The sequence below is a fragment of the Phyllobates terribilis genome, unplaced genomic scaffold (genome assembly GCF_046119375.1).
Source record: "Phyllobates terribilis strain yellow unplaced genomic scaffold, ASM4611937v1 Scaffold_1__5_contigs__length_1240528914, whole genome shotgun sequence".
Lineage (NCBI taxonomy): Eukaryota > Metazoa > Chordata > Amphibia > Anura > Dendrobatidae > Phyllobates > Phyllobates terribilis.
The window spans coordinates 739,113,538-739,395,499 of record NW_027362761.1 but is presented as its reverse complement, the minus strand read 5'-3'; the positions used below and the strand labels follow the sequence as shown (position 1 = coordinate 739,395,499).

Here is a 281,962-nt window from a genome sequence, read left to right as displayed (position 1 = left end):
CAGACTGCCCCCTCATATATCCATCCTGCCCTTCCCCCCTGCATATATCCATCCTGACACCCCCCCATATATCCCTTCTGGCCCCATATGTCCAGCGTGGCCCCTCCATATATTTATCCTAGCTCACGTGTATCGAGCCTGCCCCCCACATATCTCTCCTAGCCCCCTATGTGTCCAGCCTGCCCCCCACATATCCATCCTGGCCATCATGTGTCCGGCCTGCCCCGCCCCCCATATATCCGGCCCCCCCATATATCCATCCCCCCACATATCCATCCTGGCCTCCATGTGTCCAGCCTGCCCCCCCATATATCCATCCTGCCCCCCTTTCCCATGTGTCCAGCCAGGCTCCCCCCCTTATGTGTCCAGCCAGGCTCCTCCCACTTATGTGTCCAGCCAGGCTCCCCCCACTTATGTGTCCAGCCAGGCTCCCCCCTTAATGTGTCCAGCCAGGTTCCCCCCTCGTGTGTCCAGCCGGGCTCCCCCCTCATGTGTCCAGCTAGGGTTCCCCATTGAGTCTCTGGCCAGGGCTCCCCCTTGAATGTCCGGCCAGGGCTCCCCCTTGAGTGTCCGGCCAGGGCTCCCCCTTGTGTGCCCAGCTGGGCCCCCCCTTATGTGCCCAGCCGGGCCTCCCCCCTTGTGTGTCCAGCCAGGGTTCCCCCTTTTGTGTCCAGCCAGGGTTCCCCCTTGTGTGTCCAGCAAGGGTTCCCCTTGTGTGTCCAGCCAGGGTTCCCCCTTGTGTGTCCAGCCAGGACCCCCTTGTGTGTCCAGCCAGGGCTCCCCCTTGTGTGTCCAGCCAGGGCTGCCCCTTATGTGTCCAGCTGGGGGCTCCCCCATCGGGTGTCCAGCTAGGGCTTCCCCTTGAGTGTCCAGCCAGGGTTCCCCCTTGAGTGTCCAGCCAGGGCTCCCCCTTGTGTGTTCAGCCGGGCCCCCCCTTGTGTGTCCAGCCAGGGTTCCCTCTTGTGTGTCCAGCCAGGGTTCCTTCTTGTGTGTCCAGCCGGCTCACCCTTGTGTGTCCAGGCATGGTTCCCCCTTGTGTGTCCAGCCAGGGTCCCCCCTTGTGTGTCTAGCCAGGGCTCCCCCTTGTGTGTCCAGCCAGGGCTCCCCCTTATGTGTCCAGCCGGGCTCCTCCCTCATGTGTCCAGCTAGGGCTCCCCCTTGAGTGTCCAGCCAGGGTTCCACCTTGAGTGTCCAGCCAGGGCTCCCCCTTGTGTGTCCAGCCCGGGTTCCCTCTTGTGTGTCCAGCCAGGGTTCCCTCTTGTGTGTCCATCCAGCTCCCCCCTTGTGTGTCCAGCCAGGGTTCCCCTTGTGTGTCCATCCATGGTCCCCCATTGTGTGTCCTGCCAGGGCTCCCCCTTGTGTGTCCAGCCAGGGTTCCTCCTTGTGTGTCCAGCCAGCGCTCCCCTTTGTGTGTCCAGCAAGTCCCCCCTTGTGTGTCCATCCGGGCACCCCCTTGTTTGTCCAGCCAGTGTTCCCTCTTGTGTGTCCATCCGCTCCCCCCCTTCTGTGTCAGCCAGGGTTCCTCCTTGTATGTCCATCCAGGGTCCCCCCTTGTGTGTCCTGCCAGGGCTCCCCCTTGTGTGTCCAGCCAGGGTTCCCCCTTGTGTGACCATCCAGGGCTCCCCTTTGTGTGTCCAGCAAGGTCCCCCCTTGTGTGTCCAGCTGGGCCCCCCCTTGTGTGTCCAGCCAGGGGCCCATCTTATTCTGCATCCACTCATATACATATACATACACACACACACATACACACACACACACACACACACACACAAACACACAGACTGATACCTCTTACCTTCCTGCGCTCCCGTGCGGTGTCCTCCTTCTCCGGCGGCTGAGTTGCAAGCCTCCTTCATAGCAGGCGCATGACGATGACGTCATATGCCGGCCGGCGAAGGGAGACACACAGCTTCAGCTGCTTCACTGGGATGTGCGCCGCGGCGGTTCAGGTAAAGAACGCCGCGTGCGTGCGTCCCTGCATACACTGTGCCTGCGCTTTTAAAGGGCCCGTGCCCCTTAAAACCACAGGGTTTTTTTTTTTTTCATTCTCTTCTCCCCCTCTCCTCTGCAGAAGGGGGCGGGGCCCACCGGGAAAATTCCCGGTACCCCGCCAGCCCAGTCCGACCCTGCACGCAGGTCTCCCCCCGCAGAACCTCTGCTTCTCTATCCACTCCTGTCAGGCTGAGTGAGAGCCCGTCAGCTGTAACGGAAGTGGACATGCCTGCTGTGGTTGTTTCACCGAGGACACCACATGTTTCTCAATCCACTGTAACATCTCCACCTGCACCTCACTCACAGTCCAGCAGTTTGTCTGGTTCACCATACTCTGCCCCCTCTCAGCACCGCAGCCAGCCCTCGGTCCCGCAGTTGTGGTCAAGTAAAATATAGTGTTGAGCGAATTTGCTTGGCGAATGTTCTAAAGTTTCAAATTTGACACGAATATGGCACATTCGGATTTGTAAATATTTCTTAAAAGTCAGAAATTGTTCGGCGAATAAGTGTGGGAACGAGAATACGGGGCAACCACAGCGTTTTGAACAGTTTTGGGAGCATAGGGGAAGTGTATGTTGAGACGTGGTAGCTGAGTGTGTGGGCTGTGGAGAGCTCAGAACAGGTCAGATCAGAGGGCCATGCTTTTTTTTTTTCCGGTAGGCGGTAACTTTAACTTAGGAAAGCGCGGCCAGCCAATCAGAGCGCAGGAAGCATCCACAGTGTCCCAGACAAAAGGGCTTGTGCAATTGGCTGCTGAAATCACATGTCCTCCCTATATAAAAAGTGGCCATGTTCCCTCAGCGCCATTTTATGCATGTCACTGAAGTAGATAGACGCTGCTGAGTGTGCTCCTGTGTAATGACCGATATTAGCTAGCTAGATGTGGAAATACTTGCACATTTTTCGTTTTCTTGTGCAAGTACTGAGATTCTGACAGAAACAGAGGGCCCATGCCATACAACAGTGCTGTGCACCGTTTGTATTGAGCTCCATGCATGAGTATACCTTCAATCTATTTTTGCACTTGCTGGTTTCAGAGTCAAAAAATACATTTTTTTCTCTTGGTAGTCACAGCCCAAAAAATATATTTTCGTGTCACAAACGTGATACACTGTGCTATAAGACAGCTACTACGTCAGTGGCGGTCAAATTCAGCTGTACGCACAGTCAAACAAATATATATTTTTTGTTGGCAGGCAGAGTCCACAAAAGTTTTTTTAGTGTGGCAAAGGTGATCCAGTCTGCTAAAAGCCAGACACTATTTTAGTAGCATTGAATTTAAACTGGTTTCAGAGTAAAAAAATACATTTTTTCTCTTGCTAGCCACAGTCCAAAAAATATTTTTTCATGTGACAAATGTGATACACTGTGCTGTGCTGTAAGCCAACTAGTACGTCAGTGGCGGTCAAATTCAGCTGGACGCAGAGCTTATGCAGAGTAACAAAAAATTTTTTTTTGCTCTGAGTAACATGATACAGCAGGCTAGATCTGAGTTTGAAATATTTTGGAGCATATATTCTATGTCATACTGGCCTCATCCACACAAAAAAAAAATACTTTCTTCTGTTCCTAACTTTATACAGCAGAAGACATCTCAGTTTGAAATTGTTCGTATCATATATTTTATGATATACAGGCCTCATCCACAGTAAAATATTCTTTCTTCTGTTACTAATGTGATACAGCAGGCCATATCTTACCTTGTCATTTAGTATCACTGAAATTCAGGTGTGTGCAGAGCTGTTGCAGAGGAAAAAATCTAATTTTTCTTTAGTTAATAGCGTGCTACTACCTCAGTATCTGAGCAACATGAGTGGGAAAAAGAGAGGTCGTGGTGGAAGGGGGACTAGGCTTGGTGTTCAAGGTATACATGGGGTAGGTGGTAATGTTAGTGAAAGCACTAGTGAACAAACACAAACAGGTCCTATCCAAAGACAACTAACAACTTCTGTTACTGGATGGCCTACTGCACTCCCTTTCTTTGGCAGCCGCACAGCAATACGCCTTGTTGATAAGGGCCAGAAGGAGCAGGTGCTCCAGTGGATGGCAAGCTCTGCTTCCAGTGCCCTCTCATCTTCTTCCTCCAAATCAACATCACACACAGTACAGTCCACAGAGGTGGCACCCCAATTACCCATGCTTCCCTGCGCATCACAAAAGACCAACTGCCCAACTGACTGTAGCGAACCACAAAGATTGTTTCATCCTACGCATGACAAAGCATCTCCAATCTGTTGGACACGGAAATGCTGCCTTTCAGCCTGGTAGTTACAGACGGTTTCCGAAAACTGATGGCTGCCGCAGTCCACCAGTACCAGATGCCCAGTCTCCATTACTTCTCTAAGAAAGCTGTGCCTGCGCTGCACCAAAATATCGCAGACAACATCACCCATTCCTTGTTTAAATCTACGTCTGTCAGGGTGCATTTCACCACAGACACCTGGACGAGTAAGCATGGCCAAGGGTATTACATCTCGCTGACTGGGCACTGGGTGACTGGGCCCTCACTTAGGGAAATGTGAACACTCCTGGTTAAGTCTCCATCTCCTGGGTTGGTCATAGTGGAAGAGGTTTTGGTCTCCATCTATTTGTATAGTTATACTGTAGTGAAATTAATTATTTGGTGCAGATATTGTTCTCCACAAAGGGGTACACAAACATGATTAACTCAAAATTGTTTTTCAATAAACAACTATCAGCCTCCCCATCAAATGCATCTGCTGCTTCTTCCTCCTCCTCTTTTACTGTGCCAAGTACTGTCACGCAGGTCTCCGACCGCAGTACCTACGGTTGTATACTCGCTCCAGTCAGGCTGAATGAGAGCCTGTCAGCTGTAACAGAAGCTGACATGCCTGCTGTGTTTGTTTCACTGAGCACACCACATGTTTCTCAATCCACCGAAAAATCTCTGCCTGCACCTCACTCACGGTCTAGCAGTTTGTCTGTTTCACCGTACTCCGCCTTCTCTCAGCACTGCAGCCAGCCCTCAGTACCGCAGTTGTGGTCACGTAAAACATTGTTTACTCCTACACATGACAAAGCTAAGAGGTTGAACTTCACCATCTCCAATGTTCTCTGTCTACTAAAACACTTGGTGCTCACAGTTAAAGAGGAGGCATTGCAGGTGGAGCAAGGAACTATGCAGCCCAGCCTCATCTCATGTCAATGCGGATTGGGTGCTAGTGGGGAGGATGAGGAGGACAACATCTCAGCAATGAATGTTAACCCCATAAAATTTTGTCTTGTTAGTCAGAGTCCACCAAAGATTTTTTTGTGTGGCAAACGTCATACACTCTGCTATACGTCAGCTACTACGTTAGTGGCGGTGAACCTCAGCTGTTTTCAGTTAAAAAGAAACATTTTTTCTGTTGCTAGCCAGAGTCCAAAAAAATCTATGTCTGTCAGGGTGCATTTCACCATAGACACCTAGACGAGTAAGCATGGCCAAGGGCATTACATCTCGCTGACTGGGCACTGGGCGACTCTGGTGGCTGTGGGGGCAGCCAGGGAAGGGGCTGCTCCACAAATCTTGGAATCCCCAAGGCTTGCAGAAGAAACCTCTGTATTTCCCACTTCCTCCACTGCTTCTGCGTCCTCCACCTCCTCTAAGGCCTCCACCTGTGCACTCAACCTCTGCCTTAACAAGACACGCGTTCCAAGGGTGCAGAGGGAATCCACACCACCTCCTTACTGCGCAGTCAGGGCTCACTACAATCAGGCAGTCTTAAAATTGATATGCCTTGGACATCGCAGTCATACAGGTGAAGAGTTGTGGGCAGCTCTCCAGGCTTAGTTTGAGCAATGGCTGTGTCCATTGAACCTTGAGCCAGAGAAGGCCGTGTGCGATAACGGTATGAACCTGTTAGCGGCCCTAGGCCGAGGCAAGCTCACACATGTGCCTTGCATGGCTCACGTCCTCAACCTGGTGGTACAGCGCGTTTTCTGCCACTATCCTGACCTGGATGAGCTGCTCCACAAAGTATGGAAGCCGTGTGCTCACTTCCGCCGTTTGCACCCCTCATGTCATCGACTTGCATCGATACAGAGGTCTTTGTCCGTGCCAATTAATAGGTTGGTCTGCGATGTGCCGATGCAATGGAATTCCACCCTGCACATGTTGCAGCTAGTGTGGCAGCAGCAACAAGCTCTGACGCAGTATGTCATGTCAAATAGCCTAGGTCAATGCAGTATAGACGTGGGGCATATCACATTTACGGAGTGGGAGCAGATTAAGGATCTCTGCACCCTTCTGCACAGTTTTGAAATGGCTACTAGACTGGTTAGCGCTGGCAATGCCATAATCAGCATCACTATTCCGGTCATCTACATTCTGGAGCAGACTTTGAATAACCTGCGGCAGGAGGTGGTGGTCCCAGATAAAGAGGAGGATGCGGAAGGGATGAGAATGTGTCAAAGTTCAAGACTCTCGTTAGACAGGCGGATGCCAAGTGACGGTGGATTTCTGCGATCGAGGGGGTTTGGTGATACCAGGTAAACTGATAGTGAAGGTGCAAGAGCCAAGGAAGTAATGTAGGAGAAAGAGGTGATGGGCAAGCAGCTGTCTAATGATGAAGAGGATAATCATCCCCTCTCGGTTAAACGTGGTTGCCAGGAGGGGACAAAGGAAACAAGCATCAGTGTTACGCAGCCCACAATACAGCCTGGCTTTGGACCTCCTGGAAGAGCCCGACATATGAGTGCCTTCTTGCTGCATTTTCTGCAACATGATCCCCGTATTGTTAGAATTCTAAATAATACTGACTACTGGGTTGCCACTCTTTTAGATCCATGTTATAAGAGTCAATTGTGCCAGATGCTTCCCGCCCTGGAAAGGGACCCGCTTATGAGTATCGAAACAAGCTTTTAAACAACCTTATTAGAGCTTTTCCCCAAGATAGCAGTGAGGCACACAGTGTGCATCGCAGCTGTAGTGTTTCAACCTCCGGCACGTCACTTAATCAACGCCAAAACATTAGCAGCAGCAGGGTAAGGGGCAGAAGTAATTTCTGTGAGTCCTTTCACACATTTTTTACACCAGCTCCTGCACTCCCAGGTTTTCTCTTTGTAGTCTAATGTGCATTAGTGTATATAAGGGTGTGGCCGCCCTTTTTCTGAGCTGGAAGGTTCATTCTGCAGCTCAGGTCCATGCTTCTACTAAGGGTTCAGTCTCTCAGCCGTTATCCATTTGTATGTCACTTGACAAACAAACAAAGCAGATGATAACTTCTATCATCATTATCATGCTCCTCACCTTGGCACTCTCATCTCCCCTGATGGAGAAGCCAGGGCCCACCAGAAGAGTCTGGTTCTCTGGTGGTCTCGTCCAATGCTGCCCTAAATCAGGCCAGGCTAAGAAAAGTGTGGGGGAAGTTGACAGGAGAAATAGGGGTGGCTGGGGACCATATATGGACACCCGGCCGCCCCCAGGCGGCTGGGGACCGTGTGTGGACACCCGGCCGCCCCCTGGTGGCTGGCAACCGAGTATGGACACCCGGCTGCCGGGCGGCTGTGGACTGAGTATTGACGTATTGACGCGCCCCCTGGGCCGTGTGTGGGGGAATACCCGGAGCCGGGTCTCTGTGTAATGTCAGGGGTTGTAGTCTCCATGGCGGCGACCCGGTCCCGTGGCACAGGGTGGTCAAACCAGTGGCGGATCTGTTTACTTGGTTTTTAATGTTGAAATGTCCAACTACGCCACCCGTGGATTGTGGTCACTGAGAACCGCCGCTGCTGGGCAGACCGCTGAGGCTGATGTTGTGTGCCCAGCAGAGGGTAGTATAACTCCCCACGGGAGGAGTATAGCGTCAGGTCAGTGAGTGCAGATGGTGGGGGTGATGGGGCGCGGGAGCAACAGTAATGACTCAGAGTCCAGTGATGCAGTCCAGGGTCTTTACTCACAGTTTTACACTCCAAGCCACTTCTGCAGGTAATGGCTGCCCACGTCGTACTGTGCTCACCAGGTGAGGGGCTCGGCCAACTCCCAGGTACCTTTGGAATGCTTTTCAGGACCCCCTTCGTGTGTCCTTTCTCTGGCCCGTCGTACCCCACAATTAACCACGTTTCTGTCCAGCTGCCTCGGGCCTTGGCGGGCAAACGTATGTTCCGTTTCCCTGGGCCCTATATTGTGCCTTCCTAACGGGTGTAGTGAGGGGCCGTAACACATGCAATGCCACGGCCTCCGGTTACTATCTGAGGGTAGTTGCTCTCCACCACTAGATGAGGGATCCGGTTCCCTTTCTTGGCCTGACCCCCCTACTCTGGTAGTGGCAGGCGTACGGTGGCGACTGGCCGGTCCGCACCCCTGGGGTCCCTTCACTCCACTCCTGGAGCCTCCTCCGTTCCTCTCCTCCAGGCCCAGGCCTTGTGACTTGGCCTGCCCACGGAGCAGAGCTTGTACAGAGCCCCTGCTCCCAGCCTCCTTCTCTCTCTGCTCTCTTTCCTCTCTTCTCCCTCACTCCAAGATGGTGCCCACCTTATATACTCCTCGGACGGAACACATCCTCCCCACACTGAGGATTGCGGGCCCTTTGTCAGTCAGAGTAGCCCCCACAGTGTACAGCTCCTGCGCATCATCCTCCTCCTCCTCATCATGTTCAGCCTCCCTCTCAGATATCACCACATCAGTTGCAAGCTGGAAGCACTGCAGTACTGCCTCAGCCAAGCGGCAACAGGCTGTGCTGAAACTCATAAGCTTAGGTGATAAACCTCACACTGCTTGTGAGTTGTGGACAGCTGTTAAAGAGCAGGCAGATCTGTGGCTGAGACCGCTGAACCTACATCCAGGCATGGTCGTGTGTGACAATAGCCGTAACCTGGTGGCGGCTCTGAGGCTCGGCGAGATCACACACGTACTATGCCTGGCTCATGTGCTTAACCTTGTGGTTCAGCGGTTTCTTAAATCGTACCCTGAATTGCCAGATCTGCTCATCAAAGTACGACGCCTGTCAGCTCATTTTTGGAAGTCAGCTATAGCTTCTGCCACCCTTGCTGTGTTGCAGCAGCGTTTGCAGATTCCGGCACACCGACTGGTGTGTGATGTCCCCACACGTTGGAACTCTACCCTCCACATGTTGCAAAAGATTTGTGAGCAGAAGAGAGCAGTTGTGGAGTACCAGCTGCAACAAGGCTGTCAATATTCAGGTCAGACTCCACACATAAGACCTTAGGAGTGGACCTGGATGTCTGACATATGTACCATCCTGACAAACTTTGAGGAGTCCACCAAGATGGTGAGTGGCGATGACGCCATCATTAGCATCAGCATCCCACTTGTCTGTCTTTTGCAACGCTCTCTGCAGAGAATTAAAGAGGAGTCAATGAAGCCAGAGAATGATGAGATGGATCAAGAAGCCGTAATGGGCGATTACACACAGCCCAGCCTCATCTCATTCCAACATGCATTGGGGGACAATGAGGGAGAGGAGGAGGAGGAAGAACATGAGCTTGTATCATGCGCTGTAGACGGTAGTACCTGTACAACTGTCATACAGTTGGTTCAGCGTGGGTGGCCTGAGGACAGGGGGGAGGAGGAGGAGAGCATGGTCAGTCGTCATCTTGGTGAGGACACGGAAGTCTTGCCCGTTACCAGTCTGGTACGCATGGCTGACTTTATGTTACGCTGCCTTAACCGTGACCCTTGCATTGTCAAAATGTTGGGTGACAGTCATAACTGGTTGGTGACACTTTTAGACCCCCACTACAAGGAGAGCTTTCACTATCTTATTCCTGAGGTGGAGAGGTCTACAAAAATGTGGCAGTACCAGAAGGCCCTTGCTGCAGAACTGTTAAAAAAAATTCCCATCTGAACATGCTAGCTGCAGAGGTCACAGTTCGTTGCCCAACCAAGGCGTACAGGCGAGAGAGACGCACCTCCAATCCAGCAGAGGCAGGGGAACACTGTCAACATTCTGGGACAGTTTTCTGAGACCCGCCCAGCTTACTGGCCCTGAGGCGCGGGGTACTCTCACAAGGAGTGGAAAGTTTCAAAAGATGGTGAGGGAGTGCCTTGCCAACCGCATCAGCGTCCTCCATGATTCCTCTATGCCTTTCAGTTATTGGGTATCCAAGCTGGAAACTTGGAATGAACTCGCTCTGTACACCTTGGAGGTACTGGCCTGCCCGGCCGCTAGCGTGTTATCGGAGCGTGTTTTTAGTGCCACTGGGGGAATTATAACTGACAAGCGCACTCGCCTGTCAACTGACAATGTTGACAAGCTGACCCTTATCAAAATGAACAAGGGCTGGATTGGGCCAGATTTCTTATCACCACCAAATGACAGCAGAGTAACATAAAGTCAAATCCACTGTGTTATTTCGGGAGGTATATTCCCATGCACCGCTTCACACCCACACATGGGTATACGCTTCCTCATTTCGGCTGTATTTTGCTCTTCTCCTTATCCTCAGCCTCCACCACCACTATACCACCAGGGTGACCGTGGTCCGTGTTGCCAGCATTGCAAGTTAATCTGTCCTAATTTTTGGCAGCTTTTGCTTGGAAGACATAGGCAAAGACTATGGGAGACCCACTCCCCAATAATGGAAATAATGTTTTTAATATGCTGTACTGCATGGCTCTTGTAAGAGGCATGAAACCCCTCTTGTTAAGCTACTCTGAACTCCACGTCTCTTCCAAGGGGCATTAAAACCGTCTTGTTAAGCTACTGCGACCTCCACGTCTTTTCCAAGGGGCATTTAAACCATCTTGTTAAGCTACTGCGACCTCCACGTCTCTTTCAAGGGGGATTAAAACCATCTTGTTAAGCTACTGCGACCTCCACCACTTTTCCAAGGGGCTTTCAAACCATCTTGTTTAGCTACTGCGACCTCCACCAGTCTTCCAAGGGGCATTAAAACCGTCTTGTTAAGCTATTGCGACCTCCAGGTCTCTTCCAAGGGGCACTAAAACCGTCTTGTTAAGCTACTGCGACCTCCACCACTTTTCCAAGGTGCATTAAAACCGTCTTGTTAAGCTACTGCGACCTCCACGTCTATTCCAAAGGGTATTAAAACTGTCTTGTTAAGCTACTGTGACCTCCACCACTCTTCCAAGGGGCATTAAAACCGACTTGTTAAGCTACTGCGACCTCCACCACTTTTCCAAGGGGCATTAAAACCGTCTTGTTAATCTACTGTGACCTCCACCACTTTTCCAAGGGGCATTAAAACTGTCTTGTTAAGCTACTGCGACTTCCATCTCTTTTCCAAGGGGCATTAAAACCGTCTTGTTAAGCTACTGCGACCTCCACCACTTTTCCAAGGGGCATTGATATTGTCTTTTTATTCCACTGCGACCTCCACCATTCTACCAAGGGGCATTAAAACCATCTTTTTAAGCTACTGTGACCTCCACCACTTTTCCAAGGGGCATTGATATTGTCTTTTTATTCCACTGCAACCTCCACCATTCTTCCAAGGGCATTAAAACCGTCTTGTTAAGCTACTGCGACCTCCACGTCACTTCCAATGGGCATTAAAACCGTCTTGTTAAACCACTCTGAACTCCACAGCTCTTCCAAGGGGCATTGAAATGTTGTTTTTAATTAACTCTAACCTCCACGACTCTTCCAACTGGCATTGCATTTCCTCCTAATTTTAGTCAGCTTTTGCTTTTCAATGCAAAGGTGAACACTAAGGGAGACCCACTCCCCAATAATGGGTAGAAGGTTTTTAGTATGCTGTAATCCATGTCTGTTTCAAGGGGCATTGCAGTTCCTCATAATTTTTGGAAAGCCTTCCATTCACTGCTTAGGCCAACAGTGTACAGGAGACCCAGTTGCTATAAATAGAAAAAACGGTTTAGTTAAGGCCCTCTGACCTCCATGTCACTTCCAAGGGGCATTGGGGTGCCTCAAAATTTTTGGTAGGCATTGCACTCACTGTATGCCCTATAACTGTGTAGCCGAACCGCTCCTTTTGTTACAGAAACAAATCCTACAAGACATGTGTGGTTGACTGGCCTGATATTGATGTGAATGGTCCCTGTTCCTCCTGCTCTTTCTCCTTTGCCACCACCTCATCCATAATTCATCACCTGAAGCTTTGTTTTAACGGGTGTCATAGAACTGGGATAGTAGCAGGAAAACACCCAGCAATCCTCGGAGGAGGTAGGATATGCGCCAAAACGCTGACCACCTGAGGCCTAGCTGCTACTACATACATGCGCTTGCATTCCAAGAAAACAAAGCAGATGCTAACTTCTATCATCATCATCATGCTCCTCACCTTGGCACTCTCAACTCCCCTGATGGAGAAGCCAGGGCCCACCGGAGGAGTCTTGTTCTCTGGTGGTCTCGTCCAATGCTGCCCTAAATCAGGCCAGGCTAAGAAAAGTGTGGGGGAAGTTGACAGGAGAAATAGGGGTGGCTGGGGACCATATATGGACACCCGACTGCCCCCAGGCGGCTGGGGACCGTGTGTGGACACCCGGCCGCCCCCTGGCGGCTGGCAACCGAGTATGGACATCCGGCTGCCGGGCTGCTGTGGACTGAGTATGGATACCAGGCCGCCAACGCAGCCATGACATGGTGGCCGGCGTCTCCCTCCACATGCCTAAAAAGCCCAATTTCAAGTGCAAGCAAGCTAGCAGTATGTTATTGCAGCCTGGGGGTGGGTGGGTGGCAGGTTGCACACTTACGCTTGCATTCCAAGAAAACAAAGCAGATGCTAACTTCTATCATCATCATCATGCTCCTCACCTTGGCACTCTCAGCTCCCCTGATGGAGAAGCCAGGGCCCACCGGAGGAGTCTGGTTCTCTGGTGGGCTCGTCCAATGCTGCTCTAAAGCAGGCCAGGCTAAGAAAAGTGCGGGGGAAGTTGACAGGAGAAATAGGGGCGGCTGGGGACCGAGTATGGACACCCGGCCACCCCCTGACGGCTGGGGACCGATTGTGGACACCCGGCTGCCGGGCGGCTGAGGACTGAGTATGGATACCAGGCCGCCGACGCAACCATGACATGGTGGCCGGCATCTGCCTCCACATGCCTAAAAGGCCCAATTTCAAGTGCAAGCTAGCATTATGGTGTTGCAGCCTGTGGGTGGGTGGGTGGCAGGCTGTATACTTGTGCCTGCATTGCAAGGAATGGGGGAGGTACAATTGAACACTGCCCTGGGACAAGGACTTGCACGGGAATAGTTGCAAGTCTGCATCTTCTGATGCGGCAAGGATCACTTCTGATGGGCACACCTTTAGGCAGTGACCTGGGTGTTAGAGATGCTTCCAGTGATCTTCCCCATGCTGTTCCCATGTCTTTTCAGCACTGTATGCATGTGTCACACAGCACATGGCCAGATAAGATTGTAAAATGTTAAAATTACATTTCCCGGTGAATGCATTTGTCACGGTTGAAAGCAATGCAAAAGTGCAAAAACGCATAAAAAATGCTACTTGTGAACATAGCCCAAGGTGTGGAGGAGTATTTTTGTTTTTGGTTATTTATTTTATCTTATAAACAAGTCTTTACCCTGGAAAGGAAGTTCCTTAACATATTTCACAGGAAAACCATTTCAGGTTCGTTTTTGAAGGTTTAATTGTGAGCCTGTAAAAGTGGTTTAATACCTCTGACCACGTTGTTGACAGCAGTGACCTGGGGGTCAGAAATGCTTCCTGGGGCGATCCCCATGCTGTCCCCATGTCATTTGAACACTGTCACTATTGTTTTGGGAACTTTTTAGGCTTTCTACAGACTGCCGGGGGTGGTGCCGCAAAATTGCTTGGGTTTCCCATAGACTAAAATTGGGCTCGTTGCTTGTGTCGAGCACCCGAGTATCACAGTGAGCTCGGCCCGAGCTTTGAGCACTTGAGCATCTTAGAGCTCTCTCAACACTAGTGATTATATGTGTGCATGACTTTTTGGCATAAATATTGTACCATTACGCGAAACGTGGACAATTTTTTGCTAAAAAGTTGCAAAAAAAGTCAAAGATAAGAACAGAGTTAAAACAGCTGCCTTGTCCTCATGAACACTTTCTACTGAACTGACGAGATCACTGAAATCATGTAAGCAGGTCATTTTTTGAAGAGCTGAAATTCAGTGGAAATTAGATTTTTGTGATTAAGTTAATTTTCATGGCAAGAAATGAGTTTGCACATTTTGACAATTCATTTGATCTCTATTCATAATAATCTAGAGTTTATGACTCGCCCCCTGGGCAGCGTGGGGAACCCTGAATCGGGCCTTTTGTGGGATGCTGGGGGTTGCAGTCACCGTGGCGATGGCCCGGTCCCGTGGCTCAGGGTGGTCAAACCAGTGGCAGTCTTTATAGGGTTTTTGTGGCTTAATGTCCGACTACGCCACCCGTGGATTGCGGTCAGGGTGTACCGCCGCTGCGAGGCAAACCGCTGAGGCTGGTGTGGTGTGCGCAGCAAAGGATGGGATAACTCCCCACGGGAAGAGCATAGCCTCTGGGCAGGGAACGTGGATGATGGGAGTGATGGTGCACGGGCGCAGCAGGAACGACTCAGAGTCTTTGCAGTGCAGTTCAGGGTCTTTACTGATGATAATAAGGCAGACCCTCCCGGGAGTACTGGCTAGCATAGGAGGCCTGGTCAGTCTGTGAGCAAACAGGAGTTCCCCTGGCCAGGTGGAGTTGTCAGCCTCCCCGTCTGTCTGCACTCTTCCTGGCTACCTTGCTGTAAGCGAGTGGAAGTAGCCCACGTCCCTGAGTGTACCGTGTAGTGCTCACCCGTATGGCTGGTGACTTGGGGCCTTCTGATAGCCTCCGCTCCTCGATGGCGGTGCTGGTCCCTTGCTCGTGACTGAGCCTCCGGGCTTCTATGGCCAGAGGACCTGGAATCCTGTGCTGGCTGGTTTCTGCTGCTGGACTTAAAGATCCTAGCAGCCTCGGACTCCGGTGTCCGGTTCTTAGATTCTTCTGCCAGGACGAACTCCGCTTAGCTCAAGTCCCTGGTCTTCAGCTCCTGCTCCTACAGAGCTCCTCGCTGTTACTTTCCCTGTGTCTGGAACTAACTCCAGGCTCTGACTCTCTAACCCCGCCCAAGATCCAGTTTATATAGGGCAGGTTCCTCCCCTATCTGGTCTGGGACAGGAGGTGTTGTGTGTTTAAGGGCTCCTGACCAGGAAACCTCCCATTTGCTCTCAGACGTAATATTTCTATCACTGTGGCAACCAGACCCCTGGGGTGCCACATTTACACAAATTACCACTAAAAAAGCAGAAGCAGCAAACTTTGTGAAAACCAAATTTTGTATCAGTCTGAAAACTTTTGGCCATTAGAAGTACAGTCCTAGGTATTCTTAGAAAAATTGCAAAAGGAAAAAATTAGGAAAGGAAAAACATCTAAAGAAAAGTATAGGTGCCTGCTGAAATCAGGATATATAGCAGGAGCACTCCAGAAAATTTCCCAGCATTTACTTGGACAAAAACACATGTTATCTGATAGTCTTCTCAAATGACTAAAATAATTTCTTTTGTATTGACTCCTATCCTTCCCAATCCAGTAGTTCATTAGCATACAAGAACACTTATCTTCCAAACCATTTTTCTTGGCTTAAGTTCCAGAGTGCCAGTGGCTACTGTATTGAATTTGTAGAAAGTAATAAAGATCAAGACTTGAGAGTTAGAAACCAACAAAAGCTACTCCTTTCTTGGTATTGCATACATTTCCATGCCACACTTTAGCATGACAGAACACCCACCATAATAAGTATACTTGTGGCTCTGTGGCGCAATAGATAGAGCACTGGACTTCTAACGAGCTGATGAGATTCAAAGGTTGTGAGTTTGAGACCCACCAGAGTTTCATTTTGTAGCTGGCGTGATATTACTATTTTGTCTCAGTTGATGTTAGAAAATGAAAAAAAAAAGAAAAATATCAGATCTGGGCTTCATAATAATGTTCAGAGCATTGTTCTAGGACTAAAATTTCATTAGGGCCTACTTGCTTCTTGAGACTAATATGACAACTTAATTTTGTTGACTTTTAAAATGACTTTTTTTGCATCCAGTTTATAAATTCTTGAATTATGTATGTTATCAGTACCTGAAAGAGAAATGACATGAACTCTTTAATGCTGAGGTTTTTTATCTGATGTCTCTATTAGTGTTGAGCGAGCATGCTCGACACTGCTCGTTACTCGCCCGAGCATCACGCTACTCAGGATGTTTGGCGAGCACCGAGCATTTCTGTGTTACTCGGGTGGGAGCTTGGGTCTCCGCCCTGCATGTTTGGCGCTCTTTACAGAGCCAATGAACATGCAGGGATTGCCAGTCAGTCACTGTAATGCCGCAGCCATGTTGGTTGTGGGCATTACATTGATCGGCTGGCCGCACAGCGTCACCTCGAGTATTTAAAACTGGCACCGCCATCTTGGACACAGACGGCTTGGATCAGACAGTGTAGGGACAGCGCTGCTGATTTAGGGAGAGATATATAGTGCGAAATAGTTAGTGTAGCGTCTGTAAAAGCTGCCAGATCAAACAAACAGTCTTTCTCAGGACTAATATCCATTCCAGATATCAGGCAGGCAGGCAGGCTGTATAGGAGACGCAGTGGTTATACCAGCAAATGCTGCATTACAGTCCTGTGTGCTCCTGTTGCTGAAATTTCTGGACTTAGCTCCAGGTCTCGGGGGCCAGGAAAAATCCTTTTTTTTCATCTAAATCCTCTTTTTTTTCCCTCCTTCACACTGTACAAATACTCGTCTTATTAACCTTTTGGAGTCCCCCCTCATGAAAAAAAAAAAAAAGGGTGTCTGTGACAGTTCAGACACAAATATATCTGTTGAAAATAGTCTGGTGTAGGCCAGAGAGACAGAAGTGTGGTTTTGCTATTCCACGGTAAAAAATCTCTATTATCCTGCTTTTGGCATTTTTTGCCGTAAAAAAAATAATAATAGTGTCTCCCTGTTTTTTCAGACACAAATATATCTGTTTAAAAGAGTCTGGTGTAGGCCAGAGAAATAGAACTGTGGCTTTGCAGTTCCACGGGTCAAATCTCTGTATTATCCTGCCTTTGGCATTTTTTGCCATAAAGACAAACAGTACTAGTTTCTCCTGATTGTTCAGACACAAATATATCTGTTGAAAATAGTCTGGTGTTGGCCAGAGAGACAGAAGTGTGGTTTTGCTGTTCCACGGTAAAAAATCTCTATTATCCTTCTTTTGGCATTTTTTGCCGTAAAAAAAAAACTAATAGTGTCTCCCTGATTTTTCAGACACAATATATATCTGTTGAAAATAGTCTGGTGTAGGCTAGAGAAACAGAAGTGTGGTTTTGCAATTCCACGGTTCAAACCTCTGTATTATCCACTTTTGGGCCATTTGTATCTAAAAAAAACAGTTTGAGTGTGTCGCTCACTGTTCTGCCGCAAATATATATATTTAAAAAAGTCTGGTATACACCAGTAAATTATAACTGTGGTTTTGCTGTTCCATGGTAAAAAATCTCTATTATCCTGCTTTTGGCATTTTTTGCCATAAAAAAAAAACTAATAGTGTCTCCCTGATTTTTCAAACACAAATATATCTGTTGAAAATAGTCTGGTTTAGGCCCGAGAAATAGAAGTGCGGTTTTGCAGTTCCACGGGTCAAATCTCTGTATTATCCTGCTTTTGGCATTTTTTGCCGTAAAGAAAAACTGATAGTGTCTTCCTGATTTTTCAGACACAAATATATCTGTTGAAAATAGTCTGGTGTAGGCCAGAGAGACAGAAGTGTGGTTTTGCTGTTCCACGGTAAAAAATCTCTATTATCCTGCTTTTGGCATTTTTTGCCGTAAAAAAAAAAAATAATAGTGTCTCCCTGATTTTTCAGACACAAATATATCTGTTGAAAATAGTCTGGTTTAGGCCCGAGAAATAGAAGTGTGGTTTTGCAGTTCCACGGGTCAAATCTCTGTATTATCCTGCTTTTGGCATTTTTTCCATAAAGAAAAATTAATAGTGTCTCCCTGATTTTTCAGACACAAATATATCTGTTGAAAATAGTCTGGTGTAGGCCCGAGAAATAGAAGTGTGGTTGTGCAGTTCCACGGGTCAAATCTCTGTATTATCCTGCTTTTGGCATTTTTTGCCGTAAAGAAAAACTAATAGTGTATCCTGATTGTTCATGTTACGGATCCGGGTGGTGGAACCTCTGTGCTGCGGTGCAAGGAGGGACCCAGAGGGGCGTAACTAAGTATCAACTCAGACCGACCTTGGTCGTACGGCGGCTAATGACTCCGTGACCAGGGAGGGACCGAGCAGAGGGACCAGGTGCTACTCTGGGGACGAGTTTGTAAGAGAGCAGGTGACTCCCACGGGTCAGATGGCTGAGACTGACCGATACTGCAGATGGGCACAGCAGGCAGGGTGACGAGAGGTCCGGGTAGATGAACTGGCAGAGACAGCATTAGAAAGGTGGAAGTCTCTAGGTAGGCTGTCAGGTGGTCACGGCAAGTGACGGACAGGAGCCTCCGGGTAGGCAGACAGGTGGTCACGGCAAGTGATAGGCGGGAGCCTCTGGGTAGGCAGACAGGTGGTCACGGCAAGTGACAGGCGGGATCCTCTAGGTAGGCTGTCAAGTGGTCACGGCAAGTGACGGTCAGGAGCCTCCGGGTAGGCAGACAGGTGGTCACGGCAAGTGACAGGCGGGAGCCTCCAGGTAGGCTGACAGGTAACAGGCAGGTGCTCCCAGGTAAGCAGGCGGGCGAAGCCCATAGACAGACTGGCTGACAGAGCGGAAGACAGACTGTCAGGCTGGAGAGTAGTCAGTATTGTTGAGCCACCCCCGTAGTGTTCGAGTTCGGTTCGGTTCGTCGAACACCCGTATGTTCGCCGAACTGTTCGTCGAACTGTTTGTCGAACACCTTCGAACACAGTTAAAACCAATGGCAGGCAAACAAAAACACATAGAAACACATAGAAAACACTTCAAAGGTGTCCAAAAGCTGAAAAACTGCTCAGAAGACACAACTAACACATGGAAAAGTGACAAGTACATATAGTCATGCGAAAAGAAAAGAGGTGGAGGAGTAAAAGGAGGGGGAGACACAGATATAGGCATGTCATGCCCTTCTAAAATCAAGAAAGGCTGGAGTAAAAATCTAAAATCAGCCTACCAACACCCAGACATCGTGACAAGAAAATGAAAAAAAGAAATATCTTTAGGTAGAATGGCGGTTCCATTCAGAACACTTTCCTTACAAGACATAGTGGTATCCCCGTTGTAAGTTGTGCCAAAAACGGAACCCAATACATTCGGACTAATGCACCATTTGTCATATCCAAGGGGAAGGTCCGTAAACGACAACATCGACGCGGAACCAAGTACAGTAGTATATACTGTACATCCTTTGACAAGGCAATCAGGCGGATAAAGAAGTTGGGGTGCTCCAGATCCTGCTCACTATTTGAGGCGTTTAGTTGCTTCCTCGAATGGGTTGTAATGGACGTTTCTAAGGGGGCACATATTATCCATTACCTCGAAAACTTCTTATGCCTGGGCCCAAAAGATTCGCCACAGTGTGAATACACGCGGCAGTCCACCTGTGAGAAGGAGAGAGCTGGAGGGAGAGCGGACACCACAGAGCCGAGGGGTTAGATGGAGAACGGAAGAAGGAAAGAGGGCGAGGGAGGTAAGGGAGTACAGTGGAAGGCCGACCTGAGCTCTCTCCACGTAGCCCTTGGAAGAAAAGCCGCTTGCACATCCCTTTGAGGTTACGGGCGCGAGCGGGCAGAGGGACTACGCTGGAGTGCCAAGCCAACACGGCCAGTTCGTTCCTGCCCGTGCGACCTCCGTGTTGCCGGGTTTGTGCCACAGCCGCGGTGGACCCTGACGGCCAGCCCCCCTCTCCCAATACTGGTGCCTGTCCGCTGGTGGGTCGAGCCCCCCCACGGTGGGGGGGGGGAAACATCTGCAGAAGAAATACCATCTTCCAGCCAAACTAAGATGTCTACTTCTTTTCGTGGACAATGTGATATGAACCCTTTCTTACGGACACGCCCATTGCTACAAATTCCAGATGAGGCACAAAAACAGCAGGTGCTTCAACAGATATCAAGTGCTCCTTCAAGTGGGCTCTCCTCCACCTCAACTTCAACATCACAAATACTCCAGTCCTCAGAGGTGTCACCCCAATCGCACTTGCTTCCTCACAGCTCCCAAGTCTCCAGCTGCCCGTCTGAGTATGGGGTAACACACATGGTTGAGTCTGCACAGCTGTTTACTCATACTATAGCCTGTGAAACGGAGGTCTGCTCCAGAGCTTCTGTTAATCCTGACGAGGAAATTATCTGCACTGATGCCCAGAATCTTTATGAGTCGGATCCAGGACCAGATGAAGAAGATTCTGAGCATAATGTAGACCCTCGTTCCCAAACTGTAACTCCTGTTGGTGGAGACAATGATGAAGACGATGATGAGACTCAAATACCTGATTGGAGCGACAACTTGACTTTTCGGTCAGGGCAGGAAGAGGTTGGCTCTGAGGACGACGGGTGTGAGAACACACAGGGTGATGATGACGAGGTTGGAGATCCCACTTACTGTCAACCCACAGTCAGCCAGTCGAGGTCAGCAGAGGAGTTGGAGGAGGATCTGACTAGCCCAGGGGATGGGGATGACTCGGTACCCGGGCCTTTGCCTGGCCTTGGGGATGTCACGGTGGTCGGCTCCCGGGCCCGTACCCTGGGGTCACTCTTTAAAAGGGTGGATAATTGTTAATTTTATAAGAGTTCGTGACGCCACCTGTGGTATCTGGTGAGAAGCACCAGCGCTGCAGCAGTCCACTGAGGCCAGTGATAAGGCAGCTCCATGGTATAGCTCCCCACAGGTGGAGCTAGGCCTCAGAAAAGCGTATGCAGGGGGAATGCAGGACAGGCGAGACCCAGCTGGGTCAGAGCAAGAACGGAAATGGACACGGTAGTCACTTCAGTACCTTTTACTGGTGGAACTTCAGGCACATCCCGGAGCACTGTAGGGTGAAGGGTGCATATCAGGATCCTCCCCAATGAGCGGGTGTAGGGCCTATTGTTTCTTGCCTCTGCATAGTAAGTTTCTGACCTGCCTGGAGCTAGGCCCAACTTTGTCTCTGTCCTGCGCTGGCTGACCTTGTGGTAGTGCCTTGTCTTGGAGTTCACGCTTCCAGTATGCGGGGCCTAAGCATCTCCTGGCTCTGTTACGTATCAGCACCTTAGCGATCCTGGGACTTGTAGTTCTCCAGGGAATCCTGTTATGCCTCACTGGGTCATAGAGGTCCCGGTAAGCTCGGATCCGGTGTCCGGTAAATGCTTCGGGGTGAGCTGGTTAAGCTCCTCTGCCCCCTATGTACTAACTCTCCACCCCCACTGCGGGTATGTGTTGGACGCAGGTGTTAGGGTCCCGAACCATACTCCTTCCTTACCTGAGGGTGAGATACCACACCTCTGGGTGAGATGCAGTACCTCTGTGGCGACTGAACCCTCAGGGGCCCCACACACCCTTCTGCACAGTTTTGAAATGGCGACGAAGATGTTTAGTGCTGACGTTGCCATTATCAGCATGACTATTCCGGTGATTTACATGCTGGAGCACATGTTAAACAGAATTCAGAGTCAGGTGGTGGGACAAGAGGAGGTGGAGGAAGTAGAGGAGGAGTCGTATGCGGAAGGGATAACATCTCCAAGGTCCAGACAGTCGGCAGCACCAAGGCGGCAGGCATGGGAGGGTGGGGGAGAGGGATTAACCAGGGCGGATGGTAGCAGCCAAACTGTTGTGGAAGGTGCAGGAGCTGAGAAAGAAGTGGAGGACCAACTGGCGATGGGCATGTAAGACTCATCAGATGAGGGAAACCTTGATCACATTTCTGTTGTGTGAGGTTGGGGGGAGAGGGCAGAGAAAGGAAGCATGATTCTTACCTCGCTACCAACACAACAAGGACTTGGTCCTCCTGGATGCGCAAGACTCATGAGTGCCTTCTTGCTGCACTACCTGCAACATGACCCTTGGATTGTCAGAATTCGAAGTAATCCCGACTACTGGGTTGCCACACTCTTAGATCCCCGGTACAAAAGTAAATTTGCCGAAATAATTCCTGCCATAGAAAGGGATTCACGCATGCAGGAGTATCAGCAGAGGCTGTTGCAGAATCTTACATGTGCTTTTCCACAAAACACCAGTGGTGCACGTAGTTAAGCTCACAGTTCTAACTTGCAAACCATGGGACTTTCGAGTCTTCATCACCGTAACAGTAACAAGGTATCTGCTGGTAACAGCAATTTTGTGGAATCGTTTCACCACTTTTTTTAGACCATCCTTTGAAAGGCCACAGGAGACAAGAAGTCTGACACAAAGTCAACGCCTAGAGAGGATGGTACAGGAGTATCTCCAAGTGAACATCGAAGCCATAACTGTGTCACTGGACTCTTGCTCATTTTGGGATTCCAATCTGGAAAAATGTCCGGAGCTCGCCACTCACGCCTTGGAGATCTCGTCATGCCCTGCAGCCAGCGTTCTCTCTGAACGTGTGTTCAGCGCTGCTGGTGGTGTGCTGACAGATAAGCGCACGCGGCTGTCCACTGAGAATGTAGACAGACTCAAGTTCATAAAGATGTACAAATCATGGATCCGCAAGGACTTTTCTACCCCTGTGTCATCCTGGGGAGACTAAAAGCTTGAGGATTTGGTAAAATCACCTCACCAACCGTTTTAAGCAACTCTGGGGCAATTGATGCCACTTAAGTGGTGTCTGTGCCACAATCTTTGGAAAAAATGGAGACTCTTTTTGGAGTCCCCTTGCTGTGTTTTACGTGACGTTGGCATCGTCAATTCCAGGTTGGTTGGGTCGCTCCCCCCCCCTTTTAACTGTACGAAAAACTACATACACTATGGCTTGGGGTAACACAGATGGTTGGGTCTGAAGAGCTGTTTACTCAGAGGTCTGCTCCATAGTTTCAGTGTCTGCTAGTCAGCGTAGAATTTTTAACTGCATCTAGCCTAGGCAATACTTTGGGCGTTGTAGCCCAGCTGCGAAGCAAGCTGTGCCGCCTGTGTATCTAATAAGAATTTTTAAATGCATCTAGCCTAGGCAGACTGTGGGGACCCCAACCAAACCCAGACGCTCAGCCCCCCTACCGCCCCCCTTTCCTTGACAATACAATAATGTAACTCTTACAACTGGATGGGTGAGGATCGGTCACAGCTTTATTAACTCTTTATACTCATTCCATTAGAAAGGCATTTTATTTCTAAAATAATTCAGCTTGTTGCAGCATGTCCTGGGTCTCCACACCGGCAAGTTGGCCAACAAGTGTAACTCTCCAACATGTCCTTTCTATTTCCAGGCAAAGGAGGATCCTGCGTACTCGTATGCAGGACTCTGACCCCCATCCATCACTCTTAACGCTTGTTCCACTCCGTCCTGGAGTCCTGACAGGAATATTTCCAGTCCAATATCCATTAAGGGAACACCGTCGGGCCGTATGAGGCCTGCTTTATCTCCTTCCAGTTGTCGGTGTTGTATCACTACACCGCCTCTGTCTCTTCTAAATTTTGCCATCCGAATATTTATTACCCGCCTTGTCCATTCGATGGCCGTGATGTCTCGCGCACCTTGACATACCGCTATCGGCACAATCTCTGACCATACTATAGTTAGTTTTGTGAAAAATTCTCTGAAGTGTCTAGTTTCATTATTGCCATTAGTTATGCGCTCTTGTGATGACCTAGGTCGTTTCCCCCGGCCTGTATAACTAAGATGACCGGACCTCTTGCCTCTCTCCCTACCTTGATTACCTCCATTAGTACCTGTGGCCATAGCAGGCCACTAATACCTCTCCAGTTGAAATATGTGTTATGAAACTCTAATTTCCTCCTGCCTGGGCGGACTTTCGCCCTTTCTTCTGCACAATATATATACGAGTGGCCTATCACCCACACTGTTGGCTTAGCGTCACCTGTAAAAGAAACAAACCACGTTAGGATAACAAGTCCGGTCTTATGTATCTTGCCAAACACGTGGATCGCCATCTCCCTATCCTCTGAACTTCCGTTTCTGACAGTCCTGCTCTTGCTGCTTCCGTGGCCGCGCCTATGCGGAATGAGTGTGTCCCATAATCTTTGGGGTGGTTCCCTGCCGATGTTATGCATTTATTAAATATAGCTTGGAACTGGTATCTTGATAATAGCATTCCATCAATGTGTGATAGGAAGAAATTACTTTGTGATCTGATGGTTATATATGTTGTTACTATTGTTACCCGACTCAGTGTACTGTTTGTGGGTTGTAGAAGTACCCAAGTGCCCCTGCCCGCTGGAACCGTTTTCGATTGGCGTATGCGCAGACGTATTGCATTATTGGCTATGACTACATCCTGGTGTAATAAGTCTCCACTGGTGGTAATTTTGGATTGAGGAACTGATTCGCTTATGCATAGCGCCCCGAAGAAGGCGATCGCAAATGCAGTAGACAGTAGTGTTGCTTCAAATTGTGAGTGTCATGTTAATGGTGTTAGGGATATGATGTGAGAAATCAGTTTTAGTGACACGGGACGGAACGTCTACACTCCTGACTTGGCTGACCCCTTTTCCACCCTTTTATGAATTGTCTGACAATGAATCTCTTTGTCACATCTCCCCAATTCAGTAGTTGGAAGTGAAATGCTACTCCTGTCAGACACCGCTACACTGACGCCCCTGATATGCCCCTCATTATTAGCTGGTGGAGAAATTCTATGGTGACTTGTAATCTGGCTTGTTCACATTGGTCAACCCATCTGCCTGCTGCTAGTCGTGTCCACTCTTCCCATGCCTTACCGTATGCTTGCCACGTCGACGGGGCAACTGATGCTCTGATTAATGGCATCAACTATTCTCCACTAGATCCCATAGGGAGGGTGGGCAACTGTTGCCCGATGGGTGGGCATTGGGGAGGAGCTCTGTGAAAATCTGCCAATTGAATTGTGATAAAGCGTTAGCAGCAGCTTTAGATCCCTCAGCATCGTGGCTAGCGCGGACCCATACATTGTGTTTTAGGCACAGGAATGCTAGCTGGCGTAGTAGGCCTAGCACTGGGAGAGACGATGATGCCATCTTATTAATGCAGTGCGCTAGGCTGGTGTTTTTTGTTATGAACCGTATATTTTTGTTAGCCAGGCGCGCGCCCCATATTTCTATTGCTACCACTATTGGGGAGAAAAATTATTTTTCGGGCTAGATGCAGCTAAAAATTATTATTAATTTCAAAGCTGGTGGAGCTTGGTATAGATGGCCTAATACAATGAGTACCACACGCTGCTACTATGCCCAAAATTATTTTTCAGGCAAGATGCAGCTAAAAATTATTAGTAATTTGAAAGCTGGTGGAGCTTAGTATAGATGGACTAATAGAATGAGTACCACACACTGCTAATATGCCCAAAATTATTTTCCAGGCAATATGCAGCTAAAAATTATTAGTAATTTGAAAGCTGGTGGAGCTTAGTATAGATGGCCTAATAGAATGAGTACCACACACTGCTAATATGCCCAAAATTATTTTACCGGCAAGATGCAGCTAAAAATTCTTATTAATTTCAAGGCTGGTGGAGCTTGGTATAGATGGCCTAATACAACAAGTACCACACACTGCTACTATGCCCAAAATTATTTTCCAGGCAAGATGCAGCTAAAAATTATTAGTAATTTGAAAGCTGGTGGAGCTTAGTATAGATGGCCCAATAGAATGAGTACCACACACTGCTAATATGCCAAAAATTATTTTACAGGCAAGATGCAGCTAAAAATTATTATTAATTTCAAAGCTGGTGGAGCTTGGTATAGATTGCCTAATACAATGATTACCACACACTACTACTATGCCCAAAATTATTTTCCAGGCAAGATGCAGCTAAAAATTATTAGTAATTTGAAAGCTGGTGGAGCTTAGTATAGATGGCCTAAAAGAATGAGTACCACACATTGCTAATATGCCCAAAATTAGTTTACAGGCAAGATGCAGCTAAAAATTATTATTAATTTCAAAGCTGGTGGAGCTTGGTATAGATGGCCTAATACAATGAGTACCACACGCTGCTACTATGCCCAAAATTATTTTACAGGCAAGATGCAGCTAAAAATTTTTATTAATTTGAAAGCTGGTGGAGCTTGGTATAGATGGCCTAATACAATGAGTACCACACACTTCTACTATGCCCAAAATTATTTTACAGGCAAGATGCAGCTAAAAATTATTATTAATTTCAATACTGGTGGAGCTTGGTATAGATGACCTAATACAATGAGTACCACACACTGCTGCTATGCCCAAAATTATTTTCCAGGCAAGATGCAGCTAAAAATTATTAGTAATTTGAAAGCTGGTGGAGCTTAGTATAGATGGCCTAATAGAATGAGTACCACACACTGTTAATATGCCCAAAATTATTTTCCAGGCAAGATGTAGCTAAAAATTATTAGTAATTTGAAAGCTGGTGGAGCTTAGTATAGATGGCCTAATAGAATGAGTACCACACACTGCTAATATGCCCAAAATTATTTTACATGCAAGATGCAGCTAAAAATTATTATTAATTTCAAAGCTGGTGGAGCTTGGTATAGATTGCCTAATACTATGAGTACCACACACTACTACTATGGCCAAAATTATTTTCCATTCAAGATGCAGCTAAAAATTATTATTAATTTCAAAACTGGTGGATCTTGGTATAGATGGCCTTATACAATGAGTACCACACACTGCTACTATGCCCAAAATTATTTTCCAGGCAAGATGCAGCTAAAAATTATTATTAATTTCAAAACTGGTGGAGCTTGGTGTAGATGGCCTAATACAATGAGTACCACACACTGCTACTATGCCCAAAATTATTTTACAGGCAAGATGCAGCTAAATATTATTAGTAATTTGAAAGCTGGTGGAGCTTAGTATAGATGGCCTAATAGAATGAGTACCACACACTGTTAATATGCCCCAAATTATTTTACAGGCAAGATGCCTCTAAAAATTCTTATTAATTTCAAAGCTGGTGGAGCTTGGTATAGATGGCCTAATAGATTGAGTACCACACACTGCTACAGGCCCAAAAGGTTTTACTCGGCTAGGTGCAGTAAAAAATTTGTATTACATACACAGGTGGTGTAGCTTGAAACACAGATAGGCTACTCCACTGACTAACACACACTGCAAGAGGCCCAAAAGGATTTTCTTAGCTAGATTTAGTCAAATGCTGTGAAAAACACTTGCACAGCACTAAAACAGACCTGCCTGCTAAAAGTGCTAGGAACTGCTGTAACCTAGCCCTCAAAAGGGCTGCAATTACAAACTAGTCCCTACTCCCTAAACCTTTCTGTCTATTTAAGAGAAAATTCGCTTGCAATTCAGTTACACAATATAGCGCTAACATCAGCAGCAGTGCCGTCTAACACTCAGCTGCAGCAGTGAGAAAATGGTGGCGACGGGGAAAATGGCTGGGTCTTATAGGGCAAGGACATGTGACATACACAGCCAATGACACATGCCCTTGCTTGTGTGAAAAAAAGCACTTCGCTCCGTGTGTGCGCTGCTGATAGGCTGACAGACTGCACCTCCCCACTGTAAATGCGGGAAAGAGAAAAAAAATGGAGATCTTCATTATTTCTGCAGAGATCCATCCCATGCCCCTCCCCCCACCCCACTGTACACTCAAACTGTGTATTAACATTGATTATCAGCATTACTGTGTAAAAATCCAGTTACGATTTGGGTGCACGAACAGTTATCGAACATAACCTCGAACAGACGGATTTTTTTCAAATCGTTCGGGTTCGTTGAATGGCTCAAACACCGCCCAAAACAGCTCGAATTTGAGATTGGCGAACAGTTCGATTCGAACACCGCTCATCTCTAGTAGTCAGGCTGGCGGGCAGGACTAGTAGTCAGGCAAGTAGAGGGACCTGAGGGCTGAAGCAGAGGTAAGTACACTGTGCATCAACTATTGCATGGGCACCTCCATTTTGGAGGAGGTGCCTTATATATGGGAGGACCTCTGGCAATTGGCTGGGGACTCCTTAGGGCAGAGTGCGTGGCCCCTTTGAGAGGAAGGGAGCACGCGCGCGCCCTAAGCACAGTGCCCGGGAAGCTGCGCGTGCCGGCAGCAGAAGCAGGAAGAGGAGTGCTGGAGGACGCTGGGCAGGGAGCGTGGCGGTGAGAGGGACGACGTCTCTGCCTGGCAGAGGGCAGAGACGCCGATGCTACAGTTCAGACACAAATATATCTGTTGAAAATAGTCTGGTGTAGGCCCGAGAAATAGAAGTGTGGTTTTGCAGTTCCACGGGTCAAATCTCTCTATTATCCTGCTTTTGGCATTTTTTGCCGTAAAGAAAAATTAATAGTGTCTCCCTGATTTTTCAGGCACAAATATATCTGTTGAAAATAGTCTGGTGTAGGCCTGAGAAATAGAAGTGTGGTTTTGCAAATCTTTGTATTATCCACTTTTAGGCCATTTGTATCTAAAAAAAAACAGTTTGAGTGTGTAAATCACTGTTCAGCTGCAAATATATCTTTTTAAAATTTTCTGGTATACCCCAGTAAACAATAACTGTGGTTTTGCCATTCCACGGTAAAAAATCTCTATTATTCAGCTTTTGGTATTTTTTCCGTAAAGAAAAACAGTAATAGTTTCTCCCTGATTGTTCAGATTGTTTAAATGTGTCGGGTGTAGGCCAGAGAAATAGAACTGTGGTTTTCCTCTTGCACGGTTCTAATCTACTTTATATCACCCTTTTTCCATTGATAGTGCGAGTGTAAGCTATTTTACTTCCTTTACAATGGGCAAGACGCGAGGCAAGGGACGTGGAACTGGAGGTTCTGGTGATGGTGCGTGCAGAGGACGGGGCCATGGCCAAGGTGAAAATGTGCCACAACCAACAGCCACATCTTCTCGCTCCCACTTCTTGACCGAATTACTAGGGAAGCACAGAACAACACCAGTATTGCGAACTGATCAGTGTGAACAGGTTATTATTTTGATAGCAGATAATACTTCCAGTTACCTGGGCACCACCATCTCCGGTCTGTCTTCCACACGGTCAACTTTTAGTAGCCTTGAGTCTCGACTGCATACTCCTCCTCACCCTGATGCTCCTTCCTCCCACCATGCCGAGTGTCGTCAGACAGCAACTGATCCCACACTTGGACACTCTGAAGAGCTGTTCACTGGTCCATTTCCAGATTTGTGCCCCTCGCCTGCTCCGCTTGAAGTGGTGGAAGAGGAGATCCCATGTAGCGATGCCCAAATATTTGAACAGCCACGGCCACAGGAAGTCGACGCTGGCAATTTGTCACAAGAGGTGGACGATGACGAGACACAATTGCCAGGAAGTGAGGAGGAGGATCGTGGTGCTCAAGTGGAAGAGGAGGAGGTGGTGGATGATCTAGTAACTGACCCAACGTGGCAGGAGGACATGCAGAGCGAGGCCAACAGCACACAGGGTGAGGGAGGCAGAGTACCCCAACAGGCAGGAAGAAGCAGTTTGGTGGCCGCACACAGAAGGCGGGCAACCGTTCCTCGTAACACCAACACGAGGGACGTTGCCAGCTCAACCGGTAGGTCTTCCAGAGTCTGGAATTTTTTTAAAGACACTGCTGATAAACCCAAAAAGGCCATTTGTACCACCTGCCATGCCAGCATCACCAGGGGTGACAAAACTACCAGCCTGACCACCACCAGCATGATCAGGCACATGGCAGCAAAGCACCCGACTTTGTGCGGTGAACCCCAGGGCTCACGACCAGTGTCAGCGGGTGTCACCACTGCTTCTTCCACTTTTGTGCATGCAATAGAACCCCCTGTTGTGTGTGCAAGGCAATCCCCTGTCCAAACTGCATGCAAAGATGCCCTCTCCTCTAAGTCTTCACTTGTTATGGCAGTTTCTCAAGAAACAGCATCAACGTCCACATCCCACCGCAGCATTCAATTGTCCATATCCCAGACCTTTGAACGAAAGCAGAAATTCGCAGCCAACGCCCCATAGGCCACAGTCCTAAATTCGCACCTTTCACGACTGCTTGCGTTGGAAATGCTGCCTTTTAGGCTGGTGGAGATGGAATCCTTCCGCAACCTTATGGCGGTGGCCGTCCCTCAGTACTCGGTCCCCAGCCGACACTATTTTGCCCCGTGTGCCATCCCCATACTACACAAGCACGTGTCCCAAAACATCTGCCGTGCCCTCAACAATGCAGTTACTGGGAGAGTCCACCTGACAACGGACACGTGGACAAGTGCTTGTGGCCAGGGACGGTACATCTCCCTGACGGCACACTGGGTAAACATAGTGGAAGCTGGGACCCAGTCGGACCTTGGGATGTAACACATCCTTCCCACACTGAGGATTGCGGGTAGTGTTGAGCCACTCCCGTAGTGTTCGAGTTCGGTTCGGTTCGTCTAACACCCGTGTGTTCGCCGAACTGTTCGTCGAACTGTTCGTCGAACACCTTCGAACACCGTTAAAACCAATGGCAGGCAAACAAAAACACATAGAAACACATAGAAAACACCTTCAAAGGTGTCCAAAAGCTGACAAACTGCTCAGAAGACACAACTAACACATGGAAAAGTGACAAGTACATATAGTCATGAGAAAAGAAAAGAGGTGGAGGAGTAAAAGGAGGGGGAGACACAGATATAGGCATGTCATGCCCTTCTAAAATCCAAAAAGTGAGAAGCCGACACGCTCAGTCCGCTCCTGCCCGTGCCACCTCCGTGTCGCCGGGTTTGTGCCAGAGCCGCGGTGAACCCTGACGGCCAACCCACCTCTACCAATACTGGTGCCTGTCCGCTGGTGGGTCGAGCGAGCCCCCCTGTGGTGGAGGCAGCTCTAAGCTTTTTAATTTAAATTGTCTCTCTAATTTGAATGAATACACTTTAAATCCATTTACAAGGATCTATTGGAGGGCAAGTCTCATGCCAGCAGCCGCGTAATTCCAGCTCAAGTAGCGTCCACTAAAGCTGCTGCAGTTAAAAAGCTTTTATAAGGATCGAGGTCGGCTGTCCACCGCAAGGCATCGTACTGCCTGTCCCAGCCCCTATGCCTTGGGGTGCCTCCTGATTCTCTTCACTGAGTATCCCGTGGTCCCGAAGCATTTCCTTTGAAAAAATTAAGTGTCCAAACTACAGGTGGTGTAGCTTGCTTAACAGCCAGGATAATCCGCTGACTAGCAGACACTGCTACTAGGCACAAAGTATTTCCTGGGCTAGATGCAGTTAAAAATTTGTAATTAGATACTCTCGTTGGATGCTGAGAAAGCATTCCATAGAGTCTCCTGGCACGCCATATATGATTCTCTTAAAAAGCTTGGGGTAGGGGTCTAGGGGACCCTTTTATAGCCAAAATCACGGCCCTGTATCGCAATACGTCACCTAGGCTGAAGATAAATGGAACTGTAGCACCCTGAGGGCTCGGTTGCTACAGAGGTATTGCACCTCACCCAGAGGTGTGATATCTCACTCTCAGGTAAGGATGGAGTGTGGATCAGGACCCGACACCTGCATGCATTACACCACATTGCCGTGGGGCAGGGCGACCAATATGCCCCTGAGATGGGCACGACAGTCCCTGTCCCTGGCTGGAGTGGGGGGAGGGAACACTGAGGAAGGGGAACCCTGTAGTGCAGGAGCAGGGAGGAAGCAGTTCCTGGGTGCATTGAGAAGGGAGTATAAAAGGTGGGCACCATCTTAGTTCAGTGCAGAGAAGTCTGAGCAGAAGTGGCAGGGAGCAGGGGCTCTGCATGAGCTCTGCTCCGGAGGCAGGCCTAGTAACAGAGGCCCAGGCCTGGAAGAGGGAGAAGGAAGGAAGAGGAGCGGAGAAGGCTCCAGGAACGAGGAACGAAGGGATCCCAGGGGTGCGGACGGGCGAGTCGCCACCGCACGCCCGAATCAACCTGCATGGAGGGGTCAGGCCAAAGGGGGAGACCGGTCCCCGAAACTAGTGGAGGCAGGAAACGACCCTCAGCTAGAAACCGGAGGCTGTGACATTTTATGTGGCGCAGCCCCTCGCTACACCCGCTAGGAGGGCAGCACATAGGGTCAGGGAAACTGGCGCCAAGTTTACCAAGAGGAGGCCCGAGGCAGCCGGACAGAAGGGTTGGTAAGAAAGGCCAGACAAAGGACACACAAAGGGGGTCCTGTGAAGCGCTCCAAAGTTATCTGGGAGTTGTCTGAGCCCCTCACCTGGTGAGCACAGTACGACGTGGGCAGCCGTTACCTGCAGACGTGGTCTGGATAATAAGAACTGTGAGTAAAGGCCCTGGACTGCATCACTGACTCCGTGTCGTTACTGCTGCTGCCCTGCACCATCACCCCCATCCTCCGCATACACTGCCCTGAGGCTATACTCCTCCCGTGGGGAGTTATGCTACGCTCTGCTGCACCCACAACACCAGCCTCAGCGGTCTACCCTGCAGCGGCGGTTCACTCTGACCGCAATCCACGGGTGGCGTAGTCGGACATTTAAAAATCAAAACCACATAAATAGTTCCGCCACTGGTTTGACCACCCTGAGCCACGGAACCGGGTCGCCGCCACGAAGACTACAACCACCAGCATCCACCAAAAAGTGTCTGGCTCCGGGTGTCCCAAGGCCCAGGGGGTGCATCAGAACATTTTCATCACCTTTCACAATCACCAATGGGACAAGGCAGGGATGTCCTCTGTCCCCTCTCTTATACATCCTAGTGACGGAGCACCTGCTCTCATCAATTCGCCATAACCCCAATATTAGGTGGATTGAGGTGGGAGGCACCGAGTACAAGTGCTCTCTATTTGCTGATGATGTACTAGTATATATCACTCAATCACATATATCCATCCATGCTGCTATGGCTGAAATAGATCACTTTGTTACATGGTCAAATTTTAAAATCAATGCAGCGAAGTCTGAGGCCCTCGATGTCTCCCTCCCCAAATCCATATAGGATTCCATCCAGTCCAACTTTCCCTTTGCCTGGCCCTCACAGGGTATCAAATACTTAGGAATTCCTATTCATAGAGACCTCTCCCATCTATGTTATCTTAATTTTGGGCCCTTTATTGAACAACTCCATACAGACCACGGTTGGCAAGTTAGAACTGTAAGATTCACTACGTGAACCACTGGTGTTTTGTGGAAAAGCACATGTACACTGTGTTCCAAATTATTATGCAAAAAGTGTTTAGGAGTGATAAGGGAAGAATTTGTTTGTTTGTCAGTTAAACTCATTGATGGTGATGTGTGTCAGGGCTCTTTATATCACTGTAAGCAATTGCAGACACCTGTGCTAATTAGTTTGGCAGGTGTGTCCAATGAAAGGCAAGACTACTTAAGAAGGCTGTCTCACATTATTAAGCAGCCTACATTTTCTGCCAAAATGGTAGGTCTTCCAGAGTCTGGAATTTTTTTAAAGACACTGCTGATAAACCCAAAAAGGCCATTTGTACCACCTGCCATGCCAGCATCACCAGGGGTGACAAAACTACCAGCCTGACCACCACCAGCATGATCAGGCACATGGCAGCAAAGCACCCGACTTTGTGCGGTGAACCCCAGGGTCCACGACCAGTGTCAGCGGGTGTCACCACTGCTTCTTCCACTTTTGTGCATGCAATAGAACCCCCTGTTGTGTGTGCAAGGCAATCCCCTGTCCAAACTGCATGCAAAGATGCCCTCTCCTCTAAGTCTTCACTTGTTATGGCAGTTTCTCAAGAAACAGCATCAACGTCCACATCCCACCGCAGCATTCAATTGTCCATATCCCAGACCTTTGAACGAAAGCAGAAATTCGCAGCCAACGCCCCATAGGCCACAGTCCTAAATTCGCACCTTTCACGACTGCTTGCGTTGGAAATGCTGCCTTTTAGGCTGGTGGAGATGGAATCCTTCCGCAACCGTATGGCGGTGGCCGTCCCTCAGTACTCGGTCCCCAGCCGACACTATTTTGCCCGGTGTGCCATCCCCATACTACACAAGCACGTCTCCCAAAACATCTGCCGTGCCCTCAACAATGCAGTTACTGGGAGAGTCCACCTGACAACGGACACGTGGACAAGTGCTTGTGGCCAGGGACGGTACATCTCCCTGACGGCACACTGGGTAAACATAGAGGAAGCTGGGACCCAGTCGGACCTTGGGATGGAACACATCCTTCCCACACTGAGGATTGCGGGTAGTGTTGAGCCACTCCCGTAGTGTTCGAGTTCGGTTCGGTTCGTCTAACACCCGTGTGTTCGCCGAACTGTTCGTCGAACTGTTCGTCGAACACCTTCGAACACCGTTAAAACCAATGGCAGGCAAACAAAAACACATAGAAACACATAGAAAACACCTTCAAAGGTGTCCAAAAGCTGACAAACTGCTCAGAAGACACAACTAACACATGGAAAAGTGACAAGTACATATAGTCATGAGAAAAGAAAAGAGGAGGAGGAGTAAAAGGAGGGGGAGACACAGATATAGGCATGTCATGCCCTTCTAAAATCCAAAAAGTGAGAAGCCGACACGCTCAGTCCGCTCCTGCCCGTGCCACCTCCGTGTCGCCGGGTTTGTGCCAGAGCCGCGGTGAACCCTGACGGCCAACCCACCTCTACCAATACTGGTGCCTGTCCGCTGGTGGGTCGAGCGAGCCCCCCTGTGGTGGAGGCAGCTCTAAGCTTTTTAATTTAAATTGTCTCTCTAATTTGAATCAATACACTTTAAATCCATTTACAAGGATCTATTGGAGGGCAAGTCTCATGCCAGCAGCCGCGTAATTCCAGCTCCAGTAGCGTCCACTAAAGCTGCTGCAGTTAAAAAGCTTTTATAAGGATCGAGGTCGGCTGTCCACCGCAAGGCATCGTACTGCCTGTCCCAGCCCCTATGCCTTGGGGTGCCTCCTGATGCTCTTCACTGAGTATCCCGTGGTCCCGAAGCATTTCCTTTGAAAAAATTAAGTGTCCAAACTACAGGTGGTGTAGCTTGCTTAACAGCCAGGATAATCCGCTGACTAGCAGACACTGCTACTAGGCACAAAGTATTTCCTGGGCTAGATGCAGTTAAAAATTTGTAATTAGATACTCTCGTTGGATGCTGAGAAAGCATTCCATAGAGTCTCCTGGCACGCCATATATGATTCTCTTAAAAAGCTTGGGGTAGGGGTCTAGGGGACCCTTTTATAGCCAAAATCACGGCCCTGTATCGCAATACGTCACTTAGGCTGAAGATAAATGGAACTGTAGCACCCTGAGGGCTCGGTTGCTACAGAGGTATTGCACCTCACCCAGAGGTGTGATATCTCACTCTCAGGTAAGGATGGAGTGTGGATCAGGACCCGACACCTGCATGCATTACACCACATTGCCGTGGGGCAGGGCGACCAATATGCCCCTGAGATGGGCACGACAGTCCCTGTCCCTGGCTGGAGTGGGGGGAGGGAACACTGAGGAAGGGGAACCCTGTAGTGCAGGAGCAGGGAGGAAGCAGTTCCTGGGTGCATTGAGAAGGGAGTATAAAAGGTGGGCACCATCTTAGTTCAGTGCAGAGAAGTCTGAGCAGAAGTGACAGGGAGCAGGGGCTCTGCATGAGCTCTGCTCCGGAGGCGGGCCTAGTAACAGAGGCCCAGGCCTGGAAGAGGGAGAAGGAAGGAAGAGGAGCGGAGAAGGCTCCAGGAACGAGGAACGAAGGGATCCCAGGGGTGCGGACGGGCGAGTCGCCACCGCACGCCCGAATCAACCTGCATGGAGGGGTCAGGCCAAAGGGGGAGACCGGTCCCCGAAACTAGTGGAGGCAGGAAACGACCCTCAGCTAGAAACCGGAGGCTGTGACATTTTATGTGGCGCAGCCCCTCGCTACACCCGCTAGGAGGGCAGCACATAGGGTCAGGGAAACTGGCGCCAAGTTTACCAAGAGGAGGCCCGAGGCAGCCGGACAGAAGGGTTGGTAAGAAAGGCCAGACAAAGGACACACAAAGGGGGTCCTGTGAAGCGCTCCAAAGTTATCTGGGAGTTGTCTGAGCCCCTCACCTGGTGAGCACAGTACGACGTGGGCAGCCGTTACCTGCAGACGTGGTCTGGATAATAAGAACTGTGAGTAAAGGCCCTGGACTGCATCACTGACTCCGTGTCGTTACTGCTGCTGCCCTGCACCATCACCCCCATCCTCCGCATACACTGCCCTGAGGCTATACTCCTCCCGTGGGGAGTTATGCTACGCTCTGCTGCACCCACAACACCAGCCTCAGCGGTCTGCCCTGCAGCGGCGGTTCACTCTGACCGCAATCCACGGGTGGCGTAGTCGGACATTTAAAAATCAAAACCACATAAATAGTTCCGCCACTGGTTTGACCACCCTGAGCCACGGAACCGGGTCGCCGCCACGAAGACTACAACCACCAGCATCCACCAAAAAGTGTCCGGCTCCGGGTGTTCCAAGGCCCAGGGGGTGCATCAGAACATTTTCATCACCTTTCACAATCACCAATGGGACAAGGCAGGGATGTCCTCTGTCCCCTCTCTTATACATCCTAGTGACGGAGCACCTGCTCTCATCAATTCGCCATAACCCCAATATTAGGTGGATTGAGGTGGGAGGCACCGAGTACAAGTGCTCTCTATTTGCTGATGATGTACTAGTATATATCACTCAATCACATATATCCATCCATGCTGTTATGGCTGAAATAGATCACTTTGTTACATGGTCAAATTTTAAAATCAATGCAGCGAAGTCTGAGGCCCTCGATGTCTCCCTCCCCAAATCCATATAGGATTCCATCCAGTCCAACTTTCCCTTTGCCTGGCCCTCACAGGGTATCAAAAACTTAGGAATTCCTATTCATAGAGACCTCTCCCATCTATGTTATCTTAATTTTGGGCCCTTTATTGAACAACTCCATACAGACCACGGTTGGCAAGTTAGAACTGTAAGATTCACTACGTGAACCACTGGTGTTTTGTGGAAAAGCACATGTACACTGTGTTCCAAATTATTATGCAAAAAGTGTTTAGGAGTGATAAGGGAAGAATTTGTTTGTTTGTCAGTTAAACTCATTGATGGTGATGTGTGTCAGGGCTCTTTATATCACTGTAAGCAATTGCAGACACCTGTGCTAATTAGTTTGGCAGGTGTGTCCAATGAAAGGCAAGATTACTTAAGAAGGCTGTCTCACATTATTAAGCAGCCTACATTTTCTGCCAAAATGGGAAAGAAAAAGGATATGTCGGCTGCTGAGAAGCAACAAATTGTGGAGTGTTTAGGTCAAGGCATGACTACAATCAACATTGTGCGATGATCAGGATGAAGTGTCTTGGCAATCAAGAAGTATGTAGCTGATTCACAGTACACACGTGTGCGTGCTGATAAGGGCAAATTGAGGACTCTTTCCTACAGGCAATTACGTCAGGTTAAAAGAGCAGCGGCAAAAAAGCCTTGTCATAGCAGCAGACAAGTTTTTGAAGCTGCTGGTGCCTCCAACATCCCCCGAACAACAAGATGCAGGGTCCTTCAGAGGTTTGCAGCTGTGCATATGCCATCCTGTCGACCTCCTCTATCCACTTCACACAAGCAGAAACGGCTCCAGTGGGCCAAACATTACATGAAGACTGATTTCAAAACTGTTTTGTTCACGGATGAGTGCCGTGCAGCGCTCGATGGTCCAGATGGATGGAGTGGAGGATGGCTGGTTGATGGACACCCCACGCAAACACGGCTACAGCGCCAACAAGGAGGAGGTGGAGTAATGTTTTGGGCTGGAATCATGGGGAGAGAGATTGTCGGCCCCTTTAGGATCCCTGAAGGCGCTAAAGATGAACTCCATAATGTATGTGGATTTTCTCAAACAGCACTTCCTGCCATGGTTCAAGAAGAAGAACCATGTATTTCACAGCAAGATCATTTTTTTGCATGATAATGCACCATCTCATGCTGCACATAAAACATCTGCATCTCTGGCTGATATGGGCATAAAGGGGACAAACTTATGGTGTGACCCCCCATGCTCCCTTGACCTCTACCCCATTCAGAACCTCTGGAGCATCATCAAAAGGAGTGTCTATGATGGCGGGAGGCAGTTCACATCTAAGCAACAGCTCTGGGAGGGTATTCTGTCCTCATGCAAAACAATTCAATCAGAAACCATCCAAAACCTGACAAATTCAATGGACGAGAGAGTTCAGAAGCTCCTTTCGAACAAGGGGTCCTATGTGAAAATGTAACATCACCTAGAATAAAGTTTTGAGTTGAAAACTGTTTGATTTAAGTTTCTAATAACCTGCTAATGCTTATAATTTCAAAAATGACCATTTTTTTGGTCTTTATTAAAATGAAAAGGTTGATCGAAAAGTTTGGGGGATCTAAGAGTGTGGCAACCCAGTAGTCATGATTACTTCGAATTCTGACAATATGAGGGTCATGTTGCAGGTAGTGCAGCAAGAAGGCACTTATGTGTCTTGCGCATCTCGGAGCCCCAAAATTATTTTCCGGGCTAGATGCAGCTACAAATTATTATTAATTTTAAATCGGGTGGAGCTTAGTATAGATGGGCTAATAGGATCAGTGCTGCAAACTGCTACAAAGCCCAAATTATTTTCCAGTCAAGATACAGATAAACATGATTAGTAATTTGAAAGCTTAAAACGGCTGGTAGGGTGATTTTAACCAATCATCAAGCTTTTACTCTCCCCAGGATGACACAGGGGTAGAAAAGTCGTTTCGGATCCATGATTTATTCATCTTTATGATCGTGAGTCTGTCTACATTATCAGTGGAGAGCCGCGTGCGCTTATCTGTCAGCACACCACCAGCAGCGCTGAACACACGTTCAGACAGAACGCTGGCTGCGGGGCATGACAAGATCTCCAAGGCGTAAGTGGCTAGCTCCGGCCATTTATCCAGATTGGAAGCCCAAAAAGAGCAAGGGTCCAGTGACACAGTCATGGCTTCAATGTTTACTTGGAGATACTCCTGTACCATCGTCTCTAGGCGTTGACTATGTGTCAGACTTCTTGTCTCCTGTGGCCTTGCAAAGGATGGGCTAAAAAAGTGGTGAAATGATTCCGCAAAATTGATGTTACCAGCAGATACTGTGGTTCTGTTACGGTTTGAGTGCTGAACACTTGACGGTCCCACGGTTGGCAAGTTGGAACTGTGAGATTCACTACGTGCACCACTGGTGTTTTGTGGAAAAGCACATGTAAGATTCTGCAACAGTCTCTGCTGATACTCCTGCATGCGTGCATCCCTTTCTATGGCAGGAATAATTTCTGCAAATTTACTTTTGTACCGCGGATCTAACAGTGTGGCAACCCAGTAGTCAGGATTATTTCTAATTCTCACAATTCGAGGGTCATGTTACATGTAGTGCAGCAAGAAGGCACTCATGTGTGTTGCGCATCCAGGAGCACCAAGTCCCTGTTGTGTTGGTGGCGAGGTAACAATCATGCTTCCTTCCTCTGTCCTCTCCCCCCAACCTCGCACAACAGAAATGTGATCAAGGTCTCCCTCATCTGATGAGTCTTCCATCAGTTCGTCCTCCACTTCTTCCTGGGCTCCTGCACCTTCCTCACTAGTTTGGCTGCTACCATGCGCCCTGGTAAAACCATCTCCCCCACCCTCACATGCCTGCCGCCTTGGTGCTGCCGACCGTCTGGACCTTGCAGATGTTAGCCCTTCCGCATACAACTCCTCCTCCTCTACTTCCTCCACCTCCTCTTGTGCCACCACCTGACTCCGAATTCTGTTTAACATGTGCTCCAGCATGTAAATCACCGGAATAGTCATGCTGATAATGGCATCGTCAGCACTAAACATCTTCGTCGCCATTTCAAAACTGTGCAGAAGGGTGCATAGGTCCCTGATCTGAGACCACTCCTCCAGCGTGATTTGCCCCACCTCCGGATCTCGTTGGCCCAGGCTATACGTCAGAACGTATTGCACCAGGGCTTGTCGGTGCTGCCACAGTCGCTGCAACATGTGCAGAGTTGAATTCCACCGGGTAGGCACATCGCATTTTAGCCGGTGAAGTGGCAGGCCCAACGACTTCTGTAGAGATGTAAGTCGCTGAGCTGCGGGATGCGAACGGCGGAAGTGAGCACACAGCGACCGTGCCCTCTGCAGAAGGCCATCTAGTCCGGGATAGTGGGCTAAAAATTGCTGGACAACCAGGTTCAACACGTGAGCCATACAAGGCACGTGTGTGACATTGCCCCGGCGAAGGGCCGCACCCAGGTTTGCAGCATTGTCGCACACGGCCTTCCCTGGTTTCAGGTCCAGTGGAGACAACCATTCATGAAATTGGTTCTCCAGAGCTGACCACAACTCCTCAGCTGTGTGACTCACATTTCCCAGACATTTCAAAGTAAAAACCGCCTGATGACGTTGAGCCCTACTGCCAGCATAGTAAGGAGGTGTGCAGGATCCCTTCTGCGCAGTTAGAAAGCTTGTGGCATGACCAGACAGGCTTTGGGTGCAGGTGGAATACCGAGAGGAGGTTGAGGAGGCAGAAGCAGTGGAGGAACTTTGACATAAAGAGGATTGACGCACAACTCGTGGGGACGGCAAGACTTGGACAGCAGCCCCTTGTCCTGCTGTCACCATAGTTACCCAGTGCCCAGTCAGCGACATGTAACGCCCCTGTCCATGCCTACTCGTCCAAGTGTCTGTGGTGAAATGCACCCTGTCAAACACAGAGTTTCTCAAAGAAGCGGTGATAAGGATGTCCCCGGCAAACTGCCGGTCTGTGAGGAAGATGCAGGCGGACATGTTAGGTTGCCTTGATCCAAAGGTGGTGCTATCGATGTCGGACAGCGCTCAACACCAGCTGGTGTTACCACCTCCAAAGAAAATGATGACCTGCCAATCACGCTGGCTGTTGCGGGTAAAGAGGTGGCAGGTCTGCGCCCCAAAACAGGTGTGACTGCTGTCCCCCCAGTCACAGAGGATGAAGAGGCCGTGGATGCACAAGATATGGCAGACGGTGGTTGGCCCGGCCGGCTAGGCCGCATTGTAGCACACTGAGCTTCCCACTGCAACTTATGCTTCATGTCCATGTGCCGGTTCATGCATGAAGTACTCAAACTATGTATTTTTTGGCCTCTACTTAGCTTTTGCTGACAAATGTTACAGATAACACGAGTTGGGTCATCTTTATCGATCTGAAAAAATGCCCAGGCTATGCAAGGCTTAGCACCCATGCGACGTGAGGAGCCACCACGACTTGTGGTGAGAGGCAGAGTTGTGTTTGAGGATGCAGTTGTTGACGTGCTTCCAGTACTACGTCTCTGTCCAGGAAGGCGCAACCTGACCTCGTCGTCACTAGCATCTTCCTCCACCTCCTCTGCTGACCTCATCTCTTGGCTGACTGTGGGTTGACAGTAAGTGGGATCTCCAACCTCATCATCATCACCCTGTGCGTTATCACACCCGTCGTCCTCAGAGCCAACCTGTTCCTGCCCTGACAAAAAACTAAAGTTGTCGCTCCAATCAGGTATTTGAGTCTCATCATCGTCTTCCTCATTGTCTCCACCAACAGGAGTTACAGTTTGGGAATGAGGGTCTACATTATGGTCAGAACCTTCTTCATCTGGTCCTGGATCCGATTCATAAAGATTCTGGGCATCAGTGCAGATCATTTCCTCGTCTGGATTCACAGAAGCGCTGGAGTCGACCTCTGATTCCCAGGCTATACTATGAGTAAACAGCTCTGCAGACTCAACCATCTGTTCTACAGCATACTCAGACGGGCAGCTGGAGATTTGGGAGCTGTGAGAAAGCAAGTGCGATTGGGGTGACACCTTTGAGGACTGGAGTATTTGTGATGTTGAAGTTGATGTGGAGGAGAGCCCACTTAAAGGAGCACTTGATATCCGTTGAAGCACCTGCTGTTTTTGTGCCTCATCTGGAATTTGTAGCGATTGGCGTGGCCGTAAGAAAGGGATCTTATCACATTGTCCGCTAAAAGAAGTAGACATTTTAGTTTGGCTGGAAGATGGTCTTTCTTCTGCAGATGTTACTGTTGCTTTAATACCTACCCCACGGACACAACCTTTTTTCCCCTTCCCAACACGCCTATTCCCCTTTCCACCAGCAGCAGGCCTTTTTCCACTCATTTTGGTGGTTAACTAATTCACAACTCTGGAGTTGTTTGCACAAAAAAACAATGGATGGGAACCGAGCAGAGCTGAGTGGCCAAACTGTGGTATTAGGCCAAAACTATTGGCTGGGTTAGATGCAGAAAAAAATTATATTCAATTTGCAACCTGATGGAGGTCAGTATAGATGGACTAATAGAGAAAGTCCCACACACAGCTAGAAGCCCAAATATTTTTTCAGAGGTAGATGCAGAAAAAAAATATATTCAGTTTGCAACCTGATGGAGGTCAGTATAGATGGACTAATAGAGAAAATCCCACACACTGCTAGAAGGCCAAATATTTTTTCAGAGGTAGATGCAGAAAAAAATTATATTCAGTTTGCAACCTGATGGAGGTCAGTATAGATGGACTAATAGAACAAGTCCCACACACAGCTAGAAGCCCAAATATTTTTTCAGAGGTAGATGCAGATAAAAATTATTTTTAATTTGCAACCTGATGGAGGTCAGTATAGATGGACTAATAGAGAAAGTCCCACACACTGCTAGAAGGCCAAATATTTTTTCAGAGCTAGATGCAGACAAAAAATTATTTTCAGTTTGCAACCTGATGGAGGTCAGTATAGATGGACTAATAGAACAAGTCCCACACACAGCTAGAAGCCCAAATATTTTTTCAGAGGTAGATGCAGAAAAAAATTATATTCAGTTTGCAACCTGATGGAGGTCTGTATAGATGGATTAATAGAACAAGTCCCACACACAGCTAGAAGCCCAATATTTTTTCAGAGGTAGATGCAGAAAAAATATATATTTAATTTGCAACCTGATGGAGGTCAGTATAGATGGACTAATAGAGAAAGTCCCACACACTGCTAGAAGGCCAAATATTTTTTCAGAGCTAGATGCAGACAAAAAATTATTTTTAATTTGCAACCTGATGGAGGTCAGTATAGATGGACTAATAGAGAAAGTCCCACACACTGCTAGAAGGCCAAATATTTTTTCAGAGCTGGATGCAGATAAAAATTATTTTTAATTTGCAACCTGATGGAGGTCAGTATAGATGGACTAATAGAGAAAGTCCCACACACTGCTAGAAGGCCAAATATTTTTTCAGAGCTAGATGCAGAAAAAAATTATATTCAGTTTGCAACCTGATGGAGGTCAGTATAGATGGACTAATAGAACAAGTCCCACACACAGCTAGAAGCCCAAATATTTTTTCAGAGGTAGATGCAGATAAAAATTATATTCAGTTTGCAACCTGATGGAGGTCTGTATAGATGGATTAATAGAACAAGTCCCACACACAGCTAGAAGCCCAATATTTTTTCAGAGGTAGATGCAGAAAAAAAATATATTCATTTTGCAACCTGATGGAGGTCAGTATAGATGGACTAATAGAGAAAGTCCCACACACTGCTAGAAGGCCAAATATTTTTTCAGAGCTAGATGCAGACAAAAAATTATTTTTAATTTGCAACCTGATGGAGGTCAGTATAGATGGACTAATAGAGAAAGTCCCACACACAGCTAGAAGCCCAAATATTTTTTCAGAGCTAGATGCAGAAAAAAATTATATTCAGTTTGCAACCTGATGGAGGTCAGTATAGATGGACTAATAGAACAAGTCCCACACACAGCTAGAAGCCCAAATATTTTTTCAGAGGTAGATGCAGAAAAAAATTATATTCAGTTTGCAACCTGATGGAGGTCTGTATAGATGGATTAATAGAACAAGTCCCACACACAGCTAGAAGCCCAATATTTTTTCAGAGGTAGATGCAGAAAAAAATATATTCAGTTTGCAACCTGATGGAGGTCAGTATAGATGGACTAATAGAGAAAGTCCCACACACTGCTAGAAGGCCAAATATTTTTTCAGAGCTAGATGCAGACAAAAAATTATTTTTAATTTGCAACCTGATGGAGGTCAGTATAGATGGACTAATAGAGAAAGTCCCACACACTGCTAGAAGGCCAAATATTTTTTCAGAGCTGGATGCAGATAAAAATTATTTTTAATTTGCAACCTTATGGAGGTCAGTATAGATGGACTAATAGAGAAAGTCCCACACACTGCTAGAAGGCCAAATATTTTTTCAGAGCTAGATGCAGAAAAAAATTATATTCAGTTTGCAACCTGATGGAGGTCAGTATAGATGGATTAATAGAACAAGTCCCACACACAGCTAGAAGCCCAAATATTTTTTCAGAGGTAGATGCAGATAAAAATTATTTTTAATTTGCAACCTGATGGAGGTCAGTATAGATGGACTAATAGAACAAGTCCCACACACAGCTAGAAGCCCAATATTTTTTCAGAGGTAGATGCAGAAAAAAAATATATTCAGTTTGCAACCTGATGGAGGTCAGTATAGATGGACTTATGGAGAAAGTCCCACACTGCTAGAAGGGCAAATATTTTTTCAGAGCTAGATGCAGAAAAAAATTATATTCAGTTTGCAACCTGATGGAGGTCAGTATAGATGGACTAATAGAACAAGTCCCACACACTGCTAGAAGCCCAAATATTTTTTCAGAGCTAGATGCAGAAAAAAATTATATTCAGTTTGCAACCTGATGGAGGTCAGTATAGATGGACTAATAGAATGATGCTATGCCCAAAAGATTTTACTTCACTAGGTGCAGTAAAAAAATTGGTATTCTATGCACAGGTGGTATATCTTGCAACACAGATAGGCTACTCCACTGAATAACACACTCTGCAATAGGCCAAAAAGGATTAGCTTTGCTAGATTCAGCCAAATGCTGTGAAAAAAACTTGCACAGCACTGGCACAGACCTGCCCGGCAAAAACTGATAGGAACTGATGTAACCTAGTCCTGAAAAGGACTGCAATTACAATTAGTCTTTACTCCCACAATCTATCTATTTAAGAGCAGAGACCTGCCTGATAAAAGTCGTAGGAAATGCTGTAACCTAGTCCTTAAAAGGACTGCAATCACAACTATTCCCTACTCCCAAGCTATCTGTAGATTTGTGCGAAAATTGGCTTGAAATTAACAAGGTATAGCGCACACAGCAACAGCGGTGCCGTCTAACACGCAGCTGCAGCAGTGAGAAAATGGTGGCGACGGGGAAAATGGCTTGGTCTTATAGGGCAAGGACATGTGACATACACTGCCAATGACACATGCCCTTGCTTGTGTGAAAAAAGCACTTCGCTCCGTGTGTGCGCTGCTGATAGGCTGACAGATTGCACCTCCCCGCTGTAAATGCGGGAAAGAGAAAAAAAAATGGAGATCTTCATTATTCCTGCAGAGATCCATCCCCTGCCCCTCCCCCCACCCCGCTGTACACTCAAACTGCGTATTAACATTAAATTTCATCATTACTGAGAAAAAATCCAGTTATGATTTTGGTGCACGAACAGTTATCGAACATAACCTCGAACAGCCGAATTTTTCTCAAATCGTTCGTGTTCGCCGAACGGCTCGAACACCGCCCAAAACAGCTCGAATTTGAGATTGGCGAACAGTTCGAGTAGAACAACGCTCATCTCTAATTGCGGGCACTTTGTCAGTCAGAGTTGCCCCCACAGTGTACAGCTCCTGTGCATCATCCTCCTCCTCCTCATGTTCAGCCTCCCTCTCAGATATCACCACATCAGTTTCAAGCTGGAAGCACTGCAGTACTGCCTCCGCCAATCGGCAAAAGGCTGTGCTTAAACTCATAAGCTTAGGTGATAAACCTCACACTGCTTGTGAGTTGTGGACAGCTGTGAAAGAGCAGGCAGATCTGTGGCTGAGACCGCTGAACCTACATCCAGGCATGGTGGTGTGTGACAATGGCCTTAACCTGGTGGCAGCTCTGAGGCGAGGAGAGATCACACACGTACCATACCTGGCTCATGTGCTTAACCTCGTGGTTCAGCGGTTTCTTAAATCGTACCCCGAGTTGCCAGATCTGCTCGTCAAAGTACGCCGCCTGTCAGCTCATTTTCGCAAGTCGGCTACAGCTTCCGCCACCCTTGCTGTGTTGCAGCAGCGTTTGCAGCTTCCGTCACACCGACTGGTGTGTGATGTCCCCACACGTTGGAACTCTACCCTCCACATGTTGCAAAGGATTTGTGATCAGAAGAGAGCAGTTGTGGAGTACCAGCTGCAACAAGGCCGTCAATATTCAGGTCAGACTCCACATATAAGACCTCAGGAGTGGACCTGGATGTCTGACAAATGTACCATCTTGACAAACTTTGAGGAGTCCACCAAGATGGTGAGTGGCGATGACGCCATCATTAGCATCAGCATTCCACTTGTCTGTCTTTTGCAACGCTCTCTGCAGAGAATTAAAGAGGAGGCATTGCAGCCAGAGTATGATGAGCCTCATCTCATCAAAACGTGCATTGGGGGTCAATGAGGGAGAGGAGGAGGAAGAGGAAGAACAGGAGCTTGTATCATGCTCTGTAGACGATAGTTCCTGTACAACTGTCATACCGTCGGTTCAGCGTGGGTGGCCTGAGGACAGGGGGGAGGAGGAGGAGGAGGATAGCATGGTCAGTCGTCATCTTGGTGAGGACACGGAAGTCTTGCCCGTTACCAGTCTGGCACGCACGGCTGACTTTATGTTATGCTGCCTTAACCGTGACCCTCGCGTTGTCAAAATGTTGGGTGACAGTCATTACTGGTTGGTGACACTTTTAGACCCCCGCTACAAGGAGAACTTTCACTCTCTTATTCCTGAGGTGGAGAGGTCTACAAAAATGGGGCAGTACCAGAAGGCCCTTGCTACAGAACTGTTAAAAAAAATTCCCATCTGAACACGCTAGCGGCAGAGGTCACAGTTCGTTGCCCAACCAAGGCATACATGCAAGAGAGACGCAGCTCCAATCCAGCAGAGGCAGGGGAACACTGTCAATGTTCTGGGACAGTTTTCTCAGACCCTCCCTTCGGACAGACCCTGAGGCGCGGGGTACTCTCCCAAGGAGTGGAAAGTTTCAAAAGATGGTGAGGGAGTACCTTGCCGACCGTAACAGCGTCCTCCGTGATTCCTCTGTGCCTTTTAATTATTGGGTATCCAAGCTGGACACTTGGAATGAACTCGCTCTGTACGCCTTGGAGGTCCTGGCCTGCCCTGCCGCTAGTGTGTTATCAGAGCGTGTTTTTAGTGCCGCTGGGGGAATTATAACTGATAAGCACACTCGCCTGTCAACTGACAATGCTGACAAGCTGACCCTTATCAAAATGAACAAGGGCTGGATTGGGCCAGACTTCTCATCACCACCAAATGACAGCAGAGTAACATAAGTCAAATCCACTGTGTAATTTCGGGAGGTGTATTCACATGCAACACATGGGTATAAGCTTCCTCATTTCAGCTGTTTTATGTTCTTCTCCTTATCCTCAGCCTCCACCACCACTATACCACCAGGGTGACCGTGGTCCGTGTTGCCATGATTGAAAGTTCCTCCGTCCTTAATTTTGTCAGCTTTTGCTTGGAAGGCATAAGCAAAGACTGTGGGAGACCCACTCCCCAATAATGGGAATTATATTTTTAAGATGCTGTACTGTATGGCTCTTGTAAGAGGCATTAAAACCGTCTTGTTAAGCTACTGTGACCTCCACCACCTTTCCAAGGGGCATTAAAATCGTCTTGTTAAGCTAATGGGACCTCCACGTCTCTTCCAAGGGGCATTCAAACCGTCTTGTTAAGCTACTGCGACCTCCACGTCTCTTCCAAGGGGCATTCAAACCATCTTGTTAAGCTACTGCGACCTTCACCACTTTTCCAAGGGGCATTCAAACAGTCTTGTTAAGCTAATGGGACCTCCACGTCTCTTCCAAGGGGCATTCAAACCGTCTTGTTAAGCTACTGCGACCTCCACGTCTCTTCCAAGGGGCATTCATACCATCTTGTTAAGCTACTGCGACCTTCACCACTTTTCCAAGGGGCATTCAAACAGTCTTGTTAAGCTAATGGGACCTCCACGTCTCTTCCAAGGGGCATTCAAACCGTCTTGTTAAGCTACTGCGACCTCCATGTCTCTTCCAAGGGGCATTCAAACCATCTTGTTAAGCTACTGCGACCTCCACCACTTTTCCAAGGGGCATTCAAACCGTCTTGTTAAGCTACTGGAACCTCCACGTCTCTTCCAAGGGCACATTCAAACCATCTTGTTAAGCTACTGGGACCTCCACGTCTCTTCAAAGGGGCATTCAAACCGTCTTGTTAAGCTTCTGGGACCTCCACGTCTCTTCCAAGGGGCATTCAAACCGTCTTGTTAAGCTACTGCGACCTCCACCACTTTTCCAAGGGGCATTCAAACCGCCTTGTTAAGCTACTGGGACCTCCACGTCTCTTCCAAGGGGCATTCAAACCATCTTGTTAAGCTACTGCGACCTCCACCACTTTTCAAAGGGGCATTCAAACCGTCTTGTTAAGCTACTGGGACCTCCACTTCTCTTCAAAGGGGCATTCAAACCATATTGTTAAGCTACTGGGACCTCCACGTCTCTTCTGAGGGGCATTAAAAGCGTCTTGTTAAACCACTCTGAACTCCACAGCTCTTCCAAGGGGAATTGAAATGTTGGTATTAATTAACTCTAACCTCCACGACTCTTCGAACGGGCATTGCATTTCCTCCTAATTTTTGACAGCTTTTGCTTGGAAGGCATAAGCAAAGACTGTGGGAGACCCACTCCCCAATATTGGGAATAATGTTTGTAATATGCTGTACTGCAAAGCTCTTGTATGGGGCATTGCAATTTCCTCCATCCTAAATTTTGGCAGCTTTTCCTTGCAAGGCATAAGCAAAGACTATGGGAGACCCACTCCCCAATAATGGGAATAATATTTGTAATATGCTGTACTGCATGGCTCTTGTAAGGGGCATTGCAAGTTCCTCCGTCCTAATTTTTGGCAGCTTTTGCTTGGAAGGCATAAGCAAAGACTGTGGGAGACCCACTCCCCAATAATGGGAATTATATTTTTAAGATGCTGTACTGTATGGCTCTTTTAAGGGGCATTAAAACCATCTTGTTAAGCTGTGACCTCCACCACTTTTCCAAGGGGCATTAAAACCGTCTTGTTAAGCTACTGGGACCTCCACGTCTCTTCTGAGGGGCATTAAAAGCGTCTTGTTAAGCTAATGCGACCTCCACCACTTTTCCAACGGGCATTAAAACCATATTGTTAAGCTACTGGGACCTCCAAGTCTCTTCTGTGGGGCATTAAAAGCATCTTGTTAAACCACTCTGAACTCCACAGCTCTTCCAAGGGGCATTGAAATGTTTTTTTTAATTAACTCTAACCTCCACGACTCTTCGAACAGGCATTGCATTTCCTCCTAATTTTTGGCAGCTTTTTCTTGGAAGGCATAAGCAAAGACTATGGGAGACCCACTCCCCAATAATGGGAAAAATGTTTGTAATATGCTGTACTGCATGGCTCTTGTAAGGGGCATTGCAAATTCCTCCATCATAATTTTTTTCACCTTTTGCTTGGAATGCATAAGCAAAGACTGTGGGAGACACACTCCCCAATAATGGGAATAATATTTTTAAGATGCTGTACTGTATCACTCTTGTAAGGGGCATTAAAACCGTCCTGTTAAGCTACTGTGACCTCCACCACTTTTCCAAGGGGCATTAAAACCGTCTTGTTAAGCTACTCTGACCTCCACCACTTTTTCAAGGGGCATTAAACCGTCTTGTTAAGCTACTGGGACCTCCACGTCTCTTCTGAGGGGCATTAAAAGCATCTTGTTAAGCTACTGCGACCTCCACCACTTTTCCGAGGGGCATTAAAACCATATTGTTAAGCTACTGGGACCTCCAAGTCTCTTCTGAGGGGCATTAAAGCATCATGTTAAGCTACTGAGACCTCCACCACTTTTCTGAGGGGCATTAAAACCGTCTTGTTAAGCTACTGGGACCGCCATGTCTCTTCTGAGTGGCATTAAAAGCGTCTTGTTAAGCAACTGCGACCTCCACCACTTTTCCAAGGGGCATTAAAACCGTCTTGTTAAGCTACTGTGACCTACACCACTTTTTCAAGGGGCATTAAACCGTCTTGTTAAGCTACTGGGGCCTCCACGTCTCTTCTGAGGGGCATTAAAAGCATCTTGTTAAGCTACTGCGACCTCCACCACTTTTCCGAAGGGCATTAAAACCGTCTTGTTAAGCTACTGGGACCTCCAAGTCTCTTCTGAGGGGCATTAAAGCATCTTGTTAAGCTACTGGGACCTTCACGTCTCTTCAAAGGGGCATTCAAACTGTTTTGTTAAGCTACTGCGACCTCCACCACTTTTCCAAGGGGCATTCAAACCATCTTGTTAAGCTACTGTGACCTCCACCACTTTTACAAGGGGCATTAAAACCGTTTTGTTAAGCTACTGGGACCTCCACGTCTCTTCCGAGGGGCATTAAAACCATCTTGTTAAGCTACTGTGACCTCCACATCTCTTCAAAGGGGCATTAAAAGCGTCTTCTTAAGCCACTCTCAACTTCGCAGCTCTTCCAAGGGGCATTGAAATGTTGTTTTTAATTGCCTCTAACCTCCATGACTCTTCCAACGGGCATTGCATTTCCTCCTAATTTTAGTCAGCTTTTGCTTGGAAGGCATAAGCAAAGACTGTGGGAGACCCACTCCCCAATAATGGGAATAATGTTTGTAATATGCTGTACTGCAAGGCTTTTGTATGGGGCATTGCAATTTCCTCCATCCTAAATTCTGGCAGCTTTTGCTTGCAAGGCATAAGCAAAGACTATGGAAGACCCACTCCCCAATAATGGGAATAATGTTTGTAATATGCTGTACTGCATGGCTCTTGTAAGGGGCATTGCAAGTTCCTCCGTCCTAATTTTTGGCAGCTTTTGCTTGGAAAGCATAAGCAAAGACTATATGAGACACATTCACCAATAATGGGAATAATATTTGTAATATGCTGTACTGCATGGCTCTTGTAAGGGGCATTGCAAGTTCCTCCGTCCTAATTTTTGGCAGCTTTTGCTTGGAAGGCATAAGCAAAGACTCTGGGAGACCCACTCCCCAATAATGGGAATTATATTTTTAAGATGCTGTACTGTATGGCTCTTTTAAGGGGCATTAAAACCATCTTGCTAAGCTGTGACCTCCACCACTTTTCCAAGGGGCATTAAAACCGTCTTGTTAAGCTACTGGGACCTCCACGTCTCTTCTGAGGGGCATTAAAAGCGTCTTGTTAAGCTAATGCGACCTCCACCACTTTTCCAACGGGCATTAAAACCATATTGTTAAGCTACTGGGACCTCCAAGTCTCTTCTGTGGGGCATTAAAAGCATCTTGTTAAACCACTCTGAACTCCACAGCTCTTCCAAGGGGCATTGAAATGTTATTTTTAATTAACTCTAACCTTCACGACTCTTCGAACAGGCATTGCATTTCCTCCTAATTTTTGGCAGCTTTTTCTTGGAAGGCATAAGCAAAGACTATGGGAGACCCACTCCCCAATAATGGGAAAAATGTTTGTAATATGCTGTACTGCATGGCTCCTGTAAGCGGCATTGCAAATTCCTCCATCATAATTTTTTTCACCTTTTGCTTGGAAGGCATAAGCAAAGTCTGTGGGAGGCACACTCCCCAATAATGGGAATAATATTTTTAAGATGCTGTACTGTATGACTCTTGCAAGGGGCTTTAAAATCGTCCTGTTAAGCTACTGTGACTTCCACCACTTTTCCAAGGGACATTAAAACCGTCTTGTTAAGCTACTCTGACCTCCACCACTTTTTCAAGGGGCATTAAACCGTCTTGTTAAGCTACTGGGACCTCCACGTCTCTTCTGAGGGGCATTAAAAGCGTCTTGTTAAGCTACTGCGACCTCCACCACTTTTCCGAGGGGCATTAAAACCATATTGTTAAGCTACTGGGACCTCCAAGTCTCTTCTGAGGGGCATTAAAGCATCATGTTAAGCTACTGAGACCTCCACCACTTTTCTGAGGGGCATTAAAACCGTCTTGTTAAGCTACTGGGACCTCCATGTCTCTTCCAAGGGGCATTCAAACCGTATTGTTAAGCTACTGGGACCTCCACGTCTCTTCAAAGGGGCATTCAAACCGTCTTGTTAAGCTACTGCGACCTCCACCACTTTTCCAAGGGGCATTCAAACCGTCTTGTTAAGCTACTGTGACCTCCACCACTTTTCCAAGGGGCATTAAAACCGTCTTGTTAAGCTACTGGGACCTCCACGTCTCTTCTGAGGGGCATTAAAAGCGTCTTGTTAAGCTAATGCGACCTCCACCACTTTTCCAACGGGCATTAAAACCATATTGTTAAGCTACTGGGACCTCCAAGTCTCTTCTGTGGGGCATTAAAAGCATCTTGTTAAACCACTCTGAACTCCACAGCTCTTCCAAGGGGCATTGAAATGTTTTTTTTAATTAACTCTAACCTCCACGACTCTTCGAACAGGCATTGCATTTCCTCCTAATTTTTGGCAGCTTTTTCTTGGAAGGCATAAGCAAAGATTATGGGAGACCCACTCCCCAATAATGGGAAAAATGTTTGTAATATGCTATACTGCATGGCTCTTGTAAGGGGCATTGCAAATTCCTCCATCATAATTTTTTTCACCTTTTGCTTGGAATGCATAAGCAAAGACTGTGGGAGGCACACTCCCCAATAATGGGAATAATATTTTTAAGATGCTGTACTGTATGACTCTTGTAAGGGGCATTAAAACCGTCCTGTTAAGCTACTGTGACCTCCACCACTTTTCCAAGGGGCATTAAAACCGTCTTGTTAAGCTACTCTGACCTCCACCACTTTTTCAAGGGGCATTAAACCGTCTTGTTAAGCTACTGGGACCTCCACGTCTCTTCTGAGGGGCATTAAAAGCATCTTGTTAAGCTACTGCGACCTCCACCACTTTTCCGAGGGGCATTAAAACCATATTGTTAAGCTACTGGGACCTCCAAGTCTCTTCTGAGGGGCATTAAAGCATCATGTTAAGCTACTGAGACCTCCACCACTTTTCTGAGGGGCATTAAAACCGTCTTGTTAAGCTACTGGGACCGCCATGTCTCTTCTGAGTGGCATTAAAAGCGTCTTGTTAAGCAACTGCGACCTCCACCACTTTTCCAAGGGGCATTAAAACCGTCTTGTTAAGCTACTGTGACCTCCACCACTTTTTCAAGGGGCATTAAACCGTCTTGTTAAGCTACTGGGGCCTCCACGTCTCTTCTGAGGGGCATTAAAAGCACCTTGTTAAGCTACTGCGACCTCCACCACTTTTCTGAAGGGCATTAAAACCGTCTTGTTAAGCTACTGGGACCTCCAAGTCTCTTCTGAGGGGCATTAAAGCATCTTGTTAAGCTACTGGGACCTTCACGTCTCTTCAAAGGGGCATTCAAACTGTTTTGTTAAGCTACTGCGACCTCCACCACTTTTCCAAGGGGCATTCAAACCATCTTGTTAAGCTACTGTGACCTCCACCACTTTTACAAGGGGCATTAAAACCGTTTTGTTAAGCTACTGGGACCTCCACGTCTCTTCCGAGGGGCATTAAAACCATCTTGTTAAGCAACTGCGACCTCCACCACTTTTCCAAGGGGCATTAAAACCGTCTTGTTAAGCTACTGTGACCTCCACCACTTTTTCAAGGGGCATTAAACCGTCTTGTTAAGCTACTGGGACCTCCACGTCTCTTCTGAGGGGCATTAAAAGCGTCTTGTTAAGCTACTGCGACCTCCACTACTTTTCTGAAGGGCATTAAAACCGTCTTGTTAAGCTACTGGGACCTCCAAGTCTCTTCTGAGGGGCATTAAAGCATCTTGTTAAGCTACTGCGACCTCCACCACTTTTCTGAGGTGCATTAAAACCGTCTTGTTAAGCTACTGGGACCTCCATGTCTCTTCCAAGGGGCATTCAAACCGTATTGTTAAGCTACTGGGACCTCCACGTCTCTTCAAAGGGGCATTCAAACCGTCTTGTTAAGCTACTGCGACCTCCACCACTTTTCCAAGGGGCATTCAAACCGTCTTGTTAAGCTACTGTGACCTCCACCACTTTTCCAAGGGGCATTAAAACCGTTTTGTTAAGCTACTGGGACCTCCACGTCTCTTCCGAGGGGCATTAAAACCGTCTTGTTAAGCTACTGTGACCTCCACATCTCTTCAAAGGGGCATTAAAAGCGTGTTCTTAAGCTACTCTCAACTTCACAGCTCTTCCAAGGGGCATTGAAATGTTGTTTTTAATTACCTCTAACCTCCATGACTCTTCCAACGGGCATTGCATTTCCTCCTAATTTTAGTCAGCTTTTGCTTTTCAATGCTAAAGCGAAAACTAAGGGAGACCCACTCCCCAATAATGGGTAGAAGGTTTTAGTACGCTGTAATCCACATCTGTTTCAAGGGGCATTGCAGTTCCTCATAATTTTTGGAAAGCCTTCCATTCACTGCTTAGGCCAACAGTGTACAGGAGACCCAGTTGCTATAAATGGAAAAAACGGTTTAGTTAAGGCCCTCTGATCTCCATGTCATTTCCAAGGGGCATTGGAGAGCCTCAAAATTTTTGGTAGGCACTGCACTCACTGTGTGCCCTATAACTGTGTAGCCGAACCGCTCCTTTTGTTACAGAAACATATCCTACAAGACATATGTGGTTGACTGGCCTTATATTGATGTGATTGGTCCCTGTTCCTCCTGCTCTTTCTCCTTTGCCACCACCTCATCCATCATTTATCACCTGAAGCTTTGTTTTAACGGGAGTCATAGAACTGGGATAGTAGCAGGAAAACATCCAGCAATCCTCGGAGGAGGTAGGATATGCGCAAAAACGCTGACCACCTCAGGCCTAGCCGCTACTACACACATGCGCTTGCATTCCAAGAAAACAAAGCAGATGATAACTTCTATCATCATTATCATGCTCCTCACCTTGGCACTCTCAACTCCCCTGATGGAGAAGCCAGGGCCCACCGGAGGAGTCTGGTTCTCTGGTGGGCTCATCCAATGCTGCCCTAAAGCATGCCGGGCTAAGAAAAGTGTGTGGGGGGAAGGTGACAGGAGAAATAGGGGCGGCTGGGGACCGTTTATGGACACCCGGCCGACCCCAGGCGGCTGGGGACCGTGTGTGGACACCCGGCCGCGGGGCAGCTGGGGACCGAGTATGGACACCTGGCCGCCCCCTGGCGGCTGGGGACCGAGCGTGGACACGCGGCCGCCGGGCAGCTGGGTACTGAATATGGATACCTCACTGCCGAAGCAGCCATGAGGTAGTGGCCAGCTTCGGCCTCCTCCAAACTAAAAGGCCCCATTTCAAGTGCAAGCTAGCAGTATGGTATAGCAGTCTGGGGGTGGGTGGGTGGCAGGCTGCACACTTATGCTTGCATTCCAAGAAAACCAAGCAGATGCTAACTTCTATCACCATCATCATGCTCCTCACCTTGGCACTCTCAACTCCCCTGATGGAGAAGCCAGGGCCCACCGGAGGAGTCTGGTTCTCTGGTGCGCTCATCCAATGCTTCCCTAAAGCAGGTGGGGCTAAGAAAAGTGCGTGGGGGGAAGTTGACAGGAGAAATAGGGGCGGCTGGGGACCGAGTATGGACACCCGGCCGCCCCCTGGAGGCTAGGGACCGAGTGTGCCACCTGCTTTAGGGAAGCATTGGATGAGCGCACCAGAGAACCAGACTCCTCCGGTGGGCCCTGGCTTCTCCATCAGGGGAGTTGAGAGTGCCAAGGTGAGGAGCATGATGATGGTGATAGAAGTTAGCATCTGCTTGGTTTTCTTGGAATGCAAGCATAAGTGTGCAGCCTGCCACCCACCCACCCCCAGACTGCCATACCATACTGCTAGCTTGCACTTGAAATGGGGCCTTTTAGTTTGGAGGAGGCCGAAGCTGGCCACTACCTCATGGCTGCTTCGGCAGTGAGGTATCCATATTCAGTACCCAGCCGCCCGGCGGCCGCGTGTCCACGCTCGGTCCCCAGCCGCCAGGGGGCGGCCAGGTGTCCATACTCGGTCCCCAGCTGCCCCGCGGCCGGGTGTCCACACACGGTCCCCAGCCGCCTGGGGTCGGCCGGGTGTCCATAAACGGTCCCCAGCCGCCCCTATTTCTCCTGTCACCTTCCCCCCACACACTTTTCTTAGCCCGGCATGCTTTAGGACAGAGTATGGATACCATGCTGCCAATGCAGCCATGACGTGGTGGCCAGATTCCGCCTCCATATGCCTAAAAGGCCCAATTTCAAGTGGAAGCAAGCAGTATGGTATTGCAGCCTGGGGGTGGGTGGCAGGCTGCATACTTGCGATTGCATTGCAAGGAATGGGTGAGGTACAATTGAACACTGCTCTGGGACATGGACTTGAACGGGGATAGTTGCAAGTCTGCATCTTCTGATGCGGCAAGGATGACTTCTGATGGGCACACCTTAAGGCAGTGAACTGGGTGTCAGAGATGCTTCCAGGGGTCTTCCCCATGCTGTTGCCATGTCTTTTCAGCATTGTATGCATGTGTCACACAGCACATGGCCAGATAAGGTTGTAAAATGTTAAAATGACATTTCCTGGGGAATGCATTTGTCAAGGTTGAAAGCAATACAAAAGTGCAAAAACGCATAAAAAATGCTACTTGTGAACATAGCCCAAGGTGTGGAGGAGTATTTTTTTGGGGGGTTATTTATTTTACCTTATACACAAGTCTTTACCCTGGAAAGGAAGTTCCTTAACATATTTCACAGGAAAGCAGTTTCATTTTCGTTTTTGAACGTTTTATTGTAAGCCCTTAAAAGTGGCTTAATACGTTGTTGACAGCAGTGACCTGGGGGTCAGAAATGCTTCCTGGGGCGATCCCCATGCTGTCCCCATGTAATTTGACCACTTTCATTATCGCTTTGGGCACTTGTTAGGCTTTTAAAAGACTGTCGGGGGTGCTGTCGCAAAAATGCTCTTGTCTCCCACAGACTAACATTGGGCTCGTTGCTCAGGTTGAGCACCCGAGTATCACGGCGAGCTCGGCCCGAGCTTCGAGCACCCGAGCATTTTAGTGCTCGCTCAACACTAGTCTCTATCAGATCGAACTAGCTGAGGCTATGGTTTAGAATTGCTGAACTTACAAATTGGAAGTCACATTTAGATTTTAGCTCAACAAACAACGTAGAGGGAGCAGCTACTAACTGCTCAATGTTCCAAAGGATAACAGATAGGGCACAGTTTGTTACTGCCTATTTTTGGTCTAGTGTTTGATATTCTGTTAGCTGTTTTCAGTAGTCCCAGGTTCTTTTTTCAACTTGAGCCTTTTTAAAAGTCTTTTTTTGTATGTGTTTGCCTGATATTTCTTTATGATCTCTATTGTGGGTTGGATTTGGGGTTTCTAGATATTTTTGGCTGATTTGTCAACTATAACTTAAAAAAAATTCTAAATTTGGGCAAGCATTCTCCAGTCCATCTGTAGATTGATTATATGTGTGCATGACTTTTTGGCATAAAAAAATGCATGTAGTGAGTATTAATATGAAATAGATCTTTCTTTTTAACAGCATATGCATTTTCTTACTTGCCAGTTTTACTTTTACATATAAGAAGACTAAGGCAAAGTTTCAAAGTGAACAGGAATTTTTCTGTTATCCAGTCACCATCAGGAAAAAATGGATTGTCTAGACATGGCAGAAAACCCACCTTAATCAGGAGACTTGTGGTTCTGTGGTGCAATGGATAGCGCATTGGACTTCTAGCCAATTAATGTGATTCAAAGGTTGTGGGTTCGAGTCCCACCACAGTCATATATTGTTGTTTGCGTGATTTTACTACTTTGTCTCAGTTGATGTTAGAAAAATAAAAAAAAAAAGAAAAATATCAGATCTGGGCTTCATATCAACGTTCAGAGCATTGTTCTAGGACTAAAACTTCACTAGGGCCTACTTGCTACTGAAGACTAATAGGACGACTTAATTTTGTTGACTTTTAAAATGACTTTTTTTGCATCCAGCTTAGAAATTCTTGATTTATGAATGTTACCAGTACCTGAAAGAGAAATGACATGAATTCTTTAATGCTGATGTTTATTTTCTGATGTCTCTATCAGAGCAAACTAGCTGAGGTTATGGTTTAGAATTGCTGAACTTACAAATTGGAAGTCACATTTAGATTTTAGCTCAACAAACACCGTAGAGGGAGCAGCTACTAACTGCTCAATGTTCCAAAGGATAGCAGATAGGGCACAGTTTGTTATTGCCTATTTTTGGTCTAGTGTTTGATATTGTTAGCTGTTTTCAGTAGTCCCAGATTCTTTTTTCAACTTGAGCCTTTTTAAAAGTCTTTTTTGTATGTGTTTGCCTGATATTTCTTTATGATCTCTATTGTGGGTTGGATTTGGGGTTTCTAGATATTTTTGGCTGATTTGTCAACTATAACTTAAAAATAATGCTAAATTTGGGCAAGCATACTCCAGTCCATCCGTAGAGTGATTATATGTGTGCATGACTTTTTGGCATAAATATTGTGCCATTACGCAAAACGTGGACTTTTTTTTGCTAAAATGTTACCAAAAAGGTCAAAGATAAGAACAGAGTGAAAACAGCTGCCTTGTACTCATGAACACTTTCTCCTGAGCTGACGAGATCATTGAAATCATGAAAGCAGATCATTTTCTGAAGAGCTGAAATTCAGTGGAAATTAGATTTTGCGATTAAGTTAATTTTCATGGCAAGAAATGAGTTTGCACATTTTGGCAATTCATTTGATCTCTATTCATAATAATTTAGAATTTACACAAATTACCACTAAAAAAGCTGAAGCAGTAAACTTTGTGAAAACCAAATTTTGTATCAGTCTGAAAACTTTTGGCCATTAGAAGTACAGTCCTAGGTATACTTAAAAAAACTGCAAAAGGAAACAATGAGGAAAGGAAAAACATCTAGAGAAAAGTATAGGTGCCTGCTGAATTCAGGATATATAGCAGGAGCACTTCAGAAAATTTCCCAGCATTTATTTGGACTAAAACACATGTTATCTGATAGTTTTCTCAAATGGATAAAATAATTTCTTTTTTATTGACTCCTATCCTTCCCAATCCAGTAGTTCATTAGCGTACAAGAACACTTATGTTCCAAACCATTTTTCTTGGCTTAAGTTCCAGAGGGCCAGTGGCTACTGTATTGAAGTTGTAGAAAGTAATAAAGATCAAAACTTGAGAGTTAAAAACCAACAAAACCTACTTCTTTCTTGGTATTGCACACATTTCCATGCCACACATTAGCAACAGGGAACTCTGTTAGTAATTTAAAATGAACTGCTAGCATGTAAGACTAAAAAACGCATGTAGTGAGTATTAATATGAAATAGATCTTTCTTTTTTACAGCATATGCATTTTCTTGCTGTCCAGTTCTACTTTTACATATAAGAAGACTAAGGCAAAGTTTCAAAGAGAACAGGAATCTTACTGTTATCCAGTCACCATCAGGAAAAAATGGATTGTCTAGACATGACAGAACACCCACCACAATCAGGAGACTTGTGGCTCTGTGGCGCAATGGATAGCGCATTGGACTTCTAGCTAATTGATGTGATTCAAAGGTTGTGGGTTCAAGTTCCACCAGAATCAAATTTTTTTGTTCGCGTGATATTACTACTTTGTCTCAGTTGATGTTAGAAAAATGTAAAAAAAAAAGAAAAATTTCAGATCTGGGCTTCATATCAACGTTCAGAGCATTGTTCTAGGACTAAAACTTCACTAGGGCCTACTTGCTACTGAAGACTAATAGGACAACTTAATTTTGTTGACTTTTAAAATGACTTTTTTTGCATCCAGTTTAGAAATTCTTGATTTATGAATGTTACCAGTACCTGAAAGAGAAATGACATGAACTCTTTAATGCTGAGGTTTATTTTCTGATGTCTCTATCAGAGCGAACTAGCTGAGGTTATGGTTTAGAATTGCTGAACTTACAAATTGGAAGTCACATTTAGATTTTATCTCAGCAAACACCGTAGAGGGAGCAGCTACTAACGGCTCATTGTTTCAAAGGATAGCAGATAGGGCACAGTTTGTTATTGCCTATTTTTGGTCTAGTGTTTGATATTCTGTTAGCTGTTTTCAGTAGTCCCAGATTCTTTTTTCAACTTGAGCCTTTTTAAAAGTCTTTTTTGTATGTGTTTGCCTGATATTTCTTTATGATCTCTATTGTGGGTTGGATTTGGGGTTTCTATATATTTTTGGCTGATTTGTCAACTATAACTCAAAAAAAATGCTAAATTTGGGCAAGCATACTCCAGTCCATCCGTAGAGTGATTATATGTGTGCATGACATTTTGGTATAAATATTGTGCCATTACGCAAAACGTGGACTTTTTTTTGCTAAAAAGTTGCCAAAAAGGTCAAAGATAAGAACAGAGTGAAAACAGCTGCCTTGTCCTCATGAACACTTACTCCTGAGCTGACGAGATCACTGAAATCATGTAAGCAGGTCATTTTTTGAAGAGCTGAAATTCAGTGGAAATTAGATTTTGCGATTAACTTAATTTTCATGGCAAGAAATGAGTTTGCACATTTTGGCAATTCATTTGATCTCTATTCATAATAATCTAGAGTTTACACAAATTACCACTAAAAAAGCTGAAGCAGTAAACTTTGTGAAAGCCAAATTTTGTATCAGTCTGAAAACTTTTGGCCATTTGAAGTACAGTTCTAGTTAAACTTAGAAAAACTGCAAAAGGAAACAATGAGGAAAGGAAAAACGTCTAGAGAAAAGTATAGGTGCCTGCTGAAATCAGGATATATAGCAGGAGCACTTCAGAAAATTTCCCAGCATTTATTTGGACTAAAACACATGTTATCTGATAGTCTTCTCAAATGGCTAAAATAATTTCTTTTTTATTGACGCCTATCCTTCCCAATCCAGTAGTTCATTAGCGTACAAGAACACTTATGTTCCAAACCATTTTTCTTGGCTTAAGTTCCAGAGGGCCAGTGGCTACTGTATTGAAGTTGTAGAAAGTAATAAAGATCAAAACTTGAGAGTTAGAAACCAACAAAAGCTACTCCTTTCTTGGTATTGCATACATTTCCATGCCACACTTTAGCAACAGGGAACTCTGTTAGTACTTTAAAATGAACTGCTAGCATGTAAGACTAAAAAACGCATGTAGTGAGTATTAATATGAAATAGATCTTTCTTTTTTACAGCATATGCATTTTCTTGCTGGCCAGTTTTACTTTTACATATAAGAAGACTAAGGCAAAGTTTCAAAGAGAACAGGAGTCTTACTGTTGTCCAGTCACCATCATGATAAATTGGATTGTCTAGACATGGCAAGACACCCACCTTAATCAGGAGACTTGTGGCTCTGTGGCGCAATGGATAGCACATTGGACTTCTAACCAATTGATGTGATTCTAAGGTTGTGGGTAGTGTTGAGCCACCCCCGTAGTGTTCGAGTTCGGTTCGGTTCGTCAAACACCCGTGTGTTCGTCAAACTGTTCGTCGAACACCTTCGAACACCGTTAAAACCAATGGCAGGCAAACAAAAACACATAGAAAACACCTTCAAAGGTGTCCAAAAGCTGACAAACTGCTCAGAAGACACAACTAACACATGGAAAAGTGACAAGTACATATAGTCATGCGAAAAGAAAAGAGGTGGAGGAGTAAAAGGAGGGGGAGACACAGATATAGGCATGTCATGCCCTTCTAAAATCCAAAAAGTGAGAAGCCGAGACAGCCAGTCCACTCCTGCCCGTGCCACCTCCGTGTCGCCGGGTTTGTGCCAGAGCCGCGGTGAACCCTGACGGCCAGCCCCCCTCTCCCAATACTGGTGCCTGTCCGCTGGTGGGTCGAGCGAGCCCCCCTGTGGTGGAGGCAGCTCTAAGCTTTTTAATTTAAATTGTCTCTCTAATTTGAATGAATACACTTTAAATCCATTTACAAGGATCTATTTGAGGGCAAGTCTCATGCCAGCAGCCGCGTAATTCCAGCTCCAGTAGCGTCCACTAAAGCTGCTGCAGTTAAAAAGCTTTTATAAGGATCGAGCTCGGCTGTCCACCGCAAGGCATCCTACTGCCAGTCCCAGCCCCTATGCCTTGGGGTGCCTCCTGATGCTCTTCACTGAGTATCCCGTGGTCCCGAAGCATTTCCTTTGAAAAAATGAAGTGTCCAAACTACAGGTGGTGTAGCTTGCTTAACAGCCGGGATAATCCGCTGACTAGCAGACCCTGCTACTAGGCACAAAGTATTTCCTGGGCTATATGCAGTTAAAAATTTGTAATTAGATACTCTCGTTGGATGCTGAGAAAGCATTCCATAGAGTCTCCTGGCACGCCATATATGATTCTCTTAAAAAGCTTGGGGTAGGGGTCTAGGGGACCCTTTTATAGCCAAAATCACGGCCCTGTATCGCAATACGTCACCTAGGCTGAAGATAAATGGAACTGTAGCACCCTGAGGGCTCGGTTGCTACAGAGGTATTGCACCTCACCCAGAGGTGTGATATCTCACTCTCAGGTAAGGATGTAGTGTAGATCAGGACCCGACACCTGCATGCATTACACCACATTGCCGTGGGGCAGGGCGACCAATATGCCCCTGAGATGGGCACGACAGTCCCTGTCCCTGGCTGGAGTGGGGGGAGGGAACACTGAGGAAGGGGAACCCTGTAGTGCAGGAGCAGGGAGGAAGCAGTTCCTGGGTGCATTGAGAAGGGAGTATAAAAGGTGGGCACCATCTTAGTTCAGTGCAGAGAAGTCTGAGCAGAAGTGGCAGGGAGCAGGGGCTCTGCATGAGCTCTGCTCCGGAGGCGGGCCTAGTAACAGAGGCCCAGGCCTGGAAGAGGGAGAAGGAAGGAAGAGGAGCGGAGAAAGCTCCAGGAACGAGGAACGAAGGGATCTCAGGGGTGCGGACGGGCGAGTCGCCACCGCACGCCCGAATCCACCTGCGTGGAGGGGTCAGGCCAAAGGGGGAGACCGGTCCCCGAAACTAGTGGAGGCAGGAAACGACCCTCAGCTAGAAACAGGAGGCTGTGACATTTTATGTGGCGCAGCCCCTCGCTACACCCGCTAGGAAGGCACCACATAGGGTCAGGGAAACTGGCGCCAAGTTTACCAAGAGGAGGCCCGAGGCAGCCGGACAGAAGGGTTGGTAAGAAAGGCCAGACAAAGGACACACAAAGGGGGACCTGTGAAGCACTCCAAAGTTATCTGGGAGTTGTCTGAGCCCCTCACCTGGTGAGCACAGTACGACGTGGGCAGCCGTTACCTGCAGACGTGGTCTGGATAATAAGAACTGTGAGTAAAGGCCCTGGACTGCATCACTGACTCCGTGTCATTACTGCTGCTGCCCTGCACCATCACCCCCATCCTCCGCATACACTGCCCTGAGGCTATACTCCTCCCGTGGGGAGTTATGCTACGCTCTGCTGCACCCACAACACCAGCCTCAGCGGTCCGCCCTGGAGCGGTGGTTCACTCTGACCACAATCCACAGGTGGCGTAGTCGGACATTTAAACATCAAAACCACATAAATAGTTCCGCCACTGGTTTGACCGCCCTGAGCCACGGAACCGGGTTGCCGCCACGGAGACTACAACCACCAGCATCCACCAAAAAGGGTCCGGCTCCGGGTGTCCCAAGGCCCAGGGGGCGCGTCAGAACATTTTCATCACCTTTCACAATCACCAATGGGACAAGGCAGGGATGTTCTCTGTCCCCTCTCTTATACATCCTAGTGACGGAGCACCTGCTCTCATCAATTCGCCATAACCCCAATATTAGGTGGATTGAGGTGGGAGGCACCGAGTACAAGTGCTCTCTATTTGCTGATGATGTCCTAGTATATATCACTCAATCACATATATCCATCCATGCTGTTATGGCTGAAATAGATCACTTTGTTACATGGTCAAATTTTAAAATCAATGCAGCGAAGTCTGAGGCCCTCGATGTCTCCCTCCCCAAATCCATATAGGATTCCATCCAGTCCAACTTTCCCTTTGCCTGGCCCTCACAGGGTATCAAATACTTAGGAATTCCTATTCATAGAGACCTCTCCCATCTATGTTATCTTAATTTTGGGCCCTTTATTGAACAACTCCATACAGACCACGGTTGGCAAGTTAGAACTGTAAGATTCACTACGTGAACCACTGGTGTTTTGTGGAAAAGCACATGTACACTGTGTTCCAAATTATTATGCAAAAAGTGTTTAGGAGTGATAAGGGAAGAATTTGTTTGTTTGTCAGTTAAACTCATTGATGGTGATGTGTGTCAGGGCTCTTTATATCACTGTAAGCAATTGCAGACACCTGTGCTAATTAGTTTGGCAGGTGTGTCCAATGAAAGGCAAGACTACTTAAGAAGGCTGTCTCACATTATTAAGCAGCCTACATTTTCTGCCAAAATGGGAAAGAAAAAGGATGTGTCGGCTGCTGAGAAGCAACAAATTGTGGAGTGTTTAGGTCAAGGCATGACTACAATCAACATTGTGCGATGATCAGGATGAAGTGTCTTGGCAATCAAGAAGTATGTAGCTGATTCACAGTACACACGTGTGCGTGCTGATAAGGGCAAATTGAGGACTCTTTCCTACAGGCAATTACGTCAGGTTGAAAGAGCAGCGGCAAAAAAGCCTTGTCATAGCAGCAGACAAGTCTTTGAAGCTGCTTGTGCCTCCAACGTCCCCCGAACAACAAGATGCAGGGTCCTTCAGAGGTTTGCAGCTGTGCATACGCCATCCTGTCGACCTCCTCTATCCACTTCACACAAGCAGAAACGGCTCCAGTGGGCCAAACATTACATGAAGACTGATTTCTAAACTGTTTTGTTCACGGATGAGTGCCGTGCAGCGCTCGATGGTCCAGATGGATGGAGTGGAGGATGGCTAGTTGATGGACACCCCACGCAAACACGGCTACAGCGCCAACAAGGAGGAGGTGGTGTAATGTTTTGGGCTGGAATCATGGGGAGAGAGATTGTCGGCCCCTTTAGGATCCCTGAAGGCGCTAAAGATGAACTCCATAATGTATGTGGATTTTCTCAAACAGCACTTCCTGCCATGGTTCAAGAAAAAGAACCGTGTATTTCACAGCAAGATCATTTTTCTGCATGATAATGCACCATCTCATGCTGCACATAAAACATCTGCATCTCTGGTTGATATGGGCATAAAAGGGGACAAACTTATGGTGTGACCCCCATGCTCCCCTGACCTCTACCCCATTCAGAACCTTTGGAGCATCATTAAAAGGAGTGTCTATGATGGCGGGAGGCAGTTCACATCTAAGCAACAGCTCTGGGAGGGTATTCTGTCCTCATGCAAAACAATTGAAGCAGAAACCATCCAAAACCTGACAAATTCAATGGACTAGAGAGTTCAGAAGCTCCTTTCGAACAAGGGGTCCTATGTGAAAATGTAACATCACCTAGAATAAAGTTTTGAGTTGAAAACTGTTTGATTTCAGTTTCTAACAACCTGCTAATTCTTATAATTTCAAAAATGACCATTTTTTTGGTCTTTATTAAAATGAAAAGGTTGATCGAAAAGTTTGGGGGATCTAAGAGTGTGGCAACCCAGTAGTCATGATTACTTCGAATTCTGACAATATGAGGGTCATGCTGCAGGTAGTGCAGCAAGAAGGCACTTATGTGTCTTGCGCATCTCGGAGCCCCAAAATTATTTTCCGGGCTAGATGCAGCTAAAAATTATTATTAATTTTAAATCTGGTGAAGCTTTAGTATAGATGGCCTAATAGGATCAGTGCTGCACACTGCTACAAAGCCCAAATTATTTTCCAGTCAAGATACAGATAAACATGATTAGTAATTTTAAATCTGGTGGAGCTTATTATAGATGGCCTAATAGAATCAGTGCTGCACACTGCTACAAAGCCCAAATTATTTTCCAGCCAAGATACAGATAAACATGATTAGTAATTTGAAAGCTTAAAACGGTTGGTAGGGTGATTTTAACCAATCATCAAGCTTTTACTCTCCTAAGGATGACACAGGGGTAGAAAAGTCGTTTCGGATCCATGATTTGTTCATCTTTATGAACGTGAGTCTGTCTACATTATCAGTGGAGAGCCGCGTGCGCTTATCTGTCAGCACACCACCAGCAGCGCTGAACACACGTTCAGACAGAACGCTGGCTGCGGGGCATGACAAGATCTCCAAGGCGTAAGTGGCTAGCTCCGGCCATTTATCCAGATTGGAAGCCCAAAAAGAGCAAGGGTCCAGTGACACAGTCGTGGCTTCAATGTTTACTTGGAGATACTCCTGTACCATCGTCTCTAGGCGTTGACTATGTGTCAGACTTCTTGTCTCCTGTGGCCTTGCAAAGGATGGGCTAAAAAAGTGGTGAAATGATTCCGCAAAATTGATGTTACCAGCAGATACTGTGGTTCTGTAACGGTTTGAGTGCTGAACACTTGACGGTCCCACGGTTGGCAAGTTGGAACTGTGAGATTCACTACGTGCACCACTGGTATTTTGTGGAAAAGCACATGTAAGATTCTGCAACAGTCTCTGCTGATACTCCTGCATGCGTGCATCCCATTCTATGGCAGGAATAATTTCTGCAAATTTACTTTTGTACCGGGGATCTAACAGTGTGGCAACCCAGTAGTCAGGATTATTTCTAATTCTCACAATTCGAGGGTCATGTTGCAGGTAGTGCAGCAAGAAGGCACTCATGTGTGTTGCGCATCCAGGAGCACCAAGTCCCTGTTGTGTTGGTGGAGAGGTAACAATCATGCTTCCTTCCTCTGTCCTCTCCCCCCAACCTCGCACAACAGAAATGTGATCAAGGTCTCCCTCATCTGATGAGTCTTCCATCAGTTCGTCCTCCACTTCTTCCTGGGCTCCTGCACCTTCCTCACTAGTTTGGCTGCTACCATGCGCCCTGGTAATACCATCTCCCCCACCCTCACATGCCTGCCGCCTTGGTGCTGCCGACCGTCTGGACCTTGCAGATGTTAGCCCTTCCGCATACAACTCCTCCTCCTCTACTTCCTCCACCTCCTCTTGTGCCACCACCTGACTCCGAATTCTGTTTAACATGTGCTCCAGCATGTAAATCACCGGAATAGTCATGCTGATAATGGCATCGTCAGCACTAAACATCTTCGTCGCCATTTCAAAACTGTGCAGAAGGGTGCATAGGTCCCTGATCTGAGACCACTCCTCCAGCGTGATTTGCCCCACCTCTGGATCTCGTTGGCCCAGGCTATATGTCAGAACGTATTGCACCAGGGCTTGTCGGTGCTGCCACAGTCGCTGCAACATGTGCAGAGTTGAATTCCACCGGGTAGGCACATTGCATTTTAGCCGGTGAAGTGGCAGGCCCAACGACTTCTGTAGAGATGTAAGTCGCTGAGCTGCGGAACGCGAACGGCGAAAGTGAGCACACAGCGACCGTGCCCTCTGCAGAAGGCCATCTAGTCTGGGATAGTGGGCTAAAAATTGCTGGACAACCAGGTTCAACACGTGAGCCATACAAGGCACATGTGTGACATTGCCCCGGCGAAGGGCCGCACCCAGGTTTGCAGCATTGTCGCACACGGCCTTCCCTGGTTTCAGGTCCAGTGGAGACAACCATTCATGAAATTGGTTCTCCAGAGCTGACCACAACTCCTCAGCTGTGTGACTCACATTTCCCAGACATTTCAATGTAAAAACCGCCTGATGACGTTGAGCCCTACTGCCAGCATAGTAAGGAGGTGTGCAGGATCCCTTCTGCGCAGTTAGAAAGCTTGTGGCATGACCAGACAGGCTTTGGGTGCAGGTGGAAGACCGAGAGGAGGTTGAGGAGGCAGAATCAGTGGAGGAACTTTGACATAAAGAGGATTGACGCACACCTCGTGGGGACGGCAAGACTTGGACAGCAGCCCCTTGTCCTGCTGTCACCATAGTTACCCAGTGCCCAGTCAGCGACATGTAACGCCCCTGTCCATGCCTACTCGTCCAAGTATCTGTGGTGAAATGCACCCTGTCACACACAGAGTTTCTCAAAGAAGCGGTGATGTTGTGTGCGACATGATGGTGGAGCGCAGGCACACCTTTCTTTGAGAAGTAGTGCCGACTGGGCATCTGGTACTGGGGCACTGCGACGGACATAAGGTCTCGAAAATCCTCTGTGTCCACCAGGCGGAAAGGCAGCATTTCTGTAGCCAAGAACTTGCAGATGGTGAAATTCAACCTCTTAGCTTTCTCATGGCTAGGAGGAAATGGTCTTTTACTTGTCCACATCTGAGGGACCGAGGGCTGGCTATTGTACTTAGACGGAGTTGATAAGGGTGTCCCCGGCAAACTGCCGGTCTGTGAGGAAGATGCAGGCGGACATGTTAGGTTGCCTTGATCCAAAGGTGGTGCTATCGATGTCGGACAGCGCTCAACACCAGCTGGTGTTACCACCTCCAAAGAAAATGATGACCTGCCAATCACGCTGGCTGTTGCGGGTAAAGAGGTGGCAGGTCTGCGCCCCAAAACAGGTGTGACTGCTGTCCCCCCAGTCACAGAGGATGAAGAGGCCGCGGATGCACAAGATATGGCAGACGGTGGTTGGCCCGGCCGGCTAGGCCGCATTGTAGCACACTGAGCTTCCCACTGCAACTTATGCTTCATGTCCATGTGCCGGTTCATGCATGAAGTGCTCAAACTATGTATTTTTTGGCCTCTACTTAGCTTTTGCTGACAAATGTTACAGATAACACGAGTTGGGTCATCTTTATCGATCTGAAAAAATGCCCAGGCTATGCAAGGCTTAGCACCCATGCGACCTGAAGAGCCACCACGACTTGTGGTGAGAGGCAGAGTTGTGTTTGAGGATGCAGTTGTTGACGTGCTTCCAGTACTACGTCTCTGTCCAGGAAGGCGCAACCTGACCTCGTCGTCACTAGCATCTTCCTCCACCTCCTCTGCTGACCTCATGTCTTGTCTGACTGTGGGTTGACAGTAAGTGGGATCTCCAACCTCATCATCATCACCCTGTGCGTTATCACACCCGTCGTCCTCAGAGCCAACCTGTTCCTGCCCTGACAAAAAACTAAAGTTGTCGCTCCAATCAGGTATTTGAGTCTTATCATCATCTTCCTCATTGGCTCCACCAACAGGAGTTACAGTTTGGGAATGAGGGTCTACATTATGGTCAGAACCTTCTGCGTCTGGTCCTGGATCCGACTCATAAAGATTCTGGGCATCAGTGCAGATCATTTCCTCGTCTGGATTCACAGAAGCGCTGGAGTCGACCTCTGATTCCCAGGCTATAGTATGAGTAAACAGCTCTGCAGACTCAACCATCTGTTCTACCTCATACTCAGATGGGCAGCTGGAGATTTGGGAGCTGTGAGGAAGCAAGTGCGATTGGGGTGACACCTTTGAGGACTGGAGTATTTGTGATGTTGAAGTTGATGTGGAGGAGAGCCCACTTAAAGGAGCACTTGATATCCGTTGAAGCACCTGCTGTTTTTGTGCCTCATCTGGAATTTGTAGCGATTGGCGTGGCCGTAAGAAAGGGATCTTATCACATTGTCCGCTAAAAGAAGTAGACATTTTAGTTTGGCTGGAAGATGGTCTTTCTTCTGCAGATGTTACTGTTGCTTTAACACCTACCCCACGGACACAACCTTTTTTCCCCTTCCCAACACGCCTATTCCCCTTTCCACCAGCAGCAGGCCTTTTTCCACTCATTTTGGTGGTTAACTAATTAACAACTCTGGAGTTGTTTGCACAAAAAAACAATGGATGGGAACCGAGCAGAGCTGAGTGGCCAAACTGTGGTATTAGGCCAAAACTATTGGCTGGGTTAGATGCAGAAAAAAATTATATTCAATTTGCAACCTGATGGAGGTCAGTATAGATGGACTAATAGAGAAAGTCCCACACACTGCTAGAAGGCCAAATATTTTTTCAGAGCTAGATGCAGATAAAAATTATTTTTAATTTGCAACCTGATGGAGGTCAGTATAGGTGGACTAATAGAGAAAGTCCCACACACTGCTAGAAGGCCAAATATTTTTTCAGAGCTAGATGCAGATAAAAATTATTTTTAATTTGCAACCTGATGGAGGTCAGTATAGATGGACTAATAGAGAAAGTCCCACACACTGCTAGAAGGCCAAATATTTTTTCAGAGGTAGATGCAGAAAAAAATATATTCAGTTTGCAACCTGATGGAGGTCTGTATAGATGGATTAATAGAACAAGTCCCACACACAGCTAGAAGCCCAATATTTTTTCAGAGGTAGATGCAGAAAAAAATATATTCAGTTTGCAACCTGATGGAGGTCAGTATAGATGGACTAATACAACAAGTCCCACACACAGCTAGAAGCCCAATATTTTTTCAGAGGTAGATGCAGAAAAAAATATATTCAGTTTGCAACCTGATGGAGGTCTGTATAGATGGATTAATAGAACAAGTCCCACACACAGCTAGAAGCCCAATATTTTTTCAGAGGTAGATGCAGAAAAAAATATATTCAGTTTGCAACCTGATGGAGGTCAGTATAGATGGACTAATACAACAAGTCCCACACACAGCTAGAAGCCCAATATTTTTTCAGAGGTAGATGCAGAAAAAAATATATTCAGTTTGCAACCTGATGGAGGTCTGTATGCATCGATTAATAGAACAAGTTCCACACATAGCTAGAAGCCCAATATTTTTTCAGAGGTAGATGCAGAAAAAAATATATTCAGTTTGCAACCTGATGGAGGTCAGTATAGATGGACTAATACAACAAGTCCCACACACAGCTAGAAGCCCAATATTTTTTCAGAGGTAGATGCAGAAAAAAATATATTCAGTTTGCAACCTGATGGAGGTCTGTATAGATGGACTAATACAACAAGTCCCACACACAGCTAGAAGCCCAATATTTTTTCAGAGGTAGATGCAGAAAAAAATATATTCACTTTGCAACCTGATGGAGGTCAGTATAGATGGACTAATACAACAAGTCCCACACACAGCTAGAAGCCCAATATTTTTTCAGAGGTAGATGCAGAAAAAAATATATTCAGTTTGCAACCTGATGGAGGTCTGTATAGAGGGATTAATAGAACAAGTCCCACACACAGCTAGAAGCCCAATATTTTTTCAGAGGTAGATGAAGAAAAAAATATATGCAGTTTGCAACCTGATGGAGGTCAGTATAGATGGACTAATACAACAAGTCCCACACACAGCTAGAAGCCCAATATTTTTTCAGAGCTAGATGCAGAAAAAAATTATATTCAGTTTGCAACCTGATGGAGGTCAGTATAGATGGACTAATAGAATGATGCTATGCCCAAAAGATTTTACTTCACTAGGTGCAGTAAAAAAATTGGTATTCTATACACAGGTGGTATATCTTGCAACACAGATAGGCTACTCCACTGACTAACACACTCTGCAATAGGCTAAAAAGGATTAGCTTTGCTAGATTCAGCCAAATGCTGTGAAAAAAACTTGCACAGCACTGGCACAGACCTGCCTGGCAAAAACTGATAGGAACTGATGTAACCTAGTCCTGAAAAGGACTCCAATTACAATTAGTCTTTACTCCCACAATCTATCTATTTAAGAGCACAGACCTGCCTGATAAAAGTCGTAGGAAATGCTGTAACCTAGTCCTTAAAAGGACTGCAATCACAACTATTCCCTACTCCCAAGCTATCTGTAGATTTGTGCGAAAATTGGCTTGAAATTAACAAGGTATAGCGCACACAGCAACAGCGGTGCCGTCTAACACGCAGCTGCAGCAGTGAGAAAATGGTGGCGACGGGGAAAATGGCTTGGTCTTATAGGGCAAGGACATGTGACATACACTGCCAATGACACATGCCCTTGCTTGTGTGAAAAAAAGCACTTCGCTCCGTGTGTGCGCTGCTGATAGGCTGACAGATTGCACCTCCCCACTGTAAATGCGGGAAAGAGAAAAAAAAAATGGAGATCTTCATTGTTCCTGCAGAGATCCATCCCCTGCCCCTCCCCCCACCCCGCTGTACACTCAAACTGCGTATTAACATTAATTTTCATCATTACTGAGAAAAAATCCAGTTATGATTTTGGTGCACGAACAGTTATCGAACATAACCTCGAACAGCCGAATTTTTCTCAAATTGTTCGTGTTCGCCAAACGGCTCGAACACCGCCCAAAACAGCTCGAATTTGAGTTTGGCGATCAGTTCGAGTAGAACAACGCTCATCTCTAGTTGTGGGTTCAAGTCCCACCAGAGTCATATTTTGATGTTCGCGTGATATTACTACTCTGTCTCAGTTGATGTTAGAAAAATGAAAAAAAAAAAAGAAAAATATCAGATCTGGGCTTCATATCAACGTTCAGAGCATTGTTCTAGGACTAAAACTTTACTAGGGCCTACTTGCTACTGAAGACTAATAAGACAACTTAATTTTGTTGACTTTTAAAATGACTTTTTTTGCATCCAGTTTAGAAATTCTTGATTTATGAATGTTACCAGTACCTGAAAGAGAAATGACATGAACTCTTTAATGCTGAGGTTTATTTTCTGATGTCTCTATCAGAGCGAACTAGCTGAGGTTATGGTTTAGAATTGCTGAACTTACAAATTGGAAGTCACATTTAGATTTTAGCTCAACAAACAACGAAGAGGGAGCAGCTACTAACGGCTCAATGTTCCAAAGGATAGCAGATAGGGCACAGTTTGTTATTGCTTATTTTTGGTCTAGTGTTTGATATTCTGTTAGCTGTTTTCAGTAGTCCCAGATTCTTCTTTCAACTTGAGCCTTTTTAAAAGTCTTTTTTGTATGTGTTTGGCTGATATTTCTTTATAATCTCTATTGTGGGTTGGATTTGGGGTTTCTAGATATTTTTGGCTGATTTGTCAACTATAACTTAAAAAAAATGCTAAATTTGGGCAAGCATACTCCAGTCCATCCATAGAGTGATTATATGTGTGCATGACTTTTTGGTATAAATATTGTGCCATTACGCAAAACGTGGACTTTTTTTTGCTAAAAAGTTGAAAAAAGCTCAAAGATAAGAACAGAGTGAAAACAGCTGCCTTTTCCTCATGAACACTTTCTCCTGAGCTGACGAGATCACTGAAATCATGTAAGCAGGTCATTTTTTGAAGAGCTGAAATTCAGTGGAAATTAGATTTTGCGATTAAGTTAATTTTCATGGCAAGAAATGAGTTTGCACATTTTGGCAATTCATTTGATCTCTATTCATTATAATCTAGAGTTTACACAAATTACCACTAAAAAGCTGAAGCAGTAAACTTTGTGAAAACCAAATTTTGTATCAGTCTGAAAACTTTTGGCCATTAGAAGTACAGTCCTAGGTATACTTAGAAAAACTGCAAAAGGAAACAATGAGGAAAGGAAAAACGTCTAGAGAAAAGTATAGGTGCCTGCTGAAATCAGGATATATAGCAGGAGAACACTTATGTTCCAAACCATTTTTCTTGGCTTAAGTTCCAGAGGGCCATTGGCTACTGTATTGAAGTTGTAGAAAGTAATAAAGATCAAAACTTGAGAGTTAAAAACCAACAAAAGCTACTCCTTTCTTGGAATTGCATACATTTCCATGCCACACTTTAGCAACAGGGAACTCTGTTAGTACTTTAAAATGAACTGCTAGCATGTAAGACTAAAAAACGCATGTAGTGAGTATTAATATGAAATAGATCTTTCTTTTTTACAGCATATGCAATTTCTTGCTGACCAGTTTTACTTTTATCTATAAGAAGACTAAGGCAAAGTTTCAAAGAGAACAGGAATCTTACTGTTATCCAGTCACCATCAGGAAACAATGGATTGTCTAGACATGGCAGAACACCCACCTTAATCAGGAGATTTGTGGCTCTGTGGCGCAATGGATAGCGCATTGGACTTCTAGCCAATTGATGTGTTTCAAAGGTTGTGGGTTCGAGTCCCACTAGAGTCATATCTTGTTGTTCTCGTGATATTACTACTTTGTCTCAGTTAATGTTAGAAAAATGAAAAAAAAAAAAGAAAATATCAGATCTGGGCTTCATATCAACGTTCAGAGCATTGTTCTAGGACTAAAACTTCACTAGGGCCTACTTGCTACTGAAGACTAATAGGACAACTTAATTTTGTTGACTTTTAAAATGACTTTTTTTGCATTCAGTTTAGAAATTCTTGATTTATGAATGTTACCAGTACCAGAAAGAGAAATGACATGAACTCTTTAATGCTGAGGTTTATTTTCTGATGTCTCCATCAGAGCGAACTAGCTGAGGTTATGGTTTAGAATTGCTGAACTTACAAATTGGAAGTCACATTTAGATTTTAGCTCAACAAACAACGTAGAGGGTGCAGCTACTAACGGCTCAATGTTCCAAAGGATAGCAGATAGGGCACAGTTTGTTATTGCCTATTTTTGGTCTAGTGTTTGATATTCTGTTAGCTGTTTTCAGTAGTCCCAGATTCTTTTTTCAACTTGAGCCTTTTTAAAAGTCTTTTTTGTATGTGTTTGCCTGATATTTCTTTATGATCTCTATTGTGGGTTGGATTTGGGGATTCTAGATATTTTTGGCTGATTTGTCAACTATAACTTAAAAAAAATGCTAAATTTGGGCAAGCATACTCCAGTCCATCCGTAGAGTGATTGTATGTGTGCATGACTTTTTGGCATAAATATTGTGCCATTACGCAAAACGTGGACCTTTTCTTGCTAAAAAGTTGCCAAAAAGGTCAAAGATAAGAAACAGAGTGAAAACAGCTGCCTTGTCCTCATGAACACTTTCTCCTGAGCTGACGAGATCACTGAAATCATGTAAGCAGGTCATTTTTTGAAGAGCTGAAATTCAGTGGAAATTAGATTTTGCGATTAAGTTAATTTTCATGGCAAGAAATGAGTTTGCACATTTTGGCAATTCATTTGATCTCTATTCATTATAATCTAGAGTTTACACAAATTACCACTAAAAAAGCTGAAGCAGTAAACTTTGTGAAAACCAAATTTTGTATCAGTCTGAAAACTTTTGGCCATTAGAAGTACAGTCCTAGGTATACTTAGAAAAACTGCAAATGGAAACAATGAGGAAAGGAAAAACGTCTAGAGAAAAGTATAGGTGCCTGCTGAAATCAGGATATATAGCAGGAGCACTTCAGAAAATTTCCCAGCATTTATTTGGACTAAAACACATGTTATCTGATAATCTTCTCAAATGGCTAAATAATTTCTTTTTTATTGACGCCTATCTTTCCCAATTCAGTAGTTCATTAGCATACAAGAACACTTATGTTCCAAACCATTTTTCTTGGCTTAAATTCCAGAGGGCCAGTGGCTACTGTATTGAAGTTGTAGAAAGTAATAAAGATCAAAACTTGAGAGTTAAAAACCAACAAAAGCTACTCCTTTCTTGGAATTGCATACATTTCCATGCCACACTTTCGCAACAGGGAACTCTGTTAGTACTTTAAAATGAACTGCTAGCATGTAAGACTAAAAAACGCATGTAGTGAGTATTAATATGAAATAGATCTTTCTTTTTTACAGCATATGCATTTTCTTGCTGTCCAGTTTTACTTTTACATATAAGAAGACTAAGGCAAAGTTTCAAAGAGAACAGGAATCTTACTGCTATCCAGTCACCATCAGGAAAAAATGGATTGTCTAGACATGGCAGAACACCCACCTTAATCAGGAGACTTGAGGCTCTGTGGCGCAATGGATAGCACATTGGACGTCTAACCCATTGATGTGATTCAAAGGTTGTGAGTTTGAGTCCCACCAGAGTCATATCTTGTTGTTCGTGTGATATTACTACTTTGTCTCAGTTGATGTTAGAAAAATGAAAAAAAAAAAGAAAAATATCAGATCTGGGCTTCATATCAACATTCAGAGCATTGTTCTAGGACTAAAACTTCACTAGGGCCTACTTGCTACTGAAGACTAATTGGACAACTTAATTTTGTTGACTTTTAAAATGACTTTTTTTGAATCCAGTTTAGAAATTCTTGATTTATGAATGTTACCAGTACCTGAAAGAGAAATGACATGAACTCTTTAATGCTGAGGTTTATTTTCTGATGTCTCTATCAGAGCGAACTAGCTGAGGTTATGGTTTAGAATTGCTGAACTTACAAATTGGAAGTCACATTTAGATTTTAGCTCAACAAACAACGTAGAGGGAGCAGCTACTAATGGCTCAATGTTCCAAAGGATAGCAGATAGGGCACAGTTTGTTATTGCCTATTTTTGGTCTAGTGTTTGATATTCTGTTAGCTGTTTTCAGTAGTCCCAGATTCTTTTTTCAACTTGAGCCTTTTTAAAAGTCTTTTTTGTATGTGTTTGCCTGATATTTCTTTATGATCTCTATTGTGGGTTGGATTTGGGGTTTCTAGATATTTTTGGCTGATTTGTCAACTATAACTTAAAAAAAATGCTAAATTTGGGCAAGCATACTCCAGTTCATCCGTAGAGTGATTATATGTGTTCATGACTTTTTGGTATAAATATTGTGCCATTACGCAAAACGTGGACTTTTTTTTGCTAAAAAGTTGCCAAAAAGGTCGAAGATAAGAACAGAGTGAAAACAGCTGCCTTGTCCTCATGAGCACTTTCTCCTGAGCTGACGAGATCACTGAAATCATGTAAGCAGGTCATTTTTTGAAGAGCTGAAATTCAGTGGAAATTAGATTTTGCGATTAAGTTAATTTTCATGGCAAGAAATGAGTTTGCACATTTTGGCAATTCATTTGATCTCTATTCATTATAATCTAAAGTTTACACAAATTACCACTAAAAAAGCTGAAGCAGTAAACTTTGTGAAAACCAAATTTTGTATCAGTCTGAAAACTTTTGGCCATTAGAAGTACAGTCCTAGGTATACTTAGAAAAACTGCAAAAGGAAACAATGAGGAAAGGAAAAACGTCTAGAGAAAAGTATAGGTGCCTGCTGAAATCAGGATATATAGCAGGAGCACTTCAGAAAATTTCCCAGCATTTATTTGGACTAAAACACATGTTATCTGATAATCTTCTCAAATGGCTAAATAATTTCTTTTTTATTGACGCCTATCCTTCCCAATCCAGTAGTTCATTAGCATACAAGAACACTTATGTTCCAAACCATTTTTCTTGGCTTAAGTTCCAGAGGGCCAGTGGCTACTGTATTGAAGTTGAAGAAAGTAATAAAGATCAAAACTTGAGAGTGAAAACCAACAAAAGCTACTCCTTTCTTGGCATTGCATACATTTCCATGCCACACTTTAGCAAAAGGGAACTCTTTTAGTACTTTAAAATGAACTGCTAACATGTAAGACTAAAAAACGCATATAGTGAGTATTAAAATAAAATAGATCTTTCTTTTTTACTGCATATGCATTTTCTTGCTGGCCAGTTTTACTTTTACATATAAGAATACTATCTAAGGCAAAGTTTCAAAGAGAACAGGAATCTTACTGTTATCCAGTCACCATCAGGAAAAAATGGATTGTCTAGACATGGCAGAACACCCACCTTTATCAGAAGACTTGGGGCTCTGTGGCGCAATGGATAGCACATTGGACTTCTAACCAATTGATGTGATTCAAATTTTGTGGGTTCAAGTCCCACCAGAGTCATATATTATTGTATGCATGATATTATTACTTTGTCTCAGTTGATGTTAGAAAAATGGAAAAAAAAAAGAAAAATATCAGATCTGGGCTTCATATCAACGTGCAGAGCATTGTTCTAGGACTAAAACTTCACTAGGGCCTACTTGCTACTGAAGACTAATAGGACAACTTAATTTTGTTGACTTTTAAAATGACTTTTTTTGCATCCAGTTTAGAAATTCTTGATTTATGAATGTTACCAGTATCAGAAAGACAAATGACATGAACGCTTTAATGCTGAGGTTTATTTTCTGATGTCTCTATCAGAGCGAACTAGCTGAGGTTATGGTTTAGAATTGCTGAACTTACAAATTGGAAGTCACATTTAGATTTTAGCTCAACAAACAACGTAGAGTGAGCAGCTACTAATGGCTCAATGTTCCAAAGGATAGCAGATAGGGCACAGTTTGTCATTGCCTATTTTTGGTCTAGTGTTTGATATTCTGTTAGCTGTTTTCAGTAGTCCCAGATTCTTTTTTCAACTTGAGCCTTTTTAAAAGTCTTTTTTGTATGTGTTTGCCTGATATTTCTTTATGATCTCTATTGTGGGTTGGATTTGGGGTTTCTAGATATTTTTGGCTGATTTGTCAACTATAACTTAAAAAAAATGCTAAATTTGGGCAAGCATACTCCAGTCCATCCGTAGATTGATTATATGTGTGCATGACTTTTTGTCATAAATATTGTGCCATTGCGCAAAACGTGGACTTTTTTTTGCTAAAAAGTTGCCAAAAAGGTCAAAGATAAGAACAGAATGAAAACAGCTGCCTTGTCCTCATGAACACTTTCTCCTGAGCTGACGAGATCACTGAAATCATGTCAGCAAGTCATTTTTTGAAGAGTTGAAATTCATTCAGTGGAAATTAGATTTTGTGATTAAGTTAATTTTCATGGCAAGAAATGAGTTTGCACATTTTGGCAATTCATTTGATCTCTATTCATAATAATCTAGAGTTTACACAAATTACCACTAAAAAAGCTGAAGCAGTAAACTTTGTGAAAACCAAATTTTGTATCAGTCAGAAAACTTTTGGCCATTAGAAGCACAGTCATAGGTATACTTAGAAAAACTGCAAAAGGAAACAATGAGGAAAGGAAAAACGTCTAGAGAAAAGTATAGGTACCTGCTGAAATCAGGATATATAGCAGGAGCACTTCAGAAAATTTCCCAGCATTTATTTGGACTAAAATACATGTTATCTGATAGTCTTCTCGAATGGCTAAAATAATTTCTTTTTTATTGACGCCTATCCTTCCCAATCCAGCAGTTCATTAGCATACAAGAACACTTATGTTCCAAACCATTTTTCTTGGCTTAAGTTCCAGAGGGCCAGTGGCTACTGTATTGAAGTTGTAGAAAGAAATAAAGATCAAAACTTGAGAGTTAGAAGCCAACAAAAGCTACTCCTTTTTTGGTATTGCATACATTTCCATGCCACACTTTAGCAATAGGGAACTCTGTTAGTAATTTAAAATGAACTGCTAGCATGTAAGACTAAAAAACGCATGTAGTGAGTATTAATATGAAATAGATCTTTATTTTTTACAGCATATGCACTTTACTTGCTGGCCAGTTTTAATTTTACATATAAGAAGACTATCTAAGGCAAAGTTTCAAAGAGAACAGGAATCTTACTGTCATCCAGTCACCATCAGGAAAAAATGGATTGTCTAGACATGGCAGAACTCACACCTTATACAGGAGGTTTGTGGCTCTGTGGCGCAATGGGTAGCACATTGGACTTCTAGCTAATTGATGTGATTGAATAGTTGTGGGCTCGAGTCCTACCAGAGTCATATTTTGTTATTCGCGTGATATTACTACTCTGTCTCAGTGGATGTTAGAAAAATGGAAAAAAAAAAATATATATCAGATCTGGGCTTCATATCAATGTTCAGAGCATTGTTCTAGGACTAAAACTTCACTAGGGCCTACTTGCTACTGAAGACTAATAGGACAACTTAATTTTGTTGACTTTTAAAATGACTTTTTTTGCATCCAGTTTAGAAATTCTTGATTTATGAATGTTACCAGTACCTGAAAGAGAAATGACATGAACTCTTTAATGCTGAAGCTTATTTTCTGATGTCTCTATCAGAGCGAACTAGCTGAGGTTATGGTTTAGAATTGCTGAACTTACAAATTGGAAGTCACATTTAGATTTTAGCTCAACAAACAACGTAGAGGGAGCAGCTACTAACGGCTCAATGTTCCAAAGGATAGCAGATAGGGCACAGTTTGTTATTGCCTATTTTTGGTCTAGTGTTTGATATTCTGTTAGCTGTTTTCAGTAGTCCCAGATTCTTTTTTCAACTTGAGCCTTTTTAAAAGTCTTTTTTGTATGTGTTTGCCTGATATTTCTTTATGATCTCTATTGTGGGTTGGATTTGGGGTTTCTAGATATTTTTGGCTGATTTGTCAACTATAACTTAAAAAAAATGCTAAATTTGGGCAAGCATACTCCAGTCCATCCGTAGAGTGATTATATGTGTTCATGACTTTTTGGCATAAATATTGTGCCATTGCGAAAAACGTGAACTTTTTTTTGCTAAAAAGTTGCCAAAAAGCTCAAAGATAAGAACAGAGTGAAAACAGCCGCCTTGTCCTCATGAATAGAGATGAGCGTTGTTCTACTCGAACTGTTCGCCAATCTCAAATTCGAGCTGTTTTGGGCGGTGTTCGAGCCGTTCGGCGAACACGAACAATTTGAGAAAAATTCGGCTGTTCGAGGTTATGTTCGATAACTGTTCGTGCACCAAAATCATAACTGGATTTTTTCTCAGTAATGATGAAAATTAATGTTAATACGCAGTTTGAGTGTACAGCGGGGTGGGGGGAGGGGCAGGGGATGGATCTCTGCAGGAACAATGAAGATCTCCAATTTTTTTTTCTCTTTCCCGTATTTACAGTGGGGAGGTGCAATCTGTCAGCCTATCAGCAGCGCACACACGGAGCGAAGTGCTTTTTTTCACACAAGCAAGGGCATGTGTCATTGGCAGTGTATGTCACATGTCCTTGCCCTATAAGACCAAGCCATTTTCCCCGTCGCCACCATTTTCTCACTGCTGCAGCTGCGTGTTAGACGGCAACGCTGTTGCTGTGTGCGCTATACCTTGTTAATTTCAAGCCAATTTTCGCACAAATCTACAGATAGCTTGGGAGTAGGGAATAGTTGTGATTGCAGTCCTTTTAAGGACTAGGTTACAGCATTTCCTACGACTTTTATCAGGCAGGTCTGTGCTCTTAAATAGATAGATTGTGGGAGTAAAGACTAATTGTAATTGGAGTCCTTTTCAGGACTAGGTTACATCAGTTCCTATCAGTTTTTGCCAGGCAGGTCTGTGCCAGTGCTGTGCAAGTTTTTTTCACAGCATTTGGCTGAATCTAGCAAAGCTAATCCTTTTTGGCCTATTGCAGAGTGTGTTAGTCAGTAGAGTAGCCTATCTGTGTTGCAAGATATACCACCTGTGTATAGAATACCAATTTTTTTACTGCACCTAGTGAAGTAAAATCTTTTGGGCATAGCATCATTCTATTAGTCCATCTATACTGACCTCCATCAGGTTGCAAATTGAATATAATTTTTTTCTGCATCTAGCTCTGAAAAAATATTGGGCTTCTAGCTGTGTGTGGGACTTGTTGTATTAGTCCATCTATACTGACCTCCATCAGGTTGCAAACTGCATATATTTTTTTCTTCATATACCTCTGAAAAAATATTGGGCTTCTAGCTGTGTGTGGGACTTGTTTTATTAATCCATCTATAGAGACCTCCATCAGGTTGCAAACTGAATATATTTTTTTCTGCATCTACCTCTGAAAAAATATTGGGCTTCTAGCTGTGTGTGGGACTTGTTGTATTAGTCCATCTATACTGACCTCCATCAGGTTGCAAACTGAATATATTTTTTTCTGCATCTACCTCTGAAAAAATATTGGGCTTCTAGCTGTGTGTGGGACTTGTTGTATTAGTCCATCTATACAGACCTCCATCAGGTTGCAAACTGAATATATTTTTTTCTGCATCTACTTCTGAAAAAATATTGGGCTTCTAGCTGTGTGTGGGACTTGTTGTATTAGTCCATCTATACTGACCTCCATCAGGTTGCAAGCTGAATATATTTTTTTCTGCATCTACCTCTTAAAAAATATTGGGCTTCTAGCTGTGTGTGGGACTTGTTCTATTAATCCATCTATACAGACCTCCATCAGGTTGCAAACTGAATATATTTTTTTCTGCATCTACCTCTGAAAAAATATTGGGCTTCTAGCTGTGTGTGGGACTTGTTGTATTAGTCCATCTATACTGACATCCATCAGGTTGCAAACTGAATATATTTTTTTCTGCATCTACCTCTGAAAAAATATTGGGCTTCTAGCTGTGTGTGGGACTTGTTCTATTAATCCATCTATACAGACCTCCATCAGGTTGCAAACTGAATATATTTTTTCTGCATCTACCTCTGAAAAAATATTGGGCTTCTAGCTGTGTGTGGGACTTGTTGTATTAGTCCATCTATACTGACCTCCATCAGGTTGCAAACTGAATATATTTTTTTCTGCATCCACCTCTGAAAAAATATTGGGCTTCTAGCTGTGTGTGGGACTTGTTCTATTAATCCATCTATACAGACCTCCATCAGGTTGCAAACTGAATATATTTTTTTCTGCATCTAGCTCTGAAAAAATGTTTGGCCTTCTAGCAGTGTGTGGGACTTTCTCTATTAGTCCATCTATACTGACCTCCATCAGGTTGCAAATTGAATATAATTTTTTTCTGCATCTAACCCAGCCAATAGTTTTGGCCTAATACCACAGTTTGGCCACTCAGCTCTGCTCGGTTCCCATCCATTGTTTTTTTGTGCAAACAACTCCAGAGTTGTTAATTAGTTAACCACCAAAATGAGTGGAAAAAGGCCTGCTGCTGGTGGAAAGGGGAATAGGCGTGTTGGGAAGGGGAAAAAAGGTTGTGTCCGTGGGGTAGGTGTTAAAGCAACAGTAACATCTGCAGAAGAAAGACCATCTTCCAGCCAAACTAAAATGTCTTCTTCTTTTAGCGGACAATGTGATAAGATCCCTTTCTTACGGCCACGCCAATCGCTACAAATTCCAGATGAGGCACAAAAACAGCAGGTGCTTCAACGGATATCAAGTGCTCCTTTAAGTGGGCTCTCCTCCACATCAACTTCAACATCACAAATACTCCAGTCCTCAAAGGTGTCACCCCAATCGCACTTGCTTCCTCACAGCTCCCAAATCTCCAGCTGCCCGTCTGAGTATGAGGTAGAACAGATGGTTGAGTCTGCAGAGCTGTTTACTCATACTATAGCCTGGGAATCAGAGGTCGACTCCAGCGCTTCTGTGAATCCAGACGAGGAAATGATCTGCACTGATGCCCAGAATCTTTATGAGTCGGATCCAGGACCAGACGCAGAAGGTTCTGACCATAATGTAGACCCTCATTCCCAAACTGTAACTCCTGTTGGTGGAGACAATGAGGAAGACGATGATAAGACTCAAATACCTGATTGGAGCGACAACTTTAGTTTTTTGTCAGGGCAGGAACAGGTTGGCTCTGAGGACGACGGGTGTGATAACGCACAGGGTGATGATGATGAGGTTGGAGATCCCACTTACTGTCAACCCACAGTCAGCCAAGAGATGAGGTCAGCAGAGGAGGTGGAGGAAGATGCTAGTGACGACGAGGTCAGGTTGCGCCTTCCTGGACAGAGACATAGTACTGGAAGCACGTCAACAACTGCATCCTCAAACACAACTCTGCCTCTCACCACAAGTCGTGGTGGCTCTTCAGGTTGCATGGGTGCTAAGCCTTGCATAGCCTGGGCATTTTTTCAGATCGATAAAGATGACCCAACTCGTGTTATCTGTAACATTTGTCAGCAAAAGCTAAGTAGAGGCCAAAAAATACATAGTTTGAGTACTTCATGCATGAACCGGCACATGGACATGAAGCATAAGTTGCAGTGGGAAGCTCAGTGTGCTACAATGCGGCCTAGCCGGCCGGGCCAACCACCGTCTGCCATATCTTGTGCATCCGCGGCCTCTTCATCCTCTGTGACTGGGGGGACAGCAGTCACACCTGTTTTGGGGCGCAGACCTGCCACCTCTTTACCCGCAACAGCCAGCGTGATTGGCAGGTCATCATTTTCTTTGGAGGTGGTAACACCAGCTGGTGTTGAGCGCTGTCCGACATCGATAGCACCACCTTTGGATCAAGGCAACCTAACATGTCCGCCTGCATCTTCCTCACAGACAGGCAGTTTGCCGGGGACACCCTTATCATCCCCGTCTAAGCACACTAGCCAGCCCTCGGTCCCTCAGATGTGGACAAGTAAAAGACCATTTCCTCCTAGCCATGAGAAAGCTAAGAGGTTGAATTTCACCATCTGCAAGTTCTTGACTACAGAAATGCTGCCTTTCCGCCTGGTGGACACAGAGGATTTTCGAGACCTTATGTCCGTCGCAGTGCCCCAGTACCAGATGCCCAGTCGGCACTACTTCTCAAAGAAAGGTGTGCCTGCGCTCCACCAGCATGTCGCACACAACATCACCGCTTCTTTGAGAAACTCTGTGTGTGACAGGGTGCATTTCACCACAGACACTTGGACGAGTAGGCATGGACAGGGGCGTTACATGTCGCTGACTGGGCACTGGTAACTATGGTGACAGCAGGACAAGGGGCTGCTGTCCAAGTCTTGCCGTCCCCACGAGTTGTGCGTCAATCCTCTTTATGTCAAAGTTCCTCCACTGCTTCTGCCTCCTCAACCTCCTCTCGGTCTTCCACCTGCACCCAAAGCCTGTCTGGTCATGCCACAAGCTTTCTAACTGCGCAGAAGGGATCCTGCACACCTCCTTACTATGCTGGCAGTAGGGCTCAACGTCATCAGGTGGTTTTTACATTGAAATGTCTGGGAAATGTGAGTCACACAGCTGAGGAGTTGTGGTCAGCTCTGGAGAACCAATTTCATGAATGGTTGTCTCCACTGGACCTGAAACCAGGGAAGGCCGTGTGCGACAATGCTGCAAACCTGGGTGCGGCCCTTCGCCGGGGCAATGTCACACACGTGCCTTGTATGGCTCACGTGTTGAACCTGGTTGTCCAGCAATTTTTAGCCCACTATCCCAGACTAGATGGCCTTCTGCAGAGGGCACGGTCGCTGTGTGCTCACTTTCGCCGTTCGCATCCCGCAGCTCAGCGACTTACATCTCTACAGAAGTCGTTGGGCCTGCCACGTCACCGGCTAAAATGCGATGTGACTACCCGGTGGAATTCAACTCTGCACATGTTGCAGCGACTGTGGCAGCACCGACAAGCCCTGGTGCAATACGTTCTGACGTATAGCCTGGGCCAACGAGATCCGGAGGTGGGGCAAATCACGCTGGAGGAGTGGTCTCAGATCAGGGACCTATGCACCCTTCTGCACAGTTTTGAAATGGCGACGAAGATGTTTAGTGCTGACGATGCCATTATCAGCATGACTATTCCGGTGATTTACATGCTGGAGCACATGTTAAACAGAATTCGGAGTCAGGTGGTGGCACAAGAGGAGGTGGAGGAAGTAGAGGAGGAGGAGTTGTATGCGGAAGGGCTAACATCTGCAAGGTCCAGACGGTCGGCAGCACCAAGGCGGCAGGCATGTGAGGGTGGGGGAGATGGTTTTACCAGGGCGCATGGTAGCAGCCAAACTAGTGAGGAAGGTGCAGGAGCCCAGGAAGAAGTGGAGGACGAACTGATGGAAGACTCATCAGATGAGGGAGACATTGATCACATTTCTGTTGTGCGAGGTTGGGGGGAGAGGACAGAGGAAGGAAGCATGATTGTTACCTCGCCACAAACACAACAGGGACTTGGTGCTCCTGGATGCGCAACACACATGAGTGCCTTCTTGCTGCACTACCTGCAACATGACCCTCGAATTGTGAGAATTAGAAATAATCCTGACTACTGGGTTGCCACACTGTTAGATCCCCGGTACAAAAGTAAATTTGCAGAAATTATTCCTGCCATAGAAAGGGATGCACGCATGCAGGAGTATCAGCAGAGACTGTTGCAGAATCTTACATGTGCTTTTCCACAAAATACCAGTGGTGCACGTAGTGAATCTCAGAGTTCCAACTTGCCAACCGTGGGACCGTCAAGTGTTCAGCACTCAAACTGTAACAGAACCACAGTATCTGCTGGTAACATCAATTTTGCGGAATCATTTCACCACTTTTTTAGCCCATCCTTTGCAAGGCCACAGGAGACAAGAAGTCTGACACATAGTCAACGCCTAGAGACGATGGTACAGGAGTATCTCCAAGTAAACATTGAAGCCACGACTGTGTCACTGGACCCTTGCTCTTTTTGGGCTTCCAATCTGGATAAATGGTCGGAGCTAGCCACTTACGCCTTGGAGATCTTGTCATGCCCCGCAGCCAGCGTTCTGTCTGAACGTGTGTTCAGCGCTGCTGGTGGTGTGCTGACAGATAAGCGCACGCGGCTCTCCACTGATAATGTAGACAGACTCACGTTCATAAAGATGAACAAATCATGGATCCGAAACGACTTTTCTACCCCTGTGTCATCCTGGGAGAGTAAAAGCCTGATGATTGGTTAAAATCACTCTACCAACCGTTTTAAGCTTTCAAATTACTAATCATGTTTATCTGTATCTTGGCTGGAAAATAATTTGGGCTTTGTAGCAGTGTGCAGCACTGATTCTATTAGGCCATCTATAATAAGCTCCACCAGATTTAAAATTACTAATCATGTTTATCTGTATCTTGACTGGAAAATAATTTGGGCTTTGTAGCAGTGTGCAGCACTGATCCTATTAGGCCATCTATACTAAAGCTTCACGAGATTTAAAATTAATAATAATTTTTAGCTGCATCTAGCCCGGGAAAATAATTTTGGGGCTCCGAGATGCGCAAGACACATAAGTGCCTTCTTGCTGCACTACCTGCAGCATGACCCTCATATTGTCAGAATTCGAAGTAATCATGACTACTGGGTTGCCACACTCTTAGATCCCCCAAACTTTTCGATCAACCTTTTCATTTTAATAAAGATCAAAAAAATGGTCATTTTTGAAATTATAAGCATTAGCAGGTTGTTAGAAACTGAAATCAAACAGTTTTCAACTCAAAACTTTATTCTAGGTGATGTTACATTTTCACATAGGACCCCTTGTTCGAAAGGAGCTTCTGAACTCTCTCGTCCATTGAATTTGTCAGGTTTTGGATGGTTTCTGCTTCAATTGTTTTGCATGAGGACAGAATACCCTCCCAGAGCTGTTGCTTAGATGTGAACTGCCTCCCGCCATCATAGACACTCCTTTTAATGATGCTCCAAAGGTTCTGAATGGGGTAGAGGTCAGGGGAGCATGGGGGTCACACCATAAGTTTGTCCCCTTTTATGCCCATATCAGCCAGAGATGCAGATGTTTTATGTGCAGCATGAGATGGTGCATTATCATGCAGAAAAATGATCTTGCTGTGAAATACACGGTTCTTCTTCTTGAACCATGGCAGGAAGTGCTGTTTGAGAAAATCCACATACATTATGGAGTTCATCTTTAGCGCCTTCAGGGATCCTAAAGGGGCCGACAATCTCTCTCCCCATGATTCCAGCCCAAAACATTACTCCACCTCCTCCTTGTTGGTGCTGTAGCCGTGTTTGCGTGGGGTGTCCATCAACCAGCCATCCTCCACTCCATCCATCTGGACCATCGAGCGCTGCACGGCACTCATCCATGAACAAAACAGTTTGGAAATCAGTCTTCATGTAATGTTTGGCCCACTGGAGCCGTTTCTGCTTGTGTGAAGTGGATAGAGGAGGTCGACAGGATGGCGTATGCACAGCTGCAAACCTCTGAAGGACCCTGCATCTTGTTGTTCGGGGGACGTTGGAGGCACAAGCAGCTTCAAAAACTTGTCTGCTGCTATGACAAGGCTTTTTTGCCGCTGCTCTTTCAACCTGACGTAATTGCCTGTAGGAAAGAGTCCTCAATTTGCCCTTATCAGCACGCACACGTGTGTACTGTGAATCAGCTACATACTTCTTGATTGCCAAGACACTTCATCCTGATCATCGCACAATGTTGATTGTAGTCATGCCTTGACCTAAACACTCCACAATTTGTTGCTTCTCAGCAGCCGACACATCCTTTTTCTTTCCCATTTTGGCAGAAAATGTAGGCTGCTTAATAATGTGAGACAGCCTTCTTAAGTAGTCTTGCCTTTCATTGGACACACCTGCCAAACTAATTAGCACAGGTGTCTGCAATTGCTTACAGTGATATAAAGAGCCCTGACACACATCACCATCAATGAGTTTAACTGACAAACAAACAAATTCTTCCCTTATCACTCCTAAACACTTTTTGCATAATAATTTGGAACACAGTGTACATGTGCTTTTCCACAAAACACCAGTGGTTCACGTAGTGAATCTTACAGTTCTAACTTGCCAACCGTGGTCTGTATGGAGTTGTTCAATAAAGGGCCCAAAATTAAGGTAACATAGATGGGAGAGGTCTCTATGAATAGGAATTCCTAAGTATTTGATACCCTGTGAGGGCCAGGCAAAGGGAAAGTTGGACTGGATGGAATCCTATATGGATTTGGGGAGGGAGACATCGAGGGCCTCAGACTTCGCTGCATTGATTTTAAAATTTGACCATGTAACAAAGTGATCTATTTCAGCCATAACAGCATGGATGGATATATGTGATTGAGTGATATATACTAGGACATCATCAGCAAATAGAGAGCACTTGTACTCGGTGCCTCCCACCTCAATCCACCTAATATTGGGGTTATGGCGAATTGATGAGAGCAGGTGCTCCGTCACTAGGATGTATAAGAGAGGGGACAGAGAACATCCCTGCCTTGTCCCATTGGTTATTGTGAAAGGTGATGAAAATGTTCTGACGCGCCCCCTGGGCCTTGGGACACCCGGAGCCGGACCCTTTTTGGTGGATGCTGGTGGTTGTAGTCTCCGTGGCGGCAACCCGGTTCCGTGGCTCAGGGCGGTCAAACCAGTGGCGGAACTATTTATGTGGTTTTGATGTTTAAATGTCCGACTACGCCACCCGTGGATTGCGGTCAGAGTGAACCGCCGCTCCAGGGCAGACTGCTGAGGCTGGTGTTGTGGGTGCAGCAGAGCGTAGCATAACTCCCCACGGGAGGAGTATAGCCTCAGGGCAGTGTATGCGGAGGATGGGGGTGATGGTGCAGGGCAGCAGCAGTAATGACACGGAGTCAGTGATGCAGTCCAGGGCCTTTACTCACAGTTCTTATTATCCAGACCATGTCTGCAGGTAACGGCTGCCCACGTCGTACTGTGCTCACCAGGTGAGGGGCTCAGACAACTCCCAGATAACTTTGGAGTGCTTCACAGGACCCCCTTTGTGTGTCCTTTGTCTGGCCTTTCTTACCAACCCTTCTGTTCGGCTGCCTCGGGCCTCCTCTTGGTAAACTTGGCGCCAGTTTCCCTGACCCTATGTGGTGCCTTCCTAGCGGGTGTAGCGAGGGGCTGCGCCACATAAAATGTCACAGCCTCCTGTTTCTAGCTGAGGGTCGTTTCCTGCCTCCACTAGTTTCGGGGACCGGTCTCCCCCTTTGGCCTGACCCCTCCACGCAGGTGGATTCGGGCGTGCGGTGGCGACTCGCCCATCCGCACCCCTGAGATCCCTTCGTTCCTCGTTCCTGGAGCCTTCTCCGCTCCTCTTCCTTCCTCCTCCCTCTTCCAGGCCTGGGCCTCTGTTACTAGGCCCGCCTCCGGAGCAGAGCTCATGCAGAGCCCCTGCTCCCTGCCACTTCTGCTCAGACTTCTCTGCACTGAACTAAGATGGTGCCCACCTTTTATACTCCCTTCTCAATGCACCCAGGAAATGCTTCCTCCCTGCTCCTGCACTACAGGGTTCCCCTTCCTCAGTGTTCCCTCCCCCCACTCCAGCCAGGGACAGGGACTGTCGTGCCCATCTCAGGGGCATATTGGTCGCCCTGCCCCACGGCAATGTGGTGTAATGCATGCAGGTGTCGGGTCCTGATCCACACTACATCCTTACCTGAGAGTGAGATATCACACCTCTGGGTGAGGTGCAATACCTCTGTAGCAACCGAGCCCTCAGGGTGCTACAGTTCCATTTATCTTCAGCCTAGGTGACGTATTGCGATACAGGGCCGTGATTTTGGCTATAAAAGGGTCCACTAGACCCCTACCCCAAGCTTTTTAAGAGAATCATATATGGCGTGCCAGGAGACTCTATGGAATGCTTTCTCAGCATCCAACGAGAGTATCTAATTACAAATTTTTAACTGCATCTAGCCCAGGAAATACTTTGTGCCTAGTAGCAGTGTCTGCTAGTCAGCGGATTATCCCGGCTGTTAAGCAAGCTACACCACCTGTAGTTTGGACACTTAATTTTTTCAAAGGAAATGCTTCGGGACCACGGGATACTCAGTGAAGAGCATCAGGAGGCACCCCAAGGCATAGGGGCTGGGACTGGCAGTAGGATGCCTTGCGGTGGACAGCCGAGCTCGATCCTTATAAAAGCTTTTTAACTGCAGCAGCTTTAGTGGACGCTACTGGAGCTGGAATTACGCGGCTGCTGGCATGAGACTTGCCCTCCAATAGATCCTTGTAAATGTATTTAAAGTGTTTTTATTCAAATTAGAGAGACAATTTAAATTAAAAAGCTTAGAGCTGCCTCCACCACAGGGGGGCTCGCTCGACCCACCAGCGGACAGGCACCAGTATTGGGAGAGGGGGGCTGGCCGTCAGGGTTCACCGCGGCTCTGGCACAAACCCGGCGACGCGGAGGTGGCACGGGCAGGAGCGGACTGAACGTGTCGGCTTCTCACTTTTTGGATTTTAGAAGGGCATGACATGCCTATATCTGTGTCTCCCCCTCCTTTTACTCCTCCACCTCTTTTCTTTTCGCATGACTATATGTACTTGTCACTTTTCCATGTGTTAGTTGTGTCTTCTGAGCAGTTTGTCAGCTTTTGGACAGCTTTGAAGGTGTTTTCTATGTGTTTCTATGTGTTTTTGTTTGCCTGTCATTGGTTTTAACGGTGTTAGAAGGTGTTCGACGAACAGTTCGACGAACAGTTCGGCGAACACATGGGTGTTCGACGAACCGAACCGAACTCGAACACTACGGGGGTGGCTCAACACTACTCTTTAATGCTGAGGTTTATTTTCTGATGTCTCTATCAGAGCGAATTAGCTGAGGTTATGGTTTAGAATTGCTGAACTTACAAATTGGAAGTCACATTTATATTTTAGCTCAACAAACAACGTAGAGGGAGCAGCTACTAACGGCTCAATGTTCCAAAGGATAGCAGATAGGGCACAGTTTGTTATTGCCTATTTTTGGTCTAGTGTTTGATATTCTGTTAGCTGTTTTCAGTAGTCCCAGATTCTTTTTTCAACTTGAGCCTTTTTAAAAGTCTTTTTTGTATGTGTTTGCCTGATATTTCTTTATGATCTCTATTGTGGGTTGGATTTGGGGTTTCTAGATATTTTTGGCTGATTTGTCAACTATAACTTAAAAAAATTGCTAAATTTGTGCAAGCATACTCCAGTCCATCCGTATAGTGATTATATGTGTGCATGACTTTTTGGTATAAATATTGTGCAATTACGCAAAACGTGGACTTTTTATTGCTAAAAAGTTGCCAAAATGGTCAAAGATAAGAACAGAGTGAAAACAGCTGCCTTGTCCTCATGAACACTTTCTCCTGAGCTGACGAGATCACTGAAATCATGTAAGCAGGTCATTTTTTGAAGAGCTGAAATTCAGTGGAAATTAGATTTTGCGATTAAGTTAATTTTCATGGCAAGAAATGAGTTTGCACATTTTGGCAATTCATTTGATCTCTATTCATTATAATCTAGAGTTTACACAAATTACCACTAAAAAAGCTGAAGCAGTAAACTTTGTGAAAACCAAATTTTGTATCAGTCTGAAAACTTTTGGCCATTAGAAGTACAGTCCTAGGTATACTTAGAAAAACTGCAAAAGGAAACAATGAGGAAAGGAAAAACGTCTAGAGAAAAGTATAGGTGCCTGCTGAAATCAGGATATATAGCAGGAACACTTCAGAAAATTTACCAGCATTTATTTGGACTAAAACACATTTATCTGATAATCTTCTCAAATGGCTAAATAATTTCTTTTTTATTGACTCCTATCCTTCCAAATCCAGTAGTTCATTAGCATACAAGAACACTTATGTTCCAAACCATTTTTCTTGGCTTAAGTTCCAGAGGGCCAGTGGCTACTGTATTGAAGTTGTAGAAAGTAATAAAGATCAAAACTTGAGAGTTAAAAACCAACAAAATCTACTCCTTTCTTGGAATTGCATACATTTCCATGCCACAATTTAGCAACAGGGAACTCTGTTAGTACTTTAAAATGAACTGCTAGCATGTAAGACTAAAATACGCATGTAGTGAGTATTAATATGAAATAGATCTTTCTTTTTTACAGCATATGCATTTTCTTGCTGGCCAGTTTTACTTTTACATATAAGAAGACTATCTAAGGCAAAGTTTCAAAGAGAACAGGAATCTTACTGTTATCCAGTCACCATCAGGAAAAAATGCATTGTCTAGACATGGCAGGACACCCACCTTAAACAGGAGACTTGTGGCTCTGAGGTGCAATAGATAGCGCATTGGACTTCTAGCTAATTGATGTGATTCAAAGGTTGTGGGTTCGAGTCCCACCAGAGTCATTTTTTGTTGTTCGCGTGATATTACTACTTTGTCTCAGTTGATGTTAGAAAAATGAAAAAAAAAAAGAAAAATATCTGATCTGGGCTTCATATCAACGTTCAAAGCATTGTTCTAGGACTAAAACTTCACTAGGGCCTACTTGCTACTGAAGACTAATAGGACAACTTTATTTTGTTGACTTTTAAAATGACTTTTTTTGCATCCAGTTTAGAAATTCTTGATTTATGAATGTTACCAGTACCTGAAAGAGAAATGACATGAACTCTTTAATGCTGAGGTTTATTTTCTGATGTCTCTATCAGAGCGAACTAGCTGAGGTTATGGTTTAGAATTGCTGAACTTACAAATTGGAAGTCACATTTAGATTTTAGCTCAACAAACAACGTAGAGGGAGCAGCTACTAAAGCCTCAATGTTCCAAAGGATAGCAGATAGGGCACAGTTTGTTATTGCCTATTTTTAGTCTAGTGTTTGATATTCTGTTAGCTGTTTTCAGTAGTCCCAGATTCTTTTTTCAACTTGAGCCTTTTCAAAAGTCTTTTTTGTATGTGTTTGCCTGATATTTCTTTATGATCTCTATTGTGGGTTGGATTTTGGGTTTCTAGATATTTTTGGTTGATTTGTCAACTATAACTTAAAAAAAATGCTAAATTTGGGCAAGCATACTCCAGTCCATCCGTGGAGTGATTATATGTGTGCATGACTTTTTGGCATAAATATTGTACCATTACGCAAAACGTGGACTTTTTTTTGCTAAAAAGTTGCCAAAAAGGTCAAAGATAAGAACAGAGTGAAAACAGCTGCCTTTTCCTCATTAACACTTTCTCCTGAGCTGACGAGATCACTGAAATCATGTAAGCAGGTCATTTTTTGAAGAGCTGAAATTCAGTGGAAATTAGATTTTGCGATTAAGTTAATTTTCATGGCAAGAAATGAGTTTGCACATTTTGACAATTCATTTGATCTCTATTCATTATAATCTAGAGTATACACAAATTACCACTAAAAAAGCTGAAGCAGTAAACTTTGTGAAAAACAAATTTTTTATCAGTCTGAAAACTTTTGGCCATTAGAAGTACAGTCCTAGGTATACTTAGAAAAGCTGCAAAAGGAAACAATGAGGAAAGGAAAAACGTCTAGAGAAAAGTATAGGTGCCTGCTGAAATCAGGATATATAGCAGGAGCACTTCAGAAAATTTCCCAGCATTTATTTGGACTAAAACACATGTTATCTGATAATCTTCTCAAATGCCTAAAAAATTTCTTTTTTATTGACGCCTATCCTTCCCAATCCAGTAGTTCATTAGCATACAAGAACACTTATGTTCCAAACCATTTTTCTTGGCTTAAGTTCCAGAGGGCCAGTGGCTACTGTATTGAAGTTGTAGAAAGTAATAAAGATCAAAATTTGAGAGTTAAAAACCAACAAAAGCTACTCCTTTCTTGGAATTGCATACATTTCCATGCCACACTTTAGAAACAGGGAACTCTGTTAGTACTTTAAAATGAACTGCTAGCATGTAAGACTAAAAAACGCATGTAGTGAGTATTAATATGAAATAGATCTTTCTTTTTTACAGCATATGCATTTTCTTGCTGTCCAGTTTTACTTTTACATATAAGAAGACTAAGGCAAAGTTTCAAAGAGAACAGGAATCTTACTGCTATCCAGTCACCATCAGGAAAATATGGATTGTCTAGACATGGCAGAACACCCACCTTAATGAGGAGACTTGTGGCTCTGTGGCGCAATGGATAGCGCATTGGAGTTCTAGCCATTTGATGTGATTCAAAGGTTGTGGGTTCAAGTCCCACCAGAGTCATATTTTGTTGTTCGCGTGATATTACTATTTTGTCTCAGTTGTTGTTAGAAAAATGAAAAAAAAAATAGAAAAATATCAGATCTGGGCTTCATATTAACTTTCAGAGCATTGTTCTAGGACTAAAACTTCGCTAGGGCCTACTTGCTACTGAAGACTAATAGGACAACTTAATTTTGTTGACTTTTAAAATGACTTTTTTTGCGCTCAGTTTAGAAATTCTTGATTTATGAATGTTACCAGTACCTGAAAGAGAAATGACATGAACTCTTTAATGCTGAGGTTTATTTTCTGATATCTCTATCAGAGCGAACTAGCTGAGGTTATGGTTTAGAATTGCTGAACTTACAAATTGGAAGTCACATTTAGATTTTAGCTCAACAAACAACGTAGAGGGAGCAGCTACTAACGGCTCAATGTTCCAAGGGATAGCAGATAGGGCACAGTTTGTTATTGCCTATTTTTGGTCTAGTGTTTGATATTCTGTTAGCTGTTTTCAGTAGTCCCAGATAGTGTTGAGCCACCCCCGTAGTGTTTGAGTTCGGTTCGGTTCGTCGAACACCCGTGTGTTCGTCGAACTGTTCGTCGAACACCTTCGAACACCGTTAAAACCAATGGCAGGCAAACAAAAACACTTAGAAACACATAGAAAACACCTTCAAAGGTGTCCAAAAGCTGACAAACTGCTCAGAAGACACAACTAACACATGGAAAAGTGACAAGTACATATAGTCATGCGAAAAGAAAAGAGGTGGAGGAGTAAAAGGAGGGGGAGACACAGATATAGGCATGTCATGCCCTTCTAAAATCCAAAAAGTGAGAAGCCGACACGTTCAGTCCGCTCCTGCCCGTGCCACCTCCGCGTCGCCGGGTTTGTGCCAGATCCGCGGTGAACCCTGACGGCCAGCCCCCCTCTCCCAATACTGGTGCCTGTCCACTGGTGGGTCGAGCGAGCCCCCCTGTGGTGTAGGCAGCTCTAAGCTTTTTAATTTAAATTGTCTCTCTAATTTGAATGAATACACTTTAAATCCATTTACAAGGATCTATTGGAGGGCAAGTCTCATGCCAGCAGCCGCGTAATTCCAGCTCCAGTAGCGTCCACTAAAGCTGCTGCAGTTAAAAAGCTTTTATAAGGATCGAGCTCGGCTGTCCACCGCAAGGCATCCTACTGCCAGTCCCAGCCCCTATGCCTTGGGGTGCCTCCTGATGCTCTTCACTGAGTATCCCGTGGTCCCGAAGCATTTCCTTTGAAAAAATTAAGTGTCCAAACTACAGGTGGTGTAGCTTGCTTAACAGCCGGGATAATCCGCTGACTAGCAGACACTGCTACTAGGCACAAAGTATTTCCTGGGCTAGATGCAGTTAAAAATTTGTAATTAGATACTCTCGTTGGATGCTGAGAAAGCATTCCATAGAGTCTCCTGGCACGCCATATATGATTCTCTTAAAAAGCTTGGGGTAGGGGTCTAGAGGACCCTTTTATAGCCAAAATCACGGCCCTGTATCGCAATACGTCACCTAGGCTGAAGATAAATGGATCTGTAGCACCCTGAGGGCTCGGTTGCTACAGAGGTATTGCACCTCACCCAGAGGTGTGATATCTCACTCTCAGGTAAGGATGTAGTGTGGATCAGGACCCGACACCTGCATGCATTACACCACATTGCAGTGGGGCAGGGCGACCAATATGCCCCTGAGATGGGCACGACAGTCCCTGTCCCTGGCTGGAGTGGGGGGAGGGAACACTGAGGAAGGGGAACCCTGTAGTGCAGGAGCAGGGAGGAAGCAGTTCCTGGGTGCATTGAGAAGGGAGTATAAAAGGTGGGCACCATCTTATTTCAGTGCAGAGAAGTCTGAGCAGAAGTGGCAGGGAGCAGGGGCTCTGCATGAGCTCTGCTCCGGAGGCGGGCCTAGTAACAGAGGCCCAGGCCTGGAAGAGGGAGAAGGAAGGAAGAGGAGCGCAGAAGGCTCCAGGAACGAGGAACGAAGGGATCCCAGGGGTGCGGACGGGCGAGTCGCCACCGCACGCCCGAATCCACCTGCGTGGAGGGGTTAGGCCAAAGGGGGAGACCGGTCCCCGAAACTAGTGGAGGCAGGAAACGACCCTCAGCTAGAAACAGGAGGCTGTGACATTTTATGTGGCGCAGCCCCTCGCTACACCCGCTAGGAAGGCACCACATAGGGTCAGGGAAACTGGCGCCAAGTTTACCAAGAGGAGGCCCGAGGCAGCCGGACAGAAGGGTTGGTAAGAAAGGCCAGACAAAGGACACACAAAGGGGGTCCTGTGAAGCGCTCCAAAGTTATCTGGGAGTTGTCTGAGCCCCTCACCTGGTGAGCACAGTATGACGTGGGCAGCCGTTACCTGCAGACGTGGTCTGGATAATAAGAACTGTGAGTAAAGGCCCTGGACTGCATCACTGACTCCGTGTCGTTACTGCTGCTGCCCTGCACCATCACCCCCATCCTCCGCATACACTGCCCTGAGGCTATACTCCTCCCGTGGGGAGTTATGCTACGCTCTGCTGCACCCACAACACCAGCCTCAGCGGTCTGCCCTGGAGCGGCGGTTCACTCTGACCGCAATCCACGGGTGGCATAGTCGGACATTTAAACATCAAAACCACATAAATAGTTCCGCCACTGGTTTGACCGCCGTGAGACACGGAACCGGGTCGCCGCCACGGAGACTACAACCACCAGCATCCACCAAAAAGGGTCCGGCTCCGGGTGTCCCAAGGCCCAGGGGGCGCGTCAGAACATTTTCATCACCTTGTACAATCACCAATGGGACAAGGCAGGGATGTTCTCTGTCCCCTCTCTTATACATCCTAGTGACGGAGCACCTGCTCTCATCAATTCGCCATAACCCCAATATTAGGTGGATTGAGGTGGGAGGCACCGAGTACAAGTGCTCTCTATTGCTGATGATGTCCTAGTATATATCACTCAATCACATATATCCATCCATGCTGTTATGGCTGAAATAGATCACTTTGTTACATGGTCAAATTTTAAAATCAATGCAGCGAAGTCTGAGGCCCTCGATGTCTCCCTCCCCAAATCCATATAGGATTCCATCCAGTCCAACTTTCCCTTTGCCTGGCCCTCACAGGGTATCAAATACTTAGGAATTCCTATTCATAGAGACCTCTCCCATCTATGTTATCTTAATTTTGGGCCCTTTATTGAACAACTCCATACAGACCACGGTTGGCAAGTTAGAACTGTAAGATTCACTGCGTGAACCACTGGTGTTTTGTGGAAAAGCACATGTACACTGTGTTCCAAATTATTATGCAAAAAAGTGTTTAGGAGTGATAAGGGAAGAATTTGTTTGTTTGTCAGTTAAACTCATTGATGGTGATGTGTGTCAGGGCTCTTTATATCACTGTAAGCAATTGCAGACACCTGTGCTAATTAGTTTGGCAGGTGTGTCCAATGAAAGGCAAGACTACTTAAGAAGGCTGTCTCACATTATTAAGCAGCCTACATTTTCTGCCAAAATGGGAAAAAAAAAGGATGTGTCGGCTGCTGAGAAGCAACAAATTGTGGAGTGTTTAGGTCAAGGCATGACTACAATCAACATTGTGCGATGATCAGGATGAAGTGTCTTGGCAATCAAGAAGTATGTAGCTGATTCACAGTACACACGTGTGCGTGCTGATAAGGGCAAATTGAGGACTCTTTCCTACAGGCAATTACGTCAGGTTGAAAGAGCAGCGGCAAAAAAGCCTTGTCATAGCAGCAGACAAGTTTTTGAAGCTGCTGGTGCCTCCAACGTCCCCCGAACAACAAGATGCAGGGTCCTTCAGAGGTTTTACAGCTGTGCATACGCCATCCTGTCGACCTCCTCTATCCACTTCACACAAGCAGAAACGGCTCCAGTGGGCCTAACATTACATGAAGACTGATTTCAAAACTGTTTTGTTCACGGATGAGTGCCGTGCAGCGCTCGATGGTCCAGATGGATGGAGTGGAGGATGGCTGGTTGATGGACACCCCACGCAAACACGGCTACAGCGCCAACAAGGAGGAGGTGGAGTAATGTTTTGGGCTGGAATCATGGGGAGAGAGATTGTCGGCCCCTTTAGGATCCCTGAAGGCGCTAAAGATGAACTCCATAATGTATGTGGATTTTCTCAAACAGCAATTCCTGCCATGGTTCAAGAAGAAGAACCGTGTATTTCACAACAAGATCATTTTTTTGCATGATAATGCACCATCTCATGCTGCACATAAAACATCTGCATCTCTGGCTGATATGGGCATAAAAGGGGACAAATTTATGGTGTGACCCCCATGCTCCCCTGACCTCTACCCCATTCAGAACCTTTGGAGCATCGTTAAAAGGAGTGTCTATGATGGCGGGAGGCAGTTCACATCTAAGCAACAGCTCTGGGAGGGTATTCTGTCCTCATGCAAAACAATTGAAGCAGAAACCATCCAAAACCTGACAAATTCAATGGGCGAGAGAGTTCAGAAGCTCCTTTCGAACAAGGGGTCCTATGTGAAAATGTAACATCACCTAGAATAAAGTTTTGAGTTGAAAACTGTTTGATTTCAGTTTCTAACAACCTGCTAATGCTTATAATTTCAAAAATGACCATTTTTTTGGTCTTTATTAAAATGAAAAGGTTGATCGAAAAGTTTGGGGGATCTAAGAGTGTGGCAACCCAGTAGTCATGATTACTTCGAATTCTGACAATATGAGGGTCATGCTGCAGGTAGTGCAGCAAGAAGGCACTTATGTGTCTTGCGCATCTCGGAGCCCCAAAATTATTTTCCGGGCTAGATGCAGCTAAAAATTCTTATTAATTTTAAATCTGGTGAAGCTTTAGTATAGATGGCCTAATAGGATCAGTGCTGCACACTGCTACAAAGCCCAAATTATTTTCCAGTCAAGATACAGATAAACATGATTAGTAATTTTAAATCTGGTGGAGCTTATTATAGATGGCCTAATAGAATCAGTGCTGCACACTGCTACAAAGCCCAAATTATTTTCCAGCCAAGATACAGATAAACATGATTAGTAATTTGAAAGCTTAAAACGGTTGGTAGGGTGATTTTAACCAATCATCAAGCTTTTACTCTCCCCAGGATGACACAGGGGTAGAAAAGTCGTTTCGGATCCATGATTTGTTCATCTTTATGAACGTGAGTCTGTCTACATTATCAGTGGAGAGCCGCGTGCGCTTATCTGTCAGCACACCACCAGCAGCGCTGAACACACGTTCAGACATAACGCTGGCTGCGGGGCATGACAAGATCTCCAAGGCGTAAGTGGCTAGCTCCGGCCATTTATCCAGATTGGAAGCCCAAAAAGAGCAAGGGTCCAGTGACACAGTCATGGCTTCAATGTTTACTTGGAGATACTCCTGTACCATCGTCTCTAGGCGTTGACTATGTGTCAGACTTCTTGTCTCCTGTGGCCTTGCAAAGGATGGGCTAAAAAAGTGGTGAAATGATTCCGCAAAATTGATGTTACCAGCAGATACTGTAGTTCTGTTACGGCTTGAGTGCTGAACACTTGACGGTCCCACGGTTGGCAAGTTGGAACTGTGAGATTCACTACGTGCACCACTGGTATTTTGTGGAAAAGCACATGTAAGATTCTGCAACAGTCTCTGCAGATACTCCTGCATGCGTGCATCCCTTTCTATGGCAGGAATAATTTCTGCAAATTTACTTTTGTACCGGGGATCTAACAGTGTGGCAACCCAGTAGTCAGGATTATTTCTAATTCTCACAATTCGAGGGTCATGTTGCAGGTAGTGCAGCAAGAAGGCACTCATGTGTGTTGCGCATCCAGGAGCACCAAGTCCCTGTTGTGTTGGTGGCGAGGTAACAATCATGCTTCCTTCCTCTGTCCTCTCCCCCCAACCTCGCACAACAGAAATGTGATCAAGGTCTCCCTCATCTGATGAGTCTTCCATCAGTTCGTCCTCCACTTCTTCCTGGGCTCCTGCACCTTCCTCACTAGTTTGGCTGCTACCATGCGCCCTGGTAAAACCATCTCCCCCACCCTCACATGCCTGCCGCCTTGGTGCTGCCGACCGTCTGGACCTTGCAGATGTTAGCCCTTCCGCATACAACTCCTCCTCCTCTACTTCCTCCACCTCCTCTTGTGCCACCACCTGACTCCGAATTCTGTTTAACATGTGCTCCAGCATGTAAATCACCGGAATAGTCATGTTGATAATGGCATCGTCAGCACTAAACATCTTCGTCGCCATTTCAAAACTGTGCAGAAGGGTGCATAGGTCCCTGATCTGAGACCACTCCTCCAGCGTGATTTGCCCCACCTCTGGATCTCGTTGGCCCAGGCTATACGTCAGAACGTATTGCACCAGGGCTTGTCGGTGCTGCCACAGTCGCTGGAACATGTGCAGAGTTGAATTCCACCGGGTAGTCACATCGCATTTTAGCCGGTGAAGTGGCAGGCCCAACGACTTCTGTAGAGATGTAAGTCGCTGAGCTGCGGGATGCGAACGGCGGAAGTGAGCACACAGCGACCGTGCCCTCTGCAGAAGGCCATCTAGTCTGGGATAGTGGGCTAAAAATTGCTGGACAACCAGGTTCAACACGTGAGCCATACAAGGCACGTGTGTGACATTGCCCCGGCGAAGGGCCGCACCCAGGTTTGCAGCATTGTCGCATTCGGCCTTCCCTGGTTTCAGGTCCAGTGGAGACAACCATTCATGAAATTGGTTCTCCAGAGCTGACCACAACTCCTCAGCTGTGTGACTCACATTTCCCAGACATTTCAATGTAAAAACCACCTGATGACGTTGAGCCCTACTGCCAGCATAGTAAGGAGGTGTGCAGGATCCCTTCTGCGCAGTTAGAAAGCTTGTGGCATGACCAGACAGGCTTTGGGTGCAGGTGGAAGACCGAGAGGAGGTTGAGGAGGCAGAAGCAGTGGAGGAACTTTGACATAAAGAGGATTGACGCACAACTCGTGGGGACGGCAAGACTTGGACAGCAGCCCCTTGTCCTGCTGTCACCATAGTTACCCAGTGCCCAGTCAGCGACATGTAACGCCCCTGTCCATGCCTACTCGTCCAAGTGTCTGTGGTGAAATGCACCCTGTCACACACAGAGTTTCTCAAAGAAGCGGTGATGTTGTGTGCGACATGCTGGTGGAGCGCAGGCACACCTTTCTTTGAGAAGTAGTGCCGACTGGGCATCTGGTACTGGGGCACTGCGACGGACATAAGGTCTCGAAAATCCTCTGTGTCCACCAGGCGGAAAGGCAGCATTTCTGTAGCCAAGAGCTTGCAGATGGTGAAATTCGACCTCTTAGCTTTCTCATGGCTAGGAGGAAATGGTCTTTTACTTGTCCACATCTGAGGGACCGAGGGCTGGCTATTGTGCTTAGACGGGGTTGATAAGGGTGTCCCCGGCAAACTGCCGGTCTGTGAGGAAGATGCAGGCGGACATGTTAGGTTGCCTTCATCCAAAGGTGGTGCTATCGATGTCGGACAGCGCTCAAGACCAGCTGGTGTTACCACCTCCAAAGAAAATGATGACCTGCCAATCACGCTGGCTGTTGCGGGTAAAGAGGTGGCAGGTCTGCGCCCCAAAACAGGTGTGACTGCTGTCCCCCCAGTCACAGAGGATGAAGAGGCCGCGGATGCACAAGATATGGCAGACGGTGGTTGGCCCGGCCGGCTAGACCGCATTGTAGCACACTGAGCTTCCCACTGCAACTTATGCTTCATGTCCATGTGCCGGTTCATGCATGAAGTACTCAAACTATGTATTTTTTGGCCTCTACTTAGCTTTTGCTGACAAATGTTACAGATAACACGAGTTGGGTCATCTTTATCGATCTGAAAAAATGCCCAGGCTATGCAAGGCTTAGCACCCATGCGACCTGAAGAGCCACCACGACTTGTGGTGAGAGGCAGAGTTGTGTTTGAGGATGCAGTTGTTGACGTGCTTCCAGTACTACGTCTCTGTCCAGGAAGGCGCAACCTGACCTCGTCGTCACTAGCATCTTCCTCCACCTCCTCTGCTGACCTCATCTCTTGGCTGATTGTGGGTTGACAGTAAGTGGGATCTCCGACCTCATCATCATCACCCTGTGCGTTATCACACCCGTCGTCCTCAGAGCCAACCTGTTCCTGCCCTGACAAAAAACTAAAGTTGTCGCTCCAATCAGGTATTTGAGTCTTATCATCGTCTTCCTCATTGTCTCCACCAACAGGAGTTACAGTTTGGGAATGAGGGTCTACATTATGGTCAGAACCTTCTGCGTCTGGTCCTGGATCCGACTCATAAAGATTCTGGGCATCAGTGCAGATCATTTCCTCGTCTGGATTCACAGAAGCGCTGGAGTCGACCTCTGATTCCCAGGCTATAGTATGAGTAAACAGCTCTGCAGACTCAACCATCTGTTCTACCTCATACTCAGACGGGCAGCTGGAGATTTGGGAGCTGTGAGGAAGCAAGTGCGATTTGGGTGACACCTTTGAGGACTGGAGTATTTGTGATGTTGAAGTTGATGTGGAGGAGAGCCCACTTAAAGGAGCACTTGATATCCGTTGAAGCACCTGCTGTTTTTGTGCCTCATCTGGAATTTGTAGCGATTGGCGTGGCCGTAAGAAAGGGATCTTATCACATTGTCCGCTAAAAGAAGTAGACATTTTAGTTTGGCTGGAAGATGGTCTTTCTTCTGCACCTACCCCACGGACACAACCTTTTTTCCCCTTCCCAACACGCCTATTCCCCTTTCCACCAGCAGCAGGCCTTTTTCCACTCATTTTGGTGGTTAACTAATTCACAACTCTGGAGTTGTTTGCACAAAAAAACTATGGATGGGAACCGAGCAGAGCTGAGTGGCCAAACTGTGGTATTAGGCCAAAACTATTGGCTGGGTTAGATGCAGAAAAAAATTATATTCAATTTGCAACCTGATGGAGGTCAGTATAGATGGACTAATAGAACAAGTCCCACACACAGCTAGAAGCCCAAATATTTTTTCAGAGGTAGATGCAGAAAATTTTTTTATTCAGTTTGCAACCTGATGGAGGTCTGTATAGATGGATTAATAGAACAAGTCCCACACACAGCTAGAAGCCCAAATATTTTTTCAGAGGTAGATGCAGAAAAAAAATATATTCAGTTTGCAACCTGATGGAGGTCAGTATAGATGGACTAATAGAGAAAGTCCCACACACTGCTAGAAGGCCAAATATTTTTTCAGAGCTAGATGCAGACAAAAAATTATTTTGAATTTGCAACCTGATGGAGGTCAGTATAGGTGGACTAATAGAACAAGTCCCACACACTGCTAGAAGGCCACATATTTTTTCAGAGCTAGATGCAGAAAAAAATTATATTCAGTTTGCAACCTGATGGAGGTCAGTATAGATGGATTAATAGAACAAGTCCCACACACAGCTAGAAGCCCAAATATTTTTTCAGAGGTAGATGCAGATAAAAAATATATTCAGTTTGCAACCTGATGGAGGTCAGTATAGATGGACTAATAGAGAAAGTCCCACACACTGCTAGAAGGCCAAATATTTTTTCAGAGCTAGATGCAGATAAAAATTATATTCAATTTGCAACCTGATGGAGGTCAGTATAGATGGACTAATAGAACAAGTCCCACACACAGCTAGAAGCCCAAATATTTTTTCAGAGGTACTGTAGATGCAGATAAAAATTATTTTTAATTTGCAACCTGATGGAGGTCAGTATAGATGGACTAATACAACAAGTCCCACACACAGCTAGAAGCCCAATATTTTTTCAGAGGTAGATGCAGAAAAAAATATATTCAGTTTGCAACCTGATGGAGGTCAGTATAGATGGAGTAATAGAACAAGTCCCACACACAGCTAGAAGCCCAAATATTTTTTCAGAGGTAGATGCAGATAAAAATTATTTTTAATTTGCAACCTGATGGAGGTCAGTATATATGGACTAATAGAGAAAGTCCCACAAACTGCTAGAAGGCCAAATATTTTTTCAGAGCTAGATGCAGATAAAAATTATATTCAATTTGCAACCTGATGGAGGTCAGTATAGATGGACTAATAGAATGATGCTATGCCCAAAAGATTTTACTTCACTAGGTGCAGTAAAAAAATTGGTATTCTATACACAGGTGGTATATCTTGCAACACAGATAGGCTACTCCACTGACTAACACACTCTGCAATAGGCCAAAAAGGATTAGCTTTGCTAGATTCAGCCAAATGCTGTGAAAAAAACTTGCACAGCACTGGCACAGACCTGCCTGGCAAAAACTGATAGGAACTGATGTAACCTAGTCCTGAAAAGGACACCAATTACAATGAGTCTTTACTCCCACAATCTATCTATTTAAGAGCACAGACCTGCCTGATAAAAGTCGTAGGAAATGCTGTAACCTAGTCCTTAAAAGGACTGCAATAACAACTATTCCCTGCTCCCAAGCTATCTGTAGATTTGTGCGAAAATTGGCTTGAAATTAACAAGGTATAGCGCACACAGCAACAGCGGTGCCGTCTAACACGCAGCTGCAGCAGTGAGAAAATGGTGGCGACGGGGAAAATGGCTTGGTCTTATAGGGCAAGGACATGTGACATACACTGCCAATGACACATGCCCTTGCTTGTGTGAAAAAAAGCACTTCGCTCCGTGTGTGCGCTGCTGATAGGCTGACAGATTGCACCTCCCCACTGTAAATGCGGGAAAGAGAAAAAAAAAATGGAGATCTTCATTGTTCCTGCAGAGATCCATCCCCTGACCCCTCCCCCCACCCCGCTGTACACTCAAACTGCGTATTAACATTAATTTTCATCATTACTGAGAAAAAATCCAGTTATGATTTTGGTGCACGAACAGTTATCGAACATAACCTCGAACAGCCGAATTTTTCTCAAATTGCTCGTGTTCGCCGAACGGCTCGAACACCGCCCAAAACAGCTCGAATTTGAAATTGGCGAACAGTTCGAGTAGAACAACGCTCATCTCTAGTCCCAGATTCTTTTTTCAACTTGAGCCTTTTTAAAAGTCTTTTTTGTATGTGTTTGCCTGATATTTCTTTATGATCTCTATTGTGGGTTGGATTTGGGGTTTCTAGATATTTTTGGCTGATTTGTCAATTATAACTTAAAAAAAATGCTAAATTTGGGCAAGCATACTCCAGTCCATCCGTAGAGTGATTATATGTGTGCATGACTTTTTGGCATAAATATTGCGCCATTTTTTTGCTAAAAAGTTGCCGAAAAGGTCAAAGATATGAACAGAGTGAAAACAGCTGCCTTGTCCTCATGAACACTTTCTCCTGAGCTGACGAGATCACTGAAATCATGTAAGCAGGTCATTTTTTGAAGAGCTGAAATTCAGTGGAAATTAGATTTTGCGATTAAGTTAATTTTCATGGCAAGAAATGAGTTTGCACATTTTGGCAATTCATTTGATCTCTATTCATTATAATCTAGAGTTTACACAAATTATCACTAAAAACCTGAAGCAGTAAACTTTGTGAAAACCAAATTTTGTATCAGTCTGAAAACTTTTGGCCATTAGAAGTACAGTCCTAGGTATACTTAGAAAAACTGCAAAAGGAAACAATAAGTAAAGGAAAAACGTCTCGAGAAAAGTATAGGTGCCTGCTGAAATCTGGATATATAGCAGGAGCACTTCAGAAAATTTCCCAGCATTTATTTGGACTAAAACACATGTTATCTGATAATCTTCTCAAATGGCTAAATAATTTCTTTTTTATTGACGCCTATCCTTCCCAATCCAGTAGTTCATTAGCATACAAGAACACTTATGTTCCAAACCATTTTTCTTGGCTTAAGTTCCAGAGGGCCAGTGGCTACTGTATTGAAGTTGTAGAAAGTAATAAAGATCAAAACTTGAGAGTTAAAAAACAACAAAAGCTACTCCTTTCTTGGAATTGCATACATTTCCATGCCACACTTTAGCAACAGGGAACTCTGTCAGTACTTTAAAATGAACTGCTAGCATGTAAGACTAAAAAACGCATGTAGTGAGTATTAATATGAAATAGATCTTTCTTTTTTGCAGCATATGCATTTTCTTGCTGGCCAGTTTTACTTTTACATATAAGAAGACTAAGGCAAATTTTCAAAGAGAACAGGAATCTTACTGTTGTCAAGTCACCATCAGGAAAAAATGGATTGTCTAGACATGGCAGAACACCCACCTTAATCAGGAGACTTGTGGCTCTGTGGTGCAACAGATCAACCAGTGGACATCTAGCCAATTGATGTGATTCAAAGGTTGTGGATTCGAGTCCCACCAGAGTCATATTTTGTTGTTCGCGTGATATTACTACTTTGTCTCAGTTGATGTCAGAAAAATGAAAAAAAAAAAAGAAAAATATCAGATCTGTGCTTTATATCAACGTTCAGAGCATTGTTGTAGGACTAAAACTTCATTAGGGCCTACTTGTTACTGAAGACAAATAGGACAACTTAATTTTGTTGACTTTTAAAATGACTTTTTTTGCATCCAGTTTAGAAATTCTTGATTTATGAATGTTACCAGTACCTGAAAGAGAAATGACATGAACTCTTTAATGCTGAGGTTTATTTTCTGATGTCTCTATCAGAGCGAACTAGCTGAGGTTATGGTTTAGAATTGCTGAACTTACAAATTGGAAGTCACATTTAGATTTTAGCTCAACAAACAACGTAGAGGGAGCAGCTACTAACGGCTCAATGTTCCAAAGGATAGCAGATAGGGCACAGTTTGTTATTGCCTATTTTTGGTCTAGTATTTGATATTCTGTTAGCTGTTTTCAGTAGTCCCAGATTCTTTTTTCAACTTGAGCCTTTTTAAAAGTCTTTTTTGTATGTGTTTGCCTGATATTTCTTTATGATCTCTATTGTGGGTTGGATTTGGGGTTTCTAGATATTTTTGGCTGATTTGTCAACTATAACTTAAAAAAAATGCTAAATTTGGGCAAGCATACTCCAGTCCATCCGTAGAGTGATTATATGTGTGCATGACTTTTTGGCATAAATATTGTGCCATTACGCAAAACGTGGACTTTTTTTTGCTAAAAAGTTGCCAAAAAGGTCAAAGATAAGAACAGAGTGAAAACAGCTGCCTTGTCCTCATGAACACTTTCTCCTGAGCTGACGAGATCACTGAAATCATGTAAGCAGGTCATTTTTTGAAGAGCTGAAATTCAGTGGAAGTTAGATTTTGCGATTAGGTTAATTTTCATGGCAAGAAATGAGTTTGCACATTTTGGAAATTCATTTGATCTTTATTCATTATAATCTAGAGTTTACACAAATTACCACTAAAAAAGCTGAAGCAGTAAACTTTGTGAAAACCAAATTTTGGATCAGTCTGAAAACTTTTGGCCATTAGAAGTACAGTCCTAGGTATACTTAGAAAAACTGCAAAAGGAAACAATGAGGAAAGGAAAAACGTCTAGAGAAAAGTATAGGTGCCTGCTGAAATCAGGATATATAGCAGGAGCACTTCAGAAAATTTCCCAGCATTTATTTGGACTAAAACACATGTTATCTGATAATCTTCTCAAATGGCTAAATAATTTCTTTTTTATTGACGCCTATCCTTCCCAATCCAGTAGTTCATTAGCATACAAGAACACTTATGTTCCAAACCATTTTTCTTGGCTTAAGTTCCAGAGGGCCAGTGGCTACTGTATTGAAGTTGTAGAAAGTAATAAAGATCAAAACTTGAGAGTTAAAAAGAACAAAACCTACTCCTTTCTTGGAATTGCATACATTTCCATGCCACACTTTAGCAACAGGGAACTCTGTTAGTACTTTAAAATGAACTGCTAGCATGTAAGACTAAAAAACGCATGTAGTGAGTATTAATATGAAATAGATCTTTCTTTTTTACAGCATATGCATTTTCTTGCTGTCCAGTTTTACTTTTACATATAAGAAGACTAAGGCAAAGTTTCAAAGAGAACAGGAATCTTACTGCTATCCAGTCACCATCAGGAAAAAATGGATTGTCTAGACATGGCAGAACACCCACCTTAATCAGGAGACTTGTGGCTCTGTGGCGCAATGCATAGCGCATTGGACTTCTAGCCAATTGATGTGATTCAAAGGTTGTGGGTTCGAGTCCCACCAGAGTCATATTTTGTTGTTCGCGTGATATTACTACTTTGTCTCAGTTGATGTTAGAAAAATGAAAAAAAAAAAAGAAAAATATCAGATCTGGGCTTCATATCAAAGTTCAGAGCATTGTTCTAGGACTAAAACTTCACTAGGGCCTACTTGCTGCTGAAGACTAATAGGACAACTTAATTTTGTTGACTTTTAAAATGACTTTTTTTGCATCCAGTTTAGAAATTCTTGATTTATGAATGTTACCAGTACCTGAAAGAGAAATGACATGAACTCTTTAATGCTGAGGTTTATTTTCTGATGTCTCTATCAGAGCGAACTAGCTGAGGTTATGGTTTAGAATTGCTGAACTTACAAATTGGAAGTCACATTTAGGCTGTGTGCTCACGTAGCGTTTTTCAAGCGTATATGCTTCAGAATTTCCGCAGCGTAAACGCTTGAAAAACGCATGTATATCCGCACCCCATGGTCCCCAATGGCATTCCGCAATGTCAATGCCCATGCTGCGGATTTTTCCACAGCGTATATGTTGCGGTCAAAAATCCGCAGCATGTTCATAAATTTTGCGGAAGCGCAGCGGAATCAATGTGCGGATGGTACCCAGGTCTGGAGGAGAGGAGACTCTCATCCAGACCTGGGTACCAAAGAAAAAGGAAAAAAAAGAATAAAATAAAGTTTATACTTATCTTCTGATGTTTTCCCTCCGTCGCACTGTTGTCTGAAGGACCTGCCACGTCATTGAGTCATGTGACCCACCACATGACTCAATGACGTCACCGCAGGTCCTGCACACAACAGCGTGAGCCGCTCAAGACTCCGGACGGGGCAGAGAATGCATCGGAAGGTGAGTATAAAGTTTATTTTTTTAATTTTTACCATTCTGAACAAGTTGTCAAGCACTTTTCCAAGTGATGCTTGGAGAAGTGCTTGATAACCCGCATGCGGAAATGCATGCAAAGACACCTCACAAACGCTTCTACCTGCCGGGAAAACCGCATGTAATATCCGCATGTGATTTTCCCGCCAGGGAGAAGCGTAAAAAATATGCTTCAGGTCCGCAACGTAGGCACATAGCCTTAGATTTTAGCTCAACAAACAACGTAGAGGGAGCAGCTACTAACGGCTCAATGTTCCAAAGGATAGCAGATAGGGCACAGTTTGTTATTGCCTATTTTTGGTCTAGTGTTTGATATTCTGTTAGCTGTTTTCAGTAGTCCCAGATTCTTTTTTCAACTTGAGCCTTTTTAAAAGTCTTTTTTGTATGTGTTTGCCTGATATTTCTTTATGATCTCTATTGTGGGTTGGATTTGGGGTTTCTAGATATTTTTGGCTGATTTGTCAACTATAACTTAAAAAAAATGCTAAATTTGGGCAAGCATACTCCAGTCCATCCGTAGAGTGATTATATGTGTGCATGACTTTTTGGCATAAATATTGTGCCATTACGCAAAACGTGGACTTTTTTTTGCTAAAAAGTTGCCAAAAAGGTCAAAGATAAGAACAGAGTGAAAACAGCTGCCTTGTCCTCATGAACACTTTCTCCTGAGCTGACGAGATCACTGAAATCATGTAAGCAGGTCATTTTTTGAAGAGCTGAAATTCAGTGGAAATTAGATTTTGCGATTAGGTTAATTTTCATGGCAAGAAATGAGTTTGCACATTTTGGCAATTCATTTGATCTTTATTCATTATAATCTAGAGTTTACACAAATTACCACTAAAAAAGCTGAAGCAGTAAACTTTGTGAAAACCAAATTTTGTATCAGTCTGAAAACTTTTGGCCATTAGAAGTACAGTCCTAGGTATACTTAGAAAAACTGCAAAAGGAAACAATGAGGAAAGGAAAAACGTCTAGAGAAAAGTATAGGTGCCTGCTGAAATCAGGATATATAGCAGGAGCACTTCAGAAAATTTCCCAGCATTTATTTGGACTAAAACACATGTTATCTGATAATCTTCTCAAATGGCTAAATAATTTCTTTTTTATTGATGCCTATCCTTCCCAATCCAGTAGTTCATTAGCATACAAGAACACTTATGTTCCAAACCATTTTTCTTGGCTTAAGTTCCAGAGGGCCAGTGGCAACTGTATTGAAGTTGTAGAAAGTAATAAAGATCAAAACTTGAGAGTTAAAACCAACAAAACCTACTCCTTTCTTGGAATTGCATACATTTCCATGCCACACTTTAGCAACAGGGAATTCTGTTAGTACTTTAAAATGAACTGCTAGCATGTAAGACTAAAAAACGCATGTAGTGAGTATTAATATGAAATAGATCTTTCTTTTTTACAGCATATGCATTTTCTTGCTGTCCCGTTTTACTTTTACATATAAGAAGACTAAGGCAAAGTTTCAAAGAGAACAGGAATCTTACTGATATCCAGTCACCATCAGGAAAAAATGGATTGTCTAGATATGGCAGAACACCCACCTTAATCAGGAGACTTGTGGCTCTGTGGCGCAATGGATAGCACATCGGACTTCTAGCCAATTGATGTGATTCAAAGGTTGTGTGTTCATGTCCCACCAGAGTCATATTTTGTTGTTCGCGTGATGTTACTACTTTGTCTCAGTTGATGTTAGAAAAATGAAAAAAAAAAAAGAAAAATATCAGATCTGGGCTTCATATCAAAGTTCAGAGCATTGTTCTAGGACTAAAACTTCACTAGCGCCTACTTGCTGCTGAAGACTAATAGGACAACTTAATTTTGTTGACTTTTAAAATGACTTTTTTGCATCCAGTTTAGAAATTCTTGATTTATGAATGTTACCAGTACCTGAAAGAGAAATGACATGAACTCTTTAATGCTGAGGTTTATTTTCTGATGTCTCTATCAGAGCGAACTAGCTGAGGTTATGGTTTAGAATTGCTGAACTTACAAATTGGAAGTCACATTTAGATTTTAGCTCAACAAACAACGTAGAGGGAGCAGCTACTAACGGCTCAATGTTCCAAAGGATAGCAGATAGGGCACAGTTTGTTATTGCCTATTTTTGGTCTAGTGTTTGATATTCTGTTAGCTGTTTTCAGTAGTCCCAGATTCTTTTTTCAACTTGAGCCTTTTTAAAAGTCTTTTTTGTATGTGTTTGCCTGATATTTCTTTATGATCTCTATTGTGGGTTGGATTTGGGGTTTCTAGATATTTTTGGCTGATTTGTCAACTATAACTTAAAAAAAATGCTAAATTTGGGCAAGCATACTCCAGTCCATCCGTAGAGTGATTATATGTGTGCATGACTTTTTGCCATAAATATTGTGCCATTACGCAAAACGTGGAATTTTTTTTTTGCTAAAAAGTTGCCAAAAAGGTCAAAGATAAGAACAGAGTGAAAACAGCTGCCTTGTCCTCATGAACACTTTCTCCTGAGCTGACGAGATCACTGAAATCATGTAAGCAGGTCATTTTTTGAAGAGCTGAAATTCAGTGGAAATTAGATTTTGCGATTAGGTTAATTTTCATGGCAAGAAATGAGTTTGCACATTTTGGCAATTCATTTGATCTTTATTCATTATAATCTAGAGTTTACACAAATTACCACTAAAAAAGCTGAAGCAGTAAACTTTGTGAAAACCAAATTTTGTATCAGTCTGAAAACTTTTGGCCATTAGAAGTACAGTCCTAGGTATACTTAGAAAAACTGCAAAAGGAAACAATGAGGAAAGGAAAAACGTCTAGAGAAAAGTATAGGTGCCTGCTGAAATCAGGATATATAGCAGGAGCACTTCAGAAAATTTCCCAGCATTTATTTGGACTAAAACACATGTTATCTGATAATCTTCTCAAATGGCTAAATAATTTCTTTTTTATTGACGCCTATCCTTCCCAATCCAGTAGTTCATTAGCATACAAGAACACTTATGTTCCAAACCATTTTTCTTGGCTTAAGTTCCAGAGGGCCAGTGGCTACTGTATTGAAGTTGTAGAAAGTAATAAAGATCAAAACTTGAGAGTTAAAACCAACAAAACCTACTCCTTTCTTGGAATTGCATACATTTCCATGCCACACTTTAGCAACAGGGAACTCTGTTAGTACTTTAAAATGAACTGCTAGCATGTAAGACTAAAAAATGCATGTAGTGAGTATTAATATGAAATAGATCTTTCTTTTTTACAGCATATGCATTTTCGTGCTGTCCAGTTTTACTTTTACATATAAGAAGACTAAGGCAAAGTTTCAAAGAGAACAGGAATCTTACTGCTATCCAGTCACCATCAGGAAAAAATGGATTGTCTAGACATGGCAGAACACCCACCTTAATCAGGAGACTTGTGGCTCTGTGGCGCAATGGATAGCGCATTGGACTTCTAGCCAATTGATGTGATTCAAAGGTTGTGGGTTCGAGTCCCACCAGAGTCATATTTTGTTGTTCGCGTGATATTACTACTTTGTCTCAGTTGATGTTAGAAAAATGAAAAAAAAAAAAGAAAAATATCAGATCTGGGCTTCATATCAAAGTTCAGAGCATTGTTCTAGGACTAAAACTTCACTAGGGCCTACTTGCTGCTGAAGACTAATAGGACAACTTAATTTTGTTGACTTTTAAAATAACTTTTTTTGCATCCAGTTTAGAAATTCTTGATTTATGAATGTTACCAGTACCTGAAAGAGAAATGACATGAACTCTTTAATGCTGAGGTTTATTTTCTGATGTCTCTATCAGAGCGAACTAGCTGAGGTTATGGTTTAGAATTGCTGAACTTACAAATTGGAAGTCACATTTAGGCTGTGTGCTCACGTAGCGTTTTTCAAGCGTATATGCTGCGGAATTTCCGCAGCGTAAACGCTTGAAAAACGCATGTATATCCGCACCCCATGGTCCCCATTGGCATTCCGCAATGTCAATGCCCATGCTGCGGATTTTTCCGCAGCGTATATGTTGCGGTCAAAAATCCGCAGCATGTTCATAAATTTTGCGGAAGCGCAGCGGAATCAATGTGCGGATGGTACCCAGGTCTGGAGGAGAGGAGACTCTCATCCAGACCTGGGTACCAAAGAAAAAGGAAAAAAAAGAATAAAATAAAGTTTATACTTATCTTCTGATGTTTTCCCTCCGTCGCGCTGTTGTCTGAAGGACCTGCCACGTCATTGAGTCATGTGACCCACCACATGACTCAATGACGTCACCGCAGGTCCTGCACACAACAGCGTGAGCCGCTCAAGACTCCGGACGGGGCAGAGAATGCATCGGAAGGTGAGTATAAAGTTTATTTTTTTAATTTTTACCATTCTGAACAAGTTGTCAAGCACTTTTCCAAGTGATGCTTGGAGAAGTGCTTGATAACCCGCATGCGGAAATGCATGCAAAGACACCTCACAAACGCTTCTACCTGCCGGGAAAACCGCATGTAATATCCGCATGTGATTTTCCCGCCAGGGAGAAGCGTAAAAAATATGCTTCAGGTCCGCAACGTGGGCACATAGCCTTAGATTTTAGCTCAACAAACAACGTAGAGGGAGCAGCTACTAACGGCTCAATGTTCCAAAGGATAGCAGATAGGGCACAGTTTGTTATTGCCTATTTTTGGTCTAGTGTTTGATATTCTGTTAGCTGTTTTCAGTAGTCCCAGATTCTTTTTTCAACTTGAGCCTTTTTAAAAGTCTTTTTTGTATGTGTTTGCCTGATATTTCTTTATGATCTCTATTGTGGGTTGGATTTGGGGTTTCTAGATATTTTTGGCTGATTTGTCAACTATAACTTAAAAAAAATGCTAAATTTGGGCAAGCATACTCCAGTCCATCCGTAGAGTGATTATATGTGTGCATGACTTTTTGGCATAAATATTGTGCCATTACGCAAAACGTGGACTTTTTCTTGCTAAAAAGTTGCCAAAAAGGTCAAAGATAAGAACAGAGTGAAAACAGCTGCCTTGTCCTCATGAACACTTTCTCCTGAGCTGACGAGATCACTGAAATCATGTAAGCAGGTCATTTTTTGAAGAGCTGAAATTCAGTGGAAATTAGATTTTGCGATTAGGTTAATTTTCATGGCAAGAAATGAGTTTGCACATTTTGGCAATTCATTTGATCTTTATTCATTATAATCTAGAGTTTACACAAATTACCACTAAAAAAGCTGAAGCAGTAAACTTTGTGAAAACCAAATTTTGTATCAGTCTGAAAACTTTTGGCCATTAGAAGTACAGTCCTAGGTATACTTAGAAAAACTGCAAAAGGAAACAATGAGGAAAGGAAAAACGTCTAGAGAAAAGTATAGGTGCCTGCTGAAATCAGGATATATAGCAGGAGCACTTCAGAAAATTTCCCAGCATTTATTTGGACTAAAACACATGTTATCTGATAATCTTCTCAAATGGCTAAATAATTTCTTTTTTATTGACGCCTATCCTTCCCAATCCAGTAGTTCATTAGCATACAAGAACACTTATGTTCCAAACCATTTTTCTTGGCTTAAGTTCCAGAGGGCCAGTGGCTACTGTATTGAAGTTGTAGAAAGTAATAAAGATCAAAACTTGAGAGTTAAAACCAACAAAACCTACTCTTTTCTTGGAATTGCATACATTTCCATGCCACACTTTAGCAACAGGGAACTCTGTTAGTACTTTAAAATGAACTGCTAGCATGTAAGACTAAAAAACGCATGTAGTGATTATTAATATGAAATAGATCTTTCTTTTTTACAGCATATGCATTTTCTTGCTGTCCCGTTTTACTTTTACATATAAGAAGACTAAGGCAAAGTTTCAAAGAGAACAGGAATCTTACTGCTATCCAGTCACCATCAGGAAAAAATGGATTGTCTAGACATGGCAGAACACCCACCTTAATCAGGAGACTTGTGGCTCTGTGGCGCAATGGATAGCGCATTGGACTTCTAGCCAATTGATGTGATTCAAAGGTTGTGGGTTCAAGTCCCACCAGAGTCATATTTTGTTGTTCGCGTGATATTACTACTTTGTCTCAGTTGATGTTAGAAAAATGAAAAAAAAAAAGAAAAATATCAGATCTGGGCTTCATATCAAAGTTCAGAGCATTGTTCTAGGACTAAAACTTCACTAGGGCCTACTTGCTGCTGAAGACTAATAGGACAACTTCATTTTGTTGACTTTTAAAATGACTTTTTTTGCATCCAGTTTAGAAATTCTTGATTTATGAATGTTACCAGTACCTGAAAGAGAAATGACATGAACTCTTTAATGCTGAGGTTTATTTTCTGATGTCTCTATCAGAGCGAACTAGCTGAGGTTATGGTTTAGAATTGCTGAACTTACAAATTGGAAGTCACATTTAGATTTTAGCTCAACAAACAACGTAGAGGGAGCAGCTACTAACAGCTCAATGTTCCAAAGGATAGCAGATAGGGCACAGTTTGTTATTGCCTATTTTTGGTCTAGTGTTTGATATTCTGTTAGCTGTTTTCAGTAGTCCCAGATTCTTTTTTCAACTTGAGCCTTTTTAAAAGTCTTTTTTGTATGTGTTTGCCTGATATTTCTTTATGATCTCTATTGTGGGTTGGATTTGGGGTTTCTAGATATTTTTGGCTGATTTGTCAACTATAACTTAAAAAAAATGCTAAATTTGGGCAAGCATACTCCAGTCCATCCGTAGAGTGATTATATGTGTGCATGACTTTTTGGCATAAATATTGTGCCATTACGCAAAACGTGGACTTTTTTTTGCTAAAAAGTTGCCAAAAAGGTCAAAGATAAGAACAGAGTGAAAACAGCTGCCTTGTCCTCATGAACACTTTCTCCTGAGCTGACGAGATCACTGAAATCATGTAAGCAGGTCATTTTTTGAAGAGCTGAAATTCAGTGGAAATTAGATTTTGCGATTAGGTTAATTTTCATGGCAAGAAATGAGTTTGCACATTTTGGCAATTCATTTGATCTTTATTCATTATAATCTAGAGTTTACACAAATTACCACTAAAAAAGCTGAAGCAGTAAACTTTGTGAAAACCAAATTTTGGATCAGTCTGAAAACTTTTTGCCATTAGAAGTACAGTCCTAGGTATACTTAGAAAAACTGCAAAAGGAAACAATGAGGAAAGGAAAAATGTCTAGAGAAAAGTATAGGTGCCTGCTGAAATCAGGATATATAGCAGGAGCACTTCAGAAAATTTCCCAGCATTTATTTGGACTAAAACGCATGTTATCTGATAATCTTCTCAAATGGCTAAATAATTTCTTTTTTATTGACGCCTATCCTTCCCAATCCAGTAGTTCATTAGCATACAAGAACACTTATGTTCCAAACCATTTTTCTTGGCTTAAGTTCCAGAGGGCCAGTGGCTACTGTATTGAAGTTGTACAAAGTAATAAAGATCAAAACTTGAGAGTTAAAACCAACAAAACCTACTCCTTTCTTGGAATTGCATACATTTCCATGCCACACTTTAGCAACAGGGAACTCTGTTAGTACTTTAAAATGAACTGCTAGCATGTAAGACTAAAAAACGCATGTAGTGAGTATTAATATGAAATAGATCTTTCTTTTTTACAGCATATGCATTTTCTTGCTGTCCAGTTTTACTTTTACATATAAGAAGACTAAGGCAAAGTTTCAAAGAGAACAGGAATCTTACTGCTACCCAGTCACCATCAGGAAAAAATGGATTGTCTAGACATGGCAGAACACCCACCTTAATCAGGAGACTTGTGGCTCTGTGGCGCAATGGATAGCGCATTGGACTTCTAGCCAATTGATGTGATTCAAAGGTTGTGGGTTCAAGTCCCACCAGAGTCATATTTTGTTGTTCGCGTGATGTTACTACTTTGTCTCAGTTGATGTTAGAAAAATGAAAAAAAAAAAAGAAAAATATCAGATCTGGGCTTCATATCAAAGTTCAGAGCATTGTTCTAGGACTAAAACTTCACTAGGGCCTACTTGCTGCTGAAGACTAATAGGACAACTTAATTTTGTTGACTTTTAAAATGACTTTTTTTGCATCCAGTTTAGAAATTCTTGATTTATGAATGTTACCAGTACCTGAAAGAGAAATGACATGAACTCTTTAATGCTGAGGTTTATTTTCTGATGTCTCTATCAGAGCGAACTAGCTGAGGTTTTGGTTTAGAATTGCTGAACTTACAAATTGGAAGTCACATTTAGGCTGTGTGCTCACGTAGCGTTTTTCAAGCGTATATGCTGCGGAATTTCCGCAGCGTAAACGCTTGAAAAACGCATGTATATCCGCACCCCATGGTCCCCAATGGCATTCCGCAATGTCAATGCCCATGCTGCGGATTTTTCCGCAGCATATATGTTGCGGTCAAAAATCCGCAGCATGTTCATTAATTTTGCGGAAGCGCAGCGGAATCAATGTGCGGATGGTACCCAGGTCTGGAGGAGAGGAGACTCTCATCCAGACCTGGGTACCAAAGAAAAACGAAAAAAAAGAATAAAATAAAGTTTATACTTATCTTCTGATGTTTTCCCTCCGTCGCGCTGTTGTCTGAAGGACCTGCCACGTCATTGAGTCATGTGACCCACCACATGACTCAATGACGTCACCGCAGGTCCTGCACACAACAGCGTGAGCCGCTCAAGACTCCGGACGGGGCAGAGAATGCATCGGAAGGTGAGTATAAAGTTTATTTTTTTAATTTTTACCATTCTGAACAAGTTGTCAAGCACTTTTCCAAGTGATGCTTGGAGAAGTGCTTGATAACCCGCATGCGGAAATGCATGCAAAGACACCTCACAAACGCTTCTACCTGCCGGGAAAACCGCATGTAATATCCGCATGTGATTTTCCCGCCAGGGAGAAGCGTAAAAAATATGCTTCAGGTCCGCAACGTGGGCACATAGCCTTAGATTTTAGCTCAACAAACAACGTAGAGGGAGCAGCTACTAACGGCTCAATGTTCCAAAGGATAGCAGATAGGGCACAGTTTGTTATTGCCTATTTTTGGTCTAGTGTTTGATATTCTGTTAGCTGTTTTCAGTAGTCCCAGATTCTTTTTTCAACTTGAGCCTTTTTAAAAGTCTTTTTTGTATGTGTTTGCCTGATATTTCTTTATGATCTCTATTGTGGGTTGGATTTGGGGTTTCTAGATATTTTTGGCTGATTTGTCAACTATAACTTAAAAAAAATGCTAAATTTGGGCAAGCATACTCCAGTCCATCCGTAGAGTGATTATATGTGTGCATGACTTTTTGGCATAAATATTGTGCCATTACGCAAAACGTGGACTTTTTTTTGCTAAAAAGTTGCCAAAAAGGTCAAAGATAAGAACAGAGTGAAAACAGCTGCCTTGTCCTCATGAACACTTTCTCCTGAGCTGACGAGATCACTGAAATCATGTAAGCAGGTCATTTTTTGAAGAGCTGAAATTCAGTGGAAATTAGATTTTGCGATTAGGTTAATTTTCATGGCAAGAAATGAGTTTGCACATTTTGGCAATTCATTTGATCTTTATTCATTATAATCTAGAGTTTACACAAATTACCACTAAAAAAGCTGAAGCAGTAAACTTTGTGAAAACCAAATTTTGGATCAGTCTGAAAACTTTTTGCCATTAGAAGTACAGTCCTAGGTATACTTAGAAAAACTGCAAAAGGAAACAATGACGAAAGGAAAAATGTCTAGAGAAAAGTATAGGTGCCTGCTGAAATCAGGATATATAGCAGGAGCACTTCAGAAAATTTCCCAGCATTTATTTGGACTAAAACACATGTTATCTGATAATCTTCTCAAATGGCTAAATAATTTCTTTTTTATTGACGCCTATCCTTCCCAATCCAGTAGTTCATTAGCATACAAGAACACTTATGTTCCAAACCATTTTTCTTGGCTTAAGTTCCAGAGGGCCAGTGGCAACTGTATTGAAGTTGTAGAAAGTAATAAAGATCAAAACTTGAGAGTTAAAACCAACAAAACCTACTCCTTTCTTGGAATTGCATACATTTCCATGCCACACTTTAGCAACAGGGAACTCTGTTAGTACTTTAAAATGAACTGCTAGCATGTAAGACTAAAAAACGCATGTAGTGAGTATTAATATGAAATAGATCTTTCTTTTTTACAGCATATGCATTTTCTTGCTGTCCAGTTTTACTTTTACATATAAGAAGACTAAGGCAAAGTTTCAAAGAGAACAGGAATCTTACTGCTATCCAGTCACCATCAGGAAAAAATGGATTGTCTAGACATGGCAGAACACCCACCTTAATCAGGAGATTTGTGGCTCTGTGGCGCAATGGATAGCGCATTGGACTTCTAGCCAATTGATGTGATTCAAAGTTTGTGGGTTTGAGTCCCACCAGAGTCATATTTTGTTGTTCGCGTGATATTACTACTTTGTCTCAGTTGATGTTAGAAAAATGAAAAAAAAAAAGAAAAATATCAGATCTGGGCTTCATATCAAAGTTCAGAGCATTGTTCTAGGACTAAAACTTCACTAGGGCCTACTTGCTGCTGAAGACTAATAGGACAACTTCATTTTGTTGACTTTTAAAATGACTTTTTTTGCATCCAGTTTAGAAATTCTTGATTTATGAATGTTACCAGTACCTGAAAGAGAAATGACATGAACTCTTTAATGCTGAGGTTTATTTTCTGATGTCTCTATCAGAGCGAACTAGCTGAGGTTATGGTTTAGAATTGCTGAACTTACAAATTGGAAGTCACATTTAGATTTTAGCTCAACAAACAACGTAGAGGGAGCAGCTACTAACGGCTCAATGTTCCAAAGGATAGCAGATAGGGCACAGTTTGTTATTGCCTATTTTTGGTCTAGTGTTTGATATTCTGTTAGCTGTTTTCAGTAGTCCCAGATTCTTTTTTCAACTTGAGCCTTTTTAAAAGTCTTTTTTGTATGTGTTTGCCTGATATTTCTTTATGATCTCTATTGTGGGTTGGATTTGGGGTTTCTAGATATTTTTGGCTGATTTGTCAACTATAACTTAAAAAAAATGCTAAATTTGGGCAAGCATACTCCAGTCCATCCGTAGAGTGATTATATGTGTGCATGACTTTTTGGCATAAATATTGTGCCATTACGCAAAACGTGGACTTTTTTTTGCTAAAAAGTTGCCAAAAAGGTCAAAGATAAGAACAGAGTGAAAACAGCTGCCTTGTCCTCATGAACACTTTCTCCTGAGCTGACGAGATCACTGAAATCATGTAAGCAGGTCATTTTTTGAAGAGCTGAAATTCAGTGGAAATTAGATTTTGCGATTAGGTTAATTTTCATGGCAAGAAATGAGTTTGCACATTTTGGCAATTCATTTGATCTTTATTCATTATAATCTAGAGTTTACACAAATTACCACTAAAAAAGCTGAAGCAGTAAACTTTGTGAAAACCAAATTTTGGATCAGTCTGAAAACTTTTTGCCATTAGAAGTACAGTCCTAGGTATACTTAGAAAAACTGCAAAAGGAAACAATGAGGAAAGGAAAAATGTCTAGAGAAAAGTATAGGTGCCTGCTGAAATCAGGATATATAGCAGGAGCACTTCAGAAAATTTCCCAGCATTTATTTGGACTAAAACTCATGTTATCTGATAATCTTCTCAAATGGCTAAATAATTTCTTTTTTATTGACGCCTATCCTTCCCAATCCAGTAGTTCATTAGCATACAAGAACACTTATGTTCCAAACCATTTTTCTTGGCTTAAGTTCCAGAGGGCCAGTGGCTACTGTATTGAAGTTGTACAAAGTAATAAAGATCAAAACTTGAGAGTTAAAACCAACAAAACCTACTCCTTTCTTGGAATTGCATACATTTCCATGCCACACTTTAGCAACAGGGAACTCTGTTAGTACTTTAAAATGAACTGCTAGCATGTAAGACTAAAAAACGCATGTAGTGAGTATTAATATGAAATAGATCTTTCTTTTTTACAGCATATGCATTTTCTTGCTGTCCAGTTTTACTTTTACATATAAGAAGACTAAGGCAAAGTTTCAAAGAGAACAGGAATCTTACTGCTACCCAGTCACCATCAGGAAAAAATGGATTGTCTAGACATGGCAGAACACCCACCTTAATCAGGAGACTTGTGGCTCTGTGGCGCAATGGATAGCGCATTGGACTTCTAGCCAATTGATGTGATTCAAAGGTTGTGGGTTCAAGTCCCACCAGAGTCATATTTTGTTGTTCGCGTGATGTTACTACTTTGTCTCAGTTGATGTTAGAAAAATGAAAAAAAAAAAAGAAAAATATCAGATCTGGGCTTCATATCAAAGTTCAGAGCATTGTTCTAGGACTAAAACTTCACTAGGGCCTACTTGCTGCTGAAGACTAATAGGACAACTTAATTTTGTTGACTTTTAAAATGACTTTTTTTGCATCCAGTTTAGAAATTCTTGATTTATGAATGTTACCAGTACCTGAAAGAGAAATGACATGAACTCTTTAATGCTGAGGTTTATTTTCTGATGTCTCTATCAGAGCGAACTAGCTGAGGTTTTGGTTTAGAATTGCTGAACTTACAAATTGGAAGTCAAATTTAGGCTGTGTGCTCACGTAGCGTTTTTCAAGCGTATATGCTGCGGAATTTCCGCAGCGTAAACGCTTGAAAAACGCATGTATATCCGCACCCCATGGTCCCCAATGGCATTCCGCAATGTCAATGCCCATGCTGCGGATTTTTCCGCAGCATATATGTTGCGGTCAAAAATCCGCAGCATGTTCATTAATTTTGCGGAAGCGCAGCGGAATCAATGTGCGGATGGTACCCAGGTCTGGAGGAGAGGAGACTCTCATCCAGACCTGGGTACCAAAGAAAAAGGAAAAAAAAGAATAAAATAAAGTTTATACTTATCTTCTGATGTTTTCCCTCCGTCGCGCTGTTGTCTGAAGGACCTGCCACGTCATTGAGTCATGTGACCCACCACATGACTCAATGACGTCACCGCAGGTCCTGCACACAACAGCGTGAGCCGCTCAAGACTCCGGACGGGGCAGAGAATGCATCGGAAGGTGAGTATAAAGTTTATTTTTTTAATTTTTACCATTCTGAACAAGTTGTCAAGCACTTTTCCAAGTGATGCTTGGAGAAGTGCTTGATAACCCGCATGCGGAAATGCATGCAAAGACACCTCACAAACGCTTCTACCTGCCGGGAAAACCGCATGTAATATCCGCATGTGATTTTCCCGCCAGGGAGAAGCGTAAAAAATATGCTTCAGGTCCGCAACGTGGGCACATAGCCTTAGATTTTAGCTCAACAAACAACGTAGAGGGAGCAGCTACTAACGGCTCAATGTTCCAAAGGATAGCAGATAGGGCACAGTTTGTTATTGCCTATTTTTGGTCTAGTGTTTGATATTCTGTTAGCTGTTTTCAGTAGTCCCAGATTCTTTTTTCAACTTGAGCCTTTTTAAAAGTCTTTTTTGTATGTGTTTGCCTGATATTTCTTTATGATCTCTATTGTGGGTTGGATTTGGGGTTTCTAGATATTTTTGGCTGATTTGTCAACTATAACTTAAAAAAAATGCTAAATTTGGGCAAGCATACTCCAGTCCATCCGTAGAGTGATTATATGTGTGCATGACTTTTTGGCCTAAATATTGTGCCATTACGCAAAACGTGGACTTTTTTTTTGCTAAAAAGTTGCCAAAAAGGTCAAAGATAAGAACAGAGTGAAAACAGCTGCCTTGTCCTCATGAACACTTTCTCCTGAGCTGACGAGATCACTGAAATCATGTAAGCAGGTCATTTTTTGAAGAGCTGAAATTCAGTGGAAATTAGATTTTGCGATTAGGTTAATTTTCATGGCAAGAAATGAGTTTGCACATTTTGGCAATTCATTTGATCTTTATTCATTATAATCTAGAGTTTACACAAATTACCACTAAAAAAGCTGAAGCAGTAAACTTTGTGAAAACCAAATTTTGGATCAGTCTGAAAACTTTTTGCCATTAGAAGTACAGTCCTAGGTATACTTAGAAAAACTGCAAAAGGAAACAATGAGGAAAGGAAAAATGTCTAGAGAAAAGTATAGGTGCCTGCTGAAATCAGGATATATAGCAGGAGCACTTCAGAAAATTTCCCAGCATTTATTTGGACTAAAACTCATGTTATCTGATAATCTTCTCAAATGGCTAAATAATTTCTTTTTTATTGACGCCTATCCTTCCCAATCCAGTAGTTCATTAGCATACAAGAACACTTATGTTCCAAACCATTTTTCTTGGCTTAAGTTCCAGAGGGCCAGTGGCTACTGTATTGAAGTTGTAGAAAGTAATAAAGATCAAAACTTGAGAGTTAAAACCAACAAAACCTACTCCTTTCTTGGAATTGCATACATTTCCATGCCACACTTTAGCAACAGGGAACTCTGTTAGTACTTTAAAATGAACTGCTAGCATGTAAGACTAAAAAACGCATGTAGTGAGTATTAATATGAAATAGATCTTTCTTTTTTACAGCATATGCATTTTCTTGCTGTCCAGTTTTACTTTTACATATAAGAAGACTAAGGCAAAGTTTCAAAGAGAACAGGAATCTTACTGCTACCCAGTCACCATCAGGAAAAAATGGATTGTCTAGACATGGCAGAACACCCACCTTAATCAGGAGACTTGTGGCTCTGTGGCGCAATGGATAGCGCATTGGACTTCTAGCCAATTGATGTGATTCAAAGGTTGTGGGTTCAAGTCCCACCAGAGTCATATTTTGTTGTTCGCGTGATGTTACTACTTTGTCTCAGTTGATGTTAGAAAAATGAAAAAAAAAAAAGAAAAATATCAGATCTGGGCTTCATATCAAAGTTCAGAGCATTGTTCTAGGACTAAAACTTCACTAGGGCCTACTTGCTGCTGAAGACTAATAGGACAACTTAATTTTGTTGACTTTTAAAATGACTTTTTTTGCATCCAGTTTAGAAATTCTTGATTTATGAATGTTACCAGTACCTGAAAGAGAAATGACATGAACTCTTTAATGCTGAGGTTTATTTTCTGATGTCTCTATCAGAGCGAACTAGCTGAGGTTTTGGTTTAGAATTGCTGAACTTACAAATTGGAAGTCACATTTAGGCTGTGTGCTCACGTAGCGTTTTTCAAGCGTATATGCTGCGGAATTTCCGCAGCGTAAACGCTTGAAAAACGCATGTATATCCGCACCCCATGGTCCCCAATGGCATTCCGCAATGTCAATGCCCATGCTGCGGATTTTTCCGCAGCGTATATGTTGCGGTCAAAAATCCGCAGCATGTTCATTAATTTTGCGGAAGCGCAGCGGAATCAATGTGCGGATGGTACCCAGGTCTGGAGGAGAGGAGACTCTCATCCAGACCTGGGTACCAAAGAAAAAGGAAAAAAAAGAATAAAATAAAGTTTATACTTATCTTCTGATGTTTTCCCTCCGTCGCGCTGTTGTCTGAAGGACCTGCCACGTCATTGAGTCATGTGACCCACCACATGACTCAATGACGTCACCGCAGGTCCTGCACACAACAGCGTGAGCCGCTCAAGACTCCGGACGGGGCAGAGAATGCATCGGAAGGTGAGTATAAAGTTTATTTTTTTAATTTTTACCATTCTGAACAAGTTGTCAAGCACTTTTCCAAGTGATGCTTGGAGAAGTGCTTGATAACCCGCATGCGGAAATGCATGCAAAGACACCTCACAAACGCTTCTACCTGCCAGGAAAACCGCATGTAATATCCGCATGTGATTTTCCCGCCAGGGAGAAGCGTAAAAAATATGCTTCAGGTCCGCAACGTGGGCACATAGCCTTAGATTTTAGCTCAACAAACAACGTAGAGGGAGCAGCTACTAACGGCTCAATGTTCCAAAGGATAGCAGATAGGGCACAGTTTGTTATTGCCTATTTTTGGTCTAGTGTTTGATATTCTGTTAGCTGTTTTCAGTAGTCCCAGATTCTTTTTTCAACTTGAGCCTTTTTAAAAGTCTTTTTTGTATGTGTTTGCCTGATATTTCTTTATGATCTCTATTGTGGGTTGGATTTGGGGTTTCTAGATATTTTTGGCTGATTTGTCAACTATAACTTAAAAAAAATGCTAAATTTGGGCAAGCATACTCCAGTCCATCCGTAGAGTGATTATATGTGTGCATGACTTTTTGGCATAAATATTGTGCCATTACGCAAAACGTGGACTTTTTTTTGCTAAAAAGTTGCCAAAAAGGTCAAAGATAAGAACAGAGTGAAAACAGCTGCCTTGTCCTCATGAACACTTTCTCCTGAGCTGACGAGATCACTGAAATCATGTAAGCAGGTCATTTTTTGAAGAGCTGAAATTCAGTGGAAATTAGATTTTGCGATTAGGTTAATTTTCATGGCAAGAAATGAGTTTGCACATTTTGGCAATTCATTTGATCTTTATTCATTATAATCTAGAGTTTACACAAATTACCACTAAAAAAGCTGAAGCAGTAAACTTTGTGAAAACCAAATTTTGGATCAGTCTGAAAACTTTTGGCCATTAGAAGTACAGTCCTAGGTATACTTAGAAAAACTGCAAAAGGAAACAATGAGGAAAGGAAAAATGTCTAGAGAAAAGTATAGGTACCTGCTGAAATCAGGATATATAGCAGGAGCACTTCAGAAAATTTCCCAGCATTTATTTGGACTAAAACTCATGTTATCTGATAATCTTCTCAAATGGCTAAATAATTTCTTTTTTATTGACGCCTATCCTTCCCAATCCAGTAGTTCATTAGCATACAAGAACACTTATGTTCCAAACCATTTTTCTTGGCTTAAGTTCCAGAGGGCCAGTGGCTACTGTATTGAAGTTGTAGAAAGTAATAAAGATCAAAACTTGAGAGTTAAAACCAACAAAACCTACTCCTTTCTTGGAATTGCATACATTTCCATGCCACACTTTAGCAACAGGGAACTCTGTTAGTACTTTAAAATGAACTGCTAGCATGTAAGACTAAAAAACGCATGTAGTGAGTATTAATATGAAATAGATCTTTCTTTTTTACAGCATATGCATTTTCTTGCTGTCCAGTTTTACTTTTACATATAAGAAGACTAAGGCAAAGTTTCAAAGAGAACAGGAATCTTACTGCTACCCAGTCACCATCAGGAAAAAATGGATTGTCTAGACATGGCAGAACACCCACCTTAATCAGGAGACTTGTGGCTCTGTGGCGCAATGGATAGCGCATTGGACTTCTAGCCAATTGATGTGATTCAAAGGTTGTGGGTTCAAGTCCCACCAGAGTCATATTTTGTTGTTCGCGTGATGTTACTACTTTGTCTCAGTTGATGTTAGAAAAATGAAAAAAAAAAAAGAAAAATATCAGATCTGGGCTTCATATCAAAGTTCAGAGCATTGTTCTAGGACTAAAACTTCACTAGGGCCTACTTGCTGCTGAAGACTAATAGGACAACTTAATTTTGTTGACTTTTAAAATGACTTTTTTTGCATCCAGTTTAGAAATTCTTGATTTATGAATGTTACCAGTACCTGAAAGAGAAATGACATGAACTCTTTAATGCTGAGGTTTATTTTCTGATGTCTCTATCAGAGCGAACTAGCTGAGGTTTTGGTTTAGAATTGCTGAACTTACAAATTGGAAGTCACATTTAGGCTGTGTGCTCACGTAGCGTTTTTCAAGCGTATATGCTGCGGAATTTCCGCAGCGTAAACGCTTGAAAAACGCATGTATATCCGCACCCCATGGTCCCCAATGGCATTCCGCAATGTCAATGCCCATGCTGCGGATTTTTCCGCAGCGTATATGTTGCGGTCAAAAATCCGCAGCATGTTCATTAATTTTGCGGAAGCGCAGCGGAATCAATGTGCGGATGGTACCCAGGTCTGGAGGAGAGGAGACTCTCATCCAGACCTGGGTACCAAAGAAAAAGGAAAAAAAAGAATAAAATAAAGTTTATACTTATCTTCTGATGTTTTCCCTCCGTCGCGCTGTTGTCTGAAGGACCTGCCACGTCATTGAGTCATGTGACCCACCACATGACTCAATGACGTCACCGCAGGTCCTGCACACAACAGCGTGAGCCGCTCAAGACTCCGGACGGGGCAGAGAATGCATCGGAAGGTGAGTATAAAGTTTATTTTTTTAATTTTTACCATTCTGAACAAGTTGTCAAGCACTTTTCCAAGTGATGCTTGGAGAAGTGCTTGATAACCCGCATGCGGAAATGCATGCAAAGACACCTCACAAACGCTTCTACCTGCCAGGAAAACCGCATGTAATATCCGCATGTGATTTTCCCGCCAGGGAGAAGCGTAAAAAATATGCTTCAGGTCCGCAACGTGGGCACATAGCCTTAGATTTTAGCTCAACAAACAACGTAGAGGGAGCAGCTACTAACGGCTCAATGTTCCAAAGGATAGCAGATAGGGCACAGTTTGTTATTGCCTATTTTTGGTCTAGTGTTTGATATTCTGTTAGCTGTTTTCAGTAGTCCCAGATTCTTTTTTCAACTTGAGCCTTTTTAAAAGTCTTTTTTGTATGTGTTTGCCTGATATTTCTTTATGATCTCTATTGTGGGTTGGATTTGGGGTTTCTAGATATTTTTGGCTGATTTGTCAACTATAACTTAAAAAAAATGCTAAATTTGGGCAAGCATACTCCAGTCCATCCGTAGAGTGATTATATGTGTGCATGACTTTTTGGCATAAATATTGTGCCATTACACAAAACGTGGACTTTTTTTTGCTAAAAAGTTGCCAAAAAGGTCAAAGATAAGAACAGAGTGAAAACAGCTGCCTTGTCCTCATGAACACTTTCTCCTGAGCTGACGAGATCACTGAAATCATGTAAGCAGGTCATTTTTTGAAGAGCTGAAATTCAGTGGAAATTAGATTTTGCGATTAGGTTAATTTTCATGGCAAGAAATGAGTTTGCACATTTTGGCAATTCATTTGATCTTTATTCATTATAATCTAGAGTTTACACAAATTACCACTAAAAAAGCTGAAGCAGTAAACTTTGTGAAAACCAAATTTTGTATCAGTCTGAAAACTTTTGGCCATTAGAAGTACAGTCCTAGGTATACTTAGAAAAACTGCAAAAGGAAACAATGAGGAAAGGAAAAACGTCTAGAGAAAAGTATAGGTGCCTGCTGAAATCAGGATATATAGCAGGAGCACTTCAGAAAATTTCCCAGCATTTATTTGGACTAAAACACATGTTATCTGATAATCTTCTCAAATGGCTAAATAATTTCTTTTTTATTGACGCCTATCCTTCCCAATCCAGTAGTTCATTAGCATACAAGAACACTTATGTTCCAAACCATTTTTCTTGGCTTAAGTTCCAGAGGGCCAGTGGCTACTGTATTGAAGTTGTAGAAAGTAATAAAGATCAAAACTTGAGAGTTAAAACCAACAAAACCTACTCCTTTCTTGGAATTGCATACATTTCCATGCCACACTTTAGCAACAGGGAACTCTGTTAGTACTTTAAAATGAACTGCTAGCATGTAAGACTAAAAAACGCATGTAGTGATTATTAATATGAAATAGATCTTTCTTTTTTACAGCATATGCATTTTCTTGCTGTCCCGTTTTACTTTTACATATAAGAAGACTAAGGCAAAGTTTCAAAGAGAACAGGAATCTTACTGCTATCCAGTCACCATCAGGAAAAAATGGATTGTCTAGACATGGCAGAACACCCACCTTAATCAGGAGACTTGTGGCTCTGTGGCGCAATGGATAGCGCATTGGACTTCTAGCCAATTGATGTGATTCAAAGGTTGTGGGTTCGAGTCCCACCAGAGTCATATTTTGTTGTTCGCGTGATATTACTACTTTGTCTCAGTTGATGTTAGAAAAATGAAAAAAAAAAAAATATATATCAGATCTGGGCTTCATTTCAAAGTTCAGAGCATTGTTCTAGGACTAAAACTTCACTAGGGCCTACTTGCTGCTGAAGACTAATAGGACAACTTCATTTTGTTGACTTTTAAAATGACTTTTTTTGCATCCAGTTTAGAAATTCTTGATTTATGAATGTTACCAGTACCTGAAAGAGAAATGACATGAACTCTTTAATGCTGAGGTTTATTTTCTGATGTCTCTATCAGAGCGAACTAGCTGAGGTTATGGTTTAGAATTGTTGAACTTACAAATTCGAAGTCACATTTAGATTTTAGCTCAACAAGCAACGTAGAGGGAGCAGCTACTAACGGCTCAATGTTCCAAAGGATAGTAGATAGAGCACAGTTTGTTATTGCCTATTTTTGGTCTTGTGTTTGATATTCTGTTAGCTGTTTTCAGTAGTCCCAGATTCTTTTTTCAACTTGAGCCTTTTTAAAAGTCTTTTTTGTATGTGTTTGCCTGATATTTCTTTATGATCTCTATTGTGGGTTGGATTTGGGGTTTCTAGATATTTTTGGCTGATTTGTCAACTATAACTTAAAAAAAATGCTAAATTTGGGCAAGCATACTCCAGTCCATCCGTAGAGTGATTATATGTGTGCATGACTTTTTGGCATAAATATTGTGCCATTACGCAAAACGTGGACTTTTTTTTGCTAAAAAGTTGCCAAAAAGGTCAAAGATAAGAACAGAGTGAAAACAGCTGCCTTGTCCTCATGAACACTTTCTCCTGAGCTGACGAGATCACTGAAATCATGTAAGCAGGTCATTTTTTGAAGAGCTGAAATTCAGTGGAAATTAGATTTTGCGATTAGGTTAATTTTCATGGCAAGAAATGAGTTTGCACATTTTGGCAATTCATTTGATCTTTATTCATTATAATCTAGAGTTTACACAAATTACCACTAAAAAAGCTGAAGCAGTAAACTTTGTGAAAACCAAATTTTGTATCAGTCTGAAAACTTTTTGCCATTAGAAGTACAGTCCTAGGTATACTTAGAAAAACTGCAAAAGGAAACAATGAGGAAAGGAAAAATGTCTAGAGAAAAGTATAGGTGCCTGCTGAAATCAGGATATATAGCAGGAGCACTTCAGAAAATTTCCCAGCATTTATTTGGACTAAAACTCATGTTATCTGATAATCTTCTCAAATGGCTAAATAATTTCTTTTTTATTGACGCCTATCCTTCCCAATCCAGTAGTTCATTAGCATACAAGAACACTTATGTTCCAAACCATTTTTCTTGGCTTAAGTTCCAGAGGGCCAGTGACTACTGTATTGAAGTTGTAGAAAGTAATAAAGATCAAAACTTGAGAGTTAAAACCAACAAAACCTACTCCTTTCTTGGAATTGCATACATTTCCATGCCACACTTTAGCAACAGGGAACTCTGTTAGTACTTTAAAATGAACTGCTAGCATGTAAGACTAAAAAACGCATGTAGTGAGTATTAATCTGAAATAGATCTTTCTTTTTTACAGCATATGCATTTTCTTGCTGTCCAGTTTTACTTTTACATATAAGAAGACTAAGGCAAAGTTTCAAAGAGAACAGGAATCTTACTGCTATCCAGTCACCATCAGGAAAGAATGGATTGTCTAGACATGGCAGAACACCCACCTTAATCAGGAGACTTGTGGCTCTGTGGTGCAATGGATAGCGCATTGGACTTCTAGCCAATTGATGTGATTCAAAGGTTGTGGGTTCGAGTCCCACCAGAGTCATATTTTATTGTTCGCGTGATATTACTACTTTGTCTCAGTTGATGTTAGAAAAATGAAAAAAAAAAAAGAAAAATATCAGATCTGGGCTTCATATCAAAGTTCAGAGCATTGTTCTAGGACTAAAACTTCACTAGGGCCTACTTGCTGCTGAAGACTAATAGGACAACTTAATTTTGTTGACTTTTAAAATGACTTTTTTTGCATCCAGTTTAGAAATTCTTGATTTATGAATGTTACCAGAACCTGAAAGAGAAATGACATGAACTCTTTAATGCTGAGGTTTATTTTCTGATGTCTCTATCAGAGCGAACTAGCTGAGGTTATGGTTTAGAATTGCTGAACTTACAAATTGGAAGTCACATTTATATTTTAGCTCAACAAACAACGTAGAGGGAGCAGCTACTAATGGCTCAATGTTCCAAAGGATAGCAGATAGGGCACAGTTTGTTATTGCCTATTTTTGGTCTAGTGTTTGATATTCTGTTAGCTGTTTTCAGTAGTCCCAGATTCTTTTTTCAACTTGAGCCTTTTTAAAAGTCTTTTTTGTATGTGTTTGCCTGATATTTCTTTATGATCTCTATTGTGGGTTGGATTTGGGGTTTCTAGATATTTTTGGCTGATTTGTCAACTATAACTTAAAAAAAATGCTAAATTTGGGCAAGCATACTCCAGTCCATCCGTAGAGTGATTATATGTGTGCATGACTTTTTGGCATAAATATTGTGCCATTACGCAAAACGTGGACTTTTTTTTGCTATAAAGTTGCCAAAGAGGTCAAAGATAAGAACAGAGTGAAAACAGCTGCCTTGTCCTCATGAACACTTTCTCCTGAGCTGACGAGATCACTGAAATCATGTAAGCAGGTCATTTTTTGAAGAGCTGAAATTCAGTGGAAATTAGATTTTGCGATTAGGTTAATTTTCATGGCAAGAAATGAGTTTGCACATTTTGGCAATTCATTTGATCTTTATTCATTATAATCTAGAGTTTACACAAATTACCACTAAAAAAGCTGAAGCAGTAAACTTTGTGAAAACCAAATTTTGGATCAGTCTGAAAACTTTTTGCCATTAGAAGTACAGTCCTAGGTATACTTAGAAAAACTGCAAAAGGAAACAATGACGAAAGGAAAAATGTCTAGAGAAAAGTATAGGTGCCTGCTGAAATCAGGATATATAGCAGGAGCACTTCAGAAAATTTCCCAGCATTTATTTGGACTAAAACACATGTTATCTGATAATCTTCTCAAATGGCTAAATAATTTCTTTTTTATTGACGCCTATCCTTCCCAATCCAGTAGTTCATTAGCATACAAGAACACTTATGTTCCAAACCATTTTTCTTGGCTTAAGTTCCAGGGGGCCAGTGGCAACTGTATTGAAGTTGTAGAAAGTAATAAAGATCAAAACTTGAGAGTTAAAACCAACAAAACCTACTCCTTTCTTGGAATTGCATACATTTCCATGCCACACTTTAGCAACAGGGAACTCTGTTAGTACTTTAAAATGAACTGCTAGCATGTAAGACTAAAAAACGCATGTAGTGAGTATTAATATGAAATAGATCTTTCTTTTTTACAGCATATGCATTTTCTTGCTGTCCAGTTTTACTTTTACATATAAGAAGACTAAGGCAAAGTTTCAAAGAGAACAGGAATCTTACTGCTATCCAGTCACCATCAGGAAAAAATGGATTGTCTAGACATGGCAGAACACCCACCTTAATCAGGAGACTTGTGGCTCTGTGGCGCAATGGATAGCGCATTGGACTTTTAGCCTATTGATGTGATTCAAAGGTTGTGGGTTCGAGTCCCACCAGAGTCATATTTTGTTGTTCGCGTGATATTACTACTTTGTCTCAGTTGATGTTAGAAAAATGAAAAAAAAAAAGAAAAATATCAGATCTGGGCTTCATATCAAAGTTCAGAGCATTGTTCTAGGACTAAAACTTCACTAGGGCCTACTTGCTGCTGAAGACTAATAGGACAACTTAATTTTGTTGACTTTTAAAATGACTTTTTTTGCATCCAGTTTAGAAATTCTTGATTTATGAATGTTACCAGTACCTGAAAGAGAAATGACATGAACTCTTTAATGCTGAGGTTTATTTTCTGATGTCTCTATCAGAGCGAACTAGCTGAGGTTATGGTTTAGAATTGCTGAACTTACAAATTGGAAGTCACATTTAGATTTTAGCTCAACAAACAACGTAGAGGGAGCAGCTACTAACGGCTCAATGTTCCAAAGGATAGCAGATAGGGCACAGTTTGTTATTGCCTATTTTTGGTCTAGTGTTTGATATTCTGTTAGCTGTTTCCAGTAGTCCCAGATTCTTTTTTCAACTTGAGCCTTTTTAAAAGTCTTTTTTGTATGTGTTTGCCTGATATTTCTTTATGATCTCTATTGTGGGTGGATTTGGGGTTTCTAGATATTTTTGGCTGATTTGTCAACTATAACTTAAAAAAAATGCTAAATTTGGGCAAGCATACTCCAGTCCATCCGTAGAGTGATTGTATGTGTGCATGACTTTTTGGCATAAATATTGTGCCATTACGCAAAACGTGGACTTTTTTTTGCTATAAAGTTGCCAAAAAGGTCAAAGATAAGAACAGAGTGAAAACAGCTGCCTTGTCCTCATGAACACTTTCTCCTGAGCTGACGAGATCACTGAAATCATGTAAGCAGGTCATTTTTTGAAGAGCTGAAATTCAGTGGAAATTAGATTTTGCGATTAGGTTAATTTTCATGGCAAGAAATGAGTTTGCACATTTTGGCAATTCATTTGATCTTTATTCATTATAATCTAGAGTTTACACAAATTACCACTAAAAAAGCTGAAGCAGTAAACTTTGTGAAAACCAAATTTTGTATCAGTCTGAAAACTTTTTGCCATTAGAAGTACAGTCCTAGGTATACTTAGAAAAACTGCAAAAGGAAACAATGAGGAAAGGAAAAATGTCTAGAGAAAAGTATAGGTGCCTGCTGAAATCAGGATATATAGCAGGAGCACTTCAGAAAATTTCCCAGCATTTATTTGGACTAAAACTCATGTTATCTGATAATCTTCTCAAATGGCTAAATAATTTCTTTTTTATTGACGCCTATCCTTCCCAATCCAGTAGTTCATTAGCATACAAGAACACTTATGTTCCAAACCATTTTTCTTGGCTTAAGTTCCAGAGGGCCAGTGACTACTGTATTGAAGTTGTAGAAAGTAATAAAGATCAAAACTTGAGAGTTAAAACCAACAAAACCTACTCCTTTCTTGGAATTGCATACATTTCCATGCCACACTTTAGCAACAGGGAACTCTGTTAGTACTTTAAAATGAACTGCTAGCATGTAAGACTAAAAAACGCATGTAGTGAGTATTAATCTGAAATAGATCTTTCTTTTTTACAGCATATGCATTTTCTTGCTGTCCAGTTTTACTTTTACATATAAGAAGACTAAGGCAAAGTTTCAAAGAGAACAGGAATCTTACTGCTATCCAGTCACCATCAGGAAAGAATGGATTGTCTAGACATGGCAGAACACCCACCTTAATCAGGAGACTTGTGGCTCTGTGGTGCAATGGATAGCGCATTGGACTTCTAGCCAATTGATGTGATTCAAAGGTTGTGGGTTCGAGTCCCACCAGAGTCATATTTTATTGTTCGCGTGATATTACTACTTTGTCTCAGTTGATGTTAGAAAAATGAAAAAAAAAAAAGAAAAATATCAGATCTGGGCTTCATATCAAAGTTCAGAGCATTGTTCTAGGACTAAAACTTCACTAGGGCCTACTTGCTGCTGAAGACTAATAGGACAACTTAATTTTGTTGACTTTTAAAATGACTTTTTTTGCATCCAGTTTAGAAATTCTTGATTTATGAATGTTACCAGAACCTGAAAGAGAAATGACATGAACTCTTTAATGCTGAGGTTTATTTTCTGATGTCTCTATCAGAGCGAACTAGCTGAGGTTATGGTTTAGAATTGCTGAACTTACAAATTGGAAGTCACATTTATATTTTAGCTCAACAAACAACGTAGAGGGAGCAGCTACTAATGGCTCAATGTTCCAAAGGATAGCAGATAGGGCACAGTTTGTTATTGCCTATTTTTGGTCTAGTGTTTGATATTCTGTTAGCTGTTTTCAGTAGTCCCAGATTCTTTTTTCAACTTGAGCCTTTTTAAAAGTCTTTTTTGTATGTGTTTGCCTGATATTTCTTTATGATCTCTATTGTGGGTTGGATTTGGGGTTTCTAGATATTTTTGGCTGATTTGTCAACTATAACTTAAAAAAAATGCTAAATTTGGGCAAGCATACTCCAGTCCATCCGTAGAGTGATTATATGTGTGCATGACTTTTTGGCATAAATATTGTGCCATTACGCAAAACGTGGACTTTTTTTTGCTATAAAGTTGCCAAAGAGGTCAAAGATAAGAACAGAGTGAAAACAGCTGCCTTGTCCTCATGAACACTTTCTCCTGAGCTGACGAGATCACTGAAATCATGTAAGCAGGTCATTTTTTGAAGAGCTGAAATTCAGTGGAAATTAGATTTTGCGATTAGGTTAATTTTCATGGCAAGAAATGAGTTTGCACATTTTGGCAATTCATTTGATCTTTATTCATTATAATCTAGAGTTTACACAAATTACCACTAAAAAAGCTGAAGCAGTAAACTTTGTGAAAACCAAATTTTGTATCAGTCTGAAAACTTTTTGCCATTAGAAGTACAGTCCTAGGTATACTTAGAAAAACTGCAAAAGGAAACAATGAGGAAAGGAAAAATGTCTAGAGAAAAGTATAGGTGCCTGCTGAAATCAGGATATATAGCAGGAGCACTTCAGAAAATTTCCCAGCATTTATTTGGACTAAAACTCATGTTATCTGATAATCTTCTCAAATGGCTAAATAATTTCTTTTTTATTGACGCCTATCCTTCCCAATCCAGTAGTTCATTAGCATACAAGAACACTTATGTTCCAAACCATTTTTCTTGGCTTAAGTTCCAGAGGGCCAGTGGCTACTGTATTGAAGTTGTAGAAAGTAATAAAGATCAAAACTTGAGAGTTAAAACCAACAAAACCTACTCCTTTCTTGGAATTGCATACATTTCCATGCCACACTTTAGCAACAGGGAACTCTGTTAGTACTTTAAAATGAACTGCTAGCATGTAAGACTAAAAAACGCATGTAGTGAGTATTAATATGAAATAGATCTTTCTTTTTTACAGCATATGCATTTTCTTGCTGTCCAGTTTTACTTTTACATATAAGAAGACTAAGGCAAAGTTTCAAAGAGAACAGGAATCTTACTGCTATCCAGTCACCATCTGGAAAAAATGGATTGTCTAGACATGGCAGAACACCCACCCTAATCAGGAGACTTGTGGCTCTGTGGCGCAATGGATAGCGCATTGGACTTCTAGCCTAATTGATGTGATTCAAAGGTTGTGGGTTCGAGTCCCACCAGAGTCATATTTTGTTGTTCACGTGATATTACTACTTTGTCTCAGTTGATGTTAGAAAAATGAAAAAAAAAAAAAAAATCAGATCTGGGCTTCATGTCAAAATTCTGAGCATTGTTCTAGGACTAAAACTTCACTAGGGCCTACTTGCTGATGAAGACTAATAGGACAACCTAATTTTGTTGACTTTTAATATGACTCTTTTTGCATCCAGTTTAGAAATTCTTGATTTATGAATGTTACCAGTACCTGAAAGAGAAATGACATGAACTCTTTAATGCTGAGGTTTATTTTCTGATGTCTCTATCAGAGCGAACTAGCTGAGGTTATGGTTTAGAATTGCTGAACTTACAAATTGGAAGTCACATTTAGATTTTAGCTCAACAAACAACGTAGAGGGAGCAGCTACTAACGGCTCAATGTTCCAAAGGATAGCAGATAGGGCACAGTTTGTTATTGCCTATTTTTGGTCTAGTGTTTGATATTCTGTTAGCTGTTTTCAGTAGTCCCAGATTCCTTTTTCAACTTGAGCCTTTTTAAAAGTCTTTTTTGTATGTGTTTGCCTGATATTTCTTTATGATCTCTATTGTGGGTTGGATTTGGGGTTTCTAGATATTTTTGGCTGATTTGTCAACTATAACTTAAAAAAAATGCTAAATTTGGGCAAGCATACTCCAGTCCATCCGTAGAGTGATTATATGTGTGCATGACTTTTTGGCATAAATATTGTGCCATTACGCAAAACGTGGACTTTTTTTTGCTAAAAAATTGCCAAAAAGGTCAAAGATAAGAACAGAGTGAAAACAGCTGCCTTGTCCTCATGAACACTTTCTCCTGAGCTGACAAGATCACTGAAATCATGTAAGCAGGTCATTTTTTGAAGAGCTGAAATTCAGTGGAAATTAGATTTTGCGATTAGGTTAATTTTCATGGCAAGAAATGAGTTTGCACATTTTGGCAATTCATTTGATCTTTATTCATTATAATCTAGAGTTTACACAAATTACCACTAAAAAAGCTGAAGCAGTAAACTTTGTGAAAACCAAATTTTGTATCAGTCTGAAAACTTTTGGCCATTAGAAGTACAGTCCTAGGTATACTTAGAAAAACTGCAAAAGGAAACAATGAGGAAAGGAAAAACGTCTAGAGAAAAGTATAGGTGCCTGCTGAAATCAGGATATATAGCAGGAGCACTTCAGAAAATTTCCCAGCATTTATTTGGACTAAAACACATGTTATCTGATAATCTTCTCAAATGGCTAAATAATTTCTTTTTTATTGACGCCTATCCTTCCCAATCCAGTAGTTCATTAGCATACAAGAACACTTATGTTCCAAACCATTTTTCTTGGCTTAAGTTCCAGAGGGCCAGTGGCTACTGTATTGAAGTTGTAGAAAGTAATAAAGATCAAAACTTGAGAGTTAAAACCAACAAAACCTACTCCTTTCTTGGAATTGCATACATTTCCATGCCACACTTTAGCAACAGGGAACTCTGTTAGTACTTTAAAATGAACTGCTAGCATGTAAGACTAAAAAACGCATGTAGTGAGTATTAATATGAAATAGATCTTTCTTTTTTACAGCATATGCATTTTCTTGCTGTCCAGTTTTACTTTTACTAATAAGAAGACTAAGGCAAAGTTTCAAAGAGAACAGGAATCTTACTGCTATCCAGTCACCATCAGGAAAAAATGGATTGTCTAGACATGGCAGAACACCCACCTTAATCAGGAGACTTGTGGCTCTGTGGCGCAATGAATAGCGCATTGGACTTGTAGCAAATTGATGTGATTCAAAGGTTGTGGGTTCGAGTCCCACCAGAGTCATATTTTATTGTTCGCGTGATATTACTACTTTGTCTCAGTTGATGTTAGAAAAATTAAAACAGAAAAGAAAAATATCAGATCTGGGCTTCATATCAAAGTTCAGAGCATTGTTCTAGGACTAAAACTTCACTAGGGCCTACTTGCTGCTGAAGACTAATAGGACAACTTAATTTTGTTGACTTTTAATATGACTCTTTTTGCATCCAGTTTAGAAATTCTTGATTTATGAATGTTACCAGTATCTGAAAGAGAAATGACATGAACTCTTTAATGCTGAGGTTTATTTTCTGATGTCTCTATCAGAGCGAACTAGCTGAGGTTATGGTTTAGAATTGCTGAACTTACAAATTGGAAGTCACATTTAGATTTTAGCTCAACAAACAACGTAGAGGGAGCAGCTACTAACGGCTCAATGTTCCAAAGGATAGCAGATAGGGCACAGTTTGTTATTGCCTATTTTTGGTCTAGTGTTTGATATTCTGTTAGCTGTTTTCAGTAGTCCCAGATTCCTTTTTCAACTTGAGCCTTTTTAAAAGTCTTTTTTGTATGTGTTTGCCTGATATTTCTTTATGATCTCTATTGTGGGTTGGATTTGGGGTTTCTAGATATTTTTGGCTGATTTGTCAACTATAACTTAAAAAAAATGCTAAATTTGGGCAAGCATACTCCAGTCCATCCGTAGAGTGATTATATGTGTGCATGACTTTTTGGCATAAATATTGTGCCATTACGCAAAACGTGGACTTTTTTTTGCTAAAAAGTTGCCAAAAAGGTCAAAGATAAGAACAGAGTGAAAACAGCTGCCTTGTCCTCATGAACACTTTCTCCTGAGCTGACGAGATCACTGAAATCATGTAAGCAGGTCATTTTTTGAAGAGCTGAAATTCAGTGGAAATTAGATTTTGCGATTAGGTTAATTTTCATGGCAAGAAATGAGTTTGCACATTTTGGCAATTAATTTGATCTTTATTCATTATAATCTAGAGTTTACACAAATTACCACTAAAAAAGCTGAAGCAGTAAACTTTGTGAAAACCAAATTTTGTATCAGTCTGAAAACTTTTGGCCATTAGAAGTACAGTCCTAGGTATACTTAGAAAAACTGCAAAAGGAAACAATGAGGAAAGGAAAAACGTCTAGAGAAAAGTATAGGTGCCTGCTGAAATCAGGATATATAGCAGGAGCACTTCAGAAAATTTCCCAGCATTTATTTGGACTAAAACACATGTTATCTGATAATCTTCTCAAATGGCTAAATAATTTCTTTTTTATTGACGCCTATCCTTCCCAATCCAGTAGTTCATTAGCATACAAGAACACTTATGTTCCAAACCATTTTTCTTGGCTTAAGTTCCAGAGGGCCAGAGGCTACTGTATTGAAGTTGTAGAAAGTAATAAAGATCAAAACTTGAGAGTTAAAACCAACAAAACCTACTCCTTTCTTGGAATTGCATACATTTCCATGCCACACTTTAGCAACAGGGAACTCTGTTAGTACTTTAAAATGAACTGCTAGCATGTAAGACTAAAAAACGCATGTAGTGAGTATTAATATGAAATAGATCTTTCTTTTTTACAGCAGATGCATTTTCTTGCTGTCCAGTTTTACTTTTACTAATAAGAAGACTAAGGCAAAGTTTCAAAGAGAACAGGAATCTTACTGCTATCCAGTCACCATCAGGAAAAAATGGATTGTCTAGACATGGCAGAACACCCACCTTAATCAGGAGACTTGTGGCTCTGTGGTGCAATGGATAGAGCATTGGACTTCTAGCAAATTGATGTGATTCAAAGGTTGTGGGTTCGAGTCCCACCAGAGTCATATTTTATTGTTCGCGTGATATTACTACTTTGTCTCAGTTGATGTTAGAAAAATGAAAAAAAAAAAGGAAAATATCAGATCTGGGCTTCATATCAAAGTTCAGAGCATTGTTCTAGGACTAAAACTTCACTAGGGCCTACTTGCTGCTGAAGACTAATAGGACAACTTAATTTTGTTGACTTTTAATATGACTCTTTTTGCATCCAGTTTAGAAATTCTTGATTTATGAATGTTACCAGTACCTGAAAGAGAAATGACATGAACTCTTTAATGCTGAGGTTTATTTTCTGATGTCTCTATCAGAGCGAACTAGCTGAGGTTATGGTTTAGAATTGCTGAACTTACAAATTGGAAGTCACATTTAGATTTTAGCTCAACAAACAACGTAGAGGGAGCAGCTACTAACGGCTCAATGTTCCAAAGGATAGCAGATAGGGCACAGTTTGTTATTGCCTATTTTTGGTCTAGTGTTTGATATTCTGTTAGCTGTTTTCAGTAGTCCCAGATTCCTTTTTCAACTTGAGCCTTTTTAAAAGTCTTTTTTGTATGTGTTTGCCTGATATTTCTTTATGATCTCTATTGTGGGTTGGATTTGGGGTTTCTAGATATTTTTGGCTGATTTGTCAACTATAACTTAAAAAAAATGCTAAATTTGGGCAAGCATACTGCATTCCATCCGTAGAGTGATTATATGTGTGCATGACTTTTTGGCATAAATATTGTGCCATTACGCAAAACGTGGACTTTTTTTTGCTAAAAAGTTGCCAAAAAGGTCAAAGATAAGAACAGAGTGAAAACAGCTGCCTTGTCCTCATGAACACTTTCTCCTGAGCTGACGAGATCACTGAAATCATGTAAGCAGGTCATTTTTTGAAGAGCTGAAATTCAGTGGAAATTAGATTTTGCGATTAGGTTAATTTTCATGGCAAGAAATGAGTTTGCACATTTTGGCAATTAATTTGATCTTTATTCATTATAATCTAGAGTTTACACAAATTACCACTAAAAAAGCTGAAGCAGTAAACTTTGTGAAAACCAAATTTTGTATCAGTCTGAAAACTTTTGGCCATTAGAAGTACAGTCCTAGGTATACTTAGAAAAACTGCAAAAGGAAACAATGAGGAAAGGAAAAACGTTTAGAGAAAAGTATAGGTGCCTGCTGAAATCAGGATATATAGCAGGAGCACTTCAGAAAATTTCCCAGCATTTATTTGGACTAAAACACATGTTATCTGATAATCTTCTCAAATGGCTAAATAATTTCTTTTTTATTGACGCCTATCCTTCCCAATCCATTAGTTCATTAGCATACAAGAACACTTATGTTCCAAACCATTTTTCTTGGCTTAAGTTCCAGAGGGCCAGTGGCTACTGTATTGAAGTTGTAGAAAGTAATAAAGATCAAAACTTGAGAGTTAAAACCAACAAAACCTACTCCTTTCTTGGAATTGCATACATTTCCATGCCACACTTTAGCAACAGGGAACTCTGTTAGTACTTTAAAATGAACTGCTAGCATGTAAGACTAAAAAACGCATGTAGTGAGTATTAATATGAAATAGATCTTTCTCTTTTACAGCATATGCATTTTCTTGCTGTCCAGTTTTACTTTTACTAATAAGAAGACTAAGGCAAAGTTTCAAAGAGAACAGGAATCTTACTGCTATCGTCACCATCAGGAAAAAATGGATTGTCTAGACATGGCAGAACACCCACCTTAATCAGGAGACTTGTGGCTCTGTGGTGCAATGGATAGCGCATTGGACTTCTAGCAAATTGATGTGATTCAAAGGTTGTGGGTTCGAGTCCCACCAGAGTCATATTTTATTGTTCGCGTGATATTACTACTTTGTCTCAGTTGATGTTAGAAAAATGAAAAAAAAAAAGGAAAATATCAGATCTGGGCTTCATATCAAAGTTCAGAGCATTGTTCTAGGACTAAAACTTCACTAGGGCCTACTTGCTGCTGAAGACTAATAGGACAACTTAATTTTGTTGACTTTTAATATGACTCTTTTTGCATCCAGTTTAGAAATTCTTGATTTATGAATGTTACCAGTACCTGAAAGAGAAATGACATGAACTCTTTAATGCTGAGGTTTATTTTCTGATGTCTCTATCAGAGCGAACTAGCTGAGGTTATGGTTTAGAATTGCTGAACTTACAAATTGGAAGTCACATTTAGATTTTAGCTCAACAAACAACGTAGAGGTAGCAGCTACTAACGGCTCAATGTTCCAAAGGATAGCAGATAGGGCACAGTTTGTTATTGCCTATTTTTGGTCTAGTGTTTGATATTCTGTTAGCTGTTTTCAGTAGTCCCAGATTCCTTTTTCAACTTGAGCCTTTTTAAAAGTCTTTTTTGTATGTGTTTGCCTGATATTTCTTTATGATCTCTATTGTGGGTTGGATTTGGGGTTTCTAGATATTTTTGGCTGATTTGTCAACTATAACTTAAAAAAAATGCTAAATTTGGGCAAGCATACTCCAGTAAATCCGTAGAGTGATTATATGTGTGCAGGACTTTTTGGCATAAATATTGTGCCATTACGCAAAACGTGGACTTTTTTTTGCTAAAAAGTTGCCAAAAAGGTCAAAGATAAGAACAGAGTGAAAACAGCTGCCTTGTCCTCATGAACACTTTCTCCTGAGCTGACGAGATCACTGAAATCATGTAAGCAGGTCATTTTTTGAAGAGCTGAAATTCAGTGGAAGTTAGATTTTGCGATTAGGTTAATTTTCATGGCAAGAAATGAGTTTGCACATTTTGGCAATTCATTTGATCTTTATTCATTATAATCTAGAGTTTACACAAATTACCACTAAAAAAAGCTGAAGCAGTAAACTTTGTGAAAACCAAATTTTGTATCAGTCTGAAAACTTTTGGCCATTAGAAGTACAGTCCTAGGTATACTTAGAAAAACTGCAAAAGGAAACAATGAGGAAAGGAAAAACGTCTAGAGAAAAGTATAGGTGCCTGCTGAAATCAGGATATATAGCAGGAGCACTTCAGAAAATTTCCCAGCATTTATTTGGACTAAAACACATGTTATCTGATAATCTTCTCAAATGGCTAAATAATTTCTTTTTTATTGACGCCTATCCTTCCCAATCCAGTAGTTCATTAGCATACAAGAACACTTATGTTCCAAACCATTTTTCTTGGCTTAAGTTCCAGAGGGCCAGTGGCTACTGTATTGAAGTTGTAGAAAGTAATAAAGATCAAAACTTGAGAGTTAAAACCAACAAAACCTACTCCTTTCTTGGAATTGCATACATTTCCATGCCACACTTTAGCAACAGGGAACTCTGTTAGTACTTTAAAATGAACTGCTAGCATGTAAGACTAAAAAACGCATGTAGTGAGTATTAATATGAAATAGATCTTTCTTTTTTACAGCATATGCATTTTCTTGCTGTCCAGTTTTACTTTTACTAATAAGAAGACTAAGGCAAAATTTCAAAGAGAACAGGAATCTTACTGCTATCCAGTCACCATCAGGAAAAAATGGATTGTCTAGACATGGCAGAACACCCACCTTAATCAGGAGACTTGTGGCTCTGTGGCGCAATGGATAGCGCATTGGACTTCTAGCAAATTGATGTGATTCAAAGATTGTGGGTTCGAGTCCCACCAGAGTCATATTTTATTGTTCGCGTGATATTACTACTTTGTCTCAGTTGATGTTAGAAAAATGAAAAAAAAAAAAAAAAATATCAGATCTGGGCTTCATATCAAAGTTCAGAGCATTGTTCTAGGACTAAAACTTCACTAGGGCCTACTTGCTGCTGAAGACTAATAGGACAACTTAATTTTGTTGACTTTTAATATGACTATTTTTGCATCCAGTTTAGAAATTCTTGATTTATGAATGTTACCAGTACCTGAAAGAGAAATGACATGAACTCTTTAATGCTGAGGTTTATTTTCTGATGTCTCTATCAGAGCGAACTAGCTGAGGTTATGGTTTAGAATTGCTGAACTTACAAATTGGAAGTCACATTTAGATTTTAGCTCAACAAACAACGTAGAGGGAGCAGCTACTAACGGCTCAATGTTCCAAAGGATAGCAGATAGGGCACAGTTTGTTATTGCCTATTTTTGGTCTAGTGTTTGATATTCTGTTAGCTGTTTTCAGTAGTCCCAGATTCCTTTTTCAACTTGAGCCTTTTTAAAAGTCTTTTTTGTATGTGTTTGCCTGATATTTCTTTATGATCTCTATTGTGGGTTGGATTTGGGGTTTCTAGATATTTTTGGCTGATTTGTCAACTATAACTTAAAAAAAATGCTAAATTTGGGCAAGCATACTGCATTCCATCCGTAGAGTGATTATATGTGTGCATGACTTTTTGGCATAAATATTGTGCCATTACGCAAAACGTGGACTTTTTTTTGCTAAAAAGTTGCCAAAAAGGTCAAAGATAAGAACAGAGTGAAAACAGCTGCCTTGTCCTCATGAACACTTTCTCCTGAGCTGACGAGATCACTGAAATCATGTAAGCAGGTCATTTTTTGAAGAGCTGAAATTCAGTGGAAGTTAGATTTTGCGATTAGGTTAATTTTCATGGCAAGAAATGAGTTTGCACATTTTGGCAATTCATTTGATCTTTATTCATTATAATCTAGAGTTTACACAAATTACCACTAAAAAAGCTGAAGCAGTAAACTTTGTGAAAACCAAATTTTGTATCAGTCTGAAAACTTTTGGCCATTAGAAGTACAGTCCTAGGTATACTTAGAAAAACTGCAAAAGGAAACAATGAGGAAAGGAAAAACGTCTAGAGAAAAGTATAGGTGCCTGCTGAAATCAGGATATATAGCAGGAGCACTTCAGAAAATTTCCCAGCATTTATTTGGACTAAAACACATGTTATCTGATAATCTTCTCAAATGGCTAAATAATTTCTTTTTTATTGACGCCTATCCTTCCCAATCCAGTAGTTCATTAGCATACAAGAACACTTATGTTGCAAACCATTTTTATTGGCTTAAGTTCCAGAGGGCCAGTGGCTACTGTATTGAAGTTGTAGAAAGTAATAAAGATCAAAACTTGAGAGTTAAAACCAACAAAACCTTCTCCTTTCTTGGAATTGCATACATTTCCATGCCACACTTTAGCAACAGGGAACTCTGTTAGTACTTTAAAATGAACTGCTAGCATGTAAGACTAAAAAACGCATGTAGTGAGTATTAATATGAAATAGATCTTTCTTTTTTACAGCATATGTATTTTCTTGCTGGCCAGTTTTACTTTCACATATAAGAAGACTAAGGCAAAGTTTCAAAGAGAACAGGAATCTTACTGCTATCCAGTCACCATCAGGAAAAAATGGATTGTCTAGACATGGCAGAACACCCACCTTAATCAGGAGACTTGTGGCTCTGTGGCGCAATGGATAGCGCATTGGACTTCTAGCCAATTGATGTGATTCAAAGGTTGTGGGTTCGAGTCCCACCAAAGTCATATTTTGTTGTTCGCGTGATATTACTACTTTGTCTCAGTTGATGTTAGAAAAATGAAAAAAAAAAAAGAAAAATATCTGATCTGGGCTTCATATCAAAGTTCAGAGCATTGTTCTAGGACTAAAACTTCACTAGGGCCTACTTGCTGCTGAAGACTAATAGGACAACTTAATTTTGTTGACTTTTAATATGACTCTTTTTGCATCCAGTTTAGAAATTCTTGATTTATGAATGTTACCAGTACCTGAAAGAGAAATGACATGAACTCTTTAATGCTGAGGTTTATTTTCTGATGTCTCTATCAGAGCGAACTAGCTGAGGTTATGGTTTAGAATTGCTGAACTTACAAATTGGAAGTCACATTTAGATTTTAGCTCAACAAACAACGTAGAGGGAGCAGCTACTAACGGCTCAATGTTCCAAAGGATAGCAGATAGGGCACAGTTTGTTATTGCCTATTTTTGGTCTAGTGTTTGATATTCTGTTAGCTGTTTTCAGTAGTCCCAGATTCCTTTTTCAACTTGAGCCTTTTTAAAAGTCTTTTTTGTATGTGTTTGCCTGATATTTCTTTATGATCTCTATTGTGGGTTGGATTTGGGGTTTCTAGATATTTTTGGCTGATTTGTCAACTATAACTTAAAAAAAATGCTAAATTTGGGCAAGCATACTGCATTCCATCCGTAGAGTGATTATATGTGTGCATGACTTTTTGGCATAAATATTGTGCCATTACGCAAAACGTGGACTTTTTTTTGCTAAAAAGTTGCCAAAAAGGTCAAAGATAAGAACAGAGTGAAAACAGCTGCCTTGTCCTCATGAACACTTTCTCCTGAGCTGACGAGATCACTGAAATCATGTAAGCAGGTCATTTTTTGAAGAGCTGAAATTCAGTGGAAATTAGATTTTGCGATTAGGTTAATTTTCATGGCAAGAAATGAGTTTGCACATTTTGGCAATTAATTTGATCTTTATTCATTATAATCTAGAGTTTACACAAATTACCACTAAAAAAGCTGAAGCAGTAAACTTTGTGAAAACCAAATTTTGTATCAGTCTGAAAACTTTTGGCCATTAGAAGTACAGTCCTAGGTATACTTAGAAAAACTGCAAAAGGAAACAATGAGGAAAGGAAAAACGTTTAGAGAAAAGTATAGGTGCCTGCTGAAATCAGGATATATAGCAGGAGCACTTCAGAAAATTTCCCAGCATTTATTTGGACTAAAACACATGTTATCTGATAATCTTCTCAAATGGCTAAATAATTTCTTTTTTATTGACGCCTATCCTTCCCAATCCATTAGTTCATTAGCATACAAGAACACTTATGTTCCAAACCATTTTTCTTGGCTTACGTTCCAGAGGGCCAGTGGCTACTGTATTGAAGTTGTAGAAAGTAATAAAGATCAAAACTTGAGAGTTAAAACCAACAAAACCTACTCCTTTCTTGGAATTGCATACATTTCCATGCCACACTTTAGCAACAGGGAACTCTGTTAGTACTTTAAAATGAACTGCTAGCATGTAAGACTAAAAAACGCATGTAGTGAGTATTAATATGAAATAGATCTTTCTCTTTTACAGCATATGCATTTTCTTGCTGTCCAGTTTTACTTTTACTAATAAGAAGACTAAGGCAAAGTTTCAAAGAGAACAGGAATCTTACTGCTATCGTCACCATCAGGAAAAAATGGATTGTCTAGACATGGCAGAACACCCACCTTAATCAGGAGATTTGTGGCTCTGTGGTGCAATGGATAGCGCATTGGACTTCTAGCAAATTGATGTGATTCAAAGGTTGTGGGTTCGAGTCCCACCAGAGTCATATTTTATTGTTCGCGTGATATTACTACTTTGTCTCAGTTGATGTTAGAAAAATGAAAAAAAAAAAGGAAAATATCAGATCTGGGCTTCATATCAAAGTTCAGAGCATTGTTCTAGGACTAAAACTTCACTAGGGCCTACTTGCTGCTGAAGACTAATAGGACAACTTAATTTTGTTGACTTTTAATATGACTCTTTTTGCATCCAGTTTAGAAATTCTTGATTTATGAATGTTACCAGTACCTGAAAGAGAAATGACATGAACTCTTTAATGCTGAGGTTTATTTTCTGATGTCTCTATCAGAGCGAACTAGCTGAGGTTATGGTTTAGAATTGCTGAACTTACAAATTGGAAGTCACATTTAGATTTTAGCTCAACAAACAACGTAGAGGGAGCAGCTACTAACGGCTCAATGTTCCAAAGGATAGCAGATAGGGCACAGTTTGTTATTGCCTATTTTTGGTCTAGTGTTTGATATTCTGTTAGCTGTTTTCAGTAGTCCCAGATTCCTTTTTCAACTTGAGCCTTTTTAAAAGTCTTTTTTGTATGTGTTTGCCTGATATTTCTTTATGATCTCTATTGTGGGTTGGATTTGGGTTTCTAGATATTTTTGGCTGATTTGTCAACTATAACTTAAAAAAAATGCTAAATTTGGGCAAGCATACTCCAGTAAATCCGTAGAGTGATTATATGTGTGCAGGACTTTTTGGCATAAATATTGTGCCATTACGCAAAACGTGGACTTTTTTTTGCTAAAAAGTTGCCAAAAAGGTCAAAGATAAGAACAGAGTGAAAACAGCTGCCTTGTCCTCATGAACACTTTCTCCTGAGCTGACGAGATCACTGAAATCATGTAAGCAGGTCATTTTTTGAAGAGCTGAAATTCAGTGGAAGTTAGATTTTGCGATTAGGTTAATTTTCATGGCAAGAAATGAGTTTGCACATTTTGGCAATTCATTTGATCTTTATTCATTATAATCTAGAGTTTACACAAATTACCACTAAAAAAAGCTGAAGCAGTAAACTTTGTGAAAACCAAATTTTGTATCAGTCTGAAAACTTTTGGCCATTAGAAGTACAGTCCTAGGTATACTTAGAAAAACTGCAAAAGGAAACAATGAGGAAAGGAAAAACGTCTAGAGAAAAGTATAGGTGCCTGCTGAAATCAGGATATATAGCAGGAGCACTTCAGAAAATTTCCCAGCATTTATTTGGACTAAAACACATGTTATCTGATAATCTTCTCAAATGGCTAAATAATTTCTTTTTTATTGACGCCTATCCTTCCCAATCCAGTAGTTCATTAGCATACAAGAACACTTATGTTCCAAACCATTTTTCTTGGCTTAAGTTCCAGAGGGCCAGTGGCTACTGTATTGAAGTTGTAGAAAGTAATAAAGATCAAAACTTGAGAGTTAAAACCAACAAAACCTACTCCTTTCTTGGAATTGCATACATTTCCATGCCACACTTTAGCAACAGGGAACTCTGTTAGTACTTTAAAATGAACTGCTAGCATGTAAGACTAAAAAACGCATGTAGTGAGTATTAATATGAAATAGATCTTTCTTTTTTACAGCATATGCATTTTCTTGCTGTCCAGTTTTACTTTTACTAATAAGAAGACTAAGGCAAAATTTCAAAGAGAACAGGAATCTTACTGCTATCCAGTCACCATCAGGAAAAAATGGATTGTCTAGACATGGCAGAACACCCACCTTAATCAGGAGACTTGTGGCTCTGTGGCGCAATGGATAGCGCATTGGACTTCTAGCAAATTGATGTGATTCAAAGATTGTGGGTTCGAGTCCCACCAGAGTCATATTTTATTGTTCGCGTGATATTACTACTTTGTCTCAGTTGATGTTAGAAAAATGAAAAAAAAAAAAAAAAATATCAGATCTGGGCTTCATATCAAAGTTCAGAGCATTGTTCTAGGACTAAAACTTCACTAGGGCCTACTTGCTGCTGAAGACTAATAGGACAACTTAATTTTGTTGACTTTTAATATGACTATTTTTGCATCCAGTTTAGAAATTCTTGATTTATGAATGTTACCAGTACCTGAAAGAGAAATGACATGAACTCTTTAATGCTGAGGTTTATTTTCTGATGTCTCTATCAGAGCGAACTAGCTGAGGTTATGGTTTAGAATTGCTGAACTTACAAATTGGAAGTCACATTTAGATTTTAGCTCAACAAACAACGTAGAGGGAGCAGCTACTAACGGCTCAATGTTCCAAAGGATAGCAGATAGGGCACAGTTTGTTATTGCCTATTTTTGGTCTAGTGTTTGATATTCTGTTAGCTGTTTTCAGTAGTCCCAGATTCTTTTTTCAACTTGAGCCTTTTTAAAAGTCTTTTTTGTATGTGTTTGCCTGATATTTCTTTATGATCTCTATTGTGGGTTGGATTTGGGGTTTCTAGATATTTTTGGCTGATTTGTCAACTATAACTTAAAAAAAATGCTAAATTTGGGCAAGCATACTCCAGTCCATCCGTAGAGTGATTATATGTGTGCATGACTTTTTGGCATAAATATTGTGCCATTACGCAAAACGTGGACTTTTTTTTGCTAAAAAGTTGCCAAAAAGGTCAAGGATAAGAACAGAGTGAAAACAGCTGCCTTGTCCTCATGAACACTTTCTCCTGAGCTGACGAGATCACTGAAATCATGTAAGCAGGTCATTTTTTGAAGAGCTGAAATTCAGTGGAAGTTAGATTTTGCGATTAGGTTAATTTTCATGGCAAGAAATGAGTTTGCACATTTTGGCAATTCATTTGATCTTTATTCATTATAATCTAGAGTTTACACAAATTACCACTAAAAAAGCTGAAGCAGTAAACTTTGTGAAAACCAAATTTTGTATCAGTCTGAAAACTTTTGGCCATTAGAAGTACAGTCCTAGGTATACTTAGAAAAACTGCAAAAGGAAACAATGAGGAAAGGAAAAACGTCTAGAGAAAAGTATAGGTGCCTGCTGAAATCAGGATATATAGCAGGAGCACTTCAGAAAATTTCCCAGCATTTATTTGGACTAAAACACATGTTATCTGATAATCTTCTCAAATGGCTAAATAATTTCTTTTTTATTGACGCCTATCCTTCCCAATCCAGTAGTTCATTAGCATACAAGAACACTTATGTTGCAAACCATTTTTATTGGCTTAAGTTCCAGAGGGCCAGTGGCTACTGTATTGAAGTTGTAGAAAGTAATAAAGATCAAAACTTGAGAGTTAAAACCAACAAAACCTTCTCCTTTCTTGGAATTGCATACATTTCCATGCCACACTTTAGCAACAGGGAACTCTGTTAGTACTTTAAAATGAACTGCTAGCATGTAAGACTAAAAAACGCATGTAGTGAGTATTAATATGAAATAGATCTTTCTTTTTTACAGCATATGTATTTTCTTGCTGGCCAGTTTTACTTTCACATATAAGAAGACTAAGGCAAAGTTTCAAAGAGAACAGGAATCTTACTGCTATCCAGTCACCATCAGGAAAAAATGGATTGTCTAGACATGGCAGAACACCCACCTTAATCAGGAGACTTGTGGCTCTGTGGCGCAATGGATAGCGCATTGGACTTCTAGCCAATTGATGTGATTCAAAGGTTGTGGGTTCGAGTCCCACCAAAGTCATATTTTGTTGTTCGCGTGATATTACTACTTTGTCTCAGTTGATGTTAGAAAAATGAAAAAAAAAAAAGAAAAATATCTGATCTGGGCTTCATATCAAAGTTCAGAGCATTGTTCTAGGACTAAAACTTCACTAGGGCCTACTTGCTGCTTAAGACTAATAGGACAACTTAATTTTGTTGACTTTTAATATGACTCTTTTTGCATCCAGTTTAGAAATTCTTGATTTATGAATGTTACCAGTACCTGAAAGAGAAATGACATGAACTCTTTAATGCTGAGGTTTATTTTCTGATGTCTCTATCAGAGCGAACTAGCTGAGGTTATGGTTTAGAATTGCTGAACTTACAAATTGGAAGTCACATTTAGATTTTAGCTCAACAAACAACGTAGAGGGAGCAGCTACTAACGGCTCAATGTTCCAAAGGATAGCAGATAGGGCACAGTTTGTTATTGCCTATTTTTGGTCTAGTGTTTGATATTCTGTTAGCTGTTTTCAGTAGTGCCAGATTCCTTTTTCAACTTGAGCCTTTTTAAAAGTCTTTTTTGTATGTGTTTGCCTGATATTTCTTTATGATCTCTATTGTGGGTTGGATTTGGGGTTTCTAGATATTTTTGGCTGATTTGTCAACTATAACTTAAAAAAAATGCTAAATTTGGGCAAGCATACTCCAGTCCATCCGTAGAGTGATTATATGTGTGCATGACTTTTTGGCATAAATATTGTGCCATTACGCAAAACGTGGACTTTTTTTTGCTAAAAAGTTGCCAAAAAGGTCAAAGATAAGAACAGAGTGAAAACAGCTGCCTTGTCCTCATGAACACTTTCTCCTGAGCTGACGAGATCACTGAAATCATGTAAGCAGGTCATTTCTTGAAGAGCTGAAATTCAGTGGAAATTAGATTTTGCGATTAGGTTAATTTTCATGGCAAGAAATGAGTTTGCACATTTTGGCAATTCATTTGATCTTTATTCATTATAATCTAGAGTTTACACAAATTACCACTAAAAAAGCTGAAGCAGTAAACTTTGTGAAAACCAAATTTTGTATCAGTCTGAAAACTTTTGGCCATTAGAAGTACAGTCCTAGGTATACTTAGAAAAACTGCAAAAGGAAACAATGAGGAAAGGAAAAACGTCTAGAGAAAAGTATAGGTGCCTGCTGAAATCAGGATATATAGCAGGAGCACTTCAGAAAATTTCCCAGCATTTATTTGGACTAAAACACATGTTATCTGATAATCTTCTCAAATGGCTAAATAATTTCTTTTTTATTGACGCCTATCCTTCCCAATCCAGTAGTTCATTAGCATACAAGAACACTTATGTTCCAAACCATTTTTCTTGGCTTAAGTTCCAGAGGGCCAGTGGCTACTGTATTGAAGTTGTAGAAAGTAATAAAGATCAAAACTTGAGAGTTAAAACCAACAAAACCTACTCCTTTCTTGGAATTGCATACATTTCCATGCCACACTTTAGCAACAGGGAACTCTGTTAGTACTTTAAAATGAACTGCTAGCATGTAAGACTAAAAAACGCATGTAGTGAGTATTAATATGAAATAGATCTTTCTTTTTTACAGCATATGCATTTTCTTGCTGTCCAGTTTTACTTTTACTAATAAGAAGACTAAGGCAAAGTTTCAAAGAGAACAGGAATCTTACTGCTATCCAGTCACCATCAGGAAAAAATGGATTGTCTAGACATGGCAGAACACCCACCTTAATCAGGAGACTTGTGGCTCTGTGGCGCAATGGATAGCGCATTGGACTTCTAGCAAATTGATGTGATTCAAAGGTTGTGGGTTCGAGTCCCACCAGAGTCATATTGTATTGTTCGCGTGATATTACTACTTTGTCTCAGTTGATGTTAGAAAAATGAAAAAAAAAAAAAAAATATCAGATCTGGGCTTCATATCAAAGTTCAGAGCATTGTTCTAGGACTAAAACTTCACTAGGGCCTACTTGCTGCTGAAGACTAATAGGACAACTTAATTTTGTTGACTTTTAATATGACTCTTTTTGCATCCAGTTTAGAAATTCTTGATTTATGAATGTTACCAGTACCTGAAAGAGAAATGACATGAACTCTTTAATGCTGAGGTTTATTTTCTGATGTCTCTATCAGAGCGAACTAGCTGAGGTTATGGTTTAGAATTGCTGAACTTACAAATTGGAAGTCACATTTAGATTTTAGCTCAACAAACAACGTAGGGGGAGCAGCTACTAACGGCTCAATGTTCCAAAGGATAGCAGATAGGGCACAGTTTGTTATTGCCTATTTTTGGTCTAGTGTTTGATATTCTGTTAGCTGTTTTCAGTAGTGCCAGATTCCTTTTTCAACTTGAGCCTTTTTAAAAGTCTTTTTTGTATGTGTTTGCCTGATATTTCTTTCTGATCTCTATTGTGGGTTGGATTTGGGGTTTCTAGATATTTTTGGCTGATTTGTCAACTATAACTTAAAAAAATGCTAAATTTGGGCAAGCATACTCCAGTCCATCCGTAGAGTGATTATATGTGTGCATGACTTTTTGGCATAAATATTGTGCCATTACGCAAAACGTGGACTTTTTTTTGCTAAAAAGTTGCCAAAAAGGTCAAAGATAAGAACAGAGTGAAAACAGCTGCCTTGTCCTCATGAACACTTTCTCCTGAGCTGACGAGATCACTGAAATCATGTAAGCAGGTCATTTTTTGAAGAGCTGAAATTCAGTGGAAATTAGATTTTGCGATTAGGTTAATTTTCATGGCAAGAAATGAGTTTGCACATTTTGGCAATTAATTTGATCTTTATTCATTATAATCTAGAGTTTACACAAATTACCACTAAAAAAGCTGAAGCAGTAAACTTTGTGAAAACCAAATTTTGTATCAGTCTGAAAACTTTTGGCCATTAGAAGTACAGTCCTAGGTATACTTAGAAAAACTGCAAAAGGAAACAATGAGGAAAGGAAAAACGTCTAGAGAAAAGTATAGGTGCCTGCTGAAATCAGGATATATAGCAGGAGCACTTCAGAAAATTTACCTGCATTTATTTGGACTAAAACACGTTATCTGATAATCTTCTCAAATGGCTAAATAATTTCTTTTTTATTGACGCCTATCCTTCCCAATCCAGTAGTTCATTAGCATACAAGAACACTTATGTTCCAAACCATTTTTCTTGGCTTAAGTTCCAGAGGGCCAGTGGCTACTGTATTGAAGTTGTAGAAAGAAATAAAGATCAAAACTTGAGAGTTAGAAACCAACAAAAGCTACTCCTTTCTTGGTATTGCATACATTTCCATGCCACACTTTAGCAATAGGGAACTCTGTTAGTAATTTAAAATGAACTGCTAGCATGTAAGACTAAAAAACGCATGTAGTGAGTATTAATATGAAATAGATCTTTCTTTTTTACAGCATATGTATTTTCTTGCTGGTCAGTTTTACTTTCACATATAAGAAGACTAAGGCAAAGTTTCAAAGAGAACAGGAATCTTACTGCTACCCAGTCACCATCAGGAAAAAATGGATTGTCTAGACATGGCAGAACACCCACCTTAATCAGGAGACTTGTGGCTCTGTGGCGCAATGGATAGCGCATTGGACTTCTAGCCAATTGATGTGATTCAAAGGTTGTGGGTTCAAGTCCCACCAGAGTCATATTTTGTTGTTCGCGTGATGTTACTACTTTGTCTCAGTTGATGTTAGAAAAATAAAAAAAAAAAAAGAAAAATATCAGATCTGGGCTTCATATCAAAGTTCAGAGCATTGTTCTAGGACTAAAACTTCACTAGGGCCTACTTGCTGCTGAAGACTAATAGGACAACTTAATTTTGTTGACTTTTAAAATGACTTTTTTTGCATCCAGTTTAGAAATTCTTGATTTATGAATGTTACCAGTACCTGAAAGAGAAATGACATGAACTCTTTAATGCTGAGGTTTATTTTCTGATGTCTCTATCAGAGCGAACTAGCTGAGGTTTTGGTTTAGAATTGCTGAACTTACAAATTGGAAGTCACATTTAGGCTGTGTGCTCACGTAGCGTTTTTCAAGCGTATATGCTGCGGAATTTCCGCAGCGTAAACGCTTGAAAAACGCATGTATATCCGCACCCCATAGTCCCCAATGGCATTCCGCAATGTCAATGCCCATGCTGCGGATTTTTCCGCAGCGTATATGTTGCGGTCAAAAATCCGCAGCATGTTCATTAATTTTGCGGAAGCGCAGCGGAATCAATGTGCGGATGGTACCCAGGTCTGGAGGAGAGGAGACTCTCATCCAGACCTGGGTACCAAAGAAAAAGGAAAAAAAAGAATAAAATAAAATTTATACTTATCTTCTGATGTTTTCCCTCCGTCGCGCTGTTGTCTGAAGGACCTGCCACGTCATTGAGTCATGTGACCCACCACATGACTCAATGACGTCACCGCAGGTCCTGCACACAACAGCGTGAGCCGCTCAAGACTCCGGACGGGGCAGAGAATGCATCGGAAGGTGAGTATAAAGTTTATTTTTTTAATTTTTACCATTCTGAACAAGTTGTCAAGCACTTTTCCAAGTGATGCTTGGAGAAGTGCTTGATAACCCGCATGCGGAAATGCATGCAAAGACACCTCACAAACGCTTCTACCTGCCGGGAAAACCGCATGTAATATCCGCATGTGATTTTCCCGCCAGGGAGAAGCGTAAAAAATATGCTTCAGGTCCGCAACGTGGGCACATAGCCTTAGATTTTAGCTCAACAAACAACGTAGAGGGAGCAGCTACTAACGGCTCAATGTTCCAAAGGATAGCAGATAGGGCACAGTTTGTTATTGCCTATTTTTGGTCTAGTGTTTGATATTCTGTTAGCTGTTTTCAGTAGTCCCAGATTCTTTTTTCAACTTGAGCCTTTTTAAAAGTCTTTTTTGTATGTGTTTGCCTGATATTTCTTTATGATCTCTATTGTGGGTTGGATTTGGGGTTTCTAGATATTTTTGGCTGATTTGTCAACTATAACTTAAAAAAAATGCTAAATTTGGGCAAGCATACTCCAGTCCATCCGTAGAGTGATTATATGTGTGCATGACTTTTTGGCATAAATATTGTGCCATTACGCAAAACGTGGACTTTTTTTTGCTAAAAAGTTGCCAAAAAGGTCAAAGATAAGAACAGAGTGAAAACAGCTGCCTTGTCCTCATGAACACTTTCTCCTGAGCTGACGAGATCACTGAAATCATGTAAGCAGGTCATTTTTTGAAGAGCTGAAATTCAGTGGAAGTTAGATTTTGCGATTAGGTTAATTTTCATGGCAAGAAATGAGTTTGCACATTTTGGCAATTCATTTGATCTTTATTCATTATAATCTAGAGTTTACACAAATTACCACTAAAAAAGCTGAAGCAGTAAACTTTGTGAAAACCAAATTTTGTATCAGTCTGAAAACTTTTGGCCATTAGAAGTACAGTCCTAGGTATACTTAGAAAAACTGCAAAAGGAAACAATGAGGAAAGGAAAAACGTCTAGAGAAAAGTATAGGTGCCTGCTGAAATCAGGATATATAGCAGGAGCACTTCAGAAAATTTCCCAGCATTTATTTGGACTAAAACACATGTTATCTGATAATCTTCTCAAATGGCTAAATAATTTCTTTTTTATTGACGCCTATCCTTCCCAATCCAGTAGTTCATTAGCATACAAGAACACTTATGTTCCAAACCATTTTTCTTGGCTTAAGTTCCAGAGGGCCAGTGGCTACTGTATTGAAGTTGTAGAAAGTAATAAAGATCAAAACTTGAGAGTTAAAACCAACAAAACCTACTCCTTTCTTGGTATTGCATACATTTCCATGCCACACTTTAGCAACAGGGAACTCTGTTAGTACTTTAAAATGAACTGCTAGCATGTAAGACTAAAAAACGCATGTAGTGATTATTAATATGAAATAGATCTTTCTTTTTTACAGCATATGCATTTTCTTGCTGTCCCGTTTTACTTTTACATATAAGAAGACTAAGGCAAAGTTTCAAAGAGAACAGGAATCTTACTGCTATCCAGTCACCATCAGGAAAAAATGGATTGTCTAGACATGGCAGAACACCCACCTTAATCAGGAGACTTGTGGCTCTGTGGCGCAATGGATAGCGCATTGGACTTCTAGCCAATTGATGTGATTCAAAGGTTGTGGGTTCGAGTCCCACCAGAGTCATATTTTGTTGTTCGCGTGATATTACTTCTTTGTCTCAGTTGATGTTAGAAAAATGAAAAAAAAAAAGAAAAATATCAGATCTGGGCTTCATATCAAAGTTCAGAGCATTGTTCTAGGACTAAAACTTCACTAGGGCCTACTTGCTGCTGAAGACTAATAGGACAACTTCATTTTGTTGACTTTTAAAATGACTTTTTTTGCATCCAGTTTAGAAATTCTTGATTTATGAATGTTACCAGTACCTGAAAGAGAAATGACATGAACTCTTTAATGCTGAGGTTTATTTTCTGATGTCTCTATCAGAGCGAACTAGCTGAGGTTATGGTTTAGAATTGTTGAACTTACAAATTGGAAGTCACATTTAGATTTTAGCTCAACAAACAACGTAGAGGGAGCAGCTACTAACGGCTCAATGTTCCAAAGGATAGTAGATAGAGCACAGTTTGTTATTGCCTATTTTTGGTCTAGTGTTTGATATTCTATTAGCTGTTTTCAGTAGTCCCAGATTCTTTTTTCAACTTGAGCCTTTTTAAAAGTCTTTTTTGTATGTGTTTGCCTGATATTTCTTTATGATCTCTATTGTGGGTTGGATTTGGGGTTTCTAGATATTTTTGGCTGATTTGTCAACTATAACTTAAAAAAAATGCTAAATTTGGGCAAGCATACTCCAGTCCATCCGTAGAGTGATTATATGTGTGCATGACTTTTTGGCATAAATATTGTGCCATTACGCAAAACGTGGACTTTTTTTTGCTAAAAAGTTGCCAAAAAGGTCAAAGATAAGAACCGAGGGAAAACAGCTGCCTTGTCCTCATGAACACTTTCTCCTGAGCTGACGAGATCACTGAAATCATGTAAGCAGGTCATTTTTTGAAGAGCTGAAATTCAGTGGAAATTAGATTTTGCGATTAGGTTAATTTTCATGGCAAGAAATGAGTTTGCACATTTTGGCAATTCATTTGATCTTTATTCATTATAATCTAGAGTTTACACAAATTACCACTAAAAAAGCTGAAGCAGTAAACTTTGTGAAAACCAAATTTTGGATCAGTCTGAAAACTTTTTGCCATTAGAAGTACAGTCCTAGGTATACTTAGAAAAACTGCAAAAGGAAACAATGAGGAAAGGAAAAATGTCTAGAGAAAAGTATAGGTGCCTGCTGAAATCAGGATATATAGCAGGAGCACTTCAGAAAATTTCCCAGCATTTATTTGGACTAAAACTCATGTTATCTGATAATCTTCTCAAATGGCTAAATAATTTCTTTTTTATTGACGCCTATCCTTCCCAATCCAGTAGTTCATTAGCATACAAGAACACTTATGTTCCAAACCATTTTTCTTGGCTTAAGTTCCAGAGGGCCAGTGGCTATTGTATTGAAGTTGTACAAAGTAATAAAGATCAAAACTTGAGAGTTAAAACCAACAAAACCTACTCCTTTCTTGGAATTGCATACATTTCCATGCCACACTTTAGCAACAGGGAACTCAGTTAGTACTTTAAAATGAACTGCTAGCATGTAAGACTAAAAAACGCATGTAGTGAGTATTAATCTGAAATAGATCTTTCTTTTTTACAGCATATGCATTTTCTTGCTGTCCAGTTTTACTTTTACATATAAGAAGACTAAGGCAAAGTTTCAAAGAGAACAGGAATCTTACTGCTATCCAGTCACCATCAGGAAAAAATGGATTGTCTAGACATGGCAGAACACCCACCTTAATCAGGAGACTTGTGGCTCTGTGGCGCAATGGATAGCGCATTGGACTTCTAGCCAATTGATGTGATTCAAAGGTTGTGGGTTTGAGTCCCACCAGAGTCATATTTTGTTGTTCGCGTGATATTACTACTTTGTCTCAGTTGATGTTAGAAAAATGAAAAAAAAAAAGAAAAATATCAGATCTGGGCTTCATATCAAAGTTCAGAGCATTGTTCTAGGACTAAAACTTCACTAGGGCCTACTTGCTGCTGAAGACTAATAGGACAACTTAATTTTGTTGACTTTTAAAATGACTTTTTTTGCATCCAGTTTAGAAATTCTTGATTTATGAATGTTACCAGTACCTGAAAGAGAAATGACATGAACTCTTTAATGCTGAGGTTTATTTTCTGATGTCTCTATCAGAGCGACCTAGCTGAGGTTATGGTTTAGAATTGCTGAACTTACAAATTGGAAGTCACATTTAGATTTTAGCTCAACAAACAACGTAGAGGGAGCAGCTACTAACGGCTCAATGTTCCAAAGGATAGCAGATAGGGCACAGTTTGTTATTGCCTATTTTTGGTCTAGTGTTTGATATTCTGTTAGCTGTTTCCAGTAGTCCCAGATTCTTTTTTCAACTTGAGCCTTTTTAAAAGTCTTTTTTGTATGTGTTTGCCTGATATTTCTTTATGATCTCTATTGTGGGTGGATTTGGGGTTTCTAGATATTTTTGGCTGATTTGTCAACTATAACTTAAAAAAAATGCTAAATTTGGGCAAGCATACTCCAGTCCATCCGTAGAGTGATTATATGTGTGCATGACTTTTTGGCATAAATATTGTGCCATTACGCAAAACGTGGACTTTTTTTTGCTATAAAGTTGCCAAAAAGGTCAAAGATAAGAACAGAGTGAAAACAGCTGCCTTGTCCTCATGAACACTTTCTCCTGAGCTGACGAGATCACTGAAATCATGTAAGCAGGTCATTTTTTGAAGAGCTGAAATTCAGTGGAAATTAGATTTTGCGATTAGGTTAATTTTCATGGCAAGAAATGAGTTTGCACATTTTGGCAATTCATTTGATCTTTATTCATTATAATCTAGAGTTTACACAAATTACCACTAAAAAAGCTGAAGCAGTAAACTTTGTGAAAACCAAATTTTGTATCAGTCTGAAAACTTTTTGCCATTAGAAGTACAGTCCTAGGTATACTTAGAAAAACTGCAAAAGGAAACAATGAGGAAAGGAAAAATGTCTAGAGAAAGTATAGGTGCCTGCTGAAATCAGGATATATAGCAGGAGCACTTCAGAAAATTTCCCAGCATTTATTTGGACTAAAACTCATGTTATCTGATAATCTTCTCAAATGGCTAAATAATTTCTTTTTTATTGACGCCTATCCTTCCCAATCCAGTAGTTCATTAGCATACAAGAACACTTATGTTCCAAACCATTTTTCTTGGCTTAAGTTCCAGAGGGCCAGTGGCTACTGTATTGAAGTTGTAGAAAGTAATAAAGATCAAAACTTGAGAGTTAAAACCAACAAAACCTACTCCTTTCTTGGAATTGCATACATTTCCATGCCACACTTTAGCAACAGGGTACTCTGTTAGTACTTTAAAATGAACTGCTAGCATGTAAGACTAAAAAACGCATGTAGTGAGTATTAATCTGAAATAGATCTTTCTTTTTTACAGCATATGCATTTTCTTGCTGTCCAGTTTTACTTTTACATATAAGAAGACTAAGGCAAAGTTTCAAAGAGAACAGGAATCTTACTGCTATCCAGTCACCATCAGGAAAGAATGGATTGTCTAGACATGGCAGAACACCCACCTTAATCAGGAGACTTGTGGCTCTGTGGCGCAATGGATAGCGCATTGGACTTCTAGCCAATTGATGTGATTCAAAGGTTGTGGGTTCGAGTCCCACCAGAGTCATATTTTGTTGTTCGCGTGATATTACTACTTTGTCTCAGTTGATGTTAGAAAAATGAAAAAAAAAAAGAAAAATATCAGATCTGGGCTTCATATCAAAGTTCAGAGCATTGTTCCAGGACTAAAACTTCACTAGGGCCTACTTGCTGCTGAAGACTAATAGGACAACTTCATTTTGTTGACTTTTAAAATGACTTTTTTTGCATCCAGTTTAGAAATTCTTGATTTATGAATGTTACCAGTACCTGAAAGAGAAATGACATGAACTCTTTAATGCTGAGGTTTATTTTCTGATGTCTCTATCAGAGCGAACTAGCTGAGGTTATGGTTTAGAATTGCTGAACTTACAAAATGGAAGTCACATTTAGATTTTAGCTCAACAAACAACGTAGAGGGAGCAGCTACTGACGGCTCAATGTTCCAAAGGATAGCAGATAGGGCACAGTTTGTTATTGCCTATTTTTGGTCTAGTGTTTGATATTCTGTTAGCTGTTTTCAGTAGTCCCAGATTCTTTTTTCAACTTGAGCCTTTTTAAAAGTCTTTTTTGTATGTGTTTGCCTGATATTTCTTTATGATCTCTATTGTGGGTTGGATTTGGGGTTTCTAGATATTTTTGGCTGATTTGTCAACTATAACTTAAAAAAAATGCTAAATTTGGGCAAGCATACTCCAGTCCATCCGTAGAGTGATTATATGTGTGCATGACTTTTTGGCATAAATATTGTGCCATTACGCAAAACGTGGACTTTTTTTTGCTAAAAAGTTGTCAAAAAGGTCAAAGATAAGAACAGAGTGAAAACAGCTGCCTTGTCCTCATGAACACTTTCTCCTGAGCTGATGAGATCACTGAAATCATGTAAGCAGGTCATTTTTTGAAGAGCTGAAATTCAGTGGAAGTTAGATTTTGCGATTAGGTTAATTTTCATGGCAAGAAATGAGTTTGCACATTTTGGCAATTCATTTGATCTTTATTCATTATAATCTAGAGTTTACACAAATTACCACTAAAAAAGCTGAAGCAGTAAACTTTGTGAAAACCAAATTTTGTATCAGTCTGAAAACTTTTGGCCATTAGAAGTACAGTCCTAGGTATACTTAGAAAAACTGCAAAAGGAAACAATGAGGAAAGGAAAAACGTCTAGAGAAAAGTATAGGTGCCTGCAGAAATCAGGATATATAGCAGGAGCACTTCAGAAAATTTCCCAGCATTTATTTGGACTAAAACACATGTTATCTGATAATCTTCTCAAATGGCTAAATAATTTCTTTTTTATTGACGCCTATCCTTCCCAATCCAGTAGTTCATTAGCATACAAGAACACTTATGTTCCAAACCATTTTTCTTGGCTTAAGTTCCAGAGGGCCAGTGGCTACTGTATTGAAGTTGTAGAAAGTAATAAAGATCAAAACTTGAGAGTTAAAACCAACAAAACCTACTCCTTTCTTGGAATTGCATACATTTCCATGCCACACTTTAGCAACAGGGAACTCTGTTAGTACTTTAAAATGAACTGCTAGCATGTAAGACTAAAAAACGCATGTAGTGAGTATTAATATGAAATAGATCTTTCTTTTTTACAGCATATGCATTTTCTTGCTGTCCAGTTTTACTTTTACTAATAAGAAGACTAAGGCAAAGTTTCAAAGAGAACAGGAATCTTACTGCTATCCAGTCACCATCAGGAAAAAATGGATTGTCTAGACATGGCAGAACACCCACCTTAATCAGGAGACTTGTGGCTCTGTGGCGCAATGGATAGCACATTGGACTTCTAGCCAATTGATGTGGTTCAAAGGTTGTGGGTTCGAGTCCCACCAGAGTCATATTTTGTTGTTCGCGTGATATTACTACTTTGTCTCAGTTGATGTTAGAAAAATGAAAAAAAAAAAAGAAAAATATCACATCTGGGCTTCATATCAAAGTTCAGAGCATTGTTCTAGGACTAAAACTTCACTAGGGCCTACTTGCTGCTGAAGACTAATAGGACAACTTAATTTTGTTGACTTTTAATATGACTCTTTTTGCATCCAGTTTAGAAATTCTTGATTTATGAATGTTACCAGTACCTGAAAGAGAAATGACATGAACTCTTTAATGCTGAGGTTTATTTTCTGATGTCTCTATCAGAGCGAACTAGCTGAGGTTATGGTTTAGAATTGCTGAACTTACAAATTGGAAGTCACATTTAGATTTTAGCTCAACAAACAACGTAGAGGGAGCAGCTACTAACGGCTCAATGTTCCAAAGGATAGCAGATAGGGCACAGTTTGTTATTGCCTATTTTTGGTCTAGTGTTTGATATTCTGTTAGCTGTTTTCAGTAGTCCCAGATTCCTTTTTCAACTTGAGCCTTTTTAAAAGTCTTTTTTGTATGTGTTTGTCTGATATTTCTTTATGATCTCTATTGTGGGTTGGATTTGGGGTTTCTAGATATTTTTGGCTGATTTGTCAACTATAACTTAAAAAAAATGCTAAATTTGGGCAAGCATACTCCAGTCCATCCGTAGAGTGATTATATGTGTGCATGACTTTTTGGCATAAATATTGTGCCATTACGCAAAACGTGGACTTTTTTTTGCTAAAAAGTTGCCAAAAAGGTCAAAGATAAGAACAGAGTGAAAACAGCTGCCTTGTCCTCATGAACACTTTCTCCTGAGCTGACGAGATCACTGAAATCATGTAAGCAGGTCATTTTTTGAAGAGCTGAAATTCAGTGGAAATTAGATTTTGCGATTAGGTTAATTTTCATGGCAAGAAATGAGTTTGCACATTTTGGCAATTAATTTGATCTTTATTCATTATAATCTAGAGTTTACACAAATTACCACTAAAAAATCTGAAGCAGTAAACTTTGTGAAAACCAAATTTTGTATCAGTCTGAAAACTTTTGGCCATTAGAAGTACAGTCCTAGGTATACTTAGAAAAACTGCAAAAGGAAACAATGAGGAAAGGAAAAACGTCTAGAGAAAAGTATAGGTGCCTGCTGAAATCAGGATATATAGCAGGAGCACTTCAGAAAATTTCCCAGCATTTATTTGGACTAAAACACATGTTATCTGATAATCTTCTCAAATGGCTAAATAATTTCTTTTTTATTGACGCCTATCCTTCCCAATCCAGTAGTTCATTAGCATACAAGAACACTTATGTTCCAAACCATTTTTCTTGGCTTAAGTTCCAGAGGGCCAGTGGCTACTGTATTGAAGTTGTAGAAAGAAATAAAGATCAAAACTTGAGAGTTAGAAACCAACAAAAGCTACTCCTTTCTTGGTATTGCATACATTTCCATGCCACACTTTAGCAATAGGGAACTCTGTTAGTAATTTAAAATGAACTGCTAGCATGTAAGACTAAAAAACGCATGTAGTGAGTATTAATATGAAATAGATCTTTCTTTTTTACAGCATATGTATTTTCTTGCTGGCCAGTTTTACTTTCACATATAAGAAGACTAAGGCAAAGTTTCAAAGCAAACAGGAATCTTACTGTTGTCCGGTCACCATCAGGAAAAAATGGATTGTCTAGACATGGCAGAACACCCACCTTAATCAGGAGACTTGTGGCTCTGTGGCGCAATGGATAGCACATTGAACTTCTAGCCAATTGATGTGATTCAAAGGTTGTGGGTTCGAGTCCCACCAGAGTCATATTTTGTTGTTCGCGTGATATTACTACTTTGTCTCAGTTGATGTTAGAAAAATGAAAAAAAAAAAAGAAAAATATCACATCTGGGCTTCATATCAAAGTTCAGAGCATTGTTCTAGGACTAAAACTTCACTAGGGCCTACTTGCTGCTGAAGACTAATAGGACAACTTCATTTTGTTGACTTTTAATATGACTCTTTTTGCATCCAGTTTAGAAATTCTTGATTTATGAATGTTACCAGTACCTGAAAGAGAAATGACATGAACTCTTTAATGCTGAGGTTTATTTTCTGATGTCTCTATCAGAGCGAACTAGCTGAGGTTATGGTTTAGAATTGCTGAACTTACAAATTGGAAGTCACATTTAGATTTTAGCTCAACAAACAACGTAGAGGGAGCAGCTACTAACGGCTCAATGTTCCAAAGGATAGCAGATAGGGCACAGTTTGTTATTGCCTATTTTTGGTCTAGTGTTTGATATTCTGTTAGCTGTTTTCAGTAGTCCCAGATTCTTTTTTCAACTTGAGCCTTTTTAAAAGTCTTTTTTGTATGTGTTTGCCTGATATTTCTTTATGATCTCTATTGTGGGTTGGATTTGGGGTTTCTAGATATTTTTGGCTGATTTGTCAACTATAACTTAAAAAAAATGCTAAATTTGGGCAAGCATACTCCAGTCCATCCGTAGAGTGATTATATGTGTGCATGACTTTTTGGCATAAATATTGTGCCATTACGCAAAACGTGGACTTTTTTTTGCTAAAAAGTTGCCAAAAAGGTCAAAGATAAGAACAGAGTGAAAACAGCTGCCTTGTCCTCATGAACACTTTCTCCTGAGCTGACGAGATCACTGAAATCATGTAAGCAGGTCATTTTTTGAAGAGCTGAAATTCAGTGGAAATTAGATTTTGCGATTAGGTTAATTTTCATGGCAAGAAATGAGTTTGCACATGTTGGCAATTAATTTGATCTTTATTCATTATAATCTAGAGTTTACACAAATTACCACTAAAAAAGCTGAAGCAGTAAACTTTGTGAAAACCAAATTTTGTATCAGTCTGAAAACTTTTGGCCATTAGAAGTACAGTCCTAGGTATACTTAGAAAAACTGCAAAAGGAAACAATGAGGAAAGGAAAAACGTCTAGAGAAAAGTATAGGTGCCTGCTGAAATCAGGATATATAGCAGGAGCACTTCAGAAAATTTACCTGCATTTATTTGGACTAAAACACATGTTATCTGATAATCTTCTCAAATGGCTAAATAATTTCTTTTTTATTGACGCCTATCCTTCCCAATCCAGTAGTTCATTAGCATACAAGAACACTTATGTTCCAAACCATTTTTCTTGGCTTAAGTTCCAGAGGGCCAGTGGCTACTGTTTTGAAGTTGTAGAAAGAAATAAAGATCAAAACTTGAGAGTTAGAAACCAACAAAAGCTACTCCTTTCTTGGTATTGCATACATTTCCATGCCACACTTTAGCAATAGGGAACTCTGTTAGTAATTTAAAATGAACTGCTAGCATGTAAGACTAAAAAACGCATGTAGTGAGTATTAATAAGAAATAGATCTTTCTTTTTTACAGCATATGTATTTTCTTGCTGGCCACTTTTACTTTCACATATAAGAAGACTAAGGCAAAGTTTCAAAGCAAACAGGAATCTTACTGTTGTCCGGTCACCATCAGGAAAAAATGGATTGTCTAGACATGGCAGAACACCCACCTTAATCAGGAGACTTGTGGCTCTGTGGCGCAATGGATAGCACATTGGACTTCTAGCCAATTGATGTGATTCAAAGGTTGTGGGTTCGAGTCCCACCAGAGTCATATTTTGTTGTTCGCGTGATATTACTACTTTGTCTCAGTTGATGTTAGAAAAATGAAAAAAAAAAAAGAAAAATATCAGATCTGGGCTTCATATCAAAGTTCAGAGCATTGTTCTAGGACTAAAACTTCACTAGGGCCTACTTGCTGCTGAAGACTAATAGGACAACTTAATTTTGTTGACTTTTAATATGACTCTTTTTGCATCCAGTTTAGAAATTCTTGATTTATGAATGTTACCAGTACCTGAAAGAGAAATGACATGAACTCTTTAATGCTGAGGTTTATTTTCTGATGTCTCTATCAGAGCGAACTAGCTGAGGTTATGGTTTAGAATTGCTGAACTTACAAATTGGAAGTCACATTTAGATTTTAGCTCAACAAACAACGTAGAGGGAGCAGCTACTAACGGCTCAATGTTCCAAAGGATAGCAGATAGGGCACAGTTTGTTATTGCCTATTTTTGGTCTAGTGTTTGATATTCTGTTAGCTGTTTTCAGTAGTCCCAGATTCCTTTTTCAACTTGAGCCTTTTTAAAAGTCTTTTTTGTATGTGTTTGTCTGATATTTCTTTATGATCTCTATTGTGGGTTGGATTTGGGGTTTCTAGATATTTTTGGCTGATTTGTCAACTATAACTTAAAAAAAATGCTAAATTTGGGCAAGCATACTCCAGTCCATCCGTAGAGTGATTATATGTGTGCATGACTTTTTGGCATAAATATTGTGCCATTACGCAAAACGTGGACTTTTTTTTGCTAAAAAGTTGCCAAAAAGGTCAAAGATAAGAACAGAGTGAAAACAGCTGCCTTGTCCTCATGAACACTTTCTCCTGAGCTGACGAGATCACTGAAATCATGTAAGCAGGTCATTTTTTGAAGAGCTGAAATTCAGTGGAAATTAGATTTTGCGATTAGGTTAATTTTCATGGCAAGAAATGAGTTTGCACATTTTGGCAATTAATTTGATCTTTATTCATTATAATCTAGAGTTTACACAAATTACCACTAAAAAATCTGAAGCAGTAAACTTTGTGAAAACCAAATTTTGTATCAGTCTGAAAACTTTTGGCCATTAGAAGTACAGTCCTAGGTATACTTAGAAAAACTGCAAAAGGAAACAATGAGGAAAGGAAAAACGTCTAGAGAAAAGTATAGGTGCCTGCTGAAATCAGGATATATAGCAGGAGCACTTCAGAAAATTTCCCAGCATTTATTTGGACTAAAACACATGTTATCTGATAATCTTCTCAAATGGCTAAATAATTTCTTTTTTATTGACGCCTATCCTTCCCAATCCAGTAGTTCATTAGCATACAAGAACACTTATGTTCCAAACCATTTTTCTTGGCTTAAGTTCCAGAGGGCCAGTGGCTACTGTATTGAAGTTGTAGAAAGAAATAAAGATCAAAACTTGAGAGTTAGAAACCAACAAAAGCTACTCCTTTCTTGGTATTGCATACATTTCCATGCCACACTTTAGCAATAGGGAACTCTGTTAGTAATTTAAAATGAACTGCTAGCATGTAAGACTAAAAAACGCATGTAGTGAGTATTAATATGAAATAGATCTTTCTTTTTTACAGCATATGTATTTTCTTGCTGGCCAGTTTTACTTTCACATATAAGAAGACTAAGGCAAAGTTTCAAAGCAAACAGGAATCTTACTGTTGTCCGGTCACCATCAGGAAAAAATGGATTGTCTAGACATGGCAGAACACCCACCTTAATCAGGAGACTTGTGGCTCTGTGGCGCAATGGATAGCACATTGAACTTCTAGCCAATTTATGTGATTCAAAGGTTGTGGGTTCAAGTCCCACCAGAGTCATATTTTGTTGTTCGCGTGATATTACTACTTTGTCTCAGTTGATGTTAGAAAAATGAAAAAAAAAAAAGAAAAATATCACATCTGGGCTTCATATCAAAGTTCAGAGCATTGTTCTAGGACTAAAACTTCACTAGGGCCTACTTGCTGCTGAAGACTAATAGGACAACTTCATTTTGTTGACTTTTAATATGACTCTTTTTGCATCCAGTTTAGAAATTCTTGATTTATGAATGTTACCAGTACCTGAAAGAGAAATGACATGAACTCTTTAATGCTGAGGTTTATTTTCTGATGTCTCTATCAGAGCGAACTAGCTGAGGTTATGGTTTAGAATTGCTGAACTTACAAATTGGAAGTCACATTTAGATTTTAGCTCAACAAACAACGTAGAGGGAGCAGCTACTAACGGCTCAATGTTCCAAAGGATAGCAGATAGGGCACAGTTTGTTATTGCCTATTTTTGGTCTAGTGTTTGATATTCTGTTAGCTGTTTTCAGTAGTCCCAGATTCTTTTTTCAACTTGAGCCTTTTTAAAAGTCTTTTTTGTATGTGTTTGCCTGATATTTCTTTATGATCTCTATTGTGGGTTGGATTTGGGGTTTCTAGATATTTTTGGCTGATTTGTCAACTATAACTTAAAAAAAATGCTAAATTTGGGCAAGCATACTCCAGTCCATCCGTAGAGTGATTATATGTGTGCATGACTTTTTGGCATAAATATTGTGCCATTACGCAAAACGTGGACTTTTTTTTGCTAAAAAGTTGCCAAAAAGGTCAAAGATAAGAACAGAGTGAAAACAGCTGCCTTGTCCTCATGAACACTTTCTCCTGAGCTGACGAGATCACTGAAATCATGTAAGCAGGTCATTTTTTGAAGAGCTGAAATTCAGTGGAAATTAGATTTTGCGATTAGGTTAATTTTCATGGCAAGAAATGAGTTTGCACATGTTGGCAATTAATTTGATCTTTATTCATTATAATCTAGAGTTTACACAAATTACCACTAAAAAAGCTGAAGCAGTAAACTTTGTGAAAACCAAATTTTGTATCAGTCTGAAAACTTTTGGCCATTAGAAGTACAGTCCTAGGTATACTTAGAAAAACTGCAAAAGGAAACAATGAGGAAAGGAAAAACGTCTAGAGAAAAGTATAGGTGCCTGCTGAAATCAGGATATATAGCAGGAGCACTTCAGAAAATTTACCTGCATTTATTTGGACTAAAACACATGTTATCTGATAATCTTCTCAAATGGCTAAATAATTTCTTTTTTATTGACGCCTATCCTTCCCAATCCAGTAGTTCATTAGCATACAAGAACACTTATGTTCCAAACCATTTTTCTTGGCTTAAGTTCCAGAGGGCCAGTGGCTACTGTTTTGAAGTTGTAGAAAGAAATAAAGATCAAAACTTGAGAGTTAGAAACCAACAAAAGCTACTCCTTTCTTGGTATTGCATACATTTCCATGCCACACTTTAGCAATAGGGAACTCTGTTAGTAATTTAAAATGAACTGCTAGCATGTAAGACTAAAAAACGCATGTAGTGAGTATTAATATGAAATAGATCTTTCTTTTTTACAGCATATGTATTTTCTTGCTGGCCAGTTTTACTTTCACATATAAGAAGACTAAGGCAAAGTTTCAAAGCAAACAGGAATCTTACTGTTGTCCGGTCACCATCAGGAAAAAATGGATTGTCTAGACATGGCAGAACACCCACCTTAATCAGGAGACTTGTGGCTCTGTGGCGCAATGGATAGCACATTGGACTTCTAGCCAATTGATGTGATTCAAAGGTTGTGGGTTCGAGTCCCACCAGAGTTATATTTTGTTGTTCGCGTGATATTACTACTTTGTCTCAGTTGATGTTAGAAAAATGAAAAAAAAAAAAGAAAAATATCAGATCTGGGCTTCATATCAAAGTTCAGAGCATTGTTCTAGGACTAAAACTTCACTAGGGCCTACTTGCTGCTGAAGACTAATAGGACAACTTAATTTTGTTGACTTTTAATATGACTCTTTTTGCATCCAGTTTAGAAATTCTTGATTTATGAATGTTACCAGTACCTGAAAGAGAAATGACATGAACTCTTTAATGCTGAGGTTTATTTTCTGATGTCTCTATCAGAGCGAACTAGCTGAGGTTATGGTTTAGAATTGCTGAACTTACAAATTGGAAGTCACATTTAGATTTTAGCTCAACAAACAACGTAGAGGGAGCAGCTACTAACGGCTCAATGTTCCAAAGGATAGCAGATAGGGCACAGTTTGTTATTGCCTATTTTTGGTCTAGTGTTTGATATTATGTTAGCTGTTTTCAGTAGTCCCAGATTCCTTTTTCAACTTGAGCCTTTTTAAAAGTCTTTTTTGTATGTGTTTGCCTGATATTTCTTTATGATCTCTATTGTGGGTTGGATTTGGGGTTTCTAGATATTTTTGGCTGATTTGTCAACTATAACTTAAAAAAAATGCTAAATTTGGGCAAGCATACTCCAGTCCATCCGTAGAGTGATTATATGTGTGCATGACTTTTTGGCATAAATATTGTGCCATTACGCAAAACGTGGACTTTTTTTTGCTAAAAAGTTGCCAAAAAGGTCAAAGATAAGAACAGAGTGAAAACAGCTGCCTTGTCCTCATGAACACTTTCTCCTGAGCTGACGAGATCACTGAAATCATGTAAGCAGGTCATTTTTTGAAGAGCTGAAATTCAGTGGAAATTAGATTTTGCGATTAGGTTAATTTTCATGGCAAGAAATGAGTTTGCACATGTTGGCAATTAATTTGATCTTTATTCATTATAATCTAGAGTTTACACAAATTACCACTAAAAAAGCTGAAGCAGTAAACTTTGTGAAAACCAAATTTTGTATCAGTCTGAAAACTTTTGGCCATTAGAAGTACAGTCCTAGGTATACTTAGAAAAACTGCAAAAGGAAACAATGAGGAAAGGAAAAACGTCTAGAGAAAAGTATAGGTGCCTGCTGAGATCAGGATATATAGCAGGAGCACTTCAGAAAATTTACCTGCATTTATTTGGACTAAAACACATGTTATCTGATAATCTTCTCAAATGGCTAAATAATTTCTTTTTTATTGACGCCTATCCTTCCCAATCCAGTAGTTCATTAGCATACAAGAACACTTATGTTCCAAACCATTTTTCTTGGCTTAAGTTCCAGAGGGCCAGTGGCTACTGTATTGAAGTTGTAGAAAGAAATAAAGATCAAAACTTGAGAGTTAGAAACCAACAAAAGCTACTCCTTTCTTGGTATTGCATACATTTCCATGCCACACTTTAGCAATAGGGAACTCTGTTAGTAATTTAAAATGAACTGCTAGCATGTAAGACTAAAAAACGCATGTAGTGAGTATTAATATGAAATAGATCTTTCTTTTTTACAGCATATGTATTTTCTTGCTGGCCAGTTTTACTTTCACATATAAGAAGAATAAGGCAAAGTTTCAAAGCAAACAGGAATCTTACTGTTGTCCGGTCACCATCAGGAAAAAATAGATTGTCTAGACATGGCAGAACACCCACCTTAATCAGGAGACTTGTGGCTCTGTGGCGCAATGGATAGCGCATTGGACTTCTAGCCAATTGATGTGATTCAAAGGTTGTGGGTTCGAGTCCCACCAGAGTCATATTTTGTTGTTCGCGTGATATTACTACTTTGTCTCAGTTGATGTTAGAAAAATGAAAAAAAAAAAAGAAAAATATCAGATCTGGGCTTCATATCAAAGTTCAGAGCATTGTTCTAGGACTAAAACTTCACTAGGGCCTACTTGCTACTGAAGACTAATAGGACAACTTAATTTTGTTGACTTTTAATATGACTCTTTTTGCATCCAGTTTAGAAATTCTTGATTTATGAATGTTACCAGTACCTGAAAGAGAAATGACATGAACTCTTTAATGCTGAGGTTTATTTTCTGATGTCTCTATCAGAGCGAACTAGCTGAGGTTATGGTTTAGAATTGCTGAACTTACAAATTGGAAGTCACATTTAGATTTTAGCTCAACAAACAACGTAGAGGGAGCAGCTACTAACGGCTCAATGTTCCAAAGGATAGCAGATAGGGCACAGTTTGTTATTGCCTATTTTTGGTCTAGTGTTTGATATTCTGTTAGCTGTTTTCAGTAGTCCCAGATTCCTTTTTCAACTTGAGCCTTTTTAAAAGTCTTTTTTGTATGTGTTTGTCTGATATTTCTTTATGATCTCTATTGTGGGTTGGATTTGGGGTTTCTAGATACTTTTGGCTGATTTGTCAACTATAACTTAAAAAAAATGCTAAATTTGGGCAAGCATACTCCAGTCCATCCGTAGAGTGATTATATGTGTGCATGACTTTTTGGCATAAATATTGTGCCATTACACAAAACGTGGACTTTTTTTTGCTAAAAAGTTGCCAAAAAGGTCAAAGATAAGAACAGAGTGAAAACAGCTGCCTTGTCCTCATGAACACTTTCTCCTGAGCTGACGAGATCACTGAAATCATGTAAGCAGGTCATTTTTTGAAGAGCTGAAATTCAGTGGAAATTAGATTTTGCGATTAGGTTAATTTTCATGGCAAGAAATGAGTTTGCACATTTTGGCAATTAATTTGATCTTTATTCATTATAATCTAGAGTTTACACAAATTACCACTAAAAAATCTGAAGCAGTAAACTTTGTGAAAACCAAATTTTGTATCAGTCTGAAAACTTTTGGCCATTAGAAGTACAGTCCTAGGTATACTTAGAAAAACTGCAAAAGGAAACAATGAGGAAAGGAAAAACGTCTAGAGAAAAGTATAGGTGCCTGCTGAAATCAGGATATATAGCAGGAGCACTTCAGAAAATTTCCCAGCATTTATTTGGACTAAAACACATGTTATCTGATAATCTTCTCAAATGGCTAAATAATTTCTTTTTTATTGACGCCTATCCTTCCCAATCCAGTAGTTCATTAGCATACAAGAACACTTATGTTCCAAACCATTTTTCTTGGCTTAAGTTCCAGAGGGCCAGTGGCTACTGTATTGAAGTTGTAGAAAGAAATAAAGATCAAAACTTGAGAGTTAGAAACCAACAAAAGCTACTCCTTTCTTGGTATTGCATACATTTCCATGCCACACTTTAGCAATAGGGAACTCTGTTAGTAATTTAAAATGAACTGCTAGCATGTAAGACTAAAAAACGCATGTAGTGAGTATTAATATGAAATAGATCTTTCTTTTTTACAGCATATGTATTTTCTTGCTGGCCAGTTTTACTTTCACATATAAGAAGACTAAGGCAAAGTTTCAAAGCGAACAGGAATCTTACTGTTGTCCGGTCACCATCAGGAAAAAATGGATTGTCTAGACATGGCAGAACACCCACCTTAATCAGGAGACTTGTGGCTCTGTGGCGCAATGGATAGCACATTGGACTTCTAGCCAATTGATGTGATTCAAAGGTTGTGGGTTCGAGTCCCACCAGAGTTATATTTTGTTGTTCGCGTGATATTACTACTTTGTCTCAGTTGATGTTAGAAAAATGAAAAAAAAAAAAGAAAAATATCAGATCTGGGCTTCATATCAAAGTTCAGAGCATTGTTCTAGGACTAAAACTTCACTAGGGCCTACTTGCTGCTGAAGACTAATAGGACAACTTAATTTTGTTGACTTTTAATATGACTCTTTTTGCATCCAGTTTAGAAATTCTTGATTTATGAATGTTACCAGTACCTGAAAGAGAAATGACATGAACTCTTTAATGCTGAGGTTTATTTTCTGATGTCTCTATCAGAGCGAACTAGCTGAGGTTATGGTTTAGAATTGCTGAACTTACAAATTGGAAGTCACATTTAGATTTTAGCTCAACAAACAACGTAGAGGGAGCAGCTACTAACGGCTCAATGTTCCAAAGGATAGCAGATAGGGCACAGTTTGTTATTGCCTATTTTTGGTCTAGTGTTTGATATTATGTTAGCTGTTTTCAGTAGTCCCAGATTCCTTTTTCAACTTGAGCCTTTTTAAAAGTCTTTTTTGTATGTGTTTGCCTGATATTTCTTTATGATCTCTATTGTGGGTTGGATTTGGGGTTTCTAGATATTTTTGGCTGATTTGTCAACTATAACTTAAAAAAAATGCTAAATTTGGGCAAGCATACTCCAGTCCATCCGTAGAGTGATTATATGTGTGCATGACTTTTTGGCATAAATATTGTGCCATTACGCAAAACGTGGACTTTTTTTTGCTAAAAAGTTGCCAAAAAGGTCAAAGATAAGAACAGAGTGAAAACAGCTGCCTTGTCCTCATGAACACTTTCTCCTGAGCTGACGAGATCACTGAAATCATGTAAGCAGGTCATTTTTTGAAGAGCTGAAATTCAGTGGAAATTAGATTTTGCGATTAGGTTAATTTTCATGGCAAGAAATGAGTTTGCACATGTTGGCAATTAATTTGATCTTTATTCATTATAATCTAGAGTTTACACAAATTACCACTAAAAAAGCTGAAGCAGTAAACTTTGTGAAAACCAAATTTTGTATCAGTCTGAAAACTTTTGGCCATTAGAAGTACAGTCCTAGGTATACTTAGAAAAACTGCAAAAGGAAACAATGAGGAAAGGAAAAACGTCTAGAGAAAAGTATAGGTGCCTGCTGAAATCAGGATATATAGCAGGAGCACTTCAGAAAATTTACCTGCATTTATTTGGACTAAAACACATGTTATCTGATAATCTTCTCAAATGGCTAAATAATTTCTTTTTTATTGACGCCTATCCTTCCCAATCCAGTAGTTCATTAGCATACAAGAACACTTATGTTCCAAACCATTTTTCTTGGCTTAAGTTCCAGAGGGCCAGTGGCTACTGTATTGAAGTTGTAGAAAGAAATAAAGATCAAAACTTGAGAGTTAGAAACCAACAAAAGCTACTCCTTTCTTGGTATTGCATACATTTCCATGCCACACTTTAGCAATAGGGAACTCTGTTAGTAATTTAAAATGAACTGCTAGCATGTAAGACTAAAAAACGCATGTAGTGAGTATTAATATGAAATAGATCTTTCTTTTTTACAGCATATGTATTTTCTTGCTGGCCAGTTTTACTTTCACATATAAGAAGAATAAGGCAAAGTTTCAAAGCAAACAGGAATCTTACTGTTGTCCGGTCACCATCAGGAAAAAATAGATTGTCTAGACATGGCAGAACACCCACCTTAATCAGGAGACTTGTGGCTCTGTGGCGCAATGGATAGCGCATTGGACTTCTAGCCAATTGATGTGATTTAAAGGTTGTGGGTTCGAGTCCCACCAGAGTCATATTTTGTTGTTCGCGTGATATTACTACTTTGTCTCAGTTGATGTTAGAAAAATGAAAAAAAAAAAAGAAAAATATCAGATCTGGGCTTCATATCAAAGTTCAGAGCATTGTTCTAGGACTAAAACTTCACTAGGGCCTACTTGCTACTGAAGACTAATAGGACAACTTAATTTTGTTGACTTTTAATATGACTCTTTTTGCATCCAGTTTAGAAATTCTTGATTTATGAATGTTACCAGTACCTGAAAGAGAAATGACATGAACTCTTTAATGCTGAGGTTTATTTTCTGATGTCTCTATCAGAGCGAACTAGCTGAGGTTATGGTTTAGAATTGCTGAACTTACAAATTGGAAGTCACATTTAGATTTTAGCTCAACAAACAACGTAGAGGGAGCAGCTACTAACGGCTCAATGTTCCAAAGGATAGCAGATAGGGCACAGTTTGTTATTGCCTATTTTTGGTCTAGTGTTTGATATTCTGTTAGCTGTTTTCAGTAGTCCCAGATTCCTTTTTCAACTTGAGCCTTTTTAAAAGTCTTTTTTGTATGTGTTTGTCTGATATTTCTTTATGATCTCTATTGTGGGTTGGATTTGGGGTTTCTAGATACTTTTGGCTGATTTGTCAACTATAACTTAAAAAAAATGCTAAATTTGGGCAAGCATACTCCAGTCCATCCGTAGAGTGATTATATGTGTGCATGACTTTTTGGCATAAATATTGTGCCATTACACAAAACGTGGACTTTTTTTTGCTAAAAAGTTGCCAAAAAGGTCAAAGATAAGAACAGAGTGAAAACAGCTGCCTTGTCCTCATGAACACTTTCTCCTGAGCTGACGAGATCACTGAAATCATGTAAGCAGGTCATTTTTTGAAGAGCTGAAATTCAGTGGAAATTAGATTTTGCGATTAGGTTAATTTTCATGGCAAGAAATGAGTTTGCACATTTTGGCAATTAATTTGATCTTTATTCATTATAATCTAGAGTTTACACAAATTACCACTAAAAAATCTGAAGCAGTAAACTTTGTGAAAACCAAATTTTGTATCAGTCTGAAAACTTTTGGCCATTAGAAGTACAGTCCTAGGTATACTTAGAAAAACTGCAAAAGGAAACAATGAGGAAAGGAAAAACGTCTAGAGAAAAGTATAGGTGCCTGCTGAAATCAGGATATATAGCAGGAGCACTTCAGAAAATTTCCCAGCATTTATTTGGACTAAAACACATGTTATCTGATAATCTTCTCAAATGGCTAAATAATTTCTTTTTTATTGACGCCTATCCTTCCCAATCCAGTAGTTCATTAGCATACAAGAACACTTATGTTCCAAACCATTTTTCTTGGCTTAAGTTCCAGAGGGCCAGTGGCTACTGTATTGAAGTTGTAGAAAGAAATAAAGATCAAAACTTGAGAGTTAGAAACCAACAAAAGCTACTCCTTTCTTGGTATTGCATACATTTCCATGCCACACTTTAGCAATAGGGAACTCTGTTAGTAATTTAAAATGAACTGCTAGCATGTAAGACTAAAAAACGCATGTAGTGAGTATTAATATGAAATAGATCTTTCTTTTTTACAGCATATGTATTTTCTTGCTGGCCAGTTTTACTTTCACATATAAGAAGACTAAGGCAAAGTTTCAAAGCGAACAGGAATCTTACTGTTGTCCGGTCACCATCAGGAAAAAATGGATTGTCTAGACATGGCAGAACACCCACCATAATCAGGAGACTTGTGGCTCTGTGGTGCAATGGATAGCGCATTGGACTTCTAGCCAATTGATGTGATTCAAAGGTTGTGGGTTCAAGTCCCACCAGAGTCATATTTTGTTGTTCGCGTGATATTACTACTTTGTCTCAGTTGATGTTAGAAAAATGAAAAAAAAAAAGAAAAATATCAGATCTGGGCTTCATATCAAAGTTCAGAGCATTGTTCTAGGACTAAAATTTCACTAGGGCCTACTTGCTGCTGAAGACTAATAGGACAACTTCATTTTGTTGACTTTTAAAATGACTTTTTTTGCATCCAGTTTAGAAATTCTTGATTTATGAATGTTACCAGTACCTGAAAGACAAATGACATGAACTCTTTAATGCTGAGGTTTATTTTCTGATGTCTCTATCAGAGCGAACTAGCTGAGGTTATGGTTTAGAATTGCTGAACTTACAAAATGGAAGTCACATTTAGATTTTAGCTCAACAAACAACGTAGAGGGAGCAGCTACTAACGGCTCAATGTTCCAAAGGATAGCAGATAGGGCACAGTTTGTTATTGCCTATTTTTGGTCTAGTGTTTGATATTCTGTTAGCTGTTTTCAGTAGTCCCAGATTCTTTTTTCAACTTGAGCCTTTTTAAAAGTCTTTTTTGTATGTGTTTGCCTGATATTTCTTTATGATCTCTATTGTGGGTTGGATTTGGGGTTTCTAGATATTTTTGGCTGATTTGTCAACTATAACTTAAAAAAAATGCTAAATTTGGGCAAGCATACTCCAGTCCATCCGTAGAGTGATTATATGTGTGCATGACTTTTTGGCATAAATATTGTGCCATTACGCAAAACGTGGACTTTTTTTTGCTAAAAAGTTGCCAAAAAGGTCAAAGATAAGAACAGAGTGAAAACAGCTGCCTTGTCCTCATGAACACTTTCTCCTGAGCTGACGAGATCACTGAAATCATGTAAGCAGGTCATTTTTTGAAGAGCTGAAATTCAGTGGAAGTTAGATTTTGCGATTAGGTTAATTTTCATGGCAAGAAATGAGTTTGCACATTTTGGCAATTCATTTGATCTTTATTCATTATAATCTAGAGTTTACACAAATTACCACTAAAAAAGCTGAAGCAGTAAACTTTGTGAAAACCAAATTTTGTATCAGTCTGAAAACTTTTGGCCATTAGAAGTACAGTCCTAGGTATACTTAGAAAAACTGCAAAAGGAAACAATGAGGAAAGGAAAAACGTCTAGAGAAAAGTATAGGTGCCTGCTGAAATCAGGATATATAGCAGGAGCACTTCAGAAAATTTCCCAGCATTTATTTGGACTAAAACACATGTTATCTGATAATCTTCTCAAATGGCTAAATAATTTCTTTTTTATTGACGCCTATCCTTCCCAATCCAGTAGTTCATTAGCATACAAGAACACTTATGTTCCAAACCATTTTTCTTGGCTTAAGTTCCAGAGGGCCAGTGGCTACTGTATTGAAGTTGTAGAAAGTAATAAAGATCAAAACTTGAGAGTTAAAACCAACAAAACCTACTCCTTTCTTGGAATTGCATACATTTCCATGCCACACTTTAGCAACAGGGAACTCTGTTAGTACTTTAAAATGAACTGCTAGCATGTAAGACTAAAAAACGCATGTAGTGAGTATTAATATGAAATAGATCTTTCTTTTTTACAGCATATGCATTTTCTTGCTGTCCAGTTTTACTTTTACATATAAGAAGACTAAGGCAAAGTTTCAAAGAGAACAGGAATCTTACTGCTATCCAGTCACCATCAGGAAAAAATGGATTGTCTAGACATGGCAGAACACCCACCTTAATCAGGAGACTTGTGGCTCTGTGGCGCAATGGATAGCGCATTGGACTTCTAGCCAATTGATGTGATTCAAAGGTTGTGGGTTCAAGTCCCACCTGAGTCATTTTTTGTTGTTCACGTGATATTACTACTTTGTCTCAGTTGATGTTAGAAAAATGAAAAAAAAAAAGAAAAATATCAGATCTGGGCTTCATATCAAAGTTCAGAGCATTGTTCTAGGACTAAAACTTCACTAGGGCCTACTTGCTGCTGAAGACTAATAGGACAACTTCATTTTGTTGACTTTTAAAATGACTTTTTTTGCATCCAGTTTAGAAATTCTTGATTTATGAATGTTACCAGTACCTGAAAGAGAAATGACATGAACTCTTTAATGCTGAGGTTTATTTTCTGATGTCTCTATCAGAGCGAACTAGCTGAGGTTATGGTTTAGAATTGCTGAACTTACAAATTGGAAGTCACATTTAGATTTTAGCTCAACAAACAACGTAGAGGGAGCAGCTACTAACGGCTCAATGTTCCAAAGGATAGCAGATAGGGCACAGTTTGTTATTGCCTATTTTTGGTCTAGTGTTTGATATTCTGTTAGCTGTTTTCAGTAGTCCCAGATTCCTTTTTCAACTTGAGCCTTTTTAAAAGTCTTTTTTGTATGTGTTTGCCTGATATTTCTTTATGATCTCTATTGTGGGTTGGATTTGGGGTTTCTAGATATTTTTGGCTGATTTGTCAACTATAACTTAAAAAAAATGCTAAATTTGGGCAAGCATACTCCAGTCCATCCGTAGAGTGATTATATGTGTGCATGACTTTTTGGCATAAATATTGTGCCATTACGCAAAACGTGGACTTTTTTTTGCTAAAAAGTTGCCAAAAAGGTCAAAGATAAGAACAGAGTGAAAACAGCTGCCTTGTCCTCATGAACACTTTCTCCTGAGCTGACGAGATCACTGAAATCATGTAAGCAGGTCATTTTTTGAAGAGCTGAAATTCAGTGGAAATTAGATTTTGCGATTAGGTTAATTTTCATGGCAAGAAATGAGTTTGCACATTTTGGCAATTAATTTGATCTTTATTCATTATAATCTAGAGTTTACACAAATTACCACTAAAAAAGCTGAAGCAGTAAACTTTGTGAAAACCAAATTTTGTATCAGTCTGAAAACTTTTGGCCATTAGAAGTACAGTCCTAGGTATACTTAGAAAAACTGCAAAAGGAAACAATGAGGAAAGGAAAAACGTCTAGAGAAAAGTATAGGTGCCTGCTGAAATCAGGATATATAGCAGGAGCACTTCAGAAAATTTCCCAGCATTTATTTGGACTAAAACACATGTTATCTGATAATCTTCTCAAATGGCTAAATAATTTCTTTTTTATTGACGCCTATCCTTCCCAATCCAGTAGTTCATTAGCATACAAGAACACTTATGTTGCAAACCATTTTTCTTGGCTTAAGTTCCAGAGGGCCAGTGGCTACTGTATTGAAGTTGTAGAAAGTAATAAAGATCAAAACTTGAGAGTTAAAACCAACAAAACCTACTCCTTTCTTGGAATTGCATACATTTCCATGCCACACTTTAGCAACAGGGAACTCTGTTAGTACTTTAAAATGAACTGCTAGCATGTAAGACTAAAAAACGCATGTAGTGAGTATTAATATGAAATAGATCTTTCTTTTTTACAGCATATGCATTTTCTTGCTGTCCAGTTTTACTTTTACTAATAAGAAGACTAAGGCAAAGTTTCAAAGAGAACAGGAATCTTACTGCTATCCAGTCACCATCAGGAAAAAATGGATTGTCTAGACATGGCAGAACACCCACCTTAATCAGGAGACTTGTGGCTCTGTGGCGCAATGGATAGCGCATTGGACTTCTAGCAAATTGATGTGATTCAAAGGTTGTGGGTTCGAGTCCCACCAGAGTCATATTTTATTGTTCGCGTGATATTACTACTTTGTCTCAGTTGATGTTAGAAAAATTTTAAAAAAAAAGAAAAATATCAGATCTGGGCTTCATATCAAAGTTCAGAGCATTGTTCTAGGACTAAAACTTCACTAGGGGCTACTTGCTGATGAAGACTAATAGGACAACCTAATTTCGTTGACTTTTAATATGACTCTTTTTGCATCCAGTTTAGAAATTCTTGATTTATGAATGTTACCAGTACCTGAAAGAGAAATGACATGAACTCTTTAATGCTGAGGTTTATTTTCTGATGTCTCTATCAGAGCGAACTAGCTGAGGTTATGGTTTAGAATTGCTGAACTTACAAATTGGAAGTCACATTTAGATTTTAGCTCAACAAACAACGTAGAGGGAGCAGCTACTAACGGCTCAATGTTCCAAAGGATAGCAGATAGGGCACAGTTTGTTATTGCCTATTTTTGGTCTAGTGTTTGATATTCTGTTAGCTGTTTTCAGTAGTCCCAGATTCCTTTTTCAACTTGAGCCTTTTTAAAAGTCTTTTTTGTATGTGTTTGCCTGATATTTCTTTATGATCTCTATTGTGGGTTGGATTTGGGGTTTCTAGATATTTTTGGCTGATTTGTCAACTATAACTTAAAAAAAATGCTAAATTTGGGCAAGCATACTCCAGTCCATCCGTAGAGTGATTATATGTGTGCATGACTTTTTGGCATAAATATTGTGCCATTACGCAAAACGTGGACTTTTTTTTGCTAAAAAGTTGCCAAAAAGGTCAAAGATAAGAACAGAGTGAAAACAGCTGCCTTGTCCTCATGAACACTTTCTCCTGAGCTGACGAGATCACTGAAATCATGTAAGCAGGTCATTTTTTGAAGAGCTGAAATTCAGTGGAAATTAGATTTTGCGATTAGGTTAATTTTCATGGCAAGAAATGAGTTTGCACATTTTGGCAATTAATTTGATCTTTATTCATTATAATCTAGAGTTTACACAAATTACCACTAAAAAAGCTGAAGCAGTAAACTTTGTGAAAACCAAATTTTGTATCAGTCTGAAAACTTTTGGCCATTAGAAGTACAGTCCTAGGTATACTTAGAAAAACTGCAAAAGGAAACAATGAGGAAAGGAAAAACGTCTAGAGAAAAGTATAGGTGCCTGCTGAAATCAGGATATATAGCAGGAGAACTTCAGAAAATTTCTCAGCATTTATTTGGACTAAAACACATGTTATCTGATAATCTTCTCAAATGGCTAAATAATTTCTTTTTTATTGACGCCTATCCTTCCCAATCCAGTAGGTCATTAGCATACAAGAACACTTATGTTCCAAACCATTTTTCTTGGCTTAAGTTCCAGAGGGCCAGTGGCTACTGTATTGAAGTTGTAGAAAGTAATAAAGATCAAAACTTGAGAGTTAAAACCAACAAAACCTACTCCTTTCTTGGAATTGCATACATTTCCATGCCACACTTTAGCAACAGGGAACTCTGTTAGTACTTTAAAATGAACTGCTAGCATGTAAGACTAAAAAACGCATGTAGTGAGTATTAATATGAAATAGATCTTTCTTTTTTACAGCATATGCATTTTCTTGCTGTCCAGTTTTACTTTTACTAATAAGAAGACTAAGGCAAAGTTTCAAAGAGAACAGGAATCTTACTGCTATCCAGTCACCATCAGGAAAAAATGGATTGTCTAGACATGGCAGAACACCCACCTTAATCAGGAGACTTGTGGCTCTGTGGCGCAATGGATAGCGCATTGGACTTCTAGCAAATTGATGTGATTCAAAGGTTGTGGGTTCGAGTCCCACCAGAGTCATATTTTATTGTTCGCGTGATATTACTACTTTGTCTCAGTTGATGTTAGAAAAATTAAAAAAAAAAAGAAAAATATCAGATCTGGGCTTCATATCAAAGTTCAGAGCATTGTTCTAGGACTAAAACTTCACTAGGGCCTACTTGCTGCTGAAGACTAATAGGACAACTTAATTTTGTTGACTTTTAATATGACTCTTTTTGCATCCAGTTTAGAAATTCTTGATTTATGAATGTTACCAGTATCTGAAAGAGAAATGACATGAACTCTTTAATGCTGAGGTTTATTTTCTGATGTCTCTATCAGAGCGAACTAGCTGAGGTTATGGTTTAGAATTGCTGAACTTACAAATTGGAAGTCACATTTAGATTTTAGCTCAACAAACAACGTAGAGGGAGCAGCTACTAACGGCTCAATGTTCCAAAGGATAGCAGATAGGGCACAGTTTGTTATTGCCTATTTTTGGTCTAGTGTTTGATATTCTGTTAGCTGTTTTCAGTAGTCCCAGATTCTTTTTTCAACTTGAGCCTTTTTAAAAGTCTTTTTTGTATGTGTTTGCCTGATATTTCTTTATGATCTCTATTGTGGGTTGGATTTGGGGTTTCTAGATATTTTTGGCTGATTTGTCAACTATAACTTAAAAAAAATGCTAAATTTGGGCAAGCATACTCCAGTCCATCCGTAGAGTGATTATATGTGTGCATGACTTTTTGGCATAAATATTGTGCCATTACGCAAAACGTGGACTTTTTTTTGCTAAAAAGTTGCCAAAAAGGTCAAAGATAAGAACAGAGTGAAAACAGCTGCCTTGTCCTCATGAACACTTTCTCCTGAGCTGACGAGATCACTGAAATCATGTAAGCAGGTCATTTTTTGAAGAGCTGAAATTCAGTGGAAGTTAGATTTTGCGATTAGGTTAATTTTCATGGCAAGAAATGAGTTTGCACATTTTGGCAATTCATTTGATCTTTATTCATTATAATCTAGAGTTTACACAAATTACCACTAAAAAAGCTGAAGCAGTAAACTTTGTGAAAACCAAATTTTGTATCAGTCTGAAAACTTTTGGCCATTAGAAGTACAGTCCTAGGTATACTTAGAAAAACTGCAAAAGGAAACAATGAGGAAAGGAAAAACGTCTAGAGAAAAGTATAGGTGCCTGCTGAAATCAGGATATATAGCAGGAGCACTTCAGAAAATTTCCCAGCATTTATTTGGACTAAAACACATGTTATCTGATAATCTTCTCAAATGGCTAAATAATTTCTTTTTTATTGACGCCTATCCTTCCCAATCCAGTAGTTCATTAGCATACAAGAACACTTATGTTGCAAACCATTTTTCTTGGCTTAAGTTCCAGAGGGCCAGTGGCTACTGTATTGAAGTTGTAGAAAGTAATAAAGATCAAAACTTGAGAGTTAAAACCAACAAAACCTACTCCTTTCTTGGAATTGCATACATTTCCATGCCACACTTTAGCAACAGGGAACTCTGTTAGTACTTTAAAATGAACTGCTAGCATGTAAGACTAAAAAACGCATGTAGTGAGTATTAATATGAAATAGATCTTTCTTTTTTACAGCATATGCATTTTCTTGCTGTCCAGTTTTACTTTTACTAATAAGAAGACTAAGGCAAAGTTTCAAAGAGAACAGGAATCTTACTGCTATCCAGTCACCATCAGGAAAAAATGGATTGTCTAGACATGGCAGAACACCCACCTTAATCAGGAGACTTGTGGCTCTGTGGCGCAATGGATAGCGCATTGGACTTCTAGCAAATTGATGTGATTCAAAGGTTGTGGGTTCGAGTCCCACCAGAGTCATATTTTATTGTTCGCGTGATATTACTACTTTGTCTCAGTTGATGTTAGAAAAATTAAAAAAAAAAAGAAAAATATCAGATCTGGGCTTCATATCAAAGTTCAGAGCATTGTTCTAGGACTAAAACTTCACTAGGGGCTACTTGCTGATGAAGACTAATAGGACAACCTAATTTTGTTGACTTTTAATATGACTCTTTTTGCATCCAGTTTAGAAATTCTTGATTTATGAATGTTACCAGTACCTGAAAGAGAAATGACATGAACTCTTTAATGCTGAGGTTTATTTTCTGATGTCTCTATCAGAGCGAACTAGCTGAGGTTATGGTTTAGAATTGCTGAACTTACAAATTGGAAGTCACATTTAGATTTTAGCTCAACAAACAACGTAGAGGGAGCAGCTACTAACGGCTCAATGTTCCAAAGGATAGCAGATAGGGCACAGTTTGTTATTGCCTATTTTTGGTCTAGTGTTTGATATTCTGTTAGCTGTTTTCAGTAGTCCCAGATTCTTTTTTCAACTTGAGCCTTTTTAAAAGTCTTTTTTGTATGTGTTTGCCTGATATTTCTTTATGATCTCTATTGTGGGTTGGATTTGGGGTTTCTAGATATTTTTGGCTGATTTGTCAACTATAACTTAAAAAAAATGCTAAATTTGGGCAAGCATACTCCAGTCCATCCGTAGAGTGATTATATGTGTGCATGACTTTTTGGCATAAATATTGTGCCATTACGCAAAACGTGGACTTTTTTTTGCTAAAAAGTTGCCAAAAAGGTCAAAGATAAGAACAGAGTGAAAACAGCTGCCTTGTCCTCATGAACACTTTCTCCTGAGCTGACGAGATCACTGAAATCATGTAAGCAGGTCATTTTTTGAAGAGCTGAAATTCAGTGGAAGTTAGATTTTGCGATTAGGTTAATTTTCATGGCAAGAAATGAGTTTGCACATTTTGGCAATTCATTTGATCTTTATTCATTATAATCTAGAGTTTACACAAATTACCACTAAAAAAGCTGAAGCAGTAAACTTTGTGAAAACCAAATTTTGTATCAGTCTGAAAACTTTTGGCCATTAGAAGTACAGTCCTAGGTATACTTAGAAAAACTGCAAAAGGAAACAATGAGGAAAGGAAAAACGTCTAGAGAAAAGTATAGGTGCCTGCTGAAATCAGGATATATAGCAGGAGCACTTCAGAAAATTTCCCAGCATTTATTTGGACTAAAACACATGTTATCTGATAATCTTCTCAAATGGCTAAATAATTTCTTTTTTATTGACGCCTATCCTTCCCAATCCAGTAGTTCATTAGCATACAAGAACACTTATGTTGCAAACCATTTTTCTTGGCTTAAGTTCCAGAGGGCCAGTGGCTACTGTATTGAAGTTGTAGAAAGTAATAAAGATCAAAACTTGAGAGTTAAAACCAACAAAACCTACTCCTTTCTTGGAATTGCATACATTTCCATGCCACACTTTAGCAACAGGGAACTCTGTTAGTACTTTAAAATGAACTGCTAGCATGTAAGATTAAAAAACGCATGTAGTGAGTATTAATATGAAATAGATCTTTCTTTTTTACAGCATATGCATTTTCTTGCTGTCCAGTTTTACTTTTACTAATAAGAAGACTAAGGCAAAGTTTCAAAGAGAACAGGAATCTTACTGCTATCCAGTCACCATCAGGAAAAAATGGATTGTCTAGACATGGCAGAACACCCACCTTAATCAGGAGACTTGTGGCTCTGTGGCGCAATGGATAGCGCATTGGACTTCTAGCAAATTGATGTGATTCAAAGGTTGTGGGTTCGAGTCCCACCAGAGTCATATTTTATTGTTCGCGTGATATTACTACTTTGTCTCAGTTGATGTTAGAAAAATGAAAAAAAAAAAGAAAAATATCAGATCTGGGCTTCATATCAAAGTTCAGAGCATTGTTCTAGGACTAAAACTTCACTAGGGCCTACTTGCTGCTGAAGACTAATAGGACAACTTAATTTTGTTGACTTTTAATATGACTCTTTTTTCATCCAGTTTAGAAATTCTTGATTTATGAATGTTACCAGTACCTGAAAGAGAAATGACATGAACTCTTTAATGCTGAGGTTTATTTTCTGATGTCTCTATCAGAGCGAACTAGCTGAGGTTATGGTTTAGAATTGCTGAACTTACAAATTGGAAGTCACATTTAGATTTTAGCTCAACAAACAACGTAGAGGGAGCAGCTACTAACGGCTCAATGTTCCAAAAGATAGCAGATAGGGCACAGTTTGTTATTGCCTATTTTTGGTCTAGTGTTTGATATTCTGTTAGCTGTTTTCAGTAGTCCCAGATTCCTTTTTCAACTTGAGCCTTTTTAAAAGTCTTTTTTGTATGTGTTTGCCTGATATTTCTTTATGATCTCTATTGTGGGTTGGATTTGGGGTTTCTAGATATTTTTGGCTGATTTGTCAACTATAACTTAAAAAAAATGCTAAATTTGGGCAAGCATACTCCAGTCCATCCGTAGAGTGATTATATGTGTGCATGACTTTTTGGCATAAATATTGTGCCATTACGCAAAACGTGGACTTTTTTTTGCTAAAAAGTTGCCAAAAAGGTCAAAGATAAGAACAGAGTGAAAACAGCTGCCTTGTCCTCATGAACACTTTCTCCTGAGCTGACGAGATCACTGAAATCATGTAAGCAGGTCATTTTTTGAAGAGCTGAAATTCAGTGGAAGTTAGATTTTGCGATTAGGTTAATTTTCATGGCAAGAAATGAGTTTGCACATTTTGGCAATTCATTTGATCTTTATTCATTATAATCTAGAGTTTACACAAATTACCACTAAAAAAGCTGAAGCAGTAAACTTTGTGAAAACCAAATTTTGTATCAGTCTGAAAACTTTTGGCCATTAGAAGTACAGTCCTAGGTATACTTAGAAAAACTGCAAAAGGAAACAATGAGGAAAGGAAAAACGTCTAGAGAAAAGTATAGGTGCCTGCTGAAATCAGGATATATAGCAGGAGCACTTCAGAAAATTTCCCAGCATTTATTTGGACTAAAACACATGTTATCTGATAATCTTCTCAAATGGCTAAATAATTTCTTTTTTATTGACGCCTATCCTTCCCAATCCAGTAGTTCATTAGCATACAAGAACACTTATGTTGCAAACCATTTTTATTGGCTTAAGTTCCAGAGGGCCAGTGGCTACTGTATTGAAGTTGTAGAAAGTAATAAAGATCAAAACTTGAGAGTTAAAACCAACAAAACCTACTCCTTTCTTGGAATTGCATACATTTCCATGCCACACTTTAGCAACAGGGAACTCTGTTAGTACTTTAAAATGAACTGCTTGCATGTAAGACTAAAAAACGCATGTAGTGAGTATTAATATGAAATAGATCTTTCTTTTTTACAGCATATGTATTTTCTTGCTGGCCAGTTTTACTTTCACATATAAGAAGACTAAGGCAAAGTTTCAAAGCGAACAGGAATCTTACTGTTGTCCGGTCACCATCAGGAAAAAATGGATTGTCTAGACATGGCAGAACACCCACCTTAATCAGGAGACTTGTGGCTCTGTGGCGCAATGGATAGCGCATTGGACTTCTAGCCAATTGATGTGATTCAAAGGTTGTGGGTTCGAGTCCCACCAGAGTCATATTTTGTTGTTCGCGTGATATTACTACTTTGTCTCAGTTGATGTTAGAAAAATGAAAAAAAAAAAAGAAAAATATCAGATCTGGGCTTCATATCAAAGTTCAGAGCATTGTTCTAGGACTAAAACTTCACTAGGGCCTACTTGCTGCTTAAGACTAATAGGACAACTTAATTTTGTTGACTTTTAATATGACTCTTTTTGCATCCAGTTTAGAAATTCTTGATTTATGAATGTTACCAGTACCTGAAAGAGAAATGACATGAACTCTTTAATGCTGAGGTTTATTTTCTGATGTCTCTATCAGAGCGAACTAGCTGAGGTTATGGTTTAGAATTGCTGAACTTACAAATTGGAAGTCACATTTAGATTTTAGCTCAACAAACAACGTAGAGGGAGCAGCTACTAACGGCTCAATGTTCCAAAGGATAGCAGATAGGGCACAGTTTGTTATTGCCTATTTTTGGTCTAGTGTTTGATATTCTGTTAGCTGTTTTCAGTAGTGCCAGATTCCTTTTTCAACTTGAGCCTTTTTAAAAGTCTTTTTTGTATGTGTTTGCCTGATATTTCTTTATGATCTCTATTGTGGGTTGGATTTGGGGTTTCTAGATATTTTTGGCTGATTTGTCAACTATAACTTAAAAAAAATGCTAAATTTGGGCAAGCATACTCCAGTCCATCCGTAGAGTGATTATATGTGTGCATGACTTTTTGGCATAAATATTGTGCCATTACGCAAAACGTGGACTTTTTTTTGCTAAAAAGTTGCCAAAAAGGTCAAAGATAAGAACAGAGTGAAAACAGCTGCCTTGTCCTCATGAACACTTTCTCCTGAGCTGACGAGATCACTGAAATCATGTAAGCAGGTCATTTTTTGAAGAGCTGAAATTCAGTGGAAATTAGATTTTGCGATTAGGTTAATTTTCATGGCAAGAAATGAGTTTGCACATTTTGGCAATTAATTTGATCTTTATTCATTATAATCTAGAGTTTACACAAATTACCACTAAAAAAGCTGAAGCAGTAAACTTTGTGAAAACCAAATTTTGTATCAGTCTGAAAACTTTTGGCCATTAGAAGTACAGTCCTAGGTATACTTAGAAAAACTGCAAAAGGAAACAATGAGGAAAGGAAAAACGTCTAGAGAAAAGTATAGGTGCCTGCTGAAATCAGGATATATAGCAGGAGCACTTCAGAAAATTTCCCAGCATTTATTTGGACTAAAACACATGTTATCTGATAATCTTCTCAAATGGCTAAATAATTTCTTTTTTATTGACGCCTATCCTTCCCAATCCAGTAGTTCATTAGCATACAAGAACACTTATGTTCCAAACCATTTTTCTTGGCTTAAGTTCCAGAGGGCCAGTGGCTACTGTATTGAAGTTGTAGAAAGTAATAAAGATCAAAACTTGAGAGTTAAAACCAACAAAACCTACTCCTTTCTTGGAATTGCATACATTTCCATGCCACACTTTAGCAACAGGGAACTCTGTTAGTACTTTAAAATGAACTGCTAGCATGTAAGACTAAAAAACGCATGTAGTGAGTATTAATATGAAATAGATCTTTCTTTTTTACAGCATATGCATTTTCTTGCTGTCCAGTTTTACTTTTACTAATAAGAAGACTAAGGCAAAGTTTCAAAGAGAACAGGAATCTTACTGCTATCCAGTCACCATCAGGAAAAAATGGATTGTCTAGACATGGCAGAACACCCACCTTAATCAGGAGACTTGTGGCTCTGTGGCGCAATGGATAGCGCATTGGACTTCTAGCAAATTGATGTGATTCAAAGGTTGTGGGTTCGAGTCCCACCAGAGTCATATTTTATTGTTCGCGTGATATTACTACTTTGTCTCAGTTGATGTTAGAAAAATGAAAAAAAAAAAGAAAAATATCAGATCTGGGCTTCATATCAAAGTTCAGAGCATTGTTCTAGGACTAAAACTTCACTAGGGCCTACTTGCTGCTGAAGACTAATAGGACAACTTAATTTTGTTGACTTTTAATATGACTCTTTTTGCATCCAGTTTAGAAATTCTTGATTTATGAATGTTACCAGTACCTGAAAGAGAAATGACATGAACTCTTTAATGCTGAGGTTTATTTTCTGATGTCTCTATCAGAGCGAACTAGCTGAGGTTATGGTTTAGAATTGCTGAACTTACAAATTGGAAGTCACATTTAGATTTTAGCTCAACAAACAACGTAGAGGGAGCAGCTACTAACGGCTCAATGTTCCAAAGGATAGCAGATAGGGCACAGTTTGTTATTGCCTATTTTTGGTCTAGTGTTTGATATTCTGTTAGCTGTTTTCAGTAGTGCCAGATTCCTTTTTCAACTTGAGCCTTTTTAAAAGTCTTTTTTGTATGTGTTTGCCTGATATTTCTTTATGATCTCTATTGTGGGTTGGATTTGGGGTTTCTAGATATTTTTGGCTGATTTGTCAACTATAACTTAAAAAAAATGCTAAATTTGGGCAAGCATACTCCAGTCCATCCGTAGAGTGATTATATGTGTGCATGACTTTTTGGCATAAATATTGTGCCATTACGCAAAACGTGGACTTTTTTTTGCTAAAAAGTTGCCAAAAAGGTCAAAGATAAGAACAGAGTGAAAACAGCTGCCTTGTCCTCATGAACACTTTCTCCTGAGCTGACGAGATCACTGAAATCATGTAAGCAGGTCATTTTTTGAAGAGCTGAAATTCAGTGGAAATTAGATTTTGCGATTAGGTTAATTTTCATGGCAAGAAATGAGTTTGCACATGTTGGCAATTAATTTGCTCTTTATTCATTATAATCTAGAGTTTACACAAATTACCACTAAAAAAGCTGAAGCAGTAAACTTTGTGAAAACCAAATTTTGTATCAGTCTGAAAACTTTTGGCCATTAGAAGTACAGTCCTAGGTATACTTAGAAAAACTGCAAAAGGAAACAATGAGGAAAGGAAAAACATCTGGAGAAAAGTATAGGTGCCTGCTGAAATCAGGATATATAGCAGGAGCACTTCAGAAAATTTCCCAGCATTTATTTGGACTAAAACACATGTTATCTGATAATCTTCTCAAATGGCTAAATAATTTCTTTTTTATTGACGCCTCTCCTTCCCAATCCAGTAGTTCATTAGCATACAAGAACACTTATGTTCCAAACCATTTTTCTTGGCTTAAGTTCCAGAGGGCCAGTGGCTACTGTATTGAAGTTGTAGAAAGTAATAAAGATCAAAACTTGAGAGTTAAAACCAACAAAACCTACTCCTTTCTTGGAATTGCATACATTTCCATGCCACACTTTAGCAACAGGGAACTCTGTTAGTACTTTAAAATGAACTGCTAGCATGTAAGACTAAAAAACGCATGTAGTGAGTATTAATATGAAATAGATCTTTCTTTTTTACAGCATATGCATTTTCTTGCTGTCCAGTTTTACTTTTACTAATAAGAAGACTAAGGCAAAGTTTCAAAGAGAACAGGAATCTTACTGCTATCCAGTCACCATCAGGAAAAAATGGATTGTCTAGACATGGCAGAACACCCACCTTAATCAGGAGACTTGTGGCTCTGTGGCGCAATGGATAGCACATTGGACTTCTAGCAAATTGATGTGATTCAAAGGTTGTGGGTTCAAGTCCCACCAGAGTCATATTTTATTGTTCGCGTGATATTACTACTTTGTCTCAGTTGATGTTAGAAAAATGAAAAAAAAAAAGAAAAATATCAGATCTGGGCTTCATATCAAAGTTCAGAGCATTGTTCTAGGACTAAAACTTCACTAGGGCCTACTTGCTGCTGAAGACTAATAGGACAACTTAATTTTGTTGACTTTTAATATGACTCTTTTTGCATCCAGTTTAGAAATTCTTGATTTATGAATGTTACCAGTACCTGAAAGAGAAATGACATGAACTCTTTAATGCTGAGGTTTATTTTCTGATGTCTCTATCAGAGCGAACTAGCTGAGGTTATGGTTTAGAATTGCTGAACTTACAAATTGGAAGTCACGTTTAGATTTTAGCTCAACAAACAACGTAGAGGGAGCAGCTACTAACGGCTCAATGTTCCAAAGGATAGCAGATAGGGCACAGTTTGTTATTGCCTATTTTTGGTCTAGTGTTTGATATTCTGTTAGCTGTTTTCAGTAGTGCCAGATTCCTTTTTCAACTTGAGCCTTTTTAAAAGTCTTTTTTGTATGTGTTTGCCTGATATTTCTTTATGATCTCTATTGTGGGTTGGATTTGGGGTTTCTAGATATTTTTGGCTGATTTGTCAACTATAACTTAAAAAAAATGCTAAATTTGGGCAAGCATACTCCAGTCCATCCGTAGAGTGATTATATGTGTGCATGACTTTTTGGCATAAATATTGTGCCATTACGCAAAACGTGGACTTTTTTTTGCTAAAAAGTTGCCAAAAAGGTCAAAGATAAGAACAGAGTGAAAACAGCTGCCTTGTCCTCATGAACACTTTCTCCTGAGCTGACGAGATCACTGAAATCATGTAAGCAGGTCATTTTTTGAAGAGCTGAAATTCAGTGGAAATTAGATTTTGCGATTAGGTTAATTTTCATGGCAAGAAATGAGTTTGCACATGTTGGCAATTAATTTGCTCTTTATTCATTATAATCTAGAGTTTACACAAATTACCACTAAAAAAGCTGAAGCAGTAAACTTTGTGAAAACCAAATTTTGTATCAGTCTGAAAACTTTTGGCCATTAGAAGTACAGTCCTAGGTATACTTAGAAAAACTGCAAAAGGAAACAATGAGGAAAGGAAAAACATCTGGAGAAAAGTATAGGTGCCTGCTGAAATCAGGATATATAGCAGGAGCACTTCAGAAAATTTCCCAGCATTTATTTGGACTAAAACACATGTTATCTGATAATCTTCTCAAATGGCTAAATAATTTCTTTTTTATTGACGCCTCTCCTTCCCAATCCAGTAGTTCATTAGCATACAAGAACACTTATGTTCCAAACCATTTTTCTTGGCTTAAGTTCCAGAGGGCCAGTGGCTACTGTATTGAAGTTGTAGAAAGTAATAAAGATCAAAACTTGAGAGTTAAAACCAACAAAACCTACTCCTTTCTTGGAATTGCATACATTTCCATGCCACACTTTAGCAACAGGGAACTCTGTTAGTACTTTAAAATGAACTGCTAGCATGTAAGACTAAAAAACGCATGTAGTGAGTATTAATATGAAATAGATCTTTCTTTTTTACAGCATATGCATTTTCTTGCTGTCCAGTTTTACTTTTACTAATAAGAAGACTAAGGCAAAGTTTCAAAGAGAACAGGAATCTTACTGCTATCCAGTCACCATCAGGAAAAAATGGATTGTCTAGACATGGCAGAACACCCACCTTAATCAGGAGACTTGTGGCTCTGTGGCGCAATGGATAGCACATTGGACTTCTAGCAAATTGATGTGATTCAAAGGTTGTGGGTTCAAGTCCCACCAGAGTCATATTTTATTGTTCGCGTGATATTACTACTTTGTCTCAGTTGATGTTAGAAAAATGAAAAAAAAAAAGAAAAATATCAGATCTGGGCTTCATATCAAAGTTCAGAGCATTGTTCTAGGACTAAAACTTCACTAGGGCCTACTTGCTGCTGAAGACTAATAGGACAACTTAATTTTGTTGACTTTTAATATGACTCTTTTTGCATCCAGTTTAGAAATTCTTGATTTATGAATGTTACCAGTACCTGAAAGAGAAATGACATGAACTCTTTAATGCTGAGGTTTATTTTCTGATGTCTCTATCAGAGCGAACTAGCTGAGGTTATGGTTTAGAATTGCTGAACTTACAAATTGGAAGTCACGTTTAGATTTTAGCTCAACAAACAACGTAGAGGGAGCAGCTACTAACGGCTCAATGTTCCAAAGGATAGCAGATAGGGCACAGTTTGTTATTGCCTATTTTTGGTCTAGTGTTTGATATTCTGTTAGCTGTTTTCAGTAGTCCCAGATTCTTTTTTCAACTTGAGCCTTTTTAAAAGTCTTTTTTGTATGTGTTTGCCTGATATTTCTTTATGATCTCTATTGTGGGTTGGATTTGGGGTTTCTAGATATTTTTGGCTGATTTGTCAACTATAACTTAAAAAAAATGCTAAATTTGGGCAAGCATACTCCAGTCCATCCGTAGAGTGATTATATGTGTGCATGACTTTTTGGCATAAATATTGTGCCATTACGCAAAACGTGGACTTTTTTTTGCTAAAAAGTTGCCAAAAAGGTCAAAGATAAGAACAGAGTGAAAACAGCTGCCTTGTCCTCATGAACACTTTCTCCTGAGCTGACGAGATCACTGAAATCATGTAAGCAGGTCATTTTTTGAAGAGCTGAAATTCAGTGGAAATTAGATTTTGCGAATAGGTTAATTTTCATGGCAAGAAATGAGTTTGCACATTTTGGCAATTAATTTGATCTTTATTCATTATAATCTAGAGTTTACACAAATTACCACTAAAAAATCTGAAGCAGTAAACTTTGTGAAAACCAAATTTTGTATCAGTCTGAAAACTTTTGGCCATTAGAAGTACAGTCCTAGGTATACTTAGAAAAACTGCAAAAGGAAACAATGAGGAAAGGAAAAACGTCTAGAGAAAAGTATAGGTGCCTGCTGAAATCAGGATATATAGCAGGAGCACTTCAGAAAATTTCCCAGCATTTATTTGGACTAAAACACATGTTATCTGATAATCTTCTCAAATGGCTAAATAATTTCTTTTTTATTGACGCCTATCCTTCCCAATCCAGTAGTTCATTAGCATACAAGAACACTTATGTTCCAAACCATTTTTCTTGGCTTAAGTTCCAGAGGGCCAGTGGCTACTGTATTGAAGTTGTAGAAAGTAATAAAGATCAAAACTTGAGAGTTAAAACCAACAAAACCTACTCCTTTCTTGGAATTGCATACATTTCCATGCCACACTTTAGCAACAGGGAACTCTGTTAGTACTTTAAAATGAACTGCTAGCATGTAAGACTAAAAAACGCATGTAGTGAGTATTAATATGAAATAGATCTTTCTTTTTTACAGCATATGCATTTTCTTGCTGTCCAGTTTTACTTTTACTAATAAGAAGACTAAGGCAAAGTTTCAAAGAGAACAGGAATCTTACTGCTATCCAGTCACCATCAGGAAAAAATGGATTGTCTAGACATGGCAGAACACCCACCTTAATCAGGAGACTTGTGGCTCTGTGGCGCAATGGATAGCGCATTGGACTTCTAGCAAATTGATGTGATTCAAAGGTTGTGGGTTCGAGTCCCACCAGAGTCATATTTTATTGTTCGCGTGATATTACTACTTTGTCTCAGTTGATGTTAGAAAAATGAAAAAAAAAAAGAAAAATATCAGATCTGGGCTTCATATCAAAGTTCAGAGCATTGTTCTAGGACTAAAACTTCACTAGGGCCTACTTGCTGCTGAAGACTAATAGGACAACTTAATTTTGTTGACTTTTAATATGACTCTTTTTGCATCCAGTTTAGAAATTCTTGATTTATGAATGTTACCAGTACCTGAAAGAGAAATGACATGAACTCTTTAATGCTGAGGTTTATTTTCTGATGTCTCTATCAGAGCGAACTAGCTGAGGTTATGGTTTAGAATTGCTGAACTTACAAATTGGAAGTCACGTTTAGATTTTAGCTCAACAAACAACGTAGAGGGAGCAGCTACTAACGGCTCAATGTTCCAAAGGATAGCAGATAGGGCACAGTTTGTTATTGCCTATTTTTGGTCTAGTGTTTGATATTCTGTTAGCTGTTTTCAGTAGTCCCAGATTCTTTTTTCAACTTGAGCCTTTTTAAAAGTCTTTTTTGTATGTGTTTGCCTGATATTTCTTTATGATCTCTATTGTGGGTTGGATTTGGGGTTTCTAGATATTTTTGGCTGATTTGTCAACTATAACTTAAAAAAAATGCTAAATTTGGGCAAGCATACTCCAGTCCATCCGTAGAGTGATTATATGTGTGCATGACTTTTTGGCATAAATATTGTGCCATTACGCAAAACGTGGACTTTTTTTTGCTAAAAAGTTGCCAAAAAGGTCAAAGATAAGAACAGAGTGAAAACAGCTGCCTTGTCCTCATGAACACTTTCTCCTGAGCTGACGAGATCACTGAAATCATGTAAGCAGGTCATTTTTTGAAGAGCTGAAATTCAGTGGAAATTAGATTTTGCGAATAGGTTAATTTTCATGGCAAGAAATGAGTTTGCACATTTTGGCAATTAATTTGATCTTTATTCATTATAATCTAGAGTTTACACAAATTACCACTAAAAAATCTGAAGCAGTAAACTTTGTGAAAACCAAATTTTGTATCAGTCTGAAAACTTTTGGCCATTAGAAGTACAGTCCTAGGTATACTTAGAAAAACTGCAAAAGGAAACAATGAGGAAAGGAAAAACGTCTAGAGAAAAGTATAGGTGCCTGCTGAAATCAGGATATATAGCAGGAGCACTTCAGAAAATTTCCCAGCATTTATTTGGACTAAAACACATGTTATCTGATAATCTTCTCAAATGGCTAAATAATTTCTTTTTTATTGACGCCTATCCTTCCCAATCCAGTAGTTCATTAGCATACAAGAACACTTATGTTCCAAACCATTTTTCTTGGCTTAAGTTCCAGAGGGCCAGTGGCTACTGTATTGAAGTTGTAGAAAGAAATAAAGATCAAAACTTGAGAGTTAGAAACCAACAAAAGCTACTCCTTTCTTGGTATTGCATACATTTCCATGCCACACTTTAGCAATAGGGAACTCTGTTAGTAATTTAAAATGAACTGCTAGCATGTAAGACTAAAAAACGCATGTAGTGAGTATTAATATGAAATAGATCTTTCTTTTTTACAGCATATGTATTTTCTTGCTGGCCAGTTTTACTTTCACATATAAGAAGACTAAGGCAAAGTTTCAAAGCGAACAGGAATCTTACTGTTGTCCGGTCACCATCAGGAAAAAATGGATTGTCTAGACATGGCAGAACACCCACCTTAATCAGGAGACTTGTGGCTCTGTGGCGCAATGGATAGCGCATTGGACTTCTAGCCAATTGATGTGATTCAAAGGTTGTGGGTTCGAGTCCCACCAGAGTCATATTTTGTTGTTCGCGTGATATTACTACTTTGTCTCAGTTGATGTTAGAAAAATGAAAAAAAAAAAAGAAAAATATCAGATCTGGGCTTCATATCAAAGTTCAGAGCATTGTTCTAGGACTAAAACTTCACTAGGGCCTACTTGCTGCTGAAGACTAATAGGACAACTTAATTTTGTTGACTTTTAATATGACTCTTTTTGCATCCAGTTTAGAAATTCTTGATTTATGAATGTTACCAGTACCTGAAAGAGAAATGACATGAACTCTTTAATGCTGAGGTTTATTTTCTGATGTCTCTATCAGAGCGAACTAGCTGAGGTTATGGTTTAGAATTGCTGAACTTACAAATTGGAAGTCACATTTAGATTTTAGCTCAACAAACAACGTAGAGGGAGCAGCTACTAACGGCTCAATGTTCCAAAGGATAGCAGATAGGGCACAGTTTGTTATTGCCTATTTTTGGTCTAGTGTTTGATATTCTGTTAGCTGTTTTCAGTAGTGCCAGATTCCTTTTTCAACTTGAGCCTTTTTAAAAGTCTTTTTTGTATGTGTTTGCCTGATATTTCTTTATGATCTCTATTGTGGGTTGGATTTGGGGTTTCTAGATATTTTTGGCTGATTTGTCAACTATAACTTAAAAAAAAATGCTAAATTTGGGCAAGCATACTCCAGTCCATCCGTAGAGTGATTATATGTGTGCATGACTTTTTGGCATAAATATTGTGCCATTACGCAAAACGTGGACTTTTTTTTGCTAAAAAGTTGCCAAAAAGGTCAAAGATAAGAACAGAGTGAAAACAGCTGCCTTGTCCTCATGAACACTTTCTCCTGAGCTGATGAGATCACTGAAATCATGTAAGCAGGTCATTTTTTGAAGAGCTGAAATTCAGTGGAAATTAGATTTTGCGATTAGGTTAATTTTCATGGCAAGAAATGAGTTTGCACATTTTGGCAATTAATTTGATCTTTATTCATTATAATCTAGAGTTTACACAAATTACCACTAAAAAAGCTGAAGCAGTAAACTTTGTGAAAACCAAATTCTGTATCAGTCTGAAAACTTTTTGCCATTAGAAGTACAGTCCTAGGTATACTTAGAAAAACTGCAAAAGGAAACAATGAGGAAAGGAAAAACGTCTAGAGAAAAGTATAGGTGCCTGCTGAAATCAGGATATATAGCAGGAGCACTTCAGAAAATTTCCCAGCATTTATTTGGACTAAAACACATGTTATCTGATAATCTTCTCAAATGGCTAAATAATTTCTTTTTTATTGACGCCTATCCTTCCCAATCCAGTAGTTCATTAGCATACAAGAACACTTATGTTCCAAACCATTTTTCTTGGCTTAAGTTCCAGAGGGCCAGTGGCTACTGTATTGAAGTTGTAGAAAGTAATAAAGATCAAAACTTGAGAGTTAAAACCAACAAAACCTACTCCTTTCTTGGAATTGCATACATTTCCATGCCACACTTTAGCAACAGGGAACTCTGTTAGTACTTTAAAATGAACTGCTAGCATGTAAGACTAAAAAACGCATGTAGTGAGTATTAATATGAAATAGATCTTTCTTTTTTACAGCATATGCATTTTCTTGCTGTCCAGTTTTACTTTTACTAATAAGAAGACTAAGGCAAAGTTTCAAAGAGAACAGGAATCTTACTGCTATCCAGTCACCATCAGGAAAAAATGGATTGTCTAGACATGGCAGAACACCCACCTTAATCAGGAGACTTGTGGCTCTGTGGCGCAATGGATAGCGCATTGGACTTCTAGCAAATTGATGTGATTCAAAGGTTGTGGGTTCGAGTCCCACCAGAGTCATATTTTATTGTTCGCGTGATATTACTACTTTGTCTCAGTTGATGTTAGAAAAAAGAAAAAAAAAAGAAAAATATCAGATCTGGGCTTCATATCAAAGTTCAGAGCATTGTTCTAGGACTAAAACTTCACTAGGGCCTACTTGCTACTGAAGACTAATAGGACAACTTAATTTTGTTGACTTTTAATATGACTCTTTTTAAATCCAGTTTAGAAATTCTTGATTTATGAATGTTACCAGTACCTGAAAGAGAAATGACATGAACTCTTTAATGCTGAGGTTTATTTTCTGATGTCTCTATCAGAGCGAACTAGCTGAGGTTATGGTTTAGAATTGCTGAACTTACAAATTGGAAGTCACATTTAGATTTTAGCTCAACAAACAACGTAGAGGGAGCAGCTACTAACGGCTCAATGTTCCAAAGGATAGCAGATAGGGCACAGTTTGTTATTGCCTATTTTTGGTCTAGTGTTTTATATTCTGTTAGCTGTTTTCAGTAGTGCCAGATTCCATTTTCAACTTGAGCCTTTTTAAAAGTCTTTTTTGTATGTGTTTGCCTGATATTTCTTTATGATCTCTATTGTGGGTTGGATTTGGGGTTTCTAGATATTTTTGGCTGATTTGTCAACTATAACTTAAAAAAAATGCTAAATTTGGGCAAGCATACTCCAGTCCATCCGTAGAGTGATTATATATGTGCATGACTTTTTGGCATAAATATTGTGCCATTACGCAAAACGTGGACTTTTTTTTGCTAAAAAGTTGCCAAAAAGGTCAAAGATAAGAACAGAGTGAAAACAGCTGCCTTGTCCTCATGAACACTTTCTCCTGAGCTGACGAGATCACTGAAATCATGTAAGCAGGTCATTTTTTGAAGAGCTGAAATTCAGTGGAAATTAGATTTTGCGATTAGGTTAATTTTCATGGCAAGAAATGAGTTTGCACATTTTGGCAATTAATTTGATCTTTATTCATTATAATCTAGAGTTTACAAAAATTACCACTAAAAAATCTGAAGCAGTAAACTTTGTGAAAACCAAATTTTGTATCAGTCTGAAAACTTTTGGCCATTAGAAGTACAGTCCTAGGTATACTTAGAAAAACTGCAAAAGGAAACAATGAGGAAAGGAAAAACGTCTAGAGAAAAGTATAGGTGCCTGCTGAAATCAGGATATATAGCAGGAGCACTTCAGAAAATTTCCCAGCATTTATTTGGACTAAAACCATGTTATCTGATAATCTTCTCAAATGGCTAAATAATTTATTTTTTATTGACGCCTATCCTTCTCAATCCAGTAGTTCATTAGCATACAAGAACACTTATGTTCCAAACCATTTTTCTTGGCTTAAGTTCCAGAGGGCCAGTGGCTACTGTATTGAAGTTGTAGAAAGTAATAAAGATCAAAACTTGAGAGTTAAAACCAACAAAACCTACTCCTTTCTTGGAATTGCATACATTTCCATGCCACACTTTAGCAACAGGGAACGCTGTTAGTACTTTAAAATGAACTGCTAGCATGTAAGACTAAAAAACGCATGTAGTGAGTATTAATATGAAATAGATCTTTCTTTTTTACAGCATATGCATTTTCTTGCTGTCCAGTTTTACTTTTACTAATAAGAAGACTAAGGCAAAGTTTCAAAGAGAACAGGAATCTTACTGCTATCCAGTCACCATCAGGAAAAAATGGATTGTCTAGACATGGCAGAACACCCACCTTAATCAGGAGACTTGTGGCTCTGTGGCGCAATGGATAGCGCATTGGACTTCTAGCAAATTGATGTGGTTCAAAGGTTGTGGGTTCGAGTCCCATCAGAGTCATATTTTATTGTTCGCGTGATATTACTACTTTGTCTCAGTTGATGTTAGAAAAATGAAAAAAAAAAAGAAAAATATCAGATCTGGGCTTCATATCAAAGTTCAGAGCATTGTTCTAGGACTAAAACTTCACTAGGGCCTACTTGCTGCTGAAGACTAATAGGACAACTTAATTTTGTTGACTTTTAATATGACTCTTTTTGCATCCAGTTTAGAAATTCTTGATTTATGAATGTTACCAGTACCTGAAAGAGAAATGACATGAACTCTTTAATGCTGAGGTTTATTTTCTGATGTCTCTATCAGAGCGAACTGGCTGAGGTTATGGTTTAGAATTGCTGAACTTACAAATTGGAAGTCACATTTAGATTTTAGCTCAACAAACAACGTAGAGGGAGCAGCTACTAACGGCTCAATGTTCCAAAGGATAGCAGATAGGGCACAGTTTGTTATTGCCTATTTTTGGTCTAGTGTTTGATATTCTGTTAGCTGTTTTCAGTAGTCCCAGATTCTTTTTTCAACTTGAGCCTTTTTAAAAGTCTTTTTTGTATGTGTTTGCCTGATATTTCTTTATGATCTCTATTGTGGGTTGGATTTGGGGTTTCTAGATATTTTTGGCTGATTTGTCAACTATAACTTAAAAAAAATGCTAAATTTGGGCAAGCATACTCCAGTCCATCCGTAGAGTGATTATATGTGTGCATGACTTTTTGGCATAAATATTGTGCCATTACGCAAAACGTGGACTTTTTTTTGCTAAAAAGTTGCCAAAAAGGTCAAAGATAAGAACAGAGTGAAAACAGCTGCCTTGTCCTCATGAACACTTTCTCCTGAGCTGACGAGATCACTGAAATCATGTAAGCAGGTCATTTTTTGAAGAGCTGAAATTCAGTGGAAATTAGATTTTGCGATTAGGTTAATTTTCATGGCAAGAAATGAGTTTGCACATTTTGGCAATTAATTTGATCTTTATTCATTATAATCTAGAGTTTACACAAATTACCACTAAAAAATCTGAAGCAGTAAACTTTGTGAAAACCAAATTTTGTATCAGTCTGAAAACTTTTGGCCATTAGAAGTACAGTCCTAGGTATACTTAGAAAAACTGCAAAAGGAAACAATGAGGAAAGGAAAAACGTCTAGAGAAAAGTATAGGTGCCTGCTGAAATCAGGATATATAGCAGGAGCACTTCAGAAAATTTCCCAGCATTTATTTGGACTAAAACCATGTTATCTGATAATCTTCTCAAATGGCTAAATAATTTATTTTTTATTGACGCCTATCCTTCTCAATCCAGTAGTTCATTAGCATACAAGAACACTTATGTTCCAAACCATTTTTCTTGGCTTAAGTTCCAGAGGGCCAGTGGCTACTGTATTGAAGTTGTAGAAAGTAATAAAGATCAAAACTTGAGAGTTAAAACCAACAAAACCTACTCCTTTCTTGGAATTGCATACATTTCCATGCCACACTTTAGCAACAGGGAACGCTGTTAGTACTTTAAAATGAACTGCTAGCATGTAAGACTAAAAAACGCATGTAGTGAGTATTAATATGAAATAGATCTTTCTTTTTTACAGCATATGCATTTTCTTGCTGTCCAGTTTTACTTTTACTAATAAGAAGACTAAGGCAAAGTTTCAAAGAGAACAGGAATCTTACTGCTATCCAGTCACCATCAGGAAAAAATGGATTGTCTAGACATGGCAGAACACCCACCTTAATCAGGAGACTTGTGGCTCTGTGGCGCAATGGATAGCGCATTGGACTTCTAGCAAATTGATGTGGTTCAAAGGTTGTGGGTTCGAGTCCCATCAGAGTCATATTTTATTGTTCGCGTGATATTACTACTTTGTCTCAGTTGATGTTAGAAAAATGAAAAAAAAAAAGAAAAATATCAGATCTGGGCTTCATATCAAAGTTCAGAGCATTGTTCTAGGACTAAAACTTCACTAGGGCCTACTTGCTGCTGAAGACTAATAGGACAACTTAATTTTGTTGACTTTTAATATGACTCTTTTTGCATCCAGTTTAGAAATTCTTGATTTATGAATGTTACCAGTACCTGAAAGAGAAATGACATGAACTCTTTAATGCTGAGGTTTATTTTCTGATGTCTCTATCAGAGCGAACTGGCTGAGGTTATGGTTTAGAATTGCTGAACTTACAAATTGGAAGTCACATTTAGATTTTAGCTCAACAAACAACGTAGAGGGAGCAGCTACTAACGGCTCAATGTTCCAAAGGATAGCAGATAGGGCACAGTTTGTTATTGCCTATTTTTGGTCTAGTGTTTGATATTCTGTTAGCTGTTTTCAGTAGTCCCAGATTCTTTTTTCAACTTGAGCCTTTTTAAAAGTCTTTTTTGTATGTGTTTGCCTGATATTTCTTTATGATCTCTATTGTGGGTTGGATTTGGGGTTTCTAGATATTTTTGGCTGATTTGTCAACTATAACTTAAAAAAAATGCTAAATTTGGGCAAGCATACTCCAGTCCATCCGTAGAGTGATTATATGTGTGCATGACTTTTTGGCATAAATATTGTGCCATTACGCAAAACGTGGACTTTTTTTTGCTAAAAAGTTGCCAAAAAGGTCAAAGATAAGAACAGAGTGAAAACAGCTGCCTTGTCCTCATGAACACTTTCTCCTGAGCTGACGAGATCACTGAAATCATGTAAGCAGGTCATTTTTTGAAGAGCTGAAATTCAGTGGAAATTAGATTTTGCGATTAGGTTAATTTTCATGGCAAGAAATGAGTTTGCACATGTTGGCAATTAATTTGATCTTTATTCATTATAATCTAGAGTTTACACAAATTACCACTAAAAAAGCTGAAGCAGTAAACTTTGTGAAAACCAAATTTTGTATCAGTCTGAAAACTTTTGGCCATTAGAAGTACAGTCCTAGGTATACTTAGAAAAACTGCAAAAGGAAACAATGAGGAAAGGAAAAACGTCTAGAGAAAAGTATAGGTGCCTGCTGAAATCAGGATATATAGCAGGAGCACTTCAGAAAATTTCCCAGCATTTATTTGGACTAAAACACATGTTATCTGATAATCTTCTCAAATGGCTAAATAATTTCTTTTTTATTGACGCCTATCCTTCCCAATCCAGTAGTTCATTAGCATACAAGAACACTTATGTTCCAAACCATTTTTCTTGGCTTAAGTTCCAGAGGGCCAGTGGCTACTGTATTGAAGTTGTAGAAAGAAATAAAGATCAAAACTTGAGAGTTAGAAACCAACAAAAGCTACTCCTTTCTTGGTATTGCATACATTTCCATGCCACACTTTAGCAATAGGGAACTCTGTTAGTAATTTAAAATGAACTGCTAGCATGTAAGACTAAAAAACGCATGTAGTGAGTATTAATATGAAATAGATCTTTCTTTTTTACAGCATATGTATTTTCTTGCTGGCCAGTTTTACTTTCACATATAAGAAGACTAAGGCAAAGTTTCAAAGCAAACAGGAATCTTACTGTTGTCCGGTCACCATCAGGAAAAAATGGATTGTCTAGACATGGCAGAACACCCACCTTAATCAGGAGACTTGTGGCTCTGTGGCGCAATGGATAGCACATTGGACTTCTAGCCAATTGATGTGATTCAAAGGTTGTGGGTTCGAGTCCCACCAGAGTCATATTTTGTTGTTCGCGTGATATTACTACTTTGTCTCAGTTGATGTTAGAAAAATGAAAAAAAAAAAAGAAAAATATCACATCTGGGCTTCATATCAAAGTTCAGAGCATTGTTCTAGGACTAAAACTTCACTAGGGCCTACTTGCTGCTGAAGACTAATAGGACAACTTAATTTTGTTGACTTTTAATATGACTCTTTTTGCATCCAGTTTAGAAATTCTTGATTTATGAATGTTACCAGTACCTGAAAGAGAAATGACATGAACTCTTTAATGCTGAGGTTTATTTTCTGATGTCTCTATCAGAGCGAACTAGCTGAGGTTATGGTTTAGAATTGCTGAACTTACAAATTGGAAGTCACATTTAGATTTTAGCTCAACAAACAACGTAGAGGGAGCAGCTACTAACGGCTCAATGTTCCAAAGGATAGCAGATAGGGCACAGTTTGTTATTGCCTATTTTTGGTCTAGTGTTTGATATTCTGTTAGCTGTTTTCAGTAGTCCCAGATTCTTTTTTCAACTTGAGCCTTTTTAAAAGTCTTTTTTGTATGTGTTTGCCTGATATTTCTTTATGATCTCTATTGTGGGTTGGATTTGGGGTTTCTAGATATTTTTGGCTGATTTGTCAACTATAACTTAAAAAAAATGCTAAATTTGGGCAAGCATACTCCAGTCCATCCGTAGAGTGATTATATGTGTGCATGACTTTTTGGCATAAATATTGTGCCATTACGCAAAACGTGGACTTTTTTTTGCTAAAAAGTTGCCAAAAAGGTCAAAGATAAGAACAGAGTGAAAACAGCTGCCTTGTCCTCATGAACACTTTCTCCTGAGCTGACGAGATCACTGAAATCATGTAAGCAGGTCATTTTTTGAAGAGCTGAAATTCAGTGGAAATTAGATTTTGCGATTAGGTTAATTTTCATGGCAAGAAATGAGTTTGCACATGTTGGCAATTAATTTGATCTTTATTCATTATAATCTAGAGTTTACACAAATTACCACTAAAAAAGCTGAAGCAGTAAACTTTGTGAAAACCAAATTTTGTATCAGTCTGAAAACTTTTGGCCATTAGAAGTACAGTCCTAGGTATACTTAGAAAAACTGCAAAAGGAAACAATGAGGAAAGGAAAAACGTCTAAAGAAAAGTATAGGTGCCTGCTGAAATCAGGATATATAGCAGGAGCACTTCAGAAAATTTACCTGCATTTATTTGGACTAAAACACATGTTATCTGATAATCTTCTCAAATGGCTAAATAATTTCTTTTTTATTGACGCCTATCCTTCCCAATCCAGTAGTTCATTAGCATACAAGAACACTTATGTTCCAAACCATTTTTCTTGGCTTAAGTTCCAGAGGGCCAGTGGCTACTGTTTTGAAGTTGTAGAAAGAAATAAAGATCAAAACTTGAGAGTTAGAAACCAACAAAAGCTACTCCTTTCTTGGTATTGCATACATTTCCATGCCACACTTTAGCAATAGGGAACTCTGTTAGTAATTTAAAATGAACTGCTAGCATGTAAGACTAAAAAACGCATGTAGTGAGTATTAATATGAAATAGATCTTTCTTTTTTACAGCATATGTATTTTCTTGCTGGCCAGTTTTACTTTCACATATAAGAAGACTAAGGCAAAGTTTCAAAGCAAACAGGAATCTTACTGTTGTCCGGTCACCATCAGGAAAAAATGGATTGTCTAGACATGGCAGAACACCCACCTTAATCAGGAGACTTGTGGCTCTGTGGCGCAATGGATAGCACATTGGACTTCTAGCCAATTGATGTGATTCAAAGGTTGTGGGTTCGAGTCCCACCAGAGTCATATTTTGTTGTTCGCGTGATATTACTACTTTGTCTCAGTTGATGTTAGAAAAATGAAAAAAAAAAAAGAAAAATATCACATCTGGGCTTCATATCAAAGTTCAGAGCATTGTTCTAGGACTAAAACTTCACTAGGGCCTACTTGCTGCTGAAGACTAATAGGACAACTTAATTTTGTTGACTTTTAATATGACTCTTTTTGCATCCAGTTTAGAAATTCTTGATTTAGGAATGTTACCAGTACCTGAAAGAGAAATGACATGAACTCTTTAATGCTGAGGTTTATTTTCTGATGTCTCTATCAGAGCGAACTAGCTGAGGTTATGGTTTAGAATTGCTGAACTTACAAATTGGAAGTCACATTTAGATTTTAGCTCAACAAACAACGTAGAGGGAGCAGCTACTAACGGCTCAATGTTCCAAAGGATAGCAGATAGGGCACAGTTTGTTATTGCCTATTTTTGGTCTAGTGTTTGATATTCTGTTAGCTGTTTTCAGTAGTCCCAGATTCCTTTTTCAACTTGAGCCTTTTTAAAAGTCTTTTTTGTATGTGTTTGCCTGATATTTCTTTATGATCTCTATTGTGGGTTGGATTTGGGGTTTCTAGATATTTTTGGCTGATTTGTCAACTATAACTTAAAAAAAATGCTAAATTTGGGCAAGCATACTCCAGTCCATCCGTAGAGTGATTATATGTGTGCATGACTTTTTGGCATAAATATTGTGCCATTACGCAAAACATGGACTTTTTTTTGCTAAAAAGTTGCCAAAAAGGTCAAAGATAAGAACAGAGTGAAAACAGCTGCCTTGTCCTCATGAACACTTTCTCCTGAGCTGACGAGATCACTGAAATCATGTAAGCAGGTCATTTTTTGAAGAGCTGAAATTCAGTGGAAATTAGATTTTGCGATTAGGTTAATTTTCATGGCAAGAAATGAGTTTGCACATGTTGGCAATTAATTTGATCTTTATTCATTATAATCTAGAGTTTACACAAATTACCACTAAAAAAGCTGAAGCAGTAAACTTTGTGAAAACCAAATTTTGTATCAGTCTGAAAACTTTTGGCCATTAGAAGTACAGTCCTAGGTATACTTAGAAAAACTGCAAAAGGAAACAATGAGGAAAGGAAAAACGTCTAGAGAAAAGTATAGGTGCCTGCTGAAATCAGGATATAAAGCAGGAGCACTTCAGAAAATTTCCCAGCATTTATTTGGACTAAAACACATGTTATCTGATAATCTTCTCAAATGGCTAAATAATTTCTTTTTTATTGACGCCTATCCTTCGCAATCCAGTAGTTCATTAGCATACAAGAACACTTATGTTCCAAACCATTTTTCTTGGCTTAAGTTCCAGAGGGCCAGTGGCTACTGTATTGAAGTTGTAGAAAGAAATAAAGATCAAAACTTGAGAGTTAGAAACCAACAAAAGCTACTCCTTTCTTAGTATTGCATACATTTCCATGCCACACTTTAGCAATAGGGAACTCTGTTAGTAATTTAAAATGAACTGCTAGCATGTAAGACTAAAAAACGCATGTAGTGAGTATTAATATGAAATAGATCTTTCTTTTTTACAGCATATGTATTTTCTTGCTGGCCAGTTTTACTTTCACATATAAGAAGACTAAGGCAAAGTTTCAAAGCGAACAGGAATCTTACTGTTGTCCGGTCACCATCAGGAAAAAATGGATTGTCTAGACATGGCAGAACACCCACCTTAATCAGGAGACTTGTGGCTCTGTGGTGCAATGGATAGCGCATTGGACTTCTAGCCAATTGATGTGATTCAAAGGTTGTGGGTTCGAGTCCCACCAGAGTCATATTTTGTTGTTCGCGTGATATTACTACTTTGTCTCAGTTGATGTTAGAAAAATGAAAAAAAAAAAAGAAAAATATCAGATCTGGGCTTCATATCAAAGTTCAGAGCATTGTTCTAGGACTAAAACTTCACTAGGGCCTACTTGCTGCTGAAGACTAATAGGACAACTTAATTTTGTTGACTTTTAATATGACTCTTTTTGCATCCAGTTTAGAAATTCTTGATTTATGAATGTTACCAGTACCTGAAAGAGAAATGACATGAACTCTTTAATGCTGAGGTTTATTTTCTGATGTCTCTATCAGAGCGAACTAGCTGAGGTTATGGTTTAGAATTGCTGAACTTACAAATTGGAAGTCACATTTAGATTTTAGCTCAACAAACAACGTAGAGGGAGCAGCTACTAACGGCTCAATGTTCCAAAGGATAGCAGATAGGGCACAGTTTGTTATTGCCTATTTTTGGTCTAGTGTTTGATATTCTGTTAGCTGTTTTCAGTAGTCCCAGATTCCTTTTTCAACTTGAGCCTTTTTAAAAGTCTTTTTTGTATGTGTTTGCCTGATATTTCTTTATGATCTCTATTGTGGGTTGGATTTGGGGATTCTAGATATTTTTGGCTGATTTGTCAACTATAACTTAAAAAAAATGCTAAATTTGGGCAAGCATACTCCAGTCCATCCGTAGAGTGATTATATGTGTGCATGACTTTTTGGCATAAATATTGTGCCATTACGCAAAACGTGGACTTTTTTTTGCTAAAAAGTTGCCAAAAAGGTCAAAGATAAGAACAGAGTGAAAACAGCTGCCTTGTCCTCATGAACACTTTCTCCTGAGCTGAGGAGATCACTGAAATCATGTAAGCAGGTCATTTTTTGAAGAGCGGAAATTCAGTGGAAGTTAGATTTTGCGATTAGGTTAATTTTCATGGCAAGAAATGAGTTTGCACATTTTGGCAATTCATTTGATCTTTATTCATTATAAACTAGAGTTTACACAAATTACCACTAAAAAAGCTGAAGCAGTAAACTTTGTGAAAACCAAATTTTGTTTCATTCTGAAAACTTTTGGCCATTAGAAGTACAGTCCTAGGTATACTTAGAAAAACTGCAAAAGGAAACAATGAGGAAAGGAAAAACGTCTAGAGAAAAGTATAGGTGCCTGCTGAAATCAGGATATATAGCAGGAGCACTTCAGAAAATTTCCCAGCATTTATTTGGACTAAAACACATGTTATCTGATAATCTTCTCAAATGGCTAAATAATTTCTTTTTTATTGACGCCTATCCTTCCCAATCCAGTAGTTCATTAGCATACAAGAACACTTATGTTCCAAACCATTTTTCTTGGCTTAAGTTCCAGAGGGCCAGTGGCTACTATATTGAAGTTGTAGAAAGTAATAAAGATCAAAACTTGAGAGTTAAAACCAACAAAACCTACTCCTTTCTTGGAATTGCATACATTTCCATGCCACACTTTAGCAACAGGGAACTCTGTTAGTACTTTAAAATGAACTGCTAGCATGTAAGACTAAAAAACGCATGTAGTGAGTATTAATATGAAATAGATCTTTCTTTTTTACAGCATATGCATTTTCTTGCTGTCCAGTTTTACTTTTACATATAAGAAGACTAAGGCAAAGTTTCAAAGAGAACAGGAATCTTACTGCTATCCAGTCACCATCAGGAAAAAATGGATTGTCTAGACATGGCAGAACACCCACCTTAATCAGGAGACTTGTGGCTCTGTGGCGCAATGGATAGCACATTGGACTTCTAGCCAATTGATGTGATTCAAAGGTTGTGGGTTCGAGTCCCACCAGAGTCATATTTTGTTGTTCGCGTGATATTACTACTTTGTCTCAGTTGATGTTAGAAAAATGAAAAAAAAAAAAGAAAAATATCAGATCTGGGCTTCATATCAAAGTTCAGAGCATTGTTCTAGGACTAAAACTTCACTAGGGCCTACTTGCTGCTGAAGACTAATAGGACAACTTAATTTTGTTGACTTTTAATATGACTCTTTTTGCATCCAGTTTAGAAATTCTTGATTTAGGAATGTTACCAGTACCTGAAAGAGAAATGACATGAACTCTTTAATGCTGAGGTTTATTTTCTGATGTCTCTATCAGAGCGAACTAGCTGAGGTTATGGTTTAGAATTGCTGAACTTACAAATTGGAAGTCACATTTAGATTTTAGCTCAACAAACAACGTAGAGGGAGCAGCTACTAACGGCTCAATGTTCCAAAGGATAGCAGATAGGGCACAGTTTGTTATTGCCTATTTTTGGTCTAGTGTTTGATATTCTGTTAGCTGTTTTCAGTAGTCCCAGATTCCTTTTTCAACTTGAGCCTTTTTAAAAGTCTTTTTTGTATGTGTTTGTCTGATATTTCTTTATGATCTCTATTGTGGGTTGGATTTGGGGTTTCTAGATACTTTTGGCTGATTTGTCAACTATAACTTAAAAAAAATGCTAAATTTGGGCAAGCATACTCCAGTCCATCCGTAGAGTGATTATATGTGTGCATGACTTTTTGGCATAAATATTGTGCCATTACACAAAACGTGGACTTTTTTTTGCTAAAAAGTTGCCAAAAAGGTCAAAGATAAGAACAGAGTGAAAACAGCTGCCTTGTCCTCATGAACACTTTCTCCTGAGCTGAGGAGATCACTGAAATCATGTAAGCAGGTCATTTTTTGAAGAGCGGAAATTCAGTGGAAGTTAGATTTTGCGATTAGGTTAATTTTCATGGCAAGAAATGAGTTTGCACATTTTGGCAATTCATTTGATCTTTATTCATTATAAACTAGAGTTTACACAAATTACCACTAAAAAAGCTGAAGCAGTAAACTTTGTGAAAACCAAATTTTGTTTCATTCTGAAAACTTTTGGCCATTAGAAGTACAGTCCTAGGTATACTTAGAAAAACTGCAAAAGGAAACAATGAGGAAAGGAAAAACGTCTAGAGAAAAGTATAGGTGCCTGCTGAAATCAGGATATATAGCAGGAGCACTTCAGAAAATTTCCCAGCATTTATTTGGACTAAAACACATGTTATCTGATAATCTTCTCAAATGGCTAAATAATTTCTTTTTTATTGACGCCTATCCTTCCCAATCCAGTAGTTCATTAGCATACAAGAACACTTATGTTCCAAACCATTTTTCTTGGCTTAAGTTCCAGAGGGCCAGTGGCTACTATATTGAAGTTGTAGAAAGTAATAAAGATCAAAACTTGAGAGTTAAAACCAACAAAACCTACTCCTTTCTTGGAATTGCATACATTTCCATGCCACACTTTAGCAACAGGGAACTCTGTTAGTACTTTAAAATGAACTGCTAGCATGTAAGACTAAAAAACGCATGTAGTGAGTATTAATATGAAATAGATCTTTCTTTTTTACAGCATATGCATTTTCTTGCTGTCCAGTTTTACTTTTACATATAAGAAGACTAAGGCAAAGTTTCAAAGAGAACAGGAATCTTACTGCTATCCAGTCACCATCAGGAAAAAATGGATTGTCTAGACATGGCAGAACACCCACCTTAATCAGGAGACTTGTGGCTCTGTGGCGCAATGGATAGCACATTGGACTTCTAGCCAATTGATGTGATTCAAAGGTTGTGGGTTCGAGTCCCACCAGAGTCATATTTTGTTGTTCGCGTGATATTACTACTTTGTCTCAGTTGATGTTAGAAAAATGAAAAAAAAAAAGAAAAATATCAGATCTGGGCTTCATATCAAAGTTCAGAGCATTGTTCTAGGACTAAAACTTCACTAGGGCCTACTTGCTGCTGAAGACTAATAGGACAACTTAATTTTGTTGACTTTTAATATGACTCTTTTTGCATCCAGTTTAGAAATTCTTGATTTATGAATGTTACCAGTACCTGAAAGAGAAATGACATGAACTCTTTAATGCTGAGGTTTATTTTCTGATGTCTCTATCAGAGCGAACTAGCTGAGGTTATGGTTTAGAATTGCTGAACTTACAAATTGGAAGTCACATTTAGATTTTAGCTCAACAAACAACGTAGAGGGAGCAGCTACTAACGGCTCAATGTTCCAAAGGATAGCAGATAGGGCACAGTTTGTTATTGCCTATTTTTGGTCTAGTGTTTGATATTCTGTTAGCTGTTTTCAGTAGTCCCAGATTCCTTTTTCAACTTGAGCCTTTTTAAAAGTCTTTTTTGTATGTGTTTGTCTGATATTTCTTTATGATCTCTATTGTGGGTTGGATTTGGGGTTTCTAGATACTTTTGGCTGATTTGTCAACTATAACTTAAAAAAAATGCTAAATTTGGGCAAGCATACTCCAGTCCATCCGTAGAGTGATTATATGTGTGCATGACTTTTTGGCATAAATATTGTGCCATTACACAAAACGTGGACTTTTTTTTGCTAAAAAGTTGCCAAAAAGGTCAAAGATAAGAACAGAGTGAAAACAGCTGCCTTGTCCTCATGAACACTTTCTCCTGAGCTGACGAGATCACTGAAATCATGTAAGCAGGTCATTTTTTGAAGAGCTGAAATTCAGTGGAAATTAGATTTTGCGATTAGGTTAATTTTCATGGCAAGAAATGAGTTTGCACATTTTGGCAATTAATTTGATCTTTATTCATTATAATCTAGAGTTTACACAAATTACCACTAAAAAATCTGAAGCAGTAAACTTTGTGAAAACCAAATTTTGTATCAGTCTGAAAACTTTTGGCCATTAGAAGTACAGTCCTAGGTATACTTAGAAAAACTGCAAAAGGAAACAATGAGGAAAGGAAAAACGTCTAGAGAAAAGTATAGGTGCCTGCTGAAATCAGGATATATAGCAGGAGCACTTCAGAAAATTTCCCAGCATTTATTTGGACTAAAACACATGTTATCTGATAATCTTCTCAAATGGCTAAATAATTTCTTTTTTATTGACGCCTATCCTTCGCAATCCAGTAGTTCATTAGCATACAAGAACACTTATGTTCCAAACCATTTTTCTTGGCTTAAGTTCCAGAGGGCCAGTGGCTACTGTATTGAAGTTGTAGAAAGAAATAAAGATCAAAACTTGAGAGTTAGAAACCAACAAAAGCTACTCCTTTCTTGGTATTGCATACATTTCCATGCCACACTTTAGCAATAGGGAACTCTGTTAGTAATTTAAAATGAACTGCTAGCATGTAAGACTAAAAAACGCATGTAGTGAGTATTAATATGAAATAGATCTTTCTTTTTTACAGCATATGTATTTTCTTGCTGGCCAGTTTTACTTTCACATATAAGAAGACTAAGGCAAAGTTTCAAAGCAAACAGGAATCTTACTGTTGTCCGGTCACCATCAGGAAAAAATGGATTGTCTAGACATGGCAGAACACCCACCTTAATCAGGAGACTTGTGGCTCTGTGGCGCAATGGATAGCACATTGGACTTCTAGCCAATTGATGTGATTCAAAGGTTGTGGGTTCGAGTCCCACCAGAGTCATATTTTGTTGTTCGCGTGATATTACTACTTTGTCTCAGTTGATGTTAGAAAAATGAAAAAAAAAAAAGAAAAATATCACATCTGGGCTTCATATCAAAGTTCAGAGCATTGTTCTAGGACTAAAACTTCACTAGGGCCTACTTGCTGCTGAAGACTAATAGGACAACTTAATTTTGTTGACTTTTAATATGACTCTTTTTGCATCCAGTTTAGAAATTCTTGATTTAGGAATGTTACCAGTACCTGAAAGAGAAATGACATGAACTCTTTAATGCTGAGGTTTATTTTCTGATGTCTCTATCAGAGCGAACTAGCTGAGGTTATGGTTTAGAATTGCTGAACTTACAAATTGGAAGTCACATTTAGATTTTAGCTCAACAAACAACGTAGAGGGAGCAGCTACTAACGGCTCAATGTTCCAAAGGATAGCAGATAGGGCACAGTTTGTTATTGCCTATTTTTGGTCTAGTGTTTGATATTCTGTTAGCTGTTTTCAGTAGTCCCAGATTCCTTTTTCAACTTGAGCCTTTTTAAAAGTCTTTTTTGTATGTGTTTGCCTGATATTTCTTTATGATCTCTATTGTGGGTTGGATTTGGGGTTTCTAGATATTTTTGGCTGATTTGTCAACTATAACTTAAAAAAAATGCTAAATTTGGGCAAGCATACTCCAGTCCATCCGTAGAGTGATTATATGTGTGCATGACTTTTTGGCATAAATATTGTGCCATTACGCAAAACATGGACTTTTTTTTGCTAAAAAGTTGCCAAAAAGGTCAAAGATAAGAACAGAGTGAAAACAGCTGCCTTGTCCTCATGAACACTTTCTCCTGAGCTGACGAGATCACTGAAATCATGTAAGCAGGTCATTTTTTGAAGAGCTGAAATTCAGTGGAAATTAGATTTTGCGATTAGGTTAATTTTCATGGCAAGAAATGAGTTTGCACATGTTGGCAATTAATTTGATCTTTATTCATTATAATCTAGAGTTTACACAAATTACCACTAAAAAAGCTGAAGCAGTAAACTTTGTGAAAACCAAATTTTGTATCAGTCTGAAAACTTTTGGCCATTAGAAGTACAGTCCTAGGTATACTTAGAAAAACTGCAAAAGGAAACAATGAGGAAAGGAAAAACGTCTAGAGAAAAGTATAGGTGCCTGCTGAAATCAGGATATAAAGCAGGAGCACTTCAGAAAATTTCCCAGCATTTATTTGGACTAAAACACATGTTATCTGATAATCTTCTCAAATGGCTAAATAATTTCTTTTTTATTGACGCCTATCCTTCGCAATCCAGTAGTTCATTAGCATACAAGAACACTTATGTTCCAAACCATTTTTCTTGGCTTAAGTTCCAGAGGGCCAGTGGCTACTGTATTGAAGTTGTAGAAAGAAATAAAGATCAAAACTTGAGAGTTAGAAACCAACAAAAGCTACTCCTTTCTTAGTATTGCATACATTTCCATGCCACACTTTAGCAATAGGGAACTCTGTTAGTAATTTAAAATGAACTGCTAGCATGTAAGACTAAAAAACGCATGTAGTGAGTATTAATATGAAATAGATCTTTCTTTTTTACAGCATATGTATTTTCTTGCTGGCCAGTTTTACTTTCACATATAAGAAGACTAAGGCAAAGTTTCAAAGCGAACAGGAATCTTACTGTTGTCCCGTCACCATCAGGAAAAAATGGATTGTCTAGACATGGCAGAACACCCACCTTAATCAGGAGACTTGTGGCTCTGTGGTGCAATGGATAGCGCATTGGACTTCTAGCCAATTGATGTGATTCAAAGGTTGTGGGTTCGAGTCCCACCAGAGTCATATTTTGTTGTTCGCGTGATATTACTACTTTGTCTCAGTTGATGTTAGAAAAATGAAAAAAAAAAAAGAAAAATATCAGATCTGGGCTTCATATCAAAGTTCAGAGCATTGTTCTAGGACTAAAACTTCACTAGGGCCTACTTGCTGCTGAAGACTAATAGGACAACTTAATTTTGTTGACTTTTAATATGACTCTTTTTGCATCCAGTTTAGAAATTCTTGATTTATGAATGTTACCAGTACCTGAAAGAGAAATGACATGAACTCTTTAATGCTGAGGTTTATTTTCTGATGTCTCTATCAGAGCGAACTAGCTGAGGTTATGGTTTAGAATTGCTGAACTTACAAATTGGAAGTCACATTTAGATTTTAGCTCAACAAACAACGTAGAGGGAGCAGCTACTAACGGCTCAATGTTCCAAAGGATAGCAGATAGGGCACAGTTTGTTATTGCCTATTTTTGGTCTAGTGTTTGATATTCTGTTAGCTGTTTTCAGTAGTCCCAGATTCCTTTTTCAACTTGAGCCTTTTTAAAAGTCTTTTTTGTATGTGTTTGCCTGATATTTCTTTATGATCTCTATTGTGGGTTGGATTTGGGGATTCTAGATATTTTTGGCTGATTTGTCAACTATAACTTAAAAAAAATGCTAAATTTGGGCAAGCATACTCCAGTCCATCCGTAGAGTGATTATATGTGTGCATGACTTTTTGGCATAAATATTGTGCCATTACGCAAAACGTGGACTTTTTTTTGCTAAAAAGTTGCCAAAAAGGTCAAAGATAAGAACAGAGTGAAAACAGCTGCCTTGTCCTCATGAACACTTTCTCCTGAGCTGAGGAGATCACTGAAATCATGTAAGCAGGTCATTTTTTGAAGAGCGGAAATTCAGTGGAAGTTAGATTTTGCGATTAGGTTAATTTTCATGGCAAGAAATGAGTTTGCACATTTTGGCAATTCATTTGATCTTTATTCATTATAAACTAGAGTTTACACAAATTACCACTAAAAAAGCTGAAGCAGTAAACTTTGTGAAAACCAAATTTTGTTTCATTCTGAAAACTTTTGGCCATTAGAAGTACAGTCCTAGGTATACTTAGAAAAACTGCAAAAGGAAACAATGAGGAAAGGAAAAACGTCTAGAGAAAAGTATAGGTGCCTGCTGAAATCAGGATATATAGCAGGAGCACTTCAGAAAATTTCCCAGCATTTATTTGGACTAAAACACATGTTATCTGATAATCTTCTCAAATGGCTAAATAATTTCTTTTTTATTGACGCCTATCCTTCCCAATCCAGTAGTTCATTAGCATACAAGAACACTTATGTTCCAAACCATTTTTCTTGGCTTAAGTTCCAGAGGGCCAGTGGCTACTATATTGAAGTTGTAGAAAGTAATAAAGATCAAAACTTGAGAGTTAAAACCAACAAAACCTACTCCTTTCTTGGAATTGCATACATTTCCATGCCACACTTTAGCAACAGGGAACTCTGTTAGTACTTTAAAATGAACTGCTAGCATGTAAGACTAAAAAACGCATGTAGTGAGTATTAATATGAAATAGATCTTTCTTTTTTACAGCATATGCATTTTCTTGCTGTCCAGTTTTACTTTTACATATAAGAAGACTAAGGCAAAGTTTCAAAGAGAACAGGAATCTTACTGCTATCCAGTCACCATCAGGAAAAAATGGATTGTCTAGACATGGCAGAACACCCACCTTAATCAGGAGACTTGTGGCTCTGTGGCGCAATGGATAGCACATTGGACTTCTAGCCAATTGATGTGATTCAAAGGTTGTGGGTTCGAGTCCCACCAGAGTCATATTTTGTTGTTCGCGTGATATTACTACTTTGTCTCAGTTGATGTTAGAAAAATGAAAAAAAAAAAAGAAAAATATCAGATCTGGGCTTCATATCAAAGTTCAGAGCATTGTTCTAGGACTAAAACTTCACTAGGGCCTACTTGCTGCTGAAGACTAATAGGACAACTTAATTTTGTTGACTTTTAATATGACTCTTTTTGCATCCAGTTTAGAAATTCTTGATTTATGAATGTTACCAGTACCTGAAAGAGAAATGACATGAACTCTTTAATGCTGAGGTTTATTTTCTGATGTCTCTATCAGAGCGAACTAGCTGAGGTTATGGTTTAGAATTGCTGAACTTACAAATTGGAAGTCACATTTAGATTTTAGCTCAACAAACAACGTAGAGGGAGCAGCTACTAACGGCTCAATGTTCCAAAGGATAGCAGATAGGGCACAGTTTGTTATTGCCTATTTTTGGTCTAGTGTTTGATATTCTGTTAGCTGTTTTCAGTAGTCCCAGATTCCTTTTTCAACTTGAGCCTTTTTAAAAGTCTTTTTTGTATGTGTTTGTCTGATATTTCTTTATGATCTCTATTGTGGGTTGGATTTGGGGTTTCTAGATACTTTTGGCTGATTTGTCAACTATAACTTAAAAAAAATGCTAAATTTGGGCAAGCATACTCCAGTCCATCCGTAGAGTGATTATATGTGTGCATGACTTTTTGGCATAAATATTGTGCCATTACACAAAACGTGGACTTTTTTTTGCTAAAAAGTTGCCAAAAAGGTCAAAGATAAGAACAGAGTGAAAACAGCTGCCTTGTCCTCATGAACACTTTCTCCTGAGCTGAGGAGATCACTGAAATCATGTAAGCAGGTCATTTTTTGAAGAGCGGAAATTCAGTGGAAGTTAGATTTTGCGATTAGGTTAATTTTCATGGCAAGAAATGAGTTTGCACATTTTGGCAATTCATTTGATCTTTATTCATTATAAACTAGAGTTTACACAAATTACCACTAAAAAAGCTGAAGCAGTAAACTTTGTGAAAACCAAATTTTGTTTCATTCTGAAAACTTTTGGCCATTAGAAGTACAGTCCTAGGTATACTTAGAAAAACTGCAAAAGGAAACAATGAGGAAAGGAAAAACGTCTAGAGAAAAGTATAGGTGCCTGCTGAAATCAGGATATATAGCAGGAGCACTTCAGAAAATTTCCCAGCATTTATTTGGACTAAAACACATGTTATCTGATAATCTTCTCAAATGGCTAAATAATTTCTTTTTTATTGACGCCTATCCTTCCCAATCCAGTAGTTCATTAGCATACAAGAACACTTATGTTCCAAACCATTTTTCTTGGCTTAAGTTCCAGAGGGCCAGTGGCTACTATATTGAAGTTGTAGAAAGTAATAAAGATCAAAACTTGAGAGTTAAAACCAACAAAACCTACTCCTTTCTTGGAATTGCATACATTTCCATGCCACACTTTAGCAACAGGGAACTCTGTTAGTACTTTAAAATGAACTGCTAGCATGTAAGACTAAAAAACGCATGTAGTGAGTATTAATATGAAATAGATCTTTCTTTTTTACAGCATATGCATTTTCTTGCTGTCCAGTTTTACTTTTACATATAAGAAGACTAAGGCAAAGTTTCAAAGAGAACAGGAATCTTACTGCTATCCAGTCACCATCAGGAAAAAATGGATTGTCTAGACATGGCAGAACACCCACCTTAATCAGGAGACTTGTGGCTCTGTGGCGCAATGGATAGCACATTGGACTTCTAGCCAATTGATGTGATTCAAAGGTTGTGGGTTCGAGTCCCACCAGAGTCATATTTTGTTGTTCGCGTGATATTACTACTTTGTCTCAGTTGATGTTAGAAAAATGAAAAAAAAAAAGAAAAATATCAGATCTGGGCTTCATATCAAAGTTCAGAGCATTGTTCTAGGACTAAAACTTCACTAGGGCCTACTTGCTGCTGAAGACTAATAGGACAACTTAATTTTGTTGACTTTTAATATGACTCTTTTTGCATCCAGTTTAGAAATTCTTGATTTATGAATGTTACCAGTACCTGAAAGAGAAATGACATGAACTCTTTAATGCTGAGGTTTATTTTCTGATGTCTCTATCAGAGCGAACTAGCTGAGGTTATGGTTTAGAATTGCTGAACTTACAAATTGGAAGTCACATTTAGATTTTAGCTCAACAAACAACGTAGAGGGAGCAGCTACTAACGGCTCAATGTTCCAAAGGATAGCAGATAGGGCACAGTTTGTTATTGCCTATTTTTGGTCTAGTGTTTGATATTCTGTTAGCTGTTTTCAGTAGTCCCAGATTCCTTTTTCAACTTGAGCCTTTTTAAAAGTCTTTTTTGTATGTGTTTGTCTGATATTTCTTTATGATCTCTATTGTGGGTTGGATTTGGGGTTTCTAGATACTTTTGGCTGATTTGTCAACTATAACTTAAAAAAAATGCTAAATTTGGGCAAGCATACTCCAGTCCATCCGTAGAGTGATTATATGTGTGCATGACTTTTTGGCATAAATATTGTGCCATTACACAAAACGTGGACTTTTTTTTGCTAAAAAGTTGCCAAAAAGGTCAAAGATAAGAACAGAGTGAAAACAGCTGCCTTGTCCTCATGAACACTTTCTCCTGAGCTGACGAGATCACTGAAATCATGTAAGCAGGTCATTTTTTGAAGAGCTGAAATTCAGTGGAAATTAGATTTTGCGATTAGGTTAATTTTCATGGCAAGAAATGAGTTTGCACATTTTGGCAATTAATTTGATCTTTATTCATTATAATCTAGAGTTTACACAAATTACCACTAAAAAATCTGAAGCAGTAAACTTTGTGAAAACCAAATTTTGTATCAGTCTGAAAACTTTTGGCCATTAGAAGTACAGTCCTAGGTATACTTAGAAAAACTGCAAAAGGAAACAATGAGGAAAGGAAAAACGTCTAGAGAAAAGTATAGGTGCCTGCTGAAATCAGGATATATAGCAGGAGCACTTCAGAAAATTTCCCAGCATTTATTTGGACTAAAACACATGTTATCTGATAATCTTCTCAAATGGCTAAATAATTTCTTTTTTATTGACGCCTATCCTTCGCAATCCAGTAGTTCATTAGCATACAAGAACACTTATGTTCCAAACCATTTTTCTTGGCTTAAGTTCCAGAGGGCCAGTGGCTACTGTATTGAAGTTGTAGAAAGAAATAAAGATCAAAACTTGAGAGTTAGAAACCAACAAAAGCTACTCCTTTCTTGGTATTGCATACATTTCCATGCCACACTTTAGCAATAGGGAACTCTGTTAGTAATTTAAAATGAACTGCTAGCATGTAAGACTAAAAAACGCATGTAGTGAGTATTAATATGAAATAGATCTTTCTTTTTTACAGCATATGTATTTTCTTGCTGGCCAGTTTTACTTTCACATATAAGAAGACTAAGGCAAAGTTTCAAAGCGAACAGGAATCTTACTGTTGTCCGGTCACCATCAGGAAAAAATGGATTGTCTAGACATGGCAGAACACCCACCTTAATCAGGAGACTTGTGGCTCTGTGGTGCAATGGATAGCGCATTGGACTTCTAACCAATTGATATGATTCAAAGGTTGTGGGTTCGAGTCCCACCAGAGTCATATTTTGTTGTTCGCGTGATATTACTACTTTGTCTCAGTTGATGTTAGAAAAATGAAAAAAAAAAAAGAAAAATATCAGATCTGGGCTTCATATCAAAGTTCAGAGCATTGTTCTAGGACTAAAACTTCACTAGGGCCTACTTGCTGCTGAAGACTAATAGGACAACTTAATTTTGTTGACTTTTAATATGACTCTTTTTGCATCCAGTTTAGAAATTCTTGATTTATGAATGTTACCAGTACCTGAAAGAGAAATGACATGAACTCTTTAATGCTGAGGTTTATTTTCTGATGTCTCTATCAGAGCGAACTAGCTGAGGTTATGGTTTAGAATTGCTGAACTTACAAATTGGAAGTCACATTTAGATTTTAGCTCAACAAACAACGTAGAGGGAGCAGCTACTAACGGCTCAATGTTCCAAAGGATAGCAGATAGGGCACAGTTTGTTATTGCCTATTTTTGGTCTAGTGTTTGATATTCTGTTAGCTGTTTTCAGTAGTCCCAGATTCCTTTTTCAACTTGAGCCTTTTTAAAAGTCTTTTTTGTATGTGTTTGCCTGATATTTCTTTATGATCTCTATTGTGGGTTGGATTTGGGGATTCTAGATATTTTTGGCTGATTTGTCAACTATAACTTAAAAAAAATGCTAAATTTGGGCAAGCATACTCCAGTCCATCCGTAGAGTGATTATATGTGTGCATGACTTTTTGGCATAAATATTGTGCCATTACGCAAAACGTGGACTTTTTTTTGCTAAAAAGTTGCCAAAAAGGTCAAAGATAAGAACAGAGTGAAAACAGCTGCCTTGTCCTCATGAACACTTTCTCCTGAGCTGAGGAGATCACTGAAATCATGTAAGCAGGTCATTTTTTGAAGAGCGGAAATTCAGTGGAAGTTAGATTTTGCGATTAGGTTAATTTTCATGGCAAGAAATGAGTTTGCACATTTTGGCAATTCATTTGATCTTTATTCATTATAAACTAGAGTTTACACAAATTACCACTAAAAAAGCTGAAGCAGTAAACTTTGTGAAAACCAAATTTTGTTTCATTCTGAAAACTTTTGGCCATTAGAAGTACAGTCCTAGGTATACTTAGAAAAACTGCAAAAGGAAACAATGAGGAAAGGAAAAACGTCTAGAAAAAGTATAGGTGCCTGCTGAAATCAGGATATATAGCAGGAGCACTTCAGAAAATTTCCCAGCATTTATTTGGACTAAAACACATGTTATCTGATAATCTTCTCAAATGGCTAAATAATTTCTTTTTTATTGACGCCTATCCTTCCCAATCCAGTAGTTCATTAGCATACAAGAACACTTATGTTCCAAACCATTTTTCTTGGCTTAAGTTCCAGAGGGCCAGTGGCTACTGTATTGAAGTTGTAGAAAGTAATAAAGATCAAAACTTGAGAGTTAAAACCAACAAAACCTACTCCTTTCTTGGAATTGCATACATTTCCATGCCACACTTTAGCAACAGGGAACTCTGTTAGTACTTTAAAATGAACTGCTAGCATGTAAGACTAAAAAACGCATGTAGTGAGTATTAATATGAAATAGATCTTTCTTTTTTACAGCATATGCATTTTCTTGCTGTCCAGTTTTACTTTTACATATAAGAAGACTAAGGCAAAGTTTCAAAGAGAACAGGAATCTTACTGCTATCCAGTCACCATCAGGAAAAAATGGATTGTCTAGACATGGCAGAACACCCACCTTAATCAGGAAACTTGTGGCTCTGTGGCGCAATGGATAGCACATTGGACTTCTAGCCAATTGATGTGATTCAAAGGTTGTGGGTTTGAGTCCCACCAGAGTTATATTTTGTTGTTCGCGTGATATTACTACTTTGTCTCAGTTGATGTTAGAAAAATGAAAAAAAAAAAGAAAAATATCAGATCTGGGCTTCATATCAAAGTTCAGAGCATTGTTCTAGGACTAAAACTTCACTAGGGCCTACTTGCTGCTGAAGACTAATAGGACAACTTAATTTTGTTGACTTTTAATATGACTCTTTTTGCATCCAGTTTAGAAATTCTTGATTTATGAATGTTACCAGTACCTGAAAGAGAAATGACATGAACTCTTTAATGCTGAGGTTTATTTTCTGATGTCTCTATCAGAGCGAACTAGCTGAGGTTATGGTTTAGAAATGCTTAACTTACAAATTGGAAGTCACATTTAGATTTTAGCTCAACAAACAATGTAGAGGGAGCAGCTACTAACGGCTCAATGTTCCAAAGGATAGCAGATAGGGCACAGTTTGTTATTGCCTATTTTTGGTCTAGTGTTTGATATTCTGTTAGCTGTTTTCAGTAGTCCCAGATTCTTTTTTCAACTTGAGCCTTTTTAAAAGTCTTTATTGTATGTGTTTGCCTAATATTTCTTTATGATCTCTATTGTGGGTTGGATTTGGGGTTTCTAGATATTTTTGGCTGATTTGTCAACTATAACTTAAAAAAAATGCTAAATTTGGGCAAGCATACTCCAGTCCATCCGTAGAGTGATTATATGTGTGCATGACATTTTGGCATAAATATTGTGCCATTACGCAAAACGTGGACTTTTTTTGCTAAAAAGTTGCCAAAAATGTCAAAGATAAGAACAGAGTGAAAACAGCTGCCTTGTCCTCATGAACACTTTCTCCTGAGCTGACGAGATCACTGAAATCATGTAAGCAGGTCATTTTTTGAAGAGCTGAAATTCAGTGGAAATTAGATTTTGCGATTAGGTTAATTTTCATGGCAAGAAATGAGTTTGCACATTTTGGCAATTCATTTGATCTTTATTCATTATAATCTAGAGCTTACACAAATTACCACTAAAAAAGCTGAAGCAGTAAACTTTGTGAAAACCAAATTTTGTATCAGTCTGAAAACTTTTGGCCATTAGAAGTACAGTCCTAGGTATACTTAGAAAAACTGCAAAAGGAAACAATGAGGAAAGGAAAAACGCCTAGAGAAAAGTATAGGTGCCTGCTGAAATCAGGATATATAGCAGGAGCACTTCAGAAAATTTCCCAGCATTTATTTGGACTAAAACACATGTTATCTGATAATCTTCTCAAATGGCTAAATAATTTCTTTTTTATTGACGCCTATCCTTCCCAATCCAGTAGTTCATTAGCATACAAGAACACTTATGTTCTAAACCATTTTTCTTGGCTTAAGTTCCAGAGGGCCAGTGGCTACTGTATTGAAGTTGTAGAAAGTAATAAAGATCAAAACTTGAGAGTTAAAACCAACAAAACCTACTCCTTTCTTGGAATGGCATACATTTCCATGCCACACTTTAGCAACAGGGAACTCTGTTAGTACTTTAAAATGAACTGCTAGCATGTAAGACTAAAAAACGCATGTAGTGAGTATTAATATGAAATAGATCTTTCTTTTTTACAGCATATGCATTTTCTTGCTGTCCAGTTTTACTTTTACTAATAAGAAGACTAAGGCAAAGTTTCAAAGAGAACAGGAATCTTACTGCTATCCAGTCACCATCAGGAAAAAATGGATTGTCTAGACATGGCAGAACACCCACCTTAATCAGGAGACTTGTGGCTCTGTGGTGCAATGGATAGCGCATTGGAATTCTAGCCAATTGATGTGACTCAAAGGTTGTGGGTTCAAATCCCACCAGAGTCATTTTTTGTTGTTCGCGTGATATTACTACTGTGTCTCAGTTGATGTTAGAAAAATGAAAAAAAAAAAAGAAAAATATCAGATCTGGGCTTCATATCAAAGTTCAGAGCATTGTTCTAGGACTAAAACTTCACTAGGGCCTATTTGCTGCTGAAGACTAATAGGACAACTTAATTTTGTTGACTTTTAAAATGACTTTTTTTGCATCCAGTTTAGAAATTCTTGATTTATGAATGTTACCAGTACCTGAAAGAGAAATGACATGAACTCTTTAATGCTGAGGTTTATTTTCTGATGTCTCTATCAGAGCGAACTAGCTGAGGTTATGGTTTAGAATTGCTGAACTTACAAATTGGAAGTCACATTTAGATTTTAGCTCAACAAACAACGTAGAGGGAGCAGCTACTAACGGCTCAATGTTCCAAAGGATAGCAGATAGGGCACAGTTTGTTATTGACTATTTTTGGTCTAGTGTTTGATATTCTGTTAGCTGTTTTCAGTAGTCCCAGATTCTTTTTTCAACTTGAGCCTTTTTAAAAGTCTTTTTTGTATGTGTTTGCCTGATATTTCTTTATGATCTCTATTGTGGGTTGGATTTGGGGTTTCTAGATATTTTTGGCTGATTTGTCAACTATAACTTAAAAAAAATGCTAAATTTGGGCAAGCATACTCCAGTCCATCCGTAGAGTGATTATATGTGTGCATGACCTTTTGGAATAAATATTGTGCCATTACGCAAAACGTGGACTTTTTTTTGCTAAAAAGTTGCCAAAAAGGTCAAAGATAAGAACAGAGTGAAAACAGCTGCCTTGTCCTCATGAACACTTTCTCCTGAGCTGACGAGATCACTGAAATCATGTAAGCAGGTCATTTTTTGAAGAGCTGAAATTCAGTGGAAATTAGATTTTGCGATTAGGATAATTTTCATGGCAAGAAATGAGTTTGCACATTTTGGCAATTAATTTGATCTTTATTCATTATAATCTAGAGTTTACACAAATTACCACTAAAAAAGCTGAAGCAGTAAACTTTGTGAAAACCAAATTTTGTATCAGTCTGAAAACTTTTGGCCATTAGAAGTACAGTCCTAGGTATACTTAGAAAAACTGCAAAAGGAAACAATGAGGAAAGGAAAAACGTCTAGAGAAAAGTATAGGTGCCTGCTGAAATCAGGATATATAGCAGGAGCACTTCAGAAAATTTCCCAGCATTTATTTGGACTAAAACACATGTTATCTGATAATCTTCTCAAATGGCTAAATAATTTCTTTTTTATTGACGAATATCCTTCCCAATCCAGTAGTCCATTAGCATACAAGAACACTTATGTTCCAAACCATTTTTCTTGGCTTAAGTTCCAGAGGGCCAGTGGCTACTGTATTGAAGTTGTAGAAAGTAATAAAGATCAAAACTTGAGAGTTAAAACCAACAAAACCTACTCCTTTCTTGGAATTGCATACATTTCCATGCCACACTTTAGCAACAGGGAACTCTGTTAGTACTTTAAAATGAACTGCTAGCATGTAAGACTAAAAAACGCATGTAGTGAGTATTAATATGAAATAGATCTTTCTTTTTTACAGCATATGCATTTTCTTGCTGTCGAGTTTTACTTTTACATATAAGACTAAGGCAAAGTTTCAAAGAGAACAGGAATCTTACTGCTATCCAGTCACCATCAGGAAAAAATGGATTGTCTAGACATGGCAGAACACCCACCTTAATCAGGAGACTTGTGGCTCTGTGGCACAATGGATAGCGCATTGGACTTCTAGCCAATTGATGTGATTCAAAGGTTGTGGGTTCGAGTCCCACCAGAGTCATATTTTGTTGTTCGCGTGAAATTACTACTTTGTCTCAGTTGATGTTAGAAAAATGAAAAAAAAAAGAAAAATATCAGATCTGGGCTTCATATCAAAGTTCAGAGCATTGTTCTAGGACTAAAACTTCACTAGGGACTACTTGCTGCTGAAGACTAACTAATAGGACAACTTAATTTTGTTGACTTTTAAAATGACTTTTTTTGCATCCAGTTTAGAAATTCTTGATTTATGATAGTTACCAGTACCTGAAAGAAAAATGACATGAACTCTTTAATGCTGAGGTTTATTTTCTGATGTCTCTATCAGAGCAAACTAGCTGAGGTTATGGTTTAGAATTGCTGAACTTACAAATTGGAAGTCACATTTAGATTTTAGCTCAACAAACAACGTAGAGGGAGCAGCTACTAACGGCTCAATCCAGTAGTTCATTAGCATACAAGAACACTTATGTTCCAAACCATTTTTCTTGGCTTAAGTTCCAGAGGGCCAGTGGCTACTGTATTGAAGTTGTAGAAAGTAATAAAGATCAAAACTTGAGAGTTAAAACCAACAAAACCTACTCCTTTCTTGGAATTGCATACCTTTCCATGCCACACTTTAGCAACAGGGAACTCTGTTAGTACTTTAAAATGAACTGCTAGCATGTAAGACTAAAAAACGCTTGTAGTGAGTATCAATATGAAATAGATCTTTGTTTTTACAGCATATGCATTTTCTTGCTGTCCAGTTTTACTTTTACATATAAGAAGACTAAGGCAAAGTTTCAAAGAGAACAGGAATCTTACTGCTATCCAGTCACCATCAGGAAAAAATGGATTGTCTAGACATGGCAGAACACCCACCTTAATTAGTAGACTTGTGGCTCTGTGGCGCAATGCATAGCGCATTGGACTTCTAGTCAATTGTTGTGATTCAAAGGTTGTGGGTTCGAGCCCCATCAGAGTCATATTTTGTTGTTCGCGTGATATTACTACTTTGTCTCAGTTGATGTTAGAAAAATGAAAAAAAAAAAGAAAAATATCAGATCTGGGCTTCATATCAAAGTTCAGAGCATTGTTCTAGGACTAAAACTTCACTAGGGACTACTTGCTGCTGAAGACTAACTAATAGGACAACTTAATTTTGTTGACTTTTAAAATGACTTTTTTTGCATCCAGTTTAGAAATTCTTGATTTATGATAGTTACCAGTACCTGAAAGAGAAATGACATGAACTCTTTAATGCTGAGGTTTATTTTCTGATGTCTCTATCAGAGCGAACTAGCTGAGGTTATGGTTTAGAATTGCTGAACTTACAAATTGGAAGTCACATTTAGATTTTAGCTCAACAAACAACGTAGAGGGAGCAGCTACTAACGGCTCAATGTTCCAAAGGATAGCAGATAGGGCACAGTTTGTTATTGCCTATTTTTGGCCTAGTGTTTGATATTCTGTTAGCTGTTTTCAGTAGTCCCAGATTCCTTTTTCAACTTGAGCCTTTTTAAAAGTCTTTTTTGTATGTGTTTGCCTGATATTTCTTTATGATCTCTATTGTGGGTTGGATTTGGGGTTTCTAGATATTTTTGGCTGATTTGTCAACTATAACTTAAAAAAAATGCTAAATTTGGGCAAGCATACTCCAGTCCATCCGTAGAGTGATTATATGTGTGCATGACTTTTTGGCATAAATATTGTGCCATTACGCAAAACGTGGACTTTTTTTTGCTAAAAAGTTGCCAAAAAGGTCAAAGATAAGAACAGAGTGAAAACAGCTGCCTTGTCCTCATGAACACTTTCTCCTGAGCTGACGAGATCACTGAAATCATGTAAGCAGGTCATTTTTTGACGAGCTGAAATTCAGTGGAAGTTAGATTTTGCGATTAGGTTAATTTTCATGGCAAGAAATGAGTTTGCACATTTTGGCAATTCATTTGATCTTTATTCATTATAATCTAGAGTTTACACAAATTACCACTAAAAAAGCTGAAGCAGTAAACTTTGTGAAAACCAAATTTTGTATCAGTCTGAAAACTTTTGGCCATTAGAAGTACAGTCCTAGGTATACTTAGAAAAACTGCAAAAGGAAACAATGAGGAAAGGAAAAACGTCTAGAGAAAAGTATAGGTGCCTGCTGAAATCAGGATATATAGCAGGAGCACTTCAGAAAATTTCCCAGCATTTATTTGGACTAAAACACATGTTATCTGATAATCTTCTCAAATGGCTAAATAATTTCTTTTTTATTGACGCCTATCCTTCCCAATCCAGTAGTTCATTAGCATACAAGAACACTTATGTTGCAAACCATTTTTATTGGCTTAAGTTCCAGAGGGCCAGTGGCTACTGTATTGAAGTTGTAGAAAGTAATAAAGATCAAAACTTGAGAGTTAAAACCAACAAAACCTACTCCTTTCTTGGAATTGCATACATTTCCATGCCACACTTTAGCAACAGGGAACTCTGTTAGTACTTTAAAATGAACTGCTAGCATGTAAGACTAAAAAACGCATGTAGTGAGTATTAATATGAAATAGATCTTTCTTTTTTACAGCATATGTATTTTCTTGCTGGCCAGTTTTACTTTCACATATAAGAAGACTAAGGCAAAGTTTCAAAGCGAACAGGAATCTTACTGTTGTCCGGTCACCATCAGGAAAAAATGGATTGTCTAGACATGGCAGAACACCCACCTTAATCAGGAGACTTGTGGCTCTGTGGCGCAATGGATAGCGCATTGGACTTCTAGCCAATTGATGTGATTCAAAGGTTGTGGGTTCGAGTCCCACCAGAGTCATATTTTGTTGTTCGCGTGATATTACTACTTTGTCTCAGTTGATGTTAGAAAAATGAAAAAAAAAAAAGAAAAATATCAGATCTGGGCTTCATATCAAAGTTCAGAGCATTGTTCTAGGACTAAAACTTCACTAGGGCCTACTTGCTGCTTAAGACTAATAGGACAACTTAATTTTGTTGACTTTTAATATGACTCTTTTTGCATCCAGTTTAGAAATTCTTGATTTATGAATGTTACCAGTACCTGAAAGAGAAATGACATGAACTCTTTAATGCTGAGGTTTATTTTCTGATGTCTCTATCAGAGCGAACTAGCTGAGGTTATGGTTTAGAATTGCTGAACTTACAAATTGGAAGTCACATTTAGATTTTAGCTCAACAAACAACGTAGAGGGAGCAGCTACTAACGGCTCAATGTTCCAAAGGATAGCAGATAGGGCACAGTTTGTTATTGCCTATTTTTGGTCTAGTGTTTGATATTCTGTTAGCTGTTTTCAGTAGTGCCAGATTCCTTTTTCAACTTGAGCCTTTTTAAAAGTCTTTTTTGTATGTGTTTGCCTGATATTTCTTTATGATCTCTATTGTGGGTTGGATTTGGGGTTTCTAGATATTTTTGGCTGATTTGTCAACTATAACTTAAAAAAAATGCTAAATTTGGGCAAGCATACTCCAGTCTATCCGTAGAGTGATTATATGTGTGCATGACTTTTTGGCATAAATATTGTGCCATTACGCAAAACGTGGACTTTTTTTTGCTAAAAAGTTGCCAAAAAGGTCAAAGATAAGAACAGAGTGAAAACAGCTGCCTTGTCCTCATGAACACTTTCTCCTGAGCTGACGAGATCACTGAAATCATGTAAGCAGGTCATTTTTTGAAGAGCTGAAATTCAGTGGAAATTAGATTTTGCGATTAGGTTAATTTTCATGGCAAGAAATGAGTTTGCACATTTTGGCAATTAATTTGATCTTTATTCATTATAATCTAGAGTTTACACAAATTACCACTAAAAAAGCTGAAGCAGTAAACTTTGTGAAAACCAAATTTTGTATCAGTCTGAAAACTTTTGGCCATTAGAAGTACAGTCCTAGGTATACTTAGAAAAACTGCAAAAGGAAACAATGAGGAAAGGAAAAACGTCTAGAGAAAAGTATAGGTGCCTGCTGAAATCAGGATATATAGCAGGAGCACTTCAGAAAATTTCCCAGCATTTATTTGGACTAAAACACATGTTATCTGATAATCTTCTCAAATGGCTAAATAATTTCTTTTTTATTGACGCCTATCCTTCCCAATCCAGTAGTTCATTAGCATACAAGTACACTTATGTTCCAAACCATTTTTCTTGGCTTAAGTTCCAGAGGGCCAGTGGCTACTGTATTGAAGTTGTAGAAAGTAATAAAGATCAAAACTTGAGAGTTAAAACCAACAAAACCTACTCCTTTCTTGGAATTGCATACATTTCCATGCCACACTTTAGCAACAGGGAACTCTGTTAGTACTTTAAAATGAACTGCTAGCATGTAAGACTAAAAAACGCATGTAGTGAGTATTAATATGAAATAGATCTTTCTTTTTTACAGCATATGCATTTTCTTGCTGTCCAGTTTTACTTTTACTAATAAGAAGACTAAGGCAAAGTTTCAAAGAGAACAGGAATCTTACTGCTATCCAGTCACCATCAGGAAAAAATGGATTGTCTAGACATGGCAGAACACCAACCTTAATCAGGAGACTTGTGGCTCTGTGGCGCAATGGATAGCGCATTGAACTTCTAGCAAATTGATGTGATTCAAAGGTTGTGGGTTCGAGTCCCACCAGAGTCATATTTTATTGTTCGCGTGATATTACTACTTTGTCTCAGTTGATGTTAGAAAAATGAAAAAAAAAAAGAAAAATATCAGATCTGGGCTTCATATCAAAGTTCAGAGCATTGTTCTAGGACTAAAACTTCACTAGGGCCTACTTGCTGCTGAAGACTAATAGGACAACTTAATTTTGTTGACTTTTAATATGACTCTTTTTGCATCCAGTTTAGAAATTCTTGATTTATGAATGTTACCAGTACCTGAAAGAGAAATGACATGAACTCTTTAATGCTGAGGTTTATTTTCTGATGTCTCTATCAGAGCGAACTAGCTGAGGTTATGGTTTAGAATTGCTGAACTTACAAATTGGAAGTCACATTTAGATTTTAGCTCAACAAACAACGTAGAGGGAGCAGCTACTAACGGCTCAATGTTCCAAAGGATAGGAGATAGGGCACAGTTTGTTATTGCCTATTTTTGGTCTAGTGTTTGATATTCTGTTAGCTGTTTTCAGTAGTCCCAGATTCCTTTTTCAACTTGAGCCTTTTTAAAAGTCTTTTTTGTATGTGTTTGTCTGATATTTCTTTATGATCTCTATTGTGGGTTGGATTTGGGGTTTCTAGATATTTTTGGCTGATTTGTCAACTATAACTTAAAAAAAATGCTAAATTTGGGCAAGCATACTCCAGTCCATCCGTAGAGTGATTATATGTGTGCATGACTTTTTGGCATAAATATTGTGCCATTACGCAAAACGTGGACTTTTTTTTTGCTAAAAAGTTGCCAAAAAGGTCAAAGATAAGAACAGAGTGAAAACAGCTGCCTTGTCCTCATGAACACTTTCTCCTGAGCTGACGAGATCACTGAAATCATGTAAGCAGGTCATTTTTTGAAGAGCTGAAATTCAGTGGAAATTAGATTTTGCGATTAGGTTAATTTTCATGGCAAGAAATGAGTTTGCACATTTTGGCAATTAATTTGATCTTTATTCATTATAATCTAGAGTTTACACAAATTACCACTAAAAAATCTGAAGCAGTAAACTTTGTGAAAACCAAATTTTGTATCAGTCTGAAAACTTTTGGCCATTAGAAGTACAGTCCTAGGTATACTTAGAAAAACTGCAAAAGGAAACAATGAGGAAAGGAAAAACGTCTAGAGAAAAGTATAGGTGCCTGCTGAAATCAGGATATATAGCAGGAGCACTTCAGAAAATTTCCCAGCATTTATTTGGACTAAAACACATGTTATCTGATAATCTTCTCAAATGGCTAAATAATTTCTTTTTTATTGACGCCTATCCTTCCCAATCCAGTAGTTCATTAGCATACAAGAACACTTATGTTCCAAACCATTTTTCTTGGCTTAAGTTCCAGAGGGCCAGTGGCTACTGTATTGAAGTTGTAGAAAGAAATAAAGATCAAAACTTGAGAGTTAGAAACCAACAAAAGCTACTCCTTTCTTGGTATTGCATACATTTCCATGCCACACTTTAGCAATAGGGAACTCTGTTAGTAATTTAAGATGAACTGCTAGCATGTAAGACTAAAAAACGCATGTAGTGAGTATTAATATGAAATAGATCTTTCTTTTTTACAGCATATGTATTTTCTTGCTGGCCAGTTTTACTTTCACATATAAGAAGACTAAGGCAAAGTTTCAAAGCGAACAGGAATCTTACTGTTGTCCGGTCACCATCAGGAAAAAATGGATTGTCTAGACATGGCAGAACACCCACCTTAATCAGGAGACTTGTGGCTCTGTGGTGCAATGGATAGCGCATTGGACTTCTAGCCAATTGATGTGATACAAAGGTTGTGGGTTCGAGTCTCACCAGAGTCATATTTTGTTGTTCGCGTGATATTACTACTTTGTCTCAGTTGATGTTAGAAAAATGAAAAAAAAAAAAAGAAAAATATCAGATCTGGGCTTCATATCAAAGTTCAGAGCATTGTTCTAGGACTAAAACTTCACTAGGGCCTACTTGCTGCTGAAGACTAATAGGACAACTTAATTTTGTTGACTTTTAATATGACTCTTTTTGCATCCAGTTTAGAAATTCTTGATTTATGAATGTTACCAGTACCTGAAAGAGAAATGACATGAACTCTTTAATGCTGAGGTTTATTTTCTGATGTCTCTATCAGAGCGAACTAGCTGAGGTTATGGTTTAGAATTGCTGAACTTACAAATTGGAAGTCACATTTATATTTTAGCTCAACAAACAACGTAGAGGGAGCAGCTACTAACGGCTCAATGTTCCAAAGGATAGCAGATAGGGCACAGTTTGTTATTGCCTATTTTTGGTCTAGTGTTTGATATTCTGTTAGCTGTTTTCAGTAGTCCCAGATTCCTTTTTCAACTTGAGCCTTTTTAAAAGTCTTTTTTGTATGTGTTTGCCTGATATTTCTTTATGATCTCTATTGTGGGTTGGATTTGGGGTTTCTAGATATTTTTGGCTGATTTGTCAACTATAACTTAAAAAAAATGCTAAATTTGGGCAAGCATACTCCAGTCCATCCGTAGAGTGATTATATGTGTGCATGACTTTTTGGCATAAATATTGTGCCATTACGCAAAACGTGGACTTTTTTTTGCTAAAAAGTTGCCAAAAAGGTCAAAGATAAGAACAGAGTGAAAACAGCTGCCTTGTCCTCATGAACACTTTCTCCTGAGCTGAGGAGATCACTGAAATCATGTAAGCAGGTCATTTTTTGAAGAGCGGAAATTCAGTCGAAGTTAGATTTTGCGATTAGGTTAATTTTCATGGCAAGAAATGAGTTTGCACATTTTGGCAATTCATTTGATCTTTATTCATTATAAACTAGAGTTTACACAAATTACCACTAAAAAAGCTGAAGCAGTAAACTTTGTGAAAACCAAATTTTGTATCATTCTGAAAACTTTTGGCCATTAGAAGTACAGTCCTAGGTATACTTAGAAAAACTGCAAAAGGAAACAATGAGGAAAGGAAAAACGTCTAGAGAAAAGTATAGGTGCCTGCTGAAATCAGGATATATAGCAGGAGCACTTCAGAAAATTTCCCAGCATTTATTTGGACTAAAACACATGTTATCTGATAATCTTCTCAAATGGCTAAATAATTTCTTTTTTATTGACGCCTATCCTTCCCAATCCAGTAGTTCATTAGCATACAAGAACACTTATGTTCCAAACCATTTTTCTTGGCTTAAGTTCCAGAGGGCCAGTGGCTACTGTATTGAAGTTGTAGAAAGTAATAAAGATCAAAACTTGAGAGTTAAAACCAACAAAACCTACTCCTTTCTTGGAATTGCATACATTTCCATGCCACACTTTAGCAACAGGGAACTCTGTTAGTACTTTAAAATGAACTGCTAGCATGTAAGACTAAAAAACGCATGTAGTGAGTATTAATATGAAATAGATCTTTCTTTTTTACAGCATATGCATTTTCTTGCTGTCCAGTTTTACTTTTACATATAAGAAGACTAAGGCAAAGTTTCAAAGAGAACAGGAATCTTACTGCTATCCAGTCACCATCAGGAAAAAATGGATTGTCTAGACATGGCAGAACACCCACCTTAATCAGGAGACTTGTGGCTCTGTGGCGCAATGGATAGCGCATTGGAATTCTAGCAAATTGATGTGATTCAAAGGTTGTGGGTTCGAGTCCCACCAGAGTTATATTTTGTTGTTCGCGTGATATTACTACTTTGTCTCAGTTGATGTTAGAAAAATGAAAAAAAAAAAAGAAAAATATCAGATCTGGGCTTCATATCAAAGTTCAGAGCATTGTTCTAGGACTAAAACTTCACTAGGGCCTACTTGCTGCTGAAGACTAATAGGACAACTTAATTTTGTTGACTTTTAAAATGACTTTTTTTGCATCCAGTTTAGAAATTCTTGATTTATGAATGTTACCAGTACCTGAAAGAGAAATGACATGAACTCTTTAATGCTGAGGTTTATTTTCTGATGTCTCTATCAGAGCGAACTAGCTGAGTTTATGGTTTAGAATTGCTGAACTTACAAATTGGAAGTCACATTTAGATTTTAGCTCAACAAACAACGTAGAGGGAGTAGCTACTAACGGCTCAATGTTCCAAAGGATAGCAGATAGGGTACAGTTTGTTATTGCCTATTTTTGGTCTAGTGTTTGATATTCTGTTAGCTGTTTTCAGTAGTCCCAGATTCTTTTTTCAACTTGAGCCTTTTTAAAAGTCTTTTTTGTATGTGTTTGCCTGATATTTCTTTATGATCTCTATTGTGGGTTGGATTTGGGGTTTCTAGATATTTTTGGCTGATTTGTCAACTATAACTTAAAAAAAATGCTAAATTTGGGCAAGCATACTCCAGTCCATCCGTAGAGTGATTATATGTGTGCATGACTTTTTGGCATAAATATTGTGCCATTACGCAAAACGTGGACTTTTTTTTGCTAAAAAGTTGCCAAAAAGGTCAAAGATAAGAACAGAGTGAAAACAGCTGCCTTGTCCTCATGAACACTTTCTCCTGAGCTGACGAGATCACTGAAATCATGTAAGCAGGTCATTTTTTGAAGAGCTGAAATTCAGTGGAAGTTAGATTTTGCGATTAGGTTAATTTTCATGGCAAGAAATGAGTTTGCACATTTTGGCAATTCATTTGATCTTGATTCATTATAATCTAGAGTTTACACAAATTACCACTAAAAAAGCTGAAGCAGTAAACTTTGTGAAAACCAAATTTTGTATCAGTCTGAAAACTTTTGGCCATTAGAAGTACAGTCCTAGGTATACTTAGAAAAACTGCAAAAGGAAACAATGAGGAAAGGAAAAACGTCTAGAGAAAAGTATAGGTGCCTGCTGAAATCAGGATATATAGCAGGAGCACTTCAGAAAATTTCCCAGCATTTATTTGGACTAAAACACATGTTATCTGATAATCTTCTCAAATGGCTAAATAATTTCTTTTTTATTGACGCCTATCCTTCCCAATCCAGTAGTTCATTAGCATACAAGAACACTTATGTTCCAAACCATTTTTCTTGGTTTAAGTTCCAGAGGGCCAGTGGCTACTGTATTGAAGTTGTAGAAAGTAATAAAGATCAAAACTTGAGAGTTAAAACCAACAAAACCTACTCCTTTCTTAGAATTGCATACATTTCCATGCCACACTTTAGCAACAGGGAACTCTGTTAGTACTTTAAAATGAACTGCTAGCATGTAAGACTAAAAAACGCATGTAGTGAGTATTAATATGAAATAGATCTTTCTTTTTTACAGCATATGCATTTTCTTGCTGTCCAGTTTTACTTTTACTAATAAGAAGACTAAGGCAAAGTTTCAAAGAGAACAGGAATCTTACTGCTATCCAGTCACCATCAGGAAAAAATGGATTGTCTAGACATGGCAGAACACCCACCTTAATTGGGAGACTTGTGGCTCTGTGGCGCAATGGATAGCGCATTGGACTTCTAGCAAATTGATGTGATTCAAAGGTTGTGGGTTCGAGTCCCACCAGAGTCATATTTTATTGTTCGCGTGATATTACTACTTTGTCTCAGTTGATGTTAAAAAAATGAAAAAAAAAAATAAAAATATCAGATCTGGGCTTCATATCAAAGTTCAGAGCATTGTTCTAGGACTAAAACTTCATTAGGGCCTACTTGCTGCTGAAGACTAATAGGACAACTTAATTTTGTTGACTTTTAATATTACTCTTTTTGCATCCAGCTTAGAAATTCTTGATTTATGAATGTTACCAGTACCTGAAAGAGAAATGACATGAACTCTTTAATGCTGAGGTTTATTTTCTGATGTCTCTATCAGAGCGAACTAGCTGAGGTTATGGTTTAGAATTGCTGAACTTACAAATTGGAAGTCACATTTAGATTTTAGCTCAACAAACAACGTAGAGGGAGCAGCTACTAACGGCTCAATGTTCCAAAGGATAGCAGATAGGGCACAGTTTGTTATTGCCTATTTTTGGTCTAGTGTTTGATATTCTGTTAGCTGTTTTCAGTAGTCCCAGATTCTTTTTTCAACTTGAGCCTTTTTAAAAGTCTTTTTTGTATGTGTTTGCCTGATATTTCTTTATGATCTCTATTGTGGGTTGGATTTGGGGTTTCTAGATATTTTTGGCTGATTTGTCAACTATAACTTAAAAAAAATGCTAAATTTGGGCAAGCATACTCCAGTCCATCCGTAGAGTGATTATATGTGTGCATGACTTTTTGGCATAAATATTGTGCCATTACGCAAAACGTGGACTTTTTTTTGCTAAAAAGTTGCCAAAAAGGTCAAAGATAAGAACAGAGTGAAAACAGCTGCCTTGTCCTCATGAACACTTTCTCCTGAGCTGAGGAGATCACTGAAATCATGTAAGCAGGTCATTTTTTGAAGAGCGGAAATTCAGTGGAAGTTAGATTTTGCGATTAGGTTAATTTTCATGGCAAGAAATGAGTTTGCACATTTTGGCAATTCATTTGATCTTGATTCATTATAATCTAGAGTTTACACAAATTACCACTAAAAAAGCTGAAGCAGTAAACTTTGTGAAAACCAAATTTTGTATCAGTCTGAAAACTTTTGGCCATTAGAAGTACAGTCCTAGGTATACTTAGAAAAACTGCAAAAGGAAACAATGAGGAAAGGAAAAACGTCTAGAGAAAAGTATAGGTGCCTGCTGAAATCAGGATATATAGCAGGAGCACTTCAGAAAATTTCCCAGCATTTATTTGGACTAAAACACATGTTATCTGATAATCTTCTCAAATGGCTAAATAATTTCTTTTTTATTGACGCCTATCCTTCCCAATCCAGTAGTTCATTAGCATACAAGAACACTTATGTTCCAAACCATTTTTCTTGGTTTAAGTTCCAGAGGGCCAGTGGCTACTGTATTGAAGTTGTAGAAAGTAATAAAGATCAAAACTTGAGAGTTAAAACCAACAAAACCTACTCCTGTCTTAGAATTGCATACATTTCCATGCCACACTTTAGCAACAGGGAACTCTGTTAGTACTTTAAAATGAACTGCTAGCATGTAAGACTAAAAAACGCATGTAGTGAGTATTAATATGAAATAGATCTTTCTTTTTTACAGCATATGCATTTTCTTGCTGTCCAGTTTTACTTTTACTAATAAGAAGACTAAGGCAAAGTTTCAAAGAGAACAGGAATCTTACTGCTATCCAGTCACCATCAGGAAAAAATGGATTGTCTAGACATGGCAGAACACCCACCTTAATCGGGAGACTTGTGGCTCTGTGGCGCAATGGATAGCGCATTGGACTTCTAGCAAATTGATGTGATTCAAAGGTTGTGGGTTCGAGTCCCACCAGAGTCATATTTTATTGTTCGCGTGATATTACTACTTTGTCTCAGTTGATGTTAAAAAAATGAAAAAAAAAAATAAAAATATCAGATCTGGGCTTCATATCAAAGTTCAGAGCATTGTTCTAGGACTAAAACTTCACTAGGGTCTACTTGCTGCTGAAGACTAATAGGACAACTTAATTTTGTTGACTTTTAATATGACTCTTTTTGCATCCAGCTTAGAAATTCTTGATTTATGAATGTTACCAGTACCTGAAAGAGAAATGACATGAACTCTTTAATGCTGAGGTTTATTTTCTGATGTCTCTATCAGAGCGAACTAGCTGAGGTTATGGTTTAGAATTGCTGAACTTACAAATTGGAAGTCACATTTAGATTTTAGCTCAACAAACAACGTAGAGGGAGCAGCTACTAACGGCTCAATGTTCCAAAGGATAGCAGATAGGGCACAGTTTGTTATTGCCTATTTTTGGTCTAGTGTTTGATATTCTGTTAGCTGTTTTCAGTAGTCCCAGATTCTTTTTTCAACTTGAGCCTTTTTAAAAGTCTTTTTTGTATGTGTTTGCCTGATATTTCTTTATGATCTCTATTGTGGGTTTGATTTCGGGTTTCTAGATATTTTTGGCTGATTTGTCAACTATAACTTAAAAAAAATGCTAAATTTGGGCAAGCATACTCCAGTCCATCCGTAGAGTGATTATATGTGTGCATGACTTTTTGGCATAAATATTGTGCCATTACGCAAAACGTGGACTTTTTTTTGCTAAAAAGTTGCCAAAAAGGTCAAAGATAAGAACAGAGTGAAAACGGCTGCCTTGTCCTCATGAACACTTTCTCCTGAGCTGACGAGATCACTGAAATCATGTAAGCAGGTCATTTTTTGAAGAGCTGAAATTCAGTGGAAATTAGATTTTGCGATTAGGTTAATTTTCATGGCAAGAAATGAGTTTGCACATTTTGGCAATTAATTTGATCTTTATTCATTATAATCTAGAGTTTACACAAATTACCACTAAAAAAGCTGAAGCAGTAAACTTTGTGAATACCAAATTTTGTATCAGTCTGAAAACTTTTGGCCATTAGAAGTACAGTCCTAGGTATACTTAGAAAAACTGCAAAAGGAAACAATGAGGAAAGGAAAAACGTCTAGAGAAAAGTATAGGTGCCTGCTGAAATCAGGATATATAGCAGGAGCACTTCAGAAAATTTCCCAGCATTTATTTGGACTAAAACACATGTTATCTGATAATCTTCTCAAATGGCTAAATAATTTATTTTTCATTGACGCCTATCCTTCCCAATCCAGTATTTCATTAGCATACAAGAACACTTATGTTCCAAACCATTTTTCTTGGCTTAAGTTCCAGAGGGCCAGTGGCTACTGTATTGAAGTTGTAGAAAGTAATAAAGATCAAAACTTGAGAGTTAAAAACCAACAAAAGCTACTCCTTTCTTGGAATTGCATACATTTCCATGCCACACTTTAGCAACAGGGAACTCTGTTAGTACTTTAAAATGAACTGCTAGCATGTAAGACTAAAAAACGCATGTAGTGAGTATTAATATGAAATAGATCTTTCTTTTTTAAAGCATATGCATTTTCTTGCTGGCCAGTTTTACTTTCACATATAAGAAGACTAAGGCAAAGTTTCAAAGAGAACAGGAACCTTACTGTTGTCCAGTCACCATCAGGAAAAAATGGATTGTCTAGACATGGCAGAACAACCACCTTGATTTGGAGACTTGTGGCTCTGTGGCGCAATGGATAGCGCATTGGACTTCTAGCAAACTGATGTGATTCAAAGATTGTGGGTTCGAGTCCCATCAGAGTCATATTTTGTAGCTCACGTGATATTACTACTTTGTCTCAGTTGTTGTTAGAAAAATGAAAAAAAAATAGAAAAATATCAGATCTGGGCTTCATATTAACTTTCAGAGCATTGTTCTAGGACTAAAACTTCGCTAGGGCCTACTTGCTACTGAAGACTAATAGGACAACTTAATTTTGTTGACTTTTAAAATGACATTTTTTTGCATCCAGTTTAGAAATTCTTGATTTATGTATGTTATCAGTACCTGAAAGAGAAATGACATGAACTCTTTAATGCTGAGGTTTATTTTCTGATGTCTCTATCAGAGCAAACTAGCTGCGGTTATGGTTTAGAATTGCTGAACTTACAAATTGGAAGTCACATTTAGATTTTAGCTCAACAAACAACGTAGAGTGAGCAGCTACTAACGGCTCAATGTTCCAAAGGATAGTAGATAGAGCACAGTTTGTTATTGCCTATTTTTGGTCTAGTGTTTGATATTCTGTTAGCTGTTTTCAGTAGTCCTAGATTCTTTTTTCAACTTGAGCCTTTTTAAAAGTCTTTTTTGTATGTGTTTGCCTGATATTTCTTTATGATCTCTATTGTGGGTTGGATTTGGGGTTTCTAGATATTTTTGGCTGATTTGTCAACTATAACTTAAAAAAAATGCTAAATTTGGGCAAGCATACTCCAGTCCATCCGTAGAGTGATTATATGTGTGCATGACTTTTTGGCATAAATATTGTGCTATTGCGCAAAACGTGGACTTTTTTTTGCTAAAATGTTGCCAAAAAGGTCAAAGATAAGAACAGAGTGAAAACAGCTGCCTTGTCCTCATGAACACTTTCTCCTGAGCTGACGAGATCACTGAAATCATGTCAGCAAGTCATTTTTTGAAGAGTTGAAATTCATTCAGTGTAAATTAGATTTTGTGATTAAGTTAATTTTCATGGCAAGAAATGAGTTTGCACATTTTGGCAATTCATTTGATCTCTATTCATAATAATCTAGAGTTTACACAAATTACCACTAAAAAAGCTGAAGCAGTAAACTTTGTGAAAACCAAATTTTGTATCAGTCAGAAAACTTTGGCCATTAGAAGCACAGTCCTAGGTATACTTAGAAAAACTGCAAAAGGAAACAATGAGGAAAGGAAAAACGTCTAGAGAAAAGTATAGGTGCCTGCTGAAATCAGGATATATAGCAGGAGCACTTCAGAAAATTTGCCAGCATTTATTTGGACTAAAACACATGTTATCTGAAAGTCTTCTCAAATGGCTAAAATAATTTCTTTTTTATTGACGCCTATCCTTCCCAATCCAGCAGTTCATGAGCATACAAGAACACTTATGTTCCAAACCATTTTTCTTGGCTTAAGTTCCAGAGGGCCAGTGGCTACTGTATTGAAGTTGTAGAAAGAAATAAAGATCAAAACTTGAGAGTTAGAAACCAACAAAAGCTACTCCTTTCTTGGTATTGCATACATTTCCATGCCACACTTTAGCAACAGGGAACTCTGTTAGTAATTTAAAATGAACTGCTAGCATGTAAGACTAAAAAACGCATGTAGTGAGTATTAATATGAAATAGATCTTTCTTTTTTACAGCATATGCACTTTACTTGCTGGCCAGTTTTAATTTTACATATAAGAAGACTATCTAAGGCAAAGTTTCAAAGAGAACAGGAATCTTACTGTCATCCAGTCACCATCAGGAAAAAATGGATTGTCTAGACATGGCAGAACTCACACCTTACACAGGAGACTTGTGGCTCTGTGGCGCAATGGGTAGCACATTGGACTTCTAGACACTTGATGTGATTGAATAGTTGTGGGTTCGAGTCCTACCAGAGTCATATTATGTTATTCCCGTGATAATACTACTCTGTCTCAGTGGATGTTAGAAAAATTAAAAAAAATATATATATATATCAGATCTGGGCTTCATATCAACGTTCAGAGCATTGTTCTAGGACTAAAACTTCACTAGGGCCTACTTGCTACTGAAGACTAATAGGACAACTTACTTTTGTTGACTTTTTTTGCATCCAGTTTAGAAATTCTTGATTTATTAATGTTACCAGTACCTGAAAGAGAAATGACATGAACTCTTTAATGCTGAAGTTTATTTTCTGATGTCTCTATCAGAGCGAACTAGCTGAGGTTATGGTTTAGAATTGCTGAACTTACAAATTGGAAGTCACATTTAGATTTTAGCTCAACAAACAACGTAGAGGGAGCAGCTACTAACGGCTCAATGTTCCAAAGGATAGCAGATAGGGCACAGTTTGTTATTGCCTATTTTTGGTCTAGTGTTTGATATTCTGTTAGCTTGTTTCAGTAGTCCCAGATTCTTTTTTCATCTTGAGCCTTTTTAAAAGTCTTTTTTGTATGTGTTTGCCTGATATTTCTTTATGATCTCTATTGTGGGTTGGATTTGGGGTTTCTAGATATTTTTGGCTGATTTGTCAACTATAACTTAAAAAAAATGCTAAATTTGGGCAAGCATACTCCAGTCCATCCGTAGAGTGATTATATGTGTGCATGACTTTTTGGCAGAAATATTGTGCCATTGCGAAAAACGTGAACTTTTTTTTGCTAAAAAGTTGCCAAAAAGGTCAAAGATAAGAACAGAGTGAAAACAGCTGCCTTGTCCTCATGAACACTTTCTCCTGAGCTGACGAGATCACTGAAATCATGTAAGCAAGTCATTTTTTGAAGAGCTGAAATTCAGTGGAAACTAGATTTTGTGATTAAGTTAATTTTCATGGCAAGAAATGAGTTTGCACATTTTGGCAATTCATTTGATCTCTATTCATAATAATCTAGAGTTTACACAAATTACCACTAAAAAAGCTGAAGCAGTAAACTTTGTGAAAACCAAATTTTGTATCAGTCTGAAAACTTTTGGCCATTAGAAGCACAGTACTAGGTATACTTAGAAAAACGGCAAAAGGAAACAATGAGGAAAGGAAAAACGTCTAGAGAAAAGTATAGGTGCCTGCTGAAATCAGGATATATAGCAGGAGCACTTCAGAAAATTTGCCAGCATTTATTTGGACTAAAACACATGTTATCTGATAGTCTTCTCAAATGGCTAAAATAATTTCTTTTTTATTGACGCCTATCCTTCCCAATCCAGTAGTTCATTAGCGTACAAGAACACTTATGTTCCAAACCATTTTTCTTGGCTTAAGTTCCAGAGGGCCAGTGGCTACTGTATTGAAGTTGTAGAAAGAAATAAAGATCAAAACTTGAGAGTTAGAAACCAACAAAAGCTACTCCTTTCTTGGCATTGCATACATTTCCATGCCACACTTTAGCAATAGGGAACTCTGTTAGTAATTTAAAATGAACTGCTAGCATGTAAGACTAAAAAACGCATGTAGTGAGTATTAATATGAAATAGATCTTTCTTTTTTACAGCATATGTATTTTCTTGCTGGATAGTTTTACTTTCACATATAAGAAGACTAAGGCAAAGTTTCAAAGAGAACAGGCATCTTACTGTTGTCCGGTCACCATCAGAAAAAATGGATTGTCTAGACATGGCAGAACACCCACCTTACTTTGGAGACTTGTGGCTCTGTGGCGCAATGGATAGCCCATTGGACTTCTAGCAAACTGAAGTGATTCAAAGGTTGTGGGTTCGAGTCTCACCAGAGTCATATTTTGTAGCTCGCGTGATATTACTACTCTGTCTCAGTGGATTTTAGAAAAATGGAAAAAAAAAAAATATATATCAGATCTGGGCTTCATATCAACGTTCAGAGCATTGTTCTAGGACTAAAACTTCACTAGGGCCTACTTGCTACTGAAGACTAATAGGACAACTTAATTTTGTTGACTTTTAAAATTACTTTTTTTGCATCCAGTTTAGAAATTCTTGATTTATGTATGTTATCAGTACCTGAAAGAGAAATGACATGAACTCTTTAATGCTGAAGTTTATTTTCTGATGTCTCTATCAGAGCGTACTAGCTGAGGTTATGGTTTAGAATTGCTGAACTTACAAATTGGAAGTCACATTTAGATTTTAGCTCAACAAACAACGTAGAGGGAGCAGCTACTAATGGCTCAATGTTCTAAAGGATAGCAGATAGGGCACAGTTTGTCATTGCCTATTTTTGGTCTAGTGTTTGATATTCTGTTAGCTGTTTTCAGTAGTCCCAGATTCTTTTTTCAACTTGAGCCTTTTTAAAAGTCTTTTTTGTATGTGTTTGCCTGATATTTCTTTATGATCTCTATTGTGGGTTGGATTTGGTGTTTCTAGATATTTTTGGCTGATTTGTCAACTATAACTTAAAAAAAATGCTAAATTTGGGCAAGCATACTCCAGTCCATCCGTAGAGTGATTATATGTGTGCATGACTTTTTGGCATAAATATTGTGCCATTGCGCAAAACGTGGACTTTTTTTTGCTAAAAAGTTGCCAAAAAGGTCAAAGATAAGAAAAGAGTGAAAACAGCTGCCTTGTCCTCATGAATAGAGATGAGCGTTGTTCTACTCGAACTGTTCGCCAATCTCAAATTCGAGCTGTTTTGGGCGGTGTTCGAGCCGTTCGGCAAACACGAACAATTTGAGAAAAATTCGGCTGTTCGAGGTTATGTTCGATAACTGTTCGTGCACCAAAATCATAACTGGATTTTTTCTCAGTAATGATGAAAATTAATGTTAATACGCAGTTTGAGTGTACAGCGGGGTGGGGGGAGGGGCAGGGGATGGATCTCTGCAGGAACAATGAAGATCTCCATTTTTTTTTTCTCTTTCCCGCATTTACAGTGGGGAGGTGCAATCTGTCAGCCTATCAGCAGCGCACACACGGAGCGAAGTGCTTTTTTTCACACAAGCAAGGGCATGTGTCATTGGCAGTGTATGTCACATGTCCTTGCCCTATAAGACCAAGCCATTTTCCCCGTCACCACCATTTTCTCACTGCTGCAGCTGCGTGTTAGACGGCACCGCTGTTGCTGTGTGCGCTATACCTTGTTAATTTCAAGCCAATTTTCACACAAATCTACAGATAGCTTGGGAGTAGGGAATAGTTGTGATTGCAGTCCTTTTAAGGACTAGGTTACAGCATTTCCTACGACTTTTATCAGGCAGGTCTGTGCTCTTAAATAGATAGATTGTGGGAGTAAAGAGTAATTGTAATTGGAGTCCTTTTCAGGACTAGGTTACATCAGTTCCTATCAGTTTTTGCCAGGCAGGTCTGTGCCAGTGCTGTGCAAGATTTTTTCACAGCATTTGGCTGAATCTAGCAAAGCTAATTCTTTTTGGCCTATTGCAGAGTGTGTTAGTCAGTGGAGTAGCCTATCTGTGTTGCAAGATATACCACCTGTGTATAGAATACCAATTTTTTTACTGCACCTAGTGAAGTAAAATCTTTTGGGCATAGCATCATTCTATTAGTCCATCTATACTGACCTCCATCAGGTTGCAAATTGAATATAATTTTTTTCTGCATCTAGCTTTGAAAAAATATTGGGCTTCTAGCTGTGTGTGGGACTTGTTGTATTAGTCCATCTATACTGACCTCCATCAGGTTGCAAACTGCATATATTTTTTTCTTCATCTACCTCTGAAAAAATATTGGGCTTCTAGCTGTGTGTGGGACTTGTTCTATTAATCCATCTATACAGACCTCCATCAGGTTGCAAACTGAATATATTTTTTTCTGCATATACCTCTGAAAAAATATTGGGCTTCTAGCTGTGTGTGGGACTTGTTGTATTAGTCCATCTATACTGACCTCCATCAGGTTGCAAACTGAATATATTTTTTTCTGCATCTACCTCTGAAAAAATATTGGGCTTCTAGCTGTGTGTGGGACTTGTTCTATTAATCCATCTATACAGACCTCCATCAGGTTGCAAACTGAATATATTTTTTTCTGCATCTACCTCTGAAAAAATATTGGGCTTCTAGCTGTGTGTGGGACTTGTTGTATTAGTCCATCTATACTGACCACCATCAGGTTGCAAACTGAATATATTTTTTTCTGCATCTACCTCTGAAAAAATATTGGGCTTCTAGCTGTGTGTGGGACTTGTTCTATTAATCCATCTATACAGACCTCCATCAGGTTGCAAACTGAATATATTTTTTTCTGCATCTACCTCTGAAAAAATATTGGGCTTCTAGCTGTGTGTGAGACTTGTTGTATTAGTCCATCTATACTGACCTCCATCAGGTTGCAAACTGAATATATTTTTTTCTGCATCTACCTCTGAAAAAATATTGGGCTTCTAGCTGTGTGTGGGACTTGTTCTATTAATCCATCTATACAGACCTCCATCAGGTTGCAAACTGAATATATTTTTTTCTGCATCTACCTCTGAAAAAATATTGGGCTTCTAGCTGTGTGTGGGACTTGTTGTATTAGTCCATCTATACTGACCTCCATCAGGTTGCAAACTGAATATATTTTTTTCTGCATCTACCTCTGAAAAAATATTGGGCTTCTAGCTGTGTGTGGGACTTGTTCTATTAATCCATCTATACAGACCTCCATCAGGTTGCAAACTGAATATATTTTTTTCTGCATCTAGCTCTGAAAAAATATTTGGCCTTCTAGCAGTGTGTGGGACTTTCTCTATTAGTCCATCTATACTGACCTCCATCAGGTTGCAAATTGAATATAATTTTTTTCTGCATCTAACCCAGCCAATAGTTTTGGCCTAATACCACAGTTTGGCCACTCAGCTCTGCTCGATTCCCATCCATTGTTTTTTTGTGCAAACAACTCCAGAGTTGTTAATTAGTTAACCACCAAAATGAGTGGAAAAAGGCCTGCTGCTGGTGGAAAGGGGAATAGGCGTGTTGGGAAGGGGAAAAAAGGTTGTGTCCGTGGGGTAGGTGTTAAAGCAACAGTAACATCTGCAGAAGAAAGACCATCTTCCAGCCAAACTAAAATGTCTACTTCTTTTAGCGGACAATGTGATAAGATCCCTTTCTTACGGCCACGCCAATCGCTACAAATTCCAGATGACGCACAAAAACAGCAGGTGCTTCAACGGATATCAAGTGCTCCTTTAAGTGGGCTCTCCTCCACATCAACTTCAACATCACAAATACTCCAGTCCTCAAAGGTGTCACCCCAATCGCACTTGCTTCCTCACAGCTCCCAAATCTCCAGCTGCCCGTCTGAGTATGAGGTAGAACAGATGGTTGAGTCTGCAGAGCTGTTTACTCATACTATAGCCTGGGAATCAGAGGTCGACTCCAGCGCTTCTGTGAATCCAGACGAGGAAATGATCACCATCAATGAGTTTAACTGACAAACAAACAAATTTTTCCCTTATCACTCCTAAACACTTTTTGCATAATAATTTGGAACACAGTGTACATGTGCTTTTCCACAAAACACCAGTGGTTCACGTAGTGAATCTTAGAGTTCTAACTTGCCAACCGTGGTCTGTATGGAGTTGTTCAATAAAGGGCCCAAAATTAAGATAACATAGATGGGAGAGGTCTCTATGAATAGGAATTCCTAAGTATTTGATACCCTGTGAGGGCCAGGCAAAGGGAAAGTTGGACTGGATGGAATCCTATATGGATTTGGGGAGCGAGACATCGAGGGCCTCAGACTTCGCTGCATTGATTTTAAAATTTGACCATGTAACAAAGTGATCTATTTCAGCCATAACAGCATGGATGGATATATGTGATTGAGTGATATATACTAGGACATCATCAGCAAATAGAGAGCACTTGTACTCGGTGCCTCCCACCTCAATCCACCTAATATTGGGGTTATGGCGAATTGATGAGAGCAGGTACTCCGTCACTAGGATGTATAAGAGAGGGGACAGAGAACATCCCTGCCTTGTCCCATTGGTGATTGTGAAAGGTGATGAAAATGTTCTGACGCGCCCCCTGGGCCTTGGGACACCCGGAGCCGGACCCTTTTTGGTGGATGCTGGTGGTTGTAGTCTCCGTGGCGGCAACCCGGTTCCGTGGCTCAGGACGGTCAAACCAGTGGCAGAACTATTTATGTGGTTTTGATGTTTAAATGTCCGACTACGCCACCCGTGGATTGCGGTCAGAGTGAACCGCCGCTCCAGGGCAGACCGCTGAGGCTGGTGTTGTGGGTGCAGCAGAGCGTAGCATAACTCCCCACGGGAGGAGCATAGCCTCAGGGCAGTGTATGCGGAGGATGGGGGTGATGGTGCAGGGCAGCAGCAGTAATGACACGGAGTCAGTGATGCAGTCCAGGGCCTTTACTCACAGTTCTTATTATCCAGACCACGTCTGCAGGTAACGGCTGCCCACGTCGTACTGTGCTCACCAGGTGAGGGGCTCAGACAACTCCCAGATAACTTTGGAGTGCTTCACAGGACCCCCTTTGTGTGTCCTTTGTCTGGCCTTTCTTACCAACCCTTCTGTCCGGCTGCCTCGGGCCTCCTCTTGGTAAACTTGGCGCCAGTTTCCCTGACCCTATGTGGTGCCTTCCTAGCGGGTGTAGGGAGGGGCTGCGCCACATAAAATGTCACAGCCTCCTGTTTCTAGCTGAGGGTCATTTCCTGCCTCCACTAGTTTCGGGGACCGGTCTCCCCCTTTGGCCTGACCCCTCCACGCAGGTGGATTCGGGCGTGCGGCGGCGACTCGCCCGTCCGCACCCCTGAGATCCCTTCGTTCCTCGTTCCTGGAACCTTCTCCGCTCCTCTTCCTTCCTTCTCCCTCTTCCAGGCCTGGGCCTCTGTTACTAGGCCCGCCTCCGGAGCAGAGCTCATGCAGAGCCCCTGCTCCCTGCCACTTCTGCTCAGACTTCTCTGCACTGAACTAAGATGGTGCCCACTTTTTATACTCCCTTCTCAATGCACCCAGGAACTGCTTCCTCCCTGCTCCTGCACTACAGGGTTCCCCTTCCTCAGTGTTCCCTCCCCCCACTCCAGCCAGGGACAGGGACTGTCGTGCCCATCTCAGGGGCATATTGGTCGCCCTGCCCCACGGCAATGTGGTGTAATGCATGCAGGTGTCGGGTCCTGATCCACACTACATCCTTACCTGAGAGTGAGATATCACACCTCATGGTGAGGTGCAATACCTCTGTAGCAACCGAGCCCTCAGGGTGCTACAGTTCCATTTATCTTCAGCCTAGGTGACGTATTGCGATACAGGGCCGTGATTTTGGCTATAAAAGGGTCCCCTAGACCCCTACCCCAAGCTTTTTAAGAGAATCATATATGGCGTGCCAGGAGACTCTATGGAATGCTTTCTCAGCATTCAACGAGAGTATCTAATTACAAATTTTTAACTGCATTTAACCCAGGAAATACTTTGTGCCTAGTAGCAGTGTCTGCTAGTCAGCGGATTATCCCGGCTGTTAAGCAAGCTACACCACCTGTAGTTTGGACACTTCATTTTTTCAAAGGAAATGCTTCGGGACCACGGGATACTCAGTGAAGAGCATCAGGAGGCACCCCAAGGCATAGGGGCTCGGACTGGCAGTAGGATGCCTTGCGGTGGACAGCCGAGCTCGATCCTTATGAAAGCTTTTTAACTGCAGCAGCTTTAGTGGACGCTACTGGAGCTGGAATTATGCGGCTGCTGGCATGAGACTTGCCCTCCAATAGATCCTTGTAAATGGATTTAAAGTGTATTTATTCAAAAAAGAGAGACAATTTAAATTAAAAAGCTTAGAGCTGCCTCCACCACAGGGGGGCTCGCTCGACCCACCAGCGGACAGGCACCAGTATTGGGAGAGGGGGGCTGGCCGTCAGGGTTCACCGCGGCTCTGGCACAAACCCGGCGACACGGAGGTGGCACGGGCAGGAGCGGACTGAACGTGTCGGCTTCTCACTTTTTGGATTTTAGAAGGGCATGACATGCCTATATCTGTGTCTCCCCCTCCTTTTACTCCTCCACCTCTTTTCTTTTCGCATGACTATATGTACTTGTCACTTTTCCATGTGTTAGTTGTGTCTTCTGAGCAGTTTGTCAGCTTTTGGACACCTTTGAAGGTGTTTTCTACGTGTTTCTATGTGTTTTTGTTTGCCTGCCATTGGTTTTAACGGTGTTCGAAGATGTTCGACGAACACACGGGTGTTCGACGAACCGAACCTAACTCGAACACTACGGGGGTGGCTCAACACTACTCTTTAATGCTGAGGTTTATTTTCTGATGTCTCTATCAGAGCGAATTAGCTGAGGTTATGGTTTAGAATTGCTGAACTTACAAATTGGAAGTCACATTTAGATTTTAGCTCAACAAACAACGTAGAGGGAGCAGCTACTAACGGCTCAATGTTCCAAAGGATAGCAGATAGGGCACAGTTTGTTATTGCCTAATTTTGGTCTAGTGTTTGATATTCTGTTAGCTGTTTTCAGTAGTCCCAGATTCTTTTTTCAACTTGAGCCTTTTTAAAAGTCTTTTTTGTATGTGTTTGCCTGATATTTCTTTATGATCTCTATTGTGGGTTGGATTTGGGGTTTCTAGATATTTTTGGCTGATTTGTCAACTATAACTTAAAAAAATTGCTAAATTTGTGCAAGCATACTCCAGTCCATCCGTATAGTGATTATATGTGTGCATGACTTTTTGGTATAAATATTGTGCAATTACGCAAAACGTGGACTTTTTTTTGCTAAAAAGTTGCCAAAATGTTCAAAGTTAAGAACAGAGTGAAAACAGCTGCCTTGTCCTCATGAACACTTTCTCATGAGCTGACGAGATCACTGAAATCATGTAAGCAGGTCATTTTTTGAAGAGCTGAAATTCAGTGGAAATTAGATTTTGCGATTAAGTTAATTTTCATGGCAAGAAATGAGTTTGCACATTTTGGCAATTCATTTGATCTCTATTCATTATAATCTAGAGTTTACACAAATTACCACTAAAAAAGCTGAAGCAGTAAACTTTGTGAAAACCAAATTTTGTATCAGTCTGAAAACTTTTGGCCATTAGAAGTACAGTCCTAGGTATACTTAGAAAAACTGCAAAAGGAAACAATGAGGAAAGGAAAAACGTCTAGAGAAAAGTATAGGTGCCTGCTGAAATCAGGATATATAGCAGGAACACTTCAGAAAATTTACCAGCATTTATTTGGACTAAAACACATTTATCTGATAATCTTCTCAAATGGCTAAATAATTTCTTTTCTATTGACGCCTATCCTTCCCAATCCAGTAGTTCATTAGCATACAAGAACACTTATGTTCCAAACCATTTTTCTTGGCTTAAGTTCCAGAGGGCCAGTGGCTACTGTATTGAAGTTGTTGAAAGTAACAAAGATCAAAACTTGAGAGTTAAAAACCAACAAAATCTACTCCTTTCTTGGAATTGCATACATTTCCATGCCACACTTTAGCAACAGGGAACTCTGTTAGTACTTTAAAATGAACTGCTAGCATGTAAGACTAAAATACGCATGTAGTGAGTATTAATATGAAATAGATCTTTCTTTTTTACAGCATATGCATTTTCTTGCTGGCCAGTTTTACTTTTACATATAAGAAGACTATTTAAGGCAAAGTTTCAAAGAGAACAGGAATCTTACTGTTATCCAGTCACCATCAGGAAAAAATGCATTGTCTAGACATGGCAGAACACCCACCTTAAACAGGAGACTTGTGTCTCTGATGCGCAATGGATAGAGCATTGGACTTCTAGCTAATTGATGTGATTCAAAGGTTGTGGGATCGAGTCCCTCCAGAGTCATATTTTGTTGTTCGCGTGATATTACTACTTTGTCTCAGTTGATGTTAGAAAAATGAAAAAAAAAAAAGAAAAATATCTGATCTGGGCTTCATATCAACGTTCAGAGCAATGTTCTAGGACTAAAACTAAACTAGGGCCTACTTGCTACTGAAGACTAATAGGACAACTTAATTTTGTTGACTTTTAAAATTACTTTTTTTTAGATCCAATTTAGAAATTCTTGATTTATGAATGTTACCAGTACCTGAAAGAGAAATGACATGAACTCTTTAATGCTGAGGTTTATTTTCTGATGTCTCTATCAGAGCGAACTAGCTGAGGTTATGGTTTAGAATTGCTGAACTTACAAATTGGAAGCCACATTTAGATTTTAGCTCAACAAACAACGTAGAGGGAGCAGCTACTAATGGCTCAATGTTCCAAAGGATAGCAGATAGTGCACAGTTTGTTATTGCCTATTTTTGGACTAGTGTTTGATATTCTGTTAGCTGTTTTCAGCAGTCCCAGATTCTTTTTTCAACTTGAGCCTTTTTAAAAGTCTTTTTTGTATGTGTTTGCCTGATATTTCTTTATGATCTCTATTATGGGTTGGATTTTGGGTTTCTAGATATTTTTGGCTGATTTGTCAACTATAACTTAAAAAAATGCTAAATTTGGGCAAGCATACTCCAGTCCATCCGTAGAGTGATTATATGTGTGCATGACTTTTTGGCATAAATATTGTTCCATTACTCAAAACGTTGGACTTTTTTTTGCTAAAAAGTTGCCAAAAGGTCAAAGATAAGAACAGAGTGAAAACAGCTGCCTTGTCCTCATGAACACTTTCTCCTGAGCTGACGAGATCACTGAAATCATGTAAGCAGGTCAATTTTTGAAGAGCTGAAATTCAGTGGAAATTAGATTTTGCGATTAAGTTAATTTTCATGGCAAGAAATGTGTTTGCACATTTTGGCAATTCATTTGATCTCTATTCATTATAATCTAAAGTTTACACAAATTACCACTAAAAAAGCTGAAGCAGTAAACTTTGTGAAAACCAAATTTTGTATCAGTCTGAAAACTTTTGGCCATTAGAAGTACAGTCCTAGGTATACTTAGAAAAACTGCAAAAGGAAACAATGAGGAAAGGAAAAACGTCTAGAGAAAAGTGTAGGTGCCTGCTGAAATCAGGATATATAGCAGGAACACTTCAGAAAATTTCCCAGCATTTATTTGGACTAAAACACATGTTATCTGATAATCTTCTCAAATGGCTAAATAATTTCTTTTTTATTGACGCCTATCCTTCCCAATCCAGTAGTTCATTAGCATACAAGAACACTTATGTTCCAAACCATTTTTCTTGGCTTAAGTTCCAGAGGGCCAGTGGCTACTATATTGAAGTTGTAGAATGTAATAAAGATCAAAACTTGAGAGTTAAAAACCAACAAAAGCTACTCCTTTCTTGGAATTGCATACATTTCCATGCCACACTTTAGCAACAGGGAACTCTGTTAGTAATTTAAAATGAACTGCTAGCATGTAAAACTAAAAAACGCATGTACTGAGTATTAATATGAAATAGATCTTTCTTTTTTACAGCATATGCATTTTCTTGCTGTCCAGTTTTACTTTTACTAATAAGAAGACTAAGGCAAAGTTTCAAAGAGAACAGTAATCTTACTGCTATCCAGTCACCATCAGGAAAAAATGGATTGTCTAGACATGGCAGAACACGCATCTTAATCAGGAGACTTGTGGCTCTGTAGCGCAATGGATAGCGCATTGGAATTCTAGCCATTTGATGTGATTCAAAGGTTGTGGGTTTGAGTCCCACCAGAGTCATATTTTGTTGTTCGCGTGGTAATACTACATTGTCTCAGATGATGTTATAAAAAAGGGAAAAAAAAAAGAAAAATATCAGATCTGGGCTTCATATCAACATTCAGAGCATTGTTCTAGGACTAAAACTTCACTAGGGCCTACTTGCTACTGAAGACTAATAGGACAACTTCTTTTTGTTGACTATTAAAATGACTTTTTTTTGCATCCAGTTTAGAAATTCTTGATTTATGAATGTTACCAGTACCTGAAAGAGAAATGACATGAACTCTTTAATGCTGAGGTTTATTTTCTGATGTCTCTATCAGAGCGAACTAGCTGAGGTTATGGTTTAGAATTGCTGAACTTACAAATTGGAAGTCACATTTAGATTTTAGCTCAACAAACAACGTAGAGGGAGCAGCTACTAATGGCTCAATGTTCCAAAGGATAGCAGATAGGGCACAGTTTGTTATTGCCTATTTTTGGTCTAGTGTTTGATATTCTGTTAGCTGTTTTCAGTAGTCCCAGATTCTTTTTTCAACTTGAGCCTTTTTAAAAGTCTTTTTTGTATGTGTTTGCCTGATATTTCTTTATGATCTCTATTGTGGGTTGGATTTGGGGTTTCTAGATATTTTTGGCTGATTTGTCAACTATAACTTAAAAAAAATGCTAAATTTGGGCAAGCATACTCCAGTCCATCCGTAGAGTGATTATATGTGTGCATGACTTTTTGGCATAAATATTGTGCCATTATGCAAAACGTGGACTTTTTTTTGCTAAAAAGTTGACAAAAAGGTCAAAGATAAGAACAGAGCGAAAACAGCTGCCTTGTCCTCATGAACACTTTCTCCTGAGCTGACGAGATCACTGAAATCATGTAAGCAGGTCATTTTTTGAAGAGCTGAAATTCAGTGGAAATTAGATTTTGCGATTAGGTTAATTTTCATGGCAAGAAATGAGTTTGCACATGTTGGCAATTAATTTGATCTTTATTCATTATAATCTAGAGTTTACACAAATTACCACTAAAAAAGCTGAAGCAGTAAACTTTGTGAAAACCAAATTTTGTATCAGTCTGAAAACTTTTGGCCATTAGAAGTACAGTCCTAGGTATACTTAGAAAAACTGCAAAAGGAAACAATGAGGAAAGGAAAAATGTCTAGAGAAAAGTATAGGTGGCTGCTGAAATCAGGATATATAGCAGGAGCACTTCAGAAAATTTCCCAGCATTTATTTGGACTAAAACACGTTATCTGATAATCTTCTCAAATGGCTAAATAATTTCTTTTTTATTGACGCCTATCCTTCCCAATCCAGTATTTCATTAGCATACAAGAACACTTATGTTCCAAACCATTTTTCTTGGCTTAAGTTCCAGAGGGCCAGTGGCTACTGTATTGAAGTTGTAGAAAGTAATAAAGATCAAAATTTGAGAGTTAAAAACCAACAAAAGCTACTCCTTTCTTGGAATTGCATACATTTCCATGCCACACTTTAGCAACAGGGAACTCTGTTAGTACTTTAAAATGAACTGCTAGCATGTAAGACTAAAAAACGCATGTAGTGAGTATTAATATGAAATAGATCTTTCTTTTTTGCAGCATATGCATTTTCTTGCTGGCCAGTTTTACTTTTACATATAAGAAGACTAAGGCAAATTTTCAAAGAGAACAGGAATCTTACTGTTGTCAAGTCACCATCAGGAAAAAATGGATTGTCTAGACATGGCAGAACACCCACCTTAATCAGGAGACTTGTGGCTCTGTGGTGCAACAGATCGACCATTTTACATCTAGCCAATTGATGTGATTCAAAAGTTGTGGATTCGAGTCCCACCAGAGTCATATTTTGTTGTTCGCTTGATATTACTACTTTGTCTCAGTTGATGTTAGAAAAATGAAAAAAAAAAAAGAAAAATATCAGATCTGGGCTTCATATCAACGTTCAGAGCATTGTTCTAGGACTAAAACTTCACTAGGGCCTACTTGCTACTGAAGACAAATAGGACAACTTAATTTTGTTGACTTTTAAAATGACTTTTTTTGCATCCAGTTTAGAAATTCTTGATTTATGAATGTTACCAGTACCTGAAAGAGAAATGACATGAACTCTTTAATGCTGAGGTTTATTTTCTGATGTCTCTATCAGAGCGAACTAGCTGAGGTTATGGTTTAGAATTGCTGAACTTACAAATTGGAAGTCACATTTAGATTTTAGCTCAACAAACAACGTAGAGGGAGCAGCTACTAATGGCTCAATGTTCCAAAGGATAGCAGATAGGGCTCAGTTTGTTATTGCCTATTTTTGGTCTAGTGTTTGATATTCTGTTAGCTGTTTTCAGTAGTCCCAGATTCTTTTTTCAACTTGAGCCTTTTTAAAAGTCTTTTTTGTATGTGCTTGCCTGATATTTCTTTATGATCTCTATTGTGGGTTGGATTTGGGGTTTCTAGATATTTTTGGCTGATTTGTCAACTATAACTTAAAAAAAATGCTAAATTTGGGCACGCATACTCCAGTCGATCCGTAGAGTGATTATATGTGTGCATGACTTTTGGGCATATATATTGTGCCATTACGCAAAACGTGGACTTTTTTTTTGCTAAAAAGTTGCCAAAAAGGTCAAAGATAAGAACAGAGTGAAAACAGCTGCCTTGTCCTCATGAACACTTTCTCCTGAGCTGACGAGATCACTGAAATCATGTAAGCAGGTCATTTTTTGAAGAGCTGAAATTCAGTGGAAATTTGATTTTGCGATTAAGTTAATTTTCATGGCAAGAAATGAGTTTGCACATTTTGGCAATTCATTTGATCTCTTTTCATTATAATCTAGAGTTTACACAAATTACCACTAAAAAAGCTGAAGCAGTAAACTTTGTGAAAACCAAATTTTGTATCAGTCTGAAAACTTTTGGCCATTAGAAGTACAGTCCTAGGTATACTTAGAAAAACTGCAAAAGGAAACAATGAGGAAAGGAAAAACATCTAGAGAAAAGTATAGGTGCCTGCTGAAATCAGGATATATAGCAGGAGCACATCAGAAAATTTCCCAGCATTTATTTGGACTAAAACACATCTTATCTGATAATCTTCTCAAATGGCTAAATAATTTCTTTTTTTTTTACGCCTATCCTTCCCAATCCAGTAGTTCATTAGCATACAAGAACACTTATGTTCCAAACCATTTTTCTTGGCTTAAGTTCCAGAGGGCCAGTGGCTACTGTATTGAAGTGGTAGAAAGTAATAAAGATCAAAACTTGAGAGTTAGAAACCAACAAAAGCTACTCCTTTCTTGGTATTGCATACATTTCCATGCCACACTTTAGCAACAGGGAACTCTGTTAGTACTTTAAAATGAACTGCTAGCATGTAAGACTAAAAAACGCATGTAGTGAGTATTAATATGAAATAGATCTTTCTTTTTTACAGCATATGCATTTTCTTGCTGGCCAGTTTTACTTTTACATATAAGAAGACTAAGGCAAAGTTTCAAAGAGAACAGGAATCTTACTGTTGTCCGGTCACCATCAGGAAAAAATGGATTGTCTAGACATGGCAAAACACCCACCTTAATCAGGAGACTTGTGGCTCTGTGGTGCAATGGGTAGCGCATTGGACTTCTAGCCAATTGATGTGATTCAAAGGTTGGGGGTTCAAGTCCCACCAGAGTCATATTTTGTTGTTCGTGTGATATTACTACTTTGTCTCAGTTGATGTTAGAAAAATGAAAAAAAAAAAAGAAAAATATCAGATCTGGGCTTCATATCAACGTTCAGAGCATTGTTCTAGGACTAAAACTTCACTAGGGCCTACTTGCTACTGAAGACAAATAGGACAACTTAATTTTGTTGACTTTTAAAATGACTTTTTTTGCATCCAGTTTAGAAATTCTTGATTTATGAATGTTACCAGTACCTGAAAGAGAAATGACATGAACTCTTTAATGCTGAGTTTTATTTTCTGATGTCTCTATCAGAGCGAACTAGCTGAGGTTATGGTTTAGAATTGCTGAACTTACAAATTGGAAGTCACATTTAGATTTTAGCTCAACAAACAACGTAGAGGGAGCAGCTACTAACGGCTCAATGTTCCAAAGGATAGCAGATAGGGCTCAGTTTGTTATTGCCTATTTTTGGTCTAGTGTTTGATATTCTGTTAGTTGTTTTCAGTAGTCCCAGATTCTTTTTTCAACTTGAGCCTTTTTAAAAGTCTTTTTTGTATGTGCTTGCTTGATATTTCTTTATGATCTCTATTGTGGGTTGGATTTGGGGTTTCTAGATATTTTTAGCTGATTTGTCAACTATAACTTAAAAAAAATGCTAAATTTTGGCACGCATACTCCAGTCGATCCGTAGAGTGATTATATGTGTGCATGACTTTTTGGCATAAATATTGTGCCATTACGCAAAACGTGGACTTTTTTTTGCTAAAAAGTTGCCAAAAAGGTCAAAGATAAGAACAGAGTGAAAACAGCTGCCTTGTCCTCATGAACACTTTCTCCTGAGCTGACGAGATCACTGAAATCATGTAAGCAGGTCATTATTTGAAGAGCTGAAATTCAGTGGAAATTAGATTTTGCGATTAAGTTAATTTTCATGGCAAGAAATGAGTTTGCACATTTTGGCAATTCATTTGATCTCTATTCATTATAATCTAGAGTTTACACAAATTACCACTAAAAAAGCTGAAGCAGTAAACTTTGTGAAAACCAAATTTTGTATCAGTCTGAAAACTTTTGGCCATTAGAAGTACAGTCCTAGGTATACTTAGAAGAGCTGCAAAAGGAAACAATGAGGAAAGGAAAAACATCTAGAGAAAAGTATAGGTGCCTGCTGAAATCAGGATATATAGCAGGAGCACATCAGAAAATTTCCCAGCATTTATTTGGACTAAAACACATCTTATCTGATAATCTTCTCAAATGGCTAAATAATTTCTTTTTTATTGACGCCTATCCTTCCCAATCCAGTAGTTCATTAGCATACAAGAACACTTATGTTCCAAACCATTTTTCTTGGCTTAAGTTCCAGAGGGCCAGTGGCTACTGTATTGAAGTTGTAGAAAGTAATAAAGATCAAAACTTGAGAGTTAGAAACCAACAAAAGCTACTCCTTTCTTGGTATTGCATACATTTCCATGCCACACTTTAGCAACAGGGAACTCTGTTAGTACTTTAAAATGAACTGCTAGCATGTAAGACTAAAAAACGCATGTAGTGAGTATTAATATGAAATAGATCTTTCTTTTTTACAGCATATGCATTTTCTTGCTGGCCAGTTTTACTTTTACATATAAGAAGACTAAGGCAAAGTTTCAAAGAGAACAGGAATCTTACTGCTATCCAGTCACCATCAGGAAAAAAAGGATTGTCTAGACATGGCAGAACACCCACCTTAATCAGGAGACTTGTGACTCTGTGGCGCAATGGATAGCGCATTGGACTTCTAGCCAATTGATGTGATTCAAAGGTTGTGGGTTCGAGTCCCACCAGAGTCCTATTTTGTTGTTCGCGTGATATTACTACTTTGTCTCAGTTGATGTTAGAAAAATGAAAAAAAAAAAGAAAAATATCAGATGTGGGCTTTATTTCAAAGTTCAGAGCATTGTTCTAGGACTAAAACTTCTCTAGGGCCTACTTGCTGCTGAAGACTAATAGGACAACTTAATTTTGTTGACTTTTAATATGACTCTTTTTGCATCCAGTTTAGAAATTCTTGATTTATGAATGTTACCAGTAGTGTTGAGCCACCCCCGTAGTGTTCGGGTTCGGTTCGGTTCGTCGAACACCGGGATGTTCGAGGAACTGTTCGTCGAACTGTTCGTCGAACACCTTAGAACACCGTCGAACACCGTTAAAACCAATGGCAGGCAAACAAAAACACATAGAAACACATAGAAAACACCTGCAAAGGTGTCCAAAAGCTGACAAACTGCTCAGAAGACACTCTCTTTAAAAAAGCCGGCCGGCAAATTCAGCAGCGGCATACACCGGTACCCGACAATTTAGACAAGAAGGAATAGAGCCTCACACATAGATTAGATAGATAGAAACATGTCAGTCACACATATAAGAAGCACAGTGACAGTGTTGGTTACTGCACTTGTCATTTAGTGTAAAGGATTTATTAAAAAAAATATTAGTGTTTTCATGCACCGTCTCTTTAAGAAAGCCGGCCGGCAATTCAGCATCTGTACCCGACAATTTAGAACAGAAAGAATAGAGCTTCACACATAGATTAGATAGATAGAAACATGTCAGTCACATATATAATAAGTACAGTGATAGTGTTGCTTACTGTACTTGTCATTTAGTGTAAAGGATTTATTTAAAAAAATAATAGTGTTTTCATGCACTGTCTCTTTAAAAAAGCCGGCCGGCAATTCAGCAGCGGTACCCGACAATTTAGAACAGAAAGATAGAGCATCACACATAGATTAGATAGATAGAAACATGTCAGTCACATATATATGAAGTACAGTGATAGTGTTGGTTACTGTACTTGTCATTTAGTATTAAAATAAGGATTTATTATTAAAAAAATTGGCGTGGGGTTCCCCTTAATTTTAGGCTCTAGCGGAGGTTAAGCAGACGGCTGGGGCAGATGTTTGAAGCCTGGGAAGGGGGTAAAACCCATGGAGCTTCCCAGGCTACTAATATCAGCCCCCAGCTGAATACATAGCCTTTACTAGCTATTAAAATGGGGGACCCCCCAAAAAAAATGACGTGGGGTCCCCCCTAATTTAATAGCTAGCAAAGGCTAGGCAGACAGCTGGGGGCTGATATTAATAGCCCAGGAAGGGAGCCATGAATATTGGCCCCCTCCCAGGCTAGAAACACCAGCCGTCAGCCGCCCCAGAAATGGCGCATTCATAGGATGCGCCAATTCTGGCACTTAGCCTCGCTCTTCCACGCTGCCCTGGTGCGGTGGCAGGGGGTAATAGGGTTGGGGTTGATGTCAGCTTATAATGCCAGCTGACATCAAGCCCAGGTTAGTAATGGAGAGGCGTCTATAAGACACCCCCATTACTAACCCCATAGTCAAAGTTAAAAAAAACACAAACACTCAGAATAAAGTCCTTTAATTGAAATAAAGACACAATCCTTTATTGTTCTAAATTAAACCATACTTACCATCACGCCCATTCCAGCTGAAGCCAACGATCTCCTGCAATAAAAGAAAAATAATAAAGCAACCTCATCCTTACCTTTCCATGGTTGCCACGACAGCTTCAGCTCTGCTACATCGAGATGACAGGCTGGACCGCAGCAGAACGCTGCCATCCAGCCTGTCATCCCGCAGACACTGAGAAGCGCAGGCTTGCTTGCGCTGCTCAGCGTCTCTCTGTGACGACATCCAGATGAGCCGAGTTCATGTCCAATGAACTCGGCTCACCTCATGCACGTCACTGACAGCGTGGGAAAATTCTCACGCTGAAGCGCTGATTGCAGGAGAATTTTCCCACGCTGTCAGTGACGTGCAGGAGGTGAGCTGAGTTCATTGGACATGAGCTCACCTCATGCACATCACTGACAGCGTGGGAGAATTCTCCTGCACTCAGCACTTCAGCGTGAGAATTTTCCCACGCTGTCAGTGACGTGCATGAGGTGAGCCGAGTTCATTGGACATGACCTCGGCTCATCTGGATGCCGTCACAGCGAGACAGTGAGGAGCGCAAGCATGCCTGCGCTTCTCAGTGTCTGCGGGATGACAGACTGGATGGCAGCGTTCTGCTGCGGTCCAGCCAGTCATCTCGATGTAGCAGAGCTGAAGCTGTCGTGGGAACCATGGAAAGGTAAGGATGAGGTTGGTTTATTATTTTTCTTTTATTGCAGGAGATCGTTGGCTTCAGCTGGAATGGGCGTGATGGTAAGTATGGTTTAATTTAGAACAATAAAGAATTGTGTGTTTATTTCAATTAAAGGACTTTATTCTGGGTGTTGTGTTTTTTTTAAATACTTTACTAGAAATTCATGGCGGTCATGTCTAATACTGGCGTGACCCCATGAATTTTGGGCTTGGGGCCAGCTGATAATACCAAGCTGGCCCTAACCCCTTTATTACCCAGTAAGCCACCGCACCAGGGCCCTGGATGAGTTGGGTACAGCGCCAGAAGATGGCGCTTCTATGAACGCGCCATTTTCCGGGGTGGCTGCGGACTGCATTTTGTAGCGGGGGGGGGCCCAGAAAGCTTGGGCCTCCCTGCGCTGCAGATTCCAGCCCCCAGCTGCCTAGTTGTACCTGGCTGGACACAAAAATAGGGCGAAGCCCCACGTACTTTTTTTTTAATTATTTCATGAAATTCATGAAATAATTAAGAAAAAAAGGCCTTCCCTATATTGTTGTGTCCGGCCAGGTACAAATAGGCAGCTGGTGGTTGGGGGCAGCCCGTTCCTGCCTGCTGTACCTGGCTGGACACAAATATAGTGCGAAGCCCCACTTCAATTTTTTTTAATTATTTCATGAAATTCATGAAATAATTAAGAAAAAAAGGGCTTCCCTATATTGTTGTGTCCGGCCAGGTACAAATAGGCAGCAGGTGGATGGGGGCAGCCCGTTCCTGCCTGCTGTACCTGGCTGGACACAAATATAGTGCGAAGCCCCACTTCAATTTTTTTAAATTATTTCAGGAAATTCATGAAATAATTTAAAAAAAATTGACGTGGGGCTTCGCACTATATTTGTGTCCAGCCAGGTACAGCAGGCAGGAACGGGCTGCCCCCAACCACCAGCTGCCTATTTGTACCTGGCCGGACACAACAATATAGGGAAGCCCTTTTTTTCTTAATTATTTCATGAAATAATTTAAAGAAAATTGACGTGGGGCTTCGCCCTGTTTTTGTGTCCAGCCAGGTACAACTATGCAGCTGGGGGCTGGAATCCGCAGCGCAGGGAGGCCCAAGCTTTCTGGGCCACCCCCGCTGCAAATTGCAGTCCGCAGCCAACCTGGAAAATGGCGCGTTCATAGAAGCGCCATCTTCTGGCGCTGTACCCAACTCATCCAGGGCCCTGATGCGGTGGCTCTCTGGGTAATAAAGGGGTTAGGGCCAGCTTGGCATTATCAGCTGGCCCTAAGCCCGAAATTCATGGGGTCACGCCAATATTAGACATGACCACCATGAATTTCTAGTAAAGTATTTAAAAAAAACACAACACCCAGAAAAAAGTCCTTTAATTGAAATAAACACACAATTCTTTATTGTTCTAAATTAAACCATACTTACCATCACGCCCATTCCAGCTGAAGCCAACGATCTCCTGAAATAAAAGAAAAATAATAAAGCAACATCATCCTTACCTTTCCATGGTTCCCATGACAGCTTCAGCTCTGCTACTTCGAGATGACAGGCTGGACCGCAGCAGAACGCTGCCATCCAGCCTGTCATCCCGCAGACACTGAGAAGCGCAGGCTTGCTTGCGCTCCACAGTGTCTCTCTGTGAGGGCATCCAGATGAGCCGAGTTAATGTCCAATGAACTCGGCTCACCTCATGCACGTCACTGACAGCATGGGAAAATTCTCCTGCACTCAGCGCTTCAGCGTGGGAGAATTCTCACACTGAAGCGCTGAGTGCAGGAGAATTCTCCCACGCTGTCAGTGACGTGCAGGAGGTGAGCTGAGTTCATTGGACATGAGCTCACCTTATGCACGTCACTGACAGCGTGGGAGAATTCTCCTGCACTCACCGCTTCAGCGTGAGAATTTTCCCACGCTGTCAGTGACGTGCATGAGGTGAGCCGAGTTCATTGGACATGAACTCGGCTCATCTGGATGTCGTCACAGAGAGACGCTGAGCAGCGCAAGCAAGCCTGCGCTTCTCAGTGTCTGCGGGATGACAGGCTGGATGGCAGCGTTCTGCTGCGGTCCAGCCTGTCATCTCGATGTAGCAGAGCTGAAGCTGTCGTGGGAACCATGGAAAGGTAAGGATGAGGTTGCTTTATTATTTTTCTTTTATTGCAGGAGATCGTTGGCTTCAGCTGGAATGGGCGTGATGGTAAGTATGGTTTAATTTAGAACAATAAAGGATTGTGTCTTTATTTCAATTAAAGGACTTTATTCTGGGTGTTTGTGTTTTTTTTAACTTTGACTATGGGGTTAGTAATGGGGGTGTCTTATAGACGCCTCTCCATTACTAACCTGGGCTTGATGTTAGCTGGCATTATAAGCTGACATCAACCCCAACCCTATTACCCCCTGCCACCGCACCAGGGCAGCGTGGAAGAGCGAGGCTAAGTGCCAGAATTGGCGCATCCTATGAATGCGCCATTTCTGGGGCGGCTGACGGCTGGTGTTTCTAGCCTGGGAGGGGGCCAATATTCATGGCTCCCTTCCTGGGCTATTAATATCAGCCCCCAGCTGTCTGCCTAGCCTTTGCTAGCTATTAAATTAGGGGGGACCCCACGTCATTTTTTTGGGGGGTCCCCCATTTTAATAGCTAGTAAAGGCTATGTATTCAGCTGGGGGCTGATATTAGTAGCCTGGGAAGCTCCGTGGGTATTACCCCCTTCCCAGGCTTCAAACATCTGCCCCAGCCGTCTGCTTAACCTCCGCTAGAGCCTAAAATTAAGGGGAACCCCACGCCAATTTTTTTTAATAATAAATCCTTTATTTTAATACTAAATGACAAGTACAGTAACCAACACTATCACTGTACTTCATATATATGTGACTGACATGTTTCTATCTATCTAATCTATGTGTGAAGCTCTATTCTGTCTGTTATAAATTGTCGGGTACCACTGCTGAATTGCCGGCCGGCTTTTTTAAAGAGACAGTGCATGAAAACACTATTATTTTTTTTGATAAATCCTTTACGCTAAATGACAATTACAGTAAGCAACACTGTCACTGTACTTCGTATATATGTGGCTGACATGTTTCTATCTATCTAATCTATGTGTGAAGCTCTATTCTGTCTGTTATAAATTGTCGGGTACCGCTGCTGAATTGCCGGCCGGCTTTTTTAAAGAGACGGTGCATGAAAACACTATTATTTTTTTTGATAAATCCTTTACGCTAAATGACAAGTACAGTAAGCAACACTGTCACTGTACTTCATATATATGTGGCTGACATGTTTATATCTATCTAATCTATGTGTGAAGCTCTATTCTTTTGGTTCTAAATTGTCGGGTACAGGTGTATGCCGCTGCTGAATTGCCGGCTTTTCATGTTTCACTGTTGGCACTGTTCCCATCGATTTGGGCAATCACTGTAATGCCACAACCACCATGGCTGTGGCATTACAGTGAGTGGCAGACAATCCCTGCATGATTGGTGCTCTAAATAGCGTCAGACATGCAGGACACGCTTTTGGTGCACGAACAGTTATCGAACATAACCTCGAACAGCCGAATTTTTTGCAAATCGTTCGGGTTCGTCGAACAACTCGAACACCGCCCAAAACAGCTCGAATTTGAGATTGGCGAACAGTTCTAGTCGAACACCGCTCATCTCTAGTTACCAGTACCTGAAAGAGAAATGACATGAACTCTTTAATGCTGAGGTTTATTTTCTGATGTCTCTATCAGAGCGAACTAGCTGAGGTTATGGTTTAGAATTGCTGAACTTACAAATTGGAAGTCACATTTAGATTTTAGCTCAACAAACAACGTAGAGGGAGCAGCTACTAACGGCTCAATGTTCCAAAGGATAGCAGATAGGGCACAGTTTGTTATTGCCTATTTTTGGTCTACTGTTTGATATTCTGTTAGCTGTTTTCAGTAGTCCCAGATTCTTTTTTCAACTTGAGCCTTTTTAAAAGTCTTTTTTGTATGTGTTTGCCTGATATTTCTTTATGATCTCTATTGTGGGTTGGATTTGGGGTTTCTAGATATTTTTGGCTGATTTGTCAACTATAACTTAAAAAAAATGCTAAATTTGGGCAAGCATACTCCAGTCCATCCGTAGAGTGATTATATGTGTGCATGACTTTTTGGCATAAATATTGTGCCATTACGCAAAACGTGGACTTTTTTTTGCTAAAAAGTTGCCAAAAAGGTCAAAGATAAGAACAGAGTGAAAACAGCTGCCTTGTCCTCATGAACACTTTCTCCTGAGCTGACGAGATCACTGAAATCATGTAAGCAGGTCATTTTTTGAAGAGCTGAAATTCAGTGGAAATTAGATTTTGCGATTAGGTTAATTTTCATGGCAAGAAATGAGTTTGCACATTTTGGCAATTCATTTGATCTTTATTCATTATAATCTAGAGTTTACACAAATTACCACTAAAAAAGCTGAAGCAGTAAACTTTGTGAAAACCAAATTTTGTATCAGTCTGAAAACTTTTGGCCATTAGAAGTACAGTCCTAGGTATACTTAGAAAAACTGCAAAAGGAAACAATGAGGAAAGGAAAAACGTCTAGAGAAAAGTATAGGTGCCTGCTGAAATCAGGATATATAGCAGGAGCACTTCAGAAAATTTCCCAGCATTTATTTGGACTAAAACACATGTTATCTGATAATCTTCTCAAATGGCTAAATAATTTCTTTTTTATTGACGCCTATCCTTCCCAATCCAGTAGTTCATTAGCATACAAGAACACTTATGTTCCAAACCATTTTGCTTGGCTTAAGTTCCAGAGGGCCAGTGGCTACTGTATTGAAGTTGCAGAAAGTAATAAAGATCAAAACTTGAGAGTTAAAACCAACAAAAGCTACTCCTTTCTTGGAATTGCATACATTTCCATGCCACACTTTAGCAACAGGGAACTCTGTTAGTACTTTAAAATGAACTGCTAGCATGTAAGACTAAAAAACGCATGTAGTGAGTATTAATATGAAATAGATCTTTCTTTTTTACAGCATATGCATTTTCTTGCTGTCCAGTTTTACTTTTACTAATAAGAAGACTAAGGCAAAGTTTCAAAGAGAACAGAAATCTTACTGCTATCCAGTCACCATCAGGAAAAAATGGATTGTCTAGCCATGGCAGAACACCCACATTTATCAGGAGACTTGTGGCTCTGTGGCGCAATGGATAGCGCATTGGACTTCTAGCTAATTGATGTGATTCAAAGGTTGTGGGTTCGAGTCCCACCAGAGTCTTATTTTGTTGTTCGCGTGATATTACTGCTTTGTCTCAGTTTATGTTAGAAAAATGAATAAAAAAAAGAAAAATATCAGATCTGGGTTTCATATCAACGTTCAGAGCATTGTTCTAGGACTAAAACTTCATTAGGGCCTACTTGCTGCTGAAGACTAATAGGACAACTTAATTTTGTTGACTTTTAATATGACTCTTTTTGCATCCAGTTTAGAAATTCTTGATTTATGAATGTTACCAGTACCTGAAAGAGAAATGACATGAACTCTTTAATGCTGAGGTTTATTTTCTGATGTCTCTATCAGAGCGAACTAGCTGAGGTTATGGTTTAGAATTGCTGAACTTACAAATTGGAAGTCACATTTAGATTTTAGCTCAACAAACAACGTAGAGGGAGCAGCTACAAACGGCTCAATGTTCCAAAGGATAGCAGATAGGGCACAGTTTGTTATTGCCTATTTTTGGTCTAGTGTTTGATATTCTGTTAGCTGTTTTCAGTAGTCCCAGATTCTTTTTTCAACTTGAGCCTTTTTAAAAGTCTTTTTTGTATGTGTTTGCCTGATATTTCTTTATGATCTCTATTGTGGGTTGGATTTGGGGTTTCTAGATATTTTTGTCTGATTTGTCAACTATAACTTAAAAAAAATGCTAAATTTGGGCAAGCATACTCCAGTCCATCCGTAGAGTGATTATATGTGTGCATGACTTTTTGGCATAAATATTGTGCCATTACGCAAAACGTGGACTTTTTTTTGCTAAAAAGTTGCCAAAAAGGTCAAAGATAAGAACAGAGTGAAAACAGCTGCCTTGTCCTCATGAACACTTTCTCCTGAGCTGACGAGATCACTGAAATCATGTAAGCAGGTCATTTTTTGAAGAGCTGAAATTCAGTGGAAATTAGATTTTGCGATTAGGTTAATTTTCATGGCAAGAAATGAGTTTGCACATTTTGGCAATTCATTTGATCTTTATTCATTATAATCTAGAGTTTACACAAATTACCACTAAAAAAGCTGAAGCAGTAAACTTTGTGAAAACCAAATTTTGTATCAGTCTGAAAACTTTTGGCCATTAAAAGTACAGTCCTAGGTATACTTAGAAAAACTGCAAAAGGAAACAATGAGGAAAGGAAAAACGTCTAGAGAAAAGTATAGGTGCCTGCTGAAATCAGGATATATAGCAGGAGCACTTCAGAAAATTTCCCAGCATTTATTTGGACTAAAACACATGTTATCTGATAATCTTCTCAAATGGCTAAATAATTTCTTTTTTATTGACGCCTATCCTTCCCAATCCAGTAGTTCATTACCATACAAGAACACTTATGTTCCAAACCATTTTTCTTGGCTTAAGTTCCAGAGGGCCAGTGGCTACTGTATTGAAGTTGTAGAAAGTAATAAAGATCAAAACTTGAGAGTTAAAACCAACAAAACCTACTCCTTTCTTGGAATTGCATACATTTCCATGCCACACTTTAGCAACAGGGAACTCTGTTAGTACTTTAAAATGAACTGCTAGCATGTAAGACTAAAAAACGCATGTAGTGAGTATTAATATGAAATAGATCTTTCTTTTTTACAGCATATGCATTTTCTTGCTCTCCAGTTTTACTTTTACTAATAAGAAGACTAAGGCAAAGTTTCAAAGAGAACAGGAATCTTACTGCTATCCAGTCACCATCAGGAAAAAATGGATTGTCTAGACATGGCAGAACACCCACCTTAATCAGGAGACTTGTGGCTCTGTGGCGCAATGGATAGCACATTGGACTTCTAGCCAATTGATGTGATTCAAAGGTTGTGGGTTCAAGTCCCACCAGAGTCATATTTTGTTGTTCGCGTGATATTACTACTTTGTCTCAGTTGATGTTAGAAAAATAAAATAAAAAAGAAAAATATCAGATGTGGGCTTTATTTCAAAGTTCAGAGCATTGATCTAGGACTAAAACTTCACTAGGGCCTACTTGCTGCTGAAGACTAATAGGACAACTTAATTTTGTTGACTTTTAATATGACTCTTTTTGCATCCGGTTTAGAAATTCTTGATTTATGAATGTTACCAGTACCTGAAAGAGAAATGACATGAACTCTTTAATGCTGAGGTTTATTTTCTGATGTCTCTATCAGAGCGAACTAGCTGAGGTTATGGTTTAGAATTGCTGAACTTACAAATTGGAAGTCACATTTAGATTTTAGCTCAACAAACAACGTAGAGGGAGCAGCTACTAACGGCTCAATGTTCCAAAGGATAGCAGATAGGGCACAGTTTGTTATTGCCTATTTTTGGTCTAGTGTTTGATATTCTGTTAGCTGTTTTCAGTAGTCCCAGATTCTTTTTTCAACTTGAGCCTTTTTAAAAGTCTTTTTTGTATGTGTTTGCCTGATATTTCTTTATGATCTCTATTGTGGGTTGGATTTGGGGTTTCTAGATATTTTTGGCTGATTTGTCAACTATAACTTAAAAAAAATGCTAAATTTTGGCAAGCATACTCCAGTCCATCCGTAGAGTGATTATATGTGTGCATGACTTTTTGGCATAAATATTGTGCCATTACGCAAAACGTGGACTTTTTTTTGCTAAAAAGTTGCCAAAAAGGTCAAAGATAAGAACAGAGTGAAAACAGCTGCCTTGTCCTCATGAACACTTTCTCCTGAGCTGACGAGATCACTGAAATCATGTAAGCAGGTCATTTTTTGAAGAGCTGAAATTCAGTGGAAATTAGATTTTGCGATTAGGTTAATTTTCATGGCAAGAAATGAGTTTGCAAATTTTGGCAATTCATTTGATCTCTATTCATTATAATCTAGAGTTTACACAAATTACCACTAGAAAAGCTGAAGCAGTAAACTTTGTGAAAACCAAATTTTGTATCAGTCTGAAAACTTTTGGCCATTAGAAGTACAGTCCTAGGTATACTTAGAAAAACTGCAAAAGGAAACAATGAGGAAAGGAAAAACGTCTAGAGAAAAGTATAGGTGCCTGCTGAAATCAGGATATATAGCAGGAGCACTTCAGAAAATTTCCCAGCATTTATTTGGACTAAAACACATGTTATCTGATAATCTTCTCAAATGGCTAAATAATTTCTTTTTTATTGATGCCTATCCTTCCCAATCCAGTAGTTCATTAGCATACAAGAACACTTATGTTCCAAACCATTTTTCTTGGCTTAAGTTCCAGAGGGCCAGTGGCTACTGTATTGAAGTTGTAGAAAGTAATAAAGATCAAAACTTGAGAGTTAAAACCAACAAAACCTACTCCTTTCTTGGAATTGCATACATTTCCATGCCACACTTTAGCAACAGGGAACTCTGTTAGTACTTTAAAATGAACTGCTAGCATGTAAGACTAAAAAACGCTTGTAGTGAGTATTAATATGAAATAGATCTTTGTTTTTACAGCATATGCATTTTCTTGCTGTCCAGTTTTACTTTTACATATAAGAAGACTAAGGCAAAGTTTCAAAGAGAACAGGAATCTTACTGCTATCCAGTCACCATCAGGAAAAAATGGATTGTCTAGACATGGCAGAACACGCACCTTATTCAGGAGACTTGTGTCTCTGTGGCGCAATGCATAGCGCATTGGACTTCTAGCCAATTGATGTGATTCAAAGGTTGTGGGTTCGAGTCCCACCAGAGTCATATTTTGTTGTTCGCGTGATGTTACTACTTTGTCACAGTTGATGTTAGAAATAGTGTTGAGCCACCCCCGTAGTGTTCGAGTTCGGTTCGTCGAACACCTTCGAACACAACGTTAAAACCAATGGCAGGCAAACAAAAACACATAGAAAACACCTTCAAAGGTGTCCAAAAGCTGACAAACTGCTCAGAAGACACAACTAACACATGGAAAAGTGACAAGTACATATAGTCATGCGAAAAGAAAAGAGGTGGAGGAGTAAAAGGAGGGGGAGACACAGATATAGGCATGTCATGCCCTTCTAAAATCCAAGAAGTGAGAAGCCGACACGTTCAGTCCGCTCCTGCCCGTGCCACCTCCGTGTCGCCGGGTTTGTGCCAGAGCCGCGGTGAACCCTGACGGCCAGCCCCCTTCTCCCAATACTGGTGCCTGTCCGCTGGTGGGTCGAGCGAACCCCCCTGTGGTGGAGGCAGCTCTAAGCTTTTTAATTTAAATTGTCTCTAATTTGAATGAATACACTTTAAATCCATTTACAAGGATCTATTGGAGGGCAAGTCTCATGCCAGCAGCCGCGTAATTCCAGCTCCAGTAGCGTCCACTAAAGCTGCTGCAGTTAAAAAGCTTTTATAAGGATCAAGCTCGGCTGTCCACCGCAAGGCATCCTACTGCCAGTCCCAGCCCCTATGCCTTGGGGTGCCTCCTGATGCTCTTCACTGAGTATCCCGTGGTCCCGAAGCATTTCCTTTGAAAAAATTAAGTGTCCAAACTACAGGTGGTGTAGCTTGCTTAACAGCCGGGATAATCCGCTGACTAGCAGACACTGCTACTAGGCACAAAGTATTTCCTGGGCTAGATGCAGTTAAAAATTTGTAATTAGATACTCTCGTTGGATGCTGAGAAAGCATTCCATAGAGTCTCCTGGCACGCCATATATGATTCTCTTAAAAAGCTTGGGGTTGGGGTCTATGGGACCCTTTTATAGCCAAAATCACGGCCCTGTATCGCAATACGTCACCTAGGCTGAAGATAAATGGAACTGTAGCACCCTGAGGGCTCGGTTGCTACAGAGGTATTGCACCTCACCCAGAGGTGTGATATCTCACTCTCAGGTAAGGATGTAGTGTGGATAAGGACCCGACACCTGCATGCATTACACCACATTGCCGTGGGGCAGGGCGACCAATATGCCCCTGAGATGGGCACGACAGTCCCTGTCCCTGGCTGGAGTGGGGGGAGGGAACACTGAGGAAGGGGAACCCTGTAGTGCAGGAGCAGGGAGGAAGCAGTTCCTGGGTGCATTGAGAAGGGAGTATAAAAGGTGGGCACCATCTTAGTTCAGTGCAGAGAAGTCTGAGCAGAAGTGGCAGGGAGCAGGGGCTCTGCATGAGCTCTGCTCCGGAGGCGGGCCTAGTAACAGAGGCCCAGGCCTGAAAGAGGGAGAAGGAAGGAAGAGGAGCGGAGAAGGCTCCAGGAACGAGTAATGAAGGGATCCCAGGGGTGCGGACGGGCGAGTCGCCACCGCACACCCGAATCCACCTGCGTGGAGGTGTCAGGCCAAAGGGGGAGACCGGTCCCCGAAACTAGTGGAGGCAGGAAACGACCCTCAGCTAGAAACAGGAGGCTGTGACATTTTATGTGGCGCAGCCCCTCGCTACACCCGCTAGGAAGGCACCACATAGGGTCAGGGAAACTGGTGCCAAGTTTACCAAGAGGAGGCCCGAGGCAGCCGGACAGATGGGTTGGTAAGAAAGGCCAGACAAAGGACACACAAAGGGGGTCCTGTGAAGCGCTCCAACGTTATCTGGGAGTTGTCTGAGCCCCTCACCTGGTGAGCACAGTACGACGTGGGCAGCCGTTACCTGCAGACGTGGTCTGGATAATAAGAACTGTGAGTAAAGGCCCTGGACTGCATCACTGACTCCGTGTCGTTACACTGCCCTGAGGCTATACTCCTCCCGTGGGGAGTTATGCTACGCTCTGCTGCACCCACAACACCAGCCTCAGCGGTCTGCCCTGGAGCGGCGGTTCACTCTGACCGCAATCCACGGGTGGCGTAGTCGGACATTTAAACATCAAAACCACATAAATAGTTCCGCCACTGGTTTGACCGCCCTGAGCCACGGAACCGGGTCGCCGCCACGGAGACTACAACCACCAGCATCCACCAAAAAGGGTCCGGCTCCGGGTGTCCCAAGGCCCATGGGGCGCGTCAGAACATTTTCATCACCTTTCACAATCACGAATGGGACAAGGCAGGGATGTTCTCTGTCCCCTCTCTTATACATCCTAGTGAGGGAGCACCTGCTCTCATCAATTCGCCATAACCCCAATATTAGGTGGATTGAGGTGGGAGGCACCGAGTACAAGTGCTCTCTATTTGCTGATAATGTCCTAGTATATATCACTCAATCACATATATCCATCCATGCTCTTATGGCTGAAATAGATCACTTTGTTACATGGTCAAATTTTAAAATCAATGCAGCGAAGTCTGAGGCCCTCAATGTCTCCCTCCCCAAATCCATATAGGATTCCATCCAGTCCAACTTTCCCTTTGCCTGGCCCTCACAGGGTATCACATACTTAGGAATTCCTATTCATAGAGACCTCTCCCATCTATGTTATCTTAATTTTGGGCCCTTTATTGAACAACTCCATACAGACCACGGTTGGCAAGTTAGAACTGTAAGATTCACTACGTGAACCACTGGTGTTTTGTGGAAAAGCACATGTACACTGTGTTCCAAATTATTATGCAAAAAGTGTTTAGGAGTGATAAGGGAAGAATTTGTTTGTTTGTCAGTTAAACTCATTGATGGTGATGTGTGTCAGGGCTCTTTATATCACTGTAAGCAATTGCAGACACCTGTGCTAATTAGTTTGGCAGGTGTGTCCAATGAAAGGCAAGACTACTTAAGAAGGCTGTCTCACATTATTAAGCAGCCTACATTTTCTGCCAAAATGGGAAAGAAAAAGGATGTGTCGGCTGCTGAGAAGCAACAAATTGTGGAGTGTTTAGGTCAAGGCATGACTACAATCAACATTGTGCGATGATCAAGATGAAGTGTCTTGGCAATCAAGAAGTATGTAGCTGATTCACAGTACACACGTGTGCGTGCTGATAAGGGCAAATTGAGGACTCTTTCCTACAGGCAATTACGTCAGGTTGAAAGAGCAGCGGCAAAAAAGCCTTGTCATAGCAGCAGACAAGTTTTTGAAGCTGCTGGTGCCTCCAACGTCCCCCGAACAACAAGATGCAGGGTCCTTCAGAGGTTTGCAGCTGTGCATACGCCATCCTGTCGACCTCCTCTATCCACTTCACACAAGCAGAAACGGCTCCAGTGGGCCAAACATTACATGAAGACTGATTTCAAAACTGTTTTGTTCACGGATGAGTGCCGTGCAGCGCTCGATGGTCCAGATGGATGGAGTGGAGGATGGCTGGTTGATGGACACCCCACGCAAACACGGCTACAGCGCCAACAAGGAGGAGGTGGAGTAATGTTTTGGGCTGGAATCATGGGGAGAGAGATTGTCGGCCCCTTTAGGATCCCTGAAGGCGCTAAAGATGAACTCCATAATGTATGTGGATTTTCTCAAACAGCACTTCCTGCCATGGTTCAAGAAGAAGAACCATGTATTTCACAGCAAGATCATTTTTTTGCATGATAATGCACCATCTCATGCTGCACATAAAACATCTGCATCTCTGGCTCATATGGGCAAAAAAGGGGACAAACTTATGGTGTGACCCCCATGCTCCCCTGACCTCTACCCCATTCAGAACCTTTGGAGCATCATTAAAAGGAGTGTCTATGATGGCGGGAGGCAGTTCACATCTAAGCAACAGCTCTGGGAGGGTATTCTGTCCTCATGCAAAACAACTGAAGCAGAAACCATCCAAAACCTGACAAATTCAATGGACGAGAGAGTTCAGAAGCTCCTTTCGAACAAGGGGTCCTATGTGAAAATCTAACATCACCTAGAATAAAGTTTTGAGTTGAAAACTGTTTGATTTCAGTTTCTAACAACCTGCTAATGCTTATAATTTCAAAAATGACCATTTTTTTGGTCTTTATTAAAATGAAAAGGTTGATCGAAAAGTTTGGGGGATCTAAGAGTGTGGCAACCCAGTAGTCATAATTACTTCGAATTCTGACAATATGAGGGTCATGCTGCAGGTAGTGCAGCAAGAAGGCACTTATGTGTCTTGCGCATCTCGGAGCCCCAAAATTATTTTCCGGGCTAGATGCAGCTAAAAATGATTATTAATTTTAAATCTGGTGAAGCTTTAGTATAGATGGCCTAATAGGATCAGTGCTGCACACTGCTACAAAGCCCAAATTATTTTCCAGTCAAGATTAGAGATGAGCGTTGTTCTACTCGAACTGTTCGCCAATCTCAAATTCGAGCTGTTTTGGGCGGTGTTCGAGCCGTTCGGCGAACACGAACAATTTGAGAAAAATTCGGATGTTCGAGGTTATGTTCGATAACTGTTCGTGCACCAAAATCATAACTGGATTTTTTCTCAGTAATGATGAAAATTAATGTTAATACGCAGTTTGAGTGTACAGCGGGGTGGGGGGAGGGGCAGGGGATGGATCTCTGCAGGAACAATGAAGATCTCCATTTTTTTTCTCTTTCCCGCATTTACAGTGGGGAGGTGCAATCTGTCAGCCTATCAGCAGCGCACACACGGAGCGAAGTGCTTTTTTTCACACAAGCAAGGGCATGTGTCATTGGCAGTGTATGTCACATGTCCTTGCCCTATAAGACCAAGCCATTTTCCCCGTCGCCACCATTTTCTCACTGCTGCAGCTGCGTGTTAGACGGCACCGCTGTTGCTGTGTGCGCTATACCTTGTTAATTTCAAGCCAATTTTCGCACAAATATACAGATAGCTTGGGAGTAGGGAATAGTTGTAATTGCAGTCCTTTTAAGGACTAGGTTACAGCATTTCCTACGACTTTTATCAGGCAGGTCTGTGCTCTTAAATAGATAGGTTGTGGGAGTAAAGACTAATTGTAATTGGAGTCCTTTTCAGGACTAGGTTACATCAGTTCCTATCAGTTTTTGCCAGGCAGGTCTGTGCCAGTGCTGTGCAAGTTTTTTTCACAGCATTTGGCTGAATCTAGCAAAGCTAATCCTTTTTGGCCTATTGCAGAGTGTGTTAGTCAGTGGAGTAGCCTATCTGTGTTGCAAGATATACCACCTGTGTATAGAATACCAATTTTTTTACTGCACCTAGTGAAGTAAAATCTTTTGGGCATAGCATCATTCTATTAGTCCATCTATACTGACCTCCATCAGGTTGCAAACTGAATCTAATTTTTTTCTGCATCTAGCTCTGAAAAAATATTTGGCCTTCTAGCAGTGTGTGGGACTTGTTCTATTAGTCCACCTATACTGACCTCCATCAGGTTGCAAACTGAATATATTTTTTTCTGCATCTACCTCTGAAAAAATATTGGGCTTCTAGCTGTGTGTGGGACTTGTTGTATTAGTCCATCTATACTGACCTCCATCAGGTTGCAAACTGAATATATTTTTTTCTGCATCTACCTCTGAAAAAATATTGGGCTTCTAGCTGTGTGTGGGTCTTGTTCTATTAATCCATCTATACAGACCTCCATCAGGTTGCAAACTGAATATAATTTTTTTCTGCATCTAGCTCTGAAAAAATATTTGGCCTTCTAGTAGTGTGTGGGACTTTCTCTGTTAGTCCATCTATACTGACCTCCATCAGGTTGCAAACTGAATATATTTTTTTCTGCATCTACCTCTGAAAAAATATTGGGCTTCTAGCTGTGTGTGGGTCTTGTTCTATTAATCCATCTATACTGACCTCCATCAGGTTGCAAACTGAATATAATTTTTTTCTGCATCTAGCTCTGAAAAAATATTTGGCCTTCCAGTAGTGTGTCGGACTTTCTCTATTAGTCCATCTATACTGACCTCCATCAGGTTGCAAATTAAAAATAATTTTTATCTGCATCTACAGTACCTCTGAAAAAATATTTGGGCTTCTAGCTGTGTGTGGGACTTGTTGTATTAGTCCATCTATACTGACCTCCATCAGGTTGCAAACTGAATATATTTTTTTCTGCATCTACCTCTGAAAAAATATTGGGCTTCTAGCTGTGTGTGGGACTTGTTGTATTAGTCCATCTATACTGACCTCCATCAGGTTGCAAACTGAATATATTTTTTTCTGCATCTACCTCTGAAAAAATATTGGGCTTCTAGCTGTGTGTGGGTCTTTTTCTATTAATCCATCTATACAGACCTCCATCAGGTTGCAAACTGAATATAATTTTTTTCTGCATCTAGCTCTGAAAAAATATTTGGCCTTCCAGCAGTGTGTTGGACTTGTTCTATTAGTCCACCTATACTGAACTCCATCAGGTTGCAAATTCAAAATAATTTTTTGTATGCATCTAGCTCTGAAAAAATATTTGGCCTTCTAGCAGTGTGTGGGACTTTCTCTGTTAGTCCATCTATACTGACCTCCATCAGGTTGCAAATTAAAAATAATTTTTATTTGCATCTACAGTACCTCTGAAAAAATATTTGGGCTTCTAGCTGTGTGTGGGACTTGTTGTATTAGTCCATCTATACTGACCTCCATCAGGTTGCAAACTGAATATATTTTTTTCTGCATCTACCTCTGAAAAAATATTGGGCTTCTAGCTGTGTGTGGGTCTTGTTCTATTAATCCATCTATACAGACCTCCATCAGGTTGCAAACTGAATATATTTTTTTCTGCATCTACCTCTGAAAAAATATTGGGCTTCTAGCTGTGTGTGGGACTTGTTGTATTAGTCCATCTATACTGACCTCCATCAGGTTGCAAATTGAATATAATTTTTTTCTGCATCTAACCCAGCCAATAGTTTTGGACTAATACCACAGTTTGGCCACTCAACTCTGCTCGGTTACCATCCATTGTTTTTTTGTGCAAACAACTCCAGAGTTGTGAATTAGTTAACCACCAAAATGAGTGGAAAAAGGCCTGCTGCTGGTGGAAAGGGGAATAGGCGTGTTGGTAAGGGAAAAAAGGTTGTGTCCGTGGGGTAGGTGTTAAAGCAACAGTAACATCTGCAGAAGAAAGACCATCTTCCAGCCAAACTAAAATGTCTACTTCTTTTAGCGGACAATGTGATAAGATCCCTTTCTTACGGCCATGCCAATCGCTACAAATTCCAGATGAGGCACAAAAACAGCAGGTGCTTCAACGGATATCAAGTGCTCCTTTAAGTGGGCTCTCCTCCACATCAACTTCAACATCACAAATACTCCAGTCCTCAAAGGTGTCACCCAAATCGCACTTGCTTCCTCACAGCTCCCAAATCTCCAGCTGCCCATCTGAGTATGAGGTAGAACAGATGGTTGAGTCTGCAGAGCTGTTTACTCATACTATAGCCTGGGAATCAGAGGTCGACTCCAGCGCTTCTGTGAATCCAGACGAGGAAATGATCTGCACTGATGCCCAGAATCTTTATGAGTCGGATCCAGGACCAGACGCAGAAGGTTCTGACCATAATGTAGACCCTCATTCCCAAACTGTAACTCCTGTTGGTGGAGACAATGAGGAAGACGATGATAAGACTCAAATACCTGATTGGAGCGACAACTTTAGTTTTTTGTCAGGGCAGGAACAGGTTGGCTCTGAGGACGACGTGTGTGATAACACACAGGGTGATGATGATGAGGTTGGAGATCCCACTTACTGTCAACCCACAGTCAGCCAAGAGATGAGGTCAGCAGAGGAGGTGGAGGAAGATGCTAGTGACGACGAGGTCAGGTTGCGCCTTCCTGGACAGAGACGTAGTACTGGAAGCACGTCAACAACTGCATCCTCAAACACAACTCTGCCTCTCACCACAAGTCGTGGTGGCTCTTCAGGTCGCATGGGTGCTAAGCCTTGCATAGCCTGGGCATTTTTTCAGATCGATAAAGATGACCCAACTCGTGTTATCTGTAACATTTGTCAGCAAAAGCTAAGTAGAGGCCAAAAAATACATATTTTGAGTACTTCATGCATGAACCGGCACATGGACATGAAGCATAAGTTGCAGTGGGAAGCTCAGTGTGCTACAATGCGGCCTAGCCGGCCGGGCCAACCACCGTCTGCCATATCTTGTGCATCCGCGGCCTCTTCATCCTCTGTGACTGGGGGGACAGCAGTCACACCTGTTTTGGGGCGCAGACCTGCCACCTCTTTACCCGCAACAGCCAGCGTGATTGGCAGGTCATCATTTTCTTTGGAGGTGGTAACACCAGCTGGTGTTGAGCGCTGTCCGACATCGATAGCACCACCTTTGGATCAAGGCAACCTAACATGTCCGCCTGCATCTTCCTCACAGACCGGTAGTTTGCCGGGGACACCCTTATCAACCCCGTCTAAGCACAACAGCCAGCCCTCGGTCCCTCAGATGTGGACAAGTAAAAGACCATTTCCTCCTAGCCATGAGAAAGCTAAGAGGTTGAATTTCACCATCTGCAAGCTCTTGGCTACAGAAATGCTGCCTTTCCGCCTGGTGGACACAGAGGATTTTCGAGATCTTATGTCCGTCGCAGTGCCCCAGTACCAGATGCCCAGTCGGCACTACTTCTCAAAGAAAGGTGTGCCTGTGCTCCACCAGCATGTCGCACACAACATCACCGCTTCTTTGAGAAACTCTGTGTGTGACAGGGTGCATTTCACCACAGACACTTGGACGAGTAGGCATGGACAGGGGCGTTACATGTCGCTGACTGGGCACTGGGTAACTATGGTGACAGCAGGACAAGGGGCTGCTGTCCAAGTCTTGCCGTCCCCACGAGTTGTGCGTCAATCCTCTTTATGTCAAAGTTCCTCCACTGCTTCTGCCTCCTCAACCTCCTCTCGGTCTTCCACCTGCACCCAAAGCCTGTCTGGTCATGCCACAAGCTTTCTAACTGCGCAGAAGGGATCCTGCACACCTCCTTACTATGCTGGCAGTAGGGCTCAACGTCATCAGGCGGTTTTTACTTTGAAATGTCTGAGAAATGTGAGTCACACAGCTGAGGAGTTGTGGTCAGCTCTGGAGAACCAATTTCATGAATGGCTGTCTCCACTGGACCTGAAACCAGGGAAGGCCGTGTGCGACAATGCTGAAAACCTGGGTGCCGCCCTTCGCCGGGGCAATGTCACACACGTGCCTTGTATGGCTCACGTGTTGAACCTGGTTGTCCAGCAATTTTTAGCCCACTATCCCAGACTAGATGGCCTTCTGCAGAGGGCACGGTCGCTGTGTGCTCACTTCCGCCGTTCGCATCCCGCAGCTCAGCGACTTACATCTCTACAGAAGTCGTTGGGCCTGCCACTTCACCGGCTAAAATGCGATGTGCCTACCCGGTGGAATTCAACTCTGCACATGTTGCAGCGACTGTGGCAGCACCGACAAGCCCTGGTGCAATACGTTCTGACGTATAGCCTGGGCCAACGAGATCCAGAGGTGGGGCAAATCACGCTGGAGGAGTGGTCTCAGATCAGGAACCTATGCACCCTTCTGCACAGTTTTGAAATGGCGACGAAGATGTTTAGTGCTGATGATGCCATTATCAGCATGACTATTCCGGTGATTTACATGCTGGAGCACATGTTAAACAGAATTCGGAGTCAGGTGGTGGCACAAGAGGAGGTGGAGGAAGTAGAGGAGGAGGAGTTGTATGCGGAAGGGCTAACATCTGCAAGGTCCAGACGGTCGGCAGCACCAAGGCGGCAGGCATGTGAGGGTGGGGGAGATGGTTTTACCAGGGCGCATGGTAGCAGCCAAACTAGTGAGGAAGGTGCAGGAGCCCAGGAAGAAGTGGAGGACGAACTGATGGAAGACTCATCAGATGAGGGAGACCTTGATCACATTTCTGTTGTGCGAGGTTGGGGGGAGAGGACAGAGGAAGGAAGCATGATTGTTACCTCGCCACCAACACAACAGGGACTTGGTGCTCCTGGATGCGCAGCACACATGAGTGCCTTCTTGCTGCACTACCTGCAACATGACCCTCGAATTGTGAGAATTAGAAATAATCCTGACTACTGGGTTGCCACACTGTTAGATCCCCGGTACAAAAGTAAATTTGCCGAAATTATTCCTGCCATAGAAAGGGATGCACGCATGCAGGAGTATCAGCAGAGACTGTTGCAGAATCTTACATGTGCTTTTCCACAAAACACCAGTGGTACACGCAGTGAATCTCACAGTTCCAACTTGCCAACCGTGGGACCGTCAAGTGTTCAGCACTCAAACCGTAACAGAACCACAGTATCTGCTGGTAACATCAATTTTGCGGAATCATTTCACCACTTTTTTAGCCCATCCTTTGCAAGGCCACAGGAGACAAGAAGTCTGACACATAGTCAACGCCTAGAGACGATGGTACAGGAGTATCTCCAAGTAAACATTGAAGCCACGACTGTGTCACTGGACCCTTGCTCTTTTTGGGCTTCCAATCTGGATAAATTCCCGGAGCTAGCCACTTACGCCTTGGAGATCTTGTCATGCCCCGCAGCCAGCGTTCTGTCTGAACGTGTGTTCAGCGCTGCTGGTGGTGTGCTGACAGATAAGCGCACGCGGCTCTCCACTGATTATGAACGTGAGTCTGTCTACATTAAGATGAACAAATCATGGATCCGAAACGACTTTTCTACCCCTGTGTCATCCTGGGGAGAGTAAAAGCTTGATGATTGGTTAAAATCACCCTACCAACCGTTTTAAGCTTTCAAATTACTAATCATGTTTATCTGTATCTTGACTGGAAAATAATTTGGGCTTTGTAGCAGCTCCACCAGATTTAAAATTAAAAATAATTTTTAGCTGCATCTAGCCCGGAAAATAATTTTGGGGCTCCGAGATGCGCAAGACACATAAGTGCCTTCTTGCTGCACTACCTGCAGCATGACCCTCATATTGTCAGAATTCGAAGTAATCATGACTACTGGGTTGCCACACTCTTAGATCCCCCAAACTTTTCGATCAACCTTTTCATTTTAATAAAGACCAAAAAAATGGTCATTTTTGAAATTATAAGCATTAGCAGGTTGTTAGAAACTGAAATCAAACAGTTTTCAACTCAAAACTTTATTCTAGGTGATGTTACATTTTCACATAGGACCCCTTGTTCGAAAGGAGCTTCTGAACTCTCTCGTCCATTGAATTTGTCAGGTTTTGGATGGTTTCTGCTTCAATTGTTTTGCATGAGGACAGAATACCCTCCCAGAGCTGTTGCTTAGATGTGAACTGCCTCCCGCCATCATAGACACTCCTTTTAATGATGCTCCAAAGGTTCTGAATGGGGTAGAGGTCAGGGGAGCATGGGGGTCACACCATAAGTTTGTCCCCTTTTATGCCCATATCAGCCAGAGATGCAGATGTTTTATGTGCAGCATGAGATGGTGCATTATCATGCAGAAAAATGATCTTGCTGTGAAATACACAGTTCTTCTTCTTGAACCATGGCAGGAAGTGCTGTTTGAGAAAATCCACATACATTATGGAGTTCATCTTTAGCGCCTTCAGGGATCCTAAAGGGGCCGACAATCTCTCTCCCCATGATTCCAGCCCAAAACATTACTCCACCTCCTCCTTGTTGGCGCTGTAGCCGTGTTTGCATGGGGTGTCCATCAACCAGCCATCCTCCACTCCATCCATCTGGACCATCGAGCGCTGCACGGCACTCATCCGTGAACAAAACAGTTTTGAAATCAGTCTTCATGTAATGTTTGGCCAACTGGAGCCGTTTCTGCTTGTGTGAAGTGGATAGAGGAGGTTGACAGGATGGCGTATGCACAGCTGCAAACCTCTGAAGGACCCTGCATCTTGTTGTTCGGGGGACGTTGGAGGCACAAGCAGCTTCAAAAACTTGTCTGCTGCTATGACAAGGCTTTTTTGCCGCTGCTCTTTCAACCTGACGTAATTGCCTGTAGGAAAGAGTCCTCAATTTGCCCTTATCAGCACGCACACGTGTGTACTGTGAATCAG

At 40.5% G+C, this 281,962-nt stretch overlaps 76 non-coding genes across 76 annotated transcripts; all 76 read left to right on the top strand.

Annotated features, from left to right (window-relative positions):
• The first annotated feature begins 59,442 nt into the window (after positions 1–59,442).
• Positions 59,443–59,528, top strand: TRNAR-UCU (transfer RNA arginine (anticodon UCU)). The gene is given in 2 exon segments: positions 59,443–59,479; positions 59,493–59,528. It is a non-coding gene; the product is annotated as a tRNA-Arg (tRNA).
• Positions 59,529–73,743: 14,215 nt separating this feature from the next.
• Positions 73,744–73,829, top strand: TRNAR-UCU (transfer RNA arginine (anticodon UCU)). The gene is given in 2 exon segments: positions 73,744–73,780; positions 73,794–73,829. It is a non-coding gene; the product is annotated as a tRNA-Arg (tRNA).
• A 20,178-nt stretch (positions 73,830–94,007) lies between these two features.
• On the top strand, positions 94,008–94,093 carry TRNAR-UCU (transfer RNA arginine (anticodon UCU)). The gene is given in 2 exon segments: positions 94,008–94,044; positions 94,058–94,093. It is a non-coding gene; the product is annotated as a tRNA-Arg (tRNA).
• Positions 94,094–108,106: 14,013 nt separating this feature from the next.
• TRNAR-UCU (transfer RNA arginine (anticodon UCU)) lies at positions 108,107–108,192 on the top strand. Its single transcript is given in 2 exon segments — positions 108,107–108,143; positions 108,157–108,192. It is a non-coding gene; the product is annotated as a tRNA-Arg (tRNA).
• Positions 108,193–112,458: 4,266 nt separating this feature from the next.
• TRNAR-UCU (transfer RNA arginine (anticodon UCU)) lies at positions 112,459–112,544 on the top strand. The gene is given in 2 exon segments: positions 112,459–112,495; positions 112,509–112,544. It is a non-coding gene; the product is annotated as a tRNA-Arg (tRNA).
• Positions 112,545–114,986: 2,442 nt separating this feature from the next.
• Positions 114,987–115,072, top strand: TRNAR-UCU (transfer RNA arginine (anticodon UCU)). Its single transcript is given in 2 exon segments — positions 114,987–115,023; positions 115,037–115,072. It is a non-coding gene; the product is annotated as a tRNA-Arg (tRNA).
• A 1,736-nt stretch (positions 115,073–116,808) lies between these two features.
• Positions 116,809–116,894, top strand: TRNAR-UCU (transfer RNA arginine (anticodon UCU)). Its single transcript is given in 2 exon segments — positions 116,809–116,845; positions 116,859–116,894. It is a non-coding gene; the product is annotated as a tRNA-Arg (tRNA).
• Positions 116,895–119,336: 2,442 nt separating this feature from the next.
• Positions 119,337–119,422, top strand: TRNAR-UCU (transfer RNA arginine (anticodon UCU)). Its single transcript is given in 2 exon segments — positions 119,337–119,373; positions 119,387–119,422. It is a non-coding gene; the product is annotated as a tRNA-Arg (tRNA).
• A 1,736-nt stretch (positions 119,423–121,158) lies between these two features.
• TRNAR-UCU (transfer RNA arginine (anticodon UCU)) lies at positions 121,159–121,244 on the top strand. The gene is given in 2 exon segments: positions 121,159–121,195; positions 121,209–121,244. It is a non-coding gene; the product is annotated as a tRNA-Arg (tRNA).
• Positions 121,245–123,687: 2,443 nt separating this feature from the next.
• TRNAR-UCU (transfer RNA arginine (anticodon UCU)) lies at positions 123,688–123,773 on the top strand. The gene is given in 2 exon segments: positions 123,688–123,724; positions 123,738–123,773. It is a non-coding gene; the product is annotated as a tRNA-Arg (tRNA).
• A 2,442-nt stretch (positions 123,774–126,215) lies between these two features.
• On the top strand, positions 126,216–126,301 carry TRNAR-UCU (transfer RNA arginine (anticodon UCU)). The gene is given in 2 exon segments: positions 126,216–126,252; positions 126,266–126,301. It is a non-coding gene; the product is annotated as a tRNA-Arg (tRNA).
• Positions 126,302–128,743: 2,442 nt separating this feature from the next.
• On the top strand, positions 128,744–128,829 carry TRNAR-UCU (transfer RNA arginine (anticodon UCU)). The gene is given in 2 exon segments: positions 128,744–128,780; positions 128,794–128,829. It is a non-coding gene; the product is annotated as a tRNA-Arg (tRNA).
• A 1,736-nt stretch (positions 128,830–130,565) lies between these two features.
• Positions 130,566–130,651, top strand: TRNAR-UCU (transfer RNA arginine (anticodon UCU)). The gene is given in 2 exon segments: positions 130,566–130,602; positions 130,616–130,651. It is a non-coding gene; the product is annotated as a tRNA-Arg (tRNA).
• Positions 130,652–132,388: 1,737 nt separating this feature from the next.
• On the top strand, positions 132,389–132,474 carry TRNAK-UUU (transfer RNA lysine (anticodon UUU)). Its single transcript is given in 2 exon segments — positions 132,389–132,425; positions 132,439–132,474. It is a non-coding gene; the product is annotated as a tRNA-Lys (tRNA).
• A 1,735-nt stretch (positions 132,475–134,209) lies between these two features.
• TRNAR-UCU (transfer RNA arginine (anticodon UCU)) lies at positions 134,210–134,295 on the top strand. Its single transcript is given in 2 exon segments — positions 134,210–134,246; positions 134,260–134,295. It is a non-coding gene; the product is annotated as a tRNA-Arg (tRNA).
• A 1,737-nt stretch (positions 134,296–136,032) lies between these two features.
• Positions 136,033–136,119, top strand: TRNAR-UCU (transfer RNA arginine (anticodon UCU)). Its single transcript is given in 2 exon segments — positions 136,033–136,069; positions 136,084–136,119. It is a non-coding gene; the product is annotated as a tRNA-Arg (tRNA).
• A 1,733-nt stretch (positions 136,120–137,852) lies between these two features.
• TRNAT-UGU (transfer RNA threonine (anticodon UGU)) lies at positions 137,853–137,938 on the top strand. The gene is given in 2 exon segments: positions 137,853–137,889; positions 137,903–137,938. It is a non-coding gene; the product is annotated as a tRNA-Thr (tRNA).
• Positions 137,939–139,674: 1,736 nt separating this feature from the next.
• TRNAR-UCU (transfer RNA arginine (anticodon UCU)) lies at positions 139,675–139,760 on the top strand. Its single transcript is given in 2 exon segments — positions 139,675–139,711; positions 139,725–139,760. It is a non-coding gene; the product is annotated as a tRNA-Arg (tRNA).
• A 1,734-nt stretch (positions 139,761–141,494) lies between these two features.
• On the top strand, positions 141,495–141,580 carry TRNAR-UCU (transfer RNA arginine (anticodon UCU)). The gene is given in 2 exon segments: positions 141,495–141,531; positions 141,545–141,580. It is a non-coding gene; the product is annotated as a tRNA-Arg (tRNA).
• A 1,737-nt stretch (positions 141,581–143,317) lies between these two features.
• TRNAR-UCU (transfer RNA arginine (anticodon UCU)) lies at positions 143,318–143,403 on the top strand. Its single transcript is given in 2 exon segments — positions 143,318–143,354; positions 143,368–143,403. It is a non-coding gene; the product is annotated as a tRNA-Arg (tRNA).
• A 1,736-nt stretch (positions 143,404–145,139) lies between these two features.
• On the top strand, positions 145,140–145,225 carry TRNAR-UCU (transfer RNA arginine (anticodon UCU)). The gene is given in 2 exon segments: positions 145,140–145,176; positions 145,190–145,225. It is a non-coding gene; the product is annotated as a tRNA-Arg (tRNA).
• A 1,735-nt stretch (positions 145,226–146,960) lies between these two features.
• On the top strand, positions 146,961–147,046 carry TRNAR-UCU (transfer RNA arginine (anticodon UCU)). Its single transcript is given in 2 exon segments — positions 146,961–146,997; positions 147,011–147,046. It is a non-coding gene; the product is annotated as a tRNA-Arg (tRNA).
• Positions 147,047–148,782: 1,736 nt separating this feature from the next.
• Positions 148,783–148,868, top strand: TRNAR-UCU (transfer RNA arginine (anticodon UCU)). Its single transcript is given in 2 exon segments — positions 148,783–148,819; positions 148,833–148,868. It is a non-coding gene; the product is annotated as a tRNA-Arg (tRNA).
• Positions 148,869–150,604: 1,736 nt separating this feature from the next.
• Positions 150,605–150,690, top strand: TRNAR-UCU (transfer RNA arginine (anticodon UCU)). The gene is given in 2 exon segments: positions 150,605–150,641; positions 150,655–150,690. It is a non-coding gene; the product is annotated as a tRNA-Arg (tRNA).
• Positions 150,691–152,427: 1,737 nt separating this feature from the next.
• TRNAR-UCU (transfer RNA arginine (anticodon UCU)) lies at positions 152,428–152,513 on the top strand. The gene is given in 2 exon segments: positions 152,428–152,464; positions 152,478–152,513. It is a non-coding gene; the product is annotated as a tRNA-Arg (tRNA).
• A 1,733-nt stretch (positions 152,514–154,246) lies between these two features.
• TRNAR-UCU (transfer RNA arginine (anticodon UCU)) lies at positions 154,247–154,332 on the top strand. Its single transcript is given in 2 exon segments — positions 154,247–154,283; positions 154,297–154,332. It is a non-coding gene; the product is annotated as a tRNA-Arg (tRNA).
• A 2,442-nt stretch (positions 154,333–156,774) lies between these two features.
• On the top strand, positions 156,775–156,860 carry TRNAR-UCU (transfer RNA arginine (anticodon UCU)). Its single transcript is given in 2 exon segments — positions 156,775–156,811; positions 156,825–156,860. It is a non-coding gene; the product is annotated as a tRNA-Arg (tRNA).
• Positions 156,861–158,596: 1,736 nt separating this feature from the next.
• TRNAR-UCU (transfer RNA arginine (anticodon UCU)) lies at positions 158,597–158,682 on the top strand. Its single transcript is given in 2 exon segments — positions 158,597–158,633; positions 158,647–158,682. It is a non-coding gene; the product is annotated as a tRNA-Arg (tRNA).
• A 1,734-nt stretch (positions 158,683–160,416) lies between these two features.
• Positions 160,417–160,502, top strand: TRNAR-UCU (transfer RNA arginine (anticodon UCU)). The gene is given in 2 exon segments: positions 160,417–160,453; positions 160,467–160,502. It is a non-coding gene; the product is annotated as a tRNA-Arg (tRNA).
• A 1,736-nt stretch (positions 160,503–162,238) lies between these two features.
• On the top strand, positions 162,239–162,324 carry TRNAR-UCU (transfer RNA arginine (anticodon UCU)). Its single transcript is given in 2 exon segments — positions 162,239–162,275; positions 162,289–162,324. It is a non-coding gene; the product is annotated as a tRNA-Arg (tRNA).
• Positions 162,325–164,062: 1,738 nt separating this feature from the next.
• Positions 164,063–164,148, top strand: TRNAR-UCU (transfer RNA arginine (anticodon UCU)). Its single transcript is given in 2 exon segments — positions 164,063–164,099; positions 164,113–164,148. It is a non-coding gene; the product is annotated as a tRNA-Arg (tRNA).
• A 1,738-nt stretch (positions 164,149–165,886) lies between these two features.
• TRNAR-UCU (transfer RNA arginine (anticodon UCU)) lies at positions 165,887–165,972 on the top strand. Its single transcript is given in 2 exon segments — positions 165,887–165,923; positions 165,937–165,972. It is a non-coding gene; the product is annotated as a tRNA-Arg (tRNA).
• Positions 165,973–167,710: 1,738 nt separating this feature from the next.
• Positions 167,711–167,796, top strand: TRNAR-UCU (transfer RNA arginine (anticodon UCU)). Its single transcript is given in 2 exon segments — positions 167,711–167,747; positions 167,761–167,796. It is a non-coding gene; the product is annotated as a tRNA-Arg (tRNA).
• Positions 167,797–169,534: 1,738 nt separating this feature from the next.
• On the top strand, positions 169,535–169,620 carry TRNAR-UCU (transfer RNA arginine (anticodon UCU)). The gene is given in 2 exon segments: positions 169,535–169,571; positions 169,585–169,620. It is a non-coding gene; the product is annotated as a tRNA-Arg (tRNA).
• A 1,738-nt stretch (positions 169,621–171,358) lies between these two features.
• TRNAR-UCU (transfer RNA arginine (anticodon UCU)) lies at positions 171,359–171,444 on the top strand. Its single transcript is given in 2 exon segments — positions 171,359–171,395; positions 171,409–171,444. It is a non-coding gene; the product is annotated as a tRNA-Arg (tRNA).
• Positions 171,445–173,182: 1,738 nt separating this feature from the next.
• Positions 173,183–173,268, top strand: TRNAR-UCU (transfer RNA arginine (anticodon UCU)). Its single transcript is given in 2 exon segments — positions 173,183–173,219; positions 173,233–173,268. It is a non-coding gene; the product is annotated as a tRNA-Arg (tRNA).
• Positions 173,269–175,006: 1,738 nt separating this feature from the next.
• On the top strand, positions 175,007–175,092 carry TRNAR-UCU (transfer RNA arginine (anticodon UCU)). The gene is given in 2 exon segments: positions 175,007–175,043; positions 175,057–175,092. It is a non-coding gene; the product is annotated as a tRNA-Arg (tRNA).
• Positions 175,093–176,830: 1,738 nt separating this feature from the next.
• Positions 176,831–176,916, top strand: TRNAR-UCU (transfer RNA arginine (anticodon UCU)). Its single transcript is given in 2 exon segments — positions 176,831–176,867; positions 176,881–176,916. It is a non-coding gene; the product is annotated as a tRNA-Arg (tRNA).
• Positions 176,917–178,652: 1,736 nt separating this feature from the next.
• On the top strand, positions 178,653–178,738 carry TRNAR-UCU (transfer RNA arginine (anticodon UCU)). Its single transcript is given in 2 exon segments — positions 178,653–178,689; positions 178,703–178,738. It is a non-coding gene; the product is annotated as a tRNA-Arg (tRNA).
• A 1,736-nt stretch (positions 178,739–180,474) lies between these two features.
• TRNAR-UCU (transfer RNA arginine (anticodon UCU)) lies at positions 180,475–180,560 on the top strand. Its single transcript is given in 2 exon segments — positions 180,475–180,511; positions 180,525–180,560. It is a non-coding gene; the product is annotated as a tRNA-Arg (tRNA).
• A 1,736-nt stretch (positions 180,561–182,296) lies between these two features.
• On the top strand, positions 182,297–182,382 carry TRNAR-UCU (transfer RNA arginine (anticodon UCU)). Its single transcript is given in 2 exon segments — positions 182,297–182,333; positions 182,347–182,382. It is a non-coding gene; the product is annotated as a tRNA-Arg (tRNA).
• A 1,736-nt stretch (positions 182,383–184,118) lies between these two features.
• Positions 184,119–184,204, top strand: TRNAR-UCU (transfer RNA arginine (anticodon UCU)). The gene is given in 2 exon segments: positions 184,119–184,155; positions 184,169–184,204. It is a non-coding gene; the product is annotated as a tRNA-Arg (tRNA).
• Positions 184,205–185,940: 1,736 nt separating this feature from the next.
• Positions 185,941–186,026, top strand: TRNAR-UCU (transfer RNA arginine (anticodon UCU)). Its single transcript is given in 2 exon segments — positions 185,941–185,977; positions 185,991–186,026. It is a non-coding gene; the product is annotated as a tRNA-Arg (tRNA).
• A 1,736-nt stretch (positions 186,027–187,762) lies between these two features.
• Positions 187,763–187,848, top strand: TRNAR-UCU (transfer RNA arginine (anticodon UCU)). The gene is given in 2 exon segments: positions 187,763–187,799; positions 187,813–187,848. It is a non-coding gene; the product is annotated as a tRNA-Arg (tRNA).
• Positions 187,849–189,585: 1,737 nt separating this feature from the next.
• Positions 189,586–189,671, top strand: TRNAR-UCU (transfer RNA arginine (anticodon UCU)). Its single transcript is given in 2 exon segments — positions 189,586–189,622; positions 189,636–189,671. It is a non-coding gene; the product is annotated as a tRNA-Arg (tRNA).
• Positions 189,672–191,407: 1,736 nt separating this feature from the next.
• TRNAR-UCU (transfer RNA arginine (anticodon UCU)) lies at positions 191,408–191,493 on the top strand. Its single transcript is given in 2 exon segments — positions 191,408–191,444; positions 191,458–191,493. It is a non-coding gene; the product is annotated as a tRNA-Arg (tRNA).
• A 1,736-nt stretch (positions 191,494–193,229) lies between these two features.
• TRNAR-UCU (transfer RNA arginine (anticodon UCU)) lies at positions 193,230–193,315 on the top strand. Its single transcript is given in 2 exon segments — positions 193,230–193,266; positions 193,280–193,315. It is a non-coding gene; the product is annotated as a tRNA-Arg (tRNA).
• A 1,736-nt stretch (positions 193,316–195,051) lies between these two features.
• TRNAR-UCU (transfer RNA arginine (anticodon UCU)) lies at positions 195,052–195,137 on the top strand. The gene is given in 2 exon segments: positions 195,052–195,088; positions 195,102–195,137. It is a non-coding gene; the product is annotated as a tRNA-Arg (tRNA).
• Positions 195,138–196,874: 1,737 nt separating this feature from the next.
• On the top strand, positions 196,875–196,960 carry TRNAR-UCU (transfer RNA arginine (anticodon UCU)). The gene is given in 2 exon segments: positions 196,875–196,911; positions 196,925–196,960. It is a non-coding gene; the product is annotated as a tRNA-Arg (tRNA).
• A 1,738-nt stretch (positions 196,961–198,698) lies between these two features.
• On the top strand, positions 198,699–198,784 carry TRNAR-UCU (transfer RNA arginine (anticodon UCU)). The gene is given in 2 exon segments: positions 198,699–198,735; positions 198,749–198,784. It is a non-coding gene; the product is annotated as a tRNA-Arg (tRNA).
• A 1,734-nt stretch (positions 198,785–200,518) lies between these two features.
• TRNAR-UCU (transfer RNA arginine (anticodon UCU)) lies at positions 200,519–200,604 on the top strand. Its single transcript is given in 2 exon segments — positions 200,519–200,555; positions 200,569–200,604. It is a non-coding gene; the product is annotated as a tRNA-Arg (tRNA).
• Positions 200,605–202,339: 1,735 nt separating this feature from the next.
• Positions 202,340–202,425, top strand: TRNAR-UCU (transfer RNA arginine (anticodon UCU)). The gene is given in 2 exon segments: positions 202,340–202,376; positions 202,390–202,425. It is a non-coding gene; the product is annotated as a tRNA-Arg (tRNA).
• Positions 202,426–204,162: 1,737 nt separating this feature from the next.
• TRNAR-UCU (transfer RNA arginine (anticodon UCU)) lies at positions 204,163–204,248 on the top strand. The gene is given in 2 exon segments: positions 204,163–204,199; positions 204,213–204,248. It is a non-coding gene; the product is annotated as a tRNA-Arg (tRNA).
• Positions 204,249–205,986: 1,738 nt separating this feature from the next.
• Positions 205,987–206,072, top strand: TRNAR-UCU (transfer RNA arginine (anticodon UCU)). The gene is given in 2 exon segments: positions 205,987–206,023; positions 206,037–206,072. It is a non-coding gene; the product is annotated as a tRNA-Arg (tRNA).
• Positions 206,073–207,810: 1,738 nt separating this feature from the next.
• TRNAR-UCU (transfer RNA arginine (anticodon UCU)) lies at positions 207,811–207,896 on the top strand. The gene is given in 2 exon segments: positions 207,811–207,847; positions 207,861–207,896. It is a non-coding gene; the product is annotated as a tRNA-Arg (tRNA).
• Positions 207,897–209,633: 1,737 nt separating this feature from the next.
• TRNAR-UCU (transfer RNA arginine (anticodon UCU)) lies at positions 209,634–209,719 on the top strand. The gene is given in 2 exon segments: positions 209,634–209,670; positions 209,684–209,719. It is a non-coding gene; the product is annotated as a tRNA-Arg (tRNA).
• A 1,737-nt stretch (positions 209,720–211,456) lies between these two features.
• TRNAR-UCU (transfer RNA arginine (anticodon UCU)) lies at positions 211,457–211,542 on the top strand. The gene is given in 2 exon segments: positions 211,457–211,493; positions 211,507–211,542. It is a non-coding gene; the product is annotated as a tRNA-Arg (tRNA).
• A 1,737-nt stretch (positions 211,543–213,279) lies between these two features.
• TRNAR-UCU (transfer RNA arginine (anticodon UCU)) lies at positions 213,280–213,365 on the top strand. Its single transcript is given in 2 exon segments — positions 213,280–213,316; positions 213,330–213,365. It is a non-coding gene; the product is annotated as a tRNA-Arg (tRNA).
• Positions 213,366–215,103: 1,738 nt separating this feature from the next.
• On the top strand, positions 215,104–215,189 carry TRNAR-UCU (transfer RNA arginine (anticodon UCU)). Its single transcript is given in 2 exon segments — positions 215,104–215,140; positions 215,154–215,189. It is a non-coding gene; the product is annotated as a tRNA-Arg (tRNA).
• A 1,737-nt stretch (positions 215,190–216,926) lies between these two features.
• Positions 216,927–217,012, top strand: TRNAR-UCU (transfer RNA arginine (anticodon UCU)). The gene is given in 2 exon segments: positions 216,927–216,963; positions 216,977–217,012. It is a non-coding gene; the product is annotated as a tRNA-Arg (tRNA).
• Positions 217,013–218,749: 1,737 nt separating this feature from the next.
• Positions 218,750–218,835, top strand: TRNAR-UCU (transfer RNA arginine (anticodon UCU)). Its single transcript is given in 2 exon segments — positions 218,750–218,786; positions 218,800–218,835. It is a non-coding gene; the product is annotated as a tRNA-Arg (tRNA).
• A 1,737-nt stretch (positions 218,836–220,572) lies between these two features.
• Positions 220,573–220,658, top strand: TRNAR-UCU (transfer RNA arginine (anticodon UCU)). The gene is given in 2 exon segments: positions 220,573–220,609; positions 220,623–220,658. It is a non-coding gene; the product is annotated as a tRNA-Arg (tRNA).
• Positions 220,659–226,035: 5,377 nt separating this feature from the next.
• On the top strand, positions 226,036–226,121 carry TRNAR-UCU (transfer RNA arginine (anticodon UCU)). The gene is given in 2 exon segments: positions 226,036–226,072; positions 226,086–226,121. It is a non-coding gene; the product is annotated as a tRNA-Arg (tRNA).
• Positions 226,122–226,981: 860 nt separating this feature from the next.
• On the top strand, positions 226,982–227,067 carry TRNAR-UCU (transfer RNA arginine (anticodon UCU)). The gene is given in 2 exon segments: positions 226,982–227,018; positions 227,032–227,067. It is a non-coding gene; the product is annotated as a tRNA-Arg (tRNA).
• Positions 227,068–228,807: 1,740 nt separating this feature from the next.
• TRNAR-UCU (transfer RNA arginine (anticodon UCU)) lies at positions 228,808–228,893 on the top strand. Its single transcript is given in 2 exon segments — positions 228,808–228,844; positions 228,858–228,893. It is a non-coding gene; the product is annotated as a tRNA-Arg (tRNA).
• Positions 228,894–230,630: 1,737 nt separating this feature from the next.
• Positions 230,631–230,716, top strand: TRNAR-UCU (transfer RNA arginine (anticodon UCU)). Its single transcript is given in 2 exon segments — positions 230,631–230,667; positions 230,681–230,716. It is a non-coding gene; the product is annotated as a tRNA-Arg (tRNA).
• A 3,562-nt stretch (positions 230,717–234,278) lies between these two features.
• TRNAR-UCU (transfer RNA arginine (anticodon UCU)) lies at positions 234,279–234,364 on the top strand. Its single transcript is given in 2 exon segments — positions 234,279–234,315; positions 234,329–234,364. It is a non-coding gene; the product is annotated as a tRNA-Arg (tRNA).
• Positions 234,365–236,101: 1,737 nt separating this feature from the next.
• TRNAR-UCU (transfer RNA arginine (anticodon UCU)) lies at positions 236,102–236,187 on the top strand. Its single transcript is given in 2 exon segments — positions 236,102–236,138; positions 236,152–236,187. It is a non-coding gene; the product is annotated as a tRNA-Arg (tRNA).
• A 1,736-nt stretch (positions 236,188–237,923) lies between these two features.
• TRNAR-UCU (transfer RNA arginine (anticodon UCU)) lies at positions 237,924–238,009 on the top strand. The gene is given in 2 exon segments: positions 237,924–237,960; positions 237,974–238,009. It is a non-coding gene; the product is annotated as a tRNA-Arg (tRNA).
• A 1,737-nt stretch (positions 238,010–239,746) lies between these two features.
• Positions 239,747–239,832, top strand: TRNAR-UCU (transfer RNA arginine (anticodon UCU)). The gene is given in 2 exon segments: positions 239,747–239,783; positions 239,797–239,832. It is a non-coding gene; the product is annotated as a tRNA-Arg (tRNA).
• Positions 239,833–243,391: 3,559 nt separating this feature from the next.
• On the top strand, positions 243,392–243,477 carry TRNAR-UCU (transfer RNA arginine (anticodon UCU)). Its single transcript is given in 2 exon segments — positions 243,392–243,428; positions 243,442–243,477. It is a non-coding gene; the product is annotated as a tRNA-Arg (tRNA).
• A 9,732-nt stretch (positions 243,478–253,209) lies between these two features.
• TRNAR-UCU (transfer RNA arginine (anticodon UCU)) lies at positions 253,210–253,295 on the top strand. The gene is given in 2 exon segments: positions 253,210–253,246; positions 253,260–253,295. It is a non-coding gene; the product is annotated as a tRNA-Arg (tRNA).
• A 3,562-nt stretch (positions 253,296–256,857) lies between these two features.
• Positions 256,858–256,943, top strand: TRNAR-UCU (transfer RNA arginine (anticodon UCU)). The gene is given in 2 exon segments: positions 256,858–256,894; positions 256,908–256,943. It is a non-coding gene; the product is annotated as a tRNA-Arg (tRNA).
• A 1,738-nt stretch (positions 256,944–258,681) lies between these two features.
• TRNAR-UCU (transfer RNA arginine (anticodon UCU)) lies at positions 258,682–258,767 on the top strand. The gene is given in 2 exon segments: positions 258,682–258,718; positions 258,732–258,767. It is a non-coding gene; the product is annotated as a tRNA-Arg (tRNA).
• Positions 258,768–266,233: 7,466 nt separating this feature from the next.
• On the top strand, positions 266,234–266,319 carry TRNAR-UCU (transfer RNA arginine (anticodon UCU)). The gene is given in 2 exon segments: positions 266,234–266,270; positions 266,284–266,319. It is a non-coding gene; the product is annotated as a tRNA-Arg (tRNA).
• A 1,736-nt stretch (positions 266,320–268,055) lies between these two features.
• TRNAR-UCU (transfer RNA arginine (anticodon UCU)) lies at positions 268,056–268,141 on the top strand. Its single transcript is given in 2 exon segments — positions 268,056–268,092; positions 268,106–268,141. It is a non-coding gene; the product is annotated as a tRNA-Arg (tRNA).
• The last annotated feature ends 13,821 nt before the right edge of the window (positions 268,142–281,962 follow it).